This window comes from Bos mutus, chromosome 17 (genome assembly GCF_027580195.1).
Source record: "Bos mutus isolate GX-2022 chromosome 17, NWIPB_WYAK_1.1, whole genome shotgun sequence".
NCBI classification, from domain to species: domain Eukaryota; kingdom Metazoa; phylum Chordata; class Mammalia; order Artiodactyla; family Bovidae; genus Bos; species Bos mutus.
In genome coordinates, this window is record NC_091633.1 from 53,990,637 (window position 1) to 54,218,503 (window position 227,867).

The 227,867-nt window shown below is 39.3% G+C and overlaps 4 protein-coding genes, 1 long non-coding RNA gene and 1 pseudogene across 19 annotated transcripts; 2 read left to right on the top strand and 4 right to left on the bottom strand.

Annotated features, from left to right (window-relative positions):
- The first annotated feature begins 9,710 nt into the window (after window positions 1-9,710).
- NOCT (nocturnin) lies at window positions 9,711-28,663 on the top strand. Its single transcript, XM_070386552.1, has 3 exons — window positions 9,711-10,279; window positions 25,242-25,511; window positions 26,649-28,663. The coding sequence occupies exons 1-3, from the start codon at window positions 9,781-9,783 to the stop codon at window positions 27,470-27,472; spliced, it is 1,593 nt and encodes a 530-aa protein (XP_070242653.1). The 5' UTR covers window positions 9,711-9,780; the 3' UTR covers window positions 27,473-28,663.
- A 7,715-nt stretch (window positions 28,664-36,378) lies between these two features.
- ELF2 (E74 like ETS transcription factor 2) lies at window positions 36,379-135,673 on the bottom strand. Of its 14 annotated transcripts, none has more exons than XM_070386543.1 (11): window positions 135,444-135,673; window positions 109,447-109,534; window positions 107,919-108,157; window positions 88,059-88,224; window positions 47,301-47,414; window positions 45,579-45,716; window positions 43,266-43,304; window positions 42,782-42,868; window positions 40,251-40,443; window positions 38,545-38,895; window positions 36,379-38,094 (listed from the first exon to the last, which is right to left on the bottom strand). In XM_070386543.1, the coding sequence occupies exons 3-11, from the start codon at window positions 107,988-107,990 to the stop codon at window positions 37,467-37,469; spliced, it is 1,788 nt and encodes a 595-aa protein (XP_070242644.1). In that variant the 5' UTR covers window positions 107,991-108,157; window positions 109,447-109,534; window positions 135,444-135,673; the 3' UTR covers window positions 36,379-37,466. The 14 variants fall into 14 exon arrangements, with proteins under 14 accessions (XP_070242644.1, XP_070242643.1, XP_070242641.1 ...); XM_070386542.1 differs by having other exon boundaries at window positions 45,579-45,752; window positions 109,447-109,531; window positions 135,444-135,672; XM_070386540.1 differs by having other exon boundaries at window positions 45,579-45,752; window positions 135,444-135,672.
- Window positions 99,027-103,641, bottom strand: LOC102280968 (large ribosomal subunit protein uL4-like; annotated as a pseudogene).
- A 150-nt stretch (window positions 135,674-135,823) lies between the features above and the next one.
- On the top strand, window positions 135,824-156,914 carry LOC138991498 (uncharacterized). Its single transcript, XR_011467469.1, has 4 exons — window positions 135,824-136,017; window positions 144,374-144,593; window positions 150,562-150,688; window positions 156,508-156,914. It is a non-coding gene; the product is annotated as an uncharacterized lncRNA (long non-coding RNA).
- Window positions 156,915-194,729: 37,815 nt separating this feature from the next.
- MGARP (mitochondria localized glutamic acid rich protein) lies at window positions 194,730-208,487 on the bottom strand. Of its 2 annotated transcripts, XM_070386554.1 has the most exons (5): window positions 208,350-208,487; window positions 206,056-206,453; window positions 202,078-202,181; window positions 197,042-197,135; window positions 194,730-195,599 (listed from the first exon to the last, which is right to left on the bottom strand). In XM_070386554.1, the coding sequence occupies exons 2-5, from the start codon at window positions 206,390-206,392 to the stop codon at window positions 195,157-195,159; spliced, it is 978 nt and encodes a 325-aa protein (XP_070242655.1). In that variant the 5' UTR covers window positions 206,393-206,453; window positions 208,350-208,487; the 3' UTR covers window positions 194,730-195,156. The 2 variants fall into 2 exon arrangements, with proteins under 2 accessions (XP_070242655.1, XP_005895888.2); XM_005895826.3 differs by lacking the exon at window positions 208,350-208,487 and having other exon boundaries at window positions 206,056-207,639.
- Window positions 208,488-213,433: 4,946 nt separating this feature from the next.
- Window positions 213,434-217,481, bottom strand: NDUFC1 (NADH:ubiquinone oxidoreductase subunit C1). The gene is made up of 4 exons (XM_005895825.3): window positions 217,326-217,481; window positions 216,715-216,818; window positions 214,556-214,635; window positions 213,434-213,653 (listed from the first exon to the last, which is right to left on the bottom strand). Exons 1-3 carry the CDS (start codon window positions 217,390-217,392, stop codon window positions 214,576-214,578), a joined length of 231 nt encoding a protein of 76 aa, XP_005895887.1. The 5' UTR covers window positions 217,393-217,481; the 3' UTR covers window positions 213,434-213,653; window positions 214,556-214,575.
- Window positions 217,482-227,867: the final 10,386 nt, after the last annotated feature.

Consider the following 227,867-nt stretch of genomic DNA (forward strand, 5'->3'; position numbering starts at 1 on the left):
CATGCTGGATCTGTTTCTTTGACTTTAACCTTTGCTTTTTGTTGCTTTCATTGCTATAATCATATGTAATGTCCTGCCTCAGATGCCCCTCTTCTTGTTAAACTGAAGTGCCTTTGTTCAGCTCACAGAGAGAAAAATCTGACCCCACCTACCTGTGAAAAGAAGAGATTAGCACTTCCCATTTTGCAAGACTGATGGCCCTTATTACTTTACTTCCTCATTGTCTCTCTCCATTCTGCCTTTTTCTGCAGTTCCTCAGCACTTTTCTCTCTGCTTCTATAAAAAAACCTGGCATCCAGACCCCTACCAGATGGTGTCTTGCATCATAGCTCTTTCTTCATTTAACACTATAAGCACATCTCCATATCATCAGGTAGTTTTTATCATTTAATGCCAGTAGTAGTGTCATGATGTCTTTAACCACTATCCTATCTTTGATAGACTGGTTCCCATTTTCCCCTATCTTCAGTAATGAGGGAAAAGGATTATTACCTTTATGCAAAAAGCATTCTGGTATTTAGGGTTACTTCCTTGAATTAGATTCTGATTCATAGGAAGTAAAGTGAATGCATCACAGGACATGACCATTTCATAGCATCTCCCCCCCAAATTGTACCAATTTATATTCATATTGAGAGTGATAAAGTTAACTTGTATACTGGGACCCACAAAAGGGAGGCCAACCCAGTGATCCCACATGTCACAAATCTAAACCTAAGTCAGTCTGCACTTACCCCAAACACCTCACTGTCAAGGAAACCGAACAGACACCAATCACTTCCTCCAACTCAGCTCACCTTACCTTTCCCTAGAAAACAGGACTTGCCAACCTTACATGGAGATCGCCAACCTCCAGGCCAATCACACCCCGTTTCCATTGGCTCTTTCTAAAGCTCTGTACGACCTCTGCCCAAAATCCCTCTGGAAGAGGGCCCCACTGCTTGTGAAGGGCTGTCGTCCCCCAACACATGGACTGTCTTCCCTTGAATAGAGGATATCAAACCTATAACTCAATGGTTTTAGTTTGATCATTTGGGAGTGCACTACCAAGCGTGATTAAGACCTGAAATTTTTGTTACATCTTCATCACTGCTGAAGTACTTATTTATTGTTCCTTGTCTATATAACCCTGTTAGAATACAAGCTCCTCAAGGGCAGGAATCTTGGTTTACTGATGTATCTCAAGCATCTAAACAGTGCCTGGCATATAGGAGACATTAAAATATTTGTTTCAAGAACAAAGGACTTCCCCGGCGGCTCAGTGGTTAGGAATCTGCCTGCCTGTGCAAGGGACACGGGTTCCATCCCTGGTCCAGGAAGATTCCACATATGGTAGGGCAACTAAGCCCGTGTACCACAACCATGGAAACCTGCACCCGGGAACCCACACTCCATGGTAAGGAGCCACCAGAGTGAGAAGTCCAAGCACCACATTAGCTAGACAGCAGCCCCCGCTCACCACAAGTAGAGAAAGCCTACATGCAGCACCCAAGACCCAGCACAGCCATAAATAAATATATATATATATATTTTAAATCTCCCGTATGATTATGAACTTACCTATTTAAAAAAAAGAAAAGAACAAATGAAATAGAAAAGTTTGGTTTTTAAATCATTATTATGTCAGTCCCAATAGCAAGATTTAATAGCAGGTTACAACAGAAATTGCCGGTACCATCCGGCAAAGTCAATCAGATCCTGAGAACGTGCACGGCGGGGCTGAGAAAGGAAACTACAGCAAGAGACTACAACAAAGACGGGGTCGAGAGGTTCAGACACGTCTCCACAAAGGGGAGCGGTCTGACACCGACTTTATTCAGCATCTTATATTTATACAGGAGAGCGTGAGAAAGACAAGACAGTTAACATTTTCTTGGTTGACCTATACATCTTACAAACAGTCACAAGAAATCTTGAGAGCATGGGAATGGCACCCTGTTATTATTTCTTACACCAGATAACATTTTTCTGTGCGTGAGAAGTTTGTACAGAACTCCAGGTGTCTGCAGTAAATAAGCGCCTAATCTCTGGGGTGGCGCGACAGAGAGCTATGTTTGCAAGCAAACCCTCAAGGACTGAGGCAGCTCCCAGAGCTGTGTCCTTCGGACAAAGGACCCCATTCTCATGGGCAGCTCCCCACAAGAAATGTCAAATAAATTCGTCCCCATGTCCATCTCATGCTCTGGTATTCCTTATTCTGACACAGTTTAAACCTGAATCATTTATTGCATGACTACTTCAGATGAAACAGCTAGTTGCCAGCCTGGTTTCCGTTTCTCTTTCTTTCTTGGAGACCATACATTCAACTAGAAGACCACACTTCTAATCTCCCTTGCCGCTAGGTTGCTCAGATAGTTAATAAGATATATATGGAAACTGTTCGAAGTCCTTCTAGAAAAGATCTCTGAAATGGGAACAAACAGCTGATGTGGTTCCTTGCCTTCCTTCTTCTTTCTGCCTAGAATGCAGACAAGATAGACCCAACAGCCCTGTCTTATACAATGAGGTAAATTTAAGGATGGGACCTCTGCTCAGCGGAGGACAGAGCAGAAGAATACTTGGAGTCCAAATCTCTGGTGATGTGGAGACATCACGCCAACCCTGGACTGCCAGCCCCTCTGCTATTTTATGCATGGAAAAAATAAACCTCTGTCTTGTTTTAAGCCAGTTATTTCAAGTTTCTTATCAGCTAACCACAATTCCTAACTATACTAATCATCATTTTTCTTAGCTCTGAAGATTTCAGTAGTACAATAAATGTTCTTTTAAAACAACAAGGAATCTCTTTCTTTATATACTTATCTTTTAAATAACAAGACATATACTTTTTATTCTGAGCTAATTGCTATAGGAGAGCAAAATTTGCCACCCCAAAATGTATCACTCTGACCTGAGGATTAATTTAAGCTGATTATTTTGTGTGTGTATGATTTTTAAAAACCCCTTTATTGAGATACAGTTTACAGTTCATAGAATGTACTGTTTAAATACATAATTTACTGTTAAGCTGATTATTTTAAGAAACAGAAGTCTCTCTTTTTACCTCTCCCTTAGCTGCCCAAAGAACTTAGAAAAACGGCTTTTTGGAATAGAACTATCATCAGAGATACCTGCAAGGAGTGTGGGCTAGGTGTGAAATAGGAGGGAAGGAAGCAGGGCACAACCTCTAAAAGAATGACACAGCCCTTGAGGATATGACATAAACTGGTCAGAACAAAGTCCAAGATGGGGGAAGATTTGTCTTCGCATGGAACTTGAACCTTACTGTATGCTCACTGTAATACATGAGCATTTACATGGCATACCTACAGGTGCCATGACATTTCCAAGGCTAACCATAAAAAGTCAAAAAGTGAATAGTGGCTCAGTTCCTGGAAATCTCTGACCCTTCCCCAAAAGTGTTGAAATAGACACAGAGTTCTCTTGTGGTGGTAACTCCCCCATTCCATGGGAGCAACAAGTTTAGTTTTATCTCATTGGTGATATTTGGGGGCTAGCATTTGATACATGAAGTGAAGTGAAATTGCTCAGTCGTATCTGACTCTTTGCGACCCCATGGACAGTAGCCTGCACCAGGCTCCTCCGTCCATGGGATTTTCTAGGCAAGAGTACCGGACTGGCAAAAGAGTTATTAGAGCAAGACCTGTGAAAACAGGGCAGTAGCCTGGAGGAGGCTGAAAGAGCCTTCATTCTGCAGAATGGTCTGCATCTAAGCAGGATGAAGGGTAAGAGGAAAGGGAGAGAGAGAGGAAGGGAGGGAGGAAAAAAGAAAGAAAAAGGAAGGGAAGGGAGGAGTGTAAGCAGATAAGGGATCCCCGGAGAAAGAGAACCAGGCATAGCTTTCTTGACATAAGAGACACTGTTTTGGCCTAAACCATTTTATGATCTAAGCCTGGTCACAATGCTTGCCCTTGAACAGGTCTCAATAATTAACGATCTAAAGAGAACAAAAGAATTCAGCAACAGAGAAAAAGCAAGTCAAACAACAGTGCAGTGATAAAGCAGAGTCCAGAGTTCCTCCTCAAGGGATACACTTAAAAATATATCTTTGCGTTCTGCAGGAACTGCGGCCCCCTTACCCAGGTGGAGGGAGTATGACAATGTTGACCCTTCTGACTTCTGTCAACTAAAGCTGGTGTTAAGGGAACCACTGACCGAAACTGCCCACCCTGGCTAGGCACCACAGTAACCGCTTGTACAAGTTATTTTACAACAGGGAGTAAGAGAGGGTGGGAGGAAGGTCCTGGTAAGGAAACCAGAACTAACAAGCTTCCACCAACCAGAAGATAGTCAAAATGACAGAGGAGACCCAGCCCATATGTCCTGCCAACCTCCCAGAATCCTTCTCACTGGAATCCATCTTGGTTGAGCAATGCGTGGGCCACCAGGAAGGACCTGAGTCAGAATGACTGCCCAGAGACAACCCAGAGTCTAACCCCATAGCCATAAAACCCTAGACCGCAAGCCACATGGCAAAGCAGTTCTCCTGGGTTCTCTCACCCTGCTGCCCTCGTCCCGGGCACTCCTTCCCAATAGTCTCTTTGTCAGTACGTGTCTCCTCAGATAATTCATTTGCCAGTGTCAGACAGGCCCACTCTCGGTGCTAGAAGGCATCTCCCTTCCGGCATCACTCGGACTTGTGGACCTTTGCCCTAGTTCTATGCTGAATTCTCCCCTTCGTAAATATGCATGAAACCTTAGCTTAGAACTTCCCCAACTCTGCTGTTCAGGGCAACACTGCTTTGGGAAAGATCCTGGTGTTCCCCTCACTTGCTGCAAGTAATAATAAATCCTCCTTCTCCTGATCTGTGGCTTGGTTGTGTCTACTGGCTCAACACCCACAGAAAGGCAAAACCAGTTTGGGGGGTAACAGGACCATAGGTGACTGCAGTTATGAGAGTTTGGTAACTGGGAGCTCAACCTGCTGCTATGACAACCTAGGGGGAGTGGTTGGAGGGAGAGTCTAGACAGAGGGGATATATGTATCCTTCTGGCTGATTCACATTGTTGTATGGCAAAAACCATCACAAGATTGTAAAGCAATTATCCTCCAATATATTAAAAAGAGAGAGAGAGAGCTTGCTAAGGCCATGGGAGTTTCCCAGCCAAATTCGCCCCTCAGAGTAGTCCTCTGTCTCACAGTGCTTGCCTTAGGGTCCCCATTGCGCTCAGCAGTGGGCTGGGAACGCTTCTGTGAGAACCAACGCCCCGGCTCCAGTGATGCCTGTCAGAGCAAACCCTCTGAGGGCACAGGTCAATCTTATCTTTGCAGTCCCAGTGAGAGGTCTGAGAGCCACATTCTCCTGGTTCAGGACACCTGATGAACCTCTGAAAAGACACCTGGCTCAGTTCAGTTCATTTGCTCAGTCGTGTCCGACTCTTTGCGACTCCATGAACCGCAGCACGCCAGGCCTCCCTGTCCGTCACCAACTGCCGGAGTCCACCCAAACCCATGTCCATTGAGTCGGTGATGCCATCCGACCATCTCATCCTCTGTCATCCCCTTCTCCTCCTGCCCTCAATCTTTCCCAGCATCAGGGTCTTTCCCTTCTGAGAAAAGGATTATAAAAAAACTCCAACAGAGTCTAACATAAATTTTTGTTCTTTAATAATTATAAAAACAGAGCCAAAGTAACTGGGATTTTTCTGCATTTTAAAATATGCTAAAGGTGATATCACTTCAGTTATTAGAAACTGAAGAATCATTTCTAGTGAGAGAATTAGAGTCTTCGTTACTTTTTTTTCTTTCGACTACTCATCGACTGATGTATTTCTAGTTTGGGACACTGCCTATATGTATGTATGTGCTTAGTCACTCAGTTGTGTCCAACTCTTTGTGACCCCATGGACTGTAGCCCACCAGGCTCCTCTGTCCATGAGATTTCAAGACCAGAATAGTGGAGTGGGGTGCCATTTCCTTCTCCAGGGGATCTTCCTGACCCAGGGATCAAACCCATGTGTCTTGGGTCTTCTGCATTGGCAGGTGGATTCTTTATCAGTAGTGCCACCTGGGAAGCCCTTGGACAGTGCTATGGACTGAAATGTGTCCCCCACCCACCCACTCCAAATTCATATTTTGAAGTTCTAACCCCTAATACGATGTTTGGAGATCAAGTTTTCAAGAAGGTAACTAAGGTTAATTGGTCATAAAGGTAGACCCCTAATCCAATAGGACGGATGGCCTCATAAGAAGAGGAAGAGAGAGATTTCCCTTCTCCTCATGCCCACATATGTATAAACATATGTGTATTTGCGTGTATATGTGTGTATCTATATATGTGTGTATATGTATGTACATGTGTATATATAGCTGCACTTCAGCCGTTAACAAAAGAACTAGGAGAACTGCAGGAAGTCTCAACAGGAGAAAAACTATAACTTCTGTGTTTCTTGGCTCCTTTTCCTCAACTTTATGAGGTTCCTCCAGTCTTCAGAGAAAAAGAAGACTCACCTGGTTTCTTAAGGCATTGTTCTTTCACGGGTCTCCTGCCTTCCAGCCCCACTGACCACCGCAATCTGGTTTCCACCACTACGTAACTATTCGCACGAAGAGCCTTCTAATCGTCAGATCCAAAGGAGTCACGTGCTGCCTTGACCTCTAAGCAGCATCTTCAGTGTTCTATTCTGGCAGCTCTAGGTTCCCTTACTCCCAAGATACCAATCTTCCTGTTTTCCAGCTCTGACCAGGTCTCAAGTCTCTTTCCCTTCCAACCATCCCTAAAGATGTGTTTCACGGGAATTTAATCCTTGACACTTTTCTTCTCTCCCTCAAAAAACTTTTTGTGAGTTACCTCATTATCCATGAGTTTAACTACTAGACTTTCAAAAGTGTCTGGCTCTGACTCCTCTATGAACTTCTGGTCTTAGTTTATTTGCCTACAAAGTAACTCCACCTGGGTGTTCCACAGAGGCATCTCAATTATGTTCTGATCTCCACCTGTTTTCCTTGTTTGTTACCATTATCTACCAAGGACTCTGTTCTCTCCTCCCTCACCCCCCAGATTTAACTTAGCTCAATGCTGTGGTTTCTGTCTCCTTCATAGTTCTCAAACCCATCTCTTTCCCACTATCTCTGCCTGCAGTTTATTGGTTTGGGAGGCTGTGTGGCGGCAGAAACAGAGATGTACATCAGAATCACCCCTGCGGTTTTCTTTTTAAAGAAGTATGCCTACCCTGGCCCTCCTCCAGAGGTTCTGAACCAGCAAGTCCTCTTCCGCCCCACACTGTTCTTATTTTTCCCTGGTCTCCCATCCATCCTCCACACTGCTGACAGATGATCTTTCCAAAACGCAATTCTGAAAGTGGAACCTGTCTTTCAGAGGTTCCCCAGAACCTTTGGATAAAGTCCAGATTCCTTGGAAAACCCTTGACACTGTTTCTTGCTCACAATTTCCACCTCATCTCCTGCCACTCCCTTAGGGCACCCTACACTCAAGGCTTATCAAAGTGTGGTACTTGCTGTTCCAGGAATATCCCTCCTTTCCTTCCATAAGCCTTTTCTGCCTGGAATCCACTTTGTTCAAAAGCCTCTCCTGACTCCTACAGGCAGTGAGGCACTTCCTCTTCTGTATTTCCACAGGACCTTGTTCAAATCATGATTCTATATTTATTATCGGATGACTATAAATATTTCTGTTTATACAATGTCTCACCCACCAAACTGTGAGCAGACTTTGTTCATTTCATTATTTAGCTCTGTCGTGAAGACTGACACATAATATGTACTCAACAAATGTTTACTAAATGAATTTGTAAACATTTTTATTTATTTTTGGCTGCAACGAGGGTTTCATCACTGGGCAAGGGCTTTCTCTAGTTGCAGTGAGCAGGGGCTACTCTCTAGCTGTGGTGTGCTGGCTTCTCACTGCGGTGGCTTCTCTCGTTGCAGAGCACAGGCTCTACGGCACTAGGGCTTCAGAAGTTGTGGCACGTGGGCTCAGTAGTTGGAGCTCCCAGGCTCCAGAGCACAGGCTCAATAGTTGTGGCGCCCAGGTTTAGTTGCTCCCCTGTATCCCTGGCAACTTCCGGGACCAGGGATTGAATCTGTGTCTCCTGCATTTGCAGATGGACTCTTTATCATTGAGCCACCATGGTTGGCTACCAGTCAACCTGGGGATTTAGCCACCAACCCCCTAAATGAATTTGAAGTGAATAAAGTTTTTATTTATATTTTTCTGATTGTTTAAAGTATACAGTATTTAGCATATACCAAAAATAATGCTGCTGACCCAGTTTCAGGAAAGCATGCTCTTTGAATCCCTTTTAATAATGACAGTTTATATTCAAACAGTACTTTTAATTTTTCAAAGCACTTTTATTTCAACAATTTATTATGGATATTTCCAAACATATGCAAAAGAAAACGAACTGTGAGTGAATTCCCATAGACCCTAGATTCTAATTCAACATTTTGCTATATTTGCAGAACACTTTTTATGGACTAGTTTGATCATCACCTTTTATTTGACCTAATGACTAAGGTATGACTTTTATAGATAAGGAAAGTGAGACTAAGAGATCTAATGATTTGCCAAGGAGGGTGTCTCCCAGTAGTTATGAGCAACCCTGTCAGCTGACACATCCACACCCTCTGCTCTTAAAAATATTTTGAATATCCTTAGTAATGAAAAGCTTCCAATTCCACAAGACAGCAGACTCAGCAAAATCATGGGAAAACCAACAAGAAAGCATTTCTAGGTCATAAATCATTCAGAGAGGAACCGAGTCTTGGGCATCTCTCCCACTCACCCCACTTCCTGTTCCGGTTAGTCATCATTTCCTGCCCAAGCTATCTGAGATATTTCTTCCATTCATTCTTTTCTAGTACCAGATGCAAGTCTCGAGTATCTTTCATATCAGCTAGTCTACTCTCTCCAGCCTTTTCACACGCCCAAGATACTTGACCTCCAATGACAGCACGGCCCTAAGACATATCCTTGCCCAGTTTACAAACAGCTCACCCTTTTCGACCATATTAAGTCTAATACAATCTCTGCCTTCCGCAGTGTAACCCATCCAAGCATCTGCCTTACTTCTTCACTTCCATCCTACATAAGAGATGTTGCCGCAAAGATACCTAGGGCTTTTTGCTTTATTCCCTTTTTTGCCTGTGTAAATCACCACCACTCTTTCTCCCAAATTCCACAAATGTAAATCCAAGTCATGGCTCTTCTCTTCTAATAAGCCTTCTAGAAAATCCAGGCGTGTTACGACCTCTATCGCCAAATTTACATAAACTGATGCCATTGATCTTAATCTACCTTGTACAGCTTTTTTTTTTTTTTTTACTTGGATTACTGTGATATTGAATACCTTGTACAGCTTTATGGTCTGATTTCTCCTGCCACGTTGGGCCCCCTTTGCCTGAGGATAACATTGAGGAAAGGGACGTGGCCTTACTCAGCGTCGCCCTCGCACACAGTAGGGGCTTTATCGTGCTTAATTTCATTTTAACGCAACACATCCCGCCGAAGGGGTGGGGAGCAGACACCCTCTGCCGGATTCTCACTTACACGAGTACACGGATGCTGTCTTTTACTCGGACACACACGTGTCCCCGGGGCCATAGCCTGGAAGGTCTTGGGACTCCCAGCCTGTGGGCGTTTCCACTCCACCCAGCGGAAGGGGAGGCTCATTTCTTTAAAACTGCCTTGAGGGATACTTGTTACCTTGGACCTCCCACAGCCTCCACCCCATAAACAGCTGAGTATCTGCGTCCTCTCAAAGCAGGATCACTCCAGTTCTACGAATCCCTGCCAGGTCGCGTCGGGCGCAGGTCCCATGGACACCCCCTCCCTGGTTCGCTTGGTAGCGCCCGCTTTGTCAGCGCGCTGCGCTCGCCGGTTACCCTCCAGCTCCAGCCGGCCCGCGGCAGACAGCGCCTCCGCTTCACAGCATCCGCAGCTTCGTTCGCGCCCTCTCGGGCTCGTCTGCCTGCGACCTTCCCCCGGGCCGCGGCTGGAAGAGAAGGATCCCCGGAGCCTCTGCTCGGACGGCCCCAAGAGTCTGCTGGGCTTGCCCGCCTCGGCGGGGCCCGCAGTTAGGTGGGGCGCGCGAGGGGCCGCGGCGGTTTTGGCGGCGGCGCCCGGCATGTATCAGAGCCCGCGGCGGCTCTGCTCCGCCCTGCTACAGAGGGACGCGCCCGGCCTGCGCCGCGCGCCCGGCCCGCCGCCGCCGCCGCGCCGCCTCTCGCCCACGGCCGCACCGCGGCTCGCGTCTCCCCGGCTTCTGGCGGCGGCTTCGGCGGCCCGCGACGTCGCGAGGTCGTGCTCCCGAACAGGTGAGTGCACCGCCGTTCCGGGCGGAGAACGCGGCGGCCGCCACCTGGAGACGGCGGGGAATGAATGGGAAGCCGGGGGCTGCCGGGCGGTGTGGTGCGACCGGGAAGCGGTGCCTCTTCTCCTTGAGCCGCCGTCTCTGCCCTCCTTTGCCGCCTTCTCTTGCCTGGGGCTTGCACCGCGTCCGGTAAGAACTGCAACCCCGTGCTAGGTTCCCGTTTAATCGTTCCCGTTTGATGCCGCGGTTTCAGTATTTCTCGCTCTTGACCTAAGTTATCTTTTCCCCTTCCGAGGCCGCAGATTATTTTTGTTTTACTTATTGCGCTAATGGAACATTTTATGCAATATGTATATGAAGTTACTCTTATCTGATCCTGTGGCCTGCATGGCTTAGGTGGTCTGAATTTTGAAAAATGTATGAACACGCATTGACTCTTTGGACATCTACTTGAATTTGGGGGGAGCCTTCCAGTCTTAATATTTGTGTCATTATGCGTCCTGTATACCTGGGGTTAAGATCTTGTAAAGATGATGCTATCTCTTTGCCAAGAACCTGTTCTATAGGATTTTGCTTGGGTTGTGGGGAGGAAAACGCCAGGCAGGATCTTACTTCCCTAACCAGGGATCGAACCTGCGCTCCTTGCATTGGAAGCCTGGAATCTTAACCACTGGACCCCCAGGGAAGTTCCCTGGATCTTCCCTTTTTTGGCCACGTAAGTTTCTGCCCGAGGCCTCAATACCGCGGCCACAATTTACATACAAATTAGTCATACTTTAAAAATTAATAAAGCTTTTCTTTCAAAAGTGGGCAGTTTCATCACGCTAGCAGGTATATTTTAGTCGTACTCAAGTTTATTGCTGTTTAAGACGTATGAACATCTCAGATTGTTAACGACTACCTTTTGCTCCAAAAGTTTTGTGTTATCTCTTTTATGCCGCCCTACACGGGTTGCCGGATCTTAATTCCCCCATGGGGGATTGAACCGCCAGGGCAGTGAAAGAAAAGGCGGAGCCCTAAACACTGGGCTGCCAGGGAATTCCCAAGTTTTGTATTAACTTCAGAACCGAGCAAGTGATCACCCAAAATGCGATTCGAGTCAAGATTTTAAACTCTATTCAGATGATTGGCGGATGTTTAGATAGAGACATTCTTTTTAAAATTAGGATTTTATTTTTGTAAAGGGACTTCGCCGGCGGCCAGCGGTTAAGACTGCGTTTCCACTGCAGGGGTCACAGATTCCACCCCTGGCCGGGGAACTAAGGTCTCGCATGCCACCCAGCGTGACCAAAAATAAAAAAATATTAGGAAGTTAAACTGATTACTGGAGACTAAACTCTTTTGTTCTTTTTTTAAAAAGGATGAACTTGACAGTCATTGAGATTTTCTTTGCAGTTCTGTAGGAATTTGGCGTTTGTGAAATAACTTAGAATGGGAAAATTTCTAGAGGCACATTGTTGGGTTTGAGGTGGGAGAAGTAAAAGAAAATCAACTGGTGTCTTCTGTAGCACTGTATCTCTTGTCTTCACCTCTTACCTTAAATTTCCTGCGGGTCCTGGGGCAGAGTTAGCCAGTAGGTTCATTTTGGGAATACACATAACTTGTGTAATACAGATAAGAGAGCTGTGCTGTTAGTTGGGAAGAAAGGTCAGGACATGCTGGATCTTAGGCCTTTGACATAGAAAGATGCTTAATGAACTTTCTGGAAGTCCCCTGAAATCCCCTAGCTTTAGAAAGAAATTGAAAGGATTTATGGCTGTTAAACTACTACAAGAGCTAGGGCAGTTTCTCATTTTGCTCAGTTTTGGCTTCAGCTGCTTGTTGAGAGAAACTCATGAATGCATTCATTTGCATATCCTTTGATCACTCACTCACTCATTCAAAAAGTCTTTCCATTTCTGGTCTGTCTCACTCTATTGTGTTAGTCATTCAGAAGTTTCTGATTCTTTGCGACCCCATGAACTGTAGCCCACCAGGCTTCTCTTTCCATGGGATTCTCCAGGCACCAATACTGGAGTGGATTGCTGTTCCCTTCTCCAGAGGATCTTCCTGACCCAGGAATCAAACCCTGGCCTCCTGCATTGCAGGCAGATTCTTGACCATTTGAGCTAGGTGCCACCTTATAGGAGGTAAAAGAATGTGAGACACGGTCTGCCTCTGAGTTTAGTTCCCAGAGAGATGGGTTTTGCACAAAGACCTGAGTGTTTAAAGAAATAAAAACACCTTTTATTCTCTTTCAGTTAAAGGTTTGCAAATGGCACAAGGGTGCTGGAGAGCATGAAGTCCCTTCCATCAGTGGTGATCATTTTGGCTTCAAAAAGTGGTTGGCATTTGAATTGGTCCTTGAAGTACAGTTAAGATTGAAAGAGATTAAAAACATTTTGCTTGGGAAAAGCCAGTAGCAAAGTGGAAGGTGTGAGACATGGATGGTGGCAGGGTGAGAGAGGAGGTACTTTGCCAAATGTTTCCCAGGATTTATAGATCCTATTGTAGACTTATTAAGAAGAATCGTTATGGGTGGGTCCCGAATTCCACGTTACTTAACAAAATGACAACAATAAATAAAAAGCAGATTATTGTTATTACAGGCCTCAAGGTTTAGACATCTGGCTAGAGAAAGTCTTCAAGGAACTGAAAGCTACACTTCGCTCACTCCAGCATCTTTTGGGGTGTGTGTGTGCTGAGTCACTTCAGTCACATCTGACTGTTTGGGACCCTATGGGTCATAAGCCCTCCAGGCTCCTCTGTCCATGGGATTTCCCAGGCAGCAATACTGGAGTGGGGTGCCATGTCCTTAGCCAGGGGATCTTCCCAACCCAAGGGTAAAACCCAAGTCTCTTAACATCTTGCATTGATAGGTGGATTCTTTACCACTAGCACCACCTGGGAAGCCCCAGTCTTTGGGGAGGGGGTGCTAAATCCCAAGTTGACCCTATTTGTTAATCAGTTCCTTCATAACTTACGCCCTGTGGCAGTCAGATGTCACTGGAAAGGTGAGTGCAGCCCGTTTGCAGTCATCAGATGCTGGGTTATTAGAATTTAAAGGGGACCTTTTCTCACAGAAGGATCACAGGCCCCATAGAGAAGCAGCAGCTGTCACAGTTACTCTGCTGGATGAAACGTGGTCTGGTGTCATCTATGGGTTTATAAATGCCATCCTCCAGATGCCACCTCCTCAGATAATGAAGAGTTGGCTGAATTACTGTTCTCTACCACTGGAACACATTCTTTTTTTTCTTGGTACGATTTTAAAAGCAAATACCAGCCCATTTGAGGAGGCGGTTTTATTTAGTATGTCCTTTAACAATGTGAGTAATCTGCTTATGAGAGAGAAGTGCAACAGCTTGTAATTATCAAGCTTTATAGAAATATATTTTCTTTGTAGGAGAACAAGCTATTTGTTACAGCATTCAATGGTAAGAGCTTAAATACAGTGAGTTACTGGGGGCTTTTGAATTAGAAACCACGATATCAACTGATCCATAAGTTTTACTGAGCACAGTACACTTAAAAGGCCAAATATTTTATTGTTTCGTGACTAACTGCATTGGAAATTAAGATCTGTCATCAGGATTCCTAGAATTTTGCTAACCACTTGAATGGTTATCACATTTGAATGCAAGGATGACGTGCATGGGTGTTTAGTTCCATAGTAAACCCACTTGTACTTTAATGAAAATTTTTGGATTTGTTATTTTTTAAAAAATATTTGGCTGTGCGGTCCATGGGATCTTTGTTGAGACATGTGGAAACTGGTTCCTGGGGACTGGGATCTAACCCAGCCCCCTGCATTGGGAACACAGAGTCCTAGCCAGGAAGTTCTGGATTTGCTGGATTTGAGCAGCCTTCCTACAGGAAGGAGTATGACCTCAAGCAAAAATCTTAGCTGTCTTCTTGTCTCTATGTGATCTCAAAGCAGCACCTGAAACCTACCAGCTACACAGAATTCAGCATCAGGGATGTGGGTGGGAGTGTCCAGGAGAAAGAGGGCTACGAAAAACTCCCTGTCAGATTTAAATGTCTTTATGAAATGCAGCCCCACCCCACCATGGGTGGGTTCCTCATCCAAGGTTGGTTGAATCCCCAGATGCAGATACCAAGGGTGTACATCATTATATAAAAGGAGCTATCAAAAGAATGCCTGGGTCCCACTCAGATCATCTGAATTTTAGTTTCTGCAAGTGGGCCTTGAGCATCTGCTAGTTCTGATGTATAGCCTGGGCAGACAGCCAGTGAGACACTTGCTTTGCTAAATGCTTGGAAGCCTGCTAGAAGTTTCTTAACTAGTGTCCCCAGAAGTTAGTCTCCAGTAGAGACGGCTATTGGATTATGAGGGATTGTGCAGAATGATTTGAAAACTGCTTTTTCCCTTCAGAACTGGAGTAGTCTGAGAAGTCCAAAGTTCCTTGGAGCCAGAATCATGGAGCAGTAAAGAAAAGTGGCAGCAGGGTGTCCAGGAAGTGCCTTGTGCATCATTTTCCTTTGCTTTTCCCAGCCTGTCCCCTACTCTGAGCGTCCAGTGCTGGGGCAGGTCTGTCCAGTACGGGGTACAAGGAAGTTGTTTTGCATATCCTACTGACACCCTGGACATGATGGTTTTCTGTTTCCTTTATGTTTTGCTTTCACTGAGGGGGTTGCTGAAGATGTTCATCTTTCAGATTTTCTAGGTCAAATAGATTTGCTGAGATGTGTTCTACAATTAATTTCTCTTTCCAGTAGTGGTTCATTCTAAATTTTTATTTGGAAAATTTTCATGACAATTTTAAAATATAATTTTTTAAAAATAACATGTCTGTTTATTTTGCCTCAGAACTGCAATCTCTTTGACGATACTGATTATCCTCTAGAAGTTGAGGATTGTTTGTCCTTGGTGTTCAGAAGTTCTGTCAGGATAAACGTCTCAGCATCAGATGAGCCCATTCAGTCTAAGGACATACCATTCTTTTTTTTTTTTTTGGGCTGTGCTGGGCCTTCATTGCTGTGTGGGCTTTTCTCTAGTTATGGAGAGCAAGGGGCACTCTCTAGTCGCAATTCACGGGTTTCTCATTGTGGTGGCTTCTTGTTGCAAAACAGAGCATTGGTTCTAGGGTGCAAGTTCTTCCGGAGTTGCAGCTCCCAGGTTCTTGAGCATAGGCTCAGTAGTTGAGCACAGGCTTAAGCTGCTCCACGGCATGTGGGATCTTCCCAGATCAGGGACTGAACCCATGTCTCCTGCATTGGTAGGCAGATTCTTTACCACTGATCCACCAAGGAAGCCCCAGGACATACCATTCTCTAGCCCAGGAAAATTTCTATTTCTTGAATTTTATCATTTTCATCACTATTTTATCACATTGCCTGTTCTCATATTATTAAACTCCTGCTAGACAGATTGTTGTCCATATGGATCCACCCTCTGGCTGCTCTTGCATTTTTAAGAATGTTTCTTTATATTTCATAAGATTTTTTTTGAACATGTCTATTTTGCAGTTGTTTACAATTTTTGGACATTTTCTAATTCTCTGCTCCTTTCTTCATAGAAGCCTAGTCTGTCTTTGTGTCCTATACAGTTGTGTGAGCCTGTTTTCTCCCCCATACCTTTCCTCCTGGGAGAGCAGTTTGCATTTTCTCTGTAGTTGGGGAGATTTGGGGGTCAGGGGTGCAGGCAGGCTCCCTTCTGTGTTCTCCAATGCTTAGCTCACCCCTCCAGCCACGCCTTCAGAAATATCCCTGAGGTCCACGGTCTGCTCTGCCTCCCTTCCCGTCCATCACTCTTGGGAGCCCTTCCAGGGCCCACATCTCTGAAGCCAGTTCTCCAGCTGGCAGAGGCCACCCTCTTCTGTCTGAGAGGGGAAGTGACAGAACTAGCAGCTGTCTCAAATACCATTGCTGAAAGAATGACCCTAACGATGGCCCCTTGCCTCTCCTGCCCTCTGTCTCGGTGGACTTAGCTTTGGGTTTCTTCAGAGCTCCCTTGGGAAGAGCCATGTTTAATTTACCTTCGGTAGTTTGTACTGCATTGCCCTCCGCTCTGGGTTCTCTGTTAATTCACACCTGTCTCTGTCTTCCTGGAATTGTTTCTTAAGCCCACTGGTGGCGTCCTTTCTGATTTTACCCATATTCTTTCAGTCTTTAGAAAAATATGCGTGTGTGTACTTTATTCCAGAAAGCTCTTAAGAATAATGTATTTTTGGCCTCATGTCTGATGACCTATTGTACATTATTTATCAATTCCCATCTTAAAAATGAGTCATTGGACTGGAGATTTTTAAACTGCTACCAGTGTCACTACACATTTTAAAAGATGATTCTTTTCCTACAAGTGCTGTAATTATTCAAGCAAGGCTATGGAAATCTATATATGAAAATTAGGTTTTCCCTATTTTAAATGACTGAGTCTTTCGTTGATTTTTGTGAAGTATGTACAAATGGACTGTACAATTCATAATCTAGAGCAGGAGTCTGCAAACTTTTCTGTAGAGAGCCACCTAGTATATATTGGGCTTAATAGACTAAATATCCGTTACAGCTATTCAGCTCTGCTGCTATAGTGTGGAAGTAGCTGCTGACAATACACAAATCTTATTTATGGATACTGAAGTTGGAGTTTTGGATGATCTTCACATGTCAGGAAATATTACAATTTTTTTTCAACCACTTAAAAATGTAAGCAGCCATAGGCATCTCATACAGGGCACTGGGAGATGTATGTGGACCTCTGACCCACAGGGAAGAATAGCAGAGTACTCCTTAGCTCCGTATTTCATTCATAGCTGTGAACCCAGAGCACCTCTTGAGCTCCTGGGAACGTTAATGATGGGCACCAGGTAGTAACACAAACCTGATTGTCTCAGTTGGTGGAGAGCAGCTGTCACACCAGGTTCTTTGTTTCTGCCTTTTCAGTTTTCTAGCATTTTGCTGGAAGAGTCTGGCTTGCGCAAATGCTTGGCCAGCCCACTCATAATCAACCACCAATTTTCACACGCTAACCTAAGTATTCATTGTGGAGGGATTTCTCTTTGCCTAGCCATATTTTCAAGATGAATCTGGCGTGACTGAAGGGACAGCTCTGCTTTGTCCAGAAGGCACTTGGGTATTCTTGTGTCTGACTGCTGCCTAGCAAAGAAAGGTCACTGGGATTGTCACTGGTCTAGGAGCTTGTATTTATAGACCCGCTAGGCTGGGAGACATGACCTTCACTTGATATCTCTAGTAATGCCATGTGCCAGTAAAGCGGGTCATTACACCGCTTTGTACACCTTGTGCTGTGCCAGTGTGCACGCCCTGACGGCGGTGACCTGGGCAGAGGGATGAGGTGAAATTGGACCTTTGTTAATTGCCATGCACGCCCCTGGCAGCTCCATCCAGTCATCCTGACTGGTCAGCACCGTCAGAGACAAGCAGTGGTCCAAGGTGCAGGCAGCCCTCTCCAGGGCCAGGTCCTTTGCCAACTGTGCAGTCAGTCACCATGTTTATAAAATGGAGAATACAGTACCTGCTTTGCTGGATCGTTGGAAAGATTTAAGTGTCGTACACGCTTGGCTCTCAGATGTTAATAGCTGCTCTTTAATCCCAGAAAGAAAAGTAACAATAGCTGCCATTTAGAATGTACTAGGTATAGCTCCTTTAACTCTCTTAACCCTCACAGTAACAGTGAAGTAGGTCATGGTGATCCCCAGATGAAGAAACAGAGCCACAGAGATAAATAACTTGTTCAGGATCTGACTAGTGAAAAGAGAAGCCATGATTTCTGGAAACCAGTTGACCTACTTTGAGTCCATAAACAAGGCAGATATAGTCTCTATCCTCATGGAACTAATGAGTGAAGAACAGGGGTTGTAATTTAAATATTAAGGGTGACTTAAGGTTCTTACTCCTGGCTCAGAGGGTAAAGCGTCTGCCTGCAATGCAGGAGACCCGAGTTTGATCCCTGGGTCGGGAAGATCCCCTGGAGAAGGAAATGGCAACCCACTCCAGTACTCTTGCCTGGAAAATCCCATGGATGGAGGAACCTGGTAGGCTACAGCCCACGGGGTCGCAAAGAGTTGGACACGACTGAGCGACTTCACTTTGACTTTTCAAGTACCAGAAGAAGGCCATATGTAAGAAAAAGGGAGCCACTGGAACTTGATCCATGAAGCTGTAAGCCATGGGGACTGTAAATACTTAATTTATTAATTAAGTATTAAATAAATATATTGCATACCCAACATCCAAGCTGTTTTAGGTCGATGGTTGTCTTGTGAATATTTTGAAGGTGGCCACATTTATTCAGGAGCTTTCAGGGGACCAGTGAAAATTAGCTGCTGAGTTAGTTTTCTAACCTTTCTGAGGTGATTCAGCACAGTGGCCAGTGGGTGGCAGCACAGGCTTGCTGTTCCAACGATGCCTTCCTGTGACGTCTGTCCTTCAGGGTTTGGTGTGCTTTTCTCTTGGAGGTTTCCTTGGGCCCCGAGGTTGGTCAACTCCAGCAGCTTCTCAGGTGTGTACCTAGATAATCCTGGCTTTTGTTGTGTTTTTACTTTTTAACCAGCATTTTTTTTTCCCCAAATAAAAAGGTTAGATGAAAGAGTGGTACCATTTGACGTTTTTGGAAATCTCTTCATTTGAAAGTCTGGCTTAATACGTGACAGCTGTCTCTATCCTCCTAGTTGCTTCTCCGTTCAGTCTGTTGGGATATTTTGGTTAAAAGATAGGAATCCAGTCTCTCACTGGTTATATAATCAGAGAGAATTATTTTAATAGCCTTTTACGATAGTTGTGGGTAGTCTTTTGTGGTAGCTTATATTAATAGTTATTTGCAACGTCAAATCTGATATACCATATCAGTGAACATCTTCTTGGTTATTTGGGAAGTTGGTTAACTAGGTTACGTGGCTCTTCCAGATGTTATACAGTATAGAAATAACCTTGCTGCTGCTGCTGCTGCTGCTAAGTCGCTTCAGTCGTGTCCCACTCTGTGCGACCCCATAGATGGCAGCCCACCAGGCTCCCCCGTCCCTGGGATTCTCCAGGCAAGAACACTGGAGTGGGTTGCCATTTCCTTCTCCAATGCAGGGAAGTGAAAAGTGAAAGTGAAGTCGCTCAGTCGTGACTGCAGCCCACCAGGCTCCTCCATCCATGGGATTCTCCAGGCAAGAGTACTGGAGTGGGGTGCCAGTGCCTGCTCCAAAATAACCTTAGTAACTATCATCTCCAATCTTGTCAGAGAAGTTTTTTAAGTACTGGGGACTTGTCAGGCTCCTGATGCCAGATGTGTTTTCCAGAATTTTCTCTGGGAAATTTTTCTCATGGGCAAAAATACTGTCAGCTGTTTTCCTTAAAGTGACAGGCTCACTTCTTACATTTTAGTGGATAAATGTCTGCCTTGTTTCTTGACTAAAGTTTGTTGGTTCTTTGAGGTGAAGACAGGGGAGAGTTTTGCAATCCAGGCACTCACCTGAGTGCTGTTGCTTAAGGCAGCGTATTTTGTGTGCAGCACAAGTGTTTATGTGGACTTTCCTTTTTGTCAAGTATTAAAGATAGGTCATCAGGGCTCCAAATTTAACAGAAGTACTTATTGCCGCCTCACTTAAGGACATTTGTGGGTAAAGCAGGCAATTTAAAAAATGAATAATGGTGAAGAGCACAGTGGCCCCTACTGGAGCCTGGGGCCAACTGCCTGAGTTAATGCTGACAAAGCAGGGGTTTCATCACAGTCGAAAACAAAGACAGAAAGGATGCCTCAGTGTTAATATGAAAACCCCTTGGCCCTGCGTTTCTCCAAAGGTGTCTTAGACATCCCTAATGGCTTTGTCTATATATCTATGTGTACTATAAGGGAAACATGAAATCTGGATGATGTGTCTGACTCCCTCAGTACCACAAGATTCCTTCTAAACCTTTCCTCATTTATCTGCAGCTTTCCTTTTTCACAGAAATCAGACTCCCACCATCCATCACTTATTGTATTTGTTCAACCGCAATATACATGTAAAGCATTTTTGGAATTGCTGACACCCACCCCCCAAGAGAAATAGCTTTGCTAATTTGAGTGCACTTTCTTTAGTCTTGAGCAGTTAAAAGCTGTTTTCCAAAGTGACATGATTCCTTTTTTCCTGAAGCCCCTTCTGTGAATTTGTCATATATTTGTAATAGATTTATTTGTCAGAGTCTGCATTTCCTCTTGATCCCCCCACCTCCCTGTTGATCTTTTGAATTTTCGCACATTAAAGTTTACTCTTTGTGAGGGGTAGTTAAGTCAGTGGATTTTGACGCAGAGTCATGTATGCATCACCCTACGGCTGTACAGAGTGGTTCCTTTGCCCTAAAATTCTTTGTCAGCCACTGGTCCCTCCCTCAATCTCTGAAAACCATTCTGTATAATTTGTCTTTTCTAGAATGCCCTGTGAGTGGGATCGTGCAGTATGTAATTTTTAGGATCTGGCTTCTTTCACTTACAAAATGCTTGTGACTTGTTCCCCTTTATTGTTATGTACTATTTTGTGTGGTTGTATACATTTGCACATTGAGGGACATCTTTGCTTCCAGTTCGGGCATTTATTAATACAATTGCGTACATATTTTTGAATGAACTTAAGTTTAAGCTCACTTAGGTAAATCCCTAGGGGCATGAGTTCTATATTTATTTTAAGCAGTGCCAGACCGTCTTCCAGTGGGGCTGTACATGGGAAGCAGTAGGTGGGAGTTTATGAAGGGATGGGTATTGTTTAAATATTTGATAGGCTCACCAGCGAGAGCCATCAAGGCCTAGGCCTTTTTTCTGGGCAGATGTTAACTTACTTCAGTATCTTTGCTGCTCTAGTTGGAATCACTTCCACAGAGCTGAAGGGGAGAGGTGGGGCCAGGCCTGCCCCAGGCAGGACCTGCACAGACCAGCACTGTTCTTAACTGAGGTTCAATAGCTCTCGCAAATAAAGGCTTCTCAGTGTGTTGTATGCCTTTGGTCTACATCCAGAGCACTGAGGTGGCTGGTTTTGACACTGGTTCAGGTTTATAATTCTTTCAGGGGAGGACTTGTCAGCTCCCTCATGCCGTCACGCCTGAAGTCTGCTTGATGGGTTTCTTCCTCTAATGTGTCAGCCCTGTTAGCAAACAGACATGGTAGTCTGCTCCAGAGCTCAGTCCTCCTCTGGCAATAAACATCTCCCACCTGTTTCCAATTTGCACTTCTCTCCTGAACATCAGTCATACCTGACTGCCAAGCTCCTATTTTCTGCAAACCCTACCCGGTTTTCCTAACCTGTATTGGCAGCTTCATCCTTGTAGTTGCTCAGCCCACCCATCTTGGAAACTTTTTGACTGCTCTCTCATAGGCCACATCCAAGTAAGTCATCAACAAAACTTGTTGGCTCCAATTTTGGATTTACTCAGAATCCAGCCACTTAAACTGGGCCTAGAACTGGGGCTTTGAGGCCCATATTGCAGTGTGTCCTTCCTCTTTTTTGCTGCAAAGCCTTTGTCTTTAGGTGCTAGATTGAATTTTTGAAAACCCCCAAAAGTCACAAATAAAGTGAATGACAAAATATAGTAATCCACTATTGGGCCAAAATGAGCTTTTTTTGAGCTGAGCTGGCTTTAATAAGAATGTGTTTTCCTTGTTTTGTAGCTAACAGCCCTATAAATTTCCAAAAACAAACCAAAAAAGGACAACAGGGAATGATGAAATTAGAACATCCAGTTTAAGCAGTCTAGAGTAACAATTCTGATTCTGCCATTACTAATGATGGTCACTGCAAATAATTCTTTTTTTTTTTTTTTTTTTTTAATTTTTATTTGTTTATTTGGCTGCTCTGGGTCTTAGTTGTAGCATGTGGGATCTAGCTCCCTGACCAGGGATCAAACATGGGCCCCCTGCACTCAGAGTCTTAGCCACTGGACCACCAGGGAAGTCCCAAAATAATTCTTAATTGAATATGCTTGCTTCTTTCTGGGCCCCCTGCTCTGTCCCACCCCCACCCCCATCCCAGGCTTTTCTTTTTTGGTTGTACTAAATCCTCATTGGTTCATTCTTGGATCACATAGCCAGTGGATATTGTACTATCTTAATCTCATTTAGACTTGATTTGCTCTGTTTAATACAGCACCACCAGTTCGTATATCAGTATCTCTGGTCATTTTGGTCTAAAGCTTGTTCGCTACTTCCAGGGGTGGTTAAGACTTTTCTGAGAAGGGCCCAATAGTAAACATTTTGGCTTTGAGTGCCAGAAATTATCCTGCCATGTACCGTGTGCTTGTGGGCGTGTATATGACATCTGAAGATCAAGGACTGTACAAAATACATCTGGCTGCAGTTGGCCATCCCCTGCTGTAGTATTTTCTGGAAGAAGCGCTTCTAGAGTCAGTATTTCAGTTTTGCTAGATGTAAAATTCTTGGCTCACATATAAAGCCTGACATGTTTCAGATATGTAACTTCATTTTCTTCTGGTCTAAGAACATTACAGTTGAAGTCTGATACTCTAACTTCTAAGTTCCTTGCTGTTTTTGGCCTGGAGTCCAAGGGATTTTTTTCTGTTTCTTTACAGTCCAGTCGGTGTTGGTCATTCTGGGTTGATAGTCTCAGGTATGTGTGTTTGTGTCCATGATACATGTTCTTTTAACCTCATAATTTTTCTTTCAAACCACTGACCTTTTTTTCAGCTTTATTGAGGTATAATTAGCGAACATTGTTGTGTATTTGAGGTGTACTGAGTGATGGGTTGATATTTGTACACATCTTGAAATAATTACCTCAATCAAGCTAATTAACATGTCACTCACATAGTGTGTGTTTCCGGGGGTGGGGGGGTGAGATCACTTAAGATCTAAGATCACTTAGAGGAAGGATTTCAAGTATGAGATACAGTATCCTTAACTAAACTTACCTTGCTGTACATTAAAGCTCCAGAACTTAATTCATCCTGCATGATTGAAACTTTGAAGAGTTTTCTTGGTTTATAGTTTCTCGTATCAATACGTGTTTCATTTCCTTGCATTGGTTTTCCTGCTACAAGAAACTTCTATCCATATTTGCATCTTTGCTTTAAATAAGTACATAGTATTTGCCACTATCTTGCAAGCTTTATCTCATTTCTCTCTGTTACGTGTTTACTAATTCTTCACATTGCCTCATTTGTAAGTTTTCTAATTTAGACTACTTTGTCATTTTCTTAATATAATTATCCTATATTATAATAGGATATAATTTTGATTGGCTTTCTGGGCATGTCTTCCAGCACTTTCATTGTGTTAATACATTATACTGTTCCTTGTTCACTGAAAGGTTTTTCTTAAGTTTTTAGGAGGAAGTGTTGTTTAGGATAACGCCTTAAATCTTCAACTCCTGTTGGACACAATTAACCTTTTTCACATTCATTTTCGCATGGTACTTGCTTTTTTATCACAGCAACCACCCTGAAACAGCTTGGCGAAGGTGATGTCATCAAAAGGATGCAGAGCAGTCCTGTTAAAACTGAACAGCTTCAAGCTGCTCATTTGCCTGGAGCCTGACAGATGTCAGATATTGGAGCCCTTGTGAGTTTGCCATGATGCCCTGACAGATTGGTCTACTGTTAGGCTATTACTGATGCTGGAAACCATGCTTGACAGAACAGTAGAACTTTTTACCGCTTTTTGCTGAACTAGAAGTACAGAAGAAAAATTTTCAAAGTTGTACTGCCAGCCAAGAAGAAAATTTCTTTGGACCCATGTACTCAGATAGGCAAGCAAATTGATTAAAAAAGAATATACTCAAGTCAGACATCCAGGAAACAAGTGTGTGCGCGTGTTCATGCATGTGCCTTTGTGAGCACGGGCTTGCAGGCAGTTGCACGTACACAGAAATGTGTGCTGGGAAATCTGGAGTCTCTTTGCCTCACTTTATCACTGGGAAGTCCTTGAAAAGGAGTGATAGAGCATGCTTGCATCTTGATCTTGATGTTTAAGGATAGGTCCTGGGGGTGAACACTTGAATTGGCCTTTGTGACCTGCTATGTAAGGTGAATTCAATGGCTTGCTAGTTTCACGTGCAATCAGCTTGCCAAACAATGTGTTTTGTAAAGAAAACTTTGTGTCCTTCAAGAGAAGGCAAGGACTTGGATGAGGTCAGGAAATCCAGGTTCCTCCAAACCAGGAATCTCAGACATGATTCCAAGCAGAATCTGGCCTAATTTATACTGTAATGAAGAGAAAACAAGGTTGACCTTTAAAAGAGCAATCCACTGCCTCCTAGTGAGGTGAAAGATACCTCTCCCTTCATGTTAGCTTGTTGAAGATTGTGCTCTGTTGTCTTTAGTTATTATCCAGTTAGGTAAGAATCAGAAGCCTCAGGAAACGGACCTAGACAATGCTTCCTGCACCACCATATCCTCCCCTCCCCACCCCATCTCTCCCCACCACCACCAACCTCTCTTCTGATTTTTAAAAAATCTGGCAGTTAAGATTAGATTGCAGACTGTACTGCTCAGTGATGTTCTCAGAATCCTATAGAAAGCCAGAGCCTGGATTTAATCCAGCTGATTCTTTAATCCAGCGTAATAGGGATCCGAGTAGCTGACACACTAAGAGCCTGCTCTAATGCCATCTCCACTAAGAGCCTGCTCTAATGCCATCTCGGAGTAATCAGGCTTTCTGACATCTGGCTCTTTAAAACTGGCCTTCAAGTTCTCATTTAAAATACATAGAAAAAAAAATAAATACATAGAAAAAGGAATATGGATTTTGTTTAGCCATGCTTTCGTAAGACTGTGTCTACAAATTATAAAGACAAGTTTCAGGTTAGAATAAGCCATAAGGATCAAGGTATTTCAGCTGTAGTATTTCAAGTAGTTGTCCTCCTAGAAAGGTAGAACCTGGGCGCTCCTGTAATCCACCCCGTAGACCATGAACGTGGCAACATCGGCCCCAGCTTCTGTGGACACTAACTGCTTTATCTTGTGGTCGCTCTGAGTGAGAACTGGAGAAAGGCAGGAGAAGGCTGAGTGTGTAACACGTGTCTCCTTCCCCGCAGTGTATCCCATGGGAAACGGCACGAGCAGGCTCTACAGTGCTCTCGCCAAGACACTCAACAGCAGCGCGGCGTCCCAGCACCCAGAGTACCTGGTGGCCCCTGACCCAGAGCACCTGGAGCCCATCGACCCCAAAGAGCTCCTGGAGGAATGCAGGGCTGTCCTGCATACGCGGCCCCCACGGTTCCAGAGGGATTTTGTGGCTCTGCCAGCCGATGGCCCCAGTAGCCACCCTCCCATTAGGGTCATGCAGTGGAACATCCTTGCCCAAGGTAGGCCTGCTGCGTCTCTGCCCGAACCGCCACCGCCTCCCTGCTTCTGCGCATGCCCGATGCACCTCCGCATGTGCGCACATGTGCGGGGGCGGGGTGTCAGACGAGGGGTGCGGGCGGCTTCGCCCCGGGAGCTCTCCCAAGGGGAGGTGGGGAAAGGGAGTCATCTGGTTTTCACTGATAAATCCAGCGACTCAGAGGTATTTCTTACTTACGTGTTGGTAAGTTGCATATTCAGTGACAGCTTCTGTCTCCCAGCACATCCAGATTTCAAGGCCCCGGTCTCTTATTAGCCTGAAACTTTGTGTTGTCTCCAGCTTTCAGTCCACAGTACTAAGATAACATTTGCCAGGGAGAAACTGAGTCTGCTGAGTGGGCGATGTAGAATCTTCTGCAGGAAATGGGGAGGGGGCGGAGTTGGTCTAGGTACTCTGGCCAGATTCTCTTCCAAACGCACCTTTATAATTTGAGATGTTGCCTCTCTTCTCTATGCTTTGAGATATTTGTTATGGTAGAAAGGACTCCTTTCCTGGGTCTGCTGGATTTAAAAACAGGTGTGTCAGTCAACTTTGTGCAGTGCTGCACAAAGATCACGGAGCTGTTGAAATTTTAAGAAGAAACCAGGGTCACCATTCTTCCCTCATTTTCTGGAATAGAAGGGCATACTGAATGACTTTCCATAATTTTGGATTCATTTTTTTTTCCCCCAGATATAGGTAAAAGCTGCCCGTTTAAAATAGGTGTCATTTATGGTTTCTATAAAGGCCTAGTACTGGGTTAAATGTACATTTAACCCAGTACTAGGCCTATTTAGTTCATCTGACATAGCTTAGATCTCTTAGACTACAAAGAACATTGTTTAAAGCCAAAACTTAATGTTTTATGTCCTGGAATATGTGGCTTTATTATGTCTTCTGTCCTGGAATAGACAGATAGTTTTAATGTGAAAATCAATTCCTTGCTTCATGTGGATGGTAAGAGGTAATTAGTTTGGAGGTCGGTGCAGTAAGAGAATCCCCTCCAGAGCAACTGAAGCAGAGAAAGTACTCTGAAGGTCTTGGGTGACGTCACACCTAAGGAGACCCCCCCCCCCCCAGGTATTTAGCAGCTGACAACCGACCGGCTTTTTTATTTCAGCTCTTGGAGAAGGCAAAGACAACTTTGTCCAGTGCCCTATCGAAGCCCTCAAGTGGGAAGAAAGGAAATGTCTGATCCTGGAGGAGATCCTCGCCTACCAGCCGGATATCCTGTGCCTCCAAGAGGTGGACCACTACTTCGACACCTTCCAGCCCCTCCTCAGTAGACTGGGCTATCAGGGCACCTTCTTCCCCAAGCCCTGGTCGCCCTGTCTGGATGTGGAGCACAACAATGGACCCGACGGCTGTGCCTTGTTCTTCCTCCAAAACCGATTCAAGCTGGTCAACAGTGCCAACATCCGGCTGACGGCCATGACGCTGAAAACCAACCAGGTGGCCATTGCCCAGACCCTGGAGTGCAAGGAGTCCAGCCGCCAGTTCTGCATCGCCGTCACCCACCTGAAGGCACGCACCGGCTGGGAACGGTTTCGATCAGCTCAAGGCTGCGACCTCCTCCAAAACCTGCAGACCATCACCCAGGGGGCCAAGATTCCCCTGATTGTTTGTGGAGACTTCAACGCAGAGCCCACAGAGGAGGTCTACAAGCACTTTGCTTCCTCCAGCCTCAATCTGAACAGCGCCTACAAGCTGCTGAGCGCTGACGGGCAGTCGGAACCTCCGTACACGACCTGGAAGATCCGGACCTCAGGCGAGTGCCGGCACACGCTGGATTATATCTGGTACTCCAGGCAGGCGCTCAGCGTGCGGTCAGCCCTGGACCTGCTCACCGAGGAGCAGATTGGACCCAACCGGCTACCGTCCTTCAATTACCCTTCAGACCACCTGTCCCTAGTGTGTGACTTCAGCTTTAACGAGGAACCTTGATGGATATTTATAAACGCTTGTCTGTGTCTTTTTAATCGCAGGAGTCTTAACCAGGGATGTTTCAGGAAACTGAAATAGAATAAGTTGACTGAGGAAGGGTTCCCAGTTTCTCTCACTTCTTTGTTTCCAGCATGCCCTTGGGAAGGAACCCCGTTAGCTCACATTAAAACCTTTTCCATTAAAACCTACAGCAAAAAGGTTTTTGCACTCCAGTATTGCTTTGCATTGTTTTCTTTCCCTTAGGATTAATTACATGTTGATCATTTAAGGGCATTATATTGGGCTTGTTTTGAAGCTTTTTCTGTTAGAGTCATTAAAATAGTAGACTTGCTTGAGTCTCCCATAATTAACAAGTATGCAGGAACAGTTTCTCTAGACATTTCAAGTTATTTATTTGTGTTTTTTAATATCAAGTTATGCATGGCAATATTTATTTTTTATATCTTCATGTAAAATTAAGTAAATTATAACATGAACATGCTAAAACCATGCAAAACATAAGTTATAGAGTAATTTATAGTAATTTTCTTAAAAGCTTTAAAGATGTTTTTATTGGAATCTAATAAAATAATAGTGTACAAAGGACCTATTTAGTCTTGAGGGGTTTTTGTTATTTAAGTGGAGATACCAGTTCTCTGTGATCTCTTCTTCATAAATCTTTGCTATGCCTCTGTGTTTTCCATTAGTGTGTTTCTTGAAGAGATTCCATGGCTAGTCTTCATTATTTGGTCACTGTTACACATTTCCGGTATTCCCTTGGAGTGCTCTTGGTGTTTATTCGCAATCACTCTGCCATTATTTGTATTGAATGTGCTTTGCACAGTAGATATATTTAGGTGTGTGTGTGTGTGTGTATATATATATATATATATATATATATATATATATATATATATATTTGGTAGTGGCTAAAGATAGTAGGACCTTCTTTTTAGAGATGGGAAACTTCCTGGTCTGTTCATGACGCTGTGGTTGAGATTTACTAAGATAGCCAGGCAACTGGTTTTAAAAGATCTAAAAACCAGAATATAAAAAGTTAACCTGAAATTCTCTTCGCTCAGAAATAAAGTGGTAAAGATAAAAGGTGAAACTCCTTCCTAATGAAATCCCAGAAAACAGCCCACTGGTAATAATATATTTTAACCCATGAGTTGTAAATATTTAAGATTAATAAATAGTCTTTTAAAGCTAGTGTTTTAATATCTTGTTTTTTTAATGCATAGGGAATCTGAGAATAAATTTGGTCTTTTAATACTGTTAATGTGGTGCTCACACAATCCCAGACAGTCAGACCTTGATTTTAAAGTGGACAAAGGTGGTTGAAGGCAGCATCTGGTGCTGTTTGTGAGGTATCACTTGGTGACAAGGTTGGAGTCCCCAAAAATAGTTCCTCCAGGTATTCTGCATTGGAAATGCTTTTGAAACAAATAAGGGTTTCAGTATATATTGTACACACAAAATATCTGGAAGGAATGGCAAGTAGGAAAACATATGTACCAGCTGTCATCTGGTTCAGATCTTAGCAGTGACTGAATTTGCACATTGAGAAGCAGAATACTGATCTGGACAGGCATTAAATATTGTTTACCTACCCTAAAGCACACCAGTTTGAAATCATCATACCCATATCATAAGCAAATCTAGATGAGAATAAAAGCTAAAAAAAGTGTTTCAACTGCAAATGTTAATAGGCTATGGGAGAAGGGTGGGAGTTGGTGGGAATGCCTCTGAGCAAAAGGGCTCCTGGAAATATCACAAGTCAGTCACCCTTCAGCATTGCCATGGCGGTAGGCTAAACACATACTTCTGTATGCTTTTGTTGTATTTGTCTTCATTTAAAATGTAGTCATGTGAGCATTTTATGTAGTTTTTTTAGTAGTTTATAAATCTTGCTAGGTGGCACTTTTATTTCTCTAGTCTTTCTTTTGTAGACAGCTCTGCCTTGTGGACCATCAGTTACCTGAAGGCATAACGGCAAATAACAAATGTCTTTTCTAGATTTCTAAAGTATCAATATGTTCCATTACTGAGTTTCTTATTCCATGCCTATGTCCCTTTTGAGCCAGCTTTTCCTTTTATAGCCCATGATATTCTGACTGCGGTTATAATCAGTCTTCGAAGGTAAATTGTCCAGATTATTGAAGACAGTGAGAATGGATTTTTTTATTCCTCCATGGCTGTATTTCATGAAATCCTACGAGGTGGTAGGGATGACATAGTAAAGCATAATGGTGTGTATAACATTTAAGTCCCTTATTTTTGGCTCTGAACTTTGCATATGACATAAAACTGCTCCTAATTTAAAATGGGGCCTAGGGACTTCCCTGGTGATGGAGTGGGTAAGACTCCCAGTGCAGGGTGCCCAGGTTCGATCCCTGATCAGGGAACTAGATCCCACATGCCACAGCTTAAAAAAGCTCCTGTGTGTCACAAGGAAGGACCTGGCACAGCCAAATTTTTAAAAAAATAATTGGGCCTAAAAAGCCCAAAAAATCTGAGCAAGGTCCCAGTGGGACTAAATTCTAGAAAAGAAAATAAAAACACACGCTGATAATAATAACTGATTTCAATTGGAAAGGCATCCAAAAACTGTGCTTGAATAAGGAGCTCTGAACCTTTTTATAATGACATGTATAAAAATACAGTACAGGCAGGCTTTTATCTAGAGTGGTTGGATACTGGAATGGCAAGAGGTCTGGAGCTGGGCTTATAAAAGCAAATTCTGTAGAAGGGCATGGGCTGTAAGTAAAAGGACTTAGCTGTGACCACTGTGACACTCCCTAGGGCCTCAATTTTCTCATCCAGAGTATAGCATCACACCTATCTTGTCAATCTCAGATTTGTCAGATATTTGTAAAACAATATTGTAAATTTTAGGTAAGTCATCGAGTAAAGGTTTAATGTTAAGGTCGGTGCTTAGAGTTCAAAGCAAAAAAAGGAAAGGGCACTGTACTTGATGTCCTAACAAGCCACTCTTAATCCTTCCAGTTGAAAGGGCAGATAGTGTTAATAGAAATTAAGACCCAAATAGGTGAGGGACTGTTGAGTGGCCAGATTTTTTCACCCGTTTCTCCAGACAGATAGGAGGTTGTAGGTTAGTGATTCAGTTTCAGGACAGGATGTCAACCCTACTATGACTTGTAGAGTAGAAATACCTGCCTTTGAGAGATGAAACAACAGCCACAACTCCAGGTTCACCAGATGTCTGTGGAAAGCTCACCTCTAAGAAACTATTCGTTAGGACGTAGTTGTATCCGTTCCTCTTGACAGAATGTTAGGAGAAGCCTTGCTGTTTCTAGGCTGCTACTGGTAAACCAGGAGGAAATCTCAGGATGAATTCCTGTTTGCTTTGGGTGCTGAGACATTCAAACCAAACCTTATAGCTGGATTTTAATTACTGTGACATTCTGTAGCATGTATTCCATTTCCTTTCGCGGTCCTGCCTTTTTCTTCATGTCACTGTCTTTCTTTCATCTGCTTATTTTTGTTGACTTTTATTTGTTCTTACAATATATAAACTATCAAGTTTTTTTTTTTTAATCTAAAGCAGAGTCTAAACTGCCACATTGAGCAGATTCAGGTTTCTAGATGTAGACCACATTAGAATGCTGGAATATAATTAGAGTCCTGCATCACAGGGAGAAAAACACCAGTCAGGAGAGATGGATACCCCTGACATCTCAGATTGGTAAACCTGGAGATAACACCCAGCAAAATTCTGCAGCATTTTCTATTTAAGTTTATGAGAGCAGGGATCACTGCATGGTGAGATAGTAGATGGGAGGGAACAGAGGTTGAGGCCAGAGGAGAAGTTCTGTCTCTAGGTCTGCCACTGATTACCTGAACTGAAACTGAGTCAAGTTTTTCTGAACTTGTTTATTTACAATACAGGGAATAGACCAGGAAATCTCTTAGGTTTCTTAAAAGCATTAAAACTGATTTGCACTTCAAGACAATTTGGGTTAATTGCTGCCACTGCTCAAAAATATTTTTGAAACTTTTTGGAACAGTTTGGACATCCAGTTCTCTGAAGGTCTCAAGAAAAGTAGTGTGCACTTTAGCCGTGTTTCATTTTGCCAGGTATGGCAGTACCTACCTAGTTTAATTCACATCGGTTTCTTAATCTCAAGTGACTTCACTATTTCTAAAACTAAAACCTCCCTTGGTAGGAAAATTTGTCTCTTCTCCTTGCGTTTGTCACTCAGTCATGTCTGACTCTGTGCAACCCCATGGACTGTAGCCTGCTGGGCTCCTCTGTCCATGGGATTCTCCAGGCAAGAATAGTAGGCTCTAGGGATCAAACCCAGGTCTCCTGAATTGCAAGGCAGATTATTTACCATCTGAGCCATCAGGGATTTACCATCTGTGTCCCTAGTTAAGTATGTATAAAAATTTAGGTTCTGCTCCAAGAAGCAATTCAAAAATATTTTTTCAAACAATGGTAGCATTGGTGGCACTTAATATATAGCTTTCTGAAAGTACTTTCTTTTAAAGGACAAGGTACTAACGTAGTGTACTCTTTTAAGAATTTAAAAAAACTCATCCTAATTAACTCATCTCATTAAAATGTGAGAAAACGGCTTTAGAGTCAATGAAATATACAGTATATAATACCCTAAACTACCTTTTTCTGTTGAACGTTTTAGAAAAGCTTAGATTAAGACAGATGTCTAAATGTAAAAGTTGTGACAGAGGTGTCCAAACCTGGCTGCACAATGAAATCACACTGAGATTTTTGTTTTTTAATACCAATGCCTGGCTCCCCCTTCCACACATAATTTAAGTGATAGGGGATGTGACATCGGCAAAAAATCTTCACAGGTGATTTCCAGCGTGCAGCAAAGTTACCACTATTTCAGTGAATTCATGTCCTACAACTCAAGTAATTTGCAGATTCTGTAAAACAGTTTAGTACCCACCTTTCATGCACTTATCACATCATTAAAACCTTGTAAAATAAGCAAGATTTTTTTGTTTAAACATACAATGGGAGAAAACTGCTGTTACAGTCTAAGAGTTTTGTTATGGAGCATTTTGCTTTAAATATTCATGTTTTTCTAAGTTCTTAACTTGGAAGTTGTATCATTTATTTATAAGTCCTGAACCCAGAGCATTACTGCTGAAGTGCACTGTTTAAAAAGATAGCTATAGGTACATAAAAAGTAGATAAATGTCAAATCAAATACAGCGTACCCAAAGATATTGGGGGTTTGGTTCCAGACCACTACAACGAAGCATCTCAATAAAGCATCATGTGAATTTTTGGTGACCCAGTGAACACAGAAGTGACATTTGCATGACATTAGTCTATTAAGTGCAATAATATGATCTCCAAAAAAAAAACTATGTACCTTAATTCAAAAATATTTTATTAACTCGTCATCATCTGAGCCTTTAGTGAGTCAGTTATTTTTCGCTGAAGCAGGAGGGTTTGAAATATGAATATTACCAAAGAGATGATTGCTGTTGGAATAAGGACAGTGACAGACACGTTGACAGCAGTGTTGCCACAGATCTTAGATCTGTATAAAGCAGTGTATCTGCGAAGTGCAGCCTAGTGAAATGAAGTGTGCCTGCAAGTCTCCCTGCTGCACTTGTGTTTCTGGCATGATTCAGGAGGCAGATCAGTGTACTTGCAAAGGTGGGGAAAGAGTGTCTTATTCTCAGGAGGACTGGCCGAGCTTTAACTGTGGAGGATGACAACAACGAAGGGACTGAAGGACAGGTGAACCACAAGTACAGAGGACTTGTACTATGAACAGTGAAAAGCCATGAAAAGGGAAGTTGCTGGAATGGCTGTGGAACTCAAAGTAGGGTTCCTCTTGCCTCCCCAAAGTGTGCTCTAATATAGATCACGTATGTAATGTCCTCACATAAAGCAGACCAAGAGGCTTAAAGGATCACGGGATAGGTACTTTATAAGCCCAAATATTGTTAAATCTGACTCATTTGCATACAGGGGTCAGAGCGGCTGATAATGAACCAGGTGCTATGTCCCTTACATTCTGGTTTCACAGTCATCCCCCTAATGGAACTGCCTCTTTATTGTCACTCCATCCATTTTGGTGGCTTTTTCTTTGACCTTACTTGCTTGGCCCTTCCTGGTACACTTGAGAATGTTCCCACCATATCTTGAAATGTGACCTCATCTATCCTGTTGCCTTTCTGTGAACAATCCTTGATCTCCACTTGCTGATTACTTTTCCTCTCTCCTAGCCCTTTATATACTTGATGTTTTCAATCTTTTCTCAGAGTTCACTCAGAGTAGACTACCCCTCACCTTGAATGGCTTCCAAGCCTATTTCAGAAATATTTTGATGTCTGTCACCTTCACTTCAAATTCAGGTGAAGAGAGTGGTCCAGAGAGAAGCCATCAATGACATGGCTCAACAAAGGTAGATAGCTGAAATATTTGGGAAAATATATGTCAGCAGGTCTGTAGCCTGGAGATACCTAAAATGGGACAGTCAAGAGAGTTAAGACCTGGGAATGTAGGCAGATGCCAGATCAAAGGACTTTAGGTTTTTTATCTTTTTAGCATGAGATGCACTGAAGAATTTAATGCAGTCACAAAGAAGTTTATGAAAATACTCATTTTAGAAACTCAACTGGTAGCATGGAAAACAGTAGAGAGAGGCTTGAGACGACAAAGCAGTAAGGTAGGGAGGATGGGAAAGGAAGTTATTTAGAATGAACTGTCAATAGGACTTGATGACAGATTGGATGTTGGAAGTCAAATGTCTAGAATGGCCTTCAGGTTTCTTCTGGCAAGAGTAATTGGTTGCTGGTGTAGTGTCATTTATTGAGCTAAGAGGACAGATTCTAGAAGAGAGTTCAATTGGACATTCAGGAAGAAATAACCAGTAGGTAATTAAACCCATCTTGAGACTTTCAGTCTAGCCTAAGGCAATAGATTTGATAGTAAAAACCATATGCATGGAAGAGATTATTGAACAGTTATGTTCAAGCAAAACCGTAATAGTAAATACAACTATTCTATAAAGGAAAAGACCCCATGGTAAATACTACCTTTAAATGGGAAAGCTGACATAACAAAGACTAAGAAGTCAGGCAGGAGGTACACTAGAAGAGTGGTGTCACGGGAAAACAAAGAGGAGTTTTAAGAAGTAGGCTGATGACGTGGAAAAATGAAGTATCTGTTGGATTTGACTACTGGGTTCCTGGAGACCTTGGCGGGAACTTATTCTAAGCCAGAATTAACTGCAAGCTACTGAAGAATGACGGACTGTTGGAACAAAGAAACCAAGAAGTTGTGAAAGGGGAGGAGGTGTTGAATACGAGAGAACAGCACACCTGCCTCCTTCCCAAGGCAGGTGTTCAGGATGGATGCTGGAATAAGGAGATGCTCTTACAGCAAGCCGTCCAGAAATGGAGTTCACAGCTCAGACCTCGGTTTTCTCTATAAAGAGGTATACTGGCCAGCTGATAAGCAGGATGGTGGTGAACGGCTGACTGTTGCTGGAAGATGACCCAAAGAATAAATGGGCTGACTGCTAATTCATTGTTCAAAAGCCTGGCCAGACTGGAAAATGTAGTGGCATCAAGTCATTGCTATGTGGTTCTTTGTTACAGTGGACACAAAATGCAAATACAAGTTATAATGATTAACAGAAGAGTTGCAATTAAAAGCCATACCACTGACAATTCCCATCAGAAGAAATACTCTCGTCATTACATACTGTCAACATGTATTTCTAAATCGAGACCTTAGGTGAACTTACTCTGCAAGAGACATGGAAAATGTTAAGGTAGAGTGGTAGAGGTGAGCAAGCAGCCTTGGCTTAGCCTAATGAAAACCAATTAGTAATACAGCATAGGTGGGAAAGAAATGCTCATTTAAAATATGTTTCATTAGCTATCTTCCATGTGACTTCTTGGGCTTCCCTGGTGGCTCAGATGGTAAAGACTCTGGTCTGCAATGCAGGAGACCCAGGTTCAGTCCCTGGGTTGGGAAGATCTCCTGGAGAAGGAAATGGCAATGCACTCCAGTATTCTTGCCTGGAAAACCCCATGGACAGAGGAGCCTGACGGGCTATACAGTCCATGGCGTCACAAAGAGCTGGACACGACTGAATGACTAACGCTTTTTCATGTGACTTCTTTGCCCTAGAATATTACGGGAGACATAACTCAAAAAATGAAACTGCAGTGCAAAAAAAGACAATTCAGTTATGTGTCAAGGCATATTTTGAATACAGATACAGATTTTGAAACATGAAATATTTAGGAAATGTTTTAAAAGGAGTAGAGATTGAGATTAACCCCAAATGGGATAAGAATCAATGAGCTTTTCTTTGCGCTTTTATTAAAAAGTACCATCACGTATGTTTATGGAAAAGATAAAAGATTACAAAGGGAGCTGTTATAAAAATCTGTCAACCTAAGTAGTGTCTAACCAAATGCACAATTAAAGGCCACAAATATTCAGTTTATTTAAATTTCTAAAAGATGTAAAAATAGACAACTTTTCTTTGTAGTAGAAACAGCATTATTATGTGGAGTTACGGGACCTAGTTTAGTGTGAAATGATGTTCCTCTGGTCCCTCCAGTTCCTAAAATGGCTAGAGTATTATTTGTTCTTCCTCACCCACAAAAGGTCTGATTGAGAAGCATATGGTCTGATTTGAAATATAAATTAAGTGTGGCCAACACTAAAATAGTAAACTCATTATGGTAAGTAGAACATTATAATTACATGACAATAATTAGGAAGTGGAAGCATGCAGGTTATTTGCCAAATATTAATGTAATGGAACAAAATAATTTCTTCAAGCAGCAGTTGGGAAGGAAAAATAGGACTTCTATTACTTCTTAACTAAAACAACATGTTTATATAGTAGCTTTTGAATATTGTTATAAATATCACCAGAGACCAAAACACAAGGTAAATTTCATTTCTATATTTCAGAAAACCTACTTGAATACACTTTGAAACAAGAGTACAACAAAATAGAATATACTTCAAATGTTGAATATACAAACTATTATAGTTCAAATCTGAACACTGGTACTTTCCCTCTTAAACTTCAACTAAAAAAAAAAAGGAAGAAAGAAAACTCCAGGTATTAGAGTTACCTGACAAAAATCATGCTGAGCTTTAACTTCCGAGTGACAGCAGAACTGAAACGGATATGTCTGCACAGATGCCAGGGCTAAGTGAGTGACAAACAGGCGTGTTATAGCAAAAGGCCAGAGCCAACTGTTAATTTGTCCACAATTAAGAAACTGACAGACTTAAACTACCATATAAAATGTTACATGTAAATTCTATAACAATACTGTGCTAGGTACAAGATTTTTAAAATTTTTCTTTTAATAAAAAAGCTTTACACAAACAAGCCATTAGCTTATTTCAATAAAGAAAACCGAAAATTAGTCTAAGGCCTTTGTTTTAAATCAGCTTAAGCTATATGATAAAAAAAAAAAAAAAAAACGCACTAGATCTTTTTTGCTAACCTCTTTCTGAAGCTTTTGGATCCATTCTTCAATTCACATTCTAAAATACCTATATTAGCAGTTTTCACATAGCACCAGTTAAGTGAGTTCTGTGTGAACACAGTAATAATTGCTGGTATGCATATAAAATGCATCAAAAATTGCTATATGTAACAACAAGATCACCCATCCCAATCCCTCCCCACTGAAAACTATATAACCTCTTACAGAGTGTTAGTGTTCCAAGTCTTAGTGTAACTTGATATTGTAGTGAGTTGCTTGGTCCCTTTCAGTCCTTTTCCTTATTGACGGGTTCAGTTGTTTCTATTGTAAGAGGCAGTTTTCTGTCAGCATCTCAATATGTAGTTCATTTCCCACTGAAACATGGGATAGGTAATTTATTTCCAGTAAGTTTGATTGTTTTCTTAAATGCATTAAAAATGTTTTAAAGTCTTCTGACTTCTGTCGATGACATCCTTGCAAATACTTATATCAGGACTATCACTAACATTCTAATGTCCATGGGAGCGCGGCTGTTTCATTTCTCACATGTTACCAATCCTTCCGTTTTCATTGTTACAGGAAGGGCAAGAGCTGAGGGCGCACTGACAACCACTACGTGGGTCACTGTCTTATTTCCATCTGCCGGTTTTTCTTCTTGTACCAGCTGCAAAGTTTTCACATCATGTTCCTGCTTTTTCGCCACTGCTTCTGATTTAACCTCTGGCCCTTTTATGACAGCGCTGATAACCCGGGGAGGAGTCTGGCCAGATGCCTGTTGAGGAGGCACTGATAGTCTCATTACAGGGGCCCCGTGAGCTATTGAAACAGGGGTGAGTGCTCTCACAGCCAGTGGGGTGCCCACAATGTTAATGCTTCCTGACCCAGTCAGATTCGACTTCGTCTGCAGTTGACACTGTGCAAGTTGCGTAGCTGGGATGGTAATAATTTTGGCAGGCTGCATGGTGATTTTGTCTCCATTTTCAGTAGAGGCTGGCATCACAGTAGGGATTGTCTGAATAACTACCTTTGGAGAGGCTGCTGTTGTCGGACTAGTGCTGGTTATTAATGGTGCACCTGCATTAACTGACTGAACTGCCACAGTTGAAATTTTCTGACCCAACGATGTCATTACAACAGGTACTTGCATTGCCACACGAACTGTCCTGGTTGATTTAAAAAAAATAAATTTGATTGTATGTCACGCTATATTATTAAATAGGTCTCTCTGAGAGAGAGAAAAAGGTGAATGCAAATCCAACATATGTAAAACTAGGGGACCCAATTTTACAGATGTACCAAAAATCTCTGAAGTTTACAGCATGAAATAACATGAGATGAATATATTTAAACATAAGCTAAATATATTTATATATATATTTAAAAGCCTACATTAAATTCCATCTATAAAATCATAAAAATCAATTCAAGTAAGAAAAGACATCTACTTTAAGAAGAATATTTTAATTAATACATTGAAAAATACCAAGCACTTTTCAAAGTCTTGACAAAGAGTCAGTTCTTAGAATACAAATATTAAAAAAGGAACATCCTAGTTTTGCCAAAGAGTTTTCTAAAAACTAAATACATTACAACTACTGGTTTCCCTCACTTACCTTGGGGCTGCTGTTGCTGATACAGATGTGGTAGTAGTGGGAGACCTGGATGAAGCATCATGACCAGGGGGAGTGATGTTCACAACTCTAGCTACACCCTTCTCTGCTCTGGAGCAGTTGAGAGGAGATGAGTTTTTCCCACCACGAACAGAAGTTGCTGCTTTTAAGAGACTTTCTGCAGACAATGATACTCGTTCTAATGATTTTTCATCAGTAGCTCCTGCTAAATCTTCACTACAGGTTTCACTTTTGTCATCATCTATAACCACTATGTTTTTCGGCATATCCTTGAACTGATATACAAGCCTCTGTCCTTCAACCTTTGCAAGGATACCCCTTTGGTAATAATATCTGTAAGGAAAAAGTATTAAATAAGTCAAGTATATTATGTTTGCCCCCCAACAATCCCCAAACAAAAATACCATGAAGAGATGCTAACAGAAACATTCACTTACTCTAGTAAGAGGTAAGGTGGGACTCCATTCAAAAGACTAAGAATTTGAAGTAGCTATGAAATTAGAACTTGGTACCATATGTCCTATAACCTTGAAATCTGTGAATTAGCTAAAAGCTCACTTTTTATTAAAGGAAGTCGTTTAACCTAAATACAGAATATATTATTGTACAGTTGGCCCTCCGTTATCTATGGGTTCCTCATCCATGGATTTAACCAACCACAGATCGAAAATGCTCAAGGAGAAAAAAATCTCCACAAGAGTTCCAAACAGCAAAACTTGGATTTGCCATGTGATAGCAACTACTTAGCATTTATACTGTGTTAGGTATTTTATCATCCACAGATGATGTAAAGTATATGGGGGGATATAAGTGGGTTACAAGCAAACACTACCCCACTTTATATGAGGGATTTTGATCATCCATGAATTTCTGGTATCCAAGGAGGGTTCTGGAGCCACACCCTTCAGATACTACTAAGGGACAACTGGATTTTACCGATACTGGTAACAATTTAGTTCTGATTTACATAGGGTATAAAAGCAACTTGGTATTATGTGGAAAAATTACCAAAACCATACTTAGTAAAAATGAATTTGTGGCATATGTGAACACTGTCACATAAACTATGTTCATTTACAAATACCCTTAATTAGAATAAGCTGTGTACATTACAAAGTTATGTGGACTCCTCAAACTGACAAAACTTAAAATTTTCATATCACAATAAATCCATTATAACAAATTTGCAAGAACTAAAGAACAAATTCAGTTTGGAAACTGTATTATGTTTGGGTTTAATTTTCTTAAAGACACACCGTTTTCCACAAATGGATTTTCCAATAGTGTTCAAATTTTAGCCATTTAGACTAAACCTCTCTCTCCATCTGCCTCCAAATCCAAGAAGTTCCTCTAGAAAACCCACCCAAATTAAAATTAAAAGCTATAATAAGTAAGAGATTTTAAGAGTTTCTCTTTAAATATCAGGTTTCCCAGGTGGTTCAGTGGTAAAGAATCCACCTTACAGGAGACACAGGAGACCTGGGTTCGATCCCTGGGTCAGAAAGATCCCCTGGAGGAAGAAATGGCAACCTAATCCAGTATTCTTGCCTGGAGAATTCCATGGACAGAGGAGCTTGGCAGGCTATAGTTCATGGGGCTGCAAAGAGTTAAGACACAACTGAGCACTCTCACGCACTTTAAGTATTAAGAGATACATAAGTTTTCTTTGAAAACTCTTGTGTTCTTACCTCAAAGCTCGTCCCATAGTTTCATAGTTCATGTCTGGCTTGTTCTTATGCTTTCCCCAAAGCTTAGAGACAGCCTTTGAATCCACAAGCTTGAATATGCCTTTTTCTCTCTGAGTCCACTTAATATATCGAGGACAAGTATTTTTATCTTGAAGTAGATCTAAAAGAAACTCCCACAAATAGGTTGTGTTTCCTTTGAAAACAATTATAGACACTGATTAAAAATTCATCAACATAACTAAAAGCAAGTATTTACTTAAGCTGAATAAAAAAATCAATTTACTACTGATAAAGAACAAATGTACTAAGAGTCTGCCATTAAATACTTGACTATATTATCAATCATTTGTACAGTGCCAAACTGTGTTGTCTAGTGAATAACAGTTCAAGAAATAAATAACAGTTTTGAAACTATAGCTGTATCATAAGGCCATGCACTATTTTATTTCAAATTAATGACAGAAAATAATGTCTGGGATCTCAGGAGTGAAAATAAAGTGGACTGGTAAGACATTAAGTCTTGGCAGATGGCTAAGATTTGCATACCAGAAGGAAAGGAAGGAATGTGGGTAGGAAAAATAAGGAATTTCGTCCCAAAGAGAAGAGAGCATCACTCTTTTTTCTGAAGGGTGGGGAGGAGTAGTGGGCAGTGTTATGAGAAGACTAAAGACAGGCTGCTGTTTTTCTTTATTCCCTCCATAAGCCTCTAGGTACAGAGGTTCGTAAACTGATGAAAGAAGAGAAAGAGAGTCCTGAGAAGAAGATTAGAATACATAAGCCATCACTGAGCCACCGGGTCATCTCTAGGCTCCTGCCCACTAACCCTTTACTATCCTCAAAAATTCAGATCCAAGGTTACAAGCTAGATGAGAAGACCCTTGGGGTGGGGAGGCTTCCACTACTCAATCTAAACACTGATGCTCTTCCTCTAGCATTTTCATCCTGAAATTTCCCCAAAAATTCAATAAATCCAATAACCCATAGTTGGGCCCTGTGTGCATTCTCTTGACCTAAAAAGATTAATCTTCAACTTTACAATGTTATTACATTTGTATCTCCGAAGCCCTATTACATCAGTGTCAATACCTAAAAACTCTTAGTGTTAAATCACAACTTTCAACTACATCAGTCTCAACTGAATCAAGAGGTATAGCTGGGGATTTTTATTCTGTCTATGACCTGGAGATTATAAGAACTCATTCTAGAAGAAACTTTTGTGCAACAGACAATGCCTTGTACATAGTAGGGATCTGAATGCTCCTGTGTCTAATGAATTACTTATAGTTAGACCCATTGACATTCTTCAGATTATCTTCAACTGCTTCATTCCAGTTATCATCCCTAAGTTAAAATGAACAATTCTATTTCTGGTTTTAAGGAAAACAGAATTCAGAACAGGAAGCCTTCTTTATCAGATAAGGTAGTTCATGGAGTCTATGCAGACATCATAATTTTGCAGAAGACGAAGCACTGACTGAATTTTTAATCCAGGTGTGACTATAATGACTTTAATCTTCACATGACAACATATTGCCTCAGGTTTAATAATACAAAACTGAAATTTTAATGAAAGATGATTTTGACTGGTAAAAATAGGTTACCACGAAATTTTTTTCCAGTGGTAAACATAAGGTCTTTGAATATAAGAGATACCATTAATGATGGGAGTAATTTTAAAAACAGTAATAACTGTATATTTACAGTTTAAATTTCTAACACTTACTACTAATAAAGTTTTAAGGTTTTCAATACAAATTAAAAGATAAAACCTAAGATGTTAGGAATGTAAAACAACCAAAGACAGAGAAGAAAATAAAACTATCCTAAACTTGTCCCAAACTGAATAATAGTTCCTAAGTAAATGGAGGTTTACATAACTGGATTTTTAAAAATCTAACCAAATTTCTTGGTAGATTCCCTGACTTAATTTTATTAAAGACTTAATCCAACAAATTAAGAGAGCAGAGAATGTAGAAGGCTTATTGTTATTTTTGCTTTTAACAAGAATATACAAATTCAATATACACATCAATTTTTTAAAAATACGTCAAATTTTTGTTTAGACATCCTTACTGACATGACTGAAATTGGCTGATTGGAAAAGCAAATTCACCTTGCTTCTATCAGTTAAGAAAGTATGTATCAGAAATGAAGTCTTAGTTTCGTAAACCTTCTCAAATGTAAGTGCCTCCATTTGACTCTCCATGAGGATGGGTGTAAACACACACACATCGTCCAAAACAACACAGGTGTGGATCAGACTGCACTTAGGGCCTTTTCCAAATCCAAATGCTTGCCCAGCTTCACTCCCTACAGTTTCTCTATGCCTACAGAGCCTCACTGGGTAAGGACCAGGCAGAGATAAGTTTGAAAAAGCTCCCCGTGTGATGCTCATACACTCTAGATTAAGAATTACAATCCAAGACAGCATTACAGTGCATACTAGAAGTAATTTTCCTACAAATGTACTTGACCGGGGGGAAAAAATATATATATCCATCTCGCCTACAAAACAGCCCTCCCCAAATTACCTTTTCCTTCTCTGGGTTTCTTCTTTATACCTAAGTCAGGAGACCCATTGGAAATTGGTGACTGCTGGGTCTTTGGTTTACGGCCAACTGAAAAAAGAAGATATTGAAACCATACGTGGAAAACAGGAAAAATAACAGAAACATGATAGCAGGCTTTTTGATAACACATTATTTTTGAAACTAGACACTAATTTATGGATTAATATACTGTGTATATAAAAGCTGCTTTTAAAAGGAACATTAAAAGCACTTCTGCAATATAAATTACAGCAGTTCAGTCGCTCAGTCATGTCCGACTCTGCGACCCCTCTTTGCGTTGATAGTAAAATCAATGTATATGGCAAGTCAGGTACTACTAACCTATTATTTACACGGTCACAGCCTCAATTTGCTAACCTTTTCCAATAACGTAGCAATGGAAACAAATTCTAGTATAAACTTTTGTTTTCTGTTCTACAGAATTGTTAGAAAAAGCTTTACCTACCTATTGCAGAAGATCTGATAATCTGCGAAGCCCTTTGAGCTCAAATGAGGAAAAGTAAAAAATATTATTTTAAACACTCTCTACCGCTCTGAGCCAATCAATTCACCAGAATTAAAGCATAAATTTCCCCACCTCAGGTATAAGAATAAAAAAAAAAAATCTTCCAAGTAATTGCTTCATGTCTAAGAAATGTTTGTGCCCTTTCATTTCTCCTCACTCACTTCTGCCCTAAGCCGCGCTCAAGATAGTCCAACATCCACAATGAACAGAAAAGCAAGAGCTACACTTCTCTACAGTAAGGAAAGAGTATTTCTGAAATGTGTTGTGTTCAACCCTCAGCATTGAAGAATGAATGCTGGCAGGTGAGGGAAGTCTCAAGAAAGAGACTGGGAATATTAAGTATAATATTACTGATTTGGTGATTGTCATACACCTGGGATTTCTGATGTCTCTACTCTTCATTAACAAGGATTATCTAGAGCTAAATTAAAATGCCCTAATTTATATTTGAAAAAGCATAGCTATTATATTCTAGGATTTCATTATGGTAATTCTAATCAATAAGAAGTATGTTTTGGCAAAAATTAAAACAAAGTTCATCAGTCTCCTAATTAAAAATAGAGCTTAATTTCTCAATTTAAATACTATTTATATGTACAAAATATTTATATGTACAAAATATGCAGTCAGTAATAAGACCCAACATCTCTGTCTCCTAAATTCAAGCACAAAAGCCCAACTCCTTAATGGAAAGGTTAGTCCCCAAAGGCTTGTTTTCTTATAAAGCAGCATGTCCCAAATCATGTTATTTGACAAATAGGTTATTCATCAGTAGGAAAAGGGTTCTACAGTCAAATTAACTTTCAGAACTGCAGATAATCATCTCTTGGAGATTTATAATGCACATTAGTATATTAAAAGCTCTGGAAATAAAAATAAGGCCCTACTATTAAAAATAACCTACCTAACTTTCTATGTCCCAAATGTCCTTAACCACAAATGAGTAACTGGTAGTGTTACATATAATTTTTAAATTGTCATTCATTAAGACCACCTATTTTCAAATACATAAGATTAGTATTAAATTGGCAAATTATTTTCTGGTTTATACCATACTATCATGTACACAGATCAACCTATTTATCTAGAAATCTTGGTTCCCTAAATACTCCCAGCTTTTCATAGTCTTTCTTCATTTAAATCTAAAATTTTCTTAGGTAATTTTTAACAGTTTGCATAAGATACAACCAGCCAAAGGCTACAGTCGGCAGTGGGTAAACAGGGTTATTTACATGTATGCCTTTTGTTTAAACATTTACAGGGCAAAGTAATTCTTCCTTCTAAATTCTCTCATCCATGCCTTATCTCAAATACATATATAATCTACATTATAGAGAGAAGGCAACTGTGTTATTCTGTTGTGTCCCTCACAGCAATGAGGCATAGACCTGTGAACATCAGAGCAATCTGAAATACTGCTACCTAATAAATGATTAGATAATACCATTATTCCTAACACAACTTTCCCCCTTATTTTTTGCCTTTGATTTTATCCGCCCCCCGCTCTAAAATGTGCAGAAAGAGGCAGAGAACAAAGTGGAATTAGGTGAGTACCCATTTACACAGAATTTCACTTCTTTCAAATTTTACCTTTGATTCAAACAGAAAAAAAGAACCCACTCAGGATGCTGGAGATGGACTGGAGCATTGTGTTCACCCCACCCCCCCAACCCCCAGGATCAGATGAACACAGGTTTCAGCAGGAGTCAAAGAGTAAGTGGAAATGCTCTTTACCCAATGGTGAGTTTAGTCTCCTCAGAATTCCCTATGGGCAATCTTGATGTTTTAAGGCCAAAGATAGTGGGGAAGAAAATTGGGCTTTTTATTTTAATGCCCACAAAAGAGTAGGAAGATAAGGTTATGAAAAACAGAGTCAAGAATACTTTTAAGTTACCAAGTACCTAAAAGGATCAGGAAGTAGAAAAATGTGCAATGACTCCCTGATCTTCCTTCTGTGTTGTTCAGTCGGTCAGTCATGTCTGACTCTTTGCAACCCCATGGACCCCTTTGGTGTATCAAGCTCTTACTATAATCTCATTTTGGGGCAACTACTTTTAGGGCTCAACTACTAACTCCTTTAAACTCTATGAACATGTTAAAAGACACAATTAAAAATCTCAATTTTTTGAGAATATCTAATCAGTATAACATTGATCATAAATATAGCATATATTTCCCATCTCCCTTGATGGAGAAAAAAGATACTACAAAATATTTCACCCAATTTCCCAGAAATTTATAAATACACCCTACCTTTTTTCTTTTTCATTGGTTCATGGCTATCTGGTGATGTAGGAATAGGAGAGGTATCCATTGGTTCAGATTCTTCAGTTGACACCTCCACTACAGTTTCTGTAATGACATCTGGCCTCATAGCAGCATGGATAAATTCTGGAGTTGATACACAAGGAGGGACAAACACTTCCACTATAAAAAAAAGTTGAAAAATTAAAATTTCCCACCCCTATTAATGCCTCTTAGCATGGACAATTCAATTTTTAACAAAGGTGAGGTTACTAAGAATTCATCAAAGCAGGGTAAGAACTTGAGGCTAATTTGTTGAATATACGATATGATCTAAAGTATGTAAGTAAATAGATGCAAAGAAACTCGACCTGAAGGAAATGTTAATCTTCGGGGTAAAGAGGGAGATCATGAGAGTCAACCCTCTTGCTTCACACTTTAGGTACTTTCAAGTTCACTGTAAAAGACTGTATCATTTTGACAACTGGGAAAACAGTTGAAAATAGAACAGTATAACAGTGAGTTAATAATTATTTTCCTTCTACTTACTCATCATTATTCTCTAACAAGAGAATATTTATCTCTAACAAGAGAATAAGTATCTCTAATATTTACCTAACAAGGTAAAACATACACCTGGTATAACATTAAAATAATGAAAGTGTATTCAGTGAAAGTAATCACTTATGGCTCTCTCTTTTTTTTTTAAAATAACTTTTGGCTGCACCCCAAGGCATGTGGGATCTTAAGTTTGCCCACCAGGATCAAACCTGCACCTTCTGTATTGGAAGGCTGAGTCTTAACCACTGACTGGAGCACTAGGGAAGTTCCTACAGTTCATTTTAAATATGAAAAGAAAACCTGCTCATTACAGCCAAATGAATATCATCTTTCAATCTTTTATGTAACAGAACAGTCCCTAATATTTTGGGTCACTGAAATGGCGCATACATATTTTTAGTATTCTATTACGTACAATAATGTTACTCTGGCTTCCTTTCAATGTGCCTGAGTAACTAGGATATGACATTTCCATTTCAATTAACACATACTACTATAGATTAATACACTGACCAATGTGCACTAATTTTCTTCTCATATTCCTGAATAACACACAGGATTACTACTCTAATTAAAAAGTACAGTTGATCTTAGTATTTACTGTAAATCCCTAAAAGAAGGGTCAATCTTACCGTATTACGTCAAATTAACATTTGGACATTAAAATTAGGGACAAAAAGATTCTCAAAGGCAATCTGTAAAAAGAGACCAAAACCAATGGAAAACCTGAAGCCTGAAGGGAGTGTGAAGAGAGGTGGACACTGCCTCCTGTCTCTTCCAGGGAGTGGTCCCAGAACTACTGCCCGTTATCACTGAAGGAAGGACTCGATGTGGCCATGGGTGGCAACAGCTCCCATCAGCCATTCTCCAGCCATGCTCTTAAAGTTTCTTATTTACCCAAAGTTAAGGAAATGAGACACAACAGTAGGAACAGCAATTTGACATTTATCTGTCTACAGTGGGCATCTTCTGATTCAATTATTTTGAAAATTAAGTATTTAAAGGATTTAAGACTTGTGAACATTGACAGGTAAAGACCAGTTACTGCTGTCATAGATATTTATGTACAATAGACTTTGAGAACAACACTTCCCTTGGATTAAAAAAAAATTTTTATTCTAGATACATGAAATGGTATATCTTTAATATAATAAAGAACAGTTCACATACCAGGGCTTCTTGAATCTCTCAAGCAGGTAGGAGATTCCATATGAAGCAGGGCTTCAGCAGCTTCAATTGTCTTATCTGTACAGTGTGCATTACTGCTATGAACTGATGCTTCCACTGGAGGGAAAATAAGTTCCACTCAATAAAAATGCATTGAACACATTACTGAACTAAATGCTCATGTTTAGTTCATAACGCTAAATAAGCCATTAATACATATTAGTCTATACAAATTACAGAAATAATTTAAAAACTAAAACAAACCTGCCATTTATAAAATGAATGTTGATTCATTCAGCAACTATTGAGATTAATTAGAAATTTCTGAATCTTATCCAAAGGAAAACAAAGATAGACTCTTGAAATTTGAACTCTGTATCAATTTTAGGCCAAAACTAACTTGAGGTGTGTGGGGGGGGATAGCTGTAGATTAACAATCCTATGAAGTCTATTGTAATTTTAACATATTGCTACTAAAACCGGGGGTTAACACCTACCAGAATCAGTCAGAGACTCATATTTCTAAATTACTTTAATGAATTAGTTCAATTCTTACAAACCCTCTTGGTGAGTGCACCAGAGAACTTAGAAATTTTCTTCATAATTATCTGCTTTCTTCTTCAAGATTTCACTGGCTTTTGCTGGGTTTCACCCAAGAAATTTAGAAAGACAAAAGAGAGTGTTCCTATCCCCCCCCCAACCCCAGCCTTCATGAAGCCTTTCCTAATTCTACCACCTTTTGTAAGTTCTCTAACACTTACTTTATGCTTTGCTGGTTAAATTATTTGTGAAAAAGCTTTGGTTTTAGTTTCTGACACTTATTTCTGTAACCTAAGGCCAGTAATTTAAATCCTTGTATGGCCCAGTTTCCTCTTTCACTAAATAGCAATATTACTTACCTCATATAGTTTTGAGAATTAGATGCAGTGATTTCCTTAAGAATTTAATAAATGGTGATAATTTCTTATCATTTCTATGTGATTATAAGCTCCATGAGATCAGGGAGGGCTGGCTCCGCACCCACCCCCCCAACTTTTTTAGCCACATGGCATGGCATGCAGGATCTTAGTTCCTAGACCAGGGATCAAACCCATACCCCCTGCAGTGGAAGCGTGGAGCCTTAACCACTGACTGCCAAGGAAGTCCAAGGGAGGCCTGTCTTAATCACCTTTATATCTGTTATAGTTCCTAACATAGATAGATTCTTCATATAGTAGGTATGTAAGTATTTCTTTTATTTATTAAAGTTAAGGACAACCGAGAGACCTTACAGGAAAAGTAGCAATCCAGCACAAACTCATTATCCTAATGATATATTAATTTCACATCCTGATTTGAAATACTGAAATTCTACTTTGTAAGAGGATCTGAAACACAAATATGTTTAACAGTTTCTAATTTGATAGCTCTTTCTCAAGATGTCCTTTCAAGGACTAAAAGAAATATACAAATTTCATAAAACCATTATATATTCACAAGTTCTACACACTAAAGATATGCATCTTTTCAAATTATTTCTAGTAAACTTTTAATTGAAAAAGATTTTTTCACTTAGTTTCAAAATTCACCAAGTGCTAAGGCCTCAGCCTTAAACACCAGTCATTTGGAGAACATTTATAAAAAATCCACTGACTGCTTTACCACCTGTTGCACATCATCCACACTCTCAACCAAGGTACCGAGTCTCTCCAGTTGCTCTTTCCATTTATGGAAATCTGCTCAAAGCTAAACAGTTCCAGAGAGGCAGCCAAACCTCTAAGTAAATCTATCTTTAGGTGACCCTGCTTACTCTTATCTGCAGCTTCACTGAAGCAGAGGATTCAATCAGTCCTTCTAGCTCAACTTTAAGACACTTACTATTAGTAAGTACAAAATGTATTACCATTCTCAAGTATTTTTTTTTTTTCAAATTACCTCCCTACAATACTCATGTGCACTAAAGAACCTTGGGAAGCAGTTTCAGGGTTTTAAAGTTTATTCTAAGAACTTTATTCTCTTTAAAGTCTGCTTGTGTTGCAATTTAGCTGTTGTCTGAGGTGCTATTAATAAACTACCCTGGGTAAACTAATTCCTTATGTAATTGTATTAAGACACACCCTAAAACTCTACCATATTAAAGTTAGAGCTCTGAGTATTTGATAATAATACATCAATAGAATCTTACCAGATATTTTAATGTTTTAAGTTATAAACAAAATTTCCCAACAGTTACATATTATGCTGCCCCAAATTCCTACATAGCTTGAGGTATATTTTCAAAACCATGATTTCATGTTAGTTATGTCAGTGAAAATTTCCTAGCTCTTATTTCCAACCTCAACCTCCCCTTTCTAAGTTCAAAATATTATTTCTCTAAAATATCGTACATGTACATGGTAAAACAAAGAAAAAACATACAAATTAAGAAGAATATTAACACATTTATACTTTAAATTTAGGATGAGAATATTAAAAATGCATAAATTCTCTATGAACTAATGATCAGATCTTATACTCTGCTATGTACAGTCAATAAATGGTTGTTTAGGATCTACCCTGTGCTACAAACCTGAGATACAAGTGTGGAAAGATCTCTGGCCTCATGAAGCTTATACAAGTAGTTCAGAAACTATCGAAAAGATAAATAGGAGTAAAATATTTCAAAACAAAGATGCAAAATAATTTGACAGTTTCCATGAATACTTAATCCATTTTGTTAAAAGAGAACACTATCTCCTTTACTCTTCTCTTGTTGACATAAGTCAACAAGTAGTTTTGGTAACATAAATTTAAGAAATATTTTTCCTATTCAAGTTTCCGTAATAATTGAAAACTTTTCAATATTATTTTATTCTTATCAGTAATTCAAATACAATTTGAATTCAATACAAATATAACTAAATAATAATTCAAATACAACTAAAATTCTGCACAATTCTTAAGGTAAATAAAAGTGTTGTGCCATCAAAGTAAGCAAACTTACAAGTGACAGCTGAGAATTATTATCTCTTTCTTAAAACTTGATTTACTGGTGTTTTTCTAGGCCTATGTATTAAATTTATGGGAGTTAAAAAAACTCATTTTAAAAATAGAAGCAATGAAGCAAAAAGTTATCTGACAGGCATATCATCAACTAGTTACCACTAGTAGTTAGGTTGCTAGTCAACATTCCTTGAAAAACTAAATGTATCAAATAAATTTCAAAACTATTTTGATCAGTGTCAAAATTAAGTTTGCTTATGCCTTCCTTTACTATTGCTAAGAGTCTTGTTCCATTTCTAGCTTTCTAATCAACTGGTGTTTGTATGGTGGATGATTCCAGACTCACTCAACAGCTGTTACTAAATACCAAACTTGGTAATTAAGTCTGACAAGAGACATACCTCTCAGCTTTGCAGAAGAGAATGCTGGCAATAGACTTAGCTCATAACAATGTTTTTAAAAGTCAAAAATAAAAATTAACAGCAATTTGACAGCCATAGGAAAAATTAGAAAACACTTCATTAGGTGATAGTGGTATTCCCCTACAAGACCATAAACTAGTATTTACAAGGCCATCACTCAACTACCACACCTGACTTACCACAGCTTATTCTCTGAAGTCCCAGGACTGTAACAGTAACAGATGAGTAAAGAACACAAATGAACACACTGAAAAGGAGGAAAGGTAAAGGTCTCCATCTTTACCTGTGCCCCTTTGACTTTCTACAGCTTCATTATAAGGTTAAGAACGGAAAGAGAATAAAATAATTTTCTAAAGTAGAGCTGTCTGATAACAAGAGCCACATGTAATTTTTAAATGTCCAGGAGCCCCACTGAGAAAAGTTAGTGGAAAGTGAAATTAGTACCTTTGACTTAACCCATATAACCCATATAACCCAGTATATTCAAAACCACTGTCTTTTCAACATGTAAAAGAAATTTACATGGTCAAGAAGTTTTCTACTGTTAGTTTTTATGTTTGAAAAAAATTAAAAATTTGGTTTATCCATCGCATTTCAAATACTCAATCGCCAAAAAAGGCTAGTCGCTATGGTACTGAAAGTGTAGACTAATTAAACTATAGTACAGCTATTTGCAAACATCTTTGGTCAAAGAATCTTTTTACACTTTTGCTTATATAAGTCTCATGTTTAGATATTTATCCTATTTGAAATTAAAACTAAAACTTTCACTTTTATAAAAAGTAACTTTTTCTTAAAAACAAAAATTTAAAGAGTAGTTTAGTTCACATTTCTGCAAATCTTTTTAATACATAGTAGAAAACACTGGGGCTCTCATACTTGCTTCTTCATTTCATCTGTTACATCCAGCCATGTAGCCTCTAGAAAACTCCCGTGAACATTTGTAAAAGTGAAAAGGCATATGTCTTAGCGTTATCATGAAAATAACTTGATTCCACAGACTCCCCTGAAAGAGTCTGGGGGGACTCCCAGGAATTTCAGTTTTTAAGAACCACAGGTGTAATTTAGTATCAAACATAATTAAGAACACCCAAATTCTACCTCTTACTTCTGTAAGTTTTAGCTTCTAAACATAAAACCAATGTGTGGACAAAAAATTATAATTCCATTTCCATAAGTACAATAGTATTTTGTCAACTTACTTGCACATGAAGTTTTTTTAACTTTTCAAAAATCAGAAACACTCTCCTGCCTGCCCCTTTCCACCAGTTAAATTTGTCCCTAAAGGAAACTGATGGTGAACTACCTGGAATGACTATTTACATATTGATAACTTACTCTTTAACTCATTTTTTTATGAATTTTAGTACTAATGCTGCAATGAATTCTGAAGAGTAATTTCTTAAACACATTTTCAAATAAATTTTTTAAAAATTAATGCCATTCTTCCAATTTTATTTCAACACAGGCCCTCATCTTTTCACTGCCTGCTAAATTTTTTTTTCAAATTAATGATCTTTTCAAGGTTGATACTTGGTATTCCTGTTTATAATAAATTAGATTTTCAAGTTCAAATTTCATGATTAATTTTGACAAACTAGACAGATTTGTTCTGTCCGGGAAAATACTTAGGCTGCATTTCCAGAAAAATTTCCCCCTTCCCCCTTCCCTTCAATAACTCAAAGCAGAACAATACTTTTGGTTACCCTATTTCTCAATTCTCTAATTCTCCACTTTCCCAATTTTCAATTTCTCAAAAAAAGATGAAAAAAAAAAGTCAAGGAAAGCATGTACTTGATAATAAGGGAGAATATTTTAAACTTGAAGTCTTCAAAAAACACAGACCACATGTACAAAACACTTTTGCATAAATATTAAGGAATATTTATTTTTCCTTACAGACTAAACATGGGTCTAAATTATTAAATAAACTATATCTTGTGTCTTATTCAACATACAGACACTTACAAAGATTGGTGAAAGAAGTTAACCTCGCCATTACATAATGACCTTAGACAAATTCACTCACAAGATGTAAATAAATCCAAGAAAATAAGAACCTTCACTTTCCATTAAATATATCTGAGCTGCCTATAGTTTTAGAGCTTTAAAAGTTAGTAGAGATCACCTAGTCAATCCTGTTCTCTTACAGAAAATGAAGCTTTAAAGCAGTTTAGGGACAGCTGGATGAAGATTCTTATCTCCTGACCTCAAGGTCAAGGCTCTTTCTCATATATCATGTTGCCAGTGAAAGTTTTTAATAAAGTATGTCAAGTCTCTACCACAAAGAAGTATTTTGTATGTTAAAATGAAAGTTATTTTTAATAAACAAGTGTATTTATATTTACTTCATTCTTCATTCAAACACCTCTGACAACATAAACACTGATAACTAAAGCTGAAGTTGATAGCTAAAGTTGACAGTTAAGTCTCTAAAGGAGGAAAATAAAAGCAAAAATATATCCTCTAACATCTTAACATATAACAATAGTGGTAATTCTAAGTGCTTTGTACCTACTTAGAAACAACAGTTATGCTAATAATATTCAGTTTAAAGCTTATCTCCTCTAAAAGTTTTCCTTACTATCAGTTATTCTATTCTACACTTATCATAAACCCATACAGCAATGACTTTAATTAAATTTAACATTTATGTATTATATAGATTGTCACTTGTCTCAATTAGACTGTAAACCTTTGTGAGGAATAATTCTAACATTTGATGACTTCGCTCAAGGGAATAAAAGTATCATTATGTCCATTTACAAATACAAACCCTTTTAACATTACTCTCCCAACATCATTGGAAACTGGCAGCAATAAAAATTTAGATCCATGATTCTTCATTTTCCAGGTCACATTTCCTCCCCAACTTTTTTAATGAATAAACCTTGGATAAACTTGCAAACCTGTCTCAAATTTCCTTCTATTTATAAAGGAATTTCAGAGTACATGAACATGACTGAGGAAATATTTGAAAACAATTGTATTAAAATGTATTCTTCACAGAACACTATTATCACAAACTTCAATTGTAAGATTTGTATATACTTGTGAAATGCAGCAGAACTGGAAAACAGCATTTCACTTAAAAAAAAATCTCGTCAAAAGAAGATAAACTTTTGTATTTTTAAAACTGTAGACTATCTGTACGTATCCACTCCTAGCAAAATACCTACAGATCACATTCGGTTTTGATAATGCCAAAAGCTTATAAAAAGGATCTTCTCTTGGCAAAATTAAGCCCTCTTATCTTCACAGTATTTTTAAAAATTCTTACTGCATGGGCTATCCTAAAGTTCTCCTAACCACTAGGAACGTTTCTGAAAAGGTACATGCTCAACATGACAGACCTAAACAAAAGTATTGTTAGTACCAATAATATAAAGCCAAAAATTCTATCCCTTAATTCACACAGTATTAATAGACCGAACTTACACAAAGGGACCAAGTTCTCATTGTACTCTGCCCCTTTTTCACTAATATTTAAGATCTTTCTCTAATCAGAAAATAACTGTCAAATGTGCTTTCATCACTACTCACTGTGATTTTTCTTTGGGACTGTGCAGTGTTACATTTTAAAGATTAAGTTCTGTTAAATATACATTTATGATTTCTCCCAATCGAATTGAAACAGAGTTTCCCCAAACTACTAACTTCACTGCCTAAAAACAATGGATGGAAAACAGACGGTAAGACCTTTCACAGCAATGCTCTTCGATGACTATTCCCCATCTTCCAGTTCCCATCGATGGCGATATGAAACAGAACCCAGGGAAAGGAACATTTATGTTCACTACAGTAAGTAAATCGTACTCAAGCACTGCTACGCCTATTCAGGACTCTCACTGCGCTGTCTGCTATTAAGTAAAGCTGCTTTTTCTATGTAACTTAAGTCCGTGCCCTTCCGCTGCAGCAGTGGCGCTGCACATCCCCCACCCCCGCGGCCACTTCCGTGTTTACACTCCTCTTCCCTCCAATTCCATGCGTACATTGTCAGCTTCACTCCCGCCCAATCTTCATTGGCCCAGCGCGGGCCCGGAGTCCCGCCCCCAGAAAGCAACGTTCTTATTTGGAACAACTCAGCGAGCAGATTGGAACCAGAGGCCTGTCAATCCCGTCCGTTCTGTCCTCTCCGAGGCGCTTCCGCTAAGGTGGGAGGCCTGGGGGGGAGGGGTAAGGGGGGCAATTCCTTGCGGAGACTTCCCTAGGGCCAAGACTCCCTCCCGCCCGCCCCACCTTCACCCACTGTTTACCAAAATAAACGTTCTTCTCTGACTCCCCAACGCTCCGGGGCAGGGGTACAAAATACATTCCGTGTCTTTTCCATTCTCCCCCCGTAAAAAAAAACAACCCACGAGGGAAGGGGCATAAACCTACTTCTCCACTGCCGCCCACTAAACGAGGAAAGGGAGGCGGGCCCTTGAGAGAAACACCACCCCGGGCCGCTCCACGTTAAGTGACCCTTTCCAGAACCGTTACTCCTGAGACCGCACAAGGTGGAGATGTGAGGACGAGGGTCAGTTTTTTTTTTTTTTTGGCGCGTATCGATCTACCGGACATGGCCCGGGGCTGCCTCGTCTATGCGGAAGTCGAGGGTTTGTGGACCAAGTCTGAAAGAAGGACGGGGCGGGAGTGGCGAGCGTCCACCCGAGAAGCCGGCCGCCCCCGACCGCGGGCAGTAGCGGCCTCTCGGGTCAGACAGCGTGGCAAGCGCTGCCGGGAGACAACAGCCTCACTCACTTCCTGGTTCCTCAGCAACTGGGGTGAAGCGCACAACTCGTCCGCCCCCGAGTCCCCAACTTAACTGCGGTTCCGTTCCCCGGCACCCGCTGCCAGCGCTCCGCCCGGCAGCTGCCACCGCTGCTCCACAAACCCACCCTGAAGCGACAGCGCCGGATTCGAGGCAGGTTACTCTCCAAGGTGATCACTTCCTGATTCGTCGCCTCCATTACTTCATTCACTACCCCCCTTTCCCCCGGCCGCCCCAGTGACTGATGGACATGGTCCCCCCTGCACTGACCGCTACAGGGGAGCCACCCCGCCTCCTGTGCACCCCCTCTCCTGCTCCACTGATGCACCGGAGGAAAGTTCCCCTGTCCTTACCAGCCCGGATGAGCAGATCCAGCTGGTTCGTGGGTCCCTCATGCAGAGACGTCGCCATGTTTATCCCGGGGCTGGAGCTGCTGCTTCACATTGACTTACACCGTGAGCAGCGGCGGCAGGGGAGGAGGCGGAACCCGCGGCCGGAGACACACGCCGTGTGGCCGACACACACTCACGCACTCGCACACTCAGACGCCCGGATCCTTGCGCGTCCTCCGACAGGAAGCCGAGGCCGGCCCGCCTCCCGCCGCCGGGCTGAGAAACCCCACCACCTAACGGCAGGGGCGGCGGCGGTGGCCGCCTCGGCTGGCAACGCGATCCTTCCGCCCCGCGCCCAGACAGGAAGTCCCGGACGCCCGCCCCGGAGAGCGGCCGCGGCCCGCAGCCTAAGGGGACACCTGAGGCTGGAAGTCGCCCCGGGAGCCGCGGCTAGGACGAGGCCCCTCGGCAGGAAGAGGCACATTTCACGCTCTGCGAAAGAAAAGTCTGCAGTTATCCCCACTCTAGAAAAGTCATTAATCAAATTTTCTTTCTGGAAGAGATCTAATCCTAGTCCTGCAGCTGTAAATAAAGGTAGCTGTTTAACTTGTTTGGCCGTGTCAAAGCTTATGCTACATGTAACCCGTTCACTTGAAAGGCTGCACTTTAAAACAGAATACCAACTAAAAAAAGGCATACCCGGAAAACATTATAAAAGCTTTCCTTGAACAAAGTAAGGAGCATCCAGTTACTCTCAGGGACCGACCTTGTCCTTTCCCCTCTGCAGCAGTGTTAGCACTCTAGATAACTGTTTATTAACAAACAACAGAACATGCCAGCTTCTGAGAGATTAGATTATCCTCCCCCAGTTTGCTAGTCATGAAGTTTATGTACCCTCTTATATTTGGTTCATTCTGAAGCAAACATATTTCACATCGTCTACTTTTAAAGATCTTTTTGATCAAACTAACCTTATTACAAATAACCTACATATTAAAATATAGTAGAAGCAGGAGCTATATTGCCACTTAGTGACTACAAACTTACACACAAGAATTCAAGCCTATAAAATGACTTAGATGAAGCTTCATTAAACACACACACACACAAAATGCTTCCTTGGTTTCAGAGTTTCATAATATTAAAAAAAAAAATGTTGCCATATAGTTTCTACACAAAACATAAAACAGTGCCTCCCTCCGGAATAAGTGTTCAAAAAGTATTTGCTGAATAAACAAAAGAAAATTTTGTTACTTATTTTTAATAAGGTGTAATTCTTATGATCTAGATTTAATGAACTATGCTGATAACTATACAAAAACTTTTTCCAGTGGTAGTATTAATACAATGTCATTTTACAAATATTTGCCCAACATGTCAGTGCAACTTCAGAGTAGATTACACAGTCCATGACTATTTTCTTTTCTTCTAAATATTCACTGATTCCCTTGGACCTTTCCCCTAGTCCTACCACCATAATCCCCAGCCTCCGCAAAAAGAACCTATCTGCCATTTCCAAAGTACAACCTTCCCTTAAACCAAACAGGGATTTCTTTCCTGTAGTTAGGTAAACTTGCCACCTATTGGACAAAAAAACTGTATGACTGGTCGCTTTTATTTTTTTTAATTTCTAGTTAATTTAAAATAAGGACCATCAATCTACAGCCAGTATCATAAACTGAGAGTTTCCAGATGAGAGTATGATAAGGAATAGGAAGGAGCTAATTTCTAGCTTTAGACAGAACACTGAAATTGATAACAAACCTGAATTTCCACTCTTATCAGTCAACAGATATTAATATGTTTTGACAGGAAGAGAGTGAGGCAAACTAAAGGTTTATTTTTTCTAGAGGCAACAATCTGACTTGGCTCAAAAGGAAACAAATTATCTTCTCACTGTGGGAATCACTTTGAAGCATCATACATAACTTTCATCTTACTATTTGCTTCTTGAGGTTTATCTTTTAAGGAAGGTAACAGTGTGTGTCTTGTGTATTTTACTCGGAATATATCTTAATTAAGGGGATTCCCTAGCGGCTCAGTGATTATCTGCCTGCCAATGCAGGAGATGTGGGTTTGATCCCTAGGTAGGGAAGATCCCTGGGAGAAGGAAATGGCAACCCATTCCGGTATTCTTGCCTGGGAAATCCCATGGACAGAGGGGCCTGGTGGGCTACAGTCTATGGGGTCATAAAAGAGTCAGACATGACTCATCTACTAAACAACAACAGAATCTTAATTATACAGACCCATATCTGCCTTATATTTTAACTTCCAAGGGAACAGACACTGTGTCTATTTCTGCATAATACTTCAGTTAATATATACACATATAATATTTATGAAATATTAATACAAATTATGTAGAAAGGCTAGAAAATATTCCTATATATGTAAAGCTCTTATAGAAACATAATTCCCTAGAGTTTAATGCAATTCTGTTTGGGTCCTATAACTAGGCTTTCAAAAGCCACCAATAACAAGCAAGGTGAGACCAAGTTACAAAATGGATGAAAAGTTAAAATCCACTTTACTATTTTAGAAATTATAGCTGCTGGAAATATAAACTGGTACACACTTTCAAGAAAGCAATGAGTGTCAGATATCAAGAGTCTTAAAGAGGTAAATATATACTGATCTAGGAATTTCATTTCCAGGGCCTAGCTTGAGGAAGTAAGAAATTCAATGAACTGTTTTATTAAAAACATGTTCAAAGAATTTTTACAACATGGTAAAATGTTAAAATGTAAATGTGGCAGGACTAAAATATAATGAATTTCTTCCATACAATATCACTCAAGCCATGTAGACTGTGAAAATATGTGTATATAATGCATATATGTGTGTATATATACACATTCACATACATACATCTGCATTTCTGAAGATTCAAGATAAAGCAGGTATTCATAAGCAGAATTTTAAAAATTGAATAAGAATAGTTAGGTTAGCATGATAGAAACTTTACAGCAAATTCATATCCTGCTCATAACATTGCAGAATGACATTCTTTATATCAAAGTATTCCTATGATCTAGTAGGGAAAAAAGGTAAATAATAACTTTTACTGAAATCAAAGCCACCAGGGTAAGAGCTTTACCTTAAGTTTTTTCACCTATTCTGCTTTACATTTCTGTAACAGATATTAACACTCTGCTCATTTTATAGATGAGGAATGTTGAGCAAGGTCATGGTGTTCAAGAGAGCAGAGCCAGGATTTGAACCCAAGAATTCTAACTTCAGAGCCCTTACTCTCAAACACTTCAGTTCAGTTCAGTTCAGTTGCTCAGTCGTGTCTGACTCTTTGCAACCCGTGAATCGCAGCACGCCAGGCCTCCCTGTCCATCACCAACTCCCGGAGTTCACTCCAACTTACGTCCATCGAGTTGGTGATGCCATCCAGACATCTCATCCTCTGTCGTCCCCTTCTCCTCCTGCCCCCAATCCCTCCCAGCATCAGAGTCTTTTCCAATGAGTCAACTCTTCGCATCAGGTGGACAAAGTACAGGAGTTTCAGCTTCAGCATTAGTCCTTCCAATGAATACCCAGGACTGATCCCCTTTAGGATGTACTGATTGGATCTCCTTGCAGTCCAAGGGACTCTCAAGAGTCTTCTCCAACATCACAGTTCGAAAGCATCAATTCTTCGGTCTTCACAGTCCAACTCTCACATCCATACATGACCACTGGAAAAACCACAGCCTTGACTAGATGGACCTTTTGGCAAAGTAATATCTCTGTTTTACAATATGCTATCTAGGTTGGTCACAACTTTCCTTCCAAGGAGTAAGCGTCTTTTAATTTCATGGCTGCAATCACCATCTGCAGTGATTTTGGAGCCCAAAAAAATAAAGTTTGATACTGTTTCCACTGTTTCCCCATCTATTTCCCATGAAGTGATGGGACCAGATGCCATGATCTTCGTTTTCTGAATGTTGAGCTTTAAGCCAAGTTTTTCACTCTCCTCTTTCACTTTCATCAAGAGGCTTTTTAGTTCCTCTTCACATTCTGCCATAAGGGTGGTGTCATCTGCATATCTGAGGTTATTGATATTTCTCCCGGCAATCTTGATTCCAGCTTGTGCTTCTTCCAGCCCAGTGTTTCTCAAGATGTACTCTGCATAGAAGTTAAATAAGCAGGGTGACAATATACAGCCTTGACGTAGTCCTTTTCCTATTTGGAACCAGTCTGTTGTTCCATGTCCAGTTCTAACTTGCTTCCTGACCTGCATACAAGTTTCTCAGAAGGCAGGTCAGGTGTCTGGTATTCCCATCTCTTTCAGAATTTTCCACAGTATATTGTCATCCACACAGTCAAAGGCTTTGCCACAGTCACTAAAGCAAAAATAGATGTTTTTCTGGAACTCTCTTGCTTTTTCAATGATCCAGCGGATGTTGGCAATTTGATCTCTGGTTCCTCTGTCTTTTCTAAAACCAGCTTGAACATCTGGAAGTCCACGGTTCACGTATTGCTGAAGCCTGGCTTGGAGAATTTTGAGCATTACTTTACTAGCGTGTGAGATGAGTGTAATTGTGCAGTACTTTGAGCATTCTTTGGTATTGCCTTTCTTTGGGATTGGAATGAAAACTGACCTTTTCCAGTCCTGTGGCCACTGCTGAGTTTTCCAAATTTGCTGGCATATTGAGTGTAGCACTCAAATCTTTCAGGATTTGGAATAGCTCAACTGGAATTCCATCACCTCCACTAGCTTTGTTTGTAGTGATGCTTCCTAAGGCACACTTGACTTCACATTCCAGGATGTCTGGCTCTAGGTCAGTGATCATACCATCATGATTATCTTGGTCATGAAGATCTTTTTGTACAGTTCTTCTGTGTATTCTTGCCACCTCTTCTTAATAAATTCTGCTTCTGTTAGGTCCAGACCATTTCTGTCCTTTATCGAGCCCATCTTTGCATGAAATGTTCCCTTGGTATCTCCAATTTTTTTGAAGACATCTCTAGTCTTTACCATTCTGTTGTTTCCCTCTATTTCTTTGCACTGATTGCTGAGGAAGGCCTTCTTATCTCTCCTTGCTATTCTTTGGAACTCTGCATTCAGATGCTTATATCTTTCTTTTTCTCCTTTGCTTTTCGCTTCTCTTCTATTCACAGCTATTTGTAAGGCCTCTGCAGCCAGCCATTTTGCTTTTCTGCATTTCTTTTTCATGGGGATGGTCTTGATCCCTGTCTCCTGTACAATGTCACAAACCTCCATCCATAGTTCATCAGGTACTCTGTCTATCAGATCTAGTCCCTTAAATCTATTTCTCACTTCCACTGTAAGGGACTTGATTTAGGTCATACCTGAATGATCTAGTGGTTTTCCCCACTTTCTTCAATATAAGTCTGAATTTGGCAATAAGGAGTTCATGATCTGAGCCACAGTCAGCTCCCGGTCTTGTTTTTGCTGACTGTATAGAGCTTCTCCATCTTTGGCTGCAAAGAATATAATCAGTCTGATTTCAGTGTTGACCATCTGGTGATGTCCATGTCTGGAGTCTTCTCTTGTGTTGTTGGAAGAGAATGTTTGCTATGACCAGTGCGTTCTCTTGGCAGAACTCTATCAGCCTTTGTCCTGCTTCATTCCATACTCCAAGGCCAAATTTTCCTGTTACTCCAGGTGTTTTTTGACTTCCTACTTTTGCATTCCAGTCCCCTACAATGAAAAGGACATCTTTTTTGGGTGTTAGTACTAAAAAGTCTTGTAGGTCAATAGAACCATTCAGCTTCAGCTTCTTCAGTGTTACTGGTTGGGGCATAGGCTTGGATTACTGTGATATTGAATGGTTTGCCTTGAAAACGAACAAGAGATCATTCTGTTGTTTTTGAGATTGCATCCAAGTACTGCATTACAGACTCTTGTTGACCATGATGGCTACTCCATTTCTTCTAAGGGATTCTTGCCCACAGTGGTAGATATAATGGTCATCTGAGTTAAATTCACCCTTTCCAGTCCATTTTAGTTTGCTGATTCCTAGAATGTCAACGTTCACTCTTGCCATCTCCTGTTTGACCACTTCCAATTTGCCTTGATCCATGGACCTGACATTCCAGGTTCCTATGCAATATTGCTCTTTACAGCATCGGACCTTGCTTCTATCACCAGTCACATCCACAACTGGGTATTGTTTTTGCTTTGGCTCCATCCCTTCATTCTTTCTGGAGGTTTTTCTCCACTGATCTCCAGTAGCATATTGGGCACCTACTGACCTGGGGAGTTCCCCTTTCAGTATCCTATCATTTTGCCTTTTCAAACTGTTCATGGGGTTCTCAAGGCAAGAATACTGAAGTTTGCCATTCCCTTCTCCAGTGGACCACATTCTGTCAGACCTCTCCACCATGATACTCCCGTTTTGGGTGTCCCCAAACGGCAAACACTTCCCCAAGCTCCAAAGTAACAAGGCTTGTTTATCCATTATGATGCATTTAGTACCTACTTTTCTGAAAATTCCTTAATATTCCTTCCTTCAAGAGGTAGAATATAATTTCCATCTCTCCCTTTGAGTGTAGGCTGAACTTAATGGCTCACTTCTAACAAACAGAACAGAGGTGAAGTGATCGTACGTGACTTCAGAAAGTGCTTGATCTCTTGCTATTGAGTCAATCTGAGGAAGCATCTCTGTGGAGAGGCCTATTAGACAAGTAACAATGGCATCCTGCCAATGGTCCTATGACTGAACTCTCTAGGACACAAACCGTCCAGCCTTAATTAATCAAGCCCTTAGATATTCCATCCTCATGAAAGATCCTGAGTTAGGAACCATGCAGGTAAGTCAATCTCCAATCCTTAATCTCAAAAACTAGATAATATAATGTTTATTGTTTTAAACTGCTAAATTTGGGATGATTTGTTAATCAGCAAAAGCTAACACAAAAAAGGAGCAGTTTAAACTCCCAACTTGTCACATTTTACAGCTTAAAGAAAGAAGGGAAAAGTTTAAAAATGACCTGTAACTTTCAACTACAGAGTCCTGAGCAGTTCTTTCCATGTCTGTCTGTATAGTCTGAGCATCAATTCTTTCCTCCTCCAGCCTCTCCATTTTAAAAATAAGTAAGTCATCAAAATATAATCATTACCATTAAAGTCTAATATGAATGAATGAACGAATGAATGCATGTGTACTCAGACGTGTCCGACTATTTGTGATGCCATGAACTGTAGCCCACCAGGCTAATCTGCCCATAGAATTTTCCAAGCAAGAATACTGGAGTAGGTTACCATGTCCTCCTCCAGGGGATCTTCCTCACGGAGGGATCAAACCCACATCCCCTGAAGCTCCCGCACTGGCAAGTGGATTTTTTTTTTTTAACCACTGAGCTACCTAGGAATCCAGGTCTAATATAACCAAAAATAATTACATACCCTTGGGTATTTCAATGATTTTATGGTCCTGGAATAACCAAGATGGTAAAAATTCTTTAGAGGTATGTAAACATACACTTGTGTCTTACACCACACCAATTTTAATGTTTTTAGCTTATTCTGGTTATTTCCTTTGTATCTTTTATCTAGAAAAAAGAATCATAAAATCTTATGGTTGGAAAGGTGCCTAGAGACCACATCACCTAGAGATTTTGAAAAAAATTAAGGACCTGAACTGAACATCATGATCTCTTTTCCTGACTTCCATGAATCAAATATATTACACTTTGAAACCAAATATGTAACTGTGTGCTCTATTAGATACAAGTACCAAGGGCAACAGGCTTTAAAAAAATTACAGGTAGGAATCAAATGAAGGAGACATTTTATCCATTTAATGTCATATACTTTTAACATCCTGTAATTTTGGAGAAGGATAAAAACTTCCTATTTTAGTGATAGTAACTCGATAACCACCAATGGTAGGGTTATTTGAGAATCACCGGCTTTATCCAATGCCCTATTTTACACATCAGGAAACTAAACCCCCAAGAAGTTAAATAATTTAACCAAAATCACATGGTAGCTTATGATTTCAAGGTTAAAAATTCTACAAAACAATATTCTATAAAACTTAGAAGTTACAACATGGATGAAAATTTTCACCCATTTTACCATTTTATAAATTATAAAGTGTTGATGTTTTACTTTTTAATGTCAAAGCTAGCGCAATGGTTAAGAGTATTCCTCAGAAATTAAGAAAAAATTGAAAAAAAATTTTGAGCAGTGAATGGTGGGAGCAGAATAAGAGGGGGTCAGTCTAAGTTTTTCTGATACAGCCAAACTAACAATGAAACTCAAAGCTGGGGTATGGTGTGTTGGGCATGTTTAGCAGGGAAAAAAAGAGTCATGAAAACTAAGGTTTAAGATAAATATATCTATCAGGACAACAAGCTGGAATCAAGAGATTTAGGACCTTTAAGTAAAGCTCAGTTTATCAATACTGGGAGACAAACAAATACATACAGGTGTGCAAGTCTGTAAATTTACAAAGAGAAAAGATAGACTATTTCAAATATTTTTAAACTACTGTGGTTAATCCTCTATTTTTAGTTATTTATTATACTGATACATTTTATTTAATATTATAGTTAGGTTTTATAAAATATTATTAAAATGAAGATGTTTGAACCCACATATTCATTCATTTATTCAACAAATAATTAACCAGCACTTACTTTGAGCAAGTAAGTATTGTAGGCACTCTGTACAACACTTTCTGTTGTAGGCACCTATACTACTGGTAGCATTGAATTAGGTAACAAAAGAAAAAAAATTAAGCCTTCTCAATTCACACAGAACCTCTATCAAAGGTGAAATTCTTAGACAAGTGTGATATACAAAATTGCCTATACATGAAATTATAGTAGTAATGAGTATATCCTATATTTACATGTATAAAAGCCTTCATAAGGTATGAATTTTTGATAGGGGGTTCATAAAGGAAAAATTGTTAGCAAAATATTTTGTTAGCAAAAAATAGCATTTTTTTTCTGAAGAACTATGACTATTCAGATTCTCAAGGAGGTCTATGATTCCCAAAAATTATTTTATCATAGAACTTTCTCCACATATGCATTTATGGACCATAAAAACCTATGATGAGTAAGGATCCAACATGTACCATTTTTGAAGCTGATAATCTAGCTTAGTTTTATTCATGTTTTCTCCATTTTACTTAAGCTATCCCTGGGCCAAACTCTCTTTGAGCCTGCTGATTCTTCACTTTACAGTTTATACTAAGCAAAAAACTTTCTAATCCTTAGCAGCCACTCCTAGAACAACACATCAACTGATTCTTGTAGCTGGTCTTTTCTAATGGATGTTGGACAAACAACTGTCTTCCAAAAGCATTTATTAAGTACCCTTATGTGTATGATACCATACAAGGTGAGTTAAAATGGTTAATGATCTATTTTAAATAACATTTATAACAACTGATTTCAAGGACTTGAGTTCTTTATTATCATTAGGGAATTTATCTTGAATACTCTAGAAATTGTTTTAAATTCCTGTAAAAGTACAAGGGCTATGCAGGATTCTTGTTTGGCATATTTATGAGAATATTTACAGTGGAGTTCTTAACTAAAATATACTGCAACTGTAAGTCAAATTCTATTTTGATTCTAAAAGGAATATTCAAATTAACTAATTTCTTCTCCTATTACAATGTATCTTCTGCACCTACCCAATGAAAAATTCTTCTAAAGTCCCTTCAAGCTTTTAACTGCCAAGCAAGCCCTAGGACCTCTTCTTAGTTTTCACCTGACTCTACCTCTTCAAACAAATGACATTTTTGACTATCCATTATTAACCTTCTTCCCTTCATATGACTTTCACAATAATAGACAGTCTGATCGTGTTTTTTCCCTATTTTCTTCAGTTGACTTAGCCTACATCTGCGCAACCCTCAAACGTGACTGTTCTTCCAAAGCATAAACCTTAGCCAGCTTCTCTCTTCATTCTCCACTCTCTGAAGAATGACAGTTAATATCCACGCACCACCATGACTTTCAATATTATTTCTGAACTAACTCAAAAATGAGCATCTCTAGGCTTAATTTTTTTTTTTTAGGTCTAAGTTCTAATTTCCAGTTGTATGGTAAATGTCTTTATTTGGATAACCCAGTGGTATCTAAAGGTCTTTTACTTACAAATCTCCTTTGTTTCCTCTATCAATAACATTGCATCATCCCAGGCTAGAAATCTTGAGTCATCTGTGTTCCTAGTTTAAAAAGTCATCTCTTAAGCAACCTAGAGGTCCATCGACAGATGAATGGATACAGAAATTGCAGTACATATATACAATGAAATATTATTTAGCTATAAAAAAAGAACACATTTGAGTCAGTCCTAATGAGGTGGATGGACCTAGAGTCTATTAGAGTGAAGTGAATCAGAGAGACAATACCATATGTTAACGCATCCATATGGAAGACACAGACATAGAGAACAGACCTTCGGACACAGTGAGGGAATGTGAGGGTAGGATGCATTGAGAAAACAGCAAGGAAACATACACACTACCATATGTAAAACAGAGAGCAAGTGAGAATTTGCTGTGTGACACAGGGAGCTCAGCCAGTGCTCTGGGCAACCTAGAGGGGTGGGATGGGGAAGGAGATGGGAGAGGGGTTCAAGAGGGAGGGGATATGTGTATTCCTGTGGCTGATTCAAACTGGTGTGTGGCAGAAGTTGACACAATATTGTAAAGCAATTATCCTCCAGTAAAAAAAATTTTAGAAAAGAAAGTCATATAATTTTTAAAGAAATTTTAAAATGTATGTGAAATTACAAAAAAAAAATATATATATATATAAAAATATATATAAATATATATAAATATATAAATATATATAAATATAAACAGACAGTTCATGCCCCCACCATCCAGAACAAACAACTGTTATCATTTTGTTATTTATACTTGAAAGTGTTGTTTCTCCCTAAGAAACAGTACATTACAAATGAAGATAACAACACCTTTGAGAACTATCCCCAGTCTTCATTCAGCATTCTATCTCTCCAAAGAAACCACTATCATGAGTTTCTGTGTATATTCTTCCAGCCTATTTTGTATACTTTTACATGTTCACATGTGTGTGCATATATCCCAAAATGACATACAGTATTATTTTACACACTTAGTGTGCATAAATGACATTATACTACATATGCCATTCTAAAATTTGCTTTTTTCATTCAAGATTTACATTCTATCCATGTTATTATAAGTAGATATAGCTATGCTTTTTACATACTTCAAATTATCCCAGGGCATAAAAATACCCCATTTTGTTAAAAAATTATCTACTGATAGGCAAATAAAGTTGTTTACATTTTTTACTTTTATAAACAATGCTGCAAAAAAAGAATCTTATCTATGTTTTCTTAAGCATGCATGCTACAGTCTCTCCATAGTACATACCTGCAGAGAGAATTTTTAGGTCAAAGAATAAGTGCATTTTTAATTTATTTGTTACTCTTTCCAAAGTAGCAGTTTAAGTCTAAAATACTCCTAGTAATGTATCAGAGTTCCCATTTTTCTTCCATCCTTGTCAATATAAAATATAATCAGACTTTTAAAATGTTTGCCATCTGCTGGATGGTGGGAAAATTTTCATTGCTGTATTAATTTGCATATACCTAATAAGTACTGAGAATAAACATTTTTTTCATATTTACTGCCCAGTAACGTTTCTTCTATGAATTTTCTATTCATATCCTTTGTCATCTTTCTATGACACTTTCTGTCTTACTTATGTGTAGAACATTAACATCTAGTGTAATAACACTAATTATCTAGTGTATACTGCTACTGCTAAGTCACTTCAGTCGTATCCGACTCTCTGCGACCCCAGAGACTGCAGCCCACCAGGCTCCGCCATCCCTGGGATTCTCCAGGCAAGAACACTGGAGTGGGGTGCCATTGAGTGAAAGTGAAGTCGCTCAGTCATGCCCGACCCTTAGCAACCCCATGGACTGCAGCCTTCCAGGCTCCTCCGTCCATAGGATTTTCCAGGCAAGAGTACTGGAGTGGGGTGCCATTGCCTTCTCCGTAGTGTATACTAGATAATAATAATTCAGACAGGTGTTCCAAATATCTTCTGCCAGCCTGCTGTTCGACTTTACTTTAGTTGGTCTATGGTATCGTCTGTCCTACAAAAATTTTAAGTTTTGATACAGTCAAACTAATGTGTGCTATCACTTACAGTGTATTTTAAATAGCCCATAGAATAAAAGGGAAATCATAAAGTAGTTAAGAAATATTTAGAAAATAATTACAATAAAAATACAATATGTGAAACTATATGCAACACAGCTAAAACAGTACTTAACCAGGACATGAAAAGGTTTAAAAATAAATAAGCAGTATACTAACGCATATATATGGAATTTAGAAAGATGGTAACAACAACCCTGTATGCAAGACAGCAAAAGAGACACAGATGTATAGAACAGTCTTTTGGACTCTGTGGGAGAGGGAGGTGGGAGGTGATTTGGGAGAATGGAATTAAAACATGTATAATATCATATAAGAAAAAAAAAATTTTTAACTGATTCATTCAAAAAATAAATAAATTATTTAAAAAAATAAGCCAAACATTCAGCAATAAAGATGGAAAAATAAGAAAGAAAATAATAATAAGCAGGAAAAATGAAATAGAGAGCAATAATTTTTAAAAATACAAAAGATTCACAAAATCAAAAATTGGTTTTGGAAAGGTTAATAAAACAGATAGACCTCTGCAAGAGTTACCAAGAAAAGGTACAAATAACCACAGATATAATACATACAAAAATAATAAATCAGGATTATGAACAGTAATTATACACTAACAAAGTTGAAATTTGGATGAACTGTATAAAGAAACTGTGTAATGCGTATAAGGAAAAAAATTGAATAGAATAATAAGCAGCAAAGAAAATGTAGTCTTGAACCTCCTTTACAAAAACAAAAAAAAATTACAGGCTTAAATGTCCTTTTAAGAAAATTCCAGCAAAATTTTAAATTAATTCTTATCTTATAGCAGAAAAATTAAAAAAGTGAAAGCAACCTAGATTATTTTATGAGCCTAGTGTGATCTTGATTCCAAAATTAGATAAAGATAATACAAGAAATTATAGTTCCATACTACTTATGAAAGGCCCTTAACTAACAGTAAAACAAGAGCAAGATGATGTATCCTCAAATGCAAGGGGAGTTCAATGCCTAAGAATTCTTCAATTAACTGATCCTATTAATGAAGAAAAATCATAACTTATCAAAGAATGCTGAATAAGCACCTGATAGGATTCCATGAATAACTAACACAAAAGCAAAACCAATGTCCTACATGAAAATCCCTTAACCTGGTATATATTATATACTAAAACCTACAACAAACACTAAACTTCAGGTTGAAACTTCAGATACACTCTCAAGATTTTGGAAGAAAACAGGAATGCGAATGAGAATGTAAATTGGTACAGCCACTGTGGAAAACACTATGGAGGTTCTTCAAAAAACTAAAACTAGAACTACCATATGATCCAGCAATTTCACTCCTGGGTATATATTCAAAGACAAAAACATTAATTCAAAAAGATACATGCTCCCCAGTGTTCACAACAGCATTATTTACAACAGTGAGGATACAAAGCAGTCAAAGTATCAATCAACCTATGAATGGATAAAGAAGATGTGGTATGTTTATGGAGACAGACAGACACACACACACACAAATATATATACAGGAATACTACTCAGCCACAAAAAAGGAATGAAATTTTGCCGTTTGCAACAACATGGATGGACTTGGAATGTTATTATGCTTGGTGAAATAAGTCAGAGAAAGACAAATACTGTATATCACTTATGTAAGAAATGCAAAATAAACTAGTTATTATAACAAAAAGAAACAGACTCAAAGATACAGAAAACATGCCAGTGGAGAATGGAGAGGGGGAGGGGCAAAATAGGAGTAAGGGACTAAGAGGTACAAACTACTATGTACAAAATAAATAAGCTGTTATAAAGCACAGGAAACATAGCCAATATTTTATAATACCTATAATAATTATGAATCACTATTGTACACCTGACATATACAATGTATAAGTTAACTACACCTCATTTAAAATTTTTTCTAATTAAAAAAAATTTTTAAAGAAAATCCATTACCAAAAAAAAAAAAAACCAAGAAATGCCAATTAATATAACTACTCTCTAGCATATTAGAGTTGCTTGATCAACATCTTAAGAAATAAAAAAGAAGATGATTGGAGATTAGAGAGAAGAGGGCTGAGTTGTCCCAGCTGAGACCATCCTAGGCCATTAAGCTCCCCAGTTGATCCACAGACAACCACAAACAGGAGAATAAAATGTGGCAGATGTCAATCAGGAAGAACTGTGCAGCAGTTAGAAACAACAGATTGGATACATACAAAGCAACATGAATGGGTATTAAGAATAGTAAAAACAGACTTACTAAAAAACAGACCAAGATACATAATACCATTTCTATAAACTTTAAGTTTATACAACCAGATACATATACAGTTGTTGTTCAGTCACTAAGTCATGTCCGACTCTTTGCAACCCCATGGACTACAGCACGCCAGGGTTCTCTGTCCATCACTAGCTCCCTGAGTTTATTCAAACTCATGTCCGTATATACAGTTAATATACTAAAAAAAACCATTAATCCAATTAAATTTGATGGCTATGAGGGAGGAAAATTGGATTTTTACATAAATAAAGGGGGTAAAGAGGAATAAACAAATCCATTAAAAAATAAATAGAAGTATGAAACACGGATCTACTAATATTTTACTTTTCTATAAAAAGCTAGCTGTCCTAATATAATTTATTGAATAATTCTTCCTTTCTGTAAACCCAGTCTATTATATACCAGGCATAAATGTATGCTTACTGTGTTTCTGGGCTCTCTAATCTTCTATTCTACCCAACTACTCATCCGTGGGCCAATATCACATTCAAAAATTTTATGAATAGGAGGGTAAGTATCACATATTTTGTTCGTTTGCAGTATAGACTACTTTTGGATCTCTATCTAACAGTTTGTCAACTCCACCAAAAACAGGTCCTCTTAGAATTTTGACTGGACTTGTATTGAATTTATACATTAACAGGGGAAAAATTAACAGCTTTACCATGTCCAGTTTTCCATGTGTTTATTATGGGTTAAAGATTAAAGGAACCAATAAAATCGGTTTGGTCTGTTTTTCTATTGTTTCTTAAGGAAGCTGTGTATCTCTTCATTTAGTTATGTCGCTCCATAAAGTAAAGTTCTTATTTTCATACAGGTATTGCATATACCTGTACCTAATTAAATGTTTAAAACCATGTGAATGGGATCTTTTTTTGTCTCATTGCTCTGGTATACACAGCAATCCTGATGAACCTTCTAAGCAATTTTAAAATCTATCTGTTGTTGTTGTTAAGCTGCTCAGTAGTTGTGGTGCACAGGCTTAGTTGCTCTGCTGCTTGAGGGATCTTCCTGGACCAGGGATTGAACCCATGTGCCCTGCACTGGCAGGTGGATTCTTAACACTGGATTACCAGGGAAGTTTGAAAGTGTATTTTGAATGATACCGATGTTTCCAGACATTGTTGAGATTCTGCTATGACAGTCACTGTTGAGACTGTGCTATAACAGTTAAAAACTGACCTGAATATAACTGGAAAAAAATATACAAGGTTGTATTTTATTTAGTTAGGTACAATGTTCTATATATCTCTAGTTTATCAAATTTGTTAATCCTGTGTTTCAGTTCTTTGATGTCATTTTAAATTTTGTGTCTGCTTAATTTGTCAATTTTGACAGAGATGTTTTTAAAGTCCCAGTTTTGTAGACACATCAACTCAGCCTTGTAATTCTTTAAGTTTTTACTTTATTTTTTAGTGGTAGCTTGCACAGCTTGTGTTATCTTAGTAGATCTTCCTGCAGTGGAAGCAAGGAGTCCTAACCACTGGACCACCAGGGAATTTCCAAATGTTTTTACTTTAAATGATATTACAAGGCTATGTTGTTAGATGCGTGTAAGTTTATGATGATTATATTTTCTGGAATGTTCCTCTTAGCAGTTTGAGAGCCTCTGGCCCAATTAATTTGTACTCTGAATTCTATTTTAGTACATTAGCTTTATTTGGTTAGTATTTCTCCGATAAACATGTTTTTCCATTGTTTTTATTTAATTTTGTTTTGTGTATGTTAAAAATAGCAGACTTATGTTAAGATCACAATTGGTAATTTTAATATAATTGATGTTTTGGACTATTTCTACTGTCTGGATTTATGATTTGTATTTCCATAGTTTTTTCCTCCCCCTCTTCTGTTGCTTTTTTGTTAGATTGGTTAAAAATTTAATTTATTCCCTAACCTACCCCCCAACTTAGTACTTTGGACGCCATACTTTCTATTTATATTATTTTAGTATGCTCTAGTTACTTAAAATAAATGTTCTTTTCACTTCTCATCTTCTTCAGATCATGTTTCACACAGCTATTTTATTCAAAGGCCACCAAAATCTGGTTCCACTCTATCTTTCTAGGCTCATTTCTCTCAACCATATACATCTATGAAGCCTAATTAAACAACATTACTTACCAGTTTAAACTACATTACTTATCAGCTTCTAAATAAAATACAAAATTTCTGAAATTCTGTTCTGGTTCATGATGTTTTCTGATTCATTCACTCAATCAACAAATATACGTTACTCAAAACCCACTTGGTGCCTGGCTTTGAGCAATACCAGTAAACACAACAGATATGGTCTCTGGCTTTATGAAGCATGAAGTGAAAAGACTAAACAATAAATATAAATATAATAAAGTAAAACTTCATGAATTCAGATAAATTTTAACTGGGAGTTGGCACCCATCTTGCACTCTATATTCTCTAACAACAGTCACTGGAGAACACAAATACCAGCAGGTGGCACCAAACCACCTAAGTCTGACCTTAGACTGATTTGGATACCTTATTCTGAATTCCACACACACATTTCCTCATCCACACAGACTGACTCGGGTCATTTTATTAAATTCACAATAATGTCATATTTCAAATCACGTTTGTGATTTGAATTTTTTAGAATTACTTATTACTTTATCATGGGAGTTTATTGTATCATAAGTTTTGTAGGTGCTAATCAAAAAAGAAAAAAGGAATGGGAGTCTCCGACAAAATAACAGAACTGTCACAACTGAGACTTAAGAATATCAGCTAAAGATCTTCTCTCTGAGAAGGTGACTTTCAAACTGATATCTGAAAGATGCCCAGGAATTAAAAGCTAAAAAATGGAAAGTAATATGTTCCAGAAAGAGAACAGCATATGTGAGCACCCTAGGAAGATAAAGTTTGATTTAAAGGAAAGGTATGTGTATGTCTGGAGTAAGGGTACTGGGTAATTCATCAGAGTATAATGCTTATGAGCTTGGGCCTTGGAGCCCTAGCTAACTTACCATCTGACTTATCATCTGCCTTTAAGTTCTTGTTCCACCACTTAAATAGCTGTCTAGCTTTAGAAAGGTTATTCAGCCTAGGGTTGCTAAAAGTATTAAATCTATTATATAAAGTCCTAAGAACTATTCCTGGCAATATAGTAAAGATATATTAATATTAGAGTTTTGGGTTTTGTTGCTATTATTGTTGTTATTGTTTCTAGATGGATGAGAGGAGACAAACTATTCTGTGTCTTGAAGGCCATGTTAAAAATCCTGAATATTGAGATTTCCCTGGTGGTCCAGTGGTTAAGAATCCACCTTGCAATGCAGGGAACATGGGTTCGATCCCTGATAAGGGAATTAAGATCCCACAGGCCCCAGAACAACGAAGCCCAACTGCCTCAACTACTGAGCCCAAAAGCCACAATTACAGAGTCTAGAAAAGGTCTCACATGATGCAAGGAAGATCCCGAGTGGTGTAACTAAGACCTGACACAGCCAAGTAAACAAATAAATAAACCTGAAATTTATCCTAAGTGCAGTCAGAACCCACTAAAAGGTTTTTCAGGAAGGGAATATCACATTTCAATTTATAAATATATTTTTAAAATCAACATGAATGAATTGATTAGGGTTGGGGGCAGGGAGCAGCAGGCAGGAATGGAAACAAGATCTACTGGAAGACTAAAGGTCATCATAATAGCTCATATAAAAAATAACTACAGGTTGGACTAGGTTAGTAGCAATAAAGTTGGAAAGAAATTGTTAGACTTATGATACATTTTGGTGGTAAAACTGATGTGATTTGGTAATGGACTAGGAGGTTAAGGGAGGAAAGGGTATAAATGATGGCTTCTTACAATACCCAGCCCCAAATCTTGAATAAAGTCTTCCCTACTATATGTACTCTAATGACTGTCACTGTATTTTTTTTTTTTTAACACTTCTCAAATGAGAGTTATCTTCCCAGGCTCAGCTAAAATATGAACTTTCTATCACAGGAGCTAATAGCTGTCTCCTCCTCACAACACTCTGTACATTATAAAGAGCTCTTTTCCTAAATATATATTTTCCCTAATAGAGGCAAGTTACTTTACAGTCAGTCAAGGCTATATTTCTTGCTCTAGTCCACATAAAAAAAGTGCTACATGCAATACAGGCAGTCTTGAATAACCCCACAAATGGTCTCAAAGCCAAGGCAACTCCTCAAGTTCTTTTCTTTCCTTGAAAGGAAATTCAGTTTGCTTTCTTCTCCTTTCAATTATTCTATCTTTGGGGATTCTGTTTCCCTTTAGATTAGTTGCAGAATTAACTAGTTTTTCATTGGCATCCCAATTTCTTGAAGCCACCAAAAACAAGTATTTAGGGATTCTTTTTGTTGAAGTGCTTGCTATTAATTCTACTGAAAAATGAAAGGTAACAACAAAATTAAACACAGGGTTATATTATCTTACAATAGTGGTCTTTAATTTACAGTTCCTGACTCCCTTTGTGAGAGGGTAAACTGAATGCCCCTTACTTTTATTCCCAAGGATGAGGTTCACCAAAAGTTCTTTCTTTTTTTGTGTGTGAAGGCCTTTCTTCCCAGAATATAGCCTGTAGATGAAGCCTAGACATAATAATCAGTGTCTTCTTATCTCAAGAAGATAACTGGAACTTCTAAGGGTCTCCTAAGGAGGCATGTAATGTAGCAATCGAATTAAAAACAAATGCTAAAAAAAAACAAAAACAAAAACAAATGCTATTCTGCCAGCCTTGTTTTTTCCAAACCAAAAGGCTACAGCTTACTGCTGTAAATCCAAGTAGATGCTGACTATGCTAACTATTTGAGTTCTTTCTCCTCTTCACCCAAATCCTTGGTTCCCTCTTCAAAACAATTTTGCATTTTAAGTTATTATTCTAAGTCTTTATTTTATGAGAATTAAGTTGAAGGAAAAAAAGGTATGAAAAACAAAACAAAAACAGGATTCAGATTCTCCTAAAAGTTGCATCAAACAACATGCATAATAAGAATTCCTTTTTTGCTAACTGCTTTAGAGACATAACTCTTTTCTTTTTGATATAAAACTTTCTGGGTTTATCTTTTGTAAGTTCATCTAATCATAAGAAAATCTCTAAATTCTGGCTAATGAATAATTCATTTTGTTCAAATATACTCTTAAAAAACTCCTGGAGGATAACTACTTATTATCATGACTCAGTCTTACAGAAAACATATGAAAAGTATTTACATTAAATTAAAAAACTTTAATTGTTCATTCCTTTTAAGCAAGACATATATTTTGGCTGATTTAAAAAGTAAAAGGAAATCAAACAGTTACAACCAAATGCTGAATTTAAATGTGGAGAATATGGGATATCCATTATAAAAATCTGTACTTCATTCATCTTAATAATGTCTAAGAGAAAGAAAGGAAATTAGCTATATTCCTTCTTCCCTTGATATACTCAAAAAAATTACAGAAATGTAAAAAAAATTTTAAATAAAAACTAGTCCTATCTCATCTCCTAATCCCACTCCCAAATTGTAACTAAGCACCGCAAACACACTGAGTTCTTAGCCCTATTCCCTGATTTTTTGTGAGTGGGAAGAAGTCACTTATGCTTCTGATGGCAGTATTTCCACACGATTAAAAAAAAAAAGGTGAGATTTACAAATGCTTAATTCCATTTGACTTGCTTCTCTGTCCCTAAACCCTTTGCCTTAAACAGTCAACTATGCCCTTATGATAAAACTTAAATATGACCCACCACAGTAGAAATAATTCAATCTGGAACTTACAGACTAACTATTATACTTGGTTATTTTTTGTCTTTCCTCACCTTTCCCCAAGCTAATCTACTTTAATACTATTATTTCCTCAAATGCTTGTTTTTCTCAACTTAGTTGGTAAGCTTCTTTGAGGCCAGCCACCATGTTATAGTCAACTCTGAATCACTTACTCCCTAGGAGCTGTGACAGTACTTTACATATAATAGGTACTTTGTACACGATAGATATTAGTTCACCAGTATCACAACTACGCTTAAAAACTGACATATGGAGGAGGAAAAGGGAGAATTAACCTGTTGCTTCAATTGCTTGAAAAGAAATGGTTCATGAATTTATTATTTTAGCTTAACTGAAAATACTAACTGTAAAGAACAATTTCAGGAGTTGTTAATTTATGTAATCTGCTTTGTGATAAAGAAATTTTACTCCAAGGGGAATTTACATATTTTCTCCACTAGAGCCTAAGTATTGCATGAATGCAGACATTGCCTCTTTTGTCTATCACTCTAACCCCATGCTTTAAACAGTGAAAGTCACTCAGTCGTGTTCAACTCTTTGTGACCCCATGGACTATACAGTCCATGGAATTCTCCAGGCCAGAATACTGGAGTGGGTAGCCTTTCCCTTCTCCAGGGGATCTTCCCAACCCAGGGATCGAACCCAGGTCTCCCACATTGCTGGAGGATTCCTTACCAGCTGAGCCACAAAGGAAGCCCATGCTTTAAACAGTGCCTGATATATAGCAGATGCTCAATCAATGTTTACTGGTGAATTAATTAATAACAGTAATGCACTACATCATCTCATACAAACCTGAAAGAACTTTAGTATGTTTTCACCCTCAACAGCTGGAGAAGGCAATGGCACCCCACTCCAGTACTCTTGCCTGGAAAATCCCATGAACAGAGGAGCCTGGTAGGCTGCAGTCCATGGCGTCGTGAAGAGTCGAACATGACTGAGCGACTTCATTTTCACTTTTCACTTTCATGCATTGGAGAAGGAAATGGCAACCCACTCCAGTGTGGGTTGCCTGGAGAATCTTGCCTGGAGAATCCCAGGGACGGGGGAGCCTGGTGGGCTGCTGTCTATGGGATTGCACAGAGTCGGACATGATTGAAGCGACGGCAGCAGCACCCTCAACAGCAATCTTTGTGATGGGTAAAATACAACACGTAAAAAACTACAGTATTAACCGAGTTCTCACAGTGGCAGAAGCTCTTTTAGTGCTATCATTCCCAACAGTCAAGATAATGGTTCTCAAAGTATGATCCCTGGGCCAGCAGCATTAACATCATCTGGGGACTTGTTAAAAATGCAAATTCTTGAATTCCACCCCACTGAATCACAAATCCTGGAGGTGAGGCCTAGCGATCTGTATTTTAATAAGCACTGCAAATGATTATGACGTTATGCTCAAGTTTGAGAACCACTAGTCACAGAAATTTTTTTCATGGAAATTGAAGGGATCTCAAACCAACAAAAAAGTAAGGAAAGATTAGATGAGACTTTTAAGAAATGTACTTGATGTACAAACACTAAAATGTTTTTAGAATAAGTTAAGTCAAGCCATTAAGTGACATGAAAAACTACCACTATACAGTTAAGAGGCTTTTTTTCTTTTCCTTAGCAGAAATCATAAAACTGTATTCAATAAGAAACATATTTAAAGTGGCTTTCAGATCCCTATTATGAGCTATTAAGGAAAGAGAACAGAAGCAGTGCAGAATATGGAGAAGAAAAGGAAGATAAGGTAGACAGCTAAAATAAGACATGAATGAGATAGAAGAAAATTGTTTTTTAGATCCACCTGAAATTTAGCACCTTAATTTTAAATAAAGTACAAACCATAGTAGTTTTCACAGTCACATTATCTGGGACCTCATGACCAACAGAAATCATAAAATATTTTCATATTGTATTATAGTTATTACATATTTCTCAAAATATAATTGATGGTCATCACCACCTTGAAATTATAGCAGTAAATTTGATCTGCCACTAAATCTCATTATTTAATATATTATTAAGGAAACATGTATTACTATATCACAATTAAAAATAGCCTAAAAGCTATATTTCCATATATTTGGTTCCTTGGTATTCCTAGGTATTTTATATATTTAAAAACGTTAAATATGAGAGAAGGTCCACAGGCTTTACCACATGGCCAAAAAGGCCCACAATACAAAAACATTAAAAAATCATGCAAAAGCTAATAGTTAACAGTTGTGTTAAAAGTGTTCTTGACCTCTTCTTAGGTTATGCGCCCTTTCACAAATCTGAGAAAATGTATAGACCCTTTCCCAAGTTTACAACAGGGCATGGGGCGTGCAGAAGGGACAATGATTCCTCCTCCTGAAACAGCATTATATCAAAGCACCCACATCTTGATTACTAAAAGAAACACTAGTTGTGCAACTACTTTAATTTCTATTAACTTTTAGCTTAGTATGGGCAATAAGCACATCTATAGCCCAAACCTGCAGAGGCAGACAATTTAGTGGAAAGTGAATAAGAATAGTCAACTAGCTTAAAATTAGGAAACTGTGAATGAGGAGCTAAGGACTTCAGTCTTTATTTCAGGTAATGCCTTTATTGTCTTACTTTACTTTTCATTTACAGTACTCAATATTTTGGAAACAAATTTGTATAAAAAACATACTTTGTTGAAAATTCTTAAAAAAGCTTCCTACCACCTTTTAGATAAGGCCCAAAAAACAGATATAAAGGTTTCAGAGTCCTCACCAGTTAAGATTTTACTTCTTTCGCTTCATTTTAATCCCCTTTTCTTGTCATAAACCATAATCTAGCCATATTGAATACCTTTCTGCTAATTAAATAGACTATGTTCTCCTTCCTCCAGACTTTCAGACATGCTATTCTCTACATGACTAATTACTTCACACCTTTCAAACCTGTTTAAATGTCACTTCCTCATGAAGGCATTCTGACCTCCTAGCCATTCCTCTGCTGTATGCTCTCTAAACCTTTCATTAATCCTACCATAACACTAACTCATCACATTGTATTGCAGCGGCAATGTGTTTAACTGTTCATCTTTTCCACAAAGCTGAAAGCCTGGTGAGGGCCAAGGCAGGGTCCTGCTTATCACAAGAATTTGAGCTCTGAGCCTGACAGGCTGTAGGTCCGCAGTAAGACCTGGGAGAGGAATGGATTTGCCTACAGTTTAAAAGCGTTCCTATTTGTATACCTAAGAAGCCTGAGCCATCCCTACTTTGTAACACTTGTAACCTTATGTGCTACTCATTTAAAATTTTATATAATCTGCATTTAACCCTCTCCACAGTCTGGTTAATAAAACTGTATTACTTAGATACATTGTTATATATAAAATTGGAAGTTATTAGTGTTTAAAAAAACAAGTCTGAGTACAAAGGAATGAATGCTACTAGTTTCCCAAACTAAACAAGTATCCTTTAATGATCTACTGTCTGGATATACTTATCTTTCCTTTTATATAAAACAGATGTTTCTTGAAAAGTATACAAATATCATTTAAATCATTCCTTTTCATTTATTAATTGATGGGGTAGTTCTTTGCTTTTGACCACTAGAAATCTGTGGCTATTTAAAAAAGCCTTTAAAGGATCCTGTTTTAAAATGATAGTTTAAAAGCTTTCTAGGTCACAAAATTCAATTAAAAACCGCCAATTATGATAAAATTCTACTTTTTTTTTTTGGCCCTACAGTGGCTTGAGGAATCATAGTTCCCCAACTAGGGCCCCAGCAGTGAAAGCACCAAGTCCTGACCACTGGACCACCAGGAAATTCCCAAACTCTTCCTACTGAGTTAAGTAAAAGCATCATATTAGAATACTTTTTCATCTTCTATACCCTCCATAATTTAAAATTGTATCTTATGGTTATTTTGTATACTTTTGAACAATATAATTAAATGGTGCTTTAAATACCCTCTCTTAAAAGACAGTAAAGAATTTAGATATCTTAGCATACATAGGGGAGAAGGCAATGGCACCCCACTCCAGTACTCCTGCCTGGAAAATCCCATGGACGGAGGAGCCTGGTAGGCTGCAGTCCATGGGGTCGCGAAGAGTCGGACACAACTGAGCGACTTCACTTTAACTTTTCACTTTTATCCACTGGAGAAGGAAATGGCAACCCACTCCAGTGTTCTTGCCTGGAGAATCCCAGGGACGGGGGAGCCTGGTGGGCTGCTGTCTACGGGTCTGCACAGAGTCGGACACGACTGAAGCGACTTAGCAGCAGCAGCATATATAGATATCTCCACAACTGCAACTCATCTCATTTTTCATAAACCAGATATTTTGATATCTAATTCCCAGATAATGGGAATTTCAGGAAGATTCATAATTGCATGATAACATAGTTCATTAATTCTAAGACATTTTTTCACATTTTGGAATCTCTGAAATCGGTGTATTTCACAATTGGCAGCATTTTTTCTTTCAGTGGTCTAAAAATGTTTCTTACAATTGATGGCATCTCAGATTAAATGAAATACTGTCAATAAAATATTGAAAACTTTTCTCTAATAATGCTTTTTAACTAAATAATAGTATAATTGTAACTCAAACATTCTAGAATCAAAACTAAATAAACTTAAGATTTACACTTTACCTTTTTAGAAAACTAGTGACCAGGTTAAACTCAAGAAAATAGATAACTGAACGAAAACACTTCTTAAAAAGTTATTTTAGGAAAAAGTATAGATTAGTAGCAGAAATAACAGACATGGAAAAAAAAAAGAAACAGGCTTGAAGATGTTCAGTCAGTAGTAACTTCCAAGCAAGTAGAGGCAGGAAATAGCCCTAAAGTTTTATCCATAAAAAGGAACAAGTATTAGGAACAAGACAGAGGATTTAATTTTAGATAGCAAATTATTTAGGAGGAAAAATACTATTTTAATCTTTCTCCTACAAGGAGGACTCACTGTCAGCCTTTAAACAAAAATATTGTAGAGGGAGTAGAAATAATTGTAATTAAATGTAAATGGCAAACATTCTTAATAAATTAAAGACCAACCTACCAGCATTGTCTTCCTTCTGGCTCAATCTGTTTCCCCTTCAGGTAATCCTAGGAAAGGGGCTCCTTTTCAGATCCCCAGTTTTTCATGTCGATCTTCTACCTCCCTGTGGCAACAATATTTTCTAATTAAAAGAGTCCTCTTGTGCCACAGGGAGGATTTCTGACGGTATAACAAATACAAACGTTATTCACAACTCATCATGAAGTCAACCTAGTCTTGAGATTCTTCAAGAAAGAAATTTGGTTCCTTATTTTTCAAGAGAAATCTGGTTTTTATTTTTTAAAACTCCATTTCAAAAAAGCTAATCTTTCATTTATTTTTTTAAAAAAAGCACTACTTTCTTGTTGAAGTATATAAAAATTCTTATCATTCATCTATCTTTCCAGCTAATCTCTAGACACAATTTTGTTGATCATAAAAAAAAGCTTTCTGAGTTCTCTTGACAATTACTTTAGCTAGTAAGACCAACCTTTTATATTTTGATACCTGGTTAGAAACCAAAGTCCTGTTCCCAATGATCAGAAGAGAGTAGTAGGAAGCTATCAGATCCCTTTCAGTCAATGTTTGTTAGTAAAGATTAATAAATAAATCTATGTGCATTATATAACATGATGCTAATTATGCTTAAAACATACATTAAAAAAAGATCAGCAGGGAATTTAGAAAAGTGGTAGTTACCGTCCCCTCACTGGTAAGATTACGGGTGATTTTCACTGTTTGTTTATTCTTTGCAATACTTTTCCAGTTTTTCCAGTGAGCATGTATTGCTTTTATAGACAAAAATAAAAAGTCAAATTTAGGTATAAGCAAGAATGAATAAAACTTACTGTGATTTTTAAGATAAAGGTAATCTAAGTATGACAACATTATGGCTTTGATATATTTTGGATGACAATAGTTATGTTTTGGATGAGTACCTTTTCATACTTTAAATAACCCAACAGTATCCAATAGCTTTTTTTAGCTTATATAAAAAAGAAAACACATTTAAGATTTTACATACATGATTCTTGATTATACTGCAATTCTAAGTCAAAACTCAATTTACTTCAGTCTATATTTCCTAACAGTTATGTGTTAAACACTATATTATATATTATATTCAAATAAAATAAATAGAATTAAAGTATGGGCCCTGTATTCAAGGGGCTTGTATGCTTACTTTGAAAACAAAAGGAGTATACACACAAGAATAGTATAAGAAAGTAAATGATCAAGTGCCTACATCCAGATGGTCTAACAGAAGATCAGGAGAGGCAGTGTGGGCAGTTTCATGTAGATGGGCCTGAAGGTATGAATAATACTTCACATTCTTGATAGAAAACTATATTTGAGCAAAAGCTCAAAAGCATAAATAGCACAGCTACGCAGAGGGCAGAAAGGAAACAGTTAGAGTATAGCGCTTCTGTAGAAAAGAAAGCCAGATTTAAAAGGCTCTACTTCTGGATGATTCTGTGGGTCAATGAATTTGGTAGAGGAGTGGACTTGGAAATCTGATAAACAAAAGAACTTCAGGAGAATGATAAATGTAGATACCAGAGCACAGTAAGTTAAGGAAGGAACAAGAAAGAAAAAGTACAGACTTATGGTATAAAACATTTGTCTTTTTAAAAAGTCAAAGTGAAAGGAAAGATAAGTACTACAACAGAGAAGTAGAGAAGTATTAAACAAATGTATGTTTCAATGTATAAAAGGCCTTCTCCATATCTGAAGGCACAAAGAGAGGTGTTAATGAAGTTAAGGAACACTTATGGAGTACTTCCATCACAAGCACTGTGTTTTATAGGTTCATTTTATATAATCTTCACAACCTTGAACTCCTATCTTACGATAGTAAGATAGACTCTGAAAAGGTTAATTATTGTCAAGTAAGTGATAAGCGGAAACCTGAAACCAAGACTAACTAACCCAATCAATATTCTTCCTTTTCCTATTAAAGAGAGCTACTTAAAAGGCTTAAAAGAAAAAAAATTAAGCTCAAGATCAGTCACCCAGGATTTTATATCATATTTGACTACTCTCTGGCTCTTGTTCACAACTTCAAAATGTACACATTCCTTAAGGTTAATTTCTTAATTCTGTGTCCTTTGTTCTCGATCACAGAATGACAAATATAGAATTTAAAATCTTGCCCTGAGGAAATCTTTCAAACTCCTCTCCCCTTGGAGCTTTCATTTATTTCTGTGACTTCAATGAGGATGATTCTCCAATTAGTCTCTCTTTGACCTTTCTGTACTAAGCTTCAGTTGCACCAGATAAGTCTTTCATTTGTTCTATGGATCTATTCCCCACCCTCCACCCTGTTTTCTGTCCCAGGAGGCTGACTTCCCTGGGCTCCTTCTATGTGGCACTGCCCTCAAGTCAGCTATCTCCTTTGACCAAAGGTTCCAGATTCTCTCCAGGTAACCCTCTCTCCAGGGCTCTATTCTTTTGGGTTCCAGTAACCCTTCCCTCTGGCCCTTGGGCCAAAGGAAAGAAATAACTCAATTATTGCTAGCTCAGGAGTACCACGCTATCACTTATGGTCACTCTACAATCGCTGACATATTTGTAACTATCCATTTATTAAAACATTCTTTAAATTATCCTAATTTGAATATGCCCTCTCTTTTGTGATGGGACACTGACCATACACTTACATGTCTTTTTAAATACCTAAATATATCCCCTCAGATGCCCTGCTTCAAATCAAAATCAACATGCTTATTGTCAAACTTATCTGCTTTCCCCAAACTCCTTTATGATACTTTCATCATCAAGGTTAAAAAAAACTGAGAAATATCTTAACTGTTTCTTTCCATAATCCATCATGCCAAGTCTTACTAGATCTTACGTAGTATTGCTTATATAAGCCCCTTCTGTTCCTACTGCTTCTGTGCATGGGCTTGGACACTCAGTCGTGTCCAGCTCTCTGCAGTCCATGGGATTCTCTCGGCAAGAATATCGGAGTACAGTGCCCTTTCTCCTCAAGGGGATCTTCCTGAACCAGGAACTGAACCCAAGTCTCTTAGTCTCCCACACTGGCAGGTGGATTCTTTACCATTAGTGCCACCTGAGAAGCCCCCTATTGCTTCTACCCTGTCTCAGTACTTCTCAAGCCATCCCTGCCTCATACTACAACAGCTAGTCTTTCTGCTTCATCTTTACAATTCATCCTGTATCTACTACTAAGCATCTATGATTATCTACTCAAAACCCTCCAAATCTTGCTGTTTCTTATATGCTTAATTATTAACTTAAGTTCAAATTACAAACTAGTCACAATTCTTAATGGAACCTATTAATATCTTATTTATTCAGTATCTCCTAAATGTATCTTGAATTTCTACATTCCACCCATTTGTTAACTCTATTTCCCTCATTCTTCATGCCATTCGCCTACCTCATCCAAATCCTATCATTTGTCTTCCTCCTTTACTTTCTCTAAAACATTCCCTAATCCTGTAATCGAACTTTCCTCTTCTGAACATTTCTTTGAATTTATAAATAGCGCTCAATTGATTTTATATTGGTTTATCTTTTTTATAATATATGTATCTTATCTCCACAAAATACAAATCACTACCTCCCTGTGGGAAACAAACATGTTGAACACAGTGCCCTGGCACATAACAAACACAAAATATTTACGAATATGTTTTCATAAATTGAAGTGGAGGGTAAATATAGTTTAAGTTAAGGTACAAAATGAAGAAGCAGATGCTAAACAGCTCGATCTTTTCAGGCAAGTCTTAAAAAAGTTTTCTAGGAAAACTTATTATTGATTGTATTGGTATAAACTTCTTACTTTTTACATGGTAATCTGTAACAACCTTTTAAAATTTATATTATTTATATATATACACAAATTTTTAAAGAGTGAATATAAAAACTGAGTTTCCGCATCTTAGTAGGGAATCTAAGAGATGCCTCTCCACCCCCAACTCAACACATTAGTCTCTCCAGCAGCCTCCTAAAACTGCTGGAGTCTGTAGCCACCGGCACAGGTATTTCAGTCTGCCAGAGTCGAGACCACCCTTCATCCATACTTTGTTACTATTCCTCCAAAGGTCCTTATGATTATTAAACTTTAGTTATCACCAAAAAGCAACTTATAGGTTTAGATGAATATGTCTGCTTTTTTAAAGTTTCAAATATATTTGGGTTTTCTCTATATAACTTAAGAGAAGATTACTATTACACACAAGCAATGTGAGGGAAATGTAGATATTCAGTCTATAAAAAATGTGAAGCAAGACAGCCTATAGTTATCACTAACAAAATAAGGAATCATTTTATACACAAAATAATGAAAACAGCTAAATGTACATCATTATATGATTTTAGTACTCCTGCCTAGATGACACTATGAATATTGCGTCTCATACAGACATGTATGTATGGGTATACAGGAATAAAAGAAGAAAAACTTCAATGAAAACATGCAGAGAACTGATATAACAGACCAATAAACACAATTATGAACATTTGTAGACTAATGTAATCTAAATGATAATGTAGGATCATTCCAAGAAGTGTTTCCCAGATGTGCAAAAGGTACTCTTTTCTATACAGATCTCATTTCTACCAATTCACCAAACAGAAACTGCTGTAGCCATCTTATAAATATTCCTTTCCTTTCCTTCCCAATTATTTTTCTTCTCCAAAACCAACATATATCTGAGATTTAAATGAAATATTTATTATCACCACAAGAAATGAACCTGATCCAAATCCACTAAAAGGAAACATATATTACAGTAAGTCATAACAACCTTTATTCATCTGTGTAGGTTCTAGATATCAGGAAAATTAAAATTTATTTAGATTTTAACTCATGTAAAAACACATTTTAGTCTTTAAGAAAAAACATAATCCAGCTCAATTAACTGATTTTAAACTAATCTATGTATATTAACACTCTTATTAAGTTACTATGAGCCAGAGCATTTTTAAATAAATTAGTATATTGTAGTCTCCAAGTTCTGCATGCCTTATGATGAATAAATATGAGTGTTCTGATTATAGATGTATGAGCAAGTAGTTTTCATTCTGAATTTGGCATTGCTTTTAAAAAAAGTTATATCTGAATGTTATATCTTAGAGTGTTGTTCTGTAAAGAGAGCCAAGAATAGCTACACTATCCTCTTCTATATTTTTAGAAGTAATATGGATTTCAGAAGTAAAATGACTTTTAAAATCCATGAGACAGAATGGAATTAAAAACAAAATGTAAGATGAACTTTTCAGTACTTTTAGTCTGTTTCAGTATATTTATTAAAATTTCCTTTTAGTGTTGAAGAAAAATAAATCTAAAAAATATTATCAAGTATTCAAAACCTACTTTCATAATGCCATTAAAGTAATTGTTCTTTTATCCAGACTTTGTATATCCTCTTTTTCAATATTATAAATAATCACTTTTTTTTCAATTATTTTTATTTGACCGCACTGGGTCTTAGTTGCAGTATGTGGGATCTAGTTCCCTGGCCAGGGATCGAACCTGGGCCCCCTGCACTGGGAGCACAGAAACTTAGCCACCGGATCACCAGAGAAGTCCCTAAATAATCACTTTTATCTCTGTAATGCAAATTATATCATCACCCCTCAGAGAGTTCAAGAAGAAAATAAAATCTCTTAAATGGATTATATTCACTTCCTATTTGGATTCTTTTTGCCATATTAATTTAAATTAATGAACTGTTGACCATTAACTGTATAACCAGTAAGATCTGGTAAACAGGCTCTGGTGTTTTAATGTGAATTTAAATTTCTACTGATATAAATTTGGCATTGTAATTTTCATTTTTCCAAGTTTACAATTTACTACCAAAATCATAGTTTTTCTTATTTTTTTTTGATCAAAACATTTTCCAGAAATTTCAATCGGTTCTATTCTTTTTTATTCAACTTAAACAATCACATTTTTCTGTTCCATTAGTTCTACTTAGTTATGCCCCTGTAGTAAAATCAGTTACAATATCTACTTCAAAATATCATCCTGCATAATACTTTTTATAAGTGCTCTTCTTTTCCTCAAGAGGAAAATTCATCTCCGCCACTAAACTTATAGCTTCAGACTGGAAAACTCTCCAAACTCTCAAAAAAAAAAAAGTATCTTCCTGCCACTTGCACTGTAAATCAAGTATCACTCCACACTATAGCCACGAAGTCTTTATGAATGTTTAGCTATCTGTTTTAATAAAATGACTTGATTACCACTGTACACAGGGTTTGCCGGCACGGCTGTCATCACTGTACCTCCAAAGAGCAAGGTAAGTTTCAATCCCTCAGCTCAACAAAAAATAAAACTGTGGAGGAAGAACAGATTTAAGCTGGAGGAAGCTAATAGTCCTAGGGAATACAACTGGGCCTCAACAAGCAGAAAGACATCAAATAAAAATTTTTAATCATGAGATTCTGCTACATTTAAAGAAATTTATCCAAAGTACTAGAAATTTTTATTAGGATTGTAAACCAAATACAAGGATTTCTTTTCCTATTAACTAATAAAGAAAAATTTTAATGTTTATTTTATAAAACTGTCACTATAATCTTTCTGGTAAAAAAATCCTTTTTTCTTTAGGGTCAATGGCAAAAAATGAAAAGGTTTCTCCAAGAATTATACATACCAATGCCCAACTAAACATACAGTTATCTCACCACAGGCATTGAAATACCAAAATTTCTAAGAAGACCAAAAAGTAAAGAGAAATTTGATACACTACTACAAAGACACTTTTGAGCTAGAGAAGAAGAAATGATACTGCTCTAATGCTACTGGTTAAGAGTTTCTTTTAAGAAAAATCATATACTGGTCTACTGATGTCTACAAATAAATAACAACTAGTCAATATTGCCACTCCCAGGAAAAAAATGACAAAAATAGTTCTATTATTATCGGTCTGTAATTTTTCTTTAGAAGTCAATGATATGAGATTGTTGTACCTCAAAGAATTATTATGTAGAACTTCATATATAAACTCTCTTAAGAAATGTTTCACTCGTTTCCAAGCTATACTAAATAGCATTAAAAAAGAGATTTTTTCAGTATATTATTCAATTGGCAATAATTATGTTGACACTTACAAAATGAGAAAGTTAAAAATAATGAACATTTTATGAGATGTCTACCTGTTTCCACATTCTCCGTCTCAACTTCTTGTTCTTCTGCCACATCTTGCATCATATAAGTCTCATCATCATAAACCAGAACCTGGGCTGCATAGCCCTGCTCTAATCTGGCACTTGGAACTGGCTCCACAATCACTGCTGGATATTCAGAAACCTTTCCACTTTCCTACAAGAGCAAATTTAAAAAAACAATCAGCCTCTTTATTCACAAATTCTGAATTCATTTATAAATCCTTGAGTTCATATAGTCTCAAGGAGTTCAAATGAGTTTCATGTATCATAAATATGAATGTAAAAACCAAAGCAAGGATGAAAAGGACTCATTTTAATAATCTTTTCAAGTCTCAAAAGGTGAGACATATGTTAAACATTTTAAATAGTCAGGGCTTTAGGATTAAGATGGCAAATTAAAAACATGCATATAACTTCACTCTCTCATGAAAGCCCACTAAAATGCAATAAAAGACTTTTAGACATAAACTCATAAGAAGAGATAAGAGCAACAAAATCTTGAAAGACTGATAGTGAATGGATGAATATTAATAAGTGGTTTAGCAGACCGAGGAAAGCCAAATCATAGCCTGGCAGCAAAAAATAAATGAGACACAACACACTTTACACTGGAGAATCCACAGAAGGCAATACCAATTACTTCTGGAAATAGAGGAGCAGCAGGTGGTGGAGAAAGAAGAGGGGGGTTAAAACAAGGAAGATTCCATTAAAGTTGTTTGAAAAGCACTTTTATTCCTAGACCTGCTCCCTCCTCCATGATGCTAGGCAACCGGCCCTTCCCCACCTCAGCAGAAGATTGGAGAGTTACTTTCTGGAGAGAGAAAAACAAGAGCATCTTTGAGGTACATAGGCACATTTACTAGTATCAATTCTGTACCCAAAGTAGAGTTCCCCAATCAGCTTCTTAGTCCTCCACTTTTAACCATGAGCAGACAGCCAAGTATTACTAGTCATCCAAGCAAAAGCCTCTAACACAAAACATACCATTTACTTACATATACATTTATAAATTTATATTCTTCACAGAAATAAGAGAAGATATATCCAAAAAGCAGGAACAAAATACAAATTAATAAAGAACATTAAAAAATAAAGAGTTCTGAGAAATTAAAAACACAACAGCTAAAATGAGGCATGGAAGATAACACTGAGGCAGTCTCCCAGGAACCAGAGAAAAAAGAGGAGAGAATGGGAACACTACTAAAGGATCAATCCAGGATGACCAATGATCAATACCAAGCTCCTGAGTAACAGGAGTTTCAGAAAAAGAAACAAGGGAAGAAAAAAGCTGAAAGAAAGAAAAAAATTTCAGAAATTTTCATAGCATGGAAGGATATGAGGTGACCATTTAAAAACATCTACCAACTGTTAAGTATAAACAAATAAAGAATAAGACCTACACTGAGGCACACCACTGTGAAATATCACAATTAAGGAACAAAAAGAGGATTCTATAAGATTCTTGAAAGAAAATACAGGTCATATACAAAGAATCAGAACTCAGACTTCAGTCTTCTTCACAGTCATACTGGAAGGAAGATGGATGACAATGGAACCATTTCTTCAAAATTATAAAGGAAAATTATTTCCAATCTAGAATTCTTCGCCCAATCTTATGAAAAAGTAAAGATATTTTCTCAGACATAAAAGATCTCAAAATGTTTACCTTCCATGCATCTTTTTTCAAGAAGAAACTGGAGAGTGTATTCCACTAAAAAAGTAAACGTTTAATAAAGACGATAACCTAGAATATAGAAGGTCTAATATGGGAGAGAGGAAACACCAATGTTTAGGAGGATCGGACTGTGAGGAGAGGTTCCAGGACACCAGCTGTGCACTGGATCTGAAGGGCAACTAGTTCAGTGGCAGCAAAGTAACTCCTGAGACAGCAGGATAAACTGTCATCACCAAGATGACCACTGACACTGGTCCTAAGGACAGGATGCCCATAAGCCTATTCCAGATTTTTATTTATATTTGGCTTATCTTGCTATATTTACTCACCCCACCTTCCCTTGCTACCTGGATCAGCTGAGAACCTCCCAGATGTATTCTGCTTTATGTAATCTACTCCTAAGTTTTGGAAGACCACAAAGAGCTCAAAAACCAAAAATAAACAACAGCACAATAGCACTCTTTCCATATGACCATATACCTATTGAAGAAGGCTGCAATACCAAGCTCATACCCTAGCACTGCCATATGTCTGATCAAGATGGCCTTATGTTTCCAAAACTAACTCAACACACTGCTTAAGGATTACCTGAGTAGAATCTCTGGAAGCTCAGTGAATCCAAAGTCAGACTAGTTAGCCTATCTCCCAGAAGCTTTTATTAACTATAGTAATGCTGTCCCTTCCTAACTCTAAAGCTAAGTACACTATGCATTTTCTCAAAGTAAATAATATGTTGTCTAGGAGATATCCAGAGAGAATAAAACTATAAAGAAAAGTAAAAGACTGTTAACACATTAAGTCAGGATTATGGCACCTCAGGGAACAGGTATGGGGACAGGAGGTGCAGCACACTTAGTGTTCTAAAATATCAATAATTTCTATTTTTTTAACCTGAATGATAGATAATATGTCCTCTTTTTGTTATTCTTAGATTGACACATAATATCTTATATACTCTTCACTTTGTATAAAATATTGCACAAATTTTTTAAATAAATTACAAAAGAAAGATATGGTGAATTTTTAAAAAGAAAGTACATATTGAATATTAACCTTGAATTTCTTACTGTGTATACGGCAAGAAATGTGTCCAACTTACTAACATTAGAAAAAAATTCTTTTTCACCAATTGGATATAGTGATAGTTGAATCTTCATGCTGATCATGCTTCTTGACCAGCTTTATAATCACAGCCTGCCAACAGCACCATCCAGTTAAATAATAGTGATTAATGAGAAGCATGGGCTTCCCTGATGGCTCAGATGGTAAAGAACTTGCCTACAATGCAGGAAACCTGGGTTCAATCCCTGGGTCAGGAAGGTCCCCTGAAGAAAGGAATGGCTACCCACTCCTATATTCTTGCGTAGAGAATCCCATGGGTGGAGGAGCCTGGTGGGCTGCACTACCTGGGGCTGCAAAGAGTCGGACACAGAGAGACCATATCCAAGGCAAGGAACACCCGAAGCTGCCAAAAGCTAACAAAGAGGCATGGGAGACATTCTCTCTCACAGCCCTCAGAAAGAATCAACTCTGCCAACCTTGTTTTCAAACTCCTAGACTGCAGAACTGTGAGACAGTGTCTACTGTTTCCAAAAGTGAAACTTTCATGATTTTTTGCTTCCATTATCTGTCCAAACCCTTTTTATCCACTCAAGGCACAGCTCCACAGAGTCTTCTACAATCCTCTAATCTGAATCAATTTTTCCATACCAAATACTTCTAGAAAAAGTTGTTTCCCTATTATCACCACTGCACATGATCCTGTATTATAATTACCTGCTTACATATCCAACACCTTGACAAGACAGTAAGATGACTAAGAGCAAGAGCCCATTTTTAATATTAAGAGTCAATTACTGTATCCTCCTCAACAATACCTCATATAAACTAAACTGTCACTTTAAGGACTTGTAGTTTGGTTAAAAAAATGATATAAATAAATCAGAGGGAAACGATTAACAGAACAGTACTACTGTATGATTCTATTTATAAACATATTTGTTTTACATATGTATTAAAAAATCTGAAGAATATACCTCTAACTACTAATAACACTGTAAGAGAGGTGAACACATAAACAGAATTTTCATTTTCTCAGTGTATTCTGAATTCGTTTTTTACAATAATCCTGTATAAGAAAAATCAAAATACTTTTTTTCCTGTTTAAATATAACAATGACAAAAAAAGAGAACTGAAAAAACAAAGGAAAAATAACAATTACCAAAAAATATATATATATTAAAACTTATAGGGTAATTTAAAAGAAATACCATTTTGGTAATATAAAACTTGCAGGATAATATATCTCAACTAATAAAATAAATTATTTAGTTTTAATCAACTTTACCAATGTATTTTTATGCAAATACAATGCAACCATTTTAAATGTACAGTTTTATGGATTTCTATAAATGTAGAAATCCCTGTAACGATCATCACCATCAAGAAACAGAATACTTCTATCACCCTAGGAGGCTCCCTTGCACCCCTCATACCAGTCAAACTCTCACAATCACCACCATACCACCATCTACTCCCCCATCTACACATCCACCCACGTGGTTAATCACCAATTTTCTATCTCTATAAATTTTCTTTTCCTAAAATTTCATATATATGGAGTCAACAGTTTTGCTCTTTTGCATTTGAGTTCTTTAAGTTAGCATAATGTTAAGATTTATACTTGTCATTGCATGTTCAGTAGATCATTTCTTTTCATTGCTGAGACTCCCACTGTACTGACAGATCTCTCTACGCAAGACTGTAACCCTCCTACTGGGGCTTCCCAGGTGGCGCAGTGGTAAAGAATCTGTCTGCCAAGCAGGAGGCACAGGCTCAGTCTCTGGGTCAGGAACAATCCCCTGGAGAAGTGCACGGTAGCCCATTCCAGTAATCTTGCCTGGAAAATCCCATGGACAGAGAAGCTTGGCAGGCTACAGTCCACGGAGTCACAAAGAGTTGGACACAACTTAGTGACTAAATAGCAGCAATACTCCTATTAATGTCTTGCTGTTCCCCTCCCTCCCTCTCCATTCCATATTTACCTACACATCAAATTACCAGATCATATGGTAATTGTACATCTAGTTTTAAAAGGACTGTCAAATTATTCTGCAAAGTGGTCACACTGTTTTACATTCCCACTAGTAACTGGCGACCCACTCCAGTACTCTTGCCTGGAAACTCCCATGGACGGAGGAGCCTGGTACGCCTCAGTCCATGGGGTCGCTGAGAGTCGGACACGACTGAGTGACTTCACTTTCACTTTTCACTTTCATGCACTGGAGAAGGAAATGGCAACCCACTCCAGTGTTCTTGCCTGGAGAATCCCAGGGACGGGGGAGCCTGGTGGGCTGCCGTCTATGGGGTTGCACAGAGTCGGACACGACTGACGTGACTTAGCAGTAATGTACGAAAGGTTCATTTCCAGTTCCTCTCCAAACACGCTCTACAATTTTCACCATTCTCTAAGTATGTAGTAGTATTTCCTTGTGTTTTCACTTTGTGTTTCCCTGATAGCTAATAATATTGGGCATTTTAAAAGTGTGCTCATTAACCATTCATATATTTATCTGCTCAAATCTTCTTCTAATTTTAATGGATTATCTCCAACTTATTATTATATATCATCTGAATATAAGTCCTTTTATATAGTCTGAATACAGGTTATGTATTGTAACTCCTTTCCAATCCTTGGTTTACCTTTCCCTCCTTCCCCCTCACCACACAGCATGAAGGATCTTAGTTCCATACCAGGGATAGAACCTGAGCCCCCTGCAGTAGAAGCCTGAAGTCCTAACCAAGGGACCACCAGGGAATTCCTGCCCTTTCATTTTATTAATGGGATATTTTTAAGGAATAGAAGCTTTTCATTTAAATGAACTTTATCATTTTTTTTCTTTTAAGGTTCATGTGTTTTATTATCAATCTAAGGAATTACTGCCTGTTTCAAGGCTGAGAAAATTTCCTCATTTTTCTCCATTTACACTATTTAAACATTTAATTATAAAAACATTTAGTCATTGTGTATGATGCAAGAAAGGACTGTAGTTCATTTATTTGCATAGGGATTAGTTGTTCCACCTCATCTGTTAAAATGACTATCCTTTCTCCACTGAATTACATTAGCACCATTACTGAAAATCAGTCAGTCTTATACGGGACTATGCGATGTTCCACTGATTCACAGGTATGTCAGTATACCAACACCACACTATCTCAATTACTGGATCTTAACAGTAAGTCTTTAAATCAGGTATGTAAGCCCTCCAACTCTGTTCTTAAACCATAAATCTTCTGATCCACAGCTATGTTACATTTTTCCATTTATTCAGGTGTTTAATTTCTCTCAAGGAGAGCAAGGAGAGATAAGAAAGCTTTCCTCTGTGATCAATGCAAAGAAATAGAGGAAAACAGCATAACAAAAAGACTAGAGATCTCTTAAGAAAATGAGAGATACCAAGGGAACATTCCATGCAAAGATGAGCACAATAAAGGACAGAAATGGTATGGACCTAACAGAAGCAGAAGAAATTAAGAAGACATGGCAAGAATACAAAGAACTACACAAAAAAAATCTTCATGACCCAGATAACCACCATCGTGTGATCACTCACTTAGACCCAGACATCCTGGAATGAGAAATCAAGAGGGCCTTAGGAAGCATCACCACAAACAAAGCTAGTGGAGGTGATTGAATTCCCAGCTGAGCTATTTCAAATCCTAAAAGATAATGCTGTTAAAGTGCTACCGTCATATGCCAGCAGATTTGGAAAACTCAGCAGTGGCCACAGGACTGGAAAAGGTCAGTTTTCATTCCAATCTTAAAAAAAGGCAATGCCAAAGAATGTTCAAACTACTACACAACTGCACTCATCTCACACACTAGCAAAGTAATGCTCAAAATTCTTCAAGTCAGGCTTCAACAGTACATGAACCAAGAAATTCCACATGTTCAAGCTGGATTTAGAAAATACAAAGGAACCAGATATCAAATTGCCAACAGCCACTGGATCATAGAAAAAGCAAGAGAGTTCCAGAAAAATATCTACTTCTGCTTTATTGACTATGCCAAAGCCTTTGACTGTGTGGATCACAATAAACTGTGGAAAATTCTGAAAGAGATGGAATATCAGACCACTTTACCTGCCTCCTGAGAAATCTGTATGCAGGTCAAGAAGCAGCAGTTAGAACCAGACATGGAACAACAGACTGGCTCCAGACTGGGAAAGGAGTACGTCAAGGCTGTATATTGTCACCCTGCTTATCTAACTTATGTGCAGAGTACATCATGCGAAATGCCAGGCTGGATGAAGCACAAGCTGGAGTCAAGATTGCCAGGAGAAATATCAATAACCTCAGATATGCAGATGACAACACCCTCATGGCAGAAAGCAAAGAGGAACTAAGCCTCTTCATGAAAGTGAAAGAGGAGAGTGAAAAAGCTGGCTAAAAACAAAACATTCAAAAAACTAAAATCATGGCATCTGGTCCCATCACTTCATGACAAATAGATAGGGAAACAATGGAAACAGTGACAGACTTTTTTTGGGGGGGCTCCAGAATCACTGCAGATGGTGATTGCAGCCATGAAATTAAAAAAGACTTGCTCTTTGGAAGAAAAGCTATGACCAACCTAGCTGCTACTGCTGCTGCGTCGCTTTAGTCATGTCTGACTCTGTGCAACCCCATAGACGGCAGCCCACCAGGCTTCCTGTCCCTGGGATTCTCCAGGCAAGAACACTGGAGTGGGCTGCCATTTCCCTTTCCAATGCATGAAAGTGAAAAGTGAAAGTGAAGTCGCTCAGTCATGCCCGACTCCAGCGACCCCGTGGATTGAACCCCACCAGGCTCCTCCGTCCATGGGCTTCTCCAGGCAAAAGTACTGGAGTGGGGTGCCATTGCCTTCTCCGACCTAGACACCATATTAAAAAGCAGAGGCATTACTTTGCCAACAAAGCTCCATCTAGTCAAAGCTATGGTTCTTCCAGTAGTCATGTATGGATATGAGAGTTGGACTACAAAGAAAGCTGAGCGCTGAAGAATTGATGCTTTTGACCTGCGGTGTTGGACAAGACTCGAGAGTCCCTTCGACTGTAAGGAGATCCAACCAGTCAATCCTGAAGGAAATCAGTCCTGAATATTCATTGGAAGGACTGATGCTGAAGCTGAAACTCCAATACTTTGGCCACCTGCTGCGAAGAACTGACTCACTGAAAGAGACCCTGATGCTGGGAAAGACTGAAGGCAGGAGAAGGGGATGACAGAGGATGAGATGGTTGAATGGCATCACCGACTTGATGGACATGAGTCTGAGCAAGCTCTGGGAGTTGGTGATGGACAGGGAAGTCTGGCATGCTGCAATCCATGGGGTCGCAAAGAGTTGAACACAACTGAGTGACTAAACTGAACTAAATTTGTCTTAACAGTATTTTGTAGTTTTCTAAGTACAGATTTCACTAAACTTAACCCTTTGGTCTTATGCTGCTGTTAAATAGTATTACTTTTTAAATTTACTTTCTGAATTGAACTTTGCCAGAATATATAAATACAACTGATTTTTACATAGACACCTATTCTACATTTACTTATTAGTTTAACAGTTGTACAGATTTCTTAGGAGTTTCTATGTATATGACTGCATCATTTAGCAATAAAGACAGTTTTTATTTCTTCTTTTCTGACCTGTAAGTCTTTTATTTTTCTTGCCCTGTACCAATTTCGCCAGTGCAGTGTTGAATAGCAGTAGTTAGAGCAGACACCCTTGCCTTGTTCTCAACCTTAAAAGGAAAACGTTTTCTTTCTCCATTAAGTATGTTTACTGTGAGTTTTTCACATATGTACTTACCAGACTGAGAAAGCTGCCCTTTATTACTAGTTTACGGAATTTGTATAATAGGTATTGGCTTTTAGCAAATGGACTTTAAGTGGCTACTGATACAATCACATGATTTTTCTATTTTCCTTTGTTAACATGGAAAATTACACTAATTGATTAAACCTATCTCCCTGGGACAAACCCCATTTGAGACATATGATCCCTTTTATATGCCCTGGGATTCATTTTAAGTATTTTATCAAGAATGTTTGATTCTATGTTCATAAAGAATATGGATGTGCAGTTTTCTTTTCCTATAAAATCTCTGTCTGGTCTTGATATCAGGGTAATACTGACCTCATAAAATTCTCTTGTCCTCTATTTTCTAAAAGAGTTGTGTAGAATGGGTATTACTTCTTCCATAAATACTTAGCACATCAAGAAAGCCATTTAGCTCTGTAATTTTCTTTGCAGCAAAGACCTTGACTACAAATCCAAAGGTTACTTAAATATCTTATTTAAAAGATACCTTTTTAAAAGACATTGATACCTTTTTAAAAGATTTCTTATTTAAAAGACAGAGGGCTATGCAGGCCTGCTTTTCCTTTTGGAATGACTTTCAAGGAATTGGCCCATTTCATCTAAGTTATCAAACTTATTGGCCTAAAGTTCTTCTTAATGTTTACTGTCTATAATAATGCATCTTTCATTCTTTTAGTGTATTTTGCCTTTTTCTTGTGCAGTCTACTTAAGAGATTGTCCACTTTCAACTTCATTGATCTGTGTTTTTACTTTTATTACTTTGTTCCTTCTATTTTGGGTTTGATTTGATCTTCTTATTCTAGCTTGTTGAGGGAAAACCTTAAGATTGATTTTCCTTTTCCAATGTAAATATATGAAGCTATAAACTTTCCTCTAAGCACTGCTTTAGCTTCATCCCTCAAACTTGATATACTGTGCCTTCATCTTCATTCAGTTTGAACATCTACTTTCTCTTGTGATTTATTCTTTAATCCATGGGTTACACAAATATAGAAGTAGACTATTTAATATGCAAGTATTAAAAAATTTTGCAATCATATTTTTTTGTTAATTTCTAACATAATTCTGCTTTGGTCACAGTTTCTCTATATAATTTCAATCCTTTGACAGTTTTTAAAATTACTGAGATGTGCAACCCAGCAGATGATCTACTTTCGCTTATTGTCCATGTGCACTTGAATATGTGTTCTAATACTGTTAGGCACAATGCTTCATGGAAGTCCATTAGGTGAAGTTAGCTCATGCTGTTATTCAAGTTTTTTATATCCTCATTGATTTTCTAATTAATCTATCAATTACTGAGTGAGGAATGCTGCAAACTCCATTACTGTGGGTTTATCTATTCTTTCAGTTCTATCAGTTTATGTTTTATGTATTTTGAAGCTCTCATGTTGAATGCAAAAACATTTAGTTTTCAAGAAGACTTAACAAATGTTAAGTCTTCTTGAAAAGATGGTCCTTTTATCATTTATGAAATGTCTACCTTTATCCCTGGTCTTGTCTTAAAACCACTTCACCTTGTTTTATGATTAATATTTGCATGGTATCATCTATATCTATACTTTCACTTTTAAACTGTGTGGTTATACTTAACATGAGTTCTTTGGATGAAACTAACAGATGTGGCTTTTTAAAAAAATCTAATCTGCATTTTAAACAATATCTTCATTTAAATTGGGCTATTTAGAATACTTATATTTAATATTATCAATAAACAAGGTTTAAATCTACCATCTGCTCTGTTATTTACTTCATTTATTCCTTAATCCTTTCATTCTCAGTCTTGTTTTTAATTAAGAAATTTTTTTAGTATCCATTTTAATTCTATTTAATTTATACATAGTAATGGCTTACTATCTATATTTCTTTATTTTTTAGTGGTGCACTAAATCTTACAATGGGCTTCCCTAGTAGCTCATCTGGTAAAGAAGTGAAGTGAAGTGAAAGTCACTTAGTCCTGTCCAACTCTTTGCAACCCCACAGACTATGGCCTGCCAGGCTCCTCTGTCCATGGAATTTTCCAGGAAAGAATACTGAAGTGGGTTGCCATTTCCTACTCCAGGAGATATTCCCCATCCAGGGATCAAACCCGGGTCTCCCACATTGCAGACAGATTCTTTACCACTGAACAATCAGCTGGTAAAGAATCCATCTGCAATGCAGCAGACTCTGGTTCAATTCCTGGGTTGGGAAGTTCCCCTGGAGAAGGGATAGGCTACTCACTCCAGTATTCTTGGGCTTCCCTGGTGGCTCAGATGGTAAAGTATCCATCTGCCATGTCAGAGATCTGGGTTCAATCCCTGGGTTGGGAAGATGCCCTGAAAGAGGGCACGGCAACCACTCCAGTATTCTTGCCTGGAGAACCCCATGGACAGAGGAGCCTGGTGGGCCACGGTCTATGGGGTCACAAAGAGTCGGACACGACTGAGAGACAGCACAGCACAGAACAGATCTTACAACAGGCTTCCTAACATATTACAGTTTATATCCAACAATGCTTAATGTAAAAAGTTTACAGCACTGTAGTATTTTTCCAATACTGCCTCCCATCCTTTGTTTGACTGTTGTCATACATTCACTTCCTTTGCTTCACATTGCAAACCCCATAATTCAGCTATTATATACATACATATATATATATAATTCACTGTTATTTTTGTCTTAAACAATTATCTTTTTAATAAATTTAAAACAAATTTTGGAAAATATTTACCCACACATTAACTATTTCTCTAGCACTTTTCAATGCTTTATGTATAAATTTATATATATGCTTTAATTTGGTATCATTTTCCTTCTGCCTAAAGATCTTCATTTAACATTTATTATAATATGCATTTGTTGGTGATAAATGCTCTCAGCTTTTGTTGGGCTGAGAAAAACTTCACTTTGAAGCACATTTTCACTGGATATGTAACTGTAGGTTGGTTGACAAGTTTTAGTTTTGTGAAATTCAAGGAAGTCATTATCTTCTGACTTGCATGGTTCTAATAAAGATGTCTGCAGTCATATCTTTATTCTTCTGTAGGTAATGAATTTTTTCCTCTGGAAGCCTTTTCTCCCCATGCTTCTCACTACCTCTTTGATTGGGTCTTTACTCAAAATTAACTGTCCAAAATGATTTGACCTTTACAGAATAAACAAATTTGAGTTTATCCAGCAGACTTCTTTTCTTCTGTGTTGGGCTTCCTTTTTATGGGTTTCCTTTCAGTTGCTGTTTGTTGTTGTTGTTGTTGTTTTATCACTGCAGCCTCTTTTCCCCTCAATGCTTCTGCTTCTTAATGCCAAGAGCCTTCTTTCCTTTCTTCCCCACCACAGTCTTCTTGCCTGGAATCCCCTTTTCATCTGATCTGGCTTCTAATGCTGCTGCTGTCCACCTGAATTTTGTGGTTCTTGGTAGGGAGAAGAATGGTGTTTTGGCACATGGTCTTTGAATATGAGTTTAGTAGCTTCAATGTAAGGAGAAGGCAATGGCACCCCACTCCAGTCCTCTTGCCTGGAAAATCCCATGGATGGAGGAGCCTGGTGGACTACAGTCCATGGGGTCGCTAAGAGTCGGATACGACTGAGCGACCTGACTTTCACTTTTCACTTTCATGCATTGGAGAAGGAAATAGCAACCCACTCCAATGTTCTTGCCTGGAGAATCTTAGAGACAAGGGAGGCTGGTGGGCTGCCGTCTATGAGGTCGCACAGAGTTGGACACGACTGAAGTGACTTAGCAGCAGCAGCAGCTTCAATGTGATTCTCAAGTTTTTCAGTGGATTCTTCTTCAGGCCTTTGTAGTGAGTCTTCCTATATGGTGCTTGGAGAGCTCTTTGGATCTCTGGGGTTTTTAAGATTCTGCAAAGGTCTATATTAAGCATCTTGTGAGTGGGGAGTTTGCAGTTACTCTTTACACCAAGTGCCAAACAGCTCATCTAACTTGTGGAAAGCATTTTCAGTCCAAATGCAGAAACATCCCGCATGCCTACCAGGAGTAAGTTTCAAATACTGACTTTACTTACACTAAGCAGAGTAATTCCAGGGATGTCTCTGAAGGCCTTGATGATTTCCCTGTCCTCATTAAAGAAGATGCAGGGTTCCCTGTGCTGGATACAGTGACGGCTTCTCATTTTGCCTTTGCCAGTTCTCATTCATTGAGAAGCACAGATCTTTTTAATATCATTCCACACCTTAAGTTTCTTCAGAAGCAAAACAATCTCTTTGGTCTTATTGCAGCCTTCAACTTTATCTTCAGCCACCAAAGCAAGTTCAGGAACTTCTTCAATAAGATGACACAACCAGCGCTGGTAACGCTGAAGCAGCCACTGCAGAGCAGATAAGAGTATCACTTCTGCATTGTGTTCAGTCTGAAGTGCCAACATCACCAGGCCTTGATTAGTGCAAACATGTGGCCTCCACAACATATATTTCCAAAAGCACCCTGGCCAGAACAGTGAGTCCCACCACCTCAAACTCTAGGAAATGGGAGTCACAGCTATGCCAGGAGCCCAAGACTCAGAACTGGTTTGATGACATGCTAATTCACTGACAGCATAGAGCTGTCCATTGTTTTTGTGCAAGTTGGTGTGAATAAAGTACACAATATCTGGTCAAATAGGAGCCTTGAACACAGCAGGAAAAGAGGCATTTTTCCAGATGACTCCCCCTTTTTGGAGTACTGGTATCAGTGAATGAGCACAGGCCATGGCGGGAGAGAAGGCCACACTGCTCTCAACCCTGTGGCTCCCACAGGAGAAGTTCTCTAGAAGCTTTTAAGACTTTCTTTTTGAAGTTTGCTTTCAGCAGCTTTATTGTGATATACCTCAGTCTGTTTACTCTCTGCTTTATCCTATTTAGAGTTTAAGATTCTTAGATCTGTGCTGTGCTTAGTTGCTCAGTCATGTCCATCTCTGTGAATCCATGGACTGTAGCCCACGAGGCTCCTCTGTCCACAGGGATTCTCCAGGCAAGAATACTGGAGTGGGTTGCCATGCCCTCCTCCAGGGGATCTTCCCGACCCAGGAATCAAACCCAGGTCTCCTGCATTGCAGGCAAATACTTTACTGTCTGAGCCACCAGGGAAGCCCATGAACACTGGAGTGGATAGCCTATCCCTTCCTCCATAGGATCTTCCCGACCCAGGAATCAATCCAGAGTCTCCTGCATTGCAGGCAGATTCTTTGCCAGCTGAGCTAACAGGGAAGCCCCTTCTCAGATCTATGGGTTTCTATTTTCATCAAACTTGGGAAATTTTATAGCCATTATTTCTTTACATGCTTTTTATGTTCTCTTCTCTTATTCTGGGACTCCAATTACATTATATCAGACAACTTGATATTGTCCCACAGATAACCAAGTTTTTGTTCATCTTTTTTCTTTTTTCAATCTTTCTGCACTTAATGATATAGTTTCTATCCTTCAAATTCACTGGTTTTTTCTTATGCAGTACCTAATCTATTTGTAATCCTATACAGTGAATTTTTCTTTTCATATAGGATATATTTCATTTCTAGAAGTTTCACTTGGTTCTTTTATGTCATTTACACCTCTCCTCTGTGATTCATGTTCTCTTTACCTTTCTTGAGCATATCTGTAATAGTTGTTTTGAAAGTTTATCTGTTAATTACATATCTATCATTTCTATTTATTTTCACTGACAAATTTTTCTCCAAGTTTTAAGTTATATTATTCCTGCATCCTTGCATTTAACATGATTGGGTATTTCATATGTAAAATTTACATCATTAGGTACAATTTACACATTGCTGTCTTATTTTAATAAGGTTTACTATGATAGTTATGTTACTTGTAGATCAATTTTCAAGGCTTATTTTGAAATCTTTCTAGAGCAAGTTTGGACTCCCCTTTATTCCACAGCTAGTTTAGCTCCACTTATGTAGGCATGACCCTTCTGGAATCTCTAATGAGTGCCCTGGGCAGTTAACAAAAACCCACTTTTCCAACTGGTTGGAATTCTAGCATCTTCCAGCCCTGAGTGAACTATGTAGATTTTTTTCAGTAGGTTCCTGAGTTTACACCTTTCTGATCATCCTTTGCTTGGCTTCATGCAGTTTCTTACTACACCTGGGAACTCATTCAGCTAAAGACTAGGGGAACCAAAGTCTGAGTTCTGAGTTCCTCCTCTGGGCAGCTTCTTCCTTTCAGATACTCTGCCCCTCAAATTAGTTGCATTAAGTTCAGTTCAGTTGCTCAGTCATGTCTTACTCTTTGCCACCCCATGGACAGCAGCATGCCAGGCTTCCCTGTCCATCACCAACTTCCAGAGCTTTGCTCAGACTCATGCCCATTGAGTCGGTGATGCCATCCAACCATCTCATCCTCTGTCATCCCCTTCTCCTTCTGCCTTCAATCTTTCCCAGCATCAGGGTCTCTCTCATTTCAATGAGTCAGTTCTTCACATCAGGTGGCCAAAGTATTGGAGTTTCAGCTTCAGCATCAGTCCTTCCAATAAATATTCAGGACTGATTTCCTTCAGGATTGACTGGTTGGATCTCCTTGCAGTCGAAGGGACTCTCGAGTCTTCTCCAACACCACAGTCCAAACCATCAATTCTTCGGCACTCAGCTTTCTTTACAGTCCAACTCTCACATCCACACATGACTATTGGAAAAACCATAGCTTTGACTAGACAGAGCTTTGCTGGCAAAGTAATGCCTCTGCTTTTTAATATGGTGTCTAGGTTGGTCATAGCTTTTCTTCCAAGGAGCAAGTGTTTTTTAACTTCATGGCTGCAATCACCATCTGCAGTGATTCTGGAGCCCCCAAAAATAAAGTCTGTCACTATTCCCACTGTTTCCCCATCTATTATTTGCATTATTTCTACTGTTTCCCCATCTATTCCATTGTTTCCCCATCTATTCCATTGTTTTCCCATTTTTAGTTGCATTCAGATCAGATCAGATCAGTCGCTCAGTCGTGTCCAACTCTTTGCAACCCCATGAATCGCAGCACATCAGGCCTCCCTGTCCATCACCAACTCCCGGAGTTCACTCAGACTCACATCCATCGAGTCAGTGATGCCATCCAGCCATCTCATCCTCTGTCGTCCCCTTCTCTTGCCCCCAATCCCTCCCAGCATCAGAGTCTTTTCCAATGAGTCAACTCTTCGCATGAGGTGGCCAAAGTACTGGAGTTTCAACTTTAGCATCATTCCTTCCAAAGAAATCCCAGAGCTGATCTCCTTCAGAATGGACTGGTTGGATCTCCTTGCAGTCCAAGGGACTCTCAAAAGTCTTCTCCAACACCACAGTTCAAAAGCATCAATTCTTCAGTGCTCAGCCTTCTTCACAGTCCAACTCTCACATCCATACATGACCACAGGAAAAACCATAGCCTTGACTAGACGAACCTTTGTTGGCAAAGTAATGTCTCTGCTTTTCAATATGCTATCTAGGTTGCATTAGCCTCTCCAAATTCCGAATTTTGGTTTCCTCAATACAGTGAGACTGTCTACATTCTGCTTGAATTTCTCCTTCCCATGTTTTTCCAGAAAGTAGGTCCAAGCAGTAAGCCAGTGCAATCATTTCTCAGGAAGAACAGTCTTGCACCGTCTGTAGTCCAACTGTCTTAATCCATTCATGTTACTATAACAAATACCAGACTAGGTGGCTGAAAAACAGCAGAAATGTATTGCTCACAGTTCTGAAGGCTAGAAATCCAAGATCAGGGTACCAGAATGACTGAGTGGGGGCCTTCCTCCAAGTCACAGACTTCTCTTTTGTCCTTACATGGCAGAAAGGGCAAGGGGTCTCTCTAGAACCTTTTTTTTCCCTAGAGCCTTTTATAAAAGTATTGACCCCATTTGTAAAGGTTCCTTCCTCATTACCTAATCACCTTCCTAAAGCCCTACTTTCTAATACCTTCCTAATGATAATCATCTTTGGAAGTTTGGATTCAACATATGAATTTTGAGGGGTTCACAAACATTCAAGACCATAGCACAAATAAACACTGTGGGCTCATGTGTTTTGTTCATTTTCCTAGTTGTTTATGGTTGGAATACAAATCTTGTTTCAGCTGTTCCATCACAACCTGAAGTGGAAGAAGTCCCAATCTTCTTTGTCTGGAAGCAGATGCTCTCTAAAACTTGCATTCATTTTGTTTTTTAAATATATCTAAATCCTTTTTTATTTTTTCTGCATTAATTCCCCATTTCTATGAGACCTACCTGATACGTATTTCCTTCTCAAAACTGCTCTGGCTACTGCTCTATGTTTATTCTTCCATACAATCTTTAGGCCCATATGATCAATTTCCCCCAACTGGCCCTAACATCTTATAGACATGGAATTAAATATACAGATTGGAGGACTGACATCCTCCACAATACTGACCATTCCCATTTCTCTTACCCAAATACAAAATATATATCTTTGTTTATTAAAGTCTACTTAAGTATCATTAGTTTCCTTCAAACAAGTGCTATATATCTTTTACTTTTATTCCTCAACAGTTTATTCATTTCTGTTAATATTCTGAAATACAGTTTATTTCCATGATTTTTTTCTAACTAATTATAGTCCTTAAAAGAAAGCAAGATATTTTTATGTTAATTTTGCACTCACCAAACTATTAGGTGCTCTTATTAGTTCTAATGGGTATTCATGGATTTTCCCCTTGGTTTTCCCAGGTGGTGAGTCATATTATATTTGGTCTTTTTAATACTTATATATTTTTTTCATTATTTTGTCTGATTACAGGAAAATATTAAATAAATAATAGTGCCCATACTGACTTTCTCTCCAATTTCAGAGAAAATACTCCAGTATTTCACCATTAAATAGGATTCTAGCTCTTGATTTATATATTTTTTAAATAATGTTAAGGAAATATACACTTATATTATTTAGAGTTTTTATCAGGAAGGATATTGAACTTTATAAAATCCTATCTCATCAAGTATTTCATCCTAACCATTATATCATATGTCATATTAGTAGGGGTATATATTACTTGTTTTCTTAAAACTGAATATCCTTATGTATCTAAATCCTATCTGGTAACTGGATTTTTAAATATATGACTATTTTATAAATGTATTACTATTTTATTTATGATTTTTGTATCCACACTCATTAATAAGATTACAGTCTACTTTTTTGCCATCTTTGTCAGAAACAGAATTATCCTAATTTTATAAAATATTCATATAAAACATAATCAAGAATAAAATTATAAGAAATAAAGCCTAAACATCACTAATAACTCTCTAAAATGCCCACTACTTTTTAATAATTAAAAAAATTTGTTTGGGGTATAATTGATTTAAAATGCGTTGCCCATCATATTTTAAACATTTATTTTTTCTTCAGATTCTGAAGCTAAGGTCATTTTTTTCCCACCCTAGCCTACACTTTGAAGTATAAGTAGTATAGATATATATTATAAATACATTATAAAGACAAAATTCTATCTTTCTAATACCACTATCCCCAAAACTCACTTTAAAAACTTGGGAGATAATACAGAAACTAGTGGCTTTTCTTTCTTCCAGGAATTTTCTTCCCCAGGTGTTTCTACAGCTCAATCCCTTATGCTATTTAGGTCTACACTAAAATGCCACCTGCTCAGAGAAGTCTTCCTTGTCCATTCTAACCAAAATACCCTACCAATTCTCTATCTATCTCTAGCCCTGATTTATTCTTCATAGCCATTCTGAAATACTTTATCCCTAGTGCCTAAAACAGTAACTGACATTCAGTAAGAGGTCAATTAATGTTTGTTGAAGGAATACATGAAATGAAAGTAAGTAGGTATCCACATGACACAATGTAAAGAAAAAGTTCCTGAGAATAGTTTCCTCCTTTCTGGTGCCACTCTTCCTAAAATGCCTATGACCGCCTTTGAAGACTACTGTATAAATCATTAGTCAATAATGTCTTGACAAAATTATTTTCATTTGTCAGATTCTTTCTTTGGTAACAAACAGTTTGTCAAGCCATGAACACATGGGGTTCCATGTAAATGAAGGGAGGTATAGAGGGTCTTCCAGAAACAAAGTGTTCTATTCATTTTCCCATAATGGTGGTACCCAGTCACCACAAGGTAAATATATTCTACCAATTGTTCTTAGCAGCTTCCCCCATAGAATTAATATCAACAGAGTAAAACCATGGGGCAAAAGGAAAGTACTTGAAGAAGCAAGTCCTGGATGATACTGGAGGGGATAGAAATCCCGAGTCCCTCATTTCTCGGGTGAATCATACTTGGAAGTGATCATACAGAAAGTGAAACTTCAAGAAGGAAGCAGAACTTGATTATGAGAATAAAACATGTTCTTTACCTTTGTTTCTCTCAGTAGATTTTGAAACAGTTTTAGATTCAAATACTACAGGGATATTTCAGTTACCAGGTCCACTGAAAACAAACCCACCGAATTTGCCCATCGCTATCTCAGAGGACTGAACAGACCTCTGAACAGATACCAAGCAAGCAAGAAAAAGAATCCAGACCCAGAACACACAGCCTGACATCCTAATTTGTATCTCAGTCATAATACTAAGTACCAGTAACAGCAGTATCTTTCACAGAATGTAGAAAAAACAGACTTTTTTCCTCCATTTTCCCATCTTATCTCTGGCCAAGTATTTGACCATTATTGTGACAGTATTATTATATTTTAATTTAGATAATTCCCAATAGTCAGTCTTTACCGAATGGTGAGAATAAAAGCCAGGCCCTGAAAGTCCATGTATTTCAGGTACTGCTGCTTTCTACTTCTCTCTCTTATTCTTTAATGTTATCAATAACAACAACAACAAAAACCAAATACACTAACATTGCAAAATTCTTCAAGTATAAAATTTCAAAACCAAGTTTCTCTTCTGATTTACAAATTATCTAAATTAAATTCTTAAGTATAAATAATAAGTACTTAAAATACAATGGATTCCCACATGAATTAGAATAATCAAAAGACAAAGGTAACAACAAGAAGAGATACAAAATTCTAAAGTATGAATATAATTTAGGTATTTAGATACAGTATTTACCTATATACTCTAATATCCAAAACAATGGATTTTATCAGAGATTTAAATCTATTTCTCAACTAATACTATTGTTTTCTTTCTTTTTTCCCCTCCTAGTTCATTCCAATATATGGAAGTTCCAACAACTCAGGCAACTCAGGCCCAGCACTACCTCCCTCAATGCTCTAGAACCTAATTATACGAGGACACATGACAGAGATATACAGTCTCATGCACTATACATTTCTATTCTCAAATACCTGTTTCCCATTAAATTCATTAGTTCATGCATCGATTTTATGAACAAAAAAGAAATGCAATACATTGGATGGCTAACCTCTTGATTTTCTACTCCATTGCTGGGAAGCTCCAAAATAGAACCTCCACTGTCAACCACTGCTGATGTCATTGTTTACTCCCTGAGGAAGCTTCAAACGCTACCAGTCAATGTAATTAAAGGTTCATGGATGATTGTCAGTGTTATAGGTTTGCATTATCATATTTTAAAAGTCAATAGAGATGGAGTAGAGTTGATATCCAGAAATCCAGTCTTCTTAAGATGATTAACCAGAGAGCCTAAGAAGAAGAATTTGAAAAATTATTAAAAAAAAATACAAGGATATAAAGCAGCACAAACTATTTTGCAATAAAATTTTTTAACATTTTTATAAACTGAGAAAAAAAGAGCTAGGCTTATACAGCTCTGTGTCAAGAGGGCAGTTATGAGCATTTCTCTTAGAGCAGTCAAGTTCACAATCTGCAGTTCTTACCAAGCTATTGCACACTGGTGACCTTATGATGTTTATATTCTAAGAAATAAAATGTTACAACTTTCTCCCCTTATGAAGATGTACTATTATTCCTGAAATATTTTGGTAAGAATTTCTGAAATTAAAAAAAAAATTTATGCACTAAAAACATAAAGTGTGCTGGACCAAGACAACTTCTAAAATTATTCACCTATTTAACAAATTAAAAGACGTACTGGTTTGTAAATATTTCAGTCTTCCTTGGTTCATTTGGTTTGTTTATGTATATGAATTTACATTTATGTTGTTTATGTATGTATATAAATAACTAATTAGAATTATCTTTTGCTTACAGTAGCAGGCTCATTTTGTGTTCACATTTTGTATACTCTACAAGATCTGTAAAACAGATTAATTTGAGTTACTTATACTTTCAAATACAATAGTTTGAAAATAAAGTAGTGAAATGACTTGGAATGCCTTTAATATTACTTTCTCATTCTTTCTTCAATAACTTTTTTGGTATTGATTCAAAATGCAATATAGCAAATGGTTTCAAGTAAATATAATTCAAGTTTTTTTCCCCTAGTGGAGATGAACGGCAATATGTACATCATCTTGATTTATGTATTAGATTATTTCTTAAAAAGTTACGTTTTATTTTATTTTTGTGTACATTAAATATTTCACAAAGAAATCACAGGGCTTTTTAATAGAATTTTTCACACAAAAATTTAAGAGTACAGAAAAACTAAGCATATTTAAAGAGAAAATAATTATTTCTAATTAATCATTCCATTAATAACATGTCCTATATTAAATATGAAAATAAAATAATAAAGAATTTCCATAAACTTCTATAACAAATAGAAAATTCCTGAAAAAAAGCAGAAATTTCACCTCACTACCTAAGACCTATTCAGTATTATTAGTCTTCTTCTTGATCTTATCAACAGAAAATAGGATAGGAAATATTTGTATCTTAGGAATAAAAACTAAGAAAAATCCTCAATCCCATCACACTGAATCTCACTATTATCACATAAGGTAACAATTATTTTCAATTTCTGTTTTCTAATCATACAGATAATAAAAGCAGAAATAAATTTTACTTACAATTTGAATGTTAAGTAGTCTAAGCATCCTTCACTAGTTTCACAATTTGGCAAGAGTTAGAATATAAAACAGCAGTTCCCTGGAACTACTAGTGGGGGGAAAAAAACAGTATTAATATAACTCTATTAAAAATATTTTACTCAAAATAGATGTGATTCAGACAATATGTACTTATACTACAACAAATCATCTCCAAGCCTGATGGCACATATTTTATAATGAACATAATAAATTACTTCTAAGCTACTGAAGAATCAAAAGTTTTTTATCAGACTTAAAGTTTTAAGTCATCACTAAATGACAATTATTGAACAACAACAGATTCCCACATACATAGCCTATACCCCACATTATGGGCTATATTTCAATCAGCCAATAGGAGGATTTTAACCCATGGCTGCAAGTATAACTTCAGAACTCCAGGAGTATTAAATCAAGTTTAAAAAGACTAATTTCAATAAAAAAAAAAAAAACAACAATTAATTTAAACTTAAACAAATTTTTAAATTAAAAAAAAAGACTAACCCAGAAAACTACTATTGAACAACATTAATATATTATTGCATGTTAAACTTTCCTGCCATTCACTTTTTTGCTCACTCTTCAAAAGTTAGCATTCACACAAAATCCAAACACTCCAAGCCTCCTCAAATAGCCCTTCTGCTTTCTAAAGCTGATCTACTGACCGATGCACTGGATCTTAGGCCTTGTTCCATCAATTATTCCTTCTTTTTCCTTATTTTTCTCTTTCTTAACACTGGGTTCTTTTCCTCAACATCCAAATATTTATAAGACTCTCTCATTTTTTTTTTTTTTTTTTTAAAATTTCTTGGCCATGCCACACAACATGTAGGATCCTAGTTCCCTGACCAGGAATCTAACCCACGCCCCTGTAGTAAAAGCATGGAGTCTTAACCACTGGACCGCCAGGACAGTCAAGACCCTTTCATTGTAAACATGACTCCTCCACGACCCTGCATAGCCCTCTAGTCCCTTCCTTTCTCAGATACAGTTCTACTTAAAAAAAAAAAAATCATTTAAATTGTGCCTCCACTTTCTGATTTCTCAGGTGTTCCTTCTACAGAAGTTTAGTATCCATCACCACCAAGTGAAATTTTATTAAATTCTGGTTATCAAATCCAAAGGATACGTTTCTGTCTTCATAGGATTTAATGTCTCTGAAACATCTGACACTGTTGTTCATTCCCTCCTTGAAACTATCTTATCTTCTCCCTCTCCAGATACTCTTTTTCAATTTCCTGTTGCAGGCCCACCCCTAGTTTTCAAGGAGCTTTAAGAGTACAAATGTAAGCCCATATACCATATGCCTAAATATTTTAAAGCTATAAACCAAACTAACAAGCTAGTAAATTTTATTCTATCCCACTATCTTGACATATATACTTTTATAAAAACTTAAAAGGCTGAGTTCTGATTTGGCATTCTCAGACTCAACATCAACTGGGGGGAGGGGATAGGGAATGCGAAGACCATATTCCCCACTGCCCTGCAGCCTGCCTTTTGCTCATCCCATCTTCGGTTCCACTCCATACTACAAGGAGCCTCATATATATACATGTGGACATCCCAGCAACATGTCTAACCTCTGCCTACATGCCTGCAAACAGCTGCCACTTGGCCATCCCTTAGGCCAGGGATACATACATGTGGTACAGTCTAAGAGGAGAGAACCAGGGAAGAGACCTGTGAAGGACCACGTGGACAGGGAATTTGAGGATACAAATACTCTTAGCTTGATCTAGATACGGGTTCCAGATGGACTAGTCCCTCAAAATCTTCATCCTATCAGGAGCGGTATAGCTGGAAAAAGGCCAGATGAGGACCTCTAAAGCACAAGGCCCAGACTAGGGTTCCCGCCTGGATAACTCTAAGGAGAGAGTAACTCTCTAGTCAGTCCTGGCAGGTATTTCCAGGACGCCATCCCTCCCTAGTCCTCTTCAGATCTTCACACTCTCTCTAAACTATCCTAGACACTGCCCTGGCTTCACTCAAATCTCTCTTCCAGTCTAAACCATTTTATGGGTGCCAGTTTGTCTACTAGATATTTTCTTGCCTATACTTCCCTGCAAACTTAAACAGCAAGCATCGATTCCAGGATATCCCAAGGACTACGTTAATTAATTCAACCAATCAATAAATATTAATTGAGCGCCTTTTATGTACTAGTAGTTTTCAGTTAGAGTTACAGTGGTGAATAAAGCAAAAGTCCTGGGCTTCCCTGGTAGCTGAGTGGTAAAGAATCCACCTGTCAATGCAGGAGACAAGGGTTCAATTCCTGATCCAGGAAGATCCCACAAGCCACAGAGCTAAGTCTGTGGGCCGCAACTACTGAAGCTGTGCCCTGGAGCCCTGGGAGTCGCAACTACTGAGTTCACATGCTGCAACTACTGCAGCCCCCTAGAGCCTGCACTTTGCAACAAGGGAGCCACCACAATGAGAGACCCACACACAACTAAGGGAGTAGCCCCCACTTGCTGCAACCAGAGAAAAACCTGTGCAGCAACGAAGACCCAACACAATAAAAAATTAATATACTTTTTTTAAAGCACAAGTCTTTATTCTTAAGCATCTTAAATTCCAGTGTGGAGAGAAGAAAATAAGCAAAATATGTATTACACATGTGCAGATGGTGATAAAGGCTAAGGAGACAAATGAGCCAAAGGGAGAGAATATTCAGCAAGGAAGAGGGTTGCAATTTCAAACTGGGTGATCAAGGAAGATTTCACTGAAAAAGTGACACATGAGTGAAAACTCAGGAAGTAGGAATGAGCTGTGCCAATGACTGGCAGAAGTCAGGGCAGCTCCCCAGTGAAAGGAAAGGGAAAATTCAAGATCTTAAAGAGGGAATAAGCCTGAGTAGTTCAAATATCAACAAGAGAGCTGGAGTGAAGTGAGTAAAAGGAAGACAGAAGATGATGACAGAGAGGAAAGAGAAAGGGATGGTGGGAAAAGGGAAACCCTCTCTGAGGACTCCAACTTTTATCCAGGGAGAAGGAGGATTTTATGCAGAGAGACGCCCTGATTATTAAAAGGATCACTCACCAGATGCTGGACTGAGAGCAGGCAGGAGAACAAGGCGGAAGCAGACATCAGTGCAGAAGCCAATATCATAATCAGGTGGGAAGCGACAGTGGTGAGGGCCGAGTGGTAGTGAGTCGACAGCGAGCTTTCAGAAATTTTTGTAGATAAAAGAAGCAAAATTGGATAGCAAACTGGATATGGGGTGTGAATGCAAGAGAAGAGTCAAGAATGACTCCAGAGAAACCAATCAGAGCACTTGGATTAGCCATTAAGTGGGATGAATAAAAATGTGAGAGAAACCCAATATGTCCCAAACTAAATTTTTTCTCTGCTACCTCCCCCAAAGTATGACCTCTCCTACTGTGCTTAGCTCTGTAAACCACACCATCGCCTACACAAGTTGCCTAATAAACAGAGGCTAAAGGCATCTGTGGCTTCTTTTTCCATCATCATTATCATCTTCTTTCACTCTTGACTCTTCTCTATAATCTCATAAGATCTGCCCTAGCTGAGGTTCTTATCATCTTTTTGAAGTTGTAAGAGCCTCAGAATTTGCCTCTTGGCCTCTAATCTCCCCTCCTTTCCAGTCCATCTAACTGCACGGGCAGGGTAAACCAAGACTGAGTAATGTCAAGCCCCTCTCAAAATTCTTCAACAGTTCATCATCACCTACACGATGAAATTTCAATCTTTGCAAGCATACTGATTTAGTAAGAACAAGTAAGGGGTCTAAGTCTCTTTTTCAGAAGTTATGAAATGTTCATTCTGATATGCTCAGGGATGGAAGTCACAAACCTAATCCATGCTCCCTTGTCCAGCCTCCTCTTCCCTTTTTACCCCCTCCATTGTGGTTGTTTAATGCCACAGTTGTTTACAGCTCTCTATTCTTCTCTCTTGACATCCTTCCTCTGTTTGCCCATTTGGCCAATTCCTAGCTGTCTTAACAGGTCTCAGCTTGAAAGTACCTGCATCACCAAAGGGATCAATATTCTCTGTAATTCTCTCCCCCCAATCCACATTATATACCTTCCTCAGAAAAACATCAGGAAAATAACAGTTTCCAGCAGATCATCCACTTACCACCTCCGATGAACCATATCAAGCCCAACACTTAACGCCCTTCTTCAGAGGGCTTCTCTACCATCTTAATATCTTCTTACTATTTTCTCAAAGCACCAAGTTTAAACACCTGTGTATCCAGGTTTTAAAAATTTGTGATTTATACCAACTAAACCAGGGGTTTCATACAGCAGATACACAGTAAAGATGTGGTGAATACAAGGATAAACAAACATGTCCCAATAAGACAAATATCTTCACTGTTCACTACACAGACCAAGCTCACTCCTGTCCCTATCCTTTTGCTGGTTCCCTTCTCTCACCAGGAATGCCCTCTTCTTTGGTTATTCAAATTCTACCTGTCCCCCAAGGACAACGTTTCCCCTATAATAAAATCACCTCTTTCTTCTCTCTACCATACCAGTTCTTTCAGTAACATTTATTAAGCACTTAACTATATACCAAATACAGCACTATGCCAGGAACACAAAAATAGAAAGCTAGGACTCACCCTTCAAACAGATTAGAATATGGTAAGGAGAAACACTTAAAGCAATTACATTAATGTAAATGCAAGGAAACTACAAAGTACAGTGGAAATATTTAAAAAAGGAACACCCAATCAGCCCTGGGGGGTGGGAAGATTCAAGAGAGAATTCATTAGAGAGTCACCATTTGGCTTGGAACTAGAAGAAGGGGTGGAAGTTGGCATAACAATAAGAGAAACATCTTTGAATAATGAATACTAACTGAACTCTCCAGATTAAAAAAACTCTGAGAAATGATAGCAAACTTAAGTATCACTCAGAAAAAATTCACCTCAGACTATAATTGAGTTGCTTAGAATACAGATCACATTCTCCCCCCAAAACAGTTTATGTGTATGATTTTATTTATATAAAGTACAACAACAATGAAAATTCAATCTATTATATTGGAAATAGGATACTATATCACAAAAGACTACTAAAAGAGAGAATTTTTTTATCAACAACCTCAGATATTAATCTGCCTGAAATGCAGGAGACCTGGGTTCGATCCCTATATTGGGAAGATACCCTGGAGAAGGGAAAGGCTACCCACTCCAGTATTCTGGCCTGGAGAATTCCATGGACTGTATATAGTCAATGGGGTCGCAAAGAGTCGACACGAATGAGTGACTTACACTTTCACTTTTTCAGATATGCAGATGATACCACTCTAATGGCAGAAAGCAAAGAGAAACTAAAGAGCTTCTTGATGAGGGTGAAAGAGGAGAATGAAAAAGCTGGTTTAAAACTCAACATTCAAAAAACTAAGATCATGGCATCTGGTCCTATTACTTCATGGCAAATAGATGGGGAAAATATGGAAACAGTGACAGACTATTTTTCTTGGCTCCAAATCACTGCGGACAGTAACTGCTTTCATGAAACTAAAAGCTTAGTCCTTGGAAGAAAAGCTGGCATTATCTAGACAGTATATTAAAAAGGGTCCATATAGTCAAAGCTATGGTTTTTCCAGGAGTCATGTATGGATGTAAGAGTTGGACTATATAAAGAAGGCTAAGCATCAAAGAATTGATGCTTTCAAACTGTGGTGCTGATGAAGACTCTTGAAAGTCCCCTGGACAGCAAGGAGATCAAACCAGTCAATCCTAAAGGAAATCAACCCTGAATATTCACTGGAAGGACTGATACTGAAGCTGAAGCTCCAATAATTTGGCTACCAGATGCAAAAAGCTGACTCACTGGAAAAGACTCTGATGCTGGGAAAAACTAAAGGCAAGAGGGGGGTGACAGAGGATGAGATGGTTGAATGGTGAAGGACAGGGAAGCCCGGAATGCTGCAGTCCATGGGGTCGCAAAGAGTCGGACACAACTTAATGACTGAACAACAACAAAATAGAGAATTAAGGACCAAAAAAAAAGAGAGAAATATGAAAAACACACAATTCACAAAACCAGATATAAAAGCAGCCCTTAAACATAAGATGTTCAAATTCACTCACAGAAAAATGCAAATTTTTTAAAAATTGAAATACCATTTCTCTCATCTATCAGATTGGTAAAAATTAAAAAGTGTAACAATAATCTGTTGGTAAAACTGTACATTTATACACTGTAAATGTATGGGAATGCAAATTGGCACACTTTGGGAGGGAAATTTGGTAATATCTAACAAAACTACATATGTACTTACCTTTTGAAAAAGTTTTATTGAGATATAACTCACATATCATGGGCTTTCTGATGGCTCAGAGGGTAAAGAATCTGCCTGCAATGCATGAGACTCAGGTTCAATCCCTGGGTCAGGAAGATCTCCTGGAAAAGGGAATGGCTATCCACTCCAGTATTCTTGCCTGGAGAATTCTATGGACAGAGGAGCCTGGTGGGCTACAGTCCATGGGGTTGCAAAGAGTAAGACACGACTGAGTGACTAACACTAACACCTACATATCATACAGTTCACCAACTTACAGCATATAACTCAAAAGTTTATAGTACATTAATGAAGTGGTGCAATCATTACCACAATCTAATTTTAGAAAATCTTTAGCACTCCCTCTCAAAAAAAACCTCATGTCCATTAGCAGTCCCTCCCTATCCTTCCCCAACCCCTAGTCCTTGGCAAGACTAACCTACTTTTCTCTCTAGAGATTTGCTTTTTCTGGCCACTTCATATAAATAGGATTTTAAATATGTGAACTTTTGTGACTGACTTTTTCACTTACTATGCTTTCAGTATTCATCTATTTGTAACATGTATTATTATTTCAATTCTTTTATTGCTGAATAAGATTCCATTGCACAGATATATCACATTTTCTCTAGCCATTCATCAATTGGTATAAAATTGTTTCTACTTTTTAACTATTATAAAATAATGCTGCTATAAAAATTCATGTACAAGTTTTTGTGTAGACATGTTTTCTTTTCTCTTGGTGTATACCCAGGAGTGGAACTGCTGGAACACATAGTAACTTTATGCTTAACATTTTGAGAAAATGCCAAATGACATCATTTCACATTCTCATCAGTACATATGACGGTTCTAATTTCTCCACATCCCAATCAACACATGTTGCAGGTAATCTGTTGTGTAGTAATAATTAATACATCATCTTGGTAGATACAATAAAGATCACTTGATAAAATTTTATAATTAAAAGAAAAAAGCTGCCAAGACGCAATGGCAAAATATTTAAAACTTTCCCCCAATACTGGGAACAGAACAAACATACCTACAATTGCCACTTCAAAACCATACTAGCAATCCTGACCAGAAGAGTTTGATAAGGAAAAATTAAAAGGCGTAAGAAATGGAAAGGAGGAAATGAAGCTATCATTGTTTATAAATGATAAAACTCTCTACATACTGTAGAAAATCCAAAAGAACCTTTTGATATTAGAAGAGGGTTTGCAATTTGTGTGGATACAAATCAATATATAAAAATCAAGTGTCTTTTCTATATACCAGCAACAAACAGCAAGTGTTTTTAAAAAGGATATAATTTACAATAACTACAAAAATATAAGATACTTAAGACTTAGGAATTCACTGGCAGTTATGGAATTTCAGCAGTTAGGAATCAGCACTTTCACTGCCACATCCTGGGTTCAATCTCTGGTCCAGGAACTAAAATCCCACCAGCTGCACAAAGATATCTAAGACTCAACCTAACAAAGACCTCTATGGAGAAAATAAACAAATCTATTGAAAGAGATTAAAGAAGTCTTGGGAATTCTCTGGCAGTGTTGGATAGGTAAGCTCAATATCTTAAAGATATCAATGCTCAACAAATTCATCTAACAAATTCAAATATGTAAAAGTCGCTCCATCATGTCTGACTCTTTGCGACCCCATGGACTATACAGTCCATGGAATTCTCCAGGCCAGAATACTGGAGTGGGTAGCTGTTCCCTTCTCCAGTGGATGTTTCCAACCCAGAGGTCAAACCCAGGTCTCCTCCATTACAGGCAGGTTCTTTACCATCTGAGCCACCAGGAAAGCCCAAGAATCCTGGAGTGGGTAGTCTATTCCTTCCAGCGGATCTTCCAAACCCACAAATCGAACCAGGATCTCCTGCATTGCAGGCGGATTCTTTACCAGCTGAGCTACCAGGGAAGCCCAACAAATTCAATATATTTCCAGTCAAAATTCCCAAGAGGGTTTCACAAAAAACTTGCAAAGATAGTTAAGAGGGGGAAAGTATACACAAGAGAAACTGGCAAAAGTGAACAAAGCCCCTGGAAAAGAACTGTCCTACCTAGTCTAGTCTAGTAATCAGACAGTAAGTAGTGGTGTAGACATAACCAAATATAATAATGTAACAGAATACAGAGGTCAGAAAAACACACATGCATATTGGAAACAATGTACAAAGAGGCAGTGTTAAAATCAATGGGAAAAAAAAAAGACTATTAAATGATGCTGGGACAAGTGATTATCCATACAAGACAAAAATTAAATTACCACCTCTCACCACTCACAAAATAAATTACAGGTATACTAAAGACCTAAATACATAAATTTTTTCAAATTAGAAGGAAATAGAGAATATCTTCATGAATTCACAGTTAAGGAAAAATTACTAAATACATGGAAAGCAAGAAATAAAGAATTACTAAACGTGACTACACAAATTTTTTTTTAAATTCTTAACAGAATCCAAAAACAAAACTGAAAGACAAGAGACTAGGTAAAGTAATTCCCCTCCGTCCAAAAAGGGGGGAAAAGGAGAACTCCTACTAATAAGAAATATACACAACCAAAATCTATTAAAGACTTTTAAATATATTAAGGCACACACAGATAAATGTGATGTAAATTCTTGTCAAGGTTCTAATTCTCAGGCATTCCCTGGCAGTCCCGGTGGTTAGAATTTGGGATTCACTCAGTTCAGTTCAGTCGCTCAGTCGTGTCCGACTCTTTGCAACCCCATGAATCGCAGCACGCCAGGCCTCCCTGTCCATCACCAACTCCCGGAGTTCACTCAGACTCACGTCCATCAAGTCAGTGATGCCTTCCAGCCATCTATCTCATCCTCTGTCGTCCCCTTCTCCTCCCGCCCCCAATCCCTCCCAGCATCAGAGTCTTTTCCAATGAGTCAACTGTTCGCATCAGGTGGACAAAGTACTGGAGTTTCAGCTTTAGCATCATTCCTTCCAAAGAAATCCTAGGGCTGATCTCATTCAGAATGGACTGGTTGGATCTCCTTGCAGTCCAAGGGACTCTCAAGAGTCTTCTCCAACACCACAGTTCAAAAGCATTAATTCTTCGGCGCTCAGCCTTCTTCACAGTCCAACTCTCACATCCATACATGACCACAGGAAAAACCATAGCCTTGACTAGACGAACCTTAGTTGGCAAAGTAATGTCTCTGCTTTTGAATATGCTATCTAGGTTGGTCATAACTTTCCTTCCAAGGAGTAAGTGTCTTTTAATTTCATGGCTGCAGTCACCATCTGCAGTGATTTTGGAGCCCCAAAAAAGAAAGTCTGACACTGTTTCCACTGTTTCCCCATCTATTTCCCATGAAGTGATGGGACCGGATGCCATGATCTTCGTTTTCTGAATGTTGAGCTTTAAGCCAACTATTTCACTCTCCTCTTTCACTTTCATCAAGAGGCTTTTTAGTTCCTCTTCACTTTCTGTCATAAGGGTGGTGTCATCTGCATATCTGAGATTATTGATATTTCTCCCGGCAATCTTGATTCCAGCTTGTGTTTCTTCCAGTCCAGCGTTTCTCATTATGTACTCTGCATATAAGTTAAATAAACAGGGTGACAATATACAGCCTTGACGAACTCCTTTTCCTATTTGGAACCAGTCTGTTGTTCCATGTCCAGTTCTAACTGTTGCTTCCTGACCTGCATACAGATTTCTCAAGAGGCAGATCAGGTGGTCTGGTATTCCCATCTCTTTCAGAATTTTCCACAGTTTATTGTGATCCACACAGTCAAAGGCTTTGGCATAGTCAAGAAAGCAGAAATAGATGTTTTTCTGGAACCCTCTTGCTTTTTCCACCATCCTGCGGATGTTGGCAATTTGATCTCTGGTTCCTCTGTCTTTTCTAAAACCAGCTTGCACATCAGGAAGTTCACGGTTCACATATTGCTGAAGCCTGGCTTGGAGAATTTTGAGCATTACTTTACTAACGTGTGAGATGAGTGCAATTGTGCGGTACTTTGAGCGTTCTTTGGTATTGCCTTTCTTTGGGATTGGAATGAAAACTGACCTTTGCCAGTCCTGTGGCCACTGCTGAGTTTTCCAAATTTGCTGGCATATTGAGTGCAGCACTGTCACAGCATCATCTTTCAGGATTTGAAATAGCTCAACTGGAATTCCATCACCTCTACTAGCTTTGTTCACTACTGGGGCTCAAATTCAATTTCTGGTCAGGGAACTAAGATCTCTCCTGCAAGGTTCGATCTCTGGGTTGGGAATATTCCTTGGAGAAGGGAACAGCTACCCACACCAGTGTGACCAAAAAGAAAAAAAAAAAGTTCTAGTTCTCATCTGAATGATGGACTCATGTGTGATCACAATAAACAACAATGACTGGGTAAATCATTCTGTGTCATGAATCACGGATGATTTATCTAATTGTGGACAAACTGATAAAGCACAAGCTGCAATCAAGATTTCAGGAGAAATATCAATAATCTCAGATATGCAGATGACACCACTGAAGAGCCTCTTGATGAAAGTGAAAGAGGAGAATGAAAAAGCTGGCTTAAAACTCAGCATTCAAAAAACTAAGATCATGGCATCTGGTCCCATTACTTCATGGCAAATAGATGGGGAAACAATGGAAACAGTGACAGACTTTATTTTCTTGGGCTCCAAAATCACTGCAGATGGTGACTGCAGCCATGAAATTAAAAGACGCTTGCTCCTTGGAAGAAAAGCTATGACCAACCTAGACAGCTCATTAAAAAGCAGAGACGTTACTTTGCCAACAAAGGTCCATCTAAGCTGTAGTTTTTCCAGTAGTCATGTATGGATGTGAGAGCTGGACTATAAAGAAAGCTGAGCACCGAAGAATTGATGGTTTGGACCGCAGTGTTGGAGAAGACTCTTGAGAGTCCCTTGGACTGCAAGGAGATCAAAGCAGTTAATCATAAAGGAAATCAGTCCTGAATATTCATTAGAAGGACTGATGCTGAAGCTAAAGCTCCAACATTTGGAGGATGAGATGGTTGGATGCCATCACTGACTCAATGGACTTGAGTTTGAGTAAGTAAGTTCCAGGAGTTGGTGATGGACAGGGAGGCCTGGCGTGCTGCAGTCCACGGGGCTGCAAAGAGTCAGACAAGACTGAGCAAACGAACTGAATCTTGTACAACTGAGGTTGGTCAAAGGAGAGGTTTAAAACTGATTTTATTAGTTTCACATCTACAGTGTAGGAGGAGAAGGGAGTGAGAAAGGATAAGATGGTTGGATGGCATTAGTGACTCAATGGATATGAGTTTGAGCAAACTCCAGGAGATGGTGAAGGACAGGGAAGGCTGGCATGCTGCACTTCATGGGGCACAGAGTCAGACACGACTGAGTAACTGAATAATAATGACAACAGCTAAAATGTGAAGTCCATTCACGTGAATTGATTCCTTTTAAATATATTGGGTGGAGAAGGCAATGGCACCCCACTCCAGTACTCTTGCCTGGAAAATCCCATGGATGGAGGAGCCTGGTGGGTTGCAGTCCATGGGGTCGCTAAGGGTCGGACACGACTGAGCGACTTCACTTTCACTTTTCCCTTTCATGCATTGGAGAGGGAAATGGCAACCCACTCCAGTGTTCTTGCCTGGAGAATCCCAGGGACAGGGGAGCCTGGTGGGCTGCCATCTACAGGGCCGCACAGAGTCGGACACGACTGAAGCGACTTAGCAGCAGTAGCAGCAGCAGCAAATATATTGGGTAAACTAAATAACATTTATTAATACTAAACCATTGACAAACTTGTTTCCAATTTTCCAACAGGCTGTGTCACTTTTTCCTGATTTAGTTACTTCTTAATGCAATCCCTAATTTGTAACAAAGTTGTAGCAGCAGAGTGTCACAGATATCTTACTTGCTAGTGCAGCAACTATATCTAAACAGCCTAACAGGTCAGTAAGAGGAAGGGCAATTTCATTTAAAGAAAAGGTCCTATAGGAACAGAAAACAGATCAGTGGGAAGGAGTTGATCTTAAAGGGCACAAGGAACTTTTGGGGGTGATAGCACTGTTCACATCTTGACTGTGGTGGTGACTGCATAATGATATAAATTGAATTTGTCAAAATCATGGAAATATAAGGATAAATTTCACTACTTGTAATTAAATATCAGTAAACTAGACTTTAAAAGGAGAGGACAATGCTACAAATTTGAATTTAACCCATTAAAGAGACATTCTTATACAGTATTAACATTATCATCATAATAAGAAAAACTACAGCTTGATAATCTAAACTTATATACAGTTTAACTCACAACTAGTTCCCCCCCAAAAAACCCTTAACTGTTCTTAGCCATTTTATTGGTAAAATTAATCCTTTTAAATTTGGAACTCAATTCCTAAAATAGTTTTGATTCATATTTCATTGTTCTATTTTTTTAATTATCTACCAAGTCTGATGGGAATTATATATGTAGTTTATAATGCTAATATAATGACAGGCTCAATAGTATCAATATCTATTTTTTTATTTCTTTGTTATGAAATCATGCATTTTTATGCATTGTCTTCTCATTCTTATAACTATATGAAATAGGTATACTTATCCGCATATTAATGACGACTATTTTAACAGAATTCTTTATGTTTAAGAGCATGTGCAACTTAAGAGCCTGTTGGCCACTGTATTCCCAGAATACAGTAGGTACTCAGTAAGAATCTGTAGACTGTTGGCCTCACCTCTATGTGACCTTGGACAGTTATTTGTCTCTTTAAATTTCAATATTCTCATCCATAAAAAGATGGTGAAACAATCCTAGGAAGTCAGTGTGTTCAGTTCTTTTAAGCCTTTATATAAAGTACCTGGCACACTATGAATACTGAATGAATGTGACCTTATTACTATCTCTTTGACAGCATTAATCAGAGTTGTATCATACTGCCAAAGCTTCATATTAAGAATAAAGCAGTATCAGAATAGATGATTATACCTAAAACCTAACTGCTCCTCATGCCAAACTGAGATGTTCAGTGTTATTTGTTAAAACAAAAATCAGTACAACATTTTAAAGGGATAAAAAGTAAACTAATGAATATTTTAAGGAAAGAAGAATCCCCTTCTGAAAATGGAACTAAGTGTAAGAAGTATATAGTTTACAAATATTTGGGCCCATAAGTCAGGGCTGGAAATTATCTGGGCAGCAAGAGGTCATTGTCATGGTACTTACTTTAGGGCAAGGTGAGTCATCTAGATATTATAAATTGGATGCCAGAAATTGACAAGACAAAAGAAACTGAATTAAATTACTGAAAGAGATCTTAGAGCTCATTTTATAGAAGAAGAAATAGATTGAAGAGGCTAACTGGAAAATCAAGTATGATAACTAGCCAAGCATAAAAACAATTCTGCATTTCAAGAGTCCTGTACCAGGGATAACAATATCTTAAAATCCACATTTACTCATGGCCCTCAGTTTTGACACACAGAAAAAGACACAGAATCACACACAGATAAGAAGTGAACTTAGATAATTTGTGACATCATCCAAGTTCTGTTCAAGGTATTTTGACGCTTTGCTTGCCAGGCATGTTTCAGTTGGTTTCTTCATCAACCAAAGAACTACAATGGCCAGGTTTCTGGGCATAATGTAACAAATGTTGGTTTGTTCAATTTATTTTAGGATGGTGAAAATCTAGGAGGGAATTATCATCTAAAAATACTCCAAATAATCAAACATTAGAGTTATTTAAAGAACTGATGAGCAAAGAAACAGCAAGACAAAATCAAAATGACTTGGCTGCCCACAGTTACCACTGGAGCCAAAATTGATACTGCTGCCTAGCTATACTCCTTTAATATTCTTTCCTCCTAATCTCTACTACAATTTCACATATGCTTAAATTCCAGGACAGTAATAAGGAAATAAGCATAATAAAGGAGGAATTGATCACATTAAGCACATCTTAGAATCCAACCTATCTTGAGGATGCAGATAAGCAACAAAGGTCTGATTTTTTTTTCCGGCTGCACCAAGAGGTATGCATGGAACCTGAGTCCCCAGGAGTAGAAGGGTGGAGCCTTAAGTACTGGACTGCTAGGGAAGTCCCCAAAGATTTGATCATTAATCAGTAACCCTAAACTTAAATGAACATTCATTTCCATTCTTACCCCACAAACTATCTGTAAGAAATACTATAATGGTGGAAATAAATGTTCAGCCACATACATTCTATGAATAAGGACATTTCCAAATCAAGCAAGAACCAGATAAAAGAATATGTACTTGGATGCTTGGTTAGGGAAAAAGTAACAATCAAAAGTCACTGGCGTGGGACTTCCCTGGTGGTCCAGTGGCCAAGACTCCATGCTCCCAAACCAGGAGGCTAGGGTTGGATCCCTGGTCAGGGAACAAGATCCCACACACCACAACGAAGATCGAAGATCCTGCCCGTGTGCTGCAACTAAGACCTGGCACAGCAAAATTTAAGAAAAAAAGAAGGTCACTGGCTTATCCCATGACCACTGGGCAGATGTTTAAAAAGTCTTAAGCCTGGTCACTCTAGCTCTTGCACATCCAAAAGGAGATACTTAAAAGACTTGTTTCAACTGGATTAAGGTAGTCAAGCAACTGCTTTATGGGAAGCTGAAGCTAGCGGTGATCTGAATGTATGGCAGATTCCCAGTCAAGAAGAAACCTCAAATCTACTTAGGCTCTATTCAGCAAAGCAAACTGGGAAAATTTTTCTTTTTGAAGGAGAGACCCTAGTATAGATCATTCTAAAGCCTCTGCCAACTTCTTCACTTTTGTGATTTAAAAGGAAGCAAAGAACTGCTCTTTACAACAACCTTTTTAATATTCTGATTCAACAGGATATGAATTCATTAGTGTGAATTTATCCTAAAGGAAAGTCAATAACCAGCCTAGCTTAAGAGTATTTTTTCTTCTTCCAAACAACGAAGGGATAATAGTAGTTAACATTTATAGAGCACTTACTCCATGCCAGCATTATTCTAAACTTGCTATATGTATTCATCCAGTAAATCCACACAATCCTACAAAACAAGTATAATTCCCCATTTTACATCTGGGGAAACTGAAGCACCAGGAGTTTGTTTTTTTTTTTTAAAGGAACTTATTCAAGGTCAAACAACAAACAAATGGAGAGTCAGAATTTCAACCTAAGCAGTCTGGATCCAGAGTCTATGCTCTTTAAGTTTTTCTGCCTCATGATTATACAACTGTTTTTAACATTAAAACTGTGAAAGAATCACAAAGAACCTCTCCCACCCCACCCTGGGAGATTTCTCTACCTACTTACTTATTGGCTCATAACATAGGCTAATCAGAAAGGTTCAAATATGGTAAATGGGAATTATATATATCACATCTATATAACCATACATGTTTCTCCCTTTTCCCCCCAAAAAAGGGGGAGTGGGGCAAGGAGGGAATTAATTATTTAACTCACAAATTCTCTCATATTAAGTCCTGCAGGCCTTAGGGAGAAACTGACAGCATGAGAAGTTCTTTCTCCTTTGCTCTCTCTAGGGTTGAGCTTTTTTTCTTTTAGAAAGCAGCTTTGGCCTGCAACTCTGTATTAGTAACAAACAAAGCTTTTCAGGCATAGGCTTTCGATCTTAATTAAGATTTGACCATATGTATTATACCTGGAACCAAAATATAAACTTTCTCATGATATTAAATAAAAAGGGCCCTGCAGAAGTAGTTAGGGAGAAAAGTGCACCCAGTCTCTCACTCTGAGGCCTGAACTACTTATGAACAAATGCGTGCTTATTTTAACTTGACTAAATATCGTCTTCTCCATTGCACCTGGAACTCTAATTTCTAGGCAAGAATCTTTGCCACTGCTACAACTGTACTACAAATTCAAAGTTTTACAGATATTGATTTTTTTTGTTGTATTTTTCAGTAAATTTCAAGGAAGAAACAGGGAAAAAGCTACTTTCCCTTCTATCCTTTATAAAGCTAAAATCATTTATAAAACACCCTTCAGAAATTTACTCACACTCAGAAGTTGCTAAAAAGAATAAAACCATATCAGTTCAGTTCAGTTGCCCAGTTGTGTCCAACTCTTTGCAACCCATGCCAGGCTTCCCTGTCCATCACCAACTCCCAGAACTGGCTAAAACTCAAGTCCATAGAGTCAGTGATGACATCTAACCATCTCATCCTCTGTCATCCCGTTCTCCTCCTGCCTTCAATCTTTCCCAGCGCCAGGGTCTTTTCTAATGAGTCGGCTCTTTGCATCAGTTGGCTTCAGGCTTCAGCCTGTAAATTAACTCCTGAGTTAAAAATGTAAGTCACTGAAATATTTTTCCACTGTTTTCCCACCACACTTAGAAAAAACTCTAAACTCTAACATGGTCTTTATAAAGATAACCCAGTGGAAGCCCACCCCACCTCTCTGATCTCATTCATCCCTTAATTTCTCTTTCACTGGCTTGCTGAGCTCCAGCCACACTGGCCCTGCTCCTGTAACACTCCAAGCTTATCCTGCACCTTCTATTCTCTAGGCTACAAAGCTCTTCCAGATTATGAACAGACTGAATCCTCCTCACCCATCATGCAGATCTCACTTCAAATACCACCTCTTCAGAGAGACATTTTCTTCATGGCTCCCCTCCCACCAAAATTATATCACATTTCCATGTAGCTGCCTCATCATTCTCTATTTGAGATCACATTTCCCTATTTTGGGCTTCCCTTGTGGCTCAGTTGGTAAAGAATTCGCCCGCAATGCGGGAGACCTGGGTTCCATCCCTGGGTTGGGAAGATCTCCTGGAGAAGGGAAAGGTTACCCACTCCAGTACTCTGCCCTGGAGAATTCCACAGACCGCATAGTCTATGGGGTAGCAAAGAGTCGGACACAACTGAGCGACTTTCACTTTACCCTATTTTATTTGTTCATTATATTTATCATTCTCTAAAATTATCTTGTTAATATGTTTAACCTATGTCTCCTCTAACAGACTATAAAGTTCCATGAAAACAAGTGCTACATTTATCTTATTTACTATAATCTCTCAAGGAACTAAAATGAATAAATACTCTACTACTAAATGTGCAGGCTCATATACAGATTTTTATATTTTTATAACCATTCTAACACATTATATTGCTCTCTTTGGCTTCTTCTGCTCTTTTCTACCCATTAGCACCTACTGTGAGAGAATTAAGCAGCAAGAAATACAAATAAACATGTAGACTTTATATTATATAAGCAGTTCAGAGAATGAACTAAGGTTTCAGAATTAATAGCATGTCTTTCAAATTGTACACTGATCCTACTTATCAGTAAACAATAGTATTGTAAGTAAATTGCTAATTATGTTTAAAAAGAAACTATCAGATGAAATTTAGCATTTATGAGTAATATACTTTTATGTATATCATGAAATACAGATTAAAATATTGAATATAATTTAGAAATAAAACAACCTTCATTTTAGTATTTAACATAGCTGTGATATCATCTTCTACCTAAAATTTAATTTCATCTCCAAACAAAAAAAACATGTTTAAAAAAATTAAAGGAAAGTATGACAACTACAACTCATAAAATAGGCAATCTCAATAAACATACAGATATTATTTTTTTAAAAAAGAATAAATGGAAATCCTGGAGTTAAAAAGTATTAACAATTCTAGAGTGGAAAAATATTAAGAACCAAAATTTGAGGAAATTCCCTGGATATCCAGTAGTTAGGACACAAAGCTTTCACTGCCAAGGGCTCTGGTGGGGGAACTAAGATCCCAAAAGCCACTGGGTGCAGGGGGGAAAAAGAGAAAGAACCAAAATTTTAAATTCACTAGCAGAGTTCAAAAGTGGATTGGAGATGACAGAAGAAACAGCCAATGCACTTGAAGCTATTACAATGCTGTGTGAAAGTCGCTCAGTGGTGACCAACTCTTTGCGACCCCATGGACTGTAGACTACTAGGCCCCTTTGTCGATAGGGATTCTCCAGGCAAGATACTGGAGTGGGTTGCCATACCCTCCTCCAGGGGATATTCCCAACCCAGGGATCGAACCCCGGTCTCCCGCCTTCGAGGTGGATTCTTTACCATCTGAGTCACCAGGGAAGCCCACCAATTATGAAGAAGAGAAAATAAAAAAATTTTAAATGAACAGATCCTCAGAGATTTAAGAATACCATGAAGCATACCAACATACACATAATGAGAGTCCTAGAAAAAAAGGAGAAGAATAGAAAAAATATGTGAAGAAATTATAAATAAAACTTACCAAATGGTTTTAAAAAGTTAACCACCACATTTAAGTTTACTGAATCCAAAAGAGGATTACACAAAGAGATCCACACCCAGACATATCACTGTAAAACTGCTGACTAAGGACAGAAAATTTTGAAAGCACAAAAAGAAAAACTACTCATCAGAAACAATGGAGGCCAGAAAGCAGAAGATGACGTATTCAAGATGCTAACAGAAAAAAAAATGCAGCAAAGAATTCTATATCCAGCAAAAGTACTCTTCAAAAAAAGGCAAAATAAAAACAAGCCCAAGAAACAAAGACTGAGATAATTCATTAGTAACAAACTTTCCTTACAAGAAATCCAAAAGGAAGGCCATGAGATTGAAAGGAAATAATCAGCCCATAAATCAATACATAAAAAGAAATAAAGAACACATAAACAGTAAATATGTGATAAATATTTTTAAAACTTTATGTTTTCTTCTCTTGACTATTTTTAAAAACATACAATTACATTAAAATATTGTAAAATTGAAAAAATAAATAAAATATTGTAAAATTATATTGTTGGGCTCCTAAAACATAAAAATTTAATATGTATGACAATATTGACAGGACAGGAAAAAAATAGAGCAAAGTTTTTGTATTTTACTATAATTAAATCAGTCAATTCTGAAGCAAACTGATAAATTAAGATACACACTGTAATCCCTAAAGCAACCTAAGAAAATAACTTTAAAAAATCCAGTTAAAAAACTAACAAAGGAATTTAAATGATAGCCGGTAAGATAACTATTAACTCCAGAATAGGCAGTAGAGGCCAAAGAAAGAAATAAAAAAGAAATGAGACACATGGAAAATAGCAGAACTGCATAAATCTGACTCTCAATGATAACATTAAATGTGAGCAGATTATGAATTCTCCAATCAAAAGGCAGAAGTGGTCACATTAATTTTTTAAAATAAGCATTTTAACTATATGTTGTCTGTAAGATACACTTTAGATTCAAAACAAAAGTAAAAAGACAGAAAAAGATATGCAACGCAAACAGTAAACATAAGAGAGCTGGAGTAGCCACACACTAACACCAGATAAAATACTACTATAAAATGTATGTATGTGTATTATTATATCCATATATCACATCTAACACCAGTCCCAAAAATATGAAGCAAAAATTAACAGAACTGAAAGGGAAAACAGATACTTCAATAATAATAGGTTTTAATATCTCACTCTCAATAATTAATAGAAAAGGTAGACAGAAAATCGGAGAAGGCAATGGCACCCCACTCCAGTACTCTTGCCTGGAAAATCCCATGGGCGGAGGAGCCTGGTAGGCTGCAGTCCATGGGGTCACTAAGAGCCGGACACGACTGAGCAACTTCATTTTCACTTTTCACTTTCATGCATTGGAGAAGGAAATGGCAACCCACTCCAGTGTTCTTGCCTGGAGAATCCCAGGGATGGGGGAGCCTGGTGGGCTGCCATCTATGGGGTCGAAAAGAATCGGACATGACTGAAGCGACTTAGCAGCAGACAGAAAATCATAACAAAAAACCAACTTGACCTGATACCTATAAAACATTCCACCCAACAGTAGCAGAATACCTTTCTAGTGCACACAGAACATTATTCAGAATAGATTACCTACTAGGTCATAAAGATGTTTCAATAAATGTAAAATGAGAAAAAATACAAAGTATGTTCTCTTACTACAGGGAAATTAAACTAGAAATTAACAATAATGAAATTTAGGGAATCCCCAAATAACTGAAAATTAAATAATACATTTCTAAATAACCATGGGTCAAAGAAGATATCACAAAGGAAATGAGAAAGTATGAATTAAAATTTTCAAAAGCAGAGCATATAAAAACATATGGTCACTAAGAGTATTTGGAAGGAAATGTATAGTTTTATATGCCTGTATCAGAAAATAAGATCTCAGATCAATAACCTAAGCGTGTACCTTAAGAAACTAGAAAAAGAAAAGTAAATTAAATATTAAGCAAACAGAAGGGATGAAATTATAAAGATTAAAATGGCAATCAGTGAAGTAGAAAACAGAAAAACTTTTTTCTTTGAAAACGAAACTGATAAATCTTTTCCTAAAATGACTAAGTAAAAAAGAAAGAAGAAACATGCTACCAAAATTAGAAATGAAACAAAGACATCACTCCTAGGCTTGCAAAATTAAAAGCATACATAAAACTATTACAAAGTACATGCCCAAAATATTAAATAGCTTAGATGAAACAGACACATCCCTAGAAACACAATTACCAAAACTAGTAACACATAACTTAGCAAAAAAATCTGAATAGGTCCAGTGAAGAAACTGAATTAGTAGTTTAAGAATTTTCCAAAAAGGAAAATCTAGGCCCAGAATATTTCATTGATGAATTCTATGAACATATTTAAGGAGGTAATACCACCAATCCTTCACAAACTCATAGGAAACAGAAGAGGGAACAATTCTCAATTTATTCTGGGATTAAAATGTATAATTACATTACAAAATCCAAAGAGATCACAAGAAAACTTCAGATCAGTATCTTCCGTAAGTATAGACACAAAAACGTTCAATAAACATTAGCAAAGTAAATCCAGGAGCATATAATAAGAATTATATACCATGATCAAGTGGGATTTACCCCAGGAATACAAGGCTGGTTTAATTGTTAAAAATCAGTTAATATAAAACTCTATATTAATGGAATAAAGGACAGAAACCACATGATGATCTCAGACATTAAAGTGACCAACCGTTTTGTTTTGTCTGGGACTAAGAGTTTCCCAAGAAGCAGGAGTTCCAGTACTAAAACCAGGATCAGCTTGAGCAACTGCACCAGTTTGTCATGTTAAGAGATGCAGAAAACACATTTGCTGAACTTCAGTAAAATTTGATTAAAAAAAAAAAAACTCTGAATAAAATAGAATTAAAAAGGAACCCTCTATCAAATAGAGAAATCTGTTATACAACATTTTGTCACAGTTAGCAACAGTATACTGTATTCTTAAAAAATAAAGAAAGGATTCCCTGGTGGCTCAGTATTCAAGAATCCACCTGCCAGTGCAGAAGACACCCTGATCGGGGAACACCAGATCCCTGGTCCAGGAGGATCCCACATGCTGCAGATCAACTAAGTCCATGGGCCACAACTATTGAGTCTGTGCTCTAGAGCCGAGGAACCAAAACTACTGAAGCCCATGCTTCCTACAGCTTGTGCCTCGGCAACAAGAGAGGCCACAGAAGAGGGAAGTCCGAACACTGTAACAAGAGTAGGCCCCACTCGCTTCAACTGGAGAAAAGTCCAAGCAAGAACAAAAATACAGCACAGCCAAAAACAAATAAATTTTTTTTTAAATCAATAGGGTAGATCTCATGTTAAGTGTTCTTACCACAATTTTTTTTAAGTAAAAGATTTGTACACTGAAGATTTTAAAACATCACTTAGAAAAATTAAAGATCAGTAAATAAAAAGAAAGTTTCATGTTCCTGTATTTAAAAATTGAATATTATAAGGCAGCAATTCATCCCAACCTGATCTACAGATTCAATGCATTCCCCATCAAAATTCCAAAACATTTTTTTGCAGACAATGACAAACCAATTTTTCAAATTTTACATGTAACCCAGAATAGCCGTAATTTTAAAAAATAACAAAATTTAAGGATTTACACCACTTGGTTTCATAAATTACCATAAAGCACAGCAATAGAGACAGAGTGGTACTAGCACAAGGACAGACATACAGATAAAACAGAGTTGCAAGTCCAGAATTAAATCTTTACATTTACAAGCAATGGAGAAATGACAATCTTTTCAATGAATGGTGTTAAGACAACCCATTATGTGCGGGCTAAGTCACTTTAGTCATGTCCACCTCTTTGTGACCCTATGGACCACAGCCTGCCAGATTCCTCTGGTCCATAGGATTCTCCAGGCAAGACTATTGGAATGGGTTGCCATTTCCTCCTCCAGGGGATCTTCCCATATACAACAGGTGAATTTAGACCCTTATTTCGCACCATACTCAAAAATTAACTCAAAACAGATCATAAATCTAAGAGCAAAATCTATAAAATATCTAAAAGAAAACAAAAAAGAAATCCTTACACTCTTGGATGAGGTAGAATTCTTAAAACAACAAAAGCATGATCTACAAAAGAAAAATTGGGAAATTAAAACTTTGGTGCTTCAAAAGACTCCAATTAAAAAGAAGAGAAAGAGAGAGAGAGAAAAGCCACAGACTAGGAGAAAATATTTGTAAATCATGTATCTAAGAAAGGACTTGCATCCAGAATGTTATTAAAAACTCTTTCAAGTCAATAATAATACAACAATGGGCAAAAGACGTGAATGGCTTTTTCCACCTAAATGGATATATGAATACCATATGAAAAAATGCTTAACACCTTGCATCTTTAGGAAAAATGCTATTTAAAATCACAAAGAGTTAAACATTTCATAGTACAATGGCTATAACAAAAAGGACAATAACAAGTGTTGGCAAAGGTGTGAAAAAATTTTAACTCTTGTACACTGCTGATAGGAATATAAAATGTAAGGCCACTTTCAAAAACAGTTTGGCAGTTTCTCAAAAAGTTAGATGACCCAGAAATTCTATTCCTAGGCATCTATCCAAGAGAATGAAACCATATGTCCACACTAAAGACTTAAACTTTCAAGCTTCATTATTTCTAACAGTCAAAAACTGGAAACAATCCAAATGCCCATCAACTGGTCAACAGATAAACAAAATATGGTATATCCATACATCAAAATACTATTCAGCAATAAAAAGAAACAAAATATTGATGCATGCTACAATATGGATGAATCCTCAAAACATGTTAAGAAGCCAGAAGAAAAAGACTACATATTCTATGTTTCCATTTACATGAAATATCCAGAAAAGGAAAATCTATAGAAACAAAATACAGATCAGTAGTCGACTGGGGCCAGGAGTGAGAATAAGGGTTAATTGCAAAAAGACTAGAAAGAATTTTTAGAAGTAATAAAATGTTCTAAAATTGGCTTGTGGTGATAATTTAACAACTCAATATATTTACTAACGAATTATTAAATTTTGCATCCAGAATTAATTTGGGGTATTAAATAACTCAAAAAACTAATTTTTTAAAAAACTGTATATACTCAGGAGAAATGAAAACATATCCACACAAAAATTTGTACAAAAATGTACATTGCAGCATTACTTGTAATAGCTAAAAAGTAGAAACTCTAATGTTCATCAACTAATCAATGGATAAATAATATGTGGTATATCCATCCATACAATGGAATATTATTCAGCAATAAAAATGAAATGACACATGCTACAACATGAATGAACTCTGAAAGCATTATGCTAAGTCAAAGAAAGCAGTTATGAAAGATTACACACTGTAAGATTCCATTATGCAATTTGTCCAGAATAGAGACAGAAGGTAATTAGTGCTTGCCTAAGGCTGAGGGTTTTGGAGGAAAATGGAGAGTAACAGTTGATGGGTATGAGGTTCCTTTTTGGGGATAATGAAAATGTTTTAAAATTGATTATGGTGATAGTTCCACAACTCTGTGAATATATTAAAAACCACTGAACTGTACGCTTTAAATTGGTGAATTGAATGGTAAGTTAATTATATCTCAATAAAGCTGTTACTATCATCAACGACAATAAACCTTAGTGTACAATCTGTGAGCAAGTAAAGCCATCAACACTGATAAGGGCCTACCACAGCCACAGTTCCAATCTATCTACTTAGGATATAAAAATCTCAAAGTTACAAATTCTTTCCAACCTACTGTGATTATTTTGTAAATGAGTATATATGTCTGAATGGAAAAGTAATGATTTAACAAAGCAATTAGTTCAAGTCACTAAGTTCAAAAAAATACTGACATTAAACTGTCCAATTTCAAATGCCCAAGATATATGAATTTTCTACTTCATGTTTTTAGAAGATATCTCAGTAATATTCATATAAACTCACTTTGTAAACTATTACATCATATTTAAACCTTATTCCTAAACCCCTTTAAATGTAATTAGCTTCCAGTCTTATATAAAGTCATACTACCTTCTGAAGAAAAGAAGAAATTCTGAAACTCAAATATCCAATCCTATCTTGGTAAAGAAGACATTATTCTGTGCATTCTGGCACTATTCTGTGACCACAGCACTAGACAAAGTGCATAATTTACCTCACGATACAGACTCACAGTTAAAAAGAAAGGCAAATCTGATTACTAAACACCAGATTACTGTTCTATCATCACTGGATTAAAATTTAAACCACACAGTTGAAATAAATGTTGATGAACACAAGATAGGGGGTGAAATTCATAGTTGTACAATAAAGTGTTCACCTCTTCTTTCATGAAGTACGATGAACTTAAAGGCTATTCTGCAGCGTAGCTAGCTCCTACAAAAAAAGAGCCCAGGATGCTGGCACATGAGAAACGTTAGAAACTATTCAATCTAGATTACTCTTGGGGTAATGGAGTATTTTCTCTGTCCTCTATTGACATGGAATAAAAATGCTCAAGTAGAGAAGGGACTCGGCTGCCTAGCTCGCAAAGCTGCTCAGGCAGTCAGTTCCAGCCCTAGCCAAGCCTTCACCGTCCTCTTGCCGCGTTCCCCCCACCCTCCAATACCCAGGAACACGGTCCCGGAGGGCCAGCTTCGCGAAGAGAGGCTCCATAAGGCGGTCACTGGACGCGCGTGTTACAGAGCCCGTTTTTGTTTTGTTTAAAAAACAGATTCCTGTCAGAGCCCAGCCTCCCCACTCCCGCGGGAACAGGGGGAAGTGGCAGCAGGGGGCCGGTGTGGAGTGAGAGAATAAAAGAATGACCGAGTACAACCTGCCGTGCCAGCTAGCAGCAGAGGGCAGGAAAGGTAAGAGGCGGCTAGGAGGCCCGACGGCGGAGGAAACTGCTCTCCAGCCGTCCACGCCACCCCACGCGGCCGCAGCCGCCCAGGTCCCGCCCCGGGCTCGCCGCCCTGCCCCGGCGCCGGCCGCCGCCTCCCGCCTTACCCGACCCTCCCAGGACGCGTTTCCTCTAGGGCCGGACCCCCGCCCTGGCCTCCTCTCGGAATAAGGCGGGTCAGTTCAGTCCGCTTCTCGGCAGAGGTGACTCGCGCGGCGATGTAAACACAGCGAGACCAGCTGCGCGCGGCCCATCCCCCCCGCCGGGGTCTGTAACCTCTTCCCTCAGCCCTGCTCCGCGCCCCGCGCTCCTCGCGGGCGGGCGCGCCGCGCGCCTTCCCCTTTCTCCAAGTCCAGCTCCCCAACCGTTGCCCCGGGGCACTCAGCCCCCTTTCCCAGCTCCCGGCCGGTGTCACCGCTACAGCCTCCGGAAACCCTCCGCAAACCCCGGAGCAAACAACACAGGCGCCGGGCGGGGGCGCGGAGGGAGGCGGTGGCACTCGGGACGGCAAGGCTTTCTCGCCGCACCCTCCGCGCTCCCTCCCTCCCACCAGCCTCGGCGGCCCGCGCTCTTACCTGCTCTCGGCGTCGCTCAGGAAGACCGCCGCGTCGCTTTCCCTCCCGGCAGGGCCGCGGACTAGCCGCCGCCGCCGCCGCCGTTGGCCAGGCGTCCGGAGGGAGCCGGGGCCTCCCCGGCTGCCCGAGCCGCTCCACTGGGAGAGGAGGAGACAAAACAGCGGCGCGCCGCCCCGCGCAGAGCCCCCCGCCCGCGCCGCCCCACCGACCCCCCAACCGCCGAGGCGACGGCGGCGACACTGAGCCCGGCGCGGGGAGCAATGGTGGCCCCCGCCCTCCACCCCCCGCCTCGGCTCCTCCCCCTCGGCCTCCTGCCGCCGCCACCAGGACACTCGAGTCCGCCTCCCCCACCCCGCCCGCTCAGAGCGCTCCTCCCCTCCCCACGCGGCGGCGGGGAGGGGGGGTACGGCGGCACCGCCAGTCACCGCCGCGCCTGTCAAACCCGGGCCGGCTATTTATACCCCGCGGGGCCCCGCCGCCCTCGACCCGCACCAGCCCGCCCAACATGCTTCCGTGGCCGTCTCGAATCTCGCCCGCCCTGTAGCCCCCCAACTTCTCAAACCCGCCTTCTCAGGTAAAGACTCTCGCCACTTGTCCCGCTTCCTGCTCGGCGCTTCGCCAGCCTGTTCCCGACTCTGACCAGGGCCCGGGACTGGCGCGGGGGCTCCCAAACGCGGGCCGGCGCGTGGGGGACAGCGGGGCCGCGCGTGCACCTGCAGCGGCCGCCGGCCCGGACCGCACTCACACACCCTTGCCCCTCTCTGAGGGCCCCCGCGGGCCCGGGCTGTCACCCCATCCCCAAGTTCTGGACTCCCGCCCTTCTCCAGGGACGGCTCGGCCCTCGGGCAGCCTGACAGTCACTGAGGGTTGGAGGTTGTGAAAACTCCTAGCCCGGGTCTCTGGCATCTCCACTCCCAAGCCAGGACTAAGTGGAAGGCGGGGGCGCGGGCGGGCAGGAGCGCGCCGCCGGCCCCGCCCCCGGTGCCTCCCCGGCCAGTGACCATCGTGGAGCCACGCCCCTCCCTGCCCGCGCCCCTCCGCGCAGCCCGCTCCTCCTCCTCCCGCTAGCCTGCAAACGTCCGGCCTTGTACCCTGCGGACCCCGCCCCATTCCCAGAAATTACCACCCGCCCAACGGCCGGGCCGCGCGACGGTTGGTGCCCGCGTTTGCTGACGGGCGGGCGGCTGGGCTCAGCGCGCAGCTGCGGAGCGCGCCGGGCCGTCCCCTGGCTCTGGCCCCGGGGAGCTGCGGGTGTCCGCACCGAGCCATTGTCGCTCCTCGCTAGGTCGGCGACGGACGGACAAGTAACTGAAGTCCGAGGATTGTCGGTGCGGAAATGCGGGAGAGTGTTGATGCGGGAGTATTTGAGTGCCTGCGAATTCGAAAGAAATGAAAACCCAGTTGTAGCTGCAAGCTTCTGGTTTCCCCCGTTTCACACAAAGAGGAATCTCTGAGCAGGGCACTCACGCGCCTCCAAGTACACAAAAGCCAATGACACGGTGCCCAGGGTTGTCCTGCGTTTGTAGCGCCTCATTAATGATCTTTCTTACGCACAGTTATGCATATAAACGCCTCAACGTATTCCCCCACCAACACACTTGGCCGCCGCCGCATTTTCTTGTATTTATTCAACAAAGAACCGAGACTGTCCCAGTGCGCATGGGGACCGATTCTGGTCCCCTCCCGGGCTCCTGCAGCCGCACTCCGATGGACCCGTCACAGTGTTCAGCAGGTTCGTTTCCCGGCTCCAGTCTTACTCTTTTTGAGGCTCTACCGTCAGTCCTGAACGAGGGAAAAACCCTGAGGATTATAAGAGATAGCTGTTCTTGAAAGTAACGTGGGAACCGTGGAAATAACGCTACAGTAAGGCTCAAACTTCAAAGAATCGCAGAAGGCCCTCTGATAGAAGTCTCTGAAGAGCGAGGAATTTAATGATCTTCTCTTTTTTAAAGCTAATAATGCCTGTATATTTACTGGGAAGCCAAGAGGGTTGTGAGGGGATTCTTTCCTATCTGAAAAAGCAACTCTGGGTACTTTTTTCTTAAGAGATTTTTGCTTTTAAACATAGGGGAAATCTGTATAGCAAATAGGGTCAAAGAGATCCTCTAAACTCTGATGAAGTTCTATAGATTCCTGAGTTTTAAAACATAGCGACTCTTGCCACTTTTCTAAATTAAAGAATTTATAAAGCCCATTCAAGTCTTCCTTTGTGGCTCAGCTGGTAAAGAATCTGCCTGCAATGCTGGAGACCTGGGTTCGATCCCTGGGTTGGGAAGATCACCTGGAGAAGGCTACCCACTCCAGTATTCTGGCCTGGAGAATTCCATGGACTATATAGTCCATGGGGTTGCAAAGAGTCAGACACGACTGAGCGACTTTCCCTATAACATTCAAATCTTTCATACCCATTAAACAGGATACTATAAACAGCATCCTTTCTAGGACGGTATTTCTAATGCCCTATTTTCTGTAAAATAGCCTATCACTTAAGGGAACTGTAAAGAATTGGCCTGCAGTGCAGGAGACTCAGGTTCATTCCTTGGGTTGGTGAGATTCCCTGGAGTAGGAAATGGCAACCCACTCTAGTATTCTTGCCTGGAAAATCCCATGGACAGAGGAGCCCGGCGGGCTACAGTCCATGAGGTTACAAAGAATTGGATAGGACTTAAGCGCCTGAGCATAAGTTCACTATTGTCCATTTTTTATATTTGTAAGGAATTAATATTCAGTACTACTGTATCTCCATGACCGTAACATGGCATATTAAGGAGTATGCAACAAGCCCTGATTTCTAAGTTAGGAACAGATTTGGTCTGTATATATAGAGACCAAATATTAATAAGATTATATGTATGTTGCTGCTGCTGCTGCTGCTAAGTCACTTCAGTCGTGTCCGATTCTGTGCGACCCCATAGACAGCAGCCCACCAGGCTCCCCCATCCCTGGGATTCTCCAGGCAAGAACACTGGAGTGGGTTGCCATTTCCTTCTCCAATGCATGAAAGTGAAAAGTGAAAGTGAAGTCGCTCAGTCGTGTCCGACTCCTAGCGACCCTGTGGACTGCAGCCTACCAGGCTCCTTGGTCCATGGGATTTTCCAGGCAAGAGTACTGTAGTGGGTTGCCATATGTATATTAGGTAGAATAATTTTGTACTTTTCTCTCTTTCCCTTTTGTTTTCACTAAGAAAATCTCTTTTTAAGATCATCTTAGACTACTCAGCCTGTCTTTAATATGATAGGCAAAATAAGAGAAGAGGATATCATCACTTTTATATCAGAATGTTAAATGGAAGAAGGACCCCTTAGCACCTGTTTTAAGGGTGGAAGTGGTAATCAACATGAGGAATGAAGGACAAGACTAAATTCTCCAAGTGGTAGCCTGTAAATAATTTGTCCCTCCCAAATTGAAAATTCTCTATTTCGGGCAAATCCTTCAGCACTGTGAGTTATAGTTGATTAAATAAGGCTCTATTCCCTTTCAAAGTGAGTAATCCAAGAGAACAAAGGAAGGCCATGCTGCCTTTTTTAACCAGTATTCTACTGGTCATACAGACCACTCCTAACTCAACGTGGGATGGCACTACACAAGGACATAACACCAGAAGATGAACATCACTAGGGCCATGTTGGAAGCTGGGTATCACAAGGCCCTGACACAGTAGTGAATTTTGAGTGACTGACATAGGTTTTTAACTTGTTGGATTCCCTCATTGCAGCTGGGCAAATCACAGGTTACCAGCAACTATGTAAACTTTATAAAACAGCCAGAAAAATGTCTTCTTTTGTCTCTTTAAAGAGTAAGGGGTTCTGGGCAACTGTCCAGTTATACTATGGTGTTAACCTACCTTGTTGGTGAGTTACTGTATCCATCCCTTCCACCACCCCTTTCTGGGTGTCTCCAAAGATAATTATTCATAACTCCCCCATATTCTGTGTCTGCAAAGAAACCCAATCCCCAAACTCATGTTTTGTTTTAGATACCATCTTGCCTTTTATAAGTCAGAATCACTTAAACATTGTATGTTTATCAAGTTATAATAGGCCTGCCTGAGAGAATGATGAAAACCAAAATAATTTTGGAGGCACATGTAAAGTTTCCATAATCCAATGAAAGAGTTCTTAAGAATGAAATTTGTACCATCAAATGCAACCAGATAAGCAGAAAGTATAAAGATTTTAATATAGAATGGATGCCAAATCCTCATGAGTTGCATGTGTAATTTTACCATGTAATGTTTTCTTGTAAAATAAGTACTTAAAGTCGTTTCATAATTTGAGTTCTTGATATACTTACAAAGTAGTCTTTACTTTAAAATAGTGCTTTAGTTGGAAGCATTGTATTTATTCTAACCACATATAAATTACTTTCAAAGAATATCTTATTATTTTTTTAAAATATTTGAAGTATTTAGCATGGATTACACTTTATTCAGGGATCAAGACCATCCCCATGGAAAAGAAATGCAAAAAAGCAGAATGGCTGTCTGGGGAGGACTTACAAATAGCTGTGAAAAGAAAAGAAGCAAAAAGCAAAGGAGAAAAGGAAAGATATACGCATCTGAATGCAGAGTTCCAAAGAATAGCAAGGAGAGATAAGAAAGCCTTCCTCAGCGATCAATGCAAAGAAATAGAGGAAAACAACAGAATGGGAAAGACTAGAGATCTCTTCAAGAAAATTAGAGATACCAATGGAACATTTCATGCAAAGATGGGCTCAATAAAGGACAGAAATGGTACGGACCTAACAGAAGCAGAAGACATTAAGAGGCGGCAAGAATACACAGAAGAACTGTACAAAAAAGATCTTCACTACCAAGATAATCATGATGGTGTGATCACTGACCTAGAGCCAGACATCCTGGAATGTGAAGTCAAGTGGGCCTTAGAAAGCATCACTATGAACAAAGCTAGTGGAGGTGATGGAATTCCAGTGGAGCTATTCCAAATCCTGAAAGATGATGCTATGAAAATGCTACACTCAATATGCCAGCAAATTTGGAAAACTCAGCAGTGGCCACAGGACTGGAAAAGGTCAGTTTTCATTCCAATCCCAAAGAAAGGCAATGCCAAAGAATGCTCAAACTACCGCACAATTGCACTCATCTCACACGCTAGTAAAGTAATGCTCAAAATTCCCCAAGCCAGGCTTCAGCAGTACATGAACTGTGAACTTCCTGATGTTCAAGCTGGTTTTAGAAAAGGCAGAGGAACCAGAGATCAAATTGCCAACATCTGCTGGATCATCGAAAAAGCAAGAGAGTTCCAGAAAAATATCTATTTCTGCTTTATTGACTATGCCAAAGCCTTTGACTGTGTGGATCACAATAAACTGTGGAAAATTCTGAAAGAGATGGGAATGCCAGACCACCTGACCTGCCTCTTGAGAAACCTGTATGCAGGTCAGGAAGCAACAGTTAGAACTGGACATGGAACAACAGACTGGTTCCAAATAGGAAAAGGAGTACGTCAAGGCTGTATATTGTCACCCTGCTTATTTAACTTATATGCAGTGCCGGGCTGAATGAAGCATAAGCTGGAATCAAGATTGCCAGGAGAAATATCAATAACCTCAGATATGCAGATGACACCACCCTTATGGCAGAAAGTGAAGAGGAACTAAAAAGCCTCTTGATGAGAGTGAAAGAGGAGAGTGAAAAAATTGGCTTAAAGCTCAACATTCAGAAAACGAAGATCATGGCATCTGGTCCCATCATTTCATGGGAAATAGATGGGGAAACAGTAGAAACAGTGTCAGACTTTATTTTTCTGGGCTCCAAAATCACTGTAGATGGTGACTGCAGCCATGAAATTAAAAGATACGCTTACTCCTTGGAAGGAAAGTTATGACCAACCTAGATAGCATATTCAAAAGCAGAGACATTACTTTGCCAACAAAGGTCCGTCTAGTCAAGTTTTTCTGGTGGTCATGTATGGATGTGAGAGTTGGACTGTGAAGAAAGCTGAGCGCCAAAGAATTGATGGTTTTGAACTGTGGTGTTGGAGAAGATTCTTGAGAGTCCCTTGGACTGCAAGGAGATCCAACCAGTCCATTCTAAAGGAGACCAGTCCTGGGTGTTTTTTGGAAGGTCTGATGCTAAAGCTGAACTTCAATACTTTGGCCACCTGATGCGAACAGTTGACTCATTGGAAAAGACTCTGATGCTGGGAGGGATTGGAGGCAGGAGGAGAAGGAGATGACAGAGGATGAGATGGCTGGATGGCATCACCGACTTGATGGACATGAGTTTGAGTGAAGTCTGGGAGTTGGTGATGGACAGGGAGGCCTGGCATGCTGTGATTCATGGGGTCACAAAGAGTCAGACACGACTGAGTGACTGAACTGAACTGAACTGAACACTTTATTCTAATTAGGATTTCTTAACATTGTCAATGTTAAAAACAATTTTTATAAGCAGATTTTGCCTCCTTATCTTTATTATTAAATTAAATAATTCCATAGAATTCTCCAGGCAAGAATACTGAAGTGGATTGCCATTCCCTTCTCCAGGGGATCTTCCCAACCCAGGGATTGAACCCATGTCTCCTGCATTACAGGCAGTTTCTTTACTATCTGAGCCACTAAGGAAACCCATAAAATTAAAAGTTCAAGTGAAATGTATATGAAGATATTTTATTAGTGATTTAGGATTATATTTAATCTTTAAAGTTTCTGATTTAGCACTTCTCAGGTGGTGCTAGTGGTAAAGAACCTGCCTGCCAATGTAGGAGACATGAGAGACCTGGGTTCGATTCTTGAGTCAGGAAGAACCCGAGGAGTTGGAAATGGCGACCTACTCCAGTATTCTTGCCTGGAGAATCCCACGGACAGAGGAGTCTGGTGGGCTACAGTCCATAGTGTTACAAAGAGTCAGACACGACTGAAGCAAAGCAAGCAAGCAAAGTTTCTGAATGAAATTGATTTCTTAATAAAATTCAGGATAAATGCTATAGTAGTTAATTAAAACGCAAAGATAAATGTCTTCCGTGGAGAAAGATCTGAAATAAATGGCCATATCTTCAGGATGACTAGTTTTCAAGGACACTTAACTGTTTTTTTCATGCTACTAAGATAAAATGAGTTAGTAGAAATTTTTCTTTCCATTCATTTCCTGCTGCTAAGTCACTTCAGTCGTGTCCGACTCTGTGCAACCCCAGAGACGGCAGCCCACCAGGCTCCCCTGTCCCTGGGATTCTCCAGGCAAGAACACTGGAGTGGGTTGCCATTTCCTTCTCCAATGCATGAAAGTGAAAAGTGAAAGTGAAGTCGCTCAGTCGTGTCAGACTCCTAGCGACCCCCTGGACTGAAGCCTACCAGGCTCCTCCATCCATGGGATTTTCCAGGCAAGAGTACTGGACTGGGGTGCCATTGCCTTCTCCGTCCATTCATTTCCTGGAGCACCCTAAAGATTACAAAAGCATACCAAAAGCCATGTTTTTCCCATTATTTATTTACTTTCTTCTGTGGTGGTTTTTCCTACTGGTCAGCTAATCAGAAGGGGTAGCATCATATTAGCAGTAAATAACAGCAATGATTACAATAATATATTATTTTTATTATTATATATAACATATTATTATTAGATTAGATAGATATAATAATAGCAATAATATTGGCCCCTATTAGTATACATACAACTGGATACTTTGTGTTCATTAATCTTATGAATTCTGTGTAATTATCCCGTACTACAGTTCATGTTGTAGGTATGAGAGATTAAGCCACTTGTTCAAAGTTACATAGTAGAGGGACTTCCCTCTACTATGTGTTTAAGACTCTGTACTTCCATTGCAGGGAATGCAACTAAGATCCTGCATGCTGTGTGGCGAAAACATTAAAAAAATTTATAACGTTATGCAGTAGATAGTGAAGTTGGAGATTTACTCCTCCAGAGCCTGTATTCTCAACCACTAACATTGAATACACCTAAAATGCAGCCTTGTTTCAACTGTTCTTGTCCAAACATCAACGATAAAAAGTATTGCCCTCTGCTTCAGCCTTGACAGCCGCCTCCTGTCCTATTTCCCCCAAATTCGTAGGGCACTGCCCTTGCAGCCCTACTCACCTCTGTTTGGCATCCCTGTTCTGCCTAACACAGCAGGCACTGCTGCAGACAGTTGAATGTTTCTGGCTGTGTTCCCTATCTGCCTCTCCAGATACTCCCTTTTCCTCTGGTTGCCAACATCTTCTCTGTACACTGGCCTGTGGCTCTTGTATCCTGTTCTTCCTGTCTGTCTCATTGTGTCTGAGTAGACTTTCCATTATCTGCTGATGACACTGACTGCTAAGCAAAAAGAAAGAGGGAAATTTAAGGCCAGGATAAGAATCCAATCAATATGGAGGATAAAAGGTCACAGGACAACCATAATTAAAATGTGAATGCCAGACAGAAAAGAATGGAATAAATGGGAAGGGGAGAGTTCTAAAATACTGTGAATGTATATGAAAGACTGGACACTCTCATTTTGTAAAGGAGAGAGGGAAACAAAAATAGTTCTGTGGTTCAAATTAATATTCAGCTGTCTATGAATTAGTATAGTAATTGATAATATCTGTACTTAGATGTGGTCAGAATCCTGTGTGTGTGCTCAGTTGTGTTTGACTCTTTTGTGACCCCTGTGGACTGGCGCCCTGCCAGGCTCCTCTGTCCATGGAATTTTCCAGGCAAGAATACTGGAGTGGGTTGCCATTTCCTACTCCAGGGGACGTTCCCAACCCTGGGACCAAACCCGTGTCTCCTGTGTCTCCTGCATTGGCAGGCAGATTCTTTACCACTGAGCCACCTGGGAAGCCCTGGTCAGAGTCCTAAATACCAACAAAATGCTTTTGAAATTTAGCACCATCCTAATAGTGTAGATCAAATGTGTATTTTCTTTTAAGCTTTTTTTTAGTCCTCATAACAACACAATCAGGAAGGTATTATCATTTTGCAGATTATGAAACTGAGGCAACTGAAGGTGAAGAATAATTTTTCCAAGACCAGCAGCAAGTGAGTAGTGGGGCCAGGTAGGAAAACTAAGCAGACTGGCTCCAGATTCCCTGCTCTCAACACTCTGCTCAGCTTTCTCCTGCTCCTCCTCCACATCATCTCCAAGACTGAAGGCGACGGGTCGGGCAGGCTTCTCCGGATCCTGTGCTCTCCTGTGAGTTAAGGTAGGTGAAGGAGCCCAGTTCACAATTCAACAAACCTAAAAGGGCTTACATTCTGCTAGAGAATTCCAGGATCCACTTACAATGTCTGCATTGTTATTTGGTTGCCTGAATGGAGAAAGAAAATTAAAATATACTCTCTTTTTTAATTAACTACTTGATATGCCAATAAAATAATTTTCCTACATTCATTGGTTACATACTCTCTTCTTTCTTCATATGATGATTTTGCAATATTAGTTTCATGGAAAGAATAGAAAGATCATTTTTTTCCTCTAGCTTAGAATATTAAAATTTGGTTTTTATTACTGATGCTTTAGAAATGTTTCTGTTAGCCTTATAACTTATTATTGATAATATATACATTTTAGGAAAGTTTTCAATTTGCAGGAATTTCTATCATATTTCTTTCATATAGAAGTAAGATTTTAGTTTATTCCAGTTTTCTTACGCTGTTACTAATCTTAGATATTCTTTGACTTTGAAAACAGTAGTAGAAAGCTGGTATGTTAAGGATGGATAAACAGAAAGGTCTTACTGTATAGCACAAGAAACTATATTCAATATCCTGTATTCATAATGGAAAAGAATATGAAAAATAATATATATGTGTACAAGTTAGTCACTTTGCTGTACAGCAGAAATTAGTTCAACATTTTAAATCAAATATAGTTAAGTAAAATTTTTTTTAAATGCCTCTTAGACAAAAAAAAATTAGTTGCTATTTGATGTTCAGAGAGTAGTGATGATAAATCGTGTTATCTCTATGGATGTCACTTTTTAATGTCAAATCAGCCATGTACTTACATATTTTACCAATTTATTCCTATGAGTCATTCCTGTCAACTCTGGTATGATTCAAAACTTCCTCATTACTTATTTTCAAATTTATCTTTTCCTTTGAATGTTTGCTTTGATATGTTTTGAAATTATGATCTCGAATTTCTATTTTTGATGTAAGCATCATCTTTATCACTTTCGTCTCATAGTCCTTTAATTTTTATCTAAATAAATATATTTATCTAAAATAGACAAATTCAATAATTTTCAAATTTAAATTTTAAAATGATAAGAAGGTACTCTTCATATCTATTCAAATCAGGAATCTAGTTCTTATTTATTCTCTTGAAATATTCCAAAATGCCTTTTCAAATTATAGTAAAATGCACATTCAAACCTTATTAATCTTTTGAATAAATGTTTTACCACTCGTTTGTATATGAGTTTCTCTTCTGAATCTTCATAATACATATTTTTAGAATCCTCAGCTTATCATTGTACCTATGTTGCAAGGCTTGAACAGTTTGACAGTGGAGAAAGTATCCTATTATATGGAGAGTCTAAAGTGAAATAAGTTGGCATGTGTGTTTAAATGTTCCATCTAAGGATTAGTGATGGTTCATCTGACACATGAACCTGAAAAAAGAACATATAACTGTAGCAAAATACCGAAGTAGTCTGCAGCTTCAGGTAAGGTGTGGAGGCAGATTTCCAATGCTCTCCCAAGAGAAAAAACAGCCAGAAATGGCTGGCGCAGACTACAGGAATGAGTGAGTAGAGAAGGAAGACAGATCTGAACCAACTTTGGTTGAAAAGTCTTACTTTAACAAATTTTACAAAACACTCGACCATGTGAGATGTTGGTGGGACTCATTCCAGGTTCTCCTTAGGAGTCAATTAAGAAGCACTGAACTTAAAGTTTATTAACCTTGGGCCCAGCTGTCCACCTGCCCCAAAGTTCTCCAAAAGTGCCAGTTCCCTTATAACACTCTCCTTTTCAGCTTAGGCTACATCAAGTTGGTTTCCATTTTTGCAAACCAAAATATTTCCTACAAGACTCTATTCTGTTTTTCCCAGATTATTGCATTAAACCTGTAACTAGTATGCTTAATACTATTCCCAATTCCAATTGATTTTATACATCCCTGCCAGATAAATCTCCCTATAGCATAGTCCTGATGATGTCGTTGCTCAGAACCTCTGAGTACAAACTCCTCAACTTGGCATTGAGGGTGGTGAGGTTCAGAACACACTGTCCCAAAATATGGCACCTTGGTGTACTGAATATTTTAAACTGAAGGAGTTTGATTAAATAGGAGAAGCAAGGTCACTCTGACTCTTCTTCCCCCACCCCTTCTTTCCTGAAACAGACCCTAAAACTCTCCTGTGAAATGTGACCTCTCTGTCCCCAGGAAGGGAGCATCCTTATCTCCAAAGACAAAGGGACGCCAAGAGGAATGATAACCAGAGGCCTTGCTAACTTCCCCCTAGTTTCTTACAGTCACCTCCCACTCCTTAACTGAACATACTCCTCAACTGTCCACTCTTCATCCGAAAGTGAAATTGTTAGTCACTCAGTCCTGTCCAGTTCTTTGTGACCCCATGAATTGCAGCCTGCCAGGCTCCTCTGTCCATGGGATTTCCCAGGCAAGAATACTGGAGTGGGTAGCTCTTCCCTTCTCTGGGGGATCTTCCCAACCCAGGGATCAAACCCAAGTCCCCTGCCTTGCAGGTAGTTTTTTTACTGTCTGAGCCACCAGGGAACATAGCCTAAAAGGCCACTGGTCTGTTTCTTTGGGTCTTCATTTCTGTATGAAAACTCTCATGTCCTGTAAAATTTATATTAAATAAGTGTGTATGATTTTCCCCTGTCAATCTTGCTTTGTCGGTTTACTTCTCAGACCCAGCCAGGTACCCTAAGAGGGTAGAGGAAAACTTCCCTCCCCTACAGGGGCCTCTGTATAAGAACCTATGGCATGTCTCCAGGCCAACTTCCCACCACCTCCCTTGGTGGAGGCATGGCCCAGGCAGCATCAGGCCGCTCAGGAACCCACCCTGAACTTTCCCACCCCTCTGCCTTCACTCAGGATCCTCCTCTACACTTTACTTCTCTCCTGCTCTGGCTGCCAGAGCTACAGATCCTTCAGGGTCTGCCTCAAATATCCTCTCAATTTATGAAGTTTTTCATGAGTTCACAACAAATCTCTATTCCCCTAGGTAAATAGGATTTTTGCCCCACTTTGACTCACTGTAGCTTTTGTCGGTTCTTAACTCCTCAATTATGCAGTATTTGTCCTTAGTTTATTGTCACTGTATACAGCAGTCTTACATCTTGTATGCATGCTCAGCCACTTCAGTACTGTCCGACTCTGGGACTCTATGGATGGCAGCCCACCAGGATCCTCTGTCCATGGGGGGATTCTCCAGGCAAGAATACTGAAGTGGGTTGCCATACCCTCCTCCAGGGGATCTTCCAGACCTAGAGACTGAGCTTGGGTCTCCTGCATTGCAGGCAGATTCTTTCTCTCTGAGCCACTGAGGAAGCCCACCTTACATCTTACTCAGGAGAGTTAGGCTCCAAAGTCAGTGAGCAAGGACAAAAAAAGTTAGAGTGCCAAAAATCTCTCAAAATTTCCTAAGAAGGTGACAATTTAAGATTAATAACTGTTCTCCTGAGATCAACAGCACTCTCTTTCAGCATAATTGAAAGACATCCACGGCTGCACCCCAGCCGAGATGAGTTGCCCTGAAAGGAAGAACCCTGCTACATGCGCTGTGGGTGTTAGTCACTCAGTCGTGTCCAACTCTTTGCGACCCCATGAACTGTAGCCCGTCAGGCTTCTCTGTCCATGGGATTCTCCAGGCAAGAATACTGGAGTGGGTAGCCATTCTCTTCTCAGGGTATCTTCCTGACCCAGGGATGGAACCTGGGGCTTCTGCACTGCAGACAGATTCTGTCTGAGCCACCAGGGATCACCTTTGGCTTGGCGAAATGTCCATGCTGTGAGAGTCACAGAAGCCCAGCAGAACAATTCTTCATCTCCCATAACGCACTCCCTCCAAAGCGAGTGACAACTGAGTAGAAGAAGAGAGACTACCCTTCCCATTTAAATTCCGTTAGCCTCAGTTGCTATGGTTGAATTCATGTAAATTTAATGCACCCGTGATAGATTTTGATTCCTGGCTCCACCCCTTTCTAATATGTAACTGTTGTAGGAAAGGGGACCCCTTCCAGGGCCCGAAACTGGACTCTTGTCTAACACTCGGAAATGAATTGTCCGAGGAGACACATGTGCTGATAAAGCAAGAGATTTTATTGGGAAAGGGCACCCGAGTGGAGAGCAGGAGGGTAAGGGAACCCAGGAGAACTGCTCTGTCACATGGCTTGCAGTCTCAGGTTTTATGGTGATGGGATTAGTTCCCCGGTTGTCCTTAGCCAATCATTCTGACTCAAGTCCTTCCTGGTGGTGCACGCCTTGTTCATCCAAGATGGATGCCAGAGAGAAGGATTCTGGGAGGTGGTCGGACAGGTGGTGTCTCCTTTTGACCTTTCCCGAACTCTTCTGGTTGGTGGAGGCGTATTAGTTCCCTGTTCCTTACCAGGACCTCCTATTGTAAAACAACTCATGCAAATGGTAACTGTGGTGCCTGGCCAGGGTGAGTGGTTTCAATCAGTGTGCTTCACCTAACATAACCATGGCCATGTTATTTAATCACTTTCTCTACACCTCTGTTTACACCTGCAAAAAGGGACAGTATTAAGGCCTAATTAAATTAATGAACTTGTAACGGTTAAATTAGTTAACTTGTAAAATAATACTATTTACCTTCTAGGCTGTAAATGAAAATTAGATGAGCTAATATATGTAAAGCACTTAGGAAAGTCTTGGCATGTGTTAGTGCTCAATAAATATTACCTATTTTAAAAATTTTTTAAAAATTTTACTGAATGTTGGCTTAGGATGTTGTGTTTAATTTCTGCTGTACAACAGAGTGACTCAGTTATACATATATATTCTTTTTCATATTCTTTCCCAATATGGTTCATCAGAGGTCACTGCCTATAGTTCCCTGTGCTATACAGTAGGACCTTGGTGCTTATCCATCCTATATATACTAGTTTGCATCTGCTAATCCCTATCTCCCCATCCTCCTCTCCTCTCCTCACCTCCCCCTGGCAACCACAAGTCTATTCTCTGAAATATTACCTATTATTATTATTTATCTCTCTTTCTTTTCCTACTTGTAAAAGTTTTAGATGAGAAGCACTTAGAAGGGTGCCTATGATAGAACAAATACTCCATAAAGATTAGCTATTATTATTATTATCATTTCACTACTATGGCCTCCCTATTGAAAGTTTCCTAGGGACAGGAACATTATCTTACACAACTTTATGTCCTTGCAGTGACTCAAAATAGTGCCTGGTACTTATGAGTCACTCAAAAAATAGTTGAAAATCAGATAATGTTGCCCCCTTCCAAATTACTGAGTTAACATTGATTTGATTTTTACAGGTTCATAAAGAAATAAAATAAATGTATATTCATGAATGCCCGAATAACTTTTCTACACTCTTAAACTGTCTTTACCATTTTCGGCAAAGTTCTTCATTGTAAGAACTCCCCCAGGTGGCGCTGAATAACTTCCTGAATAAGGAGTTATTCAAGTACCAGAGTTGGAATGTGAATTACTTGGGGGTAAATGTTGACTTTGGCTTCTCTGAGTTTTACTAAGGACATTTGTACTGTAAAAGCTGATCTTTAAAGCTCATAATTCACCATCTGTGGTTTGAAACCACCTTGGAAATGATGCCAGGACATCAAGAAATATATAATCATGTGTTTGTAACTGATTACAAATCTTTTTGTATCTTAGATCTCCTGTCTTTTAAATAAAGATAATAATATCAACTGACTTCAAAAACGTGACAAATAATAAACATGAAATTTGGAAGTTAACATTATTAGAAGACTTAGTTAAAAGACGTCATAGTCTATTAGTTAAAAGTCTCCATTGTCGATATACGTATGTGTATAACTGATTCACTTTGCTGTACAGCAGAAACTGACACAACATTGTAAATCAACTAAATTCCAATAAAAATTAATTTTAAAAATAAAATACTCCACTGTCAGTGATACATTTTTCTACACATGTACTTGTTTAGGAAGGTTTTCACTTTTTACAGCTCACATCTTTCAGAGCGACCACATGGAGAGAAAGAATGGGAGACTGTCAGACAGCAGCATCTTGAAATAACCTTTCCCATCAATGAGATGCAGAGGTGTCAGCCAGATAGAGCTCTGTTGACCCAGGTAGGTGTCAAATACTCCTCTTAGTTTAACAAATGGGAAAATGTTCTTTTCCTAGCAACTGGTGTGATCTTTTACTGAATGAGACTCTCCTCTGTTGGGAAAATTCCACGGTTAGCCTGCTTGGAAGCTGAGACCTCGGTGAGAGGAATCACTGCCCAGCCTAGAACAAGGAAGGGAAAGGGATTGCACTGGAGAGGGAGGGGGAGGAGGGGGGAGGTGAAGCTGTTGAGGGAAGATGGAAAGCTAGCCCTGCCCTCTGAGATTCATCCTTCCAGCAGTCTCACAAATCCTGGGGAAAGTTATTAACATCACAAAATACTTGTCAGATAAGGAACCGAGTGGAAACTAATGGCCATCTTTGCCTAAGGAAACCCAAGGAACCCTGAGGAAGCAAGAGCTTCCTGGGATTCACAGGACTCTCAAGGCAGGATCTAGACTCTCACAGTCTATAAATTATGAGGGTACTAGCACCAGGGTGGGGAGGCCCCAATCCCACTTGGTTTACATTAGTAGTAGTAGTAAGATAAAGGTAGCTTATTTACAAAATTAAGAATCTTTAAACAAAATTTTAAGCAAAGGGAAAATAAGAGCTAAACATTTTCGAGTACTTTTAAGTAAAACAGTAGAGCATTTTGCCTACAAAACCAGGCAGACCACCTTCACTATGAGAGCCGAAATAAATGATAAGGGAACTTCCTTTCTGTGTTAACAATTTTGAGCAAAATCTGGGAAAATACTTTAAAATGGAGATTGCTTTACTGTAACGCTTATCCAGAAGTTAGGGGTCCTCAAACAAATACTGATTTTATCCTTTCTTATCTGAAGATTTAATTTTTTAGAACAAAGTTAACCATTTTTCTTATTATAAAAATAACACATGACCATTTTAAAAATTTTAAAACACTAAGAGGATAAATCCATGCCTTTTAAAACTATAAAGTAAATTGACTTCTGCTGCTGCTGCTGCTAAGTCACTTCAGTCGTGTCCGACTGTGTGACCCCATAGACGGCAGCCCACCAGGCTCCCCCGTCCCTGGGATTCTCCAGGCAAGAACACTGGAGTGGGTTGCCATTTCCTTCTCCAATGCATGAAAGTGAAAAGGGAAAGTGAAGTCGCTCAGTTGTGTCCGACCTTCAGTGACCCCATGGACTGCAGCCTCCATGAAATGTGAAGATCATTCTTAATATGGTATGAATAGCCTGTGCTGAGAGTGAATTAGAGGTGAAGGTTGTAGAACTATCATTGTAACTTTGGGAAAAAAAGATAAAAGAAGAAAGAATTTTTCATTTCACCCATTGAATTAGCTAGGCTCCCAGTGACACATGACAGAAACTAACTTGAACCAGCTTAGCCAAATATGGCAATGAGTTTATTGGCTCACATATCCTAACCGTAGGACAGGGAAGGACAACAGGAACAAAACCTCTCACTTTCAGGATGCTCCCTCTCCATCTTTCTTCTCTACTTCTCTTGTCTGGGTTTATTCTCTCAAGTCATCTGCTACATGAGAAATACTATGGGCTTCAGGCTCACATCCTCACATATCCATGGGCCTCATAGATAGAAAGTGGACCAATGAATAACTTGAGTGCTATTTCCAGAAGAATAAAAAAAAGTTGAAAGAAAAAAATTGTTCGCTATATTCTTTGACTGTTGCCTCTCCCACCGCTAATACACATAGTCTTCTTCCCATACATACAATTCCAAAAGTGCCCTTGTCTAGCCACTAATAATCAACCAGGATCTTCATTGGAAGGACTGTTGCAGAAGCTGAAGCTCCAGTACTTTGGCCACCTGATGTGAAGAGTTGACACATTGGAAAAGACTCTGATGCTTGCTGGGAAATACTGAAGACAAAAGGAGAAGGGGCAGCAGAGGATGAGATGGTTAGATAGCATCACCGACTCAATGGACATGAGTTTGAGCAAACTCTGGGAGATAGTGGAGGACAGGGAAACCTGGTGTGGTGCAGTCCATGGGGTTGTAGAGAGTTGGACACGACTTAATGACTGAACAGCAAAGCACTATGTAGCCGCCCATATCCTTGTCCCAGCTCCAGGATCTTTATGTCAATTCATGATCAGGATGGATGAGGGTGCCTTGTTACCTTATAACTTAAACAATAAATCTAAATATCCTCAATGCAGCTAAATATACAATGGTGAAGTAAAAATAAGGTAAACATCCATTCAAAAGGAATGTTCAAAAGAAGAAAAACAGAGAAAGCAACACTCAGAGCATACACTACTTCTTCCTAGAGAGAGAGGCAAGTTTGAAGACTCAGATCATTGACTCTTGGAGGGCACAGCAAGGCTATGTGTGTATACAAATATGCTAGTTGAATGGGCAGAATTGTAAATGTATAGATAGGTTATAACTGCTGCTGTTTCCTTGTGGTAACTTTTTGAGCCCAAACTTTTGCCAGGGCTGCTTGGACATTATTGGATCCAGTGGCATTTAACTTGAATGGAGACTAGAAAAAGAAAGATGCACTGTATCAGTTCAGTTCAGTTCAGTTGCTCAGTCGTGTCCGACTCTTTGCGACCCCATGAATCACAGCACATCAGGCCTTTCTGTCCATCACGAACTCCCGGAATTCACTCAAACTCATGTCCATTGAGTCGGTGATGCCATCCAGCCATCTCATCCTGTGTTGTCCCCTTCTCCTCCTGCCCTCAATCCCTCCCAGCATCAGGGTCTTTTCCAATGGTCTAGTTGCCACCTATGCGATCTAGTTTCCTGACCAGAGATGGAATCTGGGCACCCTGGGCCTGGAATCTTAGCCACTGGACCACCAGGGGAGTCCCTAACATTGTATAATTTTAAGATGTACTAAATAACCATGTATACATATATCAAATAGTTATTTAGTACATCTTAAAATTATACAATGTTAGGGACTCCCCTGGTGGTCCAGTGGCTAAGATTCCAGGCCCAGGGGGCCCAGATTCCATCTCTGGTCAGGAAACTAGATCGCATAGGTGGCAACTAGAAATTCGGGGTGCCACAATGAGGACTGAAGATCCTGCATGCCACAACAAAGACCCAGCACAACCAAATAGATACATACATAAATAAATAAAATTATACAGGATTATATGTGTGCTGCAGTCAGTGGGGTCCCCAAGAGTTGGACACGACTGGGCAACTGAACAGCAACAATATATGTCAATGATATTTCAGTAAAACTGGGAAAAAATAACAAATTTTTAAAAAGAAAAGGGAGGGAGGGAGGGAGGGAGGAAAGACCTGCAAAAGGAAAAGAAGCATTTGCTATCTTTTGTGATAGACATTTACACCTTATTGTTTCACTGAATGTGGGATTTAAGCAAATAGATCTGAGTGGAAGGTAAAGAAACTCCTAAAGGGAGAGTAGGATGTCCTTCTTTTTTTTTTTTTTTGAGGGGAATTTTTAGCGAAAATAAAAAATCTTTAACTCTGTGAAGTAACAAATGTAAGAATGAATAGTGAGAAAGAAAGTAAATCCATGAACTAGCCAGTATCTAAAGAACATCCTTTTTTTTTTTAAAAAAAAAGGAGCCATGTTAAAATGGCAGCAAAGACAAACAGATGAACATTTGGTTTTTTAGTTAACCTTTTTGGTATTTAGATGTTGGTTATTTTAAGCCAACTGAGACAGTAGGAGACCATATTTAACCCAGGGATCCCACCTGTGGAATAACTATGGGAGAAGAATCTGATGCTGACCTGAGTTTGTATCCAAAATAAAGGATTGGGGTTGGGGTGGAGGAAGCAGTTACCAAAGTGTCCTCAGTAAACAAGCATGCTAAATAATTTCTTATTTTACTTCACTATTATAAGTTCTGCTGTCTATGGGGTCGCACAGAGTCGGACACGACTGAAGTGACTTAGCATTATAAGTTCAAAGAATTCATAAAAACATAGTCATCTGCACAGAGCAACATGAGGCAGCAAAAATTATTCCATATGCCACAGAGCAGCTAAGCCCATGCACCACAACTATAGAGAGGGTTCAGACATATTAAAGTTTTAGAAAAGTTAAGTTAAAAAGTTTTTCCAATCAGAATCAATACCACATTCAAACACAATTCTGAATGTAAAATTGTAGATGAAATGAAAAATAGAATTTAAAAGATATGTATTTCTTGGATTGTTTATTTTATTTTGAATATCCTTTCCATTTGTATTTCATTACTTAAGAATAATAGAGGAAACCATCTCAATGAAAGAAAATTTGCAGCATTCTGTTGATCTTTATGGAGAAATGTAAGATCCATAATAGCATCATCAATATAATGAAAATATTATTATAATATTTACAAAACTAATATAAATTGCTTATAAATTTTCCCCTTGACTTCTGTGTTTAGGCTACAAAGCAGCTACTGTTCCTCACATGCCAGTCTCTTAGACTTTGCCTTTAGTGTTTTTGAGTTTTGTGTCTATGAGATTCTTAGCTGGTGGAGAAATGGCTCCTCAAGTTTGTGTTTCAAAATTGGTTTCAGGGACTTCCCTGGTGGTCCAGTGGCTAAGACTCCATGCTCCCAATGCAGAAGACCTGGGTTACATTCCTGGTCAGGGAACTAGATCCCACATGCTACAACTAAAGATCCTGCATGCCAAGACTGAGACTCAGCACAGCCAAACAAATAAAAATAAATAAGACTTCCCTGGTGGTACAGTGGATAAGAATTTGCTTGCCAATGCAGAGGACACAGGTTCTATCCCTGGTCTGGGAATATCCCACGTGCTGTGGAGCTGCTAAGCCTGTGTGCCGCTACTGAGCCCATGCTCTGGAGTCCAGGAGCTGCAGCTACTGAGGCCAGTAAGCCCTAGAGCTTTTGCTCCATAACAAGAGACCCCACTATAGTGAGAAACCTGTGCACTGCAAGGAAGAGCAGCCCCTGCTTGCAGCAACTGGCGAAAGCCCGCAGCCACAAGGGAAACCCAGCTCAGCCAAAACTTAATTAATTAATTAAAAATAGTAAATATATTTTAAGTAGTTTAATAATTTTGTTGAAAATGAAAAAAAAGATGACTTTCACAGTGAAACTTTCCTTTCTTGTTCTTAATACCCACAGGAGGGGAAACATTATGTAAACATTCTGAGTGAAAAGGATATTTGGTATTTTAAAACTGTTCAAATTATTTTAATAGTTAAGTGGTACATTTAAAAAACGTTAAATTTTAAATTATGTTTAAAATTATAGATGGCAGTGCATCTTTTAAATACATTATTAGAATTGCCACTTCACTGATCCGTAGCTTTTTTTTTTCATGACCAAGAAATAATATGTTCCAGATCTGCACTATTCGGTCTAGTAGCCACTAGCCACATGAGGCCTTTGAGCACTTTCGTTGTGGCTTGTCAAAATTGACACATGCTGTAAGTGTAAACCACTCTGGATTTCAAAGACATACCAAAACAGTAAAATAGCTCAATAATAGGTTTTTTAATTGACAACATATTGACTTGATAATATTTTGGATATATTGAGTGAAATATACTAAGACAGTTTCACCTGTTTCTTTTTTGCTTTTTTCCCATGGCTTCTGAGACACTGAAAATTGTACTCATAACTAGCATGTGTTTTTGATGGACAGTGCTGCTCTGAACAGATTTTCTTACAGCAGGTGGAGCTTGGTTAACCCTTGTCTGCACATCCCGGAAAGAGGGAGGGGAGGGACAGTGTGGGCAGTTCTCCCAGGAAAGGAAAGCTTCCAACCTAAAAAATAAGAAATTATTCTTATGATGGGATACCGGAATATTTGTCTTGAACTGTATTACTCCCAAATCTGTTCCAAAGCCATCATTTTATGAAGTTTTTCTTTTTAGGTTCAACCAGAAGGCAATGGCACCCCACTCCAGTACTCTTGCCTGGAAAATCCCATGGACCAAGGAGCCTGGTGGGCTGCAGTCCATGGGGTCGCGAAGAGTCGGACACAACTGAGCGACTTCCCTTTCACTCTTTACTTTCATGCATTGGAGAAGGAAATGGCGACCCACTCCAGTGTTCTTGCCTGGAGAATCCCAGGGACGGTGGAGCCTGGTGGGCTGCCGTCTATGGGGTCGCACAGAGTCGGACACCACTGAAGCGACTTAGCAGCAGCAGCAGCAGAGAAGTGAAATCCTTCCGTCAATAATTTACCCAAAATATTTGAAAAGGAATGTTCCAGTGTGGACAAAAAAACAGTATAGTACTTTTCCTTCTAGGATAGAACTTAATAAAATTTACAGAAATACCTCCTTGTTAATTTTTTTTTTTTAAATACTGGCAGTAAGACCAAAACTATGTGTTTCATCATCACCTGGCCTTTTTCCATGTAAACACAGGGAATACACAGACAGAATCTTTTCGATGACTTATTTCCTTTGTTCGCACATAGCATTTAGATGGAGCACACTAACTCTTCTCAGTCCTCTCAAGCCACACTCTTCTCTTCAGAGTGCTACACACAAAATCTCAAGCTGCATGCCTTGCACCAAATCCCAGTTGTTTCCCAGCATGAGAGAGAAATCACATGAATATTTACTTCCTTCCTGACTTGCAGTTGCAATTGGGTTTGATTCTGCATCCTCATTAGTCCATCGTGCCTCTCTTCTTCTGCTTCAATTTTCTCCTCCTCCCTCCTCCACGTGTTTGCCTCTGGCCAGTGCTGCCCTCTCCTCCCTCTCGCTCTCTCTTTCTCTCACATCTCTGGTGAGCGTGGTGTTGGAAGCTGTCTGACTTGGTGCCCTCTTCTGTTTAAAACTTTCAGTGCGCATCCAGACAGTTTACCTCAGTCTCAAACAAAACCAGTCCTGAAAGAACTTGAAATTATTGGGAGCAAAACTAGCAGGTTTGTGGGGCAGGTTGAAAATTTGTAGGCAGGTTGTAAATGGAAGCTTCTGAGAAATGTGGGAGTCAACAAACAAATTCAAAAGGACTTTGTTTTCATTACCTCAACAGCAGTGAGTCTGAAAATTAGTTTTGTCTCACTTTCTTTATCCAAAACTATGCCTAATAACTTTTAAATTCCCATGTTTCTGATTCAGAGAACATCAACAGCTTTAAAAGTCGCACAAAACGAAGGTTGCTTGCTTTCTCATTAGACAGGGTATATCTATCTCGCTACATTAATGCTGACATTTTTAATACTGTTTTAACAGAAGGGAATGTATGTTTAAAGCATCACCATAATGATGACTGTTCCATTGCCATCTTCTTTACCTGCTGAAGGGGCAGAGAAGGACAGAGGATGACATTCTCTATTCTAATCAGTTTACAACTGGTGGGAGTGGGGAAAATGCTAGTTCAGAAGCATTTGGGTGAATTTAGAGATCATTATACAAAGAGAAGTAACTCAGATTGAGAAGGACAAATATCATCTGACATCACTCCTATGTGAAATCTAATTGGAAAAAATGACACAAATGAACTTGTTTACCAAACAGAAACAGACTTATAGTTATCAAAACAAATGTATGGTTACCAAAGGGAAATGGGGTGGGGGTGGGAGGGAGGGATAAACCAGGAGCTTGGGATTAATACACACACACTACTGTATATAAGGTGGATTATCTACAAGGACCTACAGAGCACAGGGAACCCTACTCAGTCTTCTGTGATAACTTATATGAGAAAAGAATCTGAAAATGAATATATGTATAACAGAATCACTTTGCTGTACTCCTAAAACTAGCACAACATTGTAAATCAACTATACTCTAATAAATTAAAAAAAAAAAAAAAGCATTTGAGATAAAGACACTCAGCATAGAGAATGAGGGTAGCATCAAGCCCACACTGTGGATGGCCACTCAGGTTTCTTTCCCCATCAGGACCTTCAACTTCACTCCTGTCCGCTGCGACCCAGACTCAAAAGGACAAAGCCCAGATCCAGACTCCCAGATCTGACCTTCTATACTGTGAGCAGTGAGGATAAATTAGCCATCACTTTACTAAAGTTTGTTTGTGAAGTGTCCTTGACCTTGACCAGATTAAATTATACTGCTACCAGTGGAATCCAGTGTTTTGGTTATTTCTCATGGTCCCCAAACTGATAATTCCAAGAGACATGATTCTCATGGTTAAGAGATAAATTTGCTTCCTCGTGAAATTGTGATTTTCACCAAAATATAAACTTTGAAGTTGCTAAAATGAATGTGAAATGGTGCCTACTATATTCATTACTTTCACAGCATAGAGCTCTCTTCTGGGAGTTTGGGGATCTAGGTTACCATTCTCGTATTTGCTAACTGGATTTCTGACTCATAACAAGTCATGTATACTCTCTAAGCCTCAATTTTCTCATCTGTGAAATGAAAATAGCAAATCTGCCTTATCTTCCCCAAAGTTTGTTGTTATGAGGATCAAATGAGATAACATGTAAAAATGATTTTAAACTATAAACCCAAAGATGTCACTAACAAAATATAAAACAGTCTCTTTTGTGTTTGAAAATGAAACCAATTTGGAACCCAATTTGATGTGTAGAAGAGTTCTGTTTTATATAAAAGTTTAGCAGCAGTGTAACTGATAAAACAGGCTTCCCAGCTGGCCATAGTAGTAAAGAACCTGTCTGCCAATGCAGGAGACATAAGGGTTAAAAGACCTGGGTTGGGAAGATCTCCTGGAGAAGGGAATGGCTACCCACTCCAGTAGTCTTGCCTGGAGAATTCCATGGACAGAGGAGCCTAGTGGGCTACAGTCTGTGGGGTTGCAAAGAATCAGACATGAGTGAACCGACTTAGTGCGCGCGCACACACACACACACACACAACTGCTAAAACTGTCTCCAAGGACTTAGAGACAGACACCTTATAAACCATCATGATCACGATGTGTAAGGAGAAAAGTTTCAGCTGCAGTGGAATCCAATGGTCCCCAAATCTGAATGGCCTATGAAGATTTTTCAATAATGTTTAAAGTTTTAAATTGTGGTAATAAACACGTAATATACAATTTACCATCTTAACTGTTTTTAAGTGCACAGTCCAGTAGTGTTAAGTTTATTCACATTGTTATACACAGATGTCCAGAACTTTTTCAACAAGTAAAACTGAAATTCTATACTCATTCAACACCTTCGCAGTTCCCCTCATCTAGTCAAATGGCACCCCGATCCAGTACTCTTGCCTGGAAAATCCCAAGGATGGAGGAGCCTCGTGGGCTGCAGTCCATGGGGTTACTAAGAGTTGGGCACGACTGAGCGACTTCATTTTCACTTTTCACTTTCATGCATTGAGAAGGAAATGGCAACCCACTCCAGTGTTCTTGCCTGGAGATTCCCAGGGATGGGGGAGCCTGGTGGGCTGCTGTCTATGCGGTGGCACAGAGTTGGACACAACTGAAGCGACTTAGCAGCAGCAGCAGCAGCATCTCACTTGGCATAATGTTTTCATGGTTCATCTGTGTTGTAGCATGTGACAAAGTTTCCTTCATTTTTAATGATATTCCACTCTATGTATATACAAATTTAGTTTTTCCTAAATGTTTATCCAGCTGGTGAACCAACTAATGGACATTTGGTTGCTTCCAACTGGTCTAGGTAAAATCATTGTTATAATAGTAGTGTCGTGCTCATGGTTAGTCTGCTCAGTCGTGTCTGACTCTTTGCAACCAAATGGACTGTAGCCCACCAGGTTCCTCTGTCCATGGGATTTCCCAGGCAAGAATACTGAAGTGGGTTGCCATTTCCTTCTCCAGGAGATTTTCCCAACCCAGGGATCGAACAAGGCTCTTCTGCATTGGCAGACAGGTTCTTTACTGCTGAGTTACCAGGGAAGCCATTATTTAGATATAAGAATACTGAAATAGAGAGCAGAAAGGAGTCTGGAGGGTTTTTTCAGTCTCACACTTTTGCATTATTTAAGCTGTTTACAGTGAGCATATATATTGCTTTTAAATCATTTTTGTAAAGATATTTCTCTGGGGTGGGGGGGAGGAGGCAGGGAAGGGAACAAATACGTGAGAAACAAGCATGACAGGAGTGAGGAAGAGCCTGAAGTCGCAGCTCTCAGGCTGCCTGACTGGCCTTGTTGAGTGCTGAGATATGTTTCCTTATTACGAGCACAGAGTTCAGCAGTATGCTCTGAAAATATCCTGGAACCCTGTGTGTAGAATGGACCTGACTGGTTACCTGGTCTAATTTCCACTTGGATACCCAACTTTCTACATCTCCTTTATCTCAACCCTTACTCAACAGCTTCCCACCCATCCTATTGCTATAGGCTGATTGTTAGAAAGTTCTTTCTTATAGTTAATATGAAAACTGCCTCCCTATAAGCAATAATGATTCACTCTAGTTCTTCTCTCAAGGGCACAATAGAAAACAAAATCAGTTCTGTCTTTCATACGCTAGCCCTCTGTTGCCAGCTTCCATGTCTATCCTTCTTCTTATCTTTTATGAGCCCAATAAGCCTCCTCATTCGACCTCCATGTGAGCCTACATTGTCTCAGTTATTTTCCTATGAACTCAGTTTATCTGTTTTTAGATGTGGCATTCTTTTTATTTAAATGTGGTAGTATTACGTTTTGCATGCGTGTGTGCTAATTCGCTTCAGGGTGTCCAACTCTGTGTGACCCTATGGACTGTAGCCCGCCAGGCTCCTTTGTCCACAGGATTCTGCAGGCAAGAATACTGGAGTGGGTTGCTGTGCCCTTCTTCAGGGGATCTTCCAGATCCAGGGATCGAACCCGCATCTCCTGCATCTCCTGCATTGCAGTTGGAGTCTTTACCGCTGAGCCATCGGTGAAGCCCTAGTGTGGGCTAAACAAAGTATCATAAGCTGTACTTCTGCTATGCAACCTAATATTATATTAATTTTTTTAGCAGTCATATTGTACTGTTGGCTCTAGGTGAGTTTATCATCACCTGAAACCCAAGGATTGATATTCAGTTAGTTTGTTTCCTTACTGAAAAATTACAGTTTGACTCTGAATGCACGCCTATTTTTCCAGCTTGATGTTTTGGTCTGTCAAGCTCATAACTATAAGAAGGTAACAAACTTTGTAGTGTTTTTTTCTTATTCCAAAAATTATTAACACATATTCACTGTGATTTTTTTAAAAAAACTTGTATATAAACAAAAAAAGAAACTAAAAATTGCTAGTTAATCCATCATCCTGACGTTATTATTCTCAATGTTTTGGTATAAAAATAAATATTAAAAAAAATAAGTGTTTATATAAGTAAATCCATCCCCACTTCTTTCTTTTTAAATAAATTATTCATAAACTTGCATTTACATACAAATCTTTTAAAAAATATTTATGTGTTTATTATTTATTTGGCTGTGCTGGGTCTTAGTTGGAGCAAGCAGGATCCTTAATTGCAGCTGGTGGTATCTAGTTCCCTGACCAGGGATTGCACCCAGGCCCCTTGCTTTCAGAGTTGAGTCTTAGTCACTGGACCACCGGGAAAGTCCCCCCACTTCTTTCTGTGCATAACAATATTTTTTCCTAATAAATAGACTGTATTCACTATTTCATAACCTTGTTTTTTCACCTAGTAATATGTTTATGACTCCTTTCCCATGTTAACTATCCTTCCACAGCATATTAAAAGACAGAATTTCATCGTTTATTTACTTGTTCAGTCTACCTTTATTCAGGGCTTCCCAGGTGGTGTAGTGGTAAAGAACCCTCCTGTCAATGCAGAAACTGCAGGAGACCTGGATCGGGAAGATCCCCTGGAGGAGGGCATGGCAACCCACTCCAGTATTCTGCCCTGGAGAATCCCAGGGACAGAGGAGCCTGGTGGGCTACAGTCTATAGGGTGACAAAGGGTCAGACACGACTGAAGCAACTGAGCATACACTCACCTTTATTCAATCATATGGACCTAGATATTTGTTTCTAATTTTTTTCATATTATTAATAAGACTGCAAAAACTGCCTTTGAACTTACATTTTTGTGTAAATTCATGATGATTTCTTTAGAGATTATTCCTAGAGTAGAACTGTGTAAAACGTTAAGCATTGTTTAAAGTTTTGGTATCTGTATTAGTTTTCTCAGGCTACCATAACGAAATAGCACTGACTGAATGGTTTAAGCAACAGAAGATTCTGGAGGTTAGAGGCCCAGCAAATAACTTTCTGATGAGGGCTCCTTCTGGCCTGTAGATGCTACTTTCTCCCTGTGTCTCCACAGGGCCTTTTGCTGTGCACGTGCAGAGACACGAAGAGAGTTCTGGTGTCTCATCCTCTTCATATAGAGACACCAGTTGCATTGGATTAGGGCCCCACCCTTAAGACCTCCTTTTTACAGGGGGCAGTGATCAAAACCATCCCCAAGGAAAAGAAACGCAAAGAGGCAAAATGGTTGTCTGAGGAGGCCTTACAAATAGCTGAGAAAAGAAGAGAAGAGAAAAGCAAAGGAGAAAGGAAAGATATGCCCATCTGAAAGATACACTCATCTGGCATCACTGAGTTGATGGACATGAGTTTGAGCAAGCTCTGGGAGTTGGTGATGGACAGAGAAGCCTGGCATGCTGCAGCCCATGGGGTCACAAAGAGTCAGACACGACTGAGAGACTGAACTGACCTTATGACCTCATTTAACCTGAATTACTTCCCTACAGGGCCTATCTCCAAATACAGGCACATTGTTGGGGCAGGGTTAGTGCTTCAGTGTACAAATCTGGGGGGACATAGTTTAGTCCATAGCAAAAAAATTTATACTCCCACCGGTAGTGCTCGAGAGTGCCTACCCTGCACTCCCACCAGGAGTTGAACGTTTAGAAACCTATAGTACTTTGAAAATAGACTTTGCAGGCTCAGATGATAAAGGATCCACATGCACTGCGGGAGACCAGAGTTCGATCCCTGGTTTGGAAAAATCCCCTGGAGAAGGGAATGGCAACCCACTCCAGTATTCTTGCCTGGAGAATCCCACGGACGGAGGAACCTGATGAGCTACAGTCCATAGGGTCACAAAAAATCGGACACGACTGAGTGACTAACACTTAAAAGCTGGACAGATGTTCATAACTGTACAAACAGGAGGCTCAGCGAAGGCACTGAGGTCAGGAGACATGGTCTGATATTAAATGCTTTTTAAATTCTCGGATACATTTCTTTTTCTGTGATCCTAATAGTTACAAACCTGGGTGCACCTTTGGTCCCCAAGAGGCACCCAGATCGGAAAAAAGCTTGCTGGTGCACCGGCATACTGTGTTAAATCCCTGATGGAAGCAGTGCCTTACTGCAAAGTTTAGAAAAGACAGGAATGAATTGCTGAGAAGGAACTGGAAAGTATTCTGGTAGATGAATTAGGTGGACTATTGAAAGAATGTGAAGGGAGGGGTCATCTTGAATGCTGGAATGGAAAAGGATTCTTTGATATTGAGTTCCTTAGCCTTAGGGCACTTACTTGATCACAGCTGCTTTTCTAATCCCTGGTGGCAGCTGAGCCTTGAGCAACCCTTTTTTCACTGGCCTGGGGAAACGATGACCCCTTTCTCTGCACGGATGTCCTAGCCAGACAGGAATGGGCCATGTATTCCTGACTTTCAGATAAGAAGAATACAATACTCACTGTTATGAAAGTTGAAGTCCTATTGCAAAGTGCGCACTCAACTGCTTACAAAAGAGGAGCTGTGCTCTAGTCTCTGCTTTCTGTTCATTTCTATGTGCAATGGTTTCAGACAACTTTGCTAACAGAGCCCAGGTGGAAATGAAAGAGCAGAAAGTACTTGGAATTTTTTTAATAATTAAATTCATCTATTTTTAATAGAAGGATAATTGCTTTACAATATTGTGTTGGTTTCTGCCAAACATCTACATGAATCAGCCATAGGTATACATATGTCCCCTCCCTCTTGAATTTCCCTCCCGCCTCCCTCCCCATCCCACCTCTCTAGGTTGTAATAGAGCCCCAGTTTGAGTTCCCTGAGTCATGAAGCAAATTCCCATTGGCTTTCTATTTTACATATAATAATGTACATGTTTCCACATTGAGAAGAATGTACTTGTAATTTCTTTTATCATTTACCTTTAAGAACATCTTTACTTTTTTTATTTCTTTATGCACATTTTAACAAATTCAAAGGCAGAAGTGTAAGGTACAAAGTCAAACCATCTAGTCACTTGTCATGAGACAACCATTGTCATAATCATAGATGTATAAAAGCAATTTTATGTAAATGTGTTTCTGCATATATTCTGTGACCTATTTTGCTCAGTCGTAAGCCTGAAATCTTTTCAAGTCAATACATATGGGGGATCATCATTATTATTTATGATTGCACAGTATTACCCCTAAAGTAGGCTGTTTACAATTTGTGAAGCTACTGTAAGCAATGTTGCGATAAATGTCATTGTGCATATTTTTCACTGCTTTTAGAAGTATTTAAATGAGGCTGTGTAATATCTTTGGGATTAATACACATTAAAAATTAATATACATTAATATATACAAAAAATATACCTATCAGAAATGGGAAAATACATATAGCTTCTTTTTTCTCTAGTTACAAAAGTTATCTCTACTTTCCTGTAGAACACAAGGACCTTGAAATGCTATAATTTTGATCACACCTTCCCCCCAACCTCTCTCCTGCTTCACCTGATATTCTGTTAATTTGGGGCCTATCTTGTTTGTATTGTGTTACTTTATTTTAATCTGAAAAATTTCAAGCACATAGAAGAGTAAAAAAAATAATAATAATAATTCAAAGAATACCCATACACACCTCACCTGATTTTATCAGTTATTAGTATCTTCTCTCTCTTTCTGTCTCTCCCTCTCTCTCTTTCTCTTGGAGATATCTCTCAGCTATGCATTGAAAGGAATATTTATAATGTTTTTATCTACAATTTCTAGATATTATATGGCAAGGATTTTTCCAGTTGTCTGGTTGCCTGAACTGCTAGAAATGAAAGTCTTATATTTATCAATTTGTATTTCACTTTTTTCAAAGGACACTGCATAATTTTTTCATGGTTCCACAGAAATAATTGGCTGTGAATATATTCTTTATAGTGATCTGAAAGATAATTTTAAAATAATGAATAAATAATTTCTTAAAAACAACATTGTATTCAAATTTTTTCTACAAGTGACTTGGGTGGTAATATTGTCCTTCAATATCTTACATGTCTATTTATACTTTTATTTTTATAAAAAATGTTGCCCTCTGATCTACATTTTGTTTAATTTTAAAAAAGAAATTTGGAGTATGTTCAATAGGGAGAAAAGAAACTCCAGCCGCTTCATGCTGTATTTCTCAGACATGGAAAGAATGCCAGAAACATCCCAGACAGAGAAACCTGCACATGTAAAAGCCCAGTGAAAGAAAGAAGCAAAGCACGTTTCTTAGGATTAGAAAGATGGCTACTGTATTAGTGCATAGCCAATGAAGAGTATGAGATTAGGCTGAAGAGGTAGTTGGCAGCAACCCTTAGGACTTTGAAAAAGATGATAGGAATTTAACTGTGTGTTTTAAGAGAAATGCTAAGCTACCAGGGGTTTTAATTAGACTTAGCTTTGAAAAGATGGCTCTGAATGCAGTGGGAAGAACAGAATGGAGGGTGCAACAGGGCATAGGAAGACCAGTAGAGACGACTACAATAGTTCTAGCAAGAAATAAAGGCTCAAAGTGGAGCCTGGCAGTAGTGATGGAAAGAAGTAAACGAGAAAGAGAATAGTTAGGACATGGATCTTGCTAAAGTGATGAGCAAGACACTTTGTAAAGTTTCACTTGGTCCTCTCCGTGATGGAAAGTCAGCTGACAGAAATTTCCCTGCTGTGAAAGCCAAGGAGTGTCCATGTTTGGATCTCTTTTCAGGGAAGAACTTGCTGTTCAGCTGCAAGGAATTATCCATCTTGGCTTTCAGGCTGCTCCTCCAGGGCAACCCCAGCCAATGACTGTGCACAGCGAGGTTACTAGGTCTGGTCATTTCTACCCAAATAGAAATCTGCTCTAACAGGCTCCCGACAGTTGGCTGAGCCTTTATCAGATCTATGTTTGCCCGAGGTTCTCTCTGCCCTATCCTACTTGCTCCTCCATGTCAGATCTACATCAAGATCTGAAGGCTATCTTTGGCCCATCCTGTATCCTTTCCCTTTATCTTTCATAGCCTTAATTCCAATAAATCTCCTAACTCTGTCTCACTATCTGCTTTCCTTAGGCCCTACTGACACATATGAAAACTAATGAGGTTGGAGATAGCTGATGAAGGATATCTGATCAACTGTGACATTATCTTCACAAAGCCTGTAACTGCTAGGCAGTAATTCACTGTCTGCTAAAGTTTTTTAGAGTGTTAGGCAACCAGACTTGCCCATGCTTTCAATGAGTCCTGCATTGTTTTGGAGTAGCTGTTTGGAGGGGCAGAATTCAGAGAGGAAACATAAAGGAGAAATGTACAGGCTTAGTCTTCTCTTCAGGCAGAAGGAAAGGCTCTGGGCTTGATATTTTTGTTGTTGATCAGTCATGTCCAACTCTTTGTAACCCCATGTGCTGCAGCACACCAGACCTCCTTATCCTTCGCCCTCTGCCAGAGTTTGCTCAAATTCATGTCTATTGAGTCTGGATGCTATCTAACCATCTCATCCTCTGCTGCCCTCCTATCCTTTTGCCTGGAATCTTTCCCAGAATCAGGGTCTTTTCCAATGAGCTCTTAGCATCAGGTGGCCAAAGGATTGGAGCTTCAGCATCAGTCCTAGTGAATATTCAGGGTTGTTTTCCTTTAGGATTGAGATGAAAGGTTGTTGCTGAACCATGCAAAGATGCCAGGATTCTTGGCCTCCTGAGGAGAAGAATTCAATCCGGGGCCAGAGACTGATCACTTAGAGCTTTTGTGTAATAAAGTTTTATTAAAGTATAAAGGAGATAGAGAAAGCTTCTGACATGGACATCAGAAAGGGGTAAAAAGAGTTCCCCCTTGCTAGTGTTAGCAATGGAGTTATATACTCTCCAATGAATCCAAAGAATGTCTGGAGGTTGCGAAGACCTCACCAGACCTACTCCCATAATTTACATTTTAAGATAACAGAATTATCCAGAAGGTTTAATCCAGAGACTGTCTGCAGGCAGGATACATTGTTTATAATCCTTGTAAAGACCAGACCTACTCCCATAATTTACATTTTAAGATAACAGGATTAGCCAGAAGGTTTAATCCAGAGACTGACCTCAGGGAGGATACATTATTGTTATATAATCCTAAGGAATGTAGAGGGAAAACATGTTTGTCCTTTCTTCCTCCTTGAGAATTCCAGATCCCTCTCTCCTTGGGGACCCCTAGACTTCTTATCAACCTGCCTAGGAAATGACTCTCTCAGACTGGTTTAATCTCCTTGCAATCCAAACGACTCTTAAAAGTATTCTCCAGCACCACAGTTCAAAAATATTAATTCTTCAGGGCTCAGCCTTGTTTGTGGTCCAACTCTCACATCATACATGACTACTGGAAGAACCAAGTTCAGTCCAGTCGCTCAGTCGTGTCCACCTCTCTGTGACCCCATGAATCGCAGCACGCCAGGCCTCCCCGTCCATCACCAACTCCCGGAGTTCACTCAAACCCATGTCCATCGAGTCGGTGATGCCATCCAGGCATCTCATCCTCTGTCGTCCCCTTCTCCTCCTTCCCCCAATCCCTCCCAGCACCAGAGTCTTTTCCAATGAGTCAACTCTTCGAATGAGGTGGCCAAAGTACTGGAGTTTCAGCTTTAGCATCAGTCCTTCCAAGAACATCCAGTACTGATCTCCTTTAGAATGGACTGGTTGGATCTCCTTGCAGTCCAAGGGACTCTCAAGAGTCTTCTCCAGCACCACAGTTCAAAAGCATCAATTCTTCAGCGCTCAGCCTTCTTCACAGTCCAACTCTCACATCCATACATGACCACTGGAAAAACCATAGCCTTGACTAGACGGACCTTTGTTGGCAAAGTAATGTCTCTGCTTTTGAATATGCTATCTAGGTTGGTCATAACTTTCCTTCCAAGGAGTAAGCGTCTTTTAATTTCATGGCTGCAATCACCATCTGCAGTGATTTTGGAGCCCAAAAAAAGAAAGTCTGACACTGTTTCCCCATCTATTTCCCCTGAAACGATGGGATCAGATGTCATGATCTTCGTTTTCTGAATGTTGAGCTTTAAGCCAACTTTTTCCCTCTCCTCTTTCACTTTCATCAAGAGGCTTTTCAGTTCCTCTTCACTTTCTGCCATAAGGGTGGTGTCATCTGCATATCTGAGGTTACTGATATTTCTCCAGGCAATCTTGATTCCATCTTGTGCTTCTTCCAACCCAGCATTTCTCATGATGTACTCTGCACATAAGTTAAATAAGCAGGGCGACAGTATACAGCCTTGACGTATTCCTTTCCTGATTTGGAACCAGTCTGTTCATGTCCAGTTCTAACTGTTGTTTCCTGACCTGCATATAAGTTTCTCAAGAGGCAGGTCAGGTGGTCTGGTATTCCCATCTCTTTCAGAATTTTCCACAGTTTATTGTGATCCACACAGTCAAAGGCTTTGGCATAGTCAATAAAGCTTTGACTATATATGGAACTTTGTAGGCAAAGTGATATCTCTGGCTTTTAATACACTGTCTAGGTTTATCACAGCTTTCCTTTCAAATAGCAAACGTCTTTAAAATTTTTATGGCTGCAGTCACTGCCCACAATGATTTTGGAGCCCAAGCAGATAAAATCTGTCACTAGTTTCACTTTTCCCCGTTCTGTTTGCCATGAAGTGATGGGACCAGATGCCATGATCTCAGGGCTTGATATAGCTCGCTGTGAATTGTGTAACCGATTGGTTTACGGCTACCCATAATACTACTTAACACTATATAACTAAAACTTTGGAAAATATACTTTTGAACTGCTCTGTAAGAACCAGAGGGCCAAAATTCACACCTATTTGTGGAGGTGACCTTTTCTCTGACAAACTATGTTCCCATTATTGCTCAACTTGGGGAAAAGTTGGTTCAGGCACAGAAGAAGCTGAGGACTTAAGAAAAGTGGACTGTGACTCGGGACAGAAGTCTTCCTATTCTCTGAGACTCTGCAGGGACTGGGTGGTTGTGGTGTCTGGCTTCTGAGACGGAAGGGCAAGATTAGAGTAATGAACCAGATATTTAGGTGAAAGAGCAAGCTCTCTGAGATCAATAACAATAGTGCCTGAGCCAAGCAGGGCACTAACTTGGACCAAGACTGCAGGATAGATTTAGGATTGAGCTGTAGTTTTATTTTCTGTGTTGAAATCCTGCTCGATAAAACAATGGTTTAAATTGTGTTATGGAGAATTAGCTAAAAGTTGGGCCACACTGGTGAGTTCCCTGGTGGCCTAGTGGTAAGGATTCCAGGCTTTCACTGCCATGGCTCAGTTTCAATCTCTGCTCAGGGAACTGTGATTCTGAAAAAAAAAAAAAAAACAACCCACGTTTGGGCAAATCAATGAAAGAAGCACAATGTCCAGGCTACGTGCTCATGTGAACCTCATCCACCACGTGTGTTAGAGTTGATAGGACCCAATGGATGATAGCTCTGTTTCCTGCCAAAACATGGAACGTACTGAGAGAGAAATGAAAGAGTAAAGCAGCAAGAGAGCAAGAATACTACCTTTGTTACCATTAAAAGTATTGAAGGATGTAGATTAGGTAGGTTAGCCCATTTATTGTGTCATCTCTAAACTGAACTTACCTACCTCCTCATAGGCAGTGCTGGATAATCATCTGGAAAAGCAGAGAAGACTGTGCACCCCGAGGGCAGACAAAACTCAAAGGAAAAAGGAGAATGAACTCGATAATTTCAGTTTCGTCTCTCAAACTTTCCATTCAAATACATCACTCCTCCCCTAGGGACCAGACCGTGAACGGCGCAGAGAAAGGCCAGGAATGTTAGATGTGAAGCCAGAGCAAAGGAGGTTTGCCATTCCCCAAAATAGTACTGAAACAGCACATGTCAAGGCCAATCATTGTAAAAATCTTGATTATAACATCATAATTAATGATTTGCTAAGATGATGACCAGAAAAATACATAAAAATTTATGAATTATGATTACCTTTATTTTATTCTCATCAATAGAATGCCCAGACATGCAGTAATAATTAAAACCATTCATCTTGAATATTTTGCCAATTTTTTGGTCATATTAAAAGACATAGCTTTAACACATATTTCAATTTTATTACTTTGAAGATATATTTCTCAGGGTTGGAGGATGGAATAGATTTTTTTGAATAAGTTGTCCATTTGACTGATGATCTATACATATGTAGACATTTAATATGTGGGCTTCCATTTGAATTCTTGTCCTACTTTCTAGGGGCTTCCCTTGTGGCTCAGCTGATAAAGAATCTGCCTGCAGTGCAGGAGACCTGGGTTCGATCCCTGGGTTGGGAAGATCCCCCGAAGAAGGAAAGGCTACTCACTCCAGCTTAGCCTCAATAACTTGTAGTCCTGTTGCAGCAAGAAATGGAGGGAGGGAGCCTGTCCTGGTGAATTTATCATATGGGAGTGCTTTGGGAATTACAGGGCTAAGAGAGGAGCAGACCTATTCCCTACTCTTGGGGCAAAATAAACATAAGGTGCTATATGGAACTTGGCCAATCGCATGTGTTAGAACTGAGGGAAAATAGGCATCCCCACAGGCTTATCCCCTCGTGGCTCAGACGTTAAAGAATCTGCCTGCACTGCAGGAAACCCAGGTTCGATCTCAGGGTCTGGAAGATCTTCTGGAAGAGGGCATGGAAACCCACTCCAGTATTCTTGCCTGGAGAATCCCATGGACAGAGGAGCCTGATGGGCTATTGTCCATGGGGACTATGGTCCATGGGGTTGTAAGGAATCAGAGGCCCCATGGACTGACATTTTCACTTTCGCTTTTCAAGCATCCCCACACCTCATGATATCCAAGGAGTTGTCATCTAGCAGGCAGGACATGTCAACAGGCTCTCCTAGGGAAGGATGTTATTCAGAGTGAGGTGAATGGCAGTGTTGGGTGGTACACCTAGCCTCCAAGCAAGACCTTAACCCCTTGGAAAGAAAAATGACAAAGCCTAAGCATTTTACAAGCCCAGTGTTTGTAGTCAGGAAAGATTCTATTTCCCACAAATGGTCCTGGGGTCTAAAGCAGACATACCCTAAGCAAACACAACAGGTGTTTGGGGAGGGTGTGCAGCTTACAGGATAGTAGTGTTAGGGTACCCTGGCTCACCCCACGAGTTTGTAGGGCTAATACCAGTAAGATTAATCTCAGACACCATCTGTGGGTGAAAATGGGCTCTCTACATATTGCTTGCCTTTGTCAGGACTGTCTCCAAAACTGAGAAGTCCATGGTTACAGTGCCGGACCCAGAAAACAGAAAAGCAAGGACTTTCAGGCATCGGGAGTTGGCCCTGGAGGAGCTATTTTTGACAAGAAACCCTTTCAGCATCCATCACACACAACATGCCAATTACTCAGCCCCACAAAACATTAATTCTGATCAGAAGAAAGTAAATTTTGGGTTTTTTTTGTTTTTGTTTTTGTTTTTGAAAGTAAATTTTGGTTAATATTTTTTAAATACTCAGGGTGCTGAGTGGCAGCACACTGTAGGGATAGAAGCAGGGGACTGATCACAAGACTGCAGGGATCGTCTTTGGCATGAACTGGTGATGGAAGGAAGCAGGATGATCAGGTGAAGAGGAGGAAATCACAGAACAGAAAAAGATAAGAAAATTACCAGAGCAAAGTCACTGGGAAGAAGGGTGGGGATAATAGGAGAGCACAGGGAAGGGCTGGCATGGGCATTTACTGTAGCAGGAATGAAGGCAGAAAAAATGGAACCCAGGATGCTCTGCTGTGCTGTGCTTCGTTGCTCAGCAATGTCCAACTCTTAGCAACCCCATAGACTGTAGCCCGCCAGGCTCCTCTGTCCAGGGGATTTTCCAGGCAAGAATACTGGCGTGGGCAGCCTATCCCTTCTCCAGGAGATCTTCCCAATCCAAGAATCAAACAGAGGTCTCCTGCATCACAGATAGATTATTTATCAGCTGAGCTACCAGGGAAGCCCGGAATGAAGGATATGTACGATTTATTCAACTCCCACCATGTGCCAGGACATTCTAAGGAGTTACACACATCTTAATCCATTGGGTCCTCACAATAACACCATGAGGTAGGTATTACTATATCCTCATTTTACAGAGGAAACTCAGCCACTAACTTGCAGGTAACTCTCCCCAGGTCCCATAACTAGGAAGTGGCAGAGCTGAAATTTGAACTTGGGAAATTGGATACCACATTTTGAGTTCTTAATACTAGTACTAAATCTCTCCACATGGGGAGGCTAGTAAATTTGATGGTGGGAAGAACTGTAGAGAATGACAAATTATGCCTCTCAGGAAACCTGCTTTACAAAAGGCCTCTAATAAACAAAAAGGAAATCTCTCTTACATGAAATTCCCAAATGTAATGTCTATCATCCAGGAGCATTTGAAGACTCTAGAATGTGTTTGGACTAGCAACGAACACAATATGCTTTTTTCATCTTGGCCACTAGAGGGAAGAGTGGAATGTCAAAAAATTTGGATATCTTGCACTGGATCTCAACGGCTGAAAATTACTGTTAGTTCTTGCCTTAACATTGACAGTAATAAAACTTCTTTGTATTTACCTGTGAGAGATAATTTTCAAATAAAACTTATTAAGTATTCATAAACATTTTTCTCCACTTTCTGAAAATGTATTATGCTAAGTGAAAGAATGTAGGTACAAGAAACTACATTTTGTATGATTCCATTTATATAAAATGCCCAGAAAATGCAAAGCTATAAACAGAAAGTTAGTATATGCCTGGGCTGAGGTTCAGATGAACAGAGGTTGACAGTAAATGTGTGTGAAGAATCTTGAGTGATGGAAGTATTTTAAAACATGGGAATATATGGGGATAGTTGCACATGTAAAACAGTAAAATAATTGTATTAAAAATCAGAGGGAATTCCCTCATGGTCCGGTGGTTAGGACTTCATGTTCTCATCATGGAAGGCTCAGGATCAATCCCTGGTTGGGGAACTAAGACCTCACAAGCCACATGGTGTGGCCAAAAAAAAAAAAAATTACTGAATTCCACTCTTGAGTGAAATATGTGATACGTAAAATATGCCGCAACATAATTACTGAAAAAAAAAAAAGAAAGATAACGTTTTGTAAACCAGCCTCCCCCCAAAACCCTATGTTTTCAAAAAGACTGAAATTATGTTTAAGTACACATAGGAATTTCTAGGAGGACAGCCACAACTTAGTGGTTAAACAATGCTATTGGGGGGAAAACTGGGAACTTTTTAATACACTATGTTTTTCTATATGGGGGACCATAATTTATTTAAAAATTATTTTAAAATATTTTTTATGAGATAGAATATATAAAATGTAATGGAATTATAAGTATCATTTCCTTTGGTTAGTAAAACATTGCTTATATTCTTGTCTCTCTACATTTTTTTTTAATTAAAAATGATTATAGATTATTTTTACAAGAAAAATTGGGAAGAGCTTACTTTTTTAGTATATGTGCTCCTGAAGCAAGCACATGGGAATAACTTAATTTAAAATAAAAAACCAGGAAATATTCAAATAGCTTTTTAAAAAGTCACCTTTAGTAGAAATGTTTATTATATATGTGTGTGTGTGTATATATATATATTATACTTAAATCCTAAAGGAAATCAACCTTGAATATTCATTGGAAGGACTGATTCTGAAGCTGAAGCTCCAATCCTTTAGCCACCTGATGCAAAGAGTAGACTCATTGGAAAAGATCCTGATGCTGGGAAACATTGAGAACAGGAGAAGGGGGCGACAGAAGATGAGATTGCTGGATGGTATTATTGATTCAATGGACATGAGTTTGAGCAAACTCCAGGAAACTGTTAAGGACAGGGAAGCCTGGCATGCTGCAATCCATGGGGTCACAAAGAGTTGGACACAACTGAGCAAATGAACAACAGAAATATTTCATATATAATGGGAGATTATTTTAGCTTAACAAAGGAGCTTAGACACTTAGATAAAAAGAGGCAACAACAATTGGACTTTGAGCTTGGATGCTGTCCAGTGAAGCTGGACATTCTCATTTTTATTTACATCTACAAAATTACATAGAGGTGGGAGGAAAAAAAAGCACAAACCTTTGTGAGATTAGAGTTTTGGATGTGGACCCTCCCTTCTAAGATCACATTTGTAGCACATGTCTGATGGCAAAGAAGGCTGTGTGAAGCCTGGTAAGAGTTGTACAGTTAAAGTGACGGTGGGAGATACGGGCCATATACAGAGAAAAACATAATTCAAAAAGACACACGCAAAAAAAAAAAAAAAAAGACACACGCACCTCAGGGCTCATTGCAGCATTATTTACAACAGCCGGGGCATGGAAGCAACTTAAATGTTCATCAACAGAGGAAAGGAGGAAGAAGATGTGGTACATATATTTAGTGGGATATTCCTCAGCTATAAGAAGAAACAAAACTGGGTCATTTATAGAGATGTGGACGGACCTAGAGACTATCATACAGAGTGAAATGCATCTGAAAGAGAAAATCAAGTATTGTGTATTAACACATATATGTGAAATCTAGAAAAAATGAGACAAAAAAACTTATTTGCAAAGCGGAAATAAGGACACAGACATACAGAACAAACATATGAATACCAATGGGGAAAAGAGCGGGTGGGAGGGATTGGGAGATTGGGATTGACATATATACACTTTTGATACTATATATAAAATAGATAATTAATGAGAATGTACTGTATAGCCCAGGGAACTCTACTCAATACTCTTTGGTGACCTAAATGGGAAATAAATCCAAAACAGAAAAGATAAGCATATGCTATATATATATGAATCATTTTGCTGTACAGTGACTAACACAACATTGTAAAGCAATTATCCTCCAATTTAAAAAATTACCCCTTACTACACAATCGGAGAAGGCAATGGCAAGCCACTCCAGTACTCTTGCCTAGAATATCCCATGGATGGAGGAGCCTGGTGGGCTACAGTCCTTGGGGTTGCTACGAGTCGGTCACGACTGAGCGACTTCACTTTCACTTTCACTTTCACGCAGTGGAGAAGGAAATGGCAACCCACTCCAGTGTTCTTGCCTGGAGTATCCCAGGGATGGCAGAGCCTGGTGGGCTGCTGTCTATGGGGTTGCACAGAGTCGGACACGACTGAAGCAACTTAGCAGCAGTAGCAACGCAATATTGTTGCTACTTTAGTCACTAAGTTGTGTCTGACTCTTTAGTGACCCCATGGACTTTAGCCCACCAGGCTTCTCTGTCCATGGGATTTCCCAGGCAAGAATACTAGAGTGGTAGCCATTTACTTATCCAGGGGATCTTTCTGACCAGAGGACTGAAACCATGTCTCCTGTTTGGCAGGTAGATTCTTTACCACTGAGCCATCTGTGAAGCCCAAAGCAGCTATATTCCAATAAAAATTAATTTTTATTAATTTTTATTTTTTTAAAATTAATTTTTAAAAAGTGGCAGTGGGAGAGGAAAATCCTTGGGGAAAATTTACTGTAGGGAAGGGACAATGTAGCTGATGATCCAGACCTTTCCAAAGTACTTGAATCATTGGAGGTACATTGAATCATTGTACATTGGAGTACATTGAATCATTGGCTGGGGCACAGTGTAAGCTGAGGCATGAATTTCTCCCTCCCTAAATACTATGAAATGCCTTGCAGAGGGGAAAGTGTCTGCAAGTAATCAATCAGAAGCACCACATTGAGAAGATCACTTCTAAAAGTTCAGTTCAGTTCAGTCATTCAGTCGTGTCTGACTCTTTGTGACCCCCTGAACTGCAGCACACCAGGCTTCCCTGTCCATTACCAACATACTGAGCTTGCTCAAACTCGTGTCCATTGAGTCGGTGATGGCATCCAACCATCTCATCCTCTGTCGCCCTCTTCTCCTCCTACCTTCAATCTTTCCCAGCATCTGAGTCAGCTGGTGAGTCAGCTCTTCGCATCAGGTGGCCAAAGTATTGGAGCTTAGCTTCAGCATCGGTCATTCCAATGAATATTCAGAACTGATTTCCTTTAGGATGGACAGGTTGGATCTCCTTGCTGCCCAAGGAACTCTCAAGAGTCTCCTCCAATACCATGGTTCAAAGCATCAATTCTTCAGTGCTCAGTTTCTTTATGGTCCAATTCTCACATCCATATTTAACTACTGGAAAAACGATAGCTTTGATTAGATGGACCTTTATCAGCAAAGTAATGTCTCTGCTTTTTAATATGCTATCTAGGTTTGTCATAGCTTTTCTTTCAAGGAAAAAGCATTTTTTAATTTCATGGCTGCAGTCACCATCTGCTGTGATTTTGAAACCCAAGAAAACAAAGTCTGTCACTGTTTCCATTGTTTCCCCATCTATTTGCCATGAAGTGATGGGACCGGATGCCATGGTCTTAGTTTTTTGAATGTTTTGTTTTAAGCCAACTTTTTCTATCTCTTCTTTCACTTTCATCAAGAGGCTTTTTAGTTCCTCTTCACTTTCTCCCGTAAGGGTGTTGTCATCTGCATATCTGAGGTTATTGATATTTCTCCCAGCAATCTTGATTCCAGCTTGTGGTTCATCCAGCTCAGCATTTCACATAACGTAATACTATGCATATAAGTTAAATAAGCAGGGTGACAATATACAGCCTTGGCGTACTCCTTTCCCAATTTGGAATCAGTCTGTTGTTCCACATCCGGTTCTAACTGTTGCTTCTTGACTTGCAAACAGATTTCTCAGAAGGCAGGTAAGGTGGTCTGGTATTCCCATCTCTTTAAGAATTTTCCAGTTTGTTGGGATCCACACAGTCAAAGGTTTTGGTATAGTCAATAAGGCAGATGTTTTTCTGGAACTCTTTTGCTTTTTCTGTGATCTAGCAGATGTTGGCAATTTGATCTCTGGTTCCTCTGCCTTTTCTAAATCCAGCTTGAACATCTGGAAGTTCATGGTTCATGTATTTTGAAGCCTGGCTTGGAGAGTTTTGAGCATTACTTTGCTAGTGTGTAGCAAAGTGTCTGGAAGAAACACCAAACCCCAGCCATACTTGCAGACACCTATATCGGTAGTCATGGAAACGGAAAGCAGGGCACCAGAGCTAATAGAAACGTACCTTTGAATAGAAGTCTGTTGATTTTTGTCTGTTTTGGTGTCTGTTTAGAACACTTCCTGCCATGCAGCAGGTACTCAACAATGACTTATGTAAAGATGATTGAATGAAAGAAGGAATGTATGAGTGAGCACCCAGCCAGGCCCTTGACTTGTGATTCTATCTGAGTTTCAGCACAATAGCTGTCCTGGCAGGGAGGCAAGGACCCTGGAGGCCAGTGAAGGGCAGGCAAGTTCTGGAATCAGCGATCTTTGAGAGAAGCATGATTTCATCTAAAGGAAAGCTTTTTACTAGCTTATTCTAGCAAGTCAAGAGTGAGGGTGCCTTGTCATCCCACTGGTGCTCAGGAGTGGTTTAACTCCCTCCTTGCTCCTATGTGCCCTTCAAAAACCTTGACTCTTTTCCAAGAGAGGGACTTTTGACTTGGTTCTAGACAGAAGTAACCAGATTTAAGAAACAGAAATCATCTTTTGCATGGTCCAGTTGTAACCTTGCTTAGGGTTTTGGGGTTTTTTAACAGGGGAGTGGGGAGAGATGGAAAGAATATTAGAAAATACCTTTCAAATAATGATATCTCTTAAATGGGTCATAAGTTCAGCTCAGTTTAGTCCTTCAGTCCTGTCTGACTCTTTGCGACCCCATGAATTGCAGCACGCCAGGCCCCCTGTCCATCACCAACTCCCGGAGTCTACTCAAACTCATGGCCATCAAGTCGGTGATGCCATTCAGCCATCTCATCCTCTGTCGTCCCCTTCTCCTCCTGCCCCCAATCCCTCCCAGCATCAGAGTCTTTTCCAATGAGTCAACTCTCTGAATGAGGTGGCCAAAGTACTGGAGTTTCAGCTTTAGCATCATTCCTTCCAAAGAAATCCCAGGGCTGATCTCCTTCAGAATGGACTGGTTGGATCTCCTTGCAGTCCAAGGGACTCTCAACAGTCTTCTCCAACACCACAGTTCAAAAGCATCAATTCTTCATCGCTCAGCTTTCTTCATAGTCCAACTATCACTTTCATACATGATTACTAGAAAAACCATAGCCTTGACTAGACAGACCTTTGTTGGCAAAGTATGTCTCTGCTTTTGAATATGCTATCTAGGTTAGTCATAACTTTCCTTCCAAGGAGTAAGCGTCTTTTAATTTCATGGCTGCAGTCACCATCTACAGTGATTTTGGAGCCCAGAAAAATAAAGTCTGACATTGTTTCCACTGTTTCCCCATCTATTTCCCATGAAGTGATGGGACCAGATGCCATGACCTTTGTTTTCTGAATGTTGAGCTTTAAGCCAACTTTTTCACTCTCCACTTTCACTTTCATCAAAAGGCTTTTTAGTTCCTCTTCACTTTCTGCCGTAAGAGTGGTGTCATCTGTATATCTGAGGTTATTGATATTTCTCCCGGCAATCTTGATTCCAGCTTGTGCTTCTTCCAGCCCAGCGTTTCTCATGATGTGCTCTGTACATAAGTTAAATAAGCAGGGTGACAATATACAGCCTTGATGTACTCCTTTTCCTATTTGGAACCAGTCTACAATTTAATGGTTAGGCTGTAGATGTATGTATTATTCTCCTTGAAAAATTAAAATTAAATTCAAATCATCTAATAAAATGCCTTATTTTGTATTTCTCACTTCTGAACAAGGAAATGCCCAAGAATATCATAATTGTCTTATGTTCTATTGCCTTAAAATAAAGTGAAACTTTATGTGGTTGAAAAATAGTACAAAGCAGTCCAGATGGGTTAACTGAGACAAATAAAATATTTGACTAGTGGCAAAAAGCATTGCCTGTAGGTACTAGTGTTCTGATTATGTAATACCTACGTTAATTTTTTCTTTTTTTTTTTTTGGTTCATGTGAAAGCATGGGAATGCTTTAGTCCTGAAGACAGCATTAACTGTGGAAAAAGACCAGAAAAGCAATGGTCCTGTCCAAACAAGTCCCTGCTCTGTGATGTCTAAGGTATATAACCTTATATCCACCTGGTTAGCGCTCTAAGTAGCACTGAAACTCATCTAGCCTACTGGGGCATACACCCTAATTAGAACAGTAGCAGTGCCCCCTACAGGAATAACCTGCATATCCCAAACATTTTATTTAATTAATTAAATAAAATCTATATACATATACTTAAATATATATATATGTATAGGACTTCCCAGATGGTAGAATAGTAAAGAATCTGCCTGCCAAATGCAGGAGATGCAGGAGACTCAAACCCTGGGTTGAGATTGAATCCCTGGGATTCAATCCCTGGGTCAGGAAGATCCCCTGATGAAGGAAACCCATGGACAGAGGAGACTGGTGGTCTATATTGTCCATGGGGTCACCAAGAGTTGGACACGACTTAGCAGACTAAACAACTGCTCTGGACAATCTGGACCGTTTCTTTCTCTTCCAAGCTCAGGATGGCCCATTCCCAATTTCCTGTTGACAACAAAAAATGAGAATCTAGCCTTTAATCTGCAACACCTATGGCTAAAGAGAAAAACTGTTCTTAAATTTCCAGTTGAGAGATTATGCAGAGGGGCATAATCACAGATCTTTGATCACTCAGCAAATCACAGAACCTGTAACAGATTTCAGAAAGGAATCATAAGAAAGCACTCAGTCCTATAACTTGGGCAGGCTAAAAATGAAACTGGAATCATTTTCCATATTTATTATAGGGCAAACAAGTAACAGACTTTTTTTTTTAACTTTTTCAACCAATTATGAAAGATGGTAAGCATGCAGTTTTCTTGGGATACTTTGGATAAGGCCTTAAATAAGCATGATTTGTTCTAAAGTCAGGTAGATCATTTGTTATCCCCATTCCACATTTTACATTTTTTAAAAAATAAAGCAGGAAATTGCTTCAATAAAATGCCTGGAAGAAAATCAAATATTTTCAAACCATTTCGAGGAAAGGAATTTTTGTAAAATTAAAACTTGCCAAGGGAGAAAAAAGCAAGTAATAGGTAATCCTTAAAATCTCAAAGAGGAAAACAAACAAAAAAAAACCCCGCTATAATGCCTTTATCCATACCATCATGCACCATGATTCAACTCTCCTTCCACTGGGTCATTTATCATTCGTACCTGGACCCACACCAGGATTCTCTCTCACCTCCTACATGACAGGAATCCAAAGGAGGAGAGAAGACAACCTCTTGTCCGCCTCCTTTGGCTGAGGAGAGCATTTTGGCTGTCACTTGCAGCTCTGCTTCCAAGCCAAAAGGGACTGGGGAAGTGCCTAACTGGTTTTATCTTTTTAAAAAAAATTTTATTGTTATTTTTTGGCTATGCAGGGTGGCATGTGGGATCTTAGTTTCCTAACCAAGGATCAAACTTGTTCCCACCCCTCCACCTGGCATGGGAAGCATGGAGTCCTAGACACTGAAGTCCCTGGTTTTGTCTTATCTGAGAGTGGAGAATGTGATAGGGAAATGCAATTTATTCAGTTTTCTGTGTCTCCTACAGAGTTCCCTGGGACTCGTGTAGGGAGGCAGAAAAGGATTCCCTCTGTGACTTTTCCTAAGTTCTAAGATGTTTTAAGTAGGTGTCAATTACATTATAATTGAACGAATTCTCATTACTATACTTCTTTACCCTGTTAAAGAAATATAATATTCATTCTCCTTTAAAATGACAGCTGACTGAAGTCATTGTAGTGAATGATTAACTTTGAGTGGATGGTTTAAAATACTAGAAGGGTTTATATTCAATAAACTTACTGATAAATCTGTAAATATTCCCTCTTTCTTCTATCTGCTTCTACTTTCTTTGTATTAATTCTCACATCTTCCCTGATGGCACAGTGGTAAAGATTCCACCTGTCAATGCAGGAGACGTGGGTTAGATCCCTGGGTGGGAAAGATTCCCTGGAGAAGGAAATGGCAACCCACTGCAGTATTCTTGCCTGGGAAATTCCATGGGCAGAGAAGCCTTGCGGGGGGCTATAGTCCATGGGGTTGCAAAGAGTCAGACACAACTAAGGAACTTAAACAACAATTATACATTACAGACAACTTGCATTTTCCATTCAACATTATATTTTTGAGATTTATCCATGTTGATATATGTCATTTTATTTCTTTCACTTTCATTGCTATATTCTATTCACATTCTTCCCACCCACCTCAGTGCTTTTCTGCTTATACAAATGTATAATTCTCCATTTTTAAAATTCATTATTGATTAGAAGTTGAAATAATAGATCATAAATTTCAATGGCACTTAGTAGAAAATATTAAGAAGCCAGTGAAAGGAGATTTTGAGAACTTCAAGAACCACATTACAATGTATTCTTTCTTTGGAAAGAAATGTAAGGATTAATACTGTATTTGCATCAGATCAGATCAGTGGCTCAGTCATGTCCGACTCTTTGCAACCCTATGAATTGCAGCACACCAGGCCTCCCTGTCCATCACCAACTCCCAGAGTTCACTCAGACTCACGTCCATCAAGTCAGTGATGCCATCCAGCCATCTCATCCTCTGTTGTCCCCTTCTCCTCTTGCCCCCAATCCCTCCCAGCATCAGACTCTTTTCCAATGAGTCATCTCTTTGCATGAGGTGGCCAAAGTACTGGAGTTTCAGCTTTAGCATTATTCCTTCCAAAGAAATCCCAGGGCTGATCTCCTTCAGAATGGACTAGTTGGATCTCCTTGCAGTCCAAGGGACTCTCAAGAGTCTTCTCCAACACCACAGTTCAAAAGCATCAATTCTTCGGCGCTCAGCCTTCTTCACAGTCCAACTCTCACATCCATACATGACCACAGGAAAAACCATAGCCTTGACTAGACGAACCGTTGTTGGCAAAGTAATGTCTCTGCTTTTGAATATGCTATCTAGGTTGGACATAACTTTCCTTCCAAGGAGTAAGCGTCTTTTAATTTCATGGCTACAGTCACCATCTACAGTGATTTTGGAGCCCTCAAAAATAAAGTCTGACACTGTTTCCACTGTTTCCCCATCTATTTCCCAAGATGCCATGATCTTCGTTTTCTGAATGTTGAGCTTTAAGCCAACTTTTTCACTCTCCACTTTCACTTTCATCAAGAGGCTTTTTAGTTCCTCTTCACTTTCTGCCATAAGTGTGGTGTCATCTCCATATCTGAAGTTATTGATATTTCTCCCGGCAATCTTGATTCCAGCTTGTGTTCCTTCCAGTCCAGCGTTTCTCATACTAGTTACCAAAAATTTAAGTGAAATCTATATGCATATTTTTTTCTATCCTATCAACAGAAAATAGCTTTTCTAAGTTTGTTTATTAAAAATGGCCAAAAAAATTGTTAAAGGTTTACTTGAGTAAGTAATTATGTTTGCTAAAATGTTTGCTGCAGAAAATTGTTTACTTTATAAATTAGGTTTGCATAGGAGGTTGATTTTGCTCAATAACTTTTTCATATTTAATCATTGTCACCTCACTGCTAATGTAAAACACTGAACTTTTTTTTTCCCTGCTAAGCCACATGGCTTGTGGGATCTCAGTTCCCCAACCAAGGACTGAACCTGGGCTACCACAGTGAAATCCTAACCACTGGGCAACCAGGGAACTCCCTAAACTTTTTCTTATTAATGTGGGATATATAATTGATTATAAAGTATAATTAATAGATAAGGGTATTCCTCCTTGTAACCAAGTAAAAAAAAATGAATAAAGAGCTCAAACAGATTGAAATCCACCCAAAATCTCAATTTTCCAGAAAACAATTATACCAATGAACAAAATCATTTTTCCATTTTCTATTAAGATTAATTTAGGCTATTTTTATTTTATTCACTATTACAGTGTTTCTCTGACCATTCTAGTACATATTACCAAGAGCACATGTGAGAGTTTCCATTTCTAGAATATATTCCTAAAAATGGAATTGTTGGGTCACAGGGTATCTTCATCTTTACTAGAGTTTGCCAAATTCCTTTTCAAATTGGATCTACCAATAAACGTTGAATATTTAAACACATCCCTTGGTACCCAGATAATCACAATGGTGTGATCACTCACCTAGAGCCAGACATCCTGGAATGCGAAGTCAAGTGCACCTTAGGAAGCATCACTACGAACAAAGCTAGTGGAGGTGATGGAATTCCAGTTGAGCTATTTCAAATCCTAAAAGATGATGCTGTGAAAGTGCTGCTCTCAACATGCCAGCAAATTTGGAAAACTCAGCAATGGCCACAGGACTGGAAAAGGTCAGTTTTCATTCCAATCCCAAAGAAAGGCAATGCCAAAGAATGCTCAAACTACCACATTATCGCACTCATCTCACACGCTAGCAAAGTAATGCTCAAAATTCTCCAAGCCAGGCTTCAACAGTACATGAACTGTGAACTTCCAGAAGTTCAAACTGGATTTAGAAAAGGCAGAGGAACCAGAGATCAAATTGCCAACATTTTCTGGATCATTGAAAAAGCAATAGAGTTCCAGAAAAACATATATTTCTGCTATAATGACTATGCCAAAGCCTTTGACTGTGTGGATCACAACAAACTGTGGAAAATTCTGAAAGAGATGGGAATACCAGACCACCTGACCTGCCTCTTGAGAAACCTATATGCAGATCAGGAAGCAACAGTTAGAACTGGCCATGGAACAACAGACTGGTTCCAAATAGGAAAAGGAGTACATCAAGGCTGTATATTGTCACCCTGTTTATTTAACTTATATGCAGAGTACATCATGAGAAATGCGGGACTGGATGAAGCATAAGCTGAAATCAAGATTGCCGGGAGAAATATCAATAACTTCAGATATGCAGATGACATCACCTTTATAGCAGAAAGCAAAGAAGAACTAAAAAGCCTCTTGATGAAAGTGAAAGAGAAGAGTGAAAATGTTGGCTTAAAATTCAGCATTCAGAAATTTAAGATCATGGCATCTGGTCTCATCACTTCATGGCAAATAGATGGGGAAACAGTGGCTGACTTTATTTTTGGGGGCTCCAAAATCACTGCAGATGGTGACTGCAGCCATGAAATTAAAAGATGCTTGCTCCTTGGAAGAAAAGTTATGACCAACCTAGACAGCTTATTTAAAAACAGAGACATTACTTTGCCAACAAAGGTCTTTCTAATCAAAGCTATGATTTTCCCAGTGGTCATGTATGCATGTGAGAGTTGGACTAGAAAGAAAGCTGAGCACTGAAGAATTGATGCTTTTGAACTGTGGTGCTGGAGAAGACTCTTGAGAGTCCCTTGGACTGCAAGGAGATCCAACCAGTCCATCCTAAAGGAAATCAGTCCTGAATATTCATTGGAAGGACTGATGCTGAAGCTGAAACTCCGATACTTTGGCCACCTGATGCAAAGAACTGACTCACTGCAAAGGACCCTGACACTGGGAAAGATTTAAGGTGGGAGGAGAACGGGGACCACAGAGGATGAGATGGTTGGATGGCATCACCAACTCAATGGATATGAGTTTGAATAAACTCCAGGAGTTGGTGATGGACAGGGAGGCCTGGCATGCTGCAGTCCATGGGGTCACAGAGTCAGACATGACTGAGTGACTGAACTTAACTGAACTGAACTGGTACTATTAGATTTTTGAAGTTTTTACCAATTTGATAGTATGCATTTTTTGCATATTATTGTTTTTGTTTGCTTTTTTATTGGTTACCACTAAAGCTGAGAATCTTTTCGTATATATATTAGCCATTTAGCTTCTTTCATCTATGAATTCTTATTCGTTGTGAATTGCTGCTAAGGATGTTTCTCTTTTTCTATTTATTGGTAGAAATTCTTGAAATAGCCTAGATTCTTATATCTGTGAAGGTTTCATATCTTGTGTCTTATCTTTTCACTCTCATCATGGTTATTTTTATTGTATAGAGGTTTTATATTAATGTAATCAAATGTATCAGTCTTTTTCTTCTGCTTTGCAATTTTGTGTCTTGAGGGATCCTTCTCTTTCCTGAAGTCAAAGAAATATTTTCTTCCAAAAATTTTAGAATTTTTCTCCTCACTTTTAAATTGTTAATCCATCTGGACTTTTGTGTGTGTGTGTTGTGAGATAAGAAACTAGTTTTATTTTATTTTTCCATATGGATACTCAGTAGTCCCTGTATCACTTACTAAAGAGTTCATCATTTCTTCAGTGATTTCAAACCAATCATAATATTCCTATTCAGATATGTGTAGGCTTGTTTGTCAGCTGCTTGTTTTTTTCCACTGCTGTTTGTTCATCTCTTTAGCTATTGCTTAGTCGCTCAGTCATACGGGAGAGGATTGTCATTTCCTTCTCCACTATTCAGCTATACCAACTACAGCAATTAATACTTTAATTACTATAGCTTTATAAGTTTTTATATCTAGTATAGTTAATAATCACACAACTACCTTCATTTTTCACCATACATTTTTAGCCATATATTTATATTACACTGAAAGCTATGGAAACTTGATTAGACAGAACTCATCCATACAAAGATAATCCACACAGTCCAGATGATGGCCAGTTGCGTGCACTAAGAGTATGAGAAGTTCTGCTTCCAATTAATGCTGAGTTATGAGGAAATTGACTTTCAGGGAGAAGCAGAAAATACTACAGTAACCAAAATAGCCAATAGGTAAAAAAGAGTCAGATGAACTCTGCTTCACTACTACTGTTTTCATGGATAAATCTTTTGAAGTGAGTTTTTGCTGGACGAGAAATGTTTTTACAAAAACTTGTATAAGCTCCCAGATCAGCTTTATTATACTGACCTGATTTTTGAATGAATTTTGAGGAATAATCTGAAGATATTGGGTATTTCTGTTCAACTTTCCCCCTTCAGGACAGAGACAGTCATTATTGTGGAGTTGTGTTGAAATACTTGGGAAACAATCTCTTCAGGAACAGTGAAGCTGAAGTAATGTGAGGTGGCACATGTGATTGCACTGGAATCTGCCCGCAGCTACAGTTCTCATGTAAATTGATCAACATGGTGATGCTTGTTCCAAAGCTGAAAAGTCTTCCCAGAGCACTATCGAACCAAAAGCCTGTGCTTGCCCTCTCTAGACTGTCAACAAAGGCAGGAAGGAAAAGGTCTGGATGGAAACCTTAGCAAGATATCTATGAAGTAATGTTTTCTTAAAAAAAAAAAGTGCAAATGGGATGAAAATTCAATTCAAAATGACAAGTGGGCTTGGTACTAAGAGAAGAAAAATATAGGCTGATTTCTTTACCAAAAAAAAAAAAAAAAAAAAAAAAAAAAAAAATATATATATATATATGTATCTACAATTGGGGATTTAGTCAGTTGATTTTCCAAATAATCTGAGAAAATTCTGTGTTTACAATCAAAATTATAAATATTTTAACAACATTGGCAATCTGAACGTTTCTCAAGATTTACCTCTTGGAATATATTTAGGTTGAATTTTATAAAAATGCCATTTTGGTAGGTCAAGAATGGCCAAATATCAGCAGTTCCATAGAAGCAACTCTACAAAACAGGCCAAACTCTGTGAGCATCATGATTTCATTCACCAAACACTTATTGAGGGCCTTAACATGGTCTTTCATCGCAGGCAACTTCCAGTCTCTTCAGAGGTTCCAAAATATAAAAAAATGACTGAAAAACAAAATTGATAAGTGCAATAACAGAGTGAGGTGTGTACATGCGTGCTATGGAGCTTCAGTTGTGTCTGACTCTTTGCCACCCTATGGACCATAGTCCACCAGGCTCTTCTCTCCATGGCATTCTCCAGGCAAGAATACTGGAGTGAGTTGCCATACCCTCCTCAGGGGATCTTTCCTGTATTGGCAGGCGGGTTCTTTACCACCAGCACCACCTGGTAAGCCCTCGAGTGAGGTATGCTGCTGCTGCTGCTGCTAAGTCGCTTCAGTCATGTCTGACTCTGTGCGACCCCATAGATGGCAGCCCACCAGGCTCCCCCATCCCTGGGATTCTCCAGGCAAGAACACTGGAGTGGGTTGCCATTTCCTTCTCCAATGCATGAAAATGAAAAGTGAAAGTGAAGTCACTCGGTCATGTCTGACTCTTAGCAACCCCATGGACTGCAGCCTACCAGGCTCCTCCATTCATGGGATTTTCCAGGCAAGAGTACCGGAGTGGGATGCCATTGCAGAGTGAGGTATAGACTGACACAAAAGAAGATGTGGTGGCTTCAGCTCAGTCAGGTGAGGAAAAGTGTTGCAGAGCAGACAATGTTTGAACTGAGTAATTAGAAAAAAGTTGAGCCAGCTGAGGGATTGGGAGAGTCTTTCCATTTGGAGTGAACTATGTATACAAGTTCTTTGAGGCAAAATACAGGATAGGAAGTTCAAGTAACGATGCTGCTAAGTCATCGAGGCTGTTTGGGTCATGGGAGAGGGGAGGTGGCTGGAAGCTGTAGGAAAATAGGAGTAAAGACAAAAAAAATAAGATTGAAGAGATATTGGGCAGTTGTGGTTTGTGGAGGGCCCTAAGTATCATACCATAAAGTAAGAATTTTGACTGCAAAGTAGTCACAAATTCAAATGTCCTCAATCAGATATTGGTGGGTTAATGAAGAATTTAAACTGAGAGATAACATGGTCAACTAACCATTCTAGAAAAATAACAGTGAACTGACTAATATGGAGACTTGCTAAGAGGCTGCAGGTATGAGGAATTGAACTAAGGTGACAATTTCGAGACAGTTTGGAGATGAAATGGACTGGGAGGAGTTAGAGATATGACGGTGATAAATTTGTAAAAAAGCTTAATTTCAGAATATTTTGCTACTATTTGAGTTCTCATAAAATATATTATTTTCCTATTGAAAGTTTCATATAAAAATCACTTCAGTATTAATTCGATCAATTATCATCTAAATATGAGTTTTAATAATCAGTTTAATTGGTCATCCTATTTATTTTTGTTATTGTTGTTGTTCACACTGCCTGTCTTGTGGTATCTTAATTCTGCAACCAGGGACTGAATAGTCACTCTCAGCAGTGAAAGCTCAGAGTCCTAACCACTAGGCCACTAGCGAATTCCTCCTAAATGTTAATTTTCTCTTTATTCTCATCCTACAACCCAGAAATCACTCCATATGACTTAATCTCAGAAAATAAAGGTTAAGTTTTTCAGGTTAAGTTTAATCACTAATAGGAGCAATGAATATTTAAAATTATATATCCATGTGAAAAAGTCAAATAATAATGCTGAACTTTCTAAATTCCTCCAGCTTATTCACTAAAAACTTACCCCCAAAGTTAAAATAAATACATTTTTTTTTTCTAGAAATTTCTTTAGAGGGATTTTTAACTGAGGGAAAACATTGTATGATGTGCTTTATTATAAAGGACAGTGTTGCCTCTGGTCACCAGATGCTATCTGACAGGACTAATGCTTGGCACAGAAACTACTAACACATCCAGAAGCTAATCTTCTTTGAATTCAGCTTCAACTCTCAAAAGCTGGCTGTGGAATACACTGTACTTTGTAATAGAAAATTCACATTTTGAAAAACTGGACAGAGTAGTTACCTCAGATCCACTGTTCAAGACTGCTCCATACATTTCTTTCCACAGTTGAATTAATATTTAAATTTCATGAGCATGTCACTAATTAGAACGTGTGTTACATTTTCCTAAACTTACTCTTCCTTTATATCTCTGTCTTCATCAAAGAGAAGTAACTTGGTTGTCTGATTCTGATGCCAATTTTTATCTTTTGCAATGGGTTTTCCATCTTAGGCCCCACACTCTGTATTTCTCCCACTTTGACTTTTTCTTTAAATGCGTCTTTTTGTTCTATTAAAATCAGTCAGTGGTCTGATCGTTAAAATGCTGCTTATAGAATACCATTGTTCAGCTTTCATTACACTGGTTATTAAAGTTAAAAAAGTTAATAAAATATAGGTTGCTGTTAGACTTGAAAAGATTATTTTCAATCAATATTGAGTTTTAAAAGAAAAAAAAAATCCTCTGTGTACAGTCAGTCACACTTGGCATTTAGTAGTTCTAAAAAAAAAATTTCAGAAAAGGCAACAGCTGGCCAGGAGGTTAAGCCAGATCAATTCTGTATCTGCTGGGCACAGCTAGTTCTTTCTTCATCCCAGTTAAGGAATGTGAAATGCAACATATGAAAGCTGGGCTGCACCAAATTGAAAATTTTATTTCCTAATATCTTAGCTACACCTCTGCTTAAACTGCTCCAGATTCATGGCTTAACACACAACCATCTTTTTTGCTCACAATTTTGAGGACCAGCAATTTGGTCTGTTCAGCTGGGTGGTTCTTATCTGGTCTTGCCTGGGTCACTCACAATTGCAGCAATCAGGCATGCTGATCTAGGGGGATCTCACTCACAGATCCGGGGCTGGCGCCAGTGATAGATGGGGCCTCTCTCTCCACATGGTCTCTCATTCTCATGGACTAGTCCAGGCTTTTCCACTCAGTGGTCCCAGAGATCCAAGAGAGGGAGAACTCTCATGAGGTCACTTCCTCAGCATTCTACCAAGCAAAGTACAAGGCAAGCCTAAATTCAAGGAGCTAAAAAAATAGTGCCCATCTCTTGACAGGAAGAGATGTAAAGTCACACACAGGAGTGTGCATACAAGGGAAGAGTGTGTAGCTACTTTTTTTCCCAATCTGCTACACTAATCATAGCTCAAAATTCAGAAACAATACAGAAAAAGATTAATCAATTTGATTACATAAAACCTAAAAATCCCTTATATTACAAAAACATTGTAAGCAAATGAAGAAGATTGACAAGCTTGAAAAAATATTTATATTTTCGTCTACATCATAGACAAAAGTTTACTCTCTGTTACATAAAGGACTTCTAAAAATAAAAAAAGAATTGACAACACTATAGAAAATATACTAGAGATATGAACAAATAGTTTGCATGAAAGAAATGTACATGATTGTTAAACAAATGAAAAAATGTTCAACCTTACTGTTAGTAAAGGAAATGCAAATTAAACCCAAACTTTAATTTTTTTTTTCCACCATGTGAGCAAAAATCTGAACATTTGACAGTATATCTCATGGCAAACAAGTATTCACATAGAGTGCTGTTTGGGGGAATGTGAAATGACATGACTATGTCTACTTAAAGGCCTAGATACAATGACCAACCCAGTAGCAAAGGACATCCCTTAGTCACCTAGATTGTAGTTTCAATACTTAAATCCTTAAATACTACAATCACATTAAAAAAAGAAGCAAGGCTTCTTAAAAAAAAAAAAAAAAAAAAGCAAGGCTTCTTAAAGAAATAGCTGATTCTAGGTTTCGGATACGATTTTTATAGCCTATATACAGAAAGCAAAGAAGCTATCCAAGACTACTAGTTTTGAGTCAAAAAAAGTCAGGAAGAGCATTTAAGAATCTCCCATTTGTCAAGGATGGGAAATCTGAGTATTGATAAGGATAATAACTGCAATTGATTAAACCATATAATTTATGTTTAAATTGCTGAGTTCATAATGATCATAAAAAATAATGTATTGGGCACTTATGGAGCATGCTGGAGAGCCATCATGTTTTGAAACTTGGAAATAAAAAGAAAGATCCAGGACTTCCCTGGTGGTCCAGTGGTTAAAACTTGGGCTTCCAATGAAGGTGATGCCGGCTCAAGATCCATGGTTAGGTAGCTAAGAGCCCACAATTTCTGGGGCCAAAAAACCCCCCAAAACATGAGAGAAGCAATACTGTAACAAACTGAATAAAAACTTTAAAACTAGTCCACACCAAAAAAAGAAAAAAAAAGAAAGACCCAAGTATTTAATCTATCTTTCCTATATGAAATCTACCTCAGTATAATCAAAGAGTTGGTGAATGAAGTTCTCCATTATAGAAGTAGTCCTACTCATATGTAATGATAAAATTACAATATCACCATTTTACAACTGCTAGTGAAATAATGGGTGATTCCAATAATGGATGGATGGCTTCATCAAAAAGAAAAAAACAATTATACATTGTAAGCCTTGATAGTATTATACAGGAATACTATGAAGTATTCCTGTCCAAACAATAGGCCTAAATCTGATCAAACCTCTAGATCTAAACACCAACGTATAGGCAGTACAAGAGAAAAGAACATGTGAAAATAAAACCAAAAAAATACATGTAGTGGCAATAAGCAAAACCCAGACTGTGAATCATCCGGTCATTCTACAGATTAAAGGACTCAGTTTATTAAAAAAAAAATTACAAAGAGAAACAAAAGGGAGATGAAGGGGGAACCTATAGAAAAAAGACTTAAGGCTATATTAACCAATTGCAATTTGTGGACTTCAGATTCTGAGCCAAAAAACAAACTGAAGGTAGGGAGAAAATCCTTTATGAGGCAGTTGAGGAAATTTGCTTTCTGATTAGATAATTAGTCATTATTATTGTTATTATTATTTAATAACAATAATAATAATTATTATTTTACATACAGACGGTGGTAGTGGTAGAAGATTAAGTGGGTGAGACTACGAACACAAGATTACTAAGAGTTGATAGCTGGTAAATCTGAGTGAGAGCACATGAAGATTTCTTATACTGCTCTTTCTACGTTTTTTGGGTCTGAAAATTTCCACAATACAACATTAAAAAGAAAAAATATATATACATATTTTTTTTAAGATGAGCAAATTCTTGTTTTTGAAAGACTCTGAGTGGACATTACTGTGGCTGAATAAAATACCTAGAATTATGGTGATTTATCCCGTGATTATGAGGAAAGCCGACCAAGGATAAAACCAAAACATTCTTGGTAGTAGAGCAGGATAGAAATAACCTGGTTCTTGACAACTGAGACACAGAATAAATCAACCTGGCAGCTGCCTGACCTCTGGAGAGCTGGTTAAATAGTTAACTATCTCTGTTGTTTACTTTTTTAGTTTTGAGTTGGTTTCTGTTGTTTGCAGCAGAAACCGTCCTAACCAAAACAGTGGAGAAGAATGCATTTTTGTGTGTATTTTGAGGTTGTAAAAGTGGTACTGGGTAGTATTTCTGCTCCATTTTACAGAACGTTGAGTGAAAGAGCATCCCTTCATTGTGCGTAGACCGTAGACTTACAAATCTAATGCAGAATTGCCATTGAGGCAAATTCAAAACAAATCCCAGGTAGTCTGTACTTCAGAGTGAAATGTTGCTCTGCAACGATCAAGTCCTAGTTATTATTTCTTGGTACCTCTCAAATTCCAAAGGGATTAAACCAGCCAGTATACCACCTCCACCTACAGTCTACCCTACTTTGCCTTAAGTGAACATCTTAGCAACCACACTGTTACAGAGGGCCAGGGACTAGCGGTCCTCCACCCACAGCCAGTGATGGGGTCCTTATTGCGATCTAGCTGGCGAGTAATACAATTCCAGAGCCCTATTCTTAGGGTCTGCTTCCTAGGACATTTAGTACTATTATCTTAGGTGGATTTCCTGGCAACAGCTTGAAACAGGTATTTGGAGGCAGGTGATTTATTAAGGGAGCAGAGAACAGGAGGAAGGCAAGCAAAATGTAACAGGAGAAATAGCCAAGCAATGATGTAATCTCAGCTGGAAACCAGCTTCAACCTGACCCCCTGGGGAGCTCTGAGTTGTCCCATGGTGTCAGCACCACCTTTTGTACCAGCACGGTAGTCAGTCATCACTGTGAGCCACTGCAGGTGAGGTTAGAGCAGGGTGTGTGTAACACTCACAGCAGCAGGGAGTGAATGTACTGGCCCAGTTAAGGGGATCTAGTCAGAGCATCAACAGCAGCCACTGCAACTTCCCCTTACTTGGGCAGCTGTACTAAAACTGTACTAGATTCTGAGTTATCTAGCCCACCCCTGCATAATCATTCTTTATCTCTGAAATCATCTTCACTACTCTCTCTTTTTTATTCCACCTTAGCCACACATTCGGAGAAGGCAATGGCACCCCACTCCAGTACTCTTGCCTGGAAAATCCCATGGACGGAGGAGCCTGGTAGGCTGCAGTCCATGGGGTCGCTACGAGTCGGACACGACTGAGCGACTTCACTTTCACTTTTCACTTTCATGCGTTGGAGAAGGACATGGCAACCCACTCCAGTGTTCTTGCCTGGAGAACCCCAGGGACGGGCAAGCCTGGTGGGCTGCTGTCTCTGGGGTCGCACAGAGTCAGACACAACTGAAGCAACTTAGCAGCAGCAGCAGCCACACATTGGCCACCGTGCAATTCCTCAAATTCTTTAACACATTCATGCTTCAGATCCTTTCAGTCTTCTTATCTGGAATATTTTTCTGCTGCTCTCTACCCTCCCATGTTCTCATGACAAGGTCCCTTCTACATCCTTCAGGTTTTTACTCACAAGACAGCTTCTCAATAAGGTCTCTGGCTGCACTTCCTAAACCTACAACCCCCCCGCCTAAACCAACACATACGATTCCTTTACTTTCATTACTTTTTTCCAAATACTTATCAGTATCTAACAGACTATATTTATTGTATTTATTATTTATATCTGTTTAGAGTTTTCTTATTTATCTTGCTTACTATTTATTATCTGTTGACCTGGGCTTGATCCCTGGGCTGGGAAGATCCCCTGGAGGAGAGCATGGCAAACCCACTTCAGTATTTTTCCCTAGAGAATCCCCACGGGCAGAGGAGCCTGGTGGGCTACAATCCATGATGTCACAAAGAGAGGAGCATGACTGAGTGACTAAGCACAGCACAGAGTATTTATTAATATATATACCCTAGAACATGAGCTGGGAAGGGCAGGAATTTTTGCTTTTTTTTTTTTTAATCTCAGCACTTAAACAGTGCCTGGTAAATTACACGTGCTCAGTTAATACTTGCTGAATATAGGAATGAATGAATGATCCCTAGCATGAAGTGTAAGTCCTCAATAAACATTGCTCAAAGAGAACTAAGCTGATATGGAAAATATCGGAACAGTCCCCATGTAACATAGATGGGAGAAAGGATAGACGTATTGCCGTACACAGTTTTCCATAGATTATGTTTTCTTTGATAACACTGCAATGTTCATGTGATGTTATATGTGTGCATGTTAATATATACTATTCATACATATAGATGTGAGTGAATAATAATAGAAGCACTAAAGATATTCCAAATTTATTTAGAGTTCAAATTAAAACTCAAGAACCTAGATTTACATACATTAAAGAAAGGTAGAATTATAACAAAATTAATGTGAATGCAGGTTGTAAAGATAGCTCAATCTCTGTCACATAAAATTTAAATTCACAGATGAAATTCTTTAAGCTCTTTTCTGCTATGTCATACTCTGATCCCAGAGAGCAGAAAACTATTCAGACATGTAAAATCTCAAATCTCTCCATTCTGAAATCGATCAGTAGATAACAAAAACAAAAATCCTCAAGGCACAATACCATTTTCCAGAAAAGAAGCTTTTTTTTTTTTTTTCAATCTAAGGTTACTAAAACTACAAAAACACCTATCAGCCCCTCTACGGCATTTTTTTGCTGAGGTGTCAATCAGCATGAGATTAGCCTTGGGCTGAGGCGGCTTCAGAACCTGCACAGGCTTCTTCCTGTAAATCCTCCCCCGCAGAGGATTCTGACTCAACTGGAGAATTTTCTTCCAGTTCAGCACATTCACCAGGGCTTTCGTTCTCCGTTGTGCCTTCAGCACTATCCACGGCAGCAGCTTCCTCCGGACCTGCGCTCGTGACCTCTGAGGTCGTCTCAGTGCTGACCTCTGTTGTCTCCACTGTCGCCGCGTCTGTCATCTCTGGCTTAGGTTCTGCACCGACCACCACAGTCTCCGCAGGAGCAGCCTCGGCGTCATCTGGACAGGGGGGAGCCTCTTTTACGACCACAGCTGGAGCATCGGGAATATCTTCAGTAACCACCGGAGAGGCTTCCGTTGAAGATACTTCAGGGGCTTCTAAACTGGCTTCCTCAGCACCCACAAGGTTCTCTTTTTCACCTTTAAAATTTAGTCCATTAAAAAAAGTGTTAAGAGAGCACAGGAATACAGTGGACACTCTACAGTCATCTTAAAAGCTGAGTCAGGGAATTCCCTGGCAGCCCAAAGGTTAGGGCTCTGTATTTCCTACTACCAAGGGTGAGGGTTCCATCCCTGGTCAGGGAAGTAAAGTACCGCGTGTTATGCCTTGCCGCCAAAAAACAAAATTTTTTAATAAATATATAAAAATTAAAAACTGAGACAAATCAATAAGTACTGATACGAAATGGTCTTCAAGGCAGTCTGTTAAGTGGATAAGAGCAGTGTACATGTATGGTACTATTTGTGATAGGACGAAAGAAGGGTAAGATTAAATAAACCTAAACAGTTATATTTGTAAAGACTCTCCAGGAGGACACAAAGAAACTGGTGTTACTGGTTGCCTCTGGAGAGGAAAAATGGGGGATCTGCTATTTTGCAAACCCTTTGGAACTCTTGAACTTTAAAAAATAATAATTTACATGTATTATTTATTCAAATACAGGTCATGAAAATACAGGTCATGAAAATAAACAGGCCATGTGTCATGTGCGGTAGCATGGGAAAATAACCAACTTACTGATGACTTTGAAGAGTCATTAATCTTCCCTCAACCTCAGTTTTGTCTCCTGTAAAATGGGTATATTAATAATATCTACCTAACAAAGTTATTGGGAGGATTGACTAAAATAATATATATGAAAACGGTTAAAACCAAGGAAATGCTATGGAAATGCCGTATTTTAGTATTATTATAGTCAACCATCTCATGATTATATTCAATATGTTTATTAATGATATTCTCTTTTTGTTCTCATGACAAAAAGGTTAAAACTGGTGCAAAGAAGGTATTTTCCTTTTCCCTTAACAGTGATCATAGTATTTGATAATAATGACGTGATAGCTGAAATGGAAGAAACTATAATATAATGCAAGCACTTTAAGGCAAAAAGTATACATTAGGGTGAAAATATGAAGTGTCTCTTCTTACTAATTGCCATTTTATCAATCATCTGAACTGAGGGACTCAGTAGAGATGACTGACTCTACTAATGTCACTGCACACAGATGGTGTTAGCCAAAATTGAAACAAAATGAGTTTCATAACTTAAAAAAATAATGAGAGAAATGAAAGGTCAAGCTCATAGGCATGAATGGAAGCCTGAGTAGGGGAAAAGTAATGTCATCACACAAAGAAGTCAAAGATGCTGGTCAGCAGTTTAAATGTACAGTGTTTTCATTTACCAAGCGCACTCATCCAAAATGTCTTTAGGCTTTGGTTGGACTTTTCCTTTTTGAATGAACTCCTACCCACAGCCATTCTGGACTAAGTAAAGAAGCCAAAATCAAATAGTGTTCATCACTAGACTATGATGATGAAAATCAGTGCCTCAAGGAAAAGGAAAATAGTGAATTCACTTTACCTTGAGGTGGTTGTAACTCCGCTTTGGTTTTTTCTTTCAAATCTGTTACATGATCGCTGCGTTTGGCCTTCCCTGATGTGACTCTCTTGTAAGTCTGAAAGTGAATGTGTGCTTAAATTTATTTCTTGAGCAAGAAGGTTCACCATGCCAAGTTTAAAGGTATTTACAGTTCAAATAGGAAAAACCAATACACACTATCTATTCTTCTATTTCCCCTTCGGAAATCTTTTTCATTAAGTAGAATGCTTTCTAAAAATAAAGAGGGATTTCCCAGGTTGTCCAGTGGGTTAAGGCTCCACCCTTCCAATGCAGGGGCTGTACATTCTATCCCTGCTGGGGGAGCAAACAATCCATGTGCCTCACAGCCAAATTAAATTTAAAAAAGAAAAGAAAGAAATGCTCTGAGAGAGGTCAAAGATAACTGTAAACACACAAAGTAGATAAAGACAAAGAAGAAAATAATAAATTATGCTAGAGTAAAAATATTCTGATAGGCATTTAAAAATATCCCCTGGCATTCATCTCAGAGAAGCAGAAATTTATGTGCACACAAAAACCGGAACACACACATTCATGGTAGCTTTAATTGTAATAGCCAAAAAATTGGAAGCAGTCCAGAAGTCCTACACAGGCTGGTTGGTTACAGAGGCTGTGGTGTGCCCATGACATGGGATACTGCTCTGCCATAAAAGGGATGAACTATAGATAAACGGAGTGAACTATAGGTACAGGAAACCATTCGGATGAATCTCCAGGTAAATCATGTTGAGTGAAAAAAGCCGGTCTCAAAAGGTTACATACCTTCAGACTCCATCTACTTAATGTTATTTGAGGGGTGGGTAACATTTTTGAAACGATAAGAAATATAGAAATAGAGGCTAGATTAGTGGTTGCCAGGAAGTAGGAGGAAGGGAGAAGAGAGCAGAAGGGAAGGAAGCACAATTACAAAAGACAACACTGGAGATCCTTGTGATGAAAGAATAGTTTTGTCTCTTGACTGTGGTGGTAAACACATGAATCTACACACGTGATAAAATTGCTTAGCACTAAATACATGCAGTTAAGTGTTCACACACACACACATGCAAACACATGCACAAGTGCATGTAAAGCTGGTGGAATCTGAATAAGGTCTGCAGATCGTACCAGTGTCAGTCTCCTGACTGTGATATTGTATTATAGTTAGGAGAGATGTTGGCACAGGGGAAATGAGGTGAAAGGTATATAAGCTGTCTTGGTATTAGTTATTATAACTGCATATGAAACTCAATTCTCTCACAATAAGGAGTTTTCAAAAAATCTTCTAAAATGACAGACTTGTAGACCCCAGTGAAGATTTCTAGGGTTAGTCATTAAAAGCAGAACTATGACCTGCCATAGGTTACTTGCAAAACAGAATTGGGAATAAAGCTATCTTAACCTTAGATACACTGTACAGGCATCTTTTCATTTCCAATTCAAGCAGTAATCTCTGGCCTGTATTCATATTAGACAATGATATTTTAAAAATGAAAATCTCACTAGTTAGATAATATTGTTTGTATTATCTCAGCTTAAAAAATGTTAGTAGAGATTTCTCTTTTAGTGGTAGGATGATAAATTTTAAAAATTGTATATTTATATGTGGGGCTTCCCAGGTGGCTCAGTGGTAAAGAATCTGCCTGCAGTGCAGGAGACATGGGTTTGATTCCCGGATTGGGAAGATTGTCTGGAAAAGGAAATGGCAAGCCACTTCAGTATTCTTCCCTGGAAAATCCCATGAACAGGGGGAGCCTGGAGGGTTGGAAAAGAGTCTGAACAACTAAACAAAAAAAACAAATTTATATGTAGCATTTTCTAAATTTCTAATAATCATAATCATTAATCTCATTAGAAGTTTTCCTATGCAAGTTACAAACCATTCTTGGCATGTTAAAATTAGACTATGAAAATGGAAAATGTATAAGCTCATGGTGAAAATGATGCAAAAGTGGCCCTTAAGCAACCCTTAGGGTTTGGTGAATTCTGATGTGAACCATCTGGCTTTGAAATACACAGAGCAAACACGATCAGCCAGAAAGAGAGTCAACATTTTTGTATAAAAGCAAGGAGTATTTTCCCAGTGGGGTGGGAGATCCTGACGGCTTACAGGACTAGTCTGCCGAGTCAGTTCTCAGTATTGTAAAGCTGAACCCGTGTCCAAGTTCACGGCCTGAAATGGCCATCTCAGCAGCAACATCCCAAGGACGTTAGTCTTATTGTTCAAGGGGCTGAAACACAATTGAGTTGTCAAAGTAGAATCAAAGAGATGTAAGAATAGCTCACACTCATGTGTAACCGAGAGCATCTAGCTTTTTATTTATTTATTTTTTCATCTAGCTTTTAAAAATCTAACATAATCAAGCAGAGCAGAAGAAAGATCGATTAAAAGAGAGAGTCTCAGAGTTAGACTTTGGAAATAATTTCCAAATGACATTATACATTTATTAAATGTGAGCATTTAAAATCTACCACAGCTTTTAAAACCCAGTCTGGCATTTCGTTTTTCAATATACCCAGACCTTGGACTTCCCTGGTGGCCCAGTAGCTAAGATGCTGACTTCCAATGCAGGGAGTGCAGATTCCATCTCTGGTTGAGGAACTAAGATTCCGTATGCCACTTGGGTGGCCAGAAGTAAATAAATAATTTTTTAAAAATATAGCTAGACTCTCAAAAAATTGAAGTGACCTGGGCCTTTCTCAGATTTTAAGAGGCTCTCATAGTAGAAGATTTTACTTGGAAATGAAAAAGTGTTCTTGGCTACAGAACATCTGTAGATTCAATTTGGATTAAATCTAATACAGAATTTATTATTCTATATTAGAATAATATTATTCTAGTATAATAGAATAATATTATAAGAATACATGTTCTTGGAGTGCCTCACATTCTGTATTTCCTCCTGAAAGTAGCCTAAGATTCTTGGGAATTAAGGCTTCCATCATTCAAAATTAAAACTATATAATCTTAGAGGTGGAAAGGGACTTAGAGGTCATCACCTTGTCCAATTTCCACTCCCACGGTCAGAAAACAAGCTCAGAAAGAGTTCTCATGAGTAGCCAGTTTCTAACCGTCCAGTTTACTCCTGCTTTTGTGAAGAAAGATTTAGCGGACTGGAGAGGTTTATGTCTGGCACTAGTACGCATAATTAGGGATGTGGTGATGTCCAGATGAAATTCAGTCTTCCAGCTTCCCACATAATCACATGACCTAGTTTAATCTGTTTTATCCAGTGGCCTAGATATATCTGACTAGAGTAGCCGTGGGCAGTGAATTCAATATTAAGCAGTGGAAAGATGGTAAAAGCAAAGGAATCTACGTAAGAGTGAAAGCCGATTAGAGGACGACAATAATAAAAATGACATCTTTGAACTTTACTAGATTCTTGAGGCTTTCAAATTCCTGAAGATTAGAATATGCGTTTTGGATTCATTGTCTTCATAGTCCTACAAACTGCTTGTAATTAAGACTAAAAATCCCTTTATGTATATTTCTGTAGTGTCAAACCAAAATGCGATTTGTGTAGTCTTATGGTTTCTGAAGAATAATACTTATTCTACTTTTATTCATAATAAAGATTTGATTTCAATTTAGAAAGTTTATGACAAAATGAGGAATGATTCAATTTAATAGAATTATTATTATTATTTTGGCCATACTGCACAGTTTTCGGGATCTTAGTTCCCTGACCAAGGATTGAACTGTGCCCACAACTCTGAAAGTGCTGAGTCCTAACCACTGGACTGCTAGGAAATTCCCTGTTTCAGTTTCTTTTTTTTAGCTTCAAAATCATACTATTAAAAGCACTGTTTTATAGTGATTATGGGCAGGGAATGAATAAGGGAAACAAGGCAGGAAAACATTCTTTTGATGTTATATATGTGGGTATTTTGAATTTTTTTTTAAATATGGATAAATATTATTTTTAACAAAAAAATATAAAGCTAATAAAAACTATGGAGACAATAAAAAGATTGTGGGGAAAGAAGGAAGAATGACTACTGGGAGCACAGAGGATTTTTAGGGCAGGGTGACTGTATGCTACTGAAATGGTGAATGTGCATGTGTGCATGCTAAGTCGCTTCAGTCGTGTCCGACTCTTTGTGACCCCATGGACTGTAGCCCACCAGGCTCCTCTGTCCATGGGGATTCTCCAGGCAAGAATACTGGGGTGGGTTGCCATGCTCTGCTCCAGGGCATCTTCCCGACCCAGGGATCGAGTCTGCCTCTCCTGAGACTTCTGCATTGCAAGCAGATTCTTTACCGCTGAGCCACCAGGGAAGGCGTTATGGTGAATACATGTCATTACATCTTTGTCAAAATCCAGATAATGTGCAACACTAAGAGTGCACTCTCACATAAATTGCTGCTAAGTCACTTCAGTTGTGTCCGACTCTGTGCGACCCCATAGGTGGCAGCCCACCAGGGCTCCCCTGTCCCTGGGATTCTCCAGGCAAGAACACTGGAGTGGGTTGCCATTTCCTTCTCCAATATAAATTGCAGACTTTAGTTAATAACAATGTATCAGTATTGACTCATCAGTTGTAAGAAACAGTAGCTCACTAACAGGAGGTTGTTGATAAGGAAAAGGGGGTCAGAGGGTTAAGGGGGGAATACGGGAATTCTCTGCACTTCCTGCTTATTTTTCTGTAAACCTTAAACTCGTCTTTAAAGTAAAGTCTATTAATTTTTTTAAAAGTTTCTCTCTCAAAACAGTTCTTGGTGAATGTTATTAATAGTACTTACCTTAAAGAATTGTTGTAATTATTAAATGAGTCATGAGTCTGAAATATGGTCTCAAATGTCAGCCATTAGTACTACTAGTATTTATAATAACATTGTTTTTTACTGGAAGTCATCCATACTTTGTGGTATTAAACATTTTATACTCAAATTCCTTTTTCATAATCTTGTATATTCAATCACTCCTAGGTCCTGATGTTGACATTGTTTTGAGTTTTACCACAGGTTGTAAAATATATGAATTCTTGAACACCAAGGTTATTTAATCACTTACATAATATCCACCAGCACTGACTGTGACACCTACAACCAGATAATAGATCATATTTGATCCAGATGATCCAGGGAATTTGTTAGATGATATCCAGCGAAGAGATGCTAAGAAAACAAGTTTAAACACAGTTAGCTCCACCATGGGCAAAACTATTTTAAATGATTACATAAAAAATTTTTTTTCCCTCAGTGAGCATAGACTATATTAACATCAACTGATTTTAGCTTAAAGGAATACAGTATTACAAGGCAGGGCAATAATTCCACTTGACATTTTTCTCAATCTGATTTGATAATTACTTATGAAACCTGTCGTCTTGATGCTCAGCATCATGCTTTTCTTAGGAGGAATGCAGGCGTGAGTAAGGAGAAATGACAAAAGCACTAAACAATTTTAACAGTCAAATGAAATACAGGTTAGCAAAAGAAATCCATTTATTATATATACTATACCACAGCATTCAATGGAAAAGGTTATTTTTTTAAATGAATTAAATAATTTGTGCTTAAAATTTTTGTGTTAAATAAAAATTTATGTTGAAATACAACATGTTTCTATAAATCTATAACACAAATGTAGACATAGAAAGAAACTTTTAATTCTTCTAATATAAAACCTTTAAAGGTGGGCAGATATAAACTTTTTAAAGACAAATGTTGCCAATAAGTTCATATCTAAAATAGAAGGGCAATTTTGTACAAACTAATAGAAATAGATAAAGTACTATATTACTCTACTTAAACATATTAACTGTGTAGTGCTAGAATTTGTATATACCGTATGCTGTGGAATTGAAATTTTTATAATAAACTCAAAGCTAGAAGAAGCTGAAAGCCCAAATTCTCTATTTTAGAGATAAAAAAGTAGAGACATTTATTACTTATTTGACAAACACAGTTGGACAGTTATTATATGTTTGTTAGAAGCATTAAGAGTGTAACTGAAGGGACCTCTCTGGCAGTCCAGTGGTTAAGACTCTGCACTTGCAACGCATAAAGTGTGGGTTCAGTCCCTGGTTGGGGAACTAGGATCCCACATGCCTTGAGGCACAACCAAAAATAAATAAATAAATTAAATAATCTTCACAAACATATGACTGTAAGCACAACACACGAGGTCCCTAGCCTCAAAGGAGAAGGAAAAGATGTAGAGACAAGAAATTGTAGGCAAATAACTGCAATGCAGTATGACAAGTGATGTAATAGATGAAATATGAAAGCCGAAGCAACAACAGCATGAAAATGCAGTGAAAAATGCAGTGAAAGAACTCAGCTAGCCGGCTCAATGTAACTGTCACAGTTGAAGAGACATGACCTAGCTTTGAGGGAAAGGAGGAGTTTGTCAGATAAATAAGGGGAGGGAAAATGGCGCTGGAGGCAGAAGGCAGAGCGTGTGCAAAAGCATGAGACCTGAGTGATGAGGAAAATGCAAAGTATTTTGATGTGACCTGACACAGAGAATAAGGGTGTGGGGACCAGGAAGAAGCTCTGATTTGCAGAAAGCAAATCTTAAGACATCTTCACAAACTACAAATCTCTGTAGTAGCAGAACTGGAAAGATTTTGTATATATGTTCTTAGTTTGGATATAAATGATCATTGCTTAGAAAAAACCATTTTTTTCCACAAATGTGCCCAGAGAGGCTATGGTAAGAAGTTATGTCTTTGACATATAGTGGAGCTTTTGTTAGTTTAAAAATACATCTTTTATTAAATAGGGAATATGTAGCTTTCATAGTCAGCAACCAGGCATAAATATCATAAAGGTTTTTTTAATAGGGAGAAATAGAGAAAATTACAAACGTTTAAGTAAAGACAAATACAAATACAATTATGACAAAGATATTCAAGTGAGCAGTAAAATTGGAAATAAATATTCAGCAAGGATTAGATAAATTTTAGCATATTCATAATGTGAAACATAAATATTTTATTTTTTGCAGAAGATGATATGAGAAAATATTTACAATATATTAAGTGAAAAGTTACAGCAAAGTAATCTTTATAGGACTATTCCAGATTTGTGGAAGCAATGTACAAAAGAAAAAAATGCAGGGAGAAAAAAAGGTGTGGAACACTGTGTATACTAAAATACAAATTAACAGTGGTATTCACTTAGTGATAGGATTTATCAGCGACTTCTATTTTGCCTTTCTGAGTTTTTCCAGTGATTTACTATAAACCTAATTTATTTACTCATTAAAATTTTACATTTTTTAAAGCAAAAACCAGAGAACAAAATTTGATGAGGCACAGTAAAAATTTTATCCTTCAATAAACTGAATCAACTACATTTTTCATCAAAGTTGAAAGAACCAATAAAAGGTTAATGCTCACGACCAAAGCCAAATTTTCAGTCAATAACAGTTCTGAAAATACTGAAATAAATAAAAAAAGTAATTAGGTGAAAATGAGATAAAGTACTGGTCTTTTTTTGTAGTACTGCTACAACCAGTATTGCTAACCTATTTAGAATTTTTAAATTGCTTTTCTTTTGCCCCAAGTAATTATCTGAAATATGTGTAGCTACCAAAAAAAAAAAAAAAAAGATATATATGCTTGTCCGTGTGAGATAACGCGAAAGGCCACGGTCAGGGGGCTCAAAAGATATATATGCTTGTCCGTGTGAGATAACGCGAAAGGCCACGGTCAGGGGGCTCATGTGTCTCCCCCGTTATCTTCAGAAATTTCAAATGAATGGTTTCCTCTTATTTCACCAGCGAAAAACCTGCTCTATATTACTCGGCATAAAGATCAAGGAAAACGAAGTCTCCTTATTTCTGTTAATGGAGGCAATTTCTTCCCAGGAGCATTTTAAGAGGAAAAATAATGCTAGTTAGGCAGACCTTGCTTCCCTCCCACTATCACTAACCACCACCACAGGCTTAATCAAAGTGAGGGGAGGGTGTGTGGAAATGGGCCACGGAATTTTCCGCCGGAGTCTTTCTCTTTCCCCTCTCCCCGACTCCAACGCACGAATAATGCTAAAGCCTTAGGAGAGGGGCAAAGTGAAGGGAGAACTAAGAATTTTCCATGAGGTTGTCTAAGAGCCGGAGCCCCAATCAGGGACAGAAACGACAGGGGAGATGGATGGGGACTAGGAATGAGCCGGCCGGGGCAGAAGTTCTCCGGCAGCGAGGACCTGGGCCCAGGGTCGCCGGCTGCCCGGGAAAGATGCTTTCAGTGCTCACACTTAAGCATCTGCGATGTCCCAGGCCCTATGCTAGGCGCTTTCGTACGTGTCAATTTTTCTTTAATAAGCTTCCAACTCTCACTGCCACTTCACTTCTAGGAAATATGTCCCTTTCCCCATGTTTTAGAAAATCTACTGGTGACAGGTCCAGGGGCGCCGCAGTCGAACAGCCAGAAGGTGCGACGAAGCCGCTTCCTCAGCGGGGATGCCGCGGCCCGCGCGGGCCGAATCCTGGCCAAATCTGGAGTTTATTTCTCAAGAGCACTTACCCAATTTCTACTGGACCGACACTGCCTCCCGCAACCCGCCTGGCCCGCAGATTTGTGACCATCTGCCCACCATACCTCTGCTTCCTCGTAAAGATGGAGAACGCCTTGGTCCCTATATCGATACCAGTGGGAAGCTATGCCTACGTTAGCCAGGCAGTTTTCTAAGCGCTTCTAACTACATAATAATTCATTAAAACTCACAACAATTGTTGTCCATTTACCAGTTGAGAAAACTGAAGTTAAATCACTTGCCCAAGATCAAGATTCGAACTCAGGAAATCTAGTCCGGATTCAGAAGCCCGCGCTGGAAAGGTTCCCTACTTCCAAGATCTCCAATAATTTCCCGGCCATTCTCCCCTCTCTCTCCCGCATCAACCTCAGGCTTCTGCTGCCCGGGGATGGATTTGACCCATCAAGGGCAGACGGGTACTGGGGGCGCCCGCGCAATCTGTGCGCGAGGCACCTGTCCTCAGGCTTGGACGCCGGGAGAGGATCCCCGGTCGTCACCTGGGACTCACCGTCTTTCCGGAGCGGCGCGGGGCCTGGGGGCGCCCTCAGTGGGAGCGCCAGGGTCTTGGAGACCGCCCGGCGGAGGTACATCGCGCCAGCTGCTAGCAGCGAAGCAGCCTCTCTAGCCCTAAGCCGGCTGCGGGGCTGCGAGCCCCGCCCCGGGGAGGGGCGCCGACCCCTGCCCGCCCCGCCCGGGCGGTCTCTGGGGATGGGCATAGGGGTTGGTCTTCTGCACCTTCCTCCCTCAACCCAATCTCCAGACTCTGTTGCTTTTTCCTGGGCCTGAGAACTCAGCTGACGGCGGCACCTCAGAATCGGGATAGGGAAACGTGAAGTCGCTGTCATCTGCCTGCCCACTGCTTTATCTTCCACTCGGAGTGGACTGGAAATGTTTCGGACCTCGCATCTGGAATAAGACAGACATGACTGATCATGCCCCATGAAATCGGAACCCACTTTATCTCATGTACTCCACTAGCTTTCCTAGGAGTGGAAAGGGTAGCTGCAAGCTCCCAGGAGACGAATCAAAGAGATAGCCTCAGCATTCCACTGGTGCTCTGGGTGATGTTCAGAATCCTAAGAAAATTCTCGAGTAATGGCTGAATCTCTAGGCAATTCATTATTACAATGACTTTTAAATATAATCTCCAAAAGTGCTGCATATTCCTCTATGGGACGTGAAACTGCTGCTGCTGCTGCTAAGTCGCTTCAGTCGTGTCCGACTCTGTGCGACCCCATGGACAGCAAGCAGCCCGCCAGGCTCCTCTGTCCACGGGATTCTCCAGGCAAGAATTCTGGAGTGGTTGCCATTTCCTTCTCCGGGATGTCAAACTAGTATTTCCAAATCAATTAAAAACACTAATTAGACTTTTCCTCCAAATTTCAATTACTTCCCTCATTGTGTCTGCAAGCATCTGTCATAACATGAATACTGAAACTAGTAATTTATGCTTGTAACGTTTCTTAAATGATTAATCTCTGGGACTTCCCTGAAATGATCAACCTTTGAAAGGGACCATTTCCTACTGTAATAACCGCTTATGTATGTTTGGCATTTGACAGTTTACAAAGCACTTTCACATAATTTTCTCCTTTAATTTTCATTTCGCCCCTCTGAGGAAGGTGGCAATTATTCCATTTAGCAAACAACCCAGTGGTGACTTTTTAAGGACATGAACATGGTCCTTCTAGTTTCAAGTTCTCTGGGCGTATTACAGGCAAAATATTTGCTCATTTGCTATGCAAATAACTAAACATTCCTCAGAGGTTCTAGTTTTAACCCAATTGTAATAATATTTAATATACTCTCATTTAACGAGTACAAGCCAATGATCAGAACTGGTTTTTTTATTTTTGATGCTCAGAATAATGAGCTATTCCTAGCGACTAAATTTTTTTTTTTTTTTTTAAATCCATGGGATTTTCCAGGCAATAGTGCTGGAGTGGATTGCCATTTCCTTCTCCACGACTAAATCTTAAGAGCAATTAGGCAAGCTGTTAATGAAAGGTTTAATTTAGACTTCCAAGCCTGGAAGATGGGGCTAGACCCAGACCATCCACCAAGAAGTTAGGTAGTCCTGAACTATAACAAAATGCAGATTAGTACACTTGCTACCTTTGGCCAGCATCAAGCACACATCCTGGAATGAACCGCCAGCAGAGAGAACAGACTGACAAATAGAATCAAATCAGTGGGGAGAGTTCCTAACCATTTCCAATTTGGTGCTTCTGGATTAAAAAAAAAAAAAAAATCTGTCTCATTCTTTCTTTGGCCTACGTAGGTCTGAATTTTCAAAGTTTCCAGGGAGAGGAAATAGTCAAAGGCAGTAAATGCATTTAAATAAATTAATGTGGGGGTGGGGGGGAGAATACCAGGCAATTCCCTGGCAGTCCAGTGGTTAGGACTAGGCTCTTTCACTGTCTGGGGGCCTGGGTTCAATCCAGGGTCAGGGAACTAAGATATTTCAAGAGGGGTGACACGGTCAAAAAAAGAAAAAGAACTAGTGTATACATTATACTGGTATTTAGTGTACTGGCAGCTCCCCTAAAACAGGATTCTCTCTGAGTAAACACCTGTAAATGGTAATGGCTCCCAGAACGCTGTTCTAGACCTCTCCCTTAGGAATTCCAATGTAGACTCAGGGTCTCAGTATAGGCTGAGCTTCTCTGGATCATCCCCAGGTTCCACAGCAGCCACCTGCTATCAGTCACTCACACTGTCTATCAGGATCTATCAGAATGCCTACAACATACGTGTTCTAGATGCTGAGGACTGCTTATAATCTATTTAACAAATATTTACCAAGTATCTTATCACTGGTGTTCCGGGCGTTCTTCAACGAACAAGATATGATTTCTGGTACCGCTCACAGTTTCAGGTTACAGAGACATGGAAGCAACATTTTTTCTCAGCAGTGGCTGCCAAGCCTCCCATTAATGGGGGTCAATGATCACAAAGATCTCTCTGCCCAGATATCAATAATAAATGTAAAAGAAGAGCGCTGGTTAGAGCCAAACTTGTTTAAACAATGCAAACCAACTAATTCGAACAATACAAAAATAACTCACATGTATGTGCTGTGTTTTGCTCAGTCGCTCAGTCGTGTCTCTTTGCAACCCAATGGACTGTAGCTTGCCAGGCTCCTCTGTCCATGGGAATTCTCCAGGCAAGAATACTGGAGTGGATTGCTATGCTCTCCTCCAGTGTATCTTCCCAACCCAGGGATGAAACCAGGTGTCCTACATTGCAGGCAGATTCTTTTAACCTCTGAGCCACCAGGGAAGCCCAAGAATACTGGAGTGAGTCATCTATCCTGTCTTCAGGGGAACTTCCCCACCTAGGAATCAAACCAGGGTCTCCTGCATTGCAGGCGGATTCTTTACCAGCTGAGCTACTAGGGAAGCCCAACTCACATGTATATCGGGCTTTAAAATTTTTCCCAACATGTTGTCACATCTGTACTTTGTCCTCTACACAAGCCTAAGGAGTAGGTGGAGGAATGTTGATTATCCTTGTATTACACATGAAAAAAATCAAGGTAGTATAACACTGTCATTAATAGTCTGAGTTTGGGAGTCACATACCTGTTCTAATTTACTGGTCTGAGTAAAATGTGGGTAATTCCTTTACTCATAGGGTTTTGGGAAGCACAAAAGCATATTAGGTATAAAACGTGCTCAGCCAGTTGGGGGAGGCAGTGCTAGCTTCTGACTTCCAGCCTAAACTGAAGCTCAAGTTTCCCTTACAATGTTCTGAAGCCGCTCAGTGTGCATATGACAGGATCCATTATATTCCACCATCTCATCATATGGTAAAGTCCAGTGGGGAGTTTATTGTGTCCTCTATGTTGGATGTGGCCATTCTAGCTGAGAGGCAAGAACTGTGATAAACAGTGCCACTTCTCCAGATCCCTTTTCATCTTAGCTTTAAGCTTGTGCCTCTTGGATCAAAGGGAATTTGCTATCTACTCTACTGCTCTTGATGCTGGGAGGGATTGGGGGCAGGAGGAGAAGGGGACAACAGAGGATGAGATGGCTGGATGGCGTCACCGACTCAACGGACATACGTTCGGGTAAACTCTGGGAGTTGGTGATGGACAGGGAGGCCTGGCGTGCTGCGATTCATGGGGTCGCAGAGTTGGACACAACTGAGCAACTGAACTACTGCTCTTGTAGGATATGTGGCTTTCCATTTTGATGCCAGCCTCTTTCCACATCTTGATGAAATACTTCCCAAGAGAGGACATGCCTGTGGGTTGTCAAATTCACTCTATATAGCAAGCTGTTTCTCCAGAACCCCAAGAGAATTTTAACAGTAAGTCTTTGCCACAGATGACTCTGTAAGGCTCAGACAAGTTTCCCAGCTGTTAGTCACATTGTTTATAATGCTGCCCTTGAGCACATCCTTGACATTTTTTCTTGGTCTTGTTGGGAAAACAAGAATCTAGGGATGGAGTTAAATTGGTTTGTCTAATGATTTCCGCCTAATTGTGATTGTTGACAAAGATGATATTAACTTTGAAAACATACTGTACAAATCATCTACTGACAATATTAATACTTATTCAAGGCTTAAGTTCCATATAATTAATGGCAATTTTCAAAGACTGACTTTCTAGACTCCATAGAAAGCTAGAAACAGCTTTGTTTTTCTTAATATTAAATCCCTAGGCTATAACTTGTACTTTCAACAGATCAATATGGATATAAGGTGAAACAATTTAGAATATAGGGGACTTCCCTGGTGGTGGACTTCCGTGCTCCCAAAGCAGGGGGTGGGGGGTGGGTTCAATCCCTGGTCAGGGAACTAGATCCCACCTGCTGCAATTAAAGATGCTGCATGCCACAGCTAAGACTCCTGTGCAGCCAAATAAATACTTTAAAAAAAAGTATCTAAGGTGACAAATTGGCAAGCAATTGAGAAGGTGCTGATTAGCACCCTTTTAATGGCCTAAAATATTTCAATAAAATGGAGAAAGGGTAATCAAGATGGCAATTTTTCTTGGAGGTTCCTCAGCATTCCTCTCATCTATTCACTTTCTCTTCTGTAGTAAAAGAAAGAAGACATTCCCTACTATTTCCATATTATTTTCCTAAGGCTACCAAAACGAACTGCTACAAAGTTGGATGGTTTAAAACAACAAAATTTATTCTCTCACTGTTCTGGAGGTTAGGAGTCTGAAATCAAGGCACGAAACCTGTAGGCAAGAATCCTCTCTTGCCTCTTCCAGCTCCTGATGTTTACCAGTCATCCTTGCTTTGCAGACGCATCACTCCAATCTCTGCCTCCCTCATTTAAGGTTATCTTCTCTGCCTCTTTTCTTCTTAGAAATATTATCAGTCATATTGGATTAAGGATCCATTTTACAAAGGGCTTCCCTGATGGCTCAGTGGATAAAGGATCCTCCTTCAACGCAGGAGACACAGGAAACGTAGGTTCAATTCCTGGGTAGGCAAAGTCCTGCAGAGAAGGAAATGGCAACCCACTCCAGTATTCTTGCCTGAAAAATTCCATGGACAGAGGAGCCTGGTGGATACAACTAAGTACAAAGGCTACTCCAGTACACTCATCTGCACATCTCTATGTCCAAACAAGGTAGCATTCTGAGATACCGGGGGTCAGGACTTCACTTAGCTTTTTGCGGCCAAAACATAACCCACAACGTCTTAAAACTAAGCTCATAAAGCTTTTTTTCTATTGCAACTTAAGAAAATAATTTAAATGACTATCTCACAGATACTAAATCTGGAAAAAAAAAAAAAAAAAAGGTCTGATTCTGACCCTAAAAACTTGACAGCATTGGACATATGATTTTGCCTGCATCTTCTTTTTTATGGAAGCTCTTTTATGTTATTGCTAAAGGAACTGTCATTTGGCCAAGTTTCTCTTAGGTATTTACTATCAAAACGATTCTTGTTCAGTTCAGCTTCTCTCTTAAACTGAGGTGTAAACCCAGGGGCTACTGACTGTGGCCTTCTCTTTAGAATGTGAATTGGGGAAGAGACGGTCTGTGTGCAAAGGCAATAAAGCAGATATACAGAGAGCAGAGCCAACACCAAAAGTCTGGATGACATTTGAGTTCCAGGCCTCAATTATTCCTGGGCACAGGTGCATGCCTGTTAAGGGGGTCTTAGAGTCATTCTGTAGCCTCTTAACTATGTGGCACAACTCTAGGACACGTTACTCAGAATCCACACCTCTACCGTCCAATACTCCAGCCACCAGCCCCGTGTGGCTATTTAAAAGAATTAAAATGAAATAAACACTCAGTATCACATGGAAGTAGGGGCTACTGCACTGGGTAGCACAGACAGAACACTTCCATCGCTGCAGAAGCTTCTTTTGGACAGCCGCAGTCTCCATGATGACTCTCCATGTGGTTACACTGGCACAATCAAGATCAAAGCCCACACAGGGTAGCAATATTTTCAAGGCCTGACATATAGTAGATTCTGCTTATTACAGCTGTATTTTATTTTCAACTGAGGCCATCAGCTTCCAGAATTTAAAGTGTCAGAGTTTTGTTTCCTTTAGGGATATGAATTTTAAGTGTTTCTTTTAAAGTTCTTTGAATTGGGAGTTGGTACCGACTTCTTGGTCCAATACTGTGTGACAATAATAGTTTCCTACTGCTGCTGTTAACAAGCTTAGTGGTTTAAAACAACAAAAATGTATCATCTTCTATTTCTGTAGGTGAGAAATCCAACATGGGTCTCACTAGGCTAAAATCAAGGTGTTAGCAAGGCTGAGTTCCTTTCTGGAGGCTCCAGGGGAGTTCTTTGCCTTCTCCATTCCTTGGCTCTCTTCCCTTTTCAAAGCTAGCCACAGCTGACTGAATCCTTCTCCAATCACATTACTCTGACACACTCTGGTCCCTCCCTCTTCCACTTATAAGGACCCTTGTGATTACATCGGGTCCAGCCAGATAATCCAGGATAATCTATCTGTATGTCTGATTAGCAAATTTAATTCCATATGCCACTTTAATTCCCTTTTGCCATATAACCTAACATATTCACAAACTCCAGGGAATAGTACATGGTCATCTTTAAGGATCCATTATTCTACTTTCCATTAATGCTGGGCAAATGACTTTTTGCCTCTGGTTTTTGCACATGTAAAATTATGAAATTGGTCTATATGACCCCTAAGGTCCTTTCCACTTCTACCAGCTAAAACTCTGAACTGACAAATAGTTACTATTATATTTGGTCTTTCCCTGAACTTGGATTAAATACTTTTTCTGAAATACTTTAACTGTGAATTTATGTTTGGAAGTAACTTCCAAAGACATTGAGCCACCAATCTCCCAGAATAAGTGCTGGCCAGAGCCCCAAACACACACAAAGCCAATGAAACTTTCTATTTAACATCAGAATGGAGTGAAATGGCATATAAAGAAGTTTTAACTGATTCATAAGAAAGGGCTCTGATGAGGGATAAATGAGGTGTTTGTTAATTTGTGTCTATTAACTTCCATCAACCCTGCTCCCTCACTTTTTGAATTAGTCTGCTATTCACTGGATGAAATTCATGTTAGCAAAAAGAGGCCACAAACTCTGTGTGGCCATATAGGTGTAAAAACTGTTACCCAAACAAAAATCATCCAAATTCAAGGAAATGGAGTCAGAAGAAACTCTTTTTGAGAGGATTCACCTTCACTTTCTCCTCTAGAAGAAAACAATATTTGGGTTCTTTTGTATTTTAGACAATAGAATAGGAGTGGCTCTACCACCCTAATCACTAAAGAATAAATGCTTTGATTAGAAATTAAAAGTTGATATAAGGAGTAAATCCTCCAGCAGTGACTTTTTTAAAATCTATATCCTTAAGTTTTCTTACCAATGTGTCCTTAATTATCATTGACCCTATTATCAGATGGCATGTTCGACATTAAAATACTTTTAATAATTTACCTTAGAATTGACATTCTATACATTGTCACAATATACATAATCTGAAGAATACAGAAGTATTTTTAATTTAATCATGTAAAACACAAATGCTGACTTGACATATATTCACACGTAATTCTTTCTCTCACGTTTACAACTCAACAGATTCGTGAATCCAGAGGAACTGCTATAATCACTTTACGGAACACACCTATAATGAAAAAAAGAAAAGAAAGCTATAGCATTAACCAGCAGAAATAATATTAAAATTAGACCATTTTGAATAATTCATCTTATAGCAGCAGGGGAAGTTTAAAAACCAAATCCACAAAAAATATCAACTCCTCATTTTTATCTAAGTTTTAGCAAAAAACTTTTTTTTCATCCCAACTACAGGAGTAGCAAAAGCATCTGGTTTCAATTTAAATACCTATTTCATATTTATCTTGACTGGTTGACTGAAGCAGTGAAATAGCAAGGTGATAAATACATTAGTGATTACTATTTTATTATCCAGCAGATCTAAGTTATCTAGTTTAATCAACCTAATCCATGAAAGCTGAGATTTAGAAGAGTGCCTTTTCCTTTTACAAAAGGCTCAATACAGGATTTCTTTAAAAAGCTTTTTAGAAATATGGCATCCATATACATAGCTAGGTTTTATTACGAATTGTCCAACTAGGTATTAGCTGTAGTGACAATCATAAAGAAATCATCATGCAGTTAAAATTTAACAATCGAATGCCCTGTTTTCATCAAATTTTATACTCAAGTGTGGTATATGACAAAGACATAGTAAGAAAGTCGTATACAAGCAATGGTAACTTGTCCTAAGTGCTAGAAAGGCACTGTGTACAGCACTATTAGATTTAAGAAAATATGATTTCGGTTTTACTCTTAAGCACAACTTCCTTTGAATGCAGTCAAAGCAAAATGGTTAAAAATGACTATGCTAAGAGATATCTGAATCAGGTACTAAAAATTTATAAATTTTTCAAAGACAGGAATATAGGTGCTGAAAAGTATAAACCTGATAAAATAACAAGCAAAACACATTTAAAGAGGTCAAATTATCTTGCATCATCTGTTCATCCTATAAAATTGTATACTTACTGTTTTAGTATTTCAAAAGTTTATTCCAACCCATTTCTTCTTTTATACTCTAAAACATCTTCGTTATGTTGTTTGATGAGCTAAAAGTAGGTAACAGTTAAAATCAGAAATGTAATTTTCCTGGCAACTTAAAAGAAGGAAACCAACAGTTGATATTTATATTTCACAAGAGAAATGAGGACACATTAAAAGAATTACAACTATTCTAGTTAAAAATAAAAGGTTAAGGGATAAAAAAGTCCCAAAACAATGAATGATATATACTTGTTCACCACAATCTGACATACTAATTTGAGAAGGCAACCCTCCAAAGTTTAAATCCAACTTCTGCAAAAAAATTACTTCATTCAGTGGGTAATTAATGGACTGGAATGCCTTACCACAGCGGGGCCACACCAACATGACAAAGCAGAACTCGGTTATTAAATGAGGTTGGTGGATGTGTATTATACTTCTAACCTTAGAAGTTTCATACTGTGAGTGAGTGACCAACCTGCACTCCCCAATTATATATGTGTTAGTTAGATGTCATGGAGGGCAGCCACTTTCTCAGAATAACTGTCTGACGGATTATGCAACTGGAACAATGCCTTGATACAGGGTGATGTTTGTTGCAACGATTCATTACCAATCAGCGCTCTCAGCAACACGTTTCTTTTTTAGGAAAACTTTAAGAAGATACAAAATTACATTATAGTAAACATTATTTAAAAAGGATTGTTGTTGTTTAGTCACTAAGTCTTGTCTGACCCCATGGTCTGTAGCCCAGCCAGGCTCCTCTGTTCATGGCATTTCCTAGGCAAGAAAACTGGAGTGGGTTGCCATTTCCTTCTCCATTAAAAAAGGATTAGTTACTATTATTAAATTGTAAGTGACTTTCAGTATCTTTTACTCCTTTCTATGTCAAAGAGCTGAATCACTTTAATGAAAAAAATCCCAAATACAGGTCTAGGAGTTGAAGGTGGGCAGCAGTGGAGAAAATTTCAAAACCATTAGCCACAAAACAAAAAATTTAAATCTAACGGAGCATCAATACTTTAAGTCAACTATTAAAAAACTTATCTATAGAGAGACACAATTTCACAGTGGTCTACTGTGTAGCTCTGTAGTTAGAGAGAACTGGGTTCAGCAAATTAATTTCTCCAAGTGTTTTCTTCATCCATAAAAGGTCAATAATAATAGTGCTACCACATAGTGTTGTCTTTGGAAAAGATTATTAAGTTTTCATAGGTAAATCATTTGGCATACTGTAAACAAAAAGTACTTCCCTTGTGGCTCAGACAGTAAAGCGTCTGCCTACAATGCAGGAGCCCCAGGTTCAATCCCTGGGTCGGGAAGGTCCTCTAGAGAAGGAAATGGCAATCCACTCCAAAAACTCTTGCCTGGAAAATCCCATGGATGGAGGAGCATGGTAGGCTACAGTCCGTGGGGTCCCAAAGAGTCGGACACAACTGAGCGACTTCACTTCAAACAAAAAGGTATATTTCCAACAATGTATTTACACTGTTAAAATCTTATGTCTAACAAATTTAATGGGATTTAATTTGTATTAGTTGTTCAGTTGCTAGGTCGTGTCTGACTCTTTGTGAACCCACGGACTGCAGCATGCCAGGCTCCCCTGTCCTTCACTATCTTCCAGAGTTTGCTCAAATTCAAATCCATTAAGTTGGTGGTGCCATACAATCATCTCATCCTCTGTTGCCCCCTTCTTCTTCACTTACAATCCGACCCTATGGCATCTGAAAAAAGTGCCTTCATAACCTCAACCTGTCTCCATCTTCATTAAGAAATAAAGGATAAATAATATGTAGTAAAACTGCCATTCACAAAACCATGTAAAGGAACAATGACATGTTTCATCCTGGTTACACTTAAAAATTTTTTTGTTTTATATTTGATTAACAATGATGTGTTACAGGTGTACAGCAAAGTGATTCAGTTATACAAGTATCTATTCTTTTTCAAATTCTTTTCCTATTTATGTTATTATAGAATACTGAGCCGAGTTCTCCGTGCTATAGGGTAGGTTCTTGCTGCTTACCTATTTTAAATATAGTAGTGTGTACCTGCCTCTGAAATCGTAACATTTTTTAGTCCTTAGGATTTCCCTCATGGAGAAATAGGTTGGATTGGCACGATTGAAGGGAGTAAGTACTTACATAGATCCACAAAAAAACGGAGGTGCCCAAGGTCAAGCCAACTTTCAGCCAGTTGGGACTGCCATGTGGCGGTTCCTGAATGTAGAACTTTGACCGAGATGAAGCTGAAAGGGGACAGAAAGGCTCTCCAAATCTGTAACTTATCGCCTTGTACGTGTAAACCTGCCATTTAAATGCGTATAATCGCATTTCATTCCCCCTTCTACTTTCTCATTTAAACAGCCACGGAGAGGTTCAGAGAGGTCGAGTGACTCTCCCTGGGCCTCCGGCTGGGCCAGACCGTGGCCTCTGTTGTCCAGGACGCCTTCAAACCCTCTATATTGGCTTTTGCGAACCCTCAGACGACTCGGAAGCGCCCACGGAAGGGTTCCCCTTTCCCCCGTCTGTAGGAGGAGGGACTCTAAGTCCATTCGCACAGACCCAGTAAGGTCGGGGACACTGGGAGCCGAGAATCGCGGGTGGAGGCAGGAGTGGGCTCCGGGACGAGGGTCGGCGAAGGTCACTGCAGGACAAGCCCGGGCGCAGTCCCCTCCTGCCCTCGCACGGCTGGGCTCACCCTGGGAGCCGCAGGCTGAAAGCTCGGGCGGGCCTGCTCGAGGAAGGACACTTACAGACACTCGGGAACCTAGCCGGGGCCAGCAGCTTCCAGAATGGCCGCAACAACGCGGACGGCGCCATCTTGCCTGGCTTCCTGGGCTCCGCCTCCTCCAGCCGCGCAGCTCCCGGGGCCGACGTTGGGCCGAGCGGCCCCTGGCGGGTGGAGGCGAGAAACTGTGTGGCTCGGAGGCCACGCTGCATGGGCGCCTAACCCTGAGAATTGCAGATAAGGCCAGGTACCTTTAGACCCTTGTCCTCAGTTCTCATTCTGTGAAGTGGGGTTAGGAAGGGGATGACTGCAAGGCAGGAGGGGATAGGGGAGAAGGTAGTTTAGCCAGTTCTCTGTCCTCTGAGAGTTTATTTCAGACCCCCACCCTAGGGATTTACCAAAACCTTCCTACGTGAGCTTCCCTGGTAGCTCAGACGGTAAAGCGTCTGCCTACAATGCAGGAGACCTGGGTTTGATCCCTGGGTCGGGAAGATCTCCTGGAGAAGGCAATGGCAACCCACTCCAGTCTCTTGCCTGGAAAATCCCATGGATGGAGGAGTATAGTCCATGGGGTCGCAAAGAGTCGGACATGACTGAGCAACTTCACTGCACTTCCTATGTGAACCAGATAACTGAAAATGAAGGTGTGTTGAATCAGTTTGATTGATTTTGGTGTTCCAGGAACTGTGCATTAATCCATCATATGATTTATAGGCATCATGAACAGTATGAAAAGGCAAAATGATAGGATACTGACAGAAAAACTCCCCAGGTCAGTAGGTGCCCAATATGCTACTGGAGATCAGTGGAGAAATAACTCCAGAAAGAATGAAGGGATGGAGCCAAAGCAAAAAGAACACCCAGCTGTGGGTGTGACTGGTGATAGAAGCAAGGTCCAATGATGTAAAGAGCAATATTGCATAGGAACCTGGAATGTCAGGTCCATGAATCAAGGCAAATTGGAAGTGGTCAAACAAGAGATGGCAAGAGTGAATGTCGACATTCTAGGAATCAGCGAACTGAAATGGACTGGAATGGGTGAATTTAACTCAGATGACCATTATATCTACTACTGCAGGCAGAAATCCCTCAGAAGAAATGGAGTGGCCATCATGGTCAACAAAAGAGTCCAAAATGCAGTACTTGGAGCAATCTCAAAAATGACAGAATGATCTCTGTTCGTTTCCAAGGCAACCCATTCAATATCACAGTAATCCAAGTCTATGCCCCAACCAGTAACGCTGAAGAAGCTGAAGCTGAACGGTTCTATGAAGACCTACAAGACCTTTTAGAACTAACACCCAAAAAAGATGTTTTCATTATAGGGGACTGGAATGCAAACATAGGAAGTCAAGAAACACCTGGAGTAACAGGCAAATTTGGCCTTGGAATACGGAATGAAGCAGGGCAAAGACTAACAGAGTTTTGCCAAGAAAATGCAGTGGTCATAACAAACACCCTCTTCCAACAACACAAGAGGAGACTCTATACATGGACATCACCAAATGGTCAACACCGAAATCAGATTGATTATATATATTCTTTGCAGCCAAAGATGGAGAAGCTCTATACAGTCAGCAAAAACAAGACCAGGAGCTGACTGTGGCTCAGACCATGAACTCCTTATTGCCAAATTCAGATTGAAACTGAAGAAAGTAGGGAAAACCACTAGACCATTCAGGTATGTGGCACCCCACTCCAGTACTCTTGCCTGGAAAATCCCATGGATGGAGGAGCCTGGAAGGCTGCAGTCCATGGGGTCGCTGAGGGTCGAACATGACTGAGCGACTTCACTTTCACTTTTCACTTTCGTGCATTGGAGAAGGAAATGGCAACCCACTCCAGTGTTCTTGCCGGGAGAATCCCAGGGATGGGGAAGCCTGGTGGGCTGCCGTCTATGAGATCACACAGAGTCGGACACGACTGAAGTGACTTAGCAATAGCAATAGCAATTCAGGTATGACCTAAATCAAATCCCTTATGATTATACAGTGGAAGTGAGAAATAGATTTAAGGGCCTAGATCTGATAGATAGAGTGCCTGATGAACTATGGAATGAGGTCTGTGACATTGTACAGGAGACAGGGATCAAGACCATCCCCATGGAAAAAAAAATGCAAAAAAGCAAAATGGCTGTCTGGGGAGGCCTTACAAATAGCTATGAAAAGAAGAGAAGCGAAAAGCAAAGGAGAAAAGGAAAGATATAAACATCTGAATGCAGAGTTTCAAAGAATAGCAAGATGAGATAAGAAAGCCTTCTTCAGCGATCAATGCAAAGATATAGAGGAAAACAACAGAATGGGAAAGACTAGAGATCTCGTCAAGAAAATCAGAGATATCAAGGGAACATTTCATGCAAAGATGGGCTCAATAAAGGACAGAAATGGTATGGCCCTAACAGAAGCAGAAGATATTAAGAAGAGATGGCAAGAATACACAGAAGAACTGTACAAAAAAGAGCTTCACGACCCAGATAATTACGATGGTGTGATCACTGACCTAGAGCCAGACATCCTGGAATGTGAAGTCAAGTGGGCCTTAGAAAGCATCACTATGAACAAAGCTAGTGGAGGTGATGGAATTCCAGTGGAGCTATTCCAAATCCTGAAAGATGATGCTGTGAAAGTGTTGCACTCAATATACCAGCAAATTTGGAAAACTCGGCAGTGGCCACAGGACTGGAAAAGGTCAGTTTTCATTCCAATCCCAAAGAAAGGCAATGCCAAAGAATGCTCAAACTACCGCACAATTGCACTCATCTCACACGCTAGGAAAGTAATGCTCAAAGTTCTCCAAGCCAGGCTTCAGCAATATGTGAACCGTGAACTTCCTGATGTGCAAGCTGAATTTAGAAAAGGCAGAGGAACCAGAGATCAAATTGCCAACATCTGCTGGATCATGGAAAAAGCAAGAGAGCTCCAGAAAAACATCTATTTCTGCTTTATTGACTATGCCAAAGCCTTTGACTGTGTGGATCACAATAAACTGTGGAAAATTCTGAAAGAGATGGGAATACCAGACCACATGATCTGCCTCTTGAGAAATCTGTATGCAGGTCAGGAAGCAACAGTTAGAACTGGACATGGAACAACAGACTGGTTCCAAATAGGAAAAGGAGTACATCAAGGCTGTATATTGTCACCCTGTTTATTTAACTTATATGCAGAGTACATCATGAGAAACGCTGGACTGGAAGAAACACAAGCTGGAATCAAGATTGCCGGGAGAAATATCAATAACCTCAGATATGCAGATGACACCACCCTTATGACAGAAAGTGAAGAGGAACTAAAGGGCCTCTTGATGAAAGTGAAAGTGGAGAGTGAAAAAGTTGGCTTAAAGCTCAACATTCAGAAAATGAAGATCATGGCATCCGGTCCCATCACTTCATGGGAAATAGATGGGGAAACAGTGTCAGACTTTTATTTTTCTGGGCTCCAAGATCACTACAGATGGTGACTGCAGCCATGAAATTAAAAGACGCTTACTCCTTGGAAGGAAAGTTATGACTAACCTAGATAGCATATTCAAAAGCAGAGACATTGCCAACAAAGATTCGTCTAGTCAAGGCTATGGTTTTTCCTGTGGTCATGTATGGATGTGAGAGTTGGACTGTGAAGAAGGCTGAGCACCGAAGAATTGATGCTTTTGAACTGTGGTGCTGGAGAAGACTGTTGACAGTTCCTTGGACTGCAAGGAGATCCAACCAGTACATTCTGAAGGAGATCAGCCCTGGGATTTCTTTGGAAGGAATGATGCTAAAGCTGAAACTCCAATACTTTGACCACCTCATGCAAAGAGTTGACTCATTGGAAAAGACTCTGATGCTGGGAGGGATTGGGGGCAGGAGGAAAAGGGGACGACAGAGGATGAGATGGCTGGATGGCGTCACTGACTCGATGGACGTGAGTCTGAGTGAACTCTGGGAGTTGGTGATGGACAGGGAGGCCTGGCGTGCTGCGATTCATGGGGTCGCAAAGAGTCAGACACGACTGAGCGACTGATCTGATCTGATCTGATGTGATCATATACATGGTGTCATTTCACCTTCACAGCAGTCACATAACACGCTGTGGTTATTCTCAATTTATAGATGAAGCTCAAAGAAGACAAGCTATTTATCCAAGGTGACCTATTATGGACTGCAGCCTCCCAGGCTCCTCCGTCCATGGGATTTTCCAGGCAAGGGTACTGGAGTGGGTAGCCTATCCCTTCTCCAGGGGATCTTCCCGATCAGGGATTGAACCTGGGTCTCCCTCATTGCAGGCAGACGCTTTACCCTCTAAGCCACCATGGAAGCCCTGACCTATTATTATACCTTACATTTGAGAGGACCTCTTACAGTTCCCAGAGTTTGTTTATACGCAGTAGCATAGTAAATCCTCACAACCCTGTGAGGAAAAGAGAATCCTAATAGTTTAGAAGTACCCTGATCAGTTCAAGATCATACTTTCGGGGAAACAGGGATTCTTAGACTGAGGTTTTTAGGCTCCAGATCTATCCTCCTCACCCTACCTAACAGGTTTAAACAGTCCCCTGAGGCCAAGAGCTGCAGAGCAGGCTCAAAGAGCCAAGTTCAAAGAGTCATTCTAAATGATTTTGAAGCAGATTAAACTCTATGCCTCAGTTTTATATCTGTAACAGAACACCTACGCTATAGGTCCCTGGGAAGCTTACAACATACCTGGGAGTTGTAAACAACTTGCTTTTGCTGATCTCTTATGGCGACCCACTGCAGTATTCTTGTCTGGAAAATCCCATGGATGGAGGAGCCTGGAAGGCCTACAGTCCATGGGGTTGCAAAGAGTCAGACACAACTGAGTGACTTCATTTTCTTTGATACCTAGTATACTGACCAATAGGTTTTGTCTTTTACATTTGAACCAAAATTTTTAATGCATTTAGTTCTCAATTCAAACTGATGTTTGAAGACCATGTAAAAATATGTACAGGTAAAAGAAATAATTTAGAAAAGGCAGAAGAAGAGTTAGAAAAGGCAGAGAAACCAGAGATTAAATTGCTAACATCCATTGGATCATAGAAAAACCAAGAGTTCCAGAGAAACATCTACTTTTGCTTTATTGACTATGCCAAAGCCTTTGACTGTGTAGATCACAACAAACTGTGGAAAATTTAACTGATCTGCAGAGTACATATGCAGAGAAATGCCGGGCTGAATGAAGCACAAGCAGGAATCACGATTTCCCGGAGAAATACCAACAACGGCAGATATGCAGATGACACCACCCTTATGGCGGAAAGCGAAGAGAAACTGAAGAGCCTCTTGAAAGTGAAAGAGGAGAGTGAAAAAGCTGGCTAAAACTCAACATTCAAAAAACTAAGATCAGGGCATCCGGTCCCATCACTTCATGGCAAATAGATGGGGAAACAATGGAAAGAATGACAGACTTTATTTTCTTAGGCTCCAGAATCACTGCAGATGGTGACTGCAGCCATGAATTTAAAAGACGCTTACTCCTGGGACAAAAAGCTGTGACAAATCTAGACAGTATATTAAAAAGCAGAGACGTTACTTTGTCAACAAAGGTCCGGCTAGTCAAAACTATGGTTTTTCCTGTGGTCATGTATGGATGTGAGAGTTGGACTATACAGAGGGCTGAGCGCTGAAGAATCGATGGTTTTGAACTGTGGTGTTGGAGAAGACTTGAGAGTCCCTTGGACAGTAAGGAGATCCAACCAGTCAATCCTAAAGGAAATCAGTCCTAAATATTTATTGAAGGGACTGATGCTGAAGCTGAAGCTTCAATCCTTTAGCCACCTGATGTGAAGAACTGACTCATTGGAAAAGACCCTGATGCTGGGAGAGATTGAAGGCGGGAGGAGAAGGGGACGACAGAGGATGAGAAGGTTGTATGGCATCACTGTCTTAATGGACATGAGTTTGAGCAAGCTCTGGGAGTTGGTGATGGACAGGGAAGCCTGGCATGCTGCAGTCCATGGGGCTGCAAAGAGTCGGACACAACTGAGTGACCGAACTAACTAAATAAGTAATAAATTTTAATACTTTAATCTTTTAAACATAATGTCATGTAGGTTCATGTTAAAGACAAAATAAATGTTAGCAAATTTCTTTTTCCTTCTATGTATTTTTTAGCAATGTTATTGAAAAATTTTTTAACCAAAAATTATTGACTGAAGAGTAAAATAGTTGTTTGATGTTTGGTTCATTTTTACATTTAACTGGTGGCTACAGAGATCGCTACACTGCAGGTCACTTTATAGTTTGTACCCTAGTTTGAGCCTCCTGGGCTCATGCTCAAGTAAGCAAAGCACCCGACTAACATGCTGAGTCAGTTGTTGGTTCTCAACTTGTTGGCTTCTTGTCCACTCAGCAACCTGTCAGTTGTATATCCTTTCTACACCATCCCTTGGAAGCTTCTCCTGACACAGCTTTTGCTAGACTCCAACAAGTTGGAACAGAAGCCACATTTAGTCAGAGCTTAAAGAGCCATGACTGAGCGACTTAGCGCGCGCGCACACGCGCGCACACACACACACACACACACCCATTAGGCAAATTACTAAATTTCACTACTGCTATTGGAAAAAGGCCGTTTTCTTCTTTTGCCCCCGTATCCTTTTACTAGTGTATATTTTGGGAAAGTGATGAAGTATAAGCACATTTCTCTCAGTGTGTTAGAGCTGATGGAACCCTACACTTGGAGTAGGCAGCTGTAGGTGAAACTCCATCTTGAAAAGAATCCTGATGAAGCAATTCCATCCAGGAGCTAATAGCTATATTTTGGTAGAAGCTGCTACATGACATTCATTTAAGCATCTCCAGAATTTGAATGCTAACACCTTATTTATGACCCAGGCAAAGGATTAGAGTTAGCAGCTAAAAAAAAAAAAAAAAAAAAATCATGATTTTGTTTTTACATATATATGTATCTATTGTTTATCAAATTCTTTTCCCATTTGGGTTGTTACAGAATATTTAGCAGTTTCCTGTGCTATAAAGTAGGCCCTTGTTGGTTATCTATTTTAAATATAGTAATATGCATATGTCAGTCCCAGACTGCCAGTCTATCCCTTCCCCTCTCACTTCCCCCTTGTAATCGTAATTTCGTTCTCTAAGTCTGTGAGTCTGTTTTGTAAATAAATTCATTAGTATTTTTTTCTTTTTAGATTATGTATATCAGATCAGATCAGTCGCTCAGTCGTGTCCGACTCTTTGACTGATCTGATTCTGTATATAAGCAATATCATATATTAGTCTTTCTCTGTCTGACTTATTTCACTTAGTCTGATAATCTCCAGGTCTATCTGTGTTGCTGGAAAACCAAATTTTTAGTCCCAGATTTTTCACTCAACTCACATCTTCTGGGAGGGTTAAAGTAAAGCAAGAACTGAAAACAGTATAGAAAAATAAAATTACTTCCTACATGTTTACTGACAAGTACAACAAGGCTGTATATATATTGTCACTCTGTTTATTTAACTTTGCAGAATACATCGTGCGAAATGCTGGGCTGGATGAAGCTCAAGCTGGAATCAAGATTGCAGGGAGAAATATTAATAACCTCATATATGAAGATGACACTATCCTTATACCAGAAAGTAAAGAGGAGCTAAAGAGCCTCTTGATGAAGGTGAAAGAGGAGAGTGAAAAAGTTGGCTTAAAACTCAGCATTCAGCAAACTATAATCATGGCATCTGGTCCCATCACTTCATGGCAAATAGATGGGGAGACAATGGAGACAGTGATAGACTTTATTTTTTTGAGCTCCAAAATCACTGCAGATGGTGACTGCAGCTATGAAATTAAAAGACACACACAAAAAAGAAAAGACGCCTGCTCTTTGGAAGAAAAGTTATGACCAACCTAGAGAGCATGTTAAAAAGCAGAGACGTTACTTTGCCAACAAAGGTTTGTCTAGTCAAAGCTAAGGTTTTTCCAGTAGTCATGTACGTGAGAGTTGGACTACGATGAAAGCAGAGCACCGAAGAATTGATGCTTTTGAACTGTGGTGTTGGAGGAGACTCTTGAGGGTCCCTTTGACTGCAAGGAGATCCAACCAGTCAATCCTAAAGGAAATCAGTCCTGAATATTTATTGGAGGGACTGATGCTGAAGCTTCAATCCTTTAGCCACCTGATGCGAAGAACTGACTCATTGGAAAAGACTCTGATGCTGGGAAAGATTAAAGGCAGGAGGAGAAGATGACAGAGGATGAGATGGTTGGATGGCATCACCAACTCAATGGACATGCATTTGAGTGAACTCCGGGAGTTGGTGATGGACAGGGAGGCCTAGAGTGCTGTAATCCATGGGGTCGCAAAGAGTTGGACATGACTGAACTGAACTGGACAGCAAGGAGATCAAACCAGTCAATCCTAAAGGAAATCAACCCTGAGCAGTCATCATTGGAAGGACTGATCCTGAAGCTGGAGCTCCAATACTTTGGCCCCTGATGTGAAAGAAGACTCTGATCCTGGGAAAGATGGAAGGCAAAAGGAGAAAGGGGCGACAGAGGATGAGATGGTTAGATAGCATCACTGACTCTACGGACATAAATTTGACCAACTCTGGGAGACAGTGAAGAACAGGGAACCCTGGCGTGCTGTAGTCCATGGGGTTGTAAAGAGTCAGACATGACTTAGTGACCGAACAACTGTTTATTGATTTATGAAGCATGAGAGTACTATACACCAAATTCAGAATCTAGACAGGGATGGAAGTATCTGAAAGCTTTTATTTAAAAGAAAGAAGCAATCACAGAATGTTAATATTTTGTAAACGTTGAGTGGCAAATACATAGATTTCTTTTGTTTCCTTCTATAAAATTTAAATATGTAAAGATCTAAAAGTGTCAATAGAGAACATCTTACATATATGAAGACAGAGGAATTTCACTCTACATTTCCCTTTTGTAGAATTAAGGTTTGCAAAGCTATATATTTATGGTTGTTGTTTAGTCGCTAAGTTGTGTCGGACTCTTTTGCAACCCTATGGACAGGAGCCCAACAGACTCCTCTCTCCATGGGATTTCCCAGGCAAAAATACTGGAGTGGGCTGCCATTTCCTTTTCCTGGGGATCTTCCCCACCCGAGATCAAACCTGCAGCTCTGGCATTGCAGGCAGATTCTTTACCGCTGAGCCATCTGGTTCTGGTTGATTTATCACAAAAGTGATATGCAAATACATGGGGTAAGATGAATGAACTAACCATTATCATCATCGTCACCACCTCACATCTAGCCTTGGATGTGTTAACTCCCTACATAGCTGTCATGCAGAGTATAACCTGTTAAATGGGATTTCTATTTGTCAAATAGCGGTGATCTATCAGAGTAGACATTTTCTTGAGTTCAGGCTATCAAATCACGAACTGTGTGGTCCAACTATCAGTAGGTGCATTTGAACTAGGATGTAACTCACATAAATGTTGAATCAGAGTAGTATTCACTGAGTCTTAAATATTGTTATTTGTCATCAGCCAAAAGGAACATATTTGCCAAACTATATTGCTGGCTCATCTATTCAGTTACTCAGCTTCTGGTGGAAACTACTGTTTGTTTCAAAGATCAGAAATTTTCTTCCCCCATGGTGAAAACAGAATATTATTTACAGGAGAAATTTAGAAAAATATAGCAAATAATATTGCTAAAAGTACTTTCAGATATGAAGCTAGAGATTTGGAAACTCAAGTGAGAAGCTAAGCTAAAATTATCACCTTGAGTTACACAATTTTTCTACTTTTTAATAGTTCAGATAGTTGAAAAACCTGTGGAGGAGGGGTGTGAAGTTTGAAGGTTATCACTAAATAACAACTGTATTTTATGAATTTTAAATTAGTTCTTAGTTTTTTTTTTTTCTTTTAAAATTAAAGTTAAAAAACTGGTCATATTTCAAAACCCAAACACTGTTTCTTATACCCAGATTTTCTTAATGGAACTTTTAAAGAGATCACAGAATTGGAAGTAATTCTGGGATTTGACTGCAACGATCTTACTGGTGACCCAGGCAAAAGGAGAGGGCATTCAAGATAACAGCCAGAAAACCCAAGTATTAGTCCCAGATTTTTCCACAGGAAAACATCTTACTCAACTCACATCTTCCATGGTGCATTAAAGAGCAAGCCAAAACCAGCAAAATATCTGTGTAACTATGATTAAAAGATCAAAGCTACTGGAAGTATTATTTAACAACTCGATGTAAAAAATGCTACTACTGATGGAATTCAGGATCTGGAGAGAGATAATCAAGAGCAATCAAGGATATAAATTGTTCACATGATGTGAAAATTTGTAGTCATTGATAGAATGCCACTTTTAAAATAGCTTCACTGTCGATTTTTAGTGAAATGACTTCGAAGAGGTTCTATTCGGTATCCAGTCTGACCTTGCTTACTGCAGCAGTTCTCTAGTATCCTTGCCAGATACTTTTCGTCTTCCTAAGATTTAAGGATTTCTAGTGACGGGCAGTCAGAGTATTAAGCACTTGCTTGAAGCCAGCTCCAAGGGATTCAGTGACCTTGAATTCTTCACTACCCCAAGGTGACCCAACACTGCATTGCATGAACTCGCTGATAAAATGAAACACA

What these genes read in the sequence shown, in the direction of transcription:
- ELF2 (XM_070386542.1), bottom strand. Translation starts at nt 107,990, where the DNA reads ATGACATCAGCAGTGGTTGACAGTGGAGGTTCTATTTTGGAGCTTCCC. An exon ending in GAGAGATTCAAGAAGCCCTG is followed by an intron (nt 45,753 to 47,300) that starts GTATGTGAACTG and finishes TTTTTTTTATAG; the next exon opens with TGGAAGTGTTTGTCCCTCCT. An exon ending in ACTATGGGACGAGCTTTGAG is followed by an intron (nt 38,896 to 40,250) that starts GTAAGAACACAA and finishes TTTTCCTTACAG; the next exon opens with ATATTATTACCAAAGGGGTA.
- MGARP (XM_005895826.3), bottom strand. Translation starts at nt 206,488, where the DNA reads ATGGGGCATGATCAGTCATGTCTGTCTTATTCCAGATGCGAGGTCCGA. An exon ending in CGCGCCGCTCCGGAAAGACG is followed by an intron (nt 202,182 to 206,055) that starts GTGAGTCCCAGG and finishes TTGTTTTCTTAG; the next exon opens with CATCTCTTCGCTGGATATCA. An exon ending in GGAGTTACAACCACCTCAAG is followed by an intron (nt 195,600 to 197,041) that starts GTAAAGTGAATT and finishes TAAATTTTAAAG; the next exon opens with GTGAAAAAGAGAACCTTGTG.
- NDUFC1 (XM_005895825.3), bottom strand. Translation starts at nt 217,392, where the DNA reads ATGGCGCCGTCCGCGTTGTTGCGGCCATTCTGGAAGCTGCTGGCCCCG. An exon ending in GGCTAGGTTCCCGAGTGTCT is followed by an intron (nt 216,819 to 217,325) that starts GTAAGTGTCCTT and finishes GTCCCCTTTCAG; the next exon opens with CTTCATCTCGGTCAAAGTTC. An exon ending in CCGTTTTTTTGTGGATCTAT is followed by an intron (nt 214,636 to 216,714) that starts GTAAGTACTTAC and finishes ACCTACTTTTAG; the next exon opens with CTCATCAAACAACATAACGA.
- NOCT (XM_070386552.1), top strand. Translation starts at nt 9,781, where the DNA reads ATGGACACCCCCTCCCTGGTTCGCTTGGTAGCGCCCGCTTTGTCAGCG. An exon ending in GAGGTCGTGCTCCCGAACAG is followed by an intron (nt 10,280 to 25,241) that starts GTGAGTGCACCG and finishes CCTTCCCCGCAG; the next exon opens with TGTATCCCATGGGAAACGGC. An exon ending in GTGGAACATCCTTGCCCAAG is followed by an intron (nt 25,512 to 26,648) that starts GTAGGCCTGCTG and finishes TTTTTATTTCAG; the next exon opens with CTCTTGGAGAAGGCAAAGAC.